The sequence below is a fragment of the Acanthaster planci genome, linkage group LG13 (assembly GCF_054643075.1).
Source record: "Acanthaster planci isolate LZ-2023a linkage group LG13, COTS_SCS, whole genome shotgun sequence".
Lineage (NCBI taxonomy): Eukaryota > Metazoa > Echinodermata > Asteroidea > Valvatida > Acanthasteridae > Acanthaster > Acanthaster planci.
Window position 1 is genome coordinate 915273 of NC_141789.1, and position 217996 is coordinate 1133268.

At 42.0% G+C, this 217996-nt stretch overlaps 11 protein-coding genes and 1 long non-coding RNA gene across 30 annotated transcripts; 7 read left to right on the forward strand and 5 right to left on the reverse strand.

Annotated features, from left to right (window-relative positions):
* The first annotated feature begins 4592 nt into the window (after positions 1 to 4592).
* Positions 4593 to 15007, forward strand: LOC110979864 (cholinephosphotransferase 1-like). 4 transcript variants are annotated; one of them, XM_022235983.2, is made up of 9 exons: positions 4593 to 5218; positions 6737 to 7059; positions 9391 to 9547; positions 10094 to 10235; positions 10784 to 10868; positions 11169 to 11285; positions 11482 to 11634; positions 12018 to 12143; positions 12760 to 15007. In XM_022235983.2, the coding sequence occupies exons 2-9, from the start codon at positions 6829 to 6831 to the stop codon at positions 12934 to 12936; spliced, it is 1188 nt and encodes a 395-aa protein (XP_022091675.2). In that variant the 5' UTR covers positions 4593 to 5218; positions 6737 to 6828; the 3' UTR covers positions 12937 to 15007. The 4 variants fall into 4 exon arrangements, with proteins under 4 accessions (XP_022091675.2, XP_087001157.1, XP_022091677.2 ...); XM_087145031.1 differs by having other exon boundaries at positions 4593 to 5175; XM_022235985.2 differs by lacking the exons at positions 4593 to 5218; positions 6737 to 7059 and adding an exon at positions 7127 to 7364.
* Positions 15008 to 21713: 6706 nt separating this feature from the next.
* LOC147796907 (uncharacterized) lies at positions 21714 to 28523 on the forward strand. 5 transcript variants are annotated; one of them, XR_015427492.1, is made up of 4 exons: positions 21714 to 22224; positions 24058 to 24156; positions 24877 to 24957; positions 26165 to 28523. XR_015427492.1 is itself a non-coding variant. In XM_087144931.1 (3 exons), exons 1-3 carry the CDS (start codon positions 21924 to 21926, stop codon positions 26692 to 26694), a joined length of 912 nt encoding a protein of 303 aa, XP_087001057.1. In that variant the 5' UTR covers positions 21714 to 21923; the 3' UTR covers positions 26695 to 28523. The 5 variants fall into 5 exon arrangements, 3 of the variants coding, with proteins under 3 accessions (XP_087001057.1, XP_087001058.1, XP_087001056.1); XR_015427491.1 differs by having other exon boundaries at positions 24058 to 24957; XM_087144931.1 differs by lacking the exon at positions 24058 to 24156.
* Positions 28524 to 28948: 425 nt separating this feature from the next.
* sil1 (SIL1 nucleotide exchange factor) lies at positions 28949 to 35160 on the reverse strand. Its single transcript, XM_022236196.2, has 9 exons — positions 34972 to 35160; positions 33916 to 34190; positions 33438 to 33679; positions 32571 to 32756; positions 31814 to 31935; positions 31199 to 31466; positions 30977 to 31044; positions 30341 to 30505; positions 28949 to 30023 (listed from the first exon to the last, which is right to left on the reverse strand). Exons 1-9 carry the CDS (start codon positions 35061 to 35063, stop codon positions 29888 to 29890), a joined length of 1554 nt encoding a protein of 517 aa, XP_022091888.2. The 5' UTR covers positions 35064 to 35160; the 3' UTR covers positions 28949 to 29887.
* A 357-nt stretch (positions 35161 to 35517) lies between these two features.
* Positions 35518 to 37703, reverse strand: LOC110979879 (coelenterazine h 2-monooxygenase-like). Its single transcript, XM_022236011.2, has one exon. The coding sequence runs from the start codon at positions 37498 to 37500 to the stop codon at positions 36505 to 36507; it is 996 nt and encodes a 331-aa protein (XP_022091703.1). The 5' UTR covers positions 37501 to 37703; the 3' UTR covers positions 35518 to 36504.
* Positions 37704 to 40959: 3256 nt separating this feature from the next.
* Positions 40960 to 68468, forward strand: LOC110979880 (fibroblast growth factor 18-like). 4 transcript variants are annotated; one of them, XM_022236016.2, is made up of 5 exons: positions 40960 to 41246; positions 49302 to 49341; positions 51443 to 51617; positions 60246 to 60352; positions 64195 to 68468. In XM_022236016.2, exons 1-5 carry the CDS (start codon positions 41209 to 41211, stop codon positions 64501 to 64503), a joined length of 669 nt encoding a protein of 222 aa, XP_022091708.1. In that variant the 5' UTR covers positions 40960 to 41208; the 3' UTR covers positions 64504 to 68468. The 4 variants fall into 4 exon arrangements, with proteins under 4 accessions (XP_022091708.1, XP_022091709.1, XP_022091707.1 ...); XM_022236017.2 differs by lacking the exon at positions 40960 to 41246 and adding an exon at positions 44399 to 45962; XM_022236015.2 differs by lacking the exon at positions 40960 to 41246 and adding an exon at positions 46073 to 48933 and having other exon boundaries at positions 64198 to 68468.
* Positions 68469 to 87247: 18779 nt separating this feature from the next.
* LOC147796908 (uncharacterized) lies at positions 87248 to 96281 on the forward strand. The gene is made up of 2 exons (XR_015427485.1): positions 87248 to 87608; positions 94647 to 96281. It is a non-coding gene; the product is annotated as an uncharacterized LOC147796908 (long non-coding RNA).
* On the reverse strand, positions 95555 to 150970 carry LOC110979894 (nucleoplasmin-like protein ANO39). 2 transcript variants are annotated; one of them, XM_022236049.2, is made up of 12 exons: positions 150811 to 150970; positions 149900 to 150015; positions 148278 to 148400; positions 143630 to 143720; positions 142718 to 142866; positions 142335 to 142412; positions 141363 to 141430; positions 139697 to 139787; positions 122499 to 122567; positions 117049 to 117111; positions 97977 to 98051; positions 95555 to 96695 (listed from the first exon to the last, which is right to left on the reverse strand). In XM_022236049.2, exons 1-12 carry the CDS (start codon positions 150830 to 150832, stop codon positions 96648 to 96650), a joined length of 993 nt encoding a protein of 330 aa, XP_022091741.1. In that variant the 5' UTR covers positions 150833 to 150970; the 3' UTR covers positions 95555 to 96647. The 2 variants fall into 2 exon arrangements, with proteins under 2 accessions (XP_022091741.1, XP_087001028.1); XM_087144902.1 differs by lacking the exon at positions 117049 to 117111.
* Positions 150971 to 152411: 1441 nt separating this feature from the next.
* On the forward strand, positions 152412 to 165504 carry LOC110979891 (catenin alpha-2-like). Of its 2 annotated transcripts, XM_087145005.1 has the most exons (21): positions 152478 to 152569; positions 153733 to 153863; positions 154055 to 154241; positions 154356 to 154522; positions 154978 to 155187; positions 155505 to 155681; positions 155844 to 156047; positions 156169 to 156249; positions 156504 to 156656; positions 156887 to 156979; positions 157110 to 157266; positions 157684 to 157884; positions 158206 to 158357; positions 158603 to 158666; positions 159013 to 159074; positions 159847 to 160028; positions 160283 to 160388; positions 160529 to 160663; positions 161237 to 161365; positions 161663 to 161692; positions 163110 to 165504. In XM_087145005.1, the coding sequence occupies exons 2-21, from the start codon at positions 153753 to 153755 to the stop codon at positions 163269 to 163271; spliced, it is 2763 nt and encodes a 920-aa protein (XP_087001131.1). In that variant the 5' UTR covers positions 152478 to 152569; positions 153733 to 153752; the 3' UTR covers positions 163272 to 165504. The 2 variants fall into 2 exon arrangements, with proteins under 2 accessions (XP_087001132.1, XP_087001131.1); XM_087145006.1 differs by lacking the exon at positions 161663 to 161692 and having other exon boundaries at positions 152412 to 152569; positions 153731 to 153863.
* A 1235-nt stretch (positions 165505 to 166739) lies between these two features.
* On the forward strand, positions 166740 to 186555 carry LOC110979943 (uncharacterized). Of its 4 annotated transcripts, none has more exons than XM_087145260.1 (16): positions 166749 to 166867; positions 170374 to 170545; positions 172789 to 173047; positions 174105 to 174285; positions 174639 to 175066; positions 175269 to 178614; positions 178888 to 179735; positions 180133 to 180313; positions 180523 to 180667; positions 180877 to 181798; positions 182115 to 182278; positions 182432 to 182591; positions 182789 to 182963; positions 183455 to 183518; positions 183663 to 183762; positions 183989 to 186555. In XM_087145260.1, the coding sequence occupies exons 3-16, from the start codon at positions 172973 to 172975 to the stop codon at positions 184031 to 184033; spliced, it is 6834 nt and encodes a 2277-aa protein (XP_087001386.1). In that variant the 5' UTR covers positions 166749 to 166867; positions 170374 to 170545; positions 172789 to 172972; the 3' UTR covers positions 184034 to 186555. The 4 variants fall into 4 exon arrangements, with proteins under 4 accessions (XP_022091832.2, XP_087001388.1, XP_087001386.1 ...); XM_087145261.1 differs by having other exon boundaries at positions 170374 to 170510; XM_022236140.2 differs by lacking the exon at positions 170374 to 170545 and having other exon boundaries at positions 166740 to 166867.
* Positions 185583 to 195782, reverse strand: LOC110979945 (uncharacterized). 2 transcript variants are annotated; one of them, XM_022236148.2, is made up of 24 exons: positions 195503 to 195782; positions 194739 to 194904; positions 194463 to 194534; positions 194146 to 194330; positions 193910 to 193994; positions 193632 to 193730; positions 193379 to 193522; positions 193033 to 193107; positions 192456 to 192539; positions 192159 to 192319; positions 191955 to 192010; positions 191600 to 191748; positions 191384 to 191482; positions 191128 to 191269; positions 190813 to 190990; positions 190403 to 190492; positions 190081 to 190198; positions 189616 to 189813; positions 189150 to 189328; positions 188917 to 188973; positions 188363 to 188374; positions 187873 to 188023; positions 187593 to 187683; positions 185583 to 187181 (listed from the first exon to the last, which is right to left on the reverse strand). In XM_022236148.2, exons 2-24 carry the CDS (start codon positions 194892 to 194894, stop codon positions 187024 to 187026), a joined length of 2739 nt encoding a protein of 912 aa, XP_022091840.2. In that variant the 5' UTR covers positions 194895 to 194904; positions 195503 to 195782; the 3' UTR covers positions 185583 to 187023. The 2 variants fall into 2 exon arrangements, with proteins under 2 accessions (XP_022091840.2, XP_022091841.2); XM_022236149.2 differs by lacking the exon at positions 188363 to 188374.
* Positions 195783 to 195877: 95 nt separating this feature from the next.
* On the forward strand, positions 195878 to 211065 carry LOC110979944 (uncharacterized). 3 transcript variants are annotated; one of them, XM_022236145.2, is made up of 26 exons: positions 195878 to 196027; positions 196629 to 197340; positions 197893 to 198173; positions 199668 to 199823; positions 200059 to 200287; positions 200711 to 200844; positions 201030 to 201331; positions 201631 to 201708; positions 201824 to 202067; positions 202381 to 202461; positions 202814 to 202924; positions 203571 to 203795; positions 204106 to 204345; positions 204716 to 204788; positions 204919 to 205110; positions 205280 to 205389; positions 205679 to 205776; positions 206127 to 206328; positions 206712 to 206855; positions 207109 to 207210; positions 207649 to 207774; positions 207882 to 208105; positions 208381 to 208468; positions 208578 to 208783; positions 209042 to 209170; positions 209336 to 211065. In XM_022236145.2, exons 2-26 carry the CDS (start codon positions 196680 to 196682, stop codon positions 209643 to 209645), a joined length of 4746 nt encoding a protein of 1581 aa, XP_022091837.2. In that variant the 5' UTR covers positions 195878 to 196027; positions 196629 to 196679; the 3' UTR covers positions 209646 to 211065. The 3 variants fall into 3 exon arrangements, with proteins under 3 accessions (XP_022091837.2, XP_022091839.2, XP_022091836.2); XM_022236147.2 differs by having other exon boundaries at positions 195881 to 196032; XM_022236144.2 differs by having other exon boundaries at positions 195895 to 196221.
* A 186-nt stretch (positions 211066 to 211251) lies between these two features.
* On the reverse strand, positions 211252 to 215962 carry LOC110979946 (transmembrane emp24 domain-containing protein 4-like). Its single transcript, XM_022236150.2, has 4 exons — positions 215767 to 215962; positions 214726 to 214955; positions 214223 to 214369; positions 211252 to 213580 (listed from the first exon to the last, which is right to left on the reverse strand). Exons 1-4 carry the CDS (start codon positions 215897 to 215899, stop codon positions 213431 to 213433), a joined length of 660 nt encoding a protein of 219 aa, XP_022091842.1. The 5' UTR covers positions 215900 to 215962; the 3' UTR covers positions 211252 to 213430.
* Positions 215963 to 217996: the final 2034 nt, after the last annotated feature.

Consider the following 217996-nt stretch of genomic DNA (forward strand, 5'->3'; position numbering starts at 1 on the left):
GACTAAACTTTCCTTTCTTTGTCGATCGATCCTCGATCATAATGAACTACGCATGATCTGAACATTCCAGCACGTTTATTACAAACTGTAAAATACTACGAAAGATAACAACCGTCAGACACAACCATTAAAAAAAGGCTGAGTAAAGGCTGAGTTTTTGTTGTCAAGTCTACTTCCGGATTTTGCTTGTGTCAACTTGGTGAGATAAGTTAAATACTCAAGTTGAATTCCTAATTCTAGTTAGTCGACTTGGCGATACAATTCATGTCATCAGGTGTACTTTCGGAATTCACTATGTGGACTCGTCGAAATAAATTTTGTTGTCGAGTCGATTTATCAATTCTAGCAAGTCGGCTTGGCGAGAAAATACGCTGCAGGTTGCGTTCACTTGTGAGTAGTCAGTTCATGCCTGCAGGTTGTACACTTGATGACATGGATTATCTCGCCAAAAAGACTTACTAGAATTATGAAGCCAACTTACAACATAATTTATATCGCCAAGACCACACAGCGAATTTTAGAAGCAGACTTGATGACATAAATTATCTCACCAAGTCGACTTTACAACTCAAGAACGGATGCATTACGTCTACAAAGTAACGTTGTCTCTCACTTATTTTCCTCGATTTTGCAGTCCATAGTTCGTTCTGAAATTCCTAACCCCCCCCAGACGGATAAATAAAGCCACGAAGAGCCTGTAAACGTGAAAAATTAGTTTCTTCAACAAGGTAAACCAAGAACAAATTGGAACCAAATTTGAGGTCGTTTAGTTCACAACTTTTATACCATGGACGTCAGTCATAATGTAATGAAGACAACGTCCAACCTGAGCTAGTGGCCGGATTAGTGCATAACAAGAAGTGGCAGCGAGGAACTATAGTCAGCTTAATGTTCATCAGTATTCATCGTGTAAAATTCGGACTCAATCGTATTCAAGGAATCTTGCGTTACCTGCTGGTAGGCTCCCTTGGTCAGATAAGTCTGGTTCTACAGGTTTTTGCTATACTAAGCAAGATATCGGACGGAAGGTACCCCCCATGCCCAATCCCTAAACACACCATAGAGTATTGTTACCTAACACCGTAGATGTCTGTAACGAATTTCTGAGATTGCAATCAAAGAATGACCAAAACAAAGGTGGAGGAGCTCTCCGTCCCAGATCTCGCTTCATGTGTTTTTTTGTTTTTTTATGTTTTGCTCTTCTTGTCCATCGGTGTGGAAGTCGTGTATAAAAAGACGATAAATTCCACGATTACACTCAAGTAAGTGGTGGCAGCAAGTAATCTCGCACATTTTGTCATTACGTAATAAACTTTAAATCTGCCGTATATTCAAAGAATTTCACTTTACCTGCCGGAGTTTGATTCCCTTGATCAGTCGAGTCGTGTGCCTTGGTGTTCTGTACCAGCTGAAGATTCCCCACGATTGAAAGTTGACCCAAATACGTTTCCTATGACAGTGACATGCCCATCACCCTATACGGTAACTTGAACGCCAGCACTTGATGGTGTCTGATTCGTCCGTGCATCAGAAGAGGTTGACGCCTCCACAGAAGACGTTGGACTCAAGGATGCTGCAGGGGGAGTTCATCTTGTGCTGGATGCTCTGATAATGGCAAGTTTGATGGTATTACGGTGTATTCTATCACAAAACTTTCTTCGCTTGCCTTTCAGTTTTGGCCCGGACGTAGCTTTCAATGTAAATGATCATTTTTTGGTCTTTTAAAAAACTGACACATCAGCCATTGATACACTGTAAAGTATGGGCTTGATTTTACGACCTCACTTAGTGCAAGATGTGATTTTGTCTGATTGCACTTGACGTGATGGTGGTATCAATCAAGTGATCAAGTGAACGTGTGGTATGCAGTTGAAGGGAAACACGGGCTGTAACAATAAGATAATTAAGTAAGAGATATGTTTTCACCCTCTGCCCTGTCCGGCTCCCTGGCGTCAGTACTGAATTCATCGGATCTCCTCATTGGATGGCTCTGGTCCTTGTGTGATGTCATATCTCTATGTACTTGCTTCCTAAATGACACACATTAAATTCAAGGGGTATAGTTTGTCAGTTCCTGGGACACACTTTCGCTCGGTCCATTATTTCACAATGTCTGGTCTGATATTGAAGCACTCAACTGGTGGCGACCTATTTTGTAGAAGTCATACCATTCGTGTTAACCAAGGCTCTTCAGGTGAACCAATTTGTATGTCACAAGATGTTGTTAGAGCTTCATGTGAATTAATCCCACGTGGAGTCTTTTATTTTAGATAGATACTTCTGAATTTTCAAGGGCATGGTACCAACTTGCATGTACAAGCTTTTGACTTGGAAGACGAGTAGCTGAAGTAGGCTGTGGGCCTCCAATTGCAGGGTGTATTAAAAATGCAGTCCACAATTTAAGGATTGCTACGTTTAACATATAAAGATAAAAACTGTATGTGTTTGAATTTCAGTGGTAGTATATCATCAGCTCTTGATTGGTGCCCAATTTGAAGACTGATTAATTGCCCTCTATCATTCCATTAAAAAAATAGCCACTTAGGTCACCTGTTCTAACAGTGAGCAACTGTTTCCGTCCAGGGACCTTTAGAAGTTTTTTGAACTGAACTCAACATTCATTACTGGTGAGACACGCTGTCCAAGAAATGCACCATCGCTTTGTTATTTGTGTTCATGAAGAAGGTAGAGACATATCGGAGGTGTATCCAGAAAGGCATTGTGAAAAGAAAACATCCTAATGCTTTGATACCCCAGACCACTAATATATGACAATTTGGGGGGAATAAACGTTATCTTTTGAGTTGCATTGGTCACCCTGTGTAGTTTGAGAACTGAATGACTAAAAACACCGCATCTGAGATGTAGCGTAACATGCTTCGTGGTTTTTGAAAACAAACTAAAACAAACAAAAACTCCACGTCAAATGTCTGCATCGTGTCGGTATTGCATCCAACGCCTAAAATTGCGATTATTCGTGTTATTTGCTGAAATCATATCATCCGACTTCTTCGGCCTCATTTAAAACACTAAGTTTTAAGGTACAAGTTACAAACCTTTAATTATTTTCCTATCCAGTGATTGATCTTCGAATCTTATTCTAGCTTTAGTACAGTCGAAGTACTACAGTTATGGTGGTGTCCGCTTTCCCGGAAGTGGTGTACACTATTGTTGTCTAGCGCCCTCAATGCTCTTTGACACCAACATACCTGCATAACGGTTTATTGCCCTTACCCAACGTGTATATTGATAAACACTGTATGCTCAGTGCTTGTCCGGGAGCTTGCGAAAAAAATTCACAAGCTTACTCGGGAGGGACTCGAACCTACGACCTCCTGCTTACTAGTGTAGACGTCTTAACCACTCAACCACCGAGCTTGCCGGGGTTGGCTGGCCGGTCCGAGTCAACTTAAGCAGCGGTACCGCCAACTATTTTCAAGATGTATTTTTGCGTTGGGGATGATGTCAATTTATATAACGGGTTTTTGCCCTAACCCAACGTATATATTGATAGACACTGTATGCTCATGCAGTGCTTGTCCGAGAGCTTTTGAAAAAAAAATACATCTTAAAAACATAAAAACTAAACTAACTAACTAACTAAAAACTAACTATGTGAATTTGTGGGGGAGATTGAGCAGACCGGACGTCCGCATGCACATTTAAAGCGCATGCACGGTGTGATGCCAAACCGTCCCATTTGTTTTTCGTCAAAGAAAAGCGACCGTGGAAGGTTTTTGCATTCTATGCGCATGTATGCATGCACCGAAAAGGTCCGTTGACATGCAGCGATTAGCCCTGACCGATAATTGACAGTCGGAAAGTTTCACGTACGGTTCCACCGGCATCTCAGCCACCGTACAGATCTGATGAAGGCATGCCCCATATGAACATTGCAGTCCGTGCTTCCATACTGAAGCCTGTGGAACATTCATCGGGGTGGGTGGGACACTATTGAACGACATGGGGCCATGTCTAAGAACTGGTTCGCTTGTTTCTTGGTTCGATTCGTTGGCACTGTCGATTTGTTAGGATTTCGCCGTTGTGATATGTAGAACAAAGAACGCTAAGGGGACTAAGTACAAATAAAATTCTTGGTTGTGAGGCTGTGGGCGTCAATCGATAGGGGACACGGAGGACATGCCCCCCTCCCCACTTTTCCAAGTGGGTGATACTATATCAATTGTCCCCCCCCCACACACACACACACCCACACTTTTTCCCCAAACCTTAATGAAAGTGTATACCTTGCAAAGTATTTTTTTTTTAAATTGCTCAAGAAGCCAGAAATTGTCTCGAATCACACCACAGAGCATCTGATCTCCAAAATTTTCCGGGGCCCGCTCAGGGCTTTGCCCTCGCATTTGTTCCGTTCTGATACTTCTCCCCCATACACACACTTTTCAAAAACTGATAGACACGGGCCCTTGGTTTCGACCGCCAAAATGAGGCCTCGGATGGTGCAACGTTCACATGTTCGCCCTTAACCAGCGTAGTATATATCACCATCACGAGGGTTGTTATGGTTATATGTGTCGTCGTTTTCCGAGGCACATTCACACTCCAATTTCGTACTCTCCTTGAAGGATCAGGCTCTAGCTATTTCGGTGGATTTGGTTGATGTAGTTCTACATCGTCATCACTTCTTAGTTGTCTCAAAGTTGAACGTCGGTGACTCATGTCCGTAGTCATGGACGGGATGGCGTTAATTATCGGATTCATATGATAAATGCGACCGGCCAAACGACACTCATAGATGCATAGTGTCACACACTACGGCATCCGTGAATTAATCATGACTTTCTACAAGTGCGTGTCATGTGATCGTTTATAATAAAGATTCACCCTGCGCTCTGCGACTGGAAACCTTTCTTACAACCCTTTTTGAACCGTTTGATTTAGAGACAACCATACACCTTTGGAGGCAGCGTAAATTCTGTGTGAAGCCACTTTTTGCTACATACTGCACGAGGTGTACAGTGTCGTCCTTGCTTAAGCCGTGGGTTCTTTTTTGGTCTAAGGTCTCATTCTCAGTGAATTCCAGCATCACGTATAGTTTGACTGTATTCATGTGTACCGCTTCATCAATGATATGGTGAAAGCCTCGTCAGCGAGGAAGAGGGGACCGCGAAATCTCAGCCCAGAAAATGAGGAGCGGAAAAGCACGTTGACCTGGTAGGAAATATGCGTTACTTCTCAAGATTCGACCATTTTGAAGGTACGCTTTCTCAAATCTTTACCTACCCGCGTGAGCTTTGGAAGAGGTATCGGCTGACAGATATATTTTAATTTGTACGGTAATGCATTTCATTTTTGTTTCTCGAATGGAAGCATATTCTCGAATGTTAGAAATGGACGATCGACCCACGGTACAGCTTTCTGTAAGGTTAGCGGCGGGCGTAAATGGTAAGTTCCATCATACATGGTAACGTGGTGGCATGTATGAAGGATACAGTCCATGCGTACAACTTGGGTTCGGTATAAATGTTCCTCCTATGCTGGGTTCAATGTACCTGGAAGTAACGACGCAAGGAAAGAACCTTGTCGACAGAATAGTAAGCGCTATGGCAAAGGGTTCAGGGTGATTTTATGGAGGAATGGTATAAGGGTCACCGGATCATACGGCACGATTCTGCAAAATGCACTTCAATATCTAATATCAAATAAAATACTTGACATACCTTATAAGTACTTAAGCCGTGACCCAGTCAGGGGCCAGACAATGGACACACAGTATATCATAAATACTCATTTTATGCAATGAAGCTCTTCCAGAGAGACGTGCACAGTCAATCCCTTTGGCCGCACCACACACCGTACTTGGGATTACCTTGTATTGTAACGCCAACTTTACTTCATCATCAGGAACTTAGTGAAAAATGCCACTGAGTGCCCAAAAGAGGCAATGAACAACCTCGACCAAGACACGACGCTCCATCGAACTGAAAGAGCCATTAATCTTTGTCAAATAAATAACTCGAATCTGTTATACTTAGATGTTACGCCTGATAATAAGAATTTCAAACCTCAGCATTTGAGTTATAAAGTTACTTACATTTTTCTTTATTAATTTGCCAATTAAAATAGAGTTGCACCGCCATCGGTTGAATCTGTTGTTCGTTGACTCCTGTTGTCGGTTTAACCTGTTGAATCGGTTGAAGTGACATTCTTTTGAGCCTACCTACTGTGCACATTGCTTTATAGCTATACGGGTTCGATTGAAAAATGTCACCACGTTACGTAGTTCAACGAACTACGGTGGTACGGGGTTTGTCGAAGCCTGTCAAAAGAGCTCTGCTGTGCGGATTGAACACAGCCTCTACAATAAGGCCAGCCTACAAGACTATGGCCTTTAGCCGATTTATGGCTGAAATTGGTTGATTTTGTCACATGAATTTGACTGAAAATTTAAAAGAATATAACATATCTCTACAGCAGAATTCTGTAAAATCTGTGATTTTAGCAGAAAAATATACCATAACACATTTGTTTTGAACAATTTTTAAAAACAAATAGACGTGGTTCAGTTACATCCCCTTGCCAAACGGGATAGCTTGGCTAATCCGTCTCAATGAGGGAATGCCCTTGGATCTTGGGCGCCATTGCAGCCATATGGTTGCTGAATATGACAGTTATGTAAAATCTGCACGTACAATATATATTTGCATGCGAGTTGAACGTGCTTGTCTGGCGCATGCCTGTCCTTTATCACGTCAGTTCATGCATTCAACTATAGGAACACTGGTGGGTCCATATATCCTCCGATCGGTCGTGCACGCCGCCTGTCTACCCCTTCCGGATTGCTGACAAGGCATCAACCTCGCCAAGATGAAGAGCTGGAGATTGCTCACAATCAAGCAGGTGGAAATGCTGAAGACACATCGATATGTGCTGGAGGGGCAAACCCTTTTAGATCCCCCGTTGCAGGTGCTATGGTGCTGGCTGGGCAACATGCTTTCTTCGAAGATTAACGGCAATCTTATCACGATAATTGGCCTGGTGCTCAACACGTCTAGCTTCATCGTACTCATGTATTACTCTCCTACGGCTACCAGTGAGGTAAATACATAGAATACCTCTCCTTCGTCTGTCTTCCGTCTGTTAATTGTCTCCTTTTACGGGTAAAAATTTGTATCTTATTACTTGACAGAGTTGTTGAATCAAGCATGGAGGAATAAAAAACACGTTTTTTTGCTTGTATGTCACCAGCTTTAACTTGTGACTTGACTTGGACTTCCAAAATTTTTAATTGCAGTTCTTCCAAAAATACCCCTAGTGGAGTTTTATTTGGCAATTGGCATGTCTGGAGGTGGTAGAGGATGGAGTTGCCGCCATGTCTGTCGCATGATTTCGATCATTCTTTTGTAAGTTTGCCCACAAAAGGAAGCTGTGTATGCCAACTCTTCAATGTTAAATTTAAGCCTATCGCCTATTCCTAAAGTTTAGTTTTACAGGAAAGCTCGAGAAATTTCTCCAAGCGAGTTGTACAAATCAACAGATGATCATTCCTGTCAAGGCCAGACATCAAGGGGGGAACATTCCTATATACTCCACCTATATAACAAACTCCCCTTACACACCCAAACTGGTAATTTACATGAGGAGTTTGATCACATTTTTGTTGTTCTAAACATTTTAAACAATATTACAAAGAGGAAGCAAAAGGGCTGAAAAACTCCAGTTATCTGTATGAAAATGTACATAGTAGGATAAATTTTGAGGTAAAATTATGAGTACAATAAGGCTAAGATATGATCAGTAATTACCATACGGTTCAAATAAACAGTGCCTCCTGCCCCAGCCTTGGGAAGCCACCACACCTATTTGAATTTCCATAGGTAATGGTTGGAGGATTGACCCATCCTTCAACTCAAATCTGGGTGTTTCATTGAAGTGCTTGCCTGTAAATTTAGCATATCCTGTCACAAACTCTATGAAGTACATGTACCTGCTTTGCAATGGGTGCAGTTGTCACTGTTGGCCAGCTTTGAGGTCAAGGCTAGTGGAATCAAATTGTGAGTTGACCATCTGATGTTGTGTGAAGGCGGGGTGTTTTATTATGATTATGAGCTGTTTTCTCACCCAAGGTTCAAACAAAATGGATTCAAGAATGGTGAACATAATGCTGGACTCTCTTGGCATTGACTTGTTCGGTTTTGTTTATTTTACATTTGTTTCTTGGTTTTTTTAGTTGTTCAAGTTACTTTGAAAGTTACACACATTTAACCACATGGCCCCTTCTTCTTTGGTAAGTTCAGCGACTTCAGTGTCCATATAATCATCTTTAATTTCTGAAATCCCCCCCCCGTAACCAAAGGGAACGCATTTGTAGTTCTATTCTGTATTTCCTGTTATTTGGAAACTGCATTCAGTGCAGTCCAGTCTTGGTTCAGTGATTTTTTATTGTACGCCGGGGTAGCTGTTCTGCTTGTATAACTGTAGGGAGGTTTTTTTCTCTCTGAGGTTGTTCTATGTTCGCTGAATTGTTAAGTAGGGCCAAAGCTGCTTTTTCTATGCTGGTACTTGGCAAAGTTCCCACATTGGGATATATCATGCCAAAGGCGGAGCAAGTGTGAATTAAATAATTCAGTACCAAAACATTATGCCTTCTATTCATGTATTTAATTATACCAGGTTGTAAGTAGGAAGCTTACTGATGACAGTGAGAAGAAATAGCAAAATGGCATTTGGAAAAAAGTGATCAAACATTAACGAATACCAGGGTTGAGTTGTCTCAGCTTTTTTGTTTTGGATTTCAGCTTTTTTTCTCACTAACTGTGTACAAAAGTATAGGAGATTTTCACAGTCCAGCTTCTTGATGCCTTTTTTCAGCTGTTTTCAGCTATTTTTGATATTGGTCAATCTCACTAGTGGAAAAAAAATACAAACAGCAGTGAATGCTGTAAGCGTGTTAAGGCATAAAAATTGTGGAGAAGTGTTTTGTGAAGCTTGACCACAAACACTGGTGTTGGGGGACACAGAAATAGGGTCAGTTGGTAAGTAGAAACAGAAGGAATTGCTTTCCCTAATTATTGAGCCTATGTATAAGGGTTTAGAGTGCAGTTTTTAACCACAAAAAATGAATATTCACAATTTTTGATTCATTGCTTGTTTGTACTCTGAATATGCGAGTCCAAAATAAATATTCAACATTTGATCACGTGTCAATATTACATGTACTGTGGCAGTCAGTTTTGTGCTTAGTACATATATAGCAGTTTGTCCACCTGGGGCTCTTTCACTGTATTATTCTTAAACTTCATATGTAATTGTAAAATATCACATGGACAGAAAGATTAATGTTCAGAGCACCTGTTCTGATCCTTTACACAAGTCAGGTGTCATTTAGGTTTATGTATCTCTCAGATGTAAATCTATGTCTTTCTACAGGTTCCAGGATGGGCATGTGGTATGGCCGCAATCACTGTTTTCCTGTATCAAATCTGCGACGCTTTAGACGGAAAGCAGTGTTACCGCTGGCTGACCAACAAAATGGACTATAGCCTGCCAGAGTTAGTCGACCATGCAAGCGACTCTGTTTCCACAGGTAACAATTGAAATGAGTCAACAGAATGCATTGAAGTAGCAGTTTGGAGAGATGTAGAACGTTGGTTTGCACATAAGAAATTGTGCAGTTGTACCTGCAAATAATCCTGTCTCAAGTCAGTCATATGCTCTTCAGTCAGCAGTGACAACAAACATTTTCTTTGTGACTGTTCATCCCATGATATGGCTTTTAATAATCCCTACGATATAATGTTGAGATTCCTGCAGGACAGGATTTCTTTGCACAGGGTATTGAACAGGCTTCTTTCAATGAGAATAACATGTTTGAAATTCCAATTTCTTTGTTCATTTTCACTTGCTTTAACTTGTTAAAGAACATGGCTGAATTTTTGATACGATGATTAAATAATATTAAGCGACATTATGTTTTGGGGCCTTAGAGAAAGATTTTGCTGTAATTGAAACGTCATGCCCTCCTACTTTTGACATTTTGTTTGATAAATGAGTAGCATTAGATCAAAAATTACGACGTACTCTTTCGTATCATGTTAATCTCCACAAGTAATATTTTTGGTCCGTTCAACAGTCTTTGTGACCATTGAGTTGGCAATCTGCATGCGGCTTGGTCATCGACCAGACCTGTTCCTGACTCTGATGTTTTCGGCGATGTTTATGTTCTACACAGCCCATTGGCAGACTTACATATCTGGGGTGGTCAGGTTTGGAACGTGAGTAATGTTTAGATTCACTACAGCACCTGTGTATTTAGCAATTCAAAGTTAAAAGTAGATGATTCTAATTGGCAATGTTTCATGTCGCTACAGTAAAGAGGGCGTTGTTTATCAGAGTTCAGAGACGTGCTGCAAATTTGTGTCTGAAATCAGAGGGGACAATGTGGAACGCAGTTATACAGTGTTGAAATTACAGAAGTTGGAGGACCTGACGTCAGGCCCTCCAAATTCTGTGATTTGTATTTTAGGCCTCTCTAGCCAGCAAGCAGTTTGCAGCAGTTTTTGTATTATATATGAGAGTTTAAATTATTCCAAATAACGTCTGAACAATGTTTCCTTTAAAGCAAGGTCAATATTTTCCAAGGACCCTAACTACTGTGTTACTTCACAACTAAATCTTTATTTTCAGTTGGTCATTAATTCCTCTATTTTCTCCACAGGAATTTATTACATTGTTGATGGACTGAGGAATATCCCGGATGCTGCCTGTAGTTTTTATGTACTGTGATCACACTGATATTTCATTTTATATGTTGGATCAGCAGACTGGACGTCACGGAGTCGGAGCTGGCACTTTGCTTTGGTTTCCTCCTAACAGCGATCCTTGGGCAACAGTTCTGGGTCCAAAAGGTAGGGCAGGGGTAAAGGACTCCAATCCAGACAGGCCATCGCAGTGGCTCTTCCAGCCGGTTGCAGGAGCTTTTTAGCTGTCGACCAGCAATCGCTCAGGGAATCTCCATGCTACAAACACATCCAGGCCTGATGGCCCAATGGTTTAGCAAGCCTCAGACTGGATTCCAACTGTGCAAGGCAAACTTAAATAATCAACAGGTGGACGCAAAGTGGCTAACTGAGAGTTTAAAACAGACAAACATTGAAAAAATTGACTCTTTTTGACTGGAGAGTAACAGGTATGGTTGACTTTTACAGGTGTTTGGGATGGAGTGGAGAGGGATGATAGTGCTTGCTGTGGCTTTGATGGGTGCCATCAAATTCATCAATCATGCCATATATATCTGGAGACGAGGACACAGATTGACAACTGGGGTAAATATACTCGTATAATGATGGAATTTGCAAGGCTGCTTTGTTTGTTACTTTAAACAGAACAATATCAAAGAACAGACGGTGTTCAATATAAGAAAGTTAACCCCTCGATGGCAAGCCTGCTTTTATGTAGTTGATTACACTTTGTCATGAATTTAGTTTGGTTTTCATTACTATTGAAACATTTTTTCCACAGGGCACCAGCGTTTTATCACCACTGATGGGCATCTCTACCATTTTCTTTCTGGCTGTTGTTACCAAGGCAACTACAAATTTGTTTGACCACCAGCCCTGCATCTTTCTCATAGTGTTTGCCCTGCTGGAAGCCAAGATGTCCAACAAACTCATAGTCAGTACTTGGACTTGATGTTGTACAAGTTATGGATTTTGCTTTTTTGCTCTTTTTTGAGTGGTTAAAAGATGCTCTTTGCTTGGTTTCTTAAATCATGAGCATGCATTCTATCACGAGCTAAAATATGCTGAACAGTTAAAAGAGGTTTTACAGTACTTGTAAATCAACATCAGATGTTCAGTGTAGGAAAGGATAGCGAAAAGAAGCATTATCAGAAACTCATGATCTAAGGTGATTGGATGAAATTAAAGAAAAAAACCCAAATAGAACATTCTTTAGATCTAACAATCCTTTCTTTTTCAGATTGCCTACACAACAAAGTCTGAATTCATTCATCTGGACTCAGTGATTTATATTTAATAGTTTGGTTTTTTTTTCAGATTGCTTACATGACAAAGTCTGAGTTGACTCAATTGGATTCCATTTTGCTTGGGCCAATTGTCCTTCTCGCCAACCAACTCCTGGGAAACCCTCTCTCTGGACACATCTTGCTGTGGGCCACCCTGGTAAGTCAGGATTCTAGACTTGACAAAATAACTAACTGCACAAGTGAGAAAAAAATAACTAAGCAGTAAAAAGGCATAATGTAATTTGGTACAGCTTACAACCTCTTCCAATAAGAAACCAACCAAGCTACATTGGCAAATTAAATTGCAAACAAAAGAACCTTAAGTTCTCAGGAATTTAACGTGTTTCTTAATCCATTGGATTTGATACGTCTTTGAGTGTTTATTTAAATGGAAGGAAAATTTAAAGAGCTTGTATGCCTTAATGAGAGCAACAAAGGCCTTTAATCACTTACAGGGAGGACTTCATTACACCGGTTTTCGGTGCCCTGACCCATTGAAAATATACCCAGCAAGAAATGAGACCGAGGGGTACCCCCCCAACATGTCCAATCCCTATACACATTCCAGACTATTGTTACTTAACACATCCCCCAAGATGTCTCAAAGGAATTCCCCAGATTCCTGCGAGACAATGACCAACACAAAGCAGGGGGGGTTCTCTCCGTCTCATACCTTGCTGCATACGATTGAAAACTTTGCTTATGTTGCATGTGCACGAGTTTCAACTGTAACTCTTGATATTCTGAACATGCCACTTTGATTCTTTGTTAAGGTTTACACTGCAACAGATTTGTTCATCTATTTGAGAAAAGCTATCCTTGATATTTGTGACCTGCTTGATCAGCCGTTCATTTCACGGTACCCAATCAAAGATACAGCCAATGGCAATGGATGTAGTGATGGAGAAGCTGTACACGCAGTGCAAGGACCATCAGCTAAGAAAAGGTGAATGAAAAATCATGGCAGCGGTAGGATATGTCATACAAGCTGACTCCTGCTGTAGTGAAAAGGAAAGGTTAGGTGTGGAAGCACCAAAGGAAGGTCAGGAAAAACAATCATTAGAGGGGGAAGAGGTCAAAAATTATAGCAATAGAAAAATTTCTAGTTAAAAATACTTATCTCTGATATTCGAGCTTCCATGTATAGTATCATGCATTAAAAGTAGTTGTTTTATGCATTAATTAAGTCAGGTTTACACATTTTCGGAGTATGGCAACAATTGTCAACAGGAGCCTCGAATGCAGAGTCTTGAGAGCATTTAAAGAAATAGTTAGCCTCCATTTCCTATTTACCAGAATAACATAAAAATAAAGCAAATAATCAAGACCTAGGTACAAATTGGTAGTGATGTCAGACCAAATCAAGCTGAGCGATTTATGCAGTTCATGCAGAATATGAGTGAAATGTAGCAATTTTCTCCCAAACAGTACATGAATAACTCCAGAAGTGTCCTCAATGATCCAGAAGTAAGCCAATTTCATCAGTCCTGTTGCCAGGTTCAGACATTAAGGGGTGCAACTGGCCAGGGGGGCCACATCACAAGAACAAATTTGTTTATGCTGATACTTTTTAGCGATAAGGGGCCAGCTTCGTGCCTGAGGGGGTGGGGGCAGCTGCCTTGCCCCCCTCCATTTGCAACTGACTTAAACTTTATTACAAGTATAACAAAACAAAGACGTAATAAGCCCTTTAACCACAAACTGAAATTTGTTCTTGAATTGCCCCCAACAATTTAAATGCATCTTGATCCGAAACAATTCTTCATCCCAAGGCAGCCAAAAACCATTCCTTGGTTTATTAAAAAATTGGTGATTCAGTGACTCGGCTTGAAAATCGGGAATGAGTGCACCAAGCTGAATGTGGACTTTGAATACGTAATTCCAACTATTTTGTAATAATTTCAATAGATTCCGTCATATTTTTATTTTATGTTTATGATATCCATTAATTAACCTACATGTGTTTTTTCATTTGTGCACTTTATTGTAGTTGATAGGTTTTGATAATGAGACTTGCATGTACTGTATGGTTAGTGGCAGTTGTGGAAAATTTTACCCATGTACTTTTTAGTGAAAGCTACTGGCCAAGAAGTTGGGTGCTTGCATGTTTGGTGCTTCTTTTTAACACTTTATTCTGAATTTAGAAGTTGGTTTGTTAGTGGGTGTAGCTGCCGGGTAATATTTTTTACTAGATTATCTAACAAAGAGATTTTTATTTGTTGCTTCATGGTGGCAGCAGTAGGATTTCACTTCTATGGCAGTGATGAGGAAGAGTTTAGCGTGGTATTAGATATGGCAGCAGCAGAGGGCCGGGAAATGTTTGATTAAAATTCGTGGTTTTTAGGTTGCAGTAGAAGTTATGCTCAACCCGAAAGTCCTGTATCCTCCAATTTTAAAATGGTTTTGCACACACTCTTGGGAATTAGGGCTTAATGTTCTTTCTAATTAATACAGATGTTTATGTTTTATTGTACTACGTTATACAGTTGACTCTCATTAGAACTCTGTTAGAACAAAATACATGTATCGCTAAAAGAGCAAATTTTGAAAATCTCAATTTATTGAATGTTACGTTTTCTTTGATTTTCCAGTCCTTTTATTCCAAAGTCCTGATCATAGCAAAGTAATCTGAATTGTCCCAATTTCGACTGTGTTGTAATGGAACTTGACTGTACATGTACATTTCGTAGAACATAGTCAATGCAATGTTACTTGGAAACTGTGGTTCCAGCAATAGGGTAAAATCCTCATACTACTTCAAAAATTACCAAGATTTTCATAAGCCTCATTTGTGTTACATTTTATGAGTAGGCCGAGTAAACCTTCTTTTTTATTTAATGTGCATTGTGTTTTATCTTACCACTTTATTCCTTCTTTGGAATAGAGTTTTCATTTTGAGTTTCCTTTAAAAATCATCAATTTTTATTATTGGCTAACCCCATGTAATTGTTAATTTCTTGCATAGATTGAAATTGTCTCTACATTAATAAAAATGCAAGGCTAACCTTGTGCAGATTTTAATTCAGTGCAAAGATGAAAATTTTTTCAAAGTTAATAAAAATGTAATACTCACCCACTTCAAAGAAATGAAAAGCAAAATTAACACATGCATGCACACATACTTCCGCTTACAGATATTAACTTTATCAGAAACCCTTATTTTTTAAAGTTTAATTTAAAAGGTGAAAAATTGACTAAAATGAAACACTAACCCCTCACAGATTTTTTTGCAAAGATTTATTTTTCTGTGACTTAATTGAATTGCAAGACTAACCCCTTGTTGATTTTTAACTTTTTCGACAACCCCCAAAGTTTTTGAAATTGAGTAGAAATGCAAAGTTTACACCTGCCAAATTTCAATTTTTCAACCCCAAAACTTTCTGAAATTGTATTGAATATCCAGGCCAATCCCAAATAAATGTGTTTTTTCCAAAAGACAAATTTACTGAAATCTAATTGAAATGCAAGACTAACCCCTTGCAGATATTAATTTTGCAACTGCCAAGTCTTCTGAAATTTATTTTTAAATGCAAGAATAACTCCTTACAGGTTTTCATTTTTCAAAAATCCAAAAGTTTGTGAAATTTAACTTAAATGCAAGACTAACCCCTTGCAAAATCGCTATAACAAATCTACTATCCCTTCATACATTGGCCAGGATTTTAATGTCATGCTGTAGTTTTTATGGCTAATAGTTTATCAGGAAAGATTTCCATGAGGAGCACTCTGAATCTCACTTAGTTACCCTGTTAGCTCATGGGGTTTATAATGTTGTTTTGGTGATTCTGCTTTGAATCACCTCCTTTTATTGGAGTTTTGCGTGTAGGGTGACCTCCCCGATTGGATCTTTGTCTTCTTCTTGCTTTTATATTCTTATATTGATATCTGGATTTTTTTAAAGTAACGTTGTAATGTAAAGTTTAATTGATATAATTGTAATTCGTAACAGAAATTTGAATTGGTTTTGGCCTTTGGCCACTGTGATTCAAATTTAATAAACCATAATAAATACATGAATAAATTTACAGTTTTCCACAAACAATTTTTCCAAATTTTCTGAAATTTAATTGCAATGCACGACTAGCCCTTTGCAGATTTTTATTTGTAACACTCCTAAATGTTCTGAAATTAGTTGAAATGCAAATCTAACCCTTTACAGATTTCAATTTGTACCACCCCCCAAATTTTCTGAAATGTAACTGAAATACCAGGTTAACCCCTTACAAATATTTCAAATTTTCAACAACCCAAATCTTTGGAAAATTATATGTAAATGCAAGGGTAACCCCTTAGAGATTTTAATTTTTCAACAAAACAAAATCAAATTCAAGGCTTGCAGCTTTCAGATATTTCTTTGCAAAGATAATTATCTTGAAATTAATTGCAGGGCGAAAATTACCCCTTGCAACTTTTCATTTTTCAGCAAACCTCAAATTTTGGGAAATTTAATTCAAATGCAAGGCTTACCCCTTGAAAATTGTGATTTTTCAACGACCCCCAAATTTTCAGAAATTTCATTCAAATGCAAGGCTAACCCCTTGCAAATTGTCATTTTACAACAAACCTCAAATTTTGGGAAATTTAATTCAAATGCAAGGCTAACCCCTTGAAAATTGTGATTTTTCAACGACCCCCAAATTTTCAGAAATTTCATTCAAATGCAAGGCTTACCCCTTGCAAGTTTTCATTTTTCAACAAACCCAAAATTTTTGGAAATTTAATTCAAAAGCAAGGGTAACCCCTTTCAAGTTTTCATTTTTGAACAAATTCCAAATTTTCGGAAATTTCATTCAAATGCAAGGCTAACCCCTTGCAAGTTTTCTCTTATCAGAAAATTCCAAATTTTCGGAAATTTCATTCAAATGCAAGGCTAACCCCTTGCAAGTTTTCATTTTTCAACAAACCCAAAATTTTTGGAAATTTCATTCAAAAGCAAGGGTAACCCCTTCCAAGTTTTCATTTTTGAACAAATTCCAAATTTTCGGAAATTTAATCCAAATGCAAGGCTAACCCCTTGCAAGTTTTCTCTTATCACAAAAATCCAAATGTTCAGAAATTTCATTCAAAAGCAAGGGTAACCCCTATCAAGTTTTCATTTTTGAACAAATTCCAAATTTACGGAAATTTAATCCAAATGCAAGGCTAACCCCTTGCAAGTTTTCTCTTATCAGAAAAATCCAAATTTTCAGAAATTTAATCCAAATGCAAGGCTAACCCCTTGCAAGTTTTCATTTTTCAACAAACCCAAAATTTTTGGAAATTTCATTCAAAAGCAAGGGTAACCCCTTTCAAGTTTTCATTTTTGAAAAAAATTCCAAATTTTCGGAAATTTAATCCAAATGCAACGCTAACCCCTTGCAAGTTTTCTCTTATCACAAAAATCCAAATTTTCAGAAATTTCATTCAAATGCAAGGCTAACCCCTTGCAAGTTTTCATTTTTCAACAAGCCCAAAATTTTTGGAAATTTCATTCAAAAGCAAGGGTAACCCCTTTCAAGTTTTCATTTTTGAACAAATTGCAAATTTTCGGAAATTTAATGCAAATGCAAGGCTAACCCCTTGCAAGTTTTCTCTTATCAGAAAATCCAAATTTTCAGAAATTTCATTCAAATACAAGGCTAACCCCTTGCAAGTTTTCATTTTTCAACAAACCCAAAATTTTTGGAAATTTAATTCAAAAGCAAGGGTAACCCTTTTCAAGTTTTCATTTTTGAACAAATTCCAAATTTTCGGAAATTTAATCCAAATGCAAGGCTAACCCCTTGCAAGTTTTCTTTTATCACAAAAATCCAAATTTTCAGAAATTTCATTCAAATGCAAGGCTAACCCCTTGCAAGTTTTCATTTTTCAACAAACCCAAAATTTTTGGAAATTTAATTCGAAAGCAAGGGTAACCCCTTTCAAGTTTTCATTTTTGAACAAATTCCAAATTTTCGGAAATTTCATTCAAATGCAAGGCTAACCCCTTGCAAGTTTTCTCTTATCACAAAAATCCAAATTTTCAGAAATTTCATTCAAATGCAAGGCTAACCCCTTGCAAGTTTTCATTTTTCAACAAACCCAAAATTTTTGGAAATTTAATTCAAAAGCAAGGGTAACCCCTTCCAAGTTTTCATTTTTGAACAAATTCCAAATTTTCGGAAATTTCATTCAAATGCAAGGCTAACCCCTTGCAAGTTTTCTCTTATTAGAAAAATCCAAATTTTTAGAAATTTCATTCAAATGCAAGGCTAACCCCTTGCAAGTTTTCATTTTTCAACAAACCCAAAATTTTTGGAAATTTCATTCAAAAGCAAGGGTAACCCCTTTCAAGTTTTCATTTTTGAACAAATTCCAAATTTTCGGAAATTTAATCCAAATGCAAGGCTAACCCCTTGCAAGTTTTCTCTTATCAGAAAAATCCAAATTTTCAGAAAATTCATTCAAATGCAAGGCTAACCCCTTGCAAGTTTTCATTTTTCAACAAACCCAAAATTTTTGGAAATTTCATTTAAAAGCAAGGGTAACCCCTTTCAAGTTTTCATTTTGAACAAATTCCAAATTTTCGGAAATTTAATCCAACTGCAAGGCTAACCCCTTGCAAGTTTTCTCTTATCAGAAAAATCCAAATTTTCAGAAATTTCATTCAAATACAAGGCTAACCCCTTCAAAGTTTTCATTTTTCAACAAACCCAAAATTTTTGGAAATTTCATTCAAAAGCAAGGGTAACCCTTTTCAAGTTTTCATTTTTGAACAAATTCCAAATTTTCGGAAATTTCATTCAAATGCAAGGCTAACCCCTTGCAAGTTTTCTCTTATTAGAAAAATCCAAATTTTTAGAAATTTCATTCAAATGCAAGGCTAACCCCTTGCAAGTTTTCATTTTTCAACAAACCCAAAATTTTTGGAAATTTCTTTCAAAAGCAAGGGTAACCCCTTTCAAGTTTTCATTTTTGAACAAATTCCAAATTTTCGGAAATTTAATCCAAATGCAAGGCTAACCCCTTGCAAGTTTTCTCTTATCAGAAAAATCCAAATTGTCAGAAAATTCATTCAAATGCAAGGCTAACCCCTTGCAAGTTTCCATTTTTCAACAAACCCAAAATTTTTGGAAATTTCATTCAAAAGCAAGGGTAACCCTTTTCAAGTTTTCATTTTTGAACAAATTCAAAATTTTCAGAAATTTCATTCAAATGCAAGGCTAACCACTTGCAAGTTTTCATTTTTCAACAATCACCCAAATGTTCAAAAATATAATTCAAAAGCAAGGGTAACCCCTTGAAATTTTCTTTTTTCAACAAACCCGAAATTTTCGGAGATTTGATTCAAATGCAAGACCAACCCCTTTTAAGTTTTTATTTTTCAATAACCCACAAATTTCCGGAGATTTAATTCAAAATCAAGACTAACCCCTGGCAGGTTTTCATTTTTCAACAACCGCCAAACTTTCAGAAATTTCAATCAAATGCAAGGCTAACCCCTTGCAAGTTTTCATTTGTCAACAAACCCAAAATTTTTGGAAATTTAATTCAAATGCAAGACTAACCCCTTGCAAGTTTTCTCTTATCAGAAAAATCCAAATTTTCAGAGACTTCATTCAAATGCAAGGCTAACCCCTTGCAAGTTTTCATTTTTCAACAAACCCAAAATTTTTGGAAATTTAATTCAAAAGCAAGGGTAACCCCTTTCAAGTTTTCATTTTTGAACAAATTCCAAATTTTCGGAAATTTAATCCAAATGCAAGGCTAACCCCTTGCAAGTTTTCTCTTATCAGAAAAATCCAAATTTTCAGAAATTTCATTCAAATACAAGGCTAACCCCTTGCAAGTTTTCATTTTTCAACAAACCCAAAATTTTTGGAAATTTAATTCAAAAGCAAGGGTAACCCTTTTCAAGTTTTCATTTTTGAACAAATTCCAAATTTTCGGAAATTTAATCCAAATGCAAGGCTAACCCCTTGCAAGTTTTCTCTTATCACAAAAATCCAAATTTTCAGAAATTTCATTCAAATGCAAGGCTAACCCCTTGCAAGTTTTCATTTTTCAACAAACCCAAAATTTTTGGAAATTTCATTCAAAAGCAAGGGTAACCCCTTTCAAGTTTTCATTTTTGAACAAATTCCAAATTTTCGGAAATTTCATTCAAATGCAAGGCTAACCCCTTGCAAGTTTTCATTTTTCAACAAACCCAAAATTTTTGGAAATTTCATTCAAAAGCAAGGGTAACCCCTTCCAAGTTTTCATTTTTGAACAAATTCCAAATTTTCGGAAATTTCATTCAAATGCAAGGCTAACCCCTTGCAAGTTTTCTCTTATCAGAAAAATCCAAATTTTTAGAAATTTCATTCAAATGCAAGGCTTACCCCTTCAAAGTTTTCATTTTTCAACAAACCCAAAATTTTTGGAAATTTAATTCAAAAGCAAGGGTAACCCCTTTCAAGTTTTCATTTTTGAACAAATTCCAAATTTTCAGAAATTTCATTCAAATGCAAGGCTAACCCCTTGCAAGTTTTCTCTTATCAGAAAATTCCAAATTTTCGGAAATTTAATCCAAATGCAAGGCTAACCCCTTGCAAGTTTTCATTTTTCAACAAACCCAAAATTTTTGGAAATTTCATTCAAAAGCAAGGGTAACCCCTTTCAAGTTTTCATTTTTGAACAAATTCCAAATTTTCGGAAATTTAATCCAAATGCAAGGCTAACCCCTTGCAAGTTTTCTCTTATCACAAAAATCCAAATTTTCAGAAATTTAATTCAAAAGCAAGGGTAACCCCTTTCAAGTTTTCATTTTTGAAAAAAATTCCAAATTTTCGGAAATTTAATCCAAATGCAAGGCTAACCCCTTGCAAGTTTTCTCTTATTAGAAAAATCCAAATTTTCAGAAATTTCATTCAAATGCAAGGCTTACCCCTTGCAAGTTTTCATTTTTCAACAAACCCAAATATTTTGGAAATTTAATTCAAAAGCAAGGGTAACCCCTTTCAAGTTTTCATTTTTGAACAAATTCCAAATTTTCAGAAATTTCATTCAAATGCAAGGCTAACCCCTTGCAAGTTTTCTCTTATCAGAAAATTCCAAATTTTCGGAAATTTAATCCAAATGCAAGGCTAACCCCTTGCAAGTTTTCTCTTATGAGAAAAATCCAAATTTTCAGAAATTTCATTCAAATGCAAGGCTAACCCCTTGCAAGATTTCATTTTTCAACAAACCCAAAATTTTTGGAAATTTAATTCAAATGCAAGGGTAACCCCTTGCAAGTTTTCATTTTTGAACAAATTCCAAATTTTCGGAAATTTAATTTATTTTATCGCTATGGGATAAAATGCATTATTCACCACAACGCACGTCGTTTAGTCATTGAAACAGTCCTGGTCATCTGGCTTATACCATGGTGAACAAGGCACTACTGTCTCACCCATCACGGTCTTGCACTAGCTGGCTTAATGGGATCAGCAAAGTGGCTGCATGGCCTTACATCAATCAACAGAGGCCTCAGAGGGTTCAGAGAATGTAGTACTTCTTCCGGGCTCAGACACCTAAACTGTCTCGAGGGGAATAATTGGTGAAGCCAGAAGGCCACAAGGAAATAACGGTTGAACCACAGCAAGTTTGGCACTAAAAATGGGCCACTTCGGCTTAGATTTTCAAGGCGGCAACACACAAATTAAACTCTGCTGGTTTGAATGCTGCTTTTGAACAACGGTTGTTCTCTATCGCCGTGCTGTTTCAGCCAAGGGGGGGATTCCCTTGTTCTGTGTCTGACATTTCCTTTACACATGGAAGAGGCAACCCATATGGATTGCTGAAGTTACTACTTGAAATTACAGGCGTCGGCTTGCGGATTGGTTTACTGGGACTGCGTGCGAGAGGTTTGCGACATTTCCTTGGCGCGGACAAGCTGCTGAGGTTGCCAGCACCTTTCCCCAGCTGGGTTGCCGAGCACCAGTCACGGCGTAGTATGCCCCGACAGCAGCAGCCACGGAAACGCCGGGCCCAACGGTCGCCTACACCGTATGCCCCTCGTCCCCGCGGCCGGCCCCGCAAGTCCTCGGCTGCTGAGTCCAGGTCTGCGCCTACGAGTGCCAGTGCCTTCACCACTACGGTCGAAACGGATCCAGCCAACCCATCAGTCGGCAGATCGATGGCGGAGGATACCGGTTCAGCGACGTCCCCCACCCCAGTGACGAGCGGACAGGCCGGGAGTCGCAGCGCAGGTTCCGCCGGAAGCGGATTGCCCGGAACTTTCACCTCTTCAGGTGGTGAGTTCAGTTCAGTTGCATTAGGACTGCAACCTGACGCAACAACACGCCAGGACAATGCTGGGGATTCCCCGGCTGTAGGGCTTGCTCTAAACACGGCTTTAGGCCCAGGCCAGCCTCAGATCGAAACCGATAACGTGGCAATTACTCAGGCCCAGGCTCATCAGATCTCAAGTACAGGCTTAAGCAACTCCCCTTTTCCAACTTGGGCGATGGCCAACAATTCTCTCAATTCTCCAGTAGCCCTGCCCGCTATTCCTAACGATTTCGGAAACACTAGACCTGTCCCACTGCTCGCCATGGGAGAAGGGGCTCCCCTTGATATTCACGTTCCGCAGTCAGCCAAAGAGAAGATTTGGAACGGAAAATATGTGGATATGGCGTTACTATATCGTGACAACGCTCTTAAAGCGCTGGGGGCCGCTTCCGAGCTGACCTTAGCTGTCGAACAAGGCCGTGTAGTTTTTAAGCCAGCGACGACGCACCCGCGTAAAATCGAGTCCGTTGATAAATGGCTCAGTGCCTTTCATGTGTTTATGGCAATTTATGCAGTGCGTCACCCCAGCCGCATATTCGATTTATTGAAGTATGCGGAAATTATCCGCACTGCCGCCGCGCAATTCCCCGGCCTAGGCTGGCGCAATTATGACGAACAGTTCCGTTTGCGTATGGAAGTAAACCCCTCTCGTTCTTGGGCTACCATCGACATGGAACTGTGGGTTACTGTTGCAGCCGTTGGTACGTTATCTTCAGCGTCAGCCCCAGCGGCAGTCGCTCGGACCCAACAGTACAATAAACGTGTCTGTTTTCCCTTTAACTCCCCAACGGGTTGCCGGTGGGCCTCGTGCCGGTACGTCCATAGCTGCACTCGATGTGGCCGTTCTGGACACGGGGCGTCCGACTGCAGAATAGCTTTGGGGCTCGGGCCCGCATTTCCAGCCACCCCCGGTCCCGCGCACCAGCCGATTGGTCCCGGTCGCGCTTCACATGCGTATACGCGTTACACGAAGACGCCGTTGGCAGCGTCAGGCGCACGGCAAGCGGCTCGGCCGGCTTTACCCAGTACAGTAACAAGGCTGGACACGCACAATGTGAGCGATAACAACCGCCAATCGGCGTGTACTGCTAACGGGGACAGAAATACTACTTTTCGTCCCCCCAACACCCGTTAATATCGTAGTCCTCAAGCAATGGTTGTCGGGTTATACAGATAAATCGGCGGCTAATTTGCTGTATAACGGTTTTGCAAACGGTTTCTCGCTGAGCTATCATGGTCCGAGGGTACGTAAAGATTCTGATTGCCTTAAGTCCGCGAAGGGTAGGCCAGAAATCGTCCTCCAGAAATTACGCGATGAAATTGCATTAGGCAGGATTGCAGGTCCCTTCTCGGACCGGCCATTTCCAAATCTTCAGTGTTCACCTATTGGTCTCGTGCCAAAGCACCGACAGGGCTCTTTTCGCCTTATTCACCATCTCTCCTATCCACTAGGTGAGTCTGTGAATGACTTCATTGATAAGGACGAGTGTGTAGTTCATTATGCATCATTCGATACGGCTGTCGATTTAGCGATGTCCGCCGATTCAGCAACATGGCTAGCAAAAACGGACATTAAGTCGGCTTTTCGGTTGCTTCCCGTCGCCCCTTCTGATTATGAATTGCTTGGCTTCAAGTTTCACAATCAGTTTTATTATGATAAGTGCTTACCCATGGGATGTTCGGTGTCCTGCAGGCTTTTTGAGGCATTTAGCACCTTTCTGGAATTTCACTTTAAGCAACTGTCGAACACTCAAACTGTCACCCATTATTTAGACGATTTCTTGTTTATTGGGCAGTCCAAGCGCTACTGCCAAGTGCTGCTTAATACCTTCCAGGACATGTGCGCCCAGTTGCGAGTGCCGCTAGCTGCAGAGAAGACCGAGGGCCCCAGCCAGGTAATTACTTATCTCGGTCTAGAGATCGATACGGTTAAGCGCGAAGTCCGAGTACCACACAACAAAGTGCTTGCCCTCCGGGAGGAGATTCAGTCATTTTTGGGTCGGCATAAATTGTCCCTGAAAGAAATCCAGTCCGTGGTGGGTTCCCTTAATTTTGTATGCCGCGCAATTGCGCCAGGACGGGCGTTTACTCGTCGGTTGATTGGTATGTCCCGCGGGCTGCGGAAGCCCCATCACAAAGCCCGCCTATCTCACGGCGCGAAACTTGATTTACGTATGTGGTTAACCTTCCTTAAGCACTTCAACGGGGTTTCCCCATTCCGAGATCGGATCTGGCGCGACAATGACGCTTTAGAGTTATTTACAGACGCTGCTGCAAGCATTGGGTTTGGTGGGTACTTCAGCGGTCGATGGTTTCACGGGCGTTGGTCCCCTGAGTTTAGGGCGCTATCCCCGTCGATAGCATACTGCGAGTTTTATCCACTAGTGATTGCAGTGCATTGTTGGGGTTCCCAGTTAGCTCAGCGCAAAGTGCTTTTCCGCACAGACAACGAAGCAGTAGTGCACATCATCAACAAACAGTCATCCACTTGCGACCAGATCATGCAGTTAGTGCGAGCTTTTGTGTGTCAGTGTCTGCGGTTCAATATCACATTTAAGGCCGTGCATATCCCCGGAGTACACAATGAAATTGCCGATTCCCTCTCACGTTTCCAGGTGCATCGCTTCCGGGCCTTGGCCCCACAGGCGGACATAGCAATGACACCGCTCCCCGACCTTCTCCGGGTGTAATAGAAGGTGAGATGCATCGGTTATTGGTGGCTGCTTCAACGGCAAACACGCACAAAACTTACCGGACGGGTTGGCGTGCGTTTTGTTCATTTATGGGCCAACGACCTAATGAAACTAAATGTGCTTCAAGCAACGATGTTCGGCAGTTTATAGCATGGCTGTCCCTCCAGCGTCTTGCCGCGTCAACTATAGCTACTTATGTATCGGCGGTGGGCTATTTTCATAAGCTTCAAGGTTGGCCCGATCCCACGCGGGATTTTCTGGTGGCGAAATTATTGACAGGTTGTCGCCGGGACAAACCGGGTGGCGATGAACGGTGGCCAATGACCTTACCGTTATTGACCGATATCATTAACGCACTTCTGCATGTGTGCCCCACAAGCTATGAAGCTGCGCTTTTCCGGGCTGCCATGTTATGCGCATTCTTTGGGTTTATGCGCATAAGCGAGTTCGCTGCAGTTGCCAAGTCTAACATCCAACAATCACTCCTCCATGTGTCTGACGTACATATTCAGGAGGCAGATGATGACAATGCAGCGGTGTTCATTTCCCTCCGGCATACGAAAGCTAATCAAACTGGCCGTCCTCAAGTTATTCGCTTGGTGCGCTCAGTTGATGAACGTGTCTGCCCGGTCCGCGCGCTGACAAACTTCTCACGGATTCGCCCCACATCGCCCGGCGCGTTCTTTTGCCACTTTGGGGGCGAGCCACTGACACAGTATCAATTCAATGCCACTTTAAGAAAAATTCTTTGTTTTTTAGGGCTTGCAGACACCCACTTTCGCTCCCACTCCTTTCGCATCGGAGCGGCGTCAACCGCATTCGCCTTGGGTTTTCCCCTTGAGCAGATCAAGACAATGGGCCGCTGGCGTTCGGCGGCCGCACAGCGTTATATTCGCCCGCTGATATCGTGTCATTTTCCCGACGTGTAGTCAGCCAGAGACAATTGCTGGTCTTGTGTGCATAGCCTAGAACTTTCCACCTTTTGGATGATATTATTAAGGATAAATAAATAAAAAAAAAAAATAATAATAATAAGAATAATACTACCACTATTAATCATAATAAATAAAAATAAAAATTAAAAAAAAAAAAAAAAAAAAACCCATATATATCGATATATACATATGTATAAACTACTGAAAGTAATACTCATATTTAACAGCAACAACGGCACCGGAACATTCCTGGTTCCTCTCCCCTTTGTTCACAGGGGATGTTTGGATACTTGGAGATTCCATCATAAGTCGAGCAGAGACCACACTCCGGACTAGGCACGACGTCCGCTGGAATGGCCTGGGTGGAGCGAAATATGGTGACGTAACCAAATTAATGGCGGAACTCGCAGCAAGATGGCCTTGTCCGGCCATGCTAATCGTCCACTTAGGCACTAACGAGTTGGTTCAGACCGATTTTTTCTGTTTCCGACAAAGGCTGGCACTTTTTATGCGAGAGTGTCTTGACACTTACCCAGAGGCGCAGTTGGTTTGGTCAGATATTTTACCGCGCGCCTGTTACTTTGGGTCTACTAATCCATCAAAAATGGAAAAGAAACGCCGCGCGATCAATAGGTGGGCATGTTCGCTCGGTAGTCGACTGGGAGTGTCAGTGCTGCACCACCCTCAGTTCCGATGGTCGGAGTTCGCATTGTATCGTTACGATGGTGTCCACTTATCTGACATGGGCAACGCGTATTTTAGGGCCAACTTAGAAGACTACATCATTACTGCCTTGGAAAAATAGAATCGTTTCCCGGGATGTGGGCCTAATGGGTGGCATTGTGCAAGTGTTTGAAAAGGGAGGCTCGAAGTCCGGGCGGTCGTCCCAGTGGGGCGCGCGTTGCGCGTCTGGCGGGAACTACCTGGGAGCGACACGCAGTTTCCGAAGTAAACAAATAAACAATTTAGGCGAATTATCTCGCAGTGATTATAACGTAAAGTTAGTTGTTAGTAATGTTTCATTTCGTTTTTCTTCAACACTACGCCAAGCACCCTCTTGTTCTGGTGGGGCTTATTCTAACCGCCTGTTCAAGCGGTGGAAAAAACGGCGTGCCTTATGTAAGTTTTTCTTAAGTTGTAAAGGATAAATAGAATCACATGACTATTCATTATAGGACAAGCACCTACTTGTTCCGGTGGGGTTTGTCTGCATGGCAAGTGTGCCAAGGAATTCCAACCTGTTATGCCAAGTGTGGCAAGTCTTTCTGCTAACAACCTTGCTTTTTTCTGCCAAGTGTGGCAAGCCTTTGGCGAGTTTGTTCCTGTTTTTCTGCCAAGTGTGGCAAGTATCTCTTTGGCAAGTGTGCCTAAGTTTCTGCCAAGTGTGGCAAGTATGGCAAGTGTGCCAAGAAATCTTACAGAATTTCTGCCAAGTGTGGCAATAGAAAGTGGTGTTGAAATCAGCAAAAACAAATAAACTTGCCGCTCGAAATCTTTGCCAAAAACCAAAACGTGGTGTCAATGTGTGGTTTGTGCACATAGAGTTGGAGAATAATTTATTTTATCGCTATGGGATAAAATGCATTATTCACCACAACGCACGTCGTTTAGTCATTGAAACAGTCCTGGTCATCTGGCTTATACCATGGTGAACAAGGCACTACTGTCTCACCCATCACGGTCTTGCACTAGCTGGCTTAATGGGATCAGCAAAGTGGCTGCATGGCCTTACATCAATCAACAGAGGCCTCAGAGGGTTCAGAGAATGTAGTACTTCTTCCGGGCTCAGACACCTAAACTGTCTCGAGGGGAATAATTGGTGAAGCCAGAAGGCCACAAGGAAATAACGGTTGAACCACAGCAAGTTTGGCACTAAAAATGGGCCACTTCGGCTTAGATTTTCAAGGCGGCAACACACAAATTAAACCCACCACCTCCCCATCTCCACCATAATTTTGGACTATGAATTTAGCTTTTACTGGTTTAATGGCGGGAACTACCTGGGAGCGACACGCAGTTTCCGAAGTAAACAAATAAACAATTTAGGCGAATTATCTCGCAGTGATTATAACGTAAAGTTAGTTGTTAGTAATGTTTCATTTCGTTTTTCTTCAACACTACGCCAAGCACCCTCTTGTTCTGGTGGGGCTTATTCTAACCGCCTGTTCAAGCGGTGGAAAAAACGGCGTGCCTTATGTAAGTTTTTCTTAAGTTGTAAAGGATAAATAGAATCACATGACTATTCATTATAGGACAAGCACCTACTTGTTCCGGTGGGGTTTGTCTGCATGGCAAGTGTGCCAAGGAATTCCAACCTGTTATGCCAAGTGTGGCAAGTCTTTCTGCTAACAACCTTGCTTTTTTCTGCCAAGTGTGGCAAGCCTTTGGCGAGTTTGTTCCTGTTTTTCTGCCAAGTGTGGCAAGTATCTCTTTGGCAAGTGTGCCTAAGTTTCTGCCAAGTGTGGCAAGTATGGCAAGTGTGCCAAGAAATCTTACAGAATTTCTGCCAAGTGTGGCAATAGAAAGTGGTGTTGAAATCAGCAAAAACAAATAAACTTGCCGCTCGAAATCTTTGCCAAAAACCAAAACGTGGTGTCAATGTGTGGTTTGTGCACATAGAGTTGGAGAATAATCCAAATGCAAGGCTAACCCCTTGCAAGTTTTCTTTTATCAGAAAAATCCAAATTTTCAGAAATTTCATTCAAAAGCAAGGCTAACCCCTTGCAAGTTTCCATTTTTCAACAACCCCAAAATTTTTGGAAATTTAATTCAAAAGCAAGGGTAACCCCTTTCAAGTTTTCATTTTTGAACAAATTCCAAATTTTCGGAAATTTAATTCAAATGCAAGGCTAACCCCTTGCAAGTTTTCATTTTTGAACAAACTCCAATTTTTCGGAAATCTAATTCAAATGGAGGGCTTACCCCTTGCAAGTTTTCATTTTTCAACACCCCACAAATTTTCGGACATTTAATTCAAATGCAAGGCTAACCCCTTGGAGATTTGAATCTTGATGCAAAGATGTATCTCCAAAAAATTAAGATTTTATAAATATTGCAGATTTAATATTTGCAAAGATGATTTATTTTCAAGATAACCTGTTCCTTTCCTCATATTTTCCAATAAACCCAAAAGTTTCTGAAAATTTATAAAAACACGAGTCAAACCCATGGTGATGTTTATATCTCAATAAACCCCATATTTTCTGAAAAATACTTAATACAAAAGGCTTACTAATTTGGGGTGTTATTATAAATTAGAAAAACAAACGCTCTCCAAATTAACTGAAATGCGAGGCTAGCCCCCTGCATATTTTAATTTTTCAACAAACGCTTGGTTAAATGAAAATTAAAAACGCATGGGTAACCCTCTGCAGGTTCAACTTCAGGTAATTTCATTCCTAAATTCTTTTGCAAAATAATTTGGACACCGTGTTATGTATAATATTGTGGCTGTTTTACCAGAATGTGAAATTGAATTTCCAATGTGCCTCCCACATCTGGTTTTCTAACATTGTCCAAGGTAGTTTCCTTTTCATTATGGACCCAATTTTAGTATAAATCAAATGATGTCTCTTGTCTGAGCCTGATGAAGTGACATCATCAATAAGGTCTAAAACAATACCTTGAAAACAAAAAATTCTGAATGTTCCCGAGAGTAGCACATCTTAGATTTCTACCTGAAAATAATCAGAAATGCTGGTTACTGATTTCTGAGCTGAAGCAAAGTATTGCCATGGTCTCTGATGGTTATCAGGAGGAAAGTGACACCCAACCCAAGGGTGTCTCGGTCCTCTCAACTTCGTCTTTCCCATTTCACCTGCTCCTCCTGTAACACTCATTTCAGTCATCTTTGACGACAGCATCAGTTAACTTGATTATCTGCAATCATGTTAAGATGGATAAGGTTTGTCTTCCAAGTCACAGTCAGCAATCTGCTCCTCAAGTGGCAATCTCCCTTAGAGCTGATCGTCATTTTCCCCGTCTTGAGTTTTTTAGCTTTAAGTGGAGAGTGACAGCTGACCCAAGATGTCGGCGACCAAATTTGACAGATGAGAGAAGTAGTCCTCTGCACCACCTGATTCAGCCTTCTCCTCCAGGGCATGTGTTTCGTACTCTGTTTTCAATGCTGACAATCTGAATCAAAATAGGGTAAAAAAGTTATACAAGATGAGGAAACGGGAGAAATTGTGGCATTGTATCTAATTGTGCCCAGCATGTCTAAAATGCATCCACAACTTTTAACAAAGGCATTTTTCTTAAAGTTCCATGAGGAGTTCAAACTGTCAACTATAAAAGACATTAATATTTCATTTCGACATATGGAGAAAGCTCACTGGATAATGACACTGGAATGTTTTACACTCAGAAATGATTTCAGTCAAGGCATTTAGATCAACCTGTTCTAGTCAAGCGTGCGTAAACTGCTCTGGAGAGAGGGGAGCAGAACTGACCGTCCAATCAGCTGTTTGTCTTTGTGATAGTTCATCTGACACTGGTCTAGCAGGAGTTGCATGGCTAGAAGCACCTTCTCTCGGATGTCGTGCTCTGGTGCTTGGAGCAGGGACGGAATGATCTCACACCAACCTTGCTTCATCATCTGTGGAAGAAGCTTGACCCTGTCCGTAAAATAAAAAGTGACAAATGTCAGGTATTATGAAACATACACAAACTGTCTCAACCACTCCAACTTAGTACCTTTAACTTTAGCCTAACCCTCCTAATCAGTCAGATTCTGTGTTGCACTCAAGTACCTTTCCGTGAAGAAGTTGTATAAAAGAGTGTTTAATAGTCTACTAGAAAAAGGCTGAAGGGACAAGGGGCAGCCCTAACTGAAGTGCTAGCTAAAGTGCTAGCTAAAGTACTAATTTAAGTTTCAGAAAGGCACAAGGTTTCTAAGCAAGAGAAGAAAAGTATTCACTGTCACAACAGACACATGAAATTTTTCATGCGAGTGCAAGTGCATTTTCATGAATATGCTTGCAAAAGATTTCAAGTATGAGTACAAGAATGAATTTAAAATCCACCAGGATAGTGTGGGGATTTTGAAGCAATAAGAATGGTATAGCCTTTACTTTTTTCATACATACTGTTTGTATTGTTGAATTCTTTCCTGTTTAACTTTGTCTCCACTGCCTGGTTCCTCTGTCACAAGTTTCTGAAAAACAAATCAAATGTTTGGCAATTGGTATGAATGTTCTTGCAGATATGAGGAAGTTACACACTCCAGTCTTGGGAATAATCATTCACACTCCTCAGCTAACTCTGAATTGTTGCTCAAGATCAAGATGAAAATAGCAGGTGTTAACTACCTGTTCCAGAAGCAAATCATGTAAGAGCGTTACAGCCTTGACTTGGAGCTGAAGTACCCCCGGATCTGCCTCCCTGAACAGCGTCAGGAAGCTGTCCAGACCTCCTAACTGCAGGAACTTGAGTTGGGCATAAGGGAAATGACGGATTAAGGAGGAGATGGCATACATGGCCTTCTTGCGGATATCACGAGGCTGAGAAATGGAGAGAAGTTGAAGAAGCTTCTGGATAGCACCACGCTCAATCGCCTCCACCTGCACCTTTGGATTGCTGGAGAAGTGCGGAGACAAAGTAATGATGTGACTTTCTCACTTTCCCAACAGTTTATCTCTAACTGCCTTCAAGTTTTCTTGCCACTATGTGAACTAAAAAGGGAAGGGTGTGTTTCTAAATACCAACAACATTCTTTTTGGCCAATATCCTGGTTAGTTTGCGTCTACAGGACCTGCACGTGTACAAAGTAAACATTTTCAAACAAACAGCTGGGCCTGTTTTTGTGAATTTCTGAAGGAGTTAACCATAACCGTGAAAATAACAACCAGCTTGCCATAAAAAGAGATGTTGAATTATTCAAGGCATTGAGATGTAACTCATTTTCTTAGGCATGGTGATCTTACCTCTGCACTGCCGATCCCAAGACAAATGCAGCCTGTTTACGGATTGCATCCCTTGTATCGTTGAGCGCTCTGATGATCAGGTCAAAGCCACCGATGGTAATCAAATCTTGGGCATTGTCAATCTGCAGCAGCAACAAAGGATAATCATCTCTCACTCTTAAAAATGAACCCAATAGCCCTACAATTGCTAGCATTACAAGGCTAGCATACTGTGTTCTTCTTAGAGAGTTATCTAACATTGTCACCCAAGATCATCAAGGTTCTTCATCAGCATGTTCGAACACTTCCCTCATGCTTACCCATGGTGTCAGCCTAGGTTTAGGTGGGTATGCACAACATGCAGTAATAAACAAATTGTCTCAGAATATTTGAAGTGTCTCAACTTGGTGAAGAGGTCATGTATCCATTAAATTTGAAAAATGAATTTGAATATTCAAAAGCGACAAACGCCCCCAAACACCTTCTTTCAAAGACCTTTGGTAATTGAGTCAATTTGCCATTACATTCAACCCTGCCTCAAATTGCTTACAATGGTGTCAATTTTTCTTCACGCCATTTGACTGAGACGCAATGTTTTCACATTGTAGCACGGATACTTCCGTAAGTTACCCGCTCGGAAGATGGGTCACTTTGGCCAGGGGTGAGTAAGCTCAAATGCAGCTCTGCTTACATGGGTAAGCGTGGAAGAAGTAACTGAATGCAGTGGTTTTCACTTTAAAGAAACTGCCAAAAAAATTTGAGAGTTCTTGAAAGATACCTGGTGAGCATAAAACTCTAGGTCATACAAGGCTGCCTCTTGTTCCTCCAGACTGGCTCCTTCTTGCTGGTATTTCTCCACTAGCCGTCTCATTATCTCTACATCTGTCTCCATGTTCAGCTGCATCTCCTCAAAATCCTTCTTCAGCTCGTCCATGGAGCGGAACTTCTGCCTGATTTGATCAATCTGGGGATGTAAGAAGGGACATACTGGATGACTAGCTCATAAAAGGAAGCATACATTCTTGAATTTGTACAGGTCAATAACAAAACAACATAAAACCTGCTTTCTTTTTATAAACAAGGTTTGGACACTGCTGCCAACACTGTTGCTACACAGACCAATCAACCAATCTGAGGAGAAGTATAAAATGACCTGATGATGTCGTGAACACTTGATTAATCCTCCCAGATCCATCTCAATCCATCAGGTGGATTTGGAGGATTTTTGCAGGTAAAAAGAGGAGAGAAAACAGAGCTCACGCACAAAAGGTTTAACTGGAGCATGATGCTCCATGAGCATACAAAGAATTTGGCATCAATTTACTATTCTGAGGGGTATCTTGAAGTTTCAGGAAGACACACAGAGAAAATTCCACGGGCAATGAGGTTCATAATTCTAATTAACGAGTCAAAAAAACTTCACATCTTTTTTTGTGAAAAACTGAAGGAGGTGGACCATTTTCAACTGCATAGTTTTGCTGAGGAGCCTTTATGTATTCTGTAGGTTTGGAAAAAATCAAACATGTTAAAACTTGTATGAAATAATGGGGAAAAAGAGGAAAAAACAGATTGGCAGGGAAAAAAGAATCATGTGAAGATAAAATTGTTAGTACGTGTAATTACTGCGTTAGTTTTCAATTCTTACCCTCTTCTGATCTTGAACATCATCCTGCTCTGCTTTGAACTTCTTGAGGGCGTCCTTCAGCTCCTTGTGGGAGAACTGATCCCTTGCCTCATTGTTTTCTCCTCTCTTGGCATCTCGCTCGTCATTCTTGGCACTGGTTTTCTTCCGATATCGTTCCCCGTCATCGCCATCCATCAGCTTGGCCATCTTCTCTCCAGTTTTGAGACTGATCTGCACATGTAAGCCAGCTGGTATGGCCTGGCCTGATGAAGCAGATTGACAACATGAATGGTAAAGAAAATCTGACCAAGGTTTCATTTGAATAAGCTAGGGGAAAGGTGCTATCCCTATCCCAGTTTTTCTTTAATTATGAAAGGCAGAAATTCAGGCTTTAAAAGATTTGTTACCATCCCTGATAGAAGTCTTGCAAAAAACCAAGTTGAAGTTTTCAACAATTATGATTTCTTGAGAATCACCAACATTATTTTTTTAATCATACCTGCTTTGACTGGCTGCCATTGGTCGGTTGGTACAAAGACATCAAGATCTTCTAGGTCTATTTCCTCTTCAATCATTCCATCAGAGTCCTCATTTGTCTCATCTGTTGCCACTGCAATCACTGAGGTCAGTCTATCTGCACCATCTCCTTGGACGCAGAAGTAGCAGGAGGTAATGAACAGTAAAAGAGCAACAATGTGGAAGATGCGTAGACTGGTGATAATCGTCATTGTGGTTGTGGATGATACAGATGCCAGCACCCCAATCTGGATGTTACTATAGAAAGTCAACATTTTGAACAAATCACAATTAGCCTTTACCTTCAAACAAACTTCAACTTTTCCTGAAAACAGCATTCTCTTGGAACAATACCTTCCTGAGTTTACATTTTCCTCTTACTTCTATGCACTGGCATGACAGGATCAATGTGGGACAAATATTTGACGAGACAGAATTTTGTCCAACACTCCAGTTCATTAGTTTTGTACAGCCAATTATAAAAGTCACTATCAGTGAAAATGGATCTGAGCAATTGGTCCCCTTTTCAAAGCAATCACTTTAGAGACATTAATTAGAGTTAAAAAGAAAGAGAAATGATTGACTGATGGCAGCACAATTAACAAACAGACCAATACAATGAAATGATCAATCATTCATGCACTGTCATGTAGATCTACCATTGGACATGTTGAAATATCTTATTAGTTCTCACTGACATGCCTATTTTAATCACACTGTAAAAGCAAATGTAAAAACACAGACAGGGGTATAACTGGACCCTAAATATTAGTTCAATAATTTGCTAGTCATTTCAGGCCTAGACTTGCAAAAAGTGTGAATGACAGACATAGGATGGGCCTATGACTTGAACGTGTCTTTAACATTTGAGTTCAAAACACGCCAGACGTTGAACTTATTTAATGGGTTTAATATGCTACGGCTATTTCCTGGAAGGTGAATGTATGGGTTACACTACAGCAAGCCTGGCAAGGTAACGAACGTGAATAAACATCATGTGAACAGGAGTAACAACAGGTCAGACACTAACAAGGCCTACCTTTCTGTGTCAGAAGCTTCCCACCTATCTTTGACCGCTACTGTTGCATTCAACTTTCCTTTTAAAACCACTTTTCTAATTTCAATGCTCATGGAGTGTTGGAACGTCGTTAATAAAGTCCATTTTTATACACGATTATTTTGTACACGTCACACTTCTATTTCTTAACACGTGTATAAATAACATCGCATTATAGCGCCACCAAGTGTCGAGTTCTGTTCCGTAACCGATTGCCTGATTGAGGGCGCTTTTTTAACATCTGTTTTCAAAAACCCTTTTTAATACAAGAACACTGTTTTCAGTAGTTAAAGCCCGAGTAGTACTGTTTTCCTAGTCAGTGGGTAATTCACAAATGCTGACCCTGCCTACAGTCTGAAGACACACTCCCACCGCCGGCATCTCAAGGTTTTTACTCCAATTGCTCTGGCCAGAACTTCTATCTAAAATAACCTGGGTAACATCATGGAGGAAAATGTTCTCATTCCTCTATGATAACATGAAGTATCTCTCCCTTGAAGCAGTCAATAAATCACTTTGAATCTCAGGTTTCAAAGACTCAACAGATTTTTAATGCAACTGTCATTAAACACAATTTTGAGACTCAATTAATTACAAACTGATGAGTGCAAAAGTATTTTCAGCCATTAAATGCCCTTAAAAACATCAATATGATATTCAAGTGACCAACTTAAAATTACTGCTGCAGAAGCTTACAAAAATGAGCCTTTGGCCAGCTCCTTAATATCATTTTATGACCTGTGCAGTCAAGTTCAGATTTACAAACCATTTCAGATTCAATATTTCCATACGATTCAGTATTTTAGCAAAAATCACAAATTTTCTAGTTTTAGTTTTCATAATGAATTAATCGAAAGTGATAACAAGCACCTCTAAAATCTACTGCAATGCCCAAACTTATCACTGCTTGCAAAATTATTTTTGCCCACCTACTAAAAGTTGATTCAACAATATTTGGGGAACTTGAGTTACAGTTGGCAAATTACTCAATTTACAATAGACAGTATCATGTAATTTGGCTCAAAATCTGTTCTGCTTGCAAAAATTAACTGCCAAGATATTAGCACAACTGCCCTAGTCAACAGTATTACACATCACAAAGAAAAGTGGATATAGGCAGCTCACAAATTACATTTTCTTTAATGGTCCACAGAAAGTTGGGCACTGAACGTGTCTCATGAATATTTATGCTAATCTTCTCTCCTGTCTGGTTTAAATGAAACAATTACGCACATTCACAATTAATGGGCTGCATACAAAAACAAAAGCATCGATGACCTACTCTCTCTGCAGTTGCTCACATCTCTACATTAAGTGTAAATTGGGGTGGAGTGGGGCTTGTGAAAAGTGCCTCCTGAAAAATTTGATCTACTTCCGAAAAGTTCCAATTCAAGATGTTGAGGTATAGGGCCACTATCCCTATGAATTGTCACGAACCCAAACAATCTCTTCCTTAGCAAAAAAAAAATCATTTTGCAGCTGCACAAAGCTCTTGGAGCTGATTAAACATTCAATCTACAGTTCAGACAGGAATTGATGGATTGCTCTGCCAATCTCATCAGCAGAATCTTCCTGAAGGAAATGGTAGCCCTTGGCTTGGACCATCTTGTGATTGGGCCAATTGCGGCATGCAATGCGGATCGTTGGAGAGAAGAATCCTGGGTCTGCATCAATAAACAGCTTGGGGATGTTGGCCGACTGTGACAGCCAATCATGGTAAGCGTTGACAATGGCAACCACATCTTGTGGTCCGTCAGTCTCAATGGGAATCTCACGTGGCCAGGTCAGCGTCGGCCGGCGATCCTCGCCAGGATTACGGAACGGTTCACGGTAGGCTTCCATCTCATCATCGCTCAGTTCACGGATGATGGACCTTGGGAGAAGAAGCTCCACAAAGAGGTTGTTTTCCAAGACCATGTCCACTCCAGCGTCGGACCGCAGACTCTGAAACATCTTGCGGGCGATCTCTGGGAAGACACTCCAGTCGGGCACTGTGGCTACAATGCTCTCCATGTGAATGATGGATTTGACGCGATCTGGATGCATGTGGCACCAATGGAAGCCAAGTCCAGACCCCCAATCATGACACACGATAGACACCTTTGGAGGCAGATTCACAGCATCAAACCAGGCTGACAGGTACCTGTAGTGATCTTTGTACTTGTAGGTAATTGGCAGCTTGCTGGATCGCCCCATACCGATCAGATCGGGAGCAAGGCATCTCTGCGATCCTTCGACGTGAGGAATCACGTTGCGCCACAAGAAAGACGACGTTGGGTTGCCGTGAAGGAACACCACAGCATCGCGAGACTTCGTCTGACCGGGGTCCGAGTCGTAATAGCTCATTTCTCCGTCGAGAATCTGTATACGGTTGCATTTCCCCCACCAGTCATCTGCCTTAGTAATGTGGGGAGCTGCACTGGACAACTGCTTGCCAGCCACAGAGGCAGGGGCGTTATTCGGGTGCAGAAATCCCAACAGATTCGAAAGCACACGAATTCTAGACGCCATCGTGGAATGGACTGACGAACCTCGATTCTACTACTTTCATGTCAATACTTTCAGTAAAATTCAGTATCGATTTCGAATAATAACAACACTGCCTTGCATTAACAGCAGTGAATTTTTTTTCGTGTGAAAAATAGTGTTGAAAAGCTCTGAGCAGAACCTGTCACAAAGTCTCACGTAATGATGACTTCCCATATCCCACTGAACACCATTTTACAAGTAAAGTGATTCCCGAATAATTGTTTTTGTACTGAGAAATCGATACTTCAACACTGCGCACTTGTACTTTGGCCGAGTTGACTAGAAGTACATGTATGCATGTTTTATTCCCCATGATGTATGCATGTAGGTAGGAGGTTTATCTTTATTCCATCGACCTCCTTTGATAAAGCCAGGTTTGTGTAGAACTTAATGAAAAAATAATGCAAAGTCACTGGCAGCAATGATTAAACCATTATGCTTTATGACTGTTGAGGGTTGATGGTCACGCACACGATCATCGGCTCGCACGCCATGAGGCAGCTGCAGCAGGCCACGATGCAGTGTAAATATTAAATACCATTCTCAACTGGGCGCAATTCTCGAATGGTTCTTGGCCCGTGTTACAGACGGGACATTTCTTCCTTTATAATTCGCCAGCTGTGTTTTTATTTAACTCTTTCTTGAGACATTTGTGGTATTTTAAGTCTAAACTGATCTGCAGCAGACCCTATGTATTGTGCTTTGTACCCAGTATTCTTTTGTTAAGATGTTGCCCAGTGGGCTGACCGGTTATGCAATGGCCCTTTTATTATTTTCTGGGTGTACATGTATTTAAGAAGTGGGTTGTACCATGCTTGGGTGCACTCATCACACCTATGAAATTGAAATGAAAAGTGGTCTTCTGGCCATAATTTTGAATTTGTGAAACAAAAATGGAGGCCAACCTCTTCACGAGAGTTAACAGGCGGCGCTATTTCGGTCCGATTTTGCACTGTTTTCTATGGGCGCGTATTTGGTGCCGTGCAGCCGTCAGTACTCAAGTACTGCATGTACTATGGAAGTGTTGACCCTTGAATGAACTCTTCGACACAAATTACGATATGCCTTTGCCCTTCCTATGGTGGCGATGGAAGGACATCGACAATCGTCAGTATTGATGACAATATTTGCGACCAAATTTATGACATACTCTTTGATCGCGAGTATTGATGACGATATTCACGACCAAAATTCACGACTCGCTCTGTTGTCGCGAATACTGCTGTCAATATTTGCGACCAAATTCATGGTACGACTCGTTGTATCTCCAGTAGTAAATATTGCCGCAAGTCTTTTTCTAGCAAGCCGGGTACAGAGAGAGGTTACTCGGCTTAGACATGAAAATGATCATCGAAGTCGCACACCTGTACATTTTCAATGGTCCAGTCACACTTCTTGCCGCCAAGGCCATTTGTACGCATGCGTGCATAATTGTGAATATATTAGTAAAGAGGTCTATAGACGTAGACACCGCTTTTTAACATTGTGCCCCATGCGTTGTGCCAAAACTTCCCAGCCGAATAACGACTTGAGATCAAGCCGAAAAATGTAGGTCACTGCGCGTGCGCGTGGATACTTCTTCCGCCTAGCTTGCTGGAAAAAATTTGCGAACGCAGACGAGCTATATAATTATGCAATCACACGTATGAAGCCAAACCACGGTTCACAACAATACACATTGCATGACATCTATGATGCTAACTCAACAACTATAAAAACTTCACGTGTGAAATTAGGCTCCTATAACGTTCGGGCTTAATTTTCCTAAAAAGAAAATAAACACTGCCTGTCCACAATTTCGACCCAGGATTCCAACCCATACCCCATTCATCACAAACCATTATGCTGTAACACTTGACTACCTCAATTCACACAGGTTGACGGTGTTTTTACTGTTGATATACCGCGAACGGCTGCAACGCGAGTCTAATACATATTGGACATGCGCAATACAAACACAACCGCCGCGCTTTGGCCTCATCTCATAGCTCATACGATTGCAAATACATGTGCAGCGTATATCTCCTGAGATACGAGTCGTACAGTGAATTTGGTCGCAAATATTGACGGCAATATTCGCGACCAAAGAGCGAGTCGTGAATTTGGTTGTGAATATTGGAGTAAATATTCGTGATCGAAGAGTGTGTCGAAAATTTGGTCGCAAATAAATTGACTTCAATATCGGCGATTGGCGCAATATGGCCACCATACCTTCCCAAAATATTTCACCTTCAACACGTCAGCACTTCGATAAACCAACAGAGTAGCCGAATGCGTGTCCATTCGAGAACGGGCGCCGTTCGCAGATGGCCTCTTCAAACCTCAAGGACTTTGGCTTGCAGATAACGTCGAAGTTCACGGTACAAACTTAAGAATCGATTTCTATTAATTTAAAAGTCATGATGGTCAATGGTCGATGTCGTACCTTCCTAGATGTTAATACTTCAGTGGAGAAGGATCAAGTGAAGTCTGCAGAGACTATTTGTCAATTTGTTGAGTTTAATTCGAACCACAGAGCAAGGACACCTGCACCATGTTTAAACACGGTAAGTGTGATTTTACGTCATTTTGTCAGAAAAGGAGGTATTATTAAAATTCTGAGGTGTTCCATCTTTAAATCAAAGTGCGGAAACCACGACTAGCTTCTTTTTTTTATTAATATAAATCTGACTGATTATGCTATGCAGATTTCCCCAGTCTGTCGGTTCTTTGGAATTTTATTCTGTCACGTTGTTAAAGTAAAATCGTTTTACCCCTCCCCTCTGGGAAGGGAAGCGGGACATGCAGAGTAAACTTGATTTCGACAGCAATAACATCACCCCCAATCCAAATCTTCAAGACTTCAAAAATGAGGATAGATCAACGCAACTATCGATGCTTAGGAGCAAACTGCGTAATGACTGAAAAAAACCTCCACGGTAACATGTTCCTCTCCAATTTTATTAAAAAATCTAAATGGATTTTTGTAATATATTATTGTATGTGGACAAATCTTTCTTTTTGTTGACTCTGTTAATGTATTTATTTATTATCTGTGTATTACTTCTAAATATAAATACACTGTATCGTATTTGATTTATTTGCCGGTGAAAGTCGAATTTCTTTTTTTTTAGACGGACTATAAACTGTCTGGAATCTTTAATCTTGGTACCGTTCATTTTTATACGCATATATAGTTATTATTTTCGAAAGTATAGTTTTTGTGGTCTATGGACCATCCACTTGAACGAGGCATTATCAGCCCCGAATGACGTAACTTGGCCATAAAAATAAGTAAATTCTGGACGTATTTGAGGTAAGGCGCAGGCATTAGATCCTCCGCGGGAGGTCACCGTCGTTCACGTAATTTGGCAAGGCCGAATTTTGGACTATATACCCTCCCCGCCCGCATTGTGTCAAAGCATTTGAGAGCCAATTCACAGTGGATTGTTTGCTCGCCGTACATTCAAGCATGTCAACAAGCCATTGTCCTGCCGTGATCAAAGTGCAAATCTAATAATAATAATACCCGGGACAACAATGCCATAAATCCACACAAGCATTCTTGAGCCGGACCCTGATGGACTTGTAGGTTGACAATGGATGGCATTCGAAGACTGTAGGTTGACCCGAACGTGAAATCCCACCGACTAATGATGGCAGCGATGTAATTTCTGTGTGTGCCATGAAGTGTTCTTTCCTTTCTCGCTCATGCTTAGTCTGCAAGGGCAGAGCCATGTCAAGACAAGGTAAAGTTTGCATGCTGTGAACTTTTCAGTAACTGTATAACTGATCTGACTGCATTTTTAAGCGAATTCAATTGTGCATTAGAGCTGGATCGTACCATGTCAAAAATTAATGATGAAAGTCAAAAGGAGTGCCAAACAACCAAGCTTGTCACTTTAACAGTTTTTTCTGGTTCTGGAACTGCTTAAAGCCCTAGGCCTATTTGCACAATCCCAAGTTTTAAACAAATCTACCACTAGGTGAATCATAAACTCATTAAATTTATAATTCTGTCCGGGAGGGCTGATCACTAACCACCTGCAGAGTTTGACACTTCGTGGTTTTGCTTGTTATGTTCTGGCCACAGAATTGCCTGAAATTCATTAAACCTCTGGCTATCAACCTCGGAATTTTCAAAAGGAACAGTATTGAAAATCTTAAGCCGTTGTGACCTTTAGAAATGGCCATAAAACAATTAGCAACCATTACGTTTGGCGGATGCATGGTCCATCTTTCCACAGTTGCAGCGGGACTACAGTTAAGCTACCCTAATGGTCGGAAGGCAAACATTATTTGTCGAGATAAAGCAAAAAAAAAAATAATTGTGACTGTGAATGAAGGGTAATAATAGGTATACAGGTGCTCCTGTAAGTGCACATCCGTCCACGGTAAGTGGTTTAAGTTGTTTTTCAACCGTCCCGGGTCTGACTTGGGTTCGCTGGTGGGTAGTTTTCCCAGGTTAAGTAGTAAGCTAGTGTGACGATCGGCGGTTGAATGGCTGGTGTGCTAGCTGCACCATGCCCCATATCCATCCTACTGAACTGGCTTCCAAATAGTGGTTGACACTAGGAGCAGTCTACTAGCCAGTTGGACTGATGACCAGATGTTGGCCGACTGAGTTGCTCGCTGGTCGACTGGCTGGCTTGCTTCCAGTATGGCCTTTTGGGCTGACATTCTGCCCCTCGTAATATCGTCTTGTTGTTTCCCCTTTAACCTGTCATAATTCTTTCCTATTGTCTTCACTGTTTCCTTACGTTTTGACTAAGAAGCGTCAATAATTTTGTATAGGCAAAGACCTTTAAATTGAACATCAAGAAACCAATCCTTTCAAGAAATATAATTCATGCTCGTGTCGGTATACCTACTGACAAAATTAACCCACAAATATACACAGACCTGTGGAATACATGTAAGACTTGCAAGTGTGTGTTCTAGAAACCTTCAAGATCGTATCCTGCCAAAAAACATGATTATGAAAACTGTTTCTCAATATTCAGAGTTAGCAAAAATTGCTTCCATGGACCTTTCTACCAGTCCGGATCTGCCCCATCGATGCCCGGACAATGCTCAGACTAATTGGTTTACCCGATGGCTTGTCCGAAATGTACAAGCATATACAACCAAGAGAAAGAGAAATGGGTTAACTGACCACGAAATCCAGTCCAGGAAATCGAAGCTGTAAACAGGACTTGTCCAGATGGTTTGTGTATCACTCCAACATTTGTGCTAGGATTCAGTAAGGACATCCGTTTTTCGATACTGCTCGGGAATCCGCTGAGGAAGCTTTAAACACTTACGTATCCTGCACAGAAGTGCTTATAGTTTTTGCTGAGAGAGAATAGTTATTGCTCCTTCCTGACCAATTTTACATCACTGTCTTGTGAATTCCCCAGAGCATGATAAAAACATGTTTTTTAAAGTTAATTCCTCGAGTCATGCACTGTCTGTTGCTGAATTAAATTAAGTCACAGCGCTGACATTAACATACATGTATCAAAAGATATCACAAGTAATTTATTCTTGTCAAAGCAAAACATGAAGAACGCTGATCCGGTATCCCCGCAAATTTAGTTTTCATTTACACCGTTTACTGTCTTCTTGAAAAAATTTCTTGCTCAGGCAAAATGAACGGCGTTAATCAATCCCTGTCCCGTTCTTTCAAATTTGTTTCTCATCGGTCGATCCCTCATCCTCTTATGGTCTCAAAAACCTCTTTGCTCGTCTCGAAGGTGCCCAACAGCATGCTGTCAAGTTCTTCTCAACAGGTTTACAAGACGCGACTAAGCTACTTAAATCGATTCACTTGTCGTTGCGAACCTCAACACAGGGCCAGGGACGTTCGTAAGGCCCCCCCATCACATCAAGAATGGGCCAAAACTTTCTCCAAATCTTAGTAAAAACCACTAGCCCGAGCCCCTGCTGTGAGTTGGAGGACCTTAGAATGCTTCCCTCATTAGCTCCATTAAGGCTATCATTCTTTGTTGCATTAAGATTAAGCTGACAACATGTTGACAACAAGATGCCAAAGGGGTGTTGACAGCGAACTAATGACCCCATACAATGTGTGGACATACGCAAAATATACATTGTAGTGTATTCATGTCTATGCATGGCAACCTCAAGGCGGTTGTTGTGGTGATCAGGGAGAACAAAGCGTCGAAGAGTTTCATTTCATTGGACTAGGAGTGACATAAGTGTGGCTTCAAAGAAGACAGCTAAAGATAGCCAAAGATAGCTAAGCATCGGACAAAACACTGGCAGAGCGGGAGTAAAAATTACTTGGATATTGTCTTTGATAGTTTGTGGAGCATAAGGCAAAAAAAAGGTTGTGTCGAGCCTCATCTCGACGATCTCGTCGTATTTGTCACATTTTCGACGTTGTCAAAATAGCATTAGTTTGATAATAGTTGTCAAGATTATTTTATGAAAATAAAGTGCCAAATGATCGACTTTCTCCGTCAAATGTACATTGCGCCCTCTATTGAAAGTACAGTGGAAAAAAGTCACGACAAGCTGTGTGCCACCGCTACGCATTCCATGTTGCGTTTCACCGGAAATTGGGATCAAAAGTGAAAACAAGGCTCTTGCTCATTGACCCAAATAATTTTATCCAGGGAAAATCTACGAGGTCGGCGTTGCCCATTTCTCTTTCTTTCTGCGGCTGATTTTTCATATGTAATCAGGTAGGTCCCGTTCTGCGTGGCTGTTGGCGATTTGTCACTTCGAAATTATTTCAGTGTCACCGTTCGAGACATCTACGTCCATGTAGTTTGAATGAGACAAATACAAGGTCATTCGCTGACTTGGGGCAGGTGGAAACGTTTGCATATCAGCCAACATTGTGCAGTGGTTGTTGTTAAGGTTCGGTTCCATTGTGTAGGTTGTGGAGCCACGAAAGGCTAGGTAAGCCTAGGCCTATCACAGCTTATTCCTGGAAAATGGGGGATGCCGTGTTGACGCAGCTTTCTTCACTTTCTTTGACGATTCCGAATTCCCGATAGTATTGAATATGTTGAAGATGTTGATAACAATAAACACAAACCATTCAGAAGGTTGTCAGAAGTGTCGTCTAGAACCTGCTCGAAGTGAACAGGCGCTACAGATACTGAATCCAGTGGAAATGACATTGGTTTTGGTCACTCGATCAGGTCTAAGATCGAATTGTTGTTTCAATGCAACATGGACAGAGCAGGTCTGAACGTAAGTCTGAAGAAAACTTTTGACTGGCTCATCGACCCCAGCTTCTGGATAGCTTGGATTCCATCCAATTAGCGCGCTCCCAGACGTAGCAATTACAGCATTACAGGAAGATGGAGTAGAGTACCATACTATTATACATCTTGTTTAACGAATCGGTTAGTTTGTTCCATTTCTGTGAAGTTCAGGATCGAATCAAATGATTTTCGGCAGATTAGGATCACTGAGGGGGTCCACTTTGAAGTGGTTTCATGATTGGATGTTTGACGTGATTGTACCCATGGGTGGCTGGCGTCACCGAGAGGACCTGAGAACGCAAGGGATGTGAAGAGGACCGGGAGGGTATCCCTGGGCCCTCTCTTGGAGACGGCAATTTCACCATACCTCGGACCACGTGGGACTGGAGAAAATTCTTTCCAGCGACGGATCGATTCGTGTTTAGCCAAGATGAGATTATGAGGGTCGCACGGTCCATAAATTATTCAGCGTGTTTTGACACTATTAGCCTATGAATGGGTGGCAGGCGCCACAAAGTTTGCCGCGTCACACACCACACCACCAGTACTACTTCCCATTAGTCTAAAGCTGGAGTTCGGACGGTGCACAGACTTTACAGTCCATCCGCTTGGGGAAGCCCACTAACTGCAAAGCTCACCGTGATATGTAGTCAGTCACTTACGGGACGCCGAGGCAACAGCAAGCCCAGCTTGTCAAAGACAGTCTTGTGGATCACCTAGCCCCGTCACGCTTCGTTTGGAAGGCTGCGGATTTGGAATTTTATTGCTCTCTTAAAAACTTGGTCGTTTTTGATGCGATTGTTTGCATTTCTGGTGTTTTTTCTCAACCACTCCGCAATGATCGTGGGTGTTTTAACCCTGAAGAGAACAAATCACACTCGTTGGAGGGCTCAGATTGACACAAACCACAGACAGATCTCAAACTGAGACGGAAATCATAGTAAATCCTTCACTATTGGCTGAACTGGACACGTGACACGCACGAGCATCTAAGCCTTTTCCTTCAAGCTCAGCTCAGATCAACTCAGCGGGCGTCCTGGAATAATACTGTCGAAGAGGACTGTCCGACCTCCAGCCAACCTTGTGCTGACCGCATGGTCCAGCCCGATCAGTCGGATTGTACCTGGCAGGGATCAAGGCACCGATCGGGGGAGGGGGTGGGCAGGTCGGCCGAGTAGTGCCGCGGATTTCCCCTGTCTCAAGCACCGTAACATGGCGCAGTATGAATTCCCTGAGTTTACCAACGTAAGTTGACTTTCCTGACTAACTTCCCTCTTTTAACTGAGGGAAAGCCTACAAACTCATCAAAAAACCATTGAAAAATATTCCCAATCACTAGGCTGGAGTTGCACATTGAAAAACTTGCTTGAAAAACTGCTCCAGAATCCATTTCGAGCTCTGATCGAGGTCACGGAAGGCAAACATTGCTTTCACAGTTGTTATTCTCGAAAAGTGAACACGTGGCGAGTGTGGCTGGACGGAGTTTGTTTAAAATTAGTCTTAGTAATTCATACTCGATGTAGCTGGTAATCGCCAACGTACATAGAGCGCATCCTACCCCTTCGTCAACAGCCATTGTGACTATTGCCAAAGAGTCCGAGATTTGTTTGCTTTGGAGATAAATACATTAAAACTTCAACTCTTACTTTTAGGTGAGGAGCTCGCGATCAGACTAAACTTACTCAAATAGGTTTGCACACGACACTCAGGGATCAACTGACTTCTCAACTCTGAGATAATGTGGATCGAATCACTGGTACTGTCACATGAAGTAGATTTTTTTTATCAACACGATAACCAGCGCTAACATTCCTAAAATTTCTCTTTAATTTAAGCCATCGAAAGAAAATACACTCAGCACCTGTATTTAAAAGTGTTTTAGTTGTAGGCACATTCGAAATATCCCTTTATAGTTTGGCAGCCCAAGAATTGTCTTCAGTCATGCTGGCAAACTTGAACCTCGCGTGCCTACAACCAGGAACTTCAGCGGTTGGGTGACACAGTGATTAATCATTCTACTCGACACCCCCCTCCTTCCCACAACGGGTTGAATGTCACGCGTGCGGCACGGTCGGGGCGCCCCGAACATACACCCTTGGGTGTTCTAAAACGTCCTACTTTGCACACGGCGAGTGCTCAGGCCCGACCCAGGCTCTCCCTGGTCCTACTAACAAGTCTGTCTCTAAATTCAAGTAATCGCTCAGCCTCCAGGCCTAGAAACTCGAGTACAGGCCACTGATCATAACAACCGCTAGTGCAGTGTTGTCAGCTTAGTGGAGAGGCAAATTGGCTAGCCGTGTGGCATTCATGTGCACGCGCGAAACTACAAGTCTCACTCATGTTACACCACTGGTCTTGGACGTGTTGGAGATTCCCGTTATTCCATTATTACAGTGCGAGAGTCAATATTCAGTTACAGTGTGGGGGGAAATTTAGAGTGTGACATTTTTGTTTTAAGCGCTGACACCAACGCATAACAGAGAAGGAAGCTGATGCAATTTTCACACGTCGAATAGAGAAATTCCTGATTAGTTTCATGGACATTGTTTCACGATTAATTCACTGGAGAAAGGAGATGCCGACAACTCGACTGAAAAATCATATCGACAAGCCTATGTGAAATAGTGGCATTAGCCGTAATGTGCAGACCGGCAGAGTGCCATTAGAAAATGTGAAAAGATATCCCGAAAGTGCAATAAAGCTATTCCTGTCATCTTGAGCGCTAGCGTCCGGTCAGGGGACAGACGAAAAGTGTCGAGTGGGTGTTAGAGCGACAGTAGCCGGCGCCACACATTGCTGGCGGTTTGCTGGGTGATGATGACGATCAACTCAACGCCACAGCTCAAATACAAATATGAACACGTCAGTACTCACAATACATAGGAAGATGCAACGTGGACGGCCGGCTAAAAATTGTTACCGTTCTGATAACACTTGTAAGTGAATAGTCCCACAATGATGAATAAATAAAAATGTTTGAAGAGGTCACAACTAGGCCTACGTCTTCAAAATTCCGTGTGGGTATTTTGTTTTTAACAGCGACGCGACTTTTAAGTCAGATTGGAATGATGTGTCTCCCGGCTGCCGTGGGTTATCGTTCACTCTTCGACAGAGGCTGTGGCAATTCAAACAGGGCCGAGGAAAACGGTAGCATTTCAGACAAGGCTGTATTTTATTACGCGACCAGGCTGCAACCGGCGCGCACTTGACCGTGTAAAAATACACTATGAGGGCTCAGTGCGAGGGAGGAAGACACGCTTTTAGGCCCTGTGCTGTGTTACTCTTAGGTGTAACTGTAACCGTGCGTTAAAGCCCCCCCTTCTCTCTGTCAATGGCCTAATTAGCATGAAGTGTATGATGGACAGGAGAGCCAGCCTGTAAGACCTCCCAATGGGGCGGGACGAATGAGCTGAGGGATCTAGCTTCTCATTTACATGTCTATGGAGCTCGGCATGTCATCCCTTCTGCTATATACAGCCTTACTGCAGCAGCCTAGATACTGGCGGTCCAATGTGATGCCCAACTAAGGACTGCACGGTGGATAAGCACACTCCCTCATTCGTCAGGTTGGAATCACTGAGATCGCATCGTTCCCTCGAGTTCCGTGTGTTAATAACATTGACCCAATCGGGGCACACATTGTTGTACATGTTAGCTCAACCGGACCATTGCTTCCTTCCTATCAAGCAACAAACCGGAGCCCATCGGGAATAAATACGGTCGAGGTCCTCTTCCGTCGGATGTGTTTTGGGTTTTCCTTTTTTTCGGTACCAGTCCACGATTCGTGAGGAAGGGATACACTTGCCCACCCACATGTCGGCGACAGTTATATTAAGCGGGATTTATCCATAGTTTGTCACCTTTTCTTCACCCATCCAGACCAGTGTGAGATGTCAGTCCTACGTCGCTGCGCGCATGTTGTAGATACACTGACGATAGTTGTTTCCAGCCGAAGTTTTGGCCAGTGCACCGAACTTGGTTGTCACCTTGTCTGTAGAAGCAGCGAACTCATTCCGGACCGGCGGCAGCTCGCTCTGACGCGGTGGGCAAAATTTGAAGCCTCGTCGGTACAGCTGGTCTTGGAGTCGCGGCCAATGTTTGGCCCAGGGCCCATGTCCTAGCCCCGTTTCATGTCAACGCCACTTCACAGCAACTCATGCTTTGTGCTTATATCTGGGACAAGAGCGATGTTTGTGGTGAAACGGATAGTTACTACGTAAGCGCTGTTAGGCTCTCCAAAATAATAACGAAATCAATTTAAATTTTGGATTCACCTTTTGCTTTTAAGTTACAGTATCTATGTTTGCTTTACACTTTACACAAATTACACTTCAAGATGGCTTGTTTATTTCAAAGTAATGTTGCTACTTAATTGTTACTACTAAAAGAAACGTATGACTGTGTTCCTTCAGTTCTTTAGTAATTAAATTACTGACACACCGATCTCTGTTTAGGTACGTTGATTTGGTTGAATACTTCATTTTACAACTTACAGTTCATACACCACATGGCCAAGAGAACTCTTGCGCAGACAGAATGTCTAGAATGCGATCGGACCAACATGTCTCTTTCTTTCTTCCCCAGATTGTTACATATCATCATCATCTGGTGTCTTAGCGTACAGGTAAGTCATTTGTCGTTATTTAGTAAAATGTTACTTCTTTATTGTATTCTTTATAGGGATAGATTAACTCCTAAAGGGGTTTGGATTTTAACCTGGAGCGAGTTCTGATGGTTTTGAGGTCACATTTTGTTACTGGCTCTATCTCAAAAAGCCAGCTTTTGATTCGGTTTTCTTCTCTGAAATATAGCCAAGTGTTAATGTCCCCATTTTTGGGAGCCATTGTAATTTTCCCTTGAATAATACGAGGTCAACAGCTAACACGCCACTTGTACTGTGGAACACCCTTGTCTGGGAAAAAGCGATTGTCCAATTGAGCCGCCTTTCATGCACGGACGTGTGACTGGTCAGTTGCAAGGGTCAGCTGTCTGATTGCAATTGCCTGCGATCGATTGTCCAATTTTTGTTGTTCTCTTCAATAAATGCAAACCATTAGCTTATAGAATAGCAATCTGGAAGTACAAAATATTCCAAATGGTTTTTCCCAATCTGTCTGCGTTTGCGTTTGCAAGCACTTTTCCCGTCAACATTTCTTCGATCATTGTTAAATAATTCTACCTGCATGAACCTATCCATTCTGAAAGCTCCTTGGCAATATGCCATAACTTTGCAGACGTGTGGGGATTAGACGTCAGGATGAACGACACATTACCGGTATTCTGCCCGTCCTGTGACTATCCAATGCAGTATTAACCGTTTCCCACAGCGGGGTACCGTAGTTGTTACCTTAATCTGTCCTGTCTACCGCACCATCTTCCCTTACTCTCCCAAGGCCATAGGAGATGGTTTAAAAATCGACACAGAGTACAACGTGGTACAATGGGCCCGGATTTACCACAATAACCGTTCATTATGGCCGCCATTGAGTACGGATAATAATGGAAAAACACTCCCTTGCTTTATGCGGGCAATACACTGAGTATACATATTTTCCTTTCACCGTGCACATTTATATGACATTTTGGTACCACCGTCCCACGACGACTTTCATCAAACCGAAACATCAACAAAATGTCTGGGACTATCTACTCATTACTCTACATTTTTGTGTCACGTCTAATTTCATTCTAAATATCACGCAAAGGTCATCGTTGTCATTTCACTCCCACGATTGTATGTGGGGCAGTTATTATAGCGTGATGACAGATCGTCACATAACCCAGTTAAAAATCTGTCTCTAGTAAAAACATACGTTTATTCTTGGTGGAAACTTTCTAATGTTGAACTCTCCTCGCGACTGTCTCTGGAGGCCTTCCGCTGCCCACATTAAATGCACAAGCAAACTTCAAACGTCCGTTATGTGTGTTTTATCGGTAACGATGTTTGCTCGCAACCAACGTAACGGTGCTATGCTAGACGGAGTGCGAGCCAGCCAAATTCAAGTTCAAATAAAAGAACGCCTACCACGTGTTGTTTGGCCAAGACGGTGTGACGCCGATACTTAGCACGGCGCCTGCGATATTCAAGTTACCCGCCTACGTAAGCCAGCTGAATGGCGTGCAGTGCTTTCTCTTCGTGTGCTGAAACCCCCTTGTGTCATATTGTTGCCCATGATTTTATACCAAGTGTAATGTGATGTATTAAATTAATGTGTTGCTTGATCAACCGAACATTAATGAGTGGGTAGTGAACGATGTAGCCACCATCCATATTTAATATGATTATTGTTATTTTTATAATCTCAACGGCCCTGATTTCTCGTCATTTAAATGGCTGGAATTCTGGGGTGTTATCGGCAAAACGGCCAGGAATGGAATTTAAAATATTTTGAAAACGCCTCACACGGTCCTGTCATTTCTTTTCTTATCAAACAATTTCCACTTTTGATGTCGTTGCTTAATGAGTTCGTGTGATGCATTCCTAACCCTGACCTTCAACAAGTCCGGAATCATGACGTGCACTCTATGACGGAAGCAGAAACAGGCACGTCTAGCCTCACAGATGACAACTGTTTGTATTGTTTGCTATTTATTTCTGCCAATCATTTAGATTGTTATACACCCTCTCATCCTCAGCTTTATCAGCTTTCAACCAATTTTTGCCACTCCAGACGGAAATATTTTGACTTCTAATATTCCCCCTTTTCTTTTTACTGTCGAGCCAGGAGTCAGTCCAACAAGATTACGAAAACAGTTTCGATCAAGGGCTTGCGGGGATCGACTTCGACTACACTGTATCCAAGCCAACACACCTGCAGTTATACAGTCGAGCCAGTGCCAAGCATTTACGAATCATGGGGAGAAACATCGACGCCAATGGGAGTTTTGGCGACCCGGATGGTAAGTCAAAAACAAATTGTTGCTAAGGATTGAAATCGTACCAGAGTGTGGAGCTATCTGTATTGATGGCTGCGAGTACTACGCGTAGCCTTCTTATTGCTCACTGCAGACCGCTCTTTGTCACAGCTGAACTGGGTAATGTCAAATGAACTGTCAAACGTTTCGACTATTTGTCGTGTTGGAATCACACTTTGAGATTAGATAAATGTCAAGTTGTCATCTATTGGTCGTTTAGTCTGTCACTGTGTCTGTACGTCGCAAAATCCCCGAAAAATGCCCTTTTAATTAGACGATTTTCGTGAAGTCACTCAAACGAGTGTATCATATGAAGTAAGATATGGGACGGAGAGCACCCCCCTTAGGTTAGTCATTGTTTGATAGGAATCCAAGGAATTCTTTGCAGACATCTGGGGGGGGGGTGTTAGGAAACAATGGTCTAGAGTGTGTATAGGGATTGGACATGGGGGGTACCCCTCCGTCCCATATCTTGGCGGGTAAAGAGTATACTGTGGCTGGTCGCGTCGGAATGAATGGATGTGTATTACTTTGGTTTCAGAGAACATGACCAGAGATAAACTTCAAAATGTGTACACACCGTAAGACTACAAGGAGGTCCAAATAGCCGGTTGTTTGCAGTGCGACATAATTTCCATGTATTGATAAATGACTGAATATTGTTGTATCAATGAATAAGTTACACCGCTATTTTTTACCATGAAATCGCCCCTTTAAAATAAATAAGCATCGGAGGGAAATGTGAGGCAGGAAGTTGGTGGCGTTGTGGGATGCATTTCAATGATGAGTAAACCTGCCTATCTACGTGCTCTGCATTCATAGCTCGCGCGGCATGGAGTACAGGCAGTGATCTCTCATGGTTTATATTCCAAAGCACAGTCGTTTCCGTCCGTACTCGCTGCAGTTTCTCTTTTATAAAAGCAAACTCGAAGATTTTGCCGCTGCTATAAATAGTCCGGCTGGTCCTCCACTCAGGTACACCAGGTCGGAGAAGAGTCAAAGACTGCAGCGCTGGCAAGTCCGGAAATGGCCTCCAATTATTTATAGTTAAAGCGTTCAACTACGGCATCAGGAAAATTACGTCCAAATTACTGTCTAATGCGCTTGGACACCACTTGGAGGAAATTCCTTGTTCGGTTACATGGTGCGGGTTTAAACCGATTTCCTAACCCCAAATGGAGGAAACACGCTTCATATTGCTAAAGAAGTTGTTTGTGCTTGGGGCAACAAAGAGAGACATGATCCAATTCCAAATCCAGAGAACATATAGACACAGATTGCTGGAATTCTTGACCAGAAAGATAAATATGAACACGTGAGTAAAAAAACATTTTCTATTAAAAGGGAGGTGGGAACCTAATGCGTGTCGCCCACTGTACTCCCGGAAGTATAGCGGCTGGGTTGAAAGAGGGGTCCTGTTTGTTGTAAATGTTTGGTCAAGACTCTTCGGCCGGGAGATTGGTGATCGGGTAAAGCCAACTTGCAGACCATCGAAAGTGACCGGCACCAGTTACGTAAACATGGCTGGTCTCTACGCCTTGGTTTCTCGTAGCCTTTTGCATCATGCCACCACAATCTTGACAGGCGGCAACCGACATGATGCCATCCAAGACACTGGTCTTGAAGCAGGAGGCATTCCTCTAGCTCCATCCTTACCCAGACCACTGACGTACATCCCTCAATTACAGGTCATTCCTCCTCTTCTGCTTCTGCATCATCCATCTCTTGGATGAATTTTGTGAAGCAACCTTTGTTTCACGAATTCAGTCAAGGAAGAGCTAAAAATAAAATTGTCCAGTAGCTGTGAGAAGCTTCCCACGTTTTAAGATTAAAAATGGAGCCTGTCACGTGACTCCTCGCGTGATTTAGCCCTAAATTAGGAACAGGTATTCCCAAACTGTCTTAATATAGCCATGCATTGATTCAAGAGCAATGAAGTATAAAACGACACTCAGTCACTTTAATGTACACCAGACCAGATTTATTGGAGTTTCTGAAATCCAAGTTCTTCCCAGGGTTTCCTTAAAGAGCCTCCAGACAGGTAAATCCCTCCTCAAGATTAGAGACTCGATCCTTCTGGAAAATTGAGCCACTTCCCTCGGAAATATCTTTCTGGGTCTCAGCACTCCCTTGCCTCCGTGCATCTTTCACCATTTTGTCTGTCAACTGCTCTCATGACTTCCCCCCCCCCTCCGTCTCCTCACCTTCGGAATTACAAGAACGAAAATGATGTGCTAGTTTGTGATTTCTCTACCGATTGGTTTTTTCTCCTCTCTCTTTGCACTGCCCATTTGGCCCGGAGTTTGCCTCTTCTATATTCCTTCGTTCATTCCGCGTTCCTCCTTAGAGGTCTCTTTTGCAAGTTAATACATGGACACTAACGAAGCCTGGCTCCTCGCTGCACAAGTGCACAGAACCCCTTCGCATTTTCCGGCCGCCTCGTCCTCATCAGGCCTTGTTAATCACGGGTATCTGGTGTCCTGAACACGGGCAATTTTCTTTCCACAAACAAGGCAATACACTATGACGGCTGATCACTTCTCTTCCCCCCCCTGTCCTTTTTCTCTTTTCTTGGCGGTGATTTACATGCTGCTGATTGAAATCGTTCGGCGGCAACCTGATCATGTCCTGAATAATTTATCGCCATAGGGACCTCGTTTATGTTACTCAGGACGTTAGAGGAAATCAAGCAGTACATGATGTAGCAGCCGTATGAGTGACTCCTGCGCATACTTTAATGACATGCAGAGTAGAGAAAAAGCAAAGGACATCTTAACTGAGAATCCGACCAGAGGAGAAACTGCAGCCACCTGTTAAGGCTTGCAACCTGTTCTGTCAGGCCACCTGCATGCGCTTAGTGAACAGACACCAAGTTTTACTTGAGTTCATATTATCAAGTTAGTTTCCCTGCCCTGTGGTTCTGTCATGGAGCTCAAATCAAATTGCTTTCTTTGTTCAGCAAGACCCGTCCTGGATCTCTGGAGTTTACTGTGATACAATTTTGATCTGTTAGTAATTCGAACCCTGAATTCTTCGAATAGCCGGTTGATGAGGTTCATGCTAGTTAATAACTCATTCATAATTCATGTGTGACCAAGTTGGCCCAATTTTACATGACCGATCATACCTCACGCCGAGTTATCTTCTGCATATAGCTCAGTGTATTAACCCCATTCTGTGATCCCATGCATTGCTTGAATTTCTGTGACGGGAGTGCAATCCACTTATCTGGGCTCCCTTCGCGTGATGGCGTGACGAAGCCGTGATGACTGTTCACAAAAGGTCTCTCTGCACACGGCAATTTATCGTCAGCCACGCTCGGGGTAAAAAAAACTTCACATCCCCGCCAATGATGGCCTATATCCAGTCTTGCAATACTTCACTTTGAAACGCAAGCCTTGTGTTTCCAAAAAAGGGAGGAAATAACAAAAATGCCGAAAGGGGATGACCTTATCGGAACAATGCCGACAGGGGAAAAAAATGACTGTCCATCGTTCACACGATTGCCATAAATCGACAATTCATTGAGACGCCTTTTGTCGCTTTAGAAATTGCCGGTATGCCACACACACGCACAACTGAAAAGAAGAAAAAACAACCCTTCGCCAAACACTCATTGTGCTTCTAAAATAATACCTCAGCGATCTCCCTGCACAATGGTAATGACATATAGATTGAGCGAGTTAATGGGAACGATTTTTCCTTGGCTTCCAGAATCTTATAGCTAATCGCTGTTTGGTAGCGTTCTCTATTGAGAGGTAGAGTGTAACATGCATGTGGCACAGTACAGTGGATAAACAGTACAAGTATCACTAAGTACAATAATTATCACAAGAAGAATTGTACACTTACACCAAGCACGGAGGTCTGACTTTACAGGAGGATCCAGGACCTATTTCAACAATAAGATCTATTATTTCTCGACCCAGCCAACCTGTGGACAGGGTAAATGTTTGCCTTATTTTCAGATTATTCCTGAAAGCCATAAGAGGTTTTCCGATCGAGCTCACAATCGTGCCCACTTAGAGATAGTGAGCTTATAATGCGTCTTTTTCACGACAATTTAATCCTCTACGTTTCCCGAACAAGGGGTTTGAATGGCAGATCGAATCGGCGGTCATTATTTGCCATGGGACAAGACTAGGACCCGTGAGCCGCCTTTCAAGCGGCCATTGTACCTCGTTAAAGTTAGCTCAATGATGTCTTAAGTCAGCACTTAGCTGTACTTGTCCAGGAGGCAAAGTTGTGGGAGAATTTCCAAGCATGGTGGCTGAAAAGCTACCCCAAGTGATCTCCTACCTCGCAAATTCTAAGAACTAGTTTTCATTCTTACCTCCTTGACGACACAACTTGTCACAAAAGCGCATATCTGCAAAGTACGGCCTGCTGAGCTATAGCTATCATTAGGACCGTGTTTAGGGCTACACTTCCAAAAGTAAAACTGAGCATTTTGTCCCCAAAAACAACACATGTAAGTTACCTTAAGTGCTACAAACATTCTCTTTTGAAGACGGTGGGTAGTGGCTTTCTTGCTTGATATCTTGGGCGAAGATCTCTTAATCCCCCGTGCCCTCAAGTCAGCCTGTTATTAGTCAGGCCTGATAATTGATTCTCAGCTTTTTTTTTACCTCTGCAGTTGGTGCTACGTTCACGAAATTGAATGGCCTCTTTGTGCTGTGTTGAGCGCTAAATCCATGATAATATGTATACCAAGCTAAACTATTTTGCCAAGATGTAAGACCAGCCGCACTGAACGCGTCAAATTTAGTAGAGGGGACCCTCACAAGCTCTTTTCAGTTGTACACAAATGCTGAATCAATCTGTCAAGTCGTACACCAGAAAAATTTCTGAGATAATCATTCATTTTGTGATTTTATAAAATTGGATATGGTTTGCAAATGAATCTTGATAATATTAATATCCTTGTATAGCCAAGGATTATGTTCAGGAATGGTCATTGTTTTGTAACTTTCCAAAGAACTTTAGGGCCTGCATTGGAACAATATTGTATCAGTGCCTTGTGTCAAACGGTTTGTGTAGATCTTTCTCAAAGAAAACACAAAATGTTCACATCGTGTGGTCGCTCCCCACGCTTGTAACATGTCCCTTTAAGCAGATCCTTTGTTACCCAAAGAAAACACCATCGTCGTGACTAAAAAGATAAAATGTATTTTGTGGTTTTGGGGCAAGGTAGGGCTTCCCTTCAACCAACAAAGAGCTAAACCTTGGAAAGTGTATAGGACAGGCAATCAACCTCCATTACAGGCCACCCAAAAAGTATAACAGAACCCAACAGTATGGGTCAGGAAAACAGAACGCCAGACAAAAGAAATTCCATGCCAAAATTTGTGAGAGACCGACAAATTAATCTTCAGAGGTTTCAGTCTGTGTTGAAAACAGTCTACAAGACATGACACAGTTCTGTCCCTAATTTGAACACTCAAGGAAACCGCCAGGCGCTGTAGGCCTCCTAGCGGAAATATCAAGTCCTCTCAAGAACATCAGACCCTACGTCTTATTTACATCTTAAAAACAAACACACACCCCTGACGTTCTCAACCGTTGATCCCTCCGAACCAAACATTAAACAAGTGGGCGGATGATTACGATGACAGAATCTATCAGTTCTGGGTTGGTGACGTCATATTATTGCTCGTCGCCAGCTTAACTTTTTTCGTTCTCGCATAGTTTTAAGACGGCAACCTTGCATCAAGGGAGGCGAATAAGACAGGCAATTTACCGCACGTACATCAGCGCGTTTCTAAAATAGCGACTGGCAGAGGTGCCCGTCCTGACGTCATGGATTGGGAGAAGTCATTTACATGAGAGGCAGAATGCACTCGCACGCGGCTAAGCAACGACACTGCTGACAGAGCGATGCGATAACCTAAATTGGGTCTCGTTAATTGGGTCCCCGTCAATCTTGCCCCAGAAGAGGATGGGCCGTGAAGGGGGGGGGCTAGTTTTGGGGGGCGTGGTTGGCATCACAGCATCCGCCTTTCTCCCCCTCTTTTTTGGTCACAGCTTTATGAATGGGATTGTGATGTTGCGTGCTGTATGATCAGAGGCGTGGGATCACCGCAGGATTAACTCTAGCATTAAGCCAGTGAATGAAGTATATATAAGACATACTGGAGGTAAAAGAAAGAACCTGAATAGCAGGTTTTAGGAGACAGCGTTAGAAAATGAATAATCAGAGATCGATTGTTGCAAGGGAGATCCCAAAGCAAGCTCAGTCTCCCTAGACACACCGTTTCACGTCTTTCCTGCTTGCCAGCACTTCACCCTCATCGCTTTTGACTCGAAACTAAAAACAAGGTCTGTGATACTTATATGACTGTAACTTTAAAGTCCTTCCAAACTATCTACTCGTGCAATCTACAGGCTTCAATAAAAACACTTTACAGGAAAGCGGCGAAGACATTTCAGCAATGGGGGAGGGGCAGATATCAGAATGATATCGCGCCGGTCAGCCGGCTCTTCGAGTATAGTGTTTTTGACTCGGAGGAAATAATTAGTAGGAGGGTTTTTCCACGCCAGCGGAATTCCTACGTACAGGAGCGTTTTCCCTCATATTGTTGTCACAGTCCAACGAAATCATCTTCGCTTCACTGGTTGCAGTTTACTCTTAACTTGGAAGGGATGGATTCAAGGTTGGGACATTCGTCCCTGTTTTCTTCGCAACTGAACGCGTGGGTTATTACGAAATCAGTAGGAATGTGACATTTTGAAAACAACCGCGACTTGAATCCGTTCTCATCATCCACCTGTCAGTCAACTAACTTCATAGCTGTTGACGCGAAACACGACACTACTCGGTGATACCACCTCTACCACTAACCGTCATTGCCTTAAGAATAAGGCCCCCTATGTATCGGTGGGTGGCTACCGGTCTTACGCTGACAGGTTGTTTGATTACCTGGCCGATGTCACACCGTCGGGACTCAGACGTGCCGCCACCTTAACTAGGCGCGCGTGACCTGTAGAAGGGAGTCGATTTATTGACAACTGGGGGTCGGCTGTGAGGCTGGACTAGGGGAAAACAAGCCACTGCAAACAGATCTGATAATGTCTGCATGTACTGAAAAAGGAGGAGAAAGAGAAGGCTTTTGCAGGAATAGGATTTGTACTGAACGCGTTGGCCCATCCACGATTGGCTGATTAACATGCTGCGTTTACCCCGAAATCGTTGCAGGAGATTCCTATTTTCAGGTAGTGAGTCCTGAAAATTTCTGACGAAAACTGGCGATGCCCTCTATAAAGGCGTCCATGTCTGGAGGCATTCCGAATTCCAAGTTCTCAGACCATAGATTCTCACCCCCTCAGTTATCAAATGCCTCTGTGTAAAGTGATCAAGGCAATGAGTGATTATTTCGGTCAATTTATTGGCAACTCCGGGATGGAGACAAAAGCGCATTGATGAGCCAGGTACAGGAATATACGGGCCTCATTTCTTGCCGTCTGCGGCTTGACGTCAACGGGTCGTCTGCTTGTCAACCGCTGCTAGTCATTGTCCAGTGCCGTATTGACATCACACATCCTGGATATCGCGACTGTTGTTAAGTCACTCGTACGTCCTGTCGCCACTACGACCCCCTAAAGTCTTCATTAAGTGTTCCCATTATAGGCTCAATAGACGAAACTAGTCGATACAGCGGAGAGGCGAGAGGTTCACTATGCGTCGTGACCCAGATGTCGGTCAAATTCCCTCGAAAACGTGAAGAAAAAGTTACCCTGCCATTAAGGTCCAGGTTTGATTGAAACCCCAGTTTTAAAACAAGAATTTTCCTCTTAAGAAACCAGCCTCCTGATCGTTCGACCAGATAGGGTCTAGGACCTGAGGCCATTTTAGTGGGATGGTGTTTTCTTTTTTTAGCGAAAGTGGCTGGCTCTATAGGTGCGTTCGTCGGACCCCCGGCGGGCAATTGCCTGCCAACTTTGACACGTATTTTGATGGCGTTCCCGTCTCTGACCTCACTTGACCTCCTATCCTGGTTATTAGGGGGTAATAATGGGCAATAACTGTGACATTCCGACTCTGATAAGAGCTTGCGATCACAGATAAGACCAATCGTCGCCAGCTAACTCCTGTGCTGCGCTTTCTGAACAAAATGAACTGCAGTGCAGCAAACGTCGTCGTCTTTTGTTTTCTTTCTTTTTATCAAATGGGACATACTTTCCAGTATTTTTTACAATACTGATAACACTCTGATGGAGAGATTTGTAAAGAATTGGAGACAAAGGGGATTATTTCCCCGCCGTTCGCAGTGAGTGTAGGGTATACTTGAAGTCATGGTGTTATGAACAGGTGTTTTTGTTGGGCTTTTTGTAACTTACTTGTCCATTTTTCATCAACAGATAAATTTCATCATTCAGTGTCTCTCGAGTGTGTTTTATTCACCGACGCAATGCTTCCGAATTACTATGCCCAGTTCCGAAATTCACGTCCTTCTCGTTCACCCCCTCCAAAATAGCCCTAAGACGTCCGGGAAAAAGTGATTGCTCAAGAAGTCCAAACATAAATCTATTATCAAGATACATGCAAATTATTGGTGCGTATATGTTTATGAATATTCATGTTTGTTTGTTGTTGTGTTTTCCTAATTTCACCAGCAAGGCTACTATTCCGGACGAATTCACTCGAGGGCCAAATAACGATTCAGGGCGAGCAGACCGGATATTTCTTGTGCATCAACAAAAAGGGACACGTGGTCGGACGGGTAAGTTATGCCCTAGAATTCATCAAAAAGGAACCTGTAATGTTTACGCTGCTTTATGTCTGCTCATAAATCAAAGCTGTTGTATAGTATATACACATGCTTTTTGTGTACACTGGTGATTTGTCTTTCGGTGGAATTTTCGCCGTATTGAAATCGCAAGTTTTATGGAACGGGGGAGTTTTTGTAACACAAACGTACTACTGTACCCTTTATGGATGAAATACCCGTAAAGGACATGTACCTGAATCCACAATACTCGAGTGTGGCGTGGGAAAAGATGATAGATAGTTGGGGATACCGTCGAAACCTCCAAGGCACAGAAATCAGTTACAAATCTGTCGTATCGATACAACAATTTTGTACGTGCATAGGGCCTATACTTCATTTCACTTACAAGTCACGTTAGCCTGTAAGTGTGACTACATGCTGCAAATGTTACCAGCGGCCAGATTTTGCCCATTCATTTCCTTTCCTTGGCTTGGTTGGTTAAGTGTCATTGCACCATCAATGGTTGCATCCTTGAAGCAAAAACGCCTGTCTCATCTCTGTCTTAAAGGGACGAACAAGTCAAGACTGGGCATTCCTTCATCTTCGCTTCTAGGTTTTGAATCAGTACTAAAATCAGGTCTTAAAAACAATTTTATACCGTTGACGTCTTCGAGTTCAAATCTATGATGTTGACTTTTCCAGTGCGAATTACTCTATTAATCACATCTTGGTTCGGGTGACGTATCATGACGTCATCTTTACAGCATAGAAATATACCTCATTCACGGGGAAGCCATCTGATTCAATGTTATCTGTTAAATGAGGTGGTGCCAGAGTCTTTGTGGGTTCCATGCCCCACTTTCATTCTTTTTTAAATGTGGCTTGAAACATGTAGCTATAATTAATCATAAATTAAAAAAATCCTCATCAGCATAAATGACATTAATTTGTAATGAAGTTTATTTCATTGCGTTCATTTTTATTCTCAGGTCCAATCAAACACGTTAACCTCGCTGCTAATTCAATATATTATGACTGGTTTGTAAATAAGACCAGTTAACTCCTGATAAGGGATCATGATCCAAAATGCACAGAGTGTGTTTTTTTAGGTATTGGGGCACATTAGTAGCGACCTGTAACTTCTGAGGCTTAATTCCGTCTCTATAATTGATCAGCCTTTGAAGATATCTTTCTTTAAATATAAACACGATGTGAATGACTCTTTAATATAAAGGCCAAAAGATATGCCCAAATTGGCCTTCAACATACACGGTAGCCCACTGTACCACTGTGTTCATTTTAAGGCAATGTAATATAGGCAGTACACGTATTATATTCTACATACATCGATGCCGGTAGGCTCCACACGTGTGCGATTATACCTCTGCGGAAGTACGCTTAATTGACCGACGTTTATGAGTTCCTCAAACCCGGCGTTTCAGTCTATTCTGCTGTTGGGCAGATCTCGTCTGGCGCAGAATTAAAGAGAGTTCTCGCTCTCCAAGCCAGCTCTTGTCTTTTTTTTACCCCAACTTTTAATGCCATTATCAAAATTGACGGGTTTTCTTTTGTGAAACTAGACCCCCCGTTCCTTCCAGCAAAATAATAACACCAACGTTGTTAGCCGAGGCTGGTAGGCCGCCTAGCCCGTGGTTAGCTCTGGGTTTTTGGTTTTTTTTTATTGCGGCTTCTTTCATTGCGAACTTCAGCCAGTCTTTTTTGTCTGGGGATCATCGGTGAAGGAAAATGAGCCGTAGCTTCAGGAGGCCAACTGATATCCGTTACCCTTGGGAACATTTATTTCAGAATCAGAAATATTTTTGGAATCGAAAGCATTTAGCAAAGAGGTGAATCCAGTGCACGCTTTGGTCTTCCCACAGGGAGAAGATAAAGCAAAACAAACACCTCAACAAACACCCCAACACCCCAACAAACAAACAAACACCCCAACAACCCCAGCAACCCAACAAACAAACAAAAACCCTGTGAAGCAAGTAAGGGTTATCACTGCATGGTGGCTGTATTTTCCATCTCTAGTAAAAACTTCAACAGAGCAATAAGCAGTGAACAGCTCTTTTCCCCTTGCTTTCAATATCCTTGGTTTGTAGCTGTTGACGTTTCTTGCAATGTTTGAAGTCTAGTTCCCAACCCTTCCCGTAGCGTCCCGTTAGGGCTTTGCGATAATGCAATCATCCTGATAACTCCTTTAACAGTCAATCCTGTTATGTCTAACTCGCGGAAAGCACGTACCCGGGTAGGTGGGTACCGGAAGCTAGACTCAAGGAGATCGGTGTTGAGAGACTTTCGTTATACCAAAGAGCCAGTGGATTTAGTGAAAAGCCGAACCCAAAGAGAACAAGTCTGCCATTACATTTGACCAAAGGGCTGTAATACACTGGATACGCTTGGTTCCTTCTCAAACTTCGGAAATAACAGCGATTGTAGATCGCCTTTACAGAAGACTTGGTGTTGAAACGATTGTGAAAAGCGTTAGTGTTGCTTGGCAAAGCGAAACTTACACCTTTTTGGGGTTTAATGAAAAAATGTGAAATGATTGAGACCGAATACATGACATGGCGAATTCCTAGCTTACTTTCAAGTTTTCGATGGCACACGCGGACTTAACAAAGGGAAATACGCAAGCTGAAACCCAGATACTTGCTGTAAGCTGGAACTCGCATTGACACAAATGCACACCCCGTATTAAGTATGAGTTTGTTAAAGTGAATAACAATGCTTGCATAACGCTGATATGTAATTACTGACGTGGGAGGAGAATATGTACAATCACAGTGTCTGTGTGCAGAGAGGAAGACTCTAAGTCGTAATACACTAAGCCTATAGCGTGGCTGCGCATGCCATGTACAAAAGCTTCCTTTTCTGTAGCTGTCTATGCCCGATTTACTTTCCTAAATTCGACGACCTTCGCAACATTTTCTTAGGCCGAGACATCTCACGACACTCCGTGTTACATAGAATATCGTCAATTCTTGTGGGGCATTCTGGTGGATAAATCGAACATGTGTAGTACGCAATGAGAGATTCCATTTTGCCGGCCATCATGCCGCTAACCCTTTTGATCACACCAGACGAGCTGTTGTAGAAACTGTCGACTACAATAGGCCAGGTGTCTCGGTAGATTTGCGCGGCTGAGGTCGGATGTCTGACCACCCTGAAGTTTTATTAGGGACTACAATTCTGCAAAAAGGTCTACTCGAGGTTAAATCTCTTTATCGGAACCAGATCGGTCTGAGGAGAAGTAATTATTTGGTGGTTTTGAAAAAAATCCATTGGCACCATTTTTCGAGTAGCCTGATCCTGTATGGGATCCAATCTAGGTGCATAACATTGACTCTTTTGGCGTCTTGCACATTCGTGCAACATATGATTAATGCAGAAACAGATACTTTGATAGTTGATGTTTTCGATGGTAAAGTAACGGATAGCAAACACGTCCCCACCCATCAAACTTGAAATCTATACTCAAATTATCTTTATACCGTAGTTAATTATTTCAATGATCAGCTGTAATTATATGGACTGTTCCGTTCAGAACTAAAGTGACATTTGGGCTTCCTGTCAATCCTGTTTCTCGTATCTGTTTATTAGCCATGGGATCTTAGGTGTTTCATTACACATAATAGCCATTGATGTGATAAGATGACTGATGAAGGAGTTATCTGAACTAATTCGTGGCGGGGGTAATAAGGCATAGATATATATAGGCCTGCATAAAAGACGACCAGGATATCTTTGTGACGCATGAAAGGTAAAATTCATTCATGTCATATCCAACTCGACACGAGAGTTTTAACAAGGCATGTTTCCCTTTTATTTTTGTTTTCTTCTCCCAGAAGAGACTTAAGAAAGGCGGAAGTGTGTCTTGTGTCTTTACGGAAACCATCAACAACGGATATACGGAGTTGAAACTGGTCCAGAAAACCGAGATGTACCTAGGATTCAATAGAGACGGACGAGCCATGCGAGCTCAGAGGACTCGGCCGGGTGTCAAGTCCGTGCAGTTCTTGAAACGGTCCCTTCCAGAGTCAAATTCAGACGACGAATCCTCCATGAGCTCTGCGGACATTTATAGGTTCTACCAGTTGATTCAACAAATGGAAACGAACAACGACGCCACAAGGCAGGAGGACACAGCCAGCTGATGAATAATTCATGTTTTTCTCCACATCACAAGCATCAATCGTCCGGTTTGCCACGGACCGTTTCCCCTACCCTCACCCTCAAGAATTAGCTTATGTAAGTTTATGTATATAAAGTGTAACAATATTTTTATATGAAGATTGGTAATTTATATAATTGTAAATTAATATTGTACCAAATGACTTCAAAGAAGTATTTATTTATTACGCTGGCTTGGTTGACAATATTAAAAACACGTGGCGACATTGGATTGGACAAAGTGGGAACACGCACTTTGAGAACAGCCTATTGAGCATGCGCGATGACGTCATGTTTACGTAAACAGCAGCATTGTGTCTTGCAGTTGGGACCATGCTAACTTTACGAAGCACCAAAAGGCGTCTTTTCTACTTGCGTCTTCCGTTCGTGTTTAATGCTGGGATTAATACCATCTTCCGCAACACTGCCAAGAACCACGGACAGCTAGGCATGCATTGCAGGCACAGGACGCACAGGACGGCCGCTATGTTGGGGGTTATTCCACAACCATCTTGGGTGTTTCTGGAACGTTTAGGACTTCCATGCAGTGTGGATATGGATTCAACGCTGCTCTCGATTATATTTCCGTTTGGATGGATAGCAGACGACCCTGGTTACCAATCATAATAAAAGGCCAGTTAAGTGGTACTCCCATTTCCTCACAATCCAGATTCCCAAATTCGTATCTTTGTAGGAAAATTTCATTATTTAGGAAGTAAAATGCAGACACTACAAACTAAGTACCTGGAAACGTGTTCCATAAAGCCAGATAAATTCATCCACATACTAACCATGACTGTTTGACAGGTAGGCCTGTACCTTTCCGCTCTTTCCGTCATTAACCTTTCTTCATTTTCTGGTTACCAAACCAAGGTGACTGCACACTTTGGTGCATTTGCTGACGTAATGGGGGTGTCACAACTGTTCCTTTGAAGTGACCAGGTGATATAGCACAGGAGCAGCCCAGGTATATCACGTGACTGCAAAGGCAGTTACTCCTTTGTTCCTCCTGAAACATACTATGGTATATATCTTCTCTTCTTACGTAAGCTGTATAGCAATGTCTCATTATCATCGTTAGGAAGTAATCAAAAACAGGACAAAGGGAAGTAATTGTGATCATTTTTATATTCTGAATAATATGTAAATCAGAGATTTGTCTTACCAATTATTTGGGGGGGGGTGAACAAAGTATACCAGGACCATTTGGCCCATCGCGTATTTGGTGTTTTCCCCCCAAATAATGTTTTCTGGAAGGTATACTTCCAAAGCTAAATTTATGAACAAGTCACTGGTGATACATTTTTATTCAGTGTTGTAAAGTCTGCAGACGAAACAAATATATACAGTGTGTGTGCGTATGCTTCTTTTAAAAATCAGTACAGTGTATCTAGATTTACCATATTTACGGCAACTTAATTGAGCAAACAGAGACAGCATTCTGAGCACACCTTTTCTATGTGAAGGTCTTGCATACGATAGATTCGTATGTATGCCATGTTTCTTGTAATGGCATCTTATATGTGCCATATTGATGCCTTCTAACGTTAAGGCAGTACATGGGTTCGAAAGGTATCAGATATTGCACGTTGTTGCGGGTATAAAGACAAGCATTAAATGTACATGTATCTCATCACTTCTGTGACATTGAACTATTCAAGAGACAGTGTAAGTTGGAGTCAGGCATTTTTTAATGATCAGCCTTAGCCGTTCCACTTTTAGGTTTCTATCTTAAAATGCTGCAAGTTTCTCTCCCACGTTGTGAGACATTGAGAGTCCATTTCAGCTCGCCCACTGAATTGCACATTATTAATCTGCCCAAGGATCCTCAAAGGACGTATTAGGCCAGTGTAGTCATACAACGGAGTTTGGTAATACTTGTTGGACGAGATGATGGTCAAAGGTCAACATGTTACGAATAGCCGAATGCTCTGTATGACAGTGTCCATGACCGATTCTTTCGGGCTTTGAAATTTTGCTTTTAAAGTTTAAAACGACAGGGGACACTGCGGTCATGGTACATGTACATCCGTCAGGTGTACAATTGTCAGCATTTTTTGCTAAGCCAGCAAGGTATTTCCACCACTATCTACTTTTCCTTTTTTAAACAGTTGGGCACTGAAACACGAGAAAATCTCTGAGATTGGAAACAGTTCTTTGTCAAGCAGATATTTAAGTATTTAAGATAAGTATGACTTCGCCTCTGACAAACTGCAGCTGTGGGTATAACTGTGTAGATTAGAAGCCGTCTGCTCGTCATAGGCCACCGGGAGGATGAGATTTGGGGTCTGTAGTCCCATCTGACCGGCTCCTATTTCCGACATACTGCCAGGTCTGCGAGTTCATGACCTCAAACATCGCTTCTGTGGTCACCCCTTGAGACACGGGCATTCTGATTTCAATAAACGTGCTACCAAGCCTTCTTTATTTCGGAGTACATACAGTCTGGTACAGTACGTTTTGATTGATCTATGGGATGTTTCAGCTTCGGCTTGAAACATTGGCCTTCCTGTCAGTGAATCATTCTAAAGGTTGCCATTCGTTGATTTTCGGCAATACATTGTACGTGATGAAAAAACTAACAGACAATCCACTCTAGGAAATGAACTGAGACTCTTTCAGCAGACCATATCACTCAAATTCAAGATACTTTACTTTATTGTCGAGTAAAAAAAACAATCAAATAAAAAATGATAACTGTAAATGAAACACGAGCCTGGCGATTAGCGAGGCCTTACATGGCCTCAGTTTCCCAATGCTTTGTTTGTGATATCATTATAGGCCTATTTCGTCGTATCCGCTGAAGAGGTGGCAGTAACCCTTTATAGCAACAAATCGGGCATTACTTGATGTCATTCGTACCGGTATCTGCCAGCCTGTCGTTCTGCACCTTTCACAGCCCCTGTAGAAAGTACGTGCCGTGCGTGGCACAATAATACATTGTGCAATAAACTGCGTTTAGTCAGCAAGCTCAGACTGAATTCAACCCTGACAAAAAATTGCGACATAAGTAAACAACATGCATCCTGTACGTTTGTGAAAGCACTGATCCAGTCCACTGTAAATTTGGCGTTATTATAAACGGACATGTTACATGTATTGTACTTGTATTCACGTGGTCCTATTGACCGCAATGGCTGCAGATTTGGCTCTGGATGTGTGCTACACAAGCTATCCACATACATATGTACATGTATAAAGTATGTGGCCAATAGCGATCGCTGTTAAGGATTCAACGCTTGAGAGTTATGTCACACCACCAGTAATTGGTCAAAGGTGGTTAGTTGGTTTATGCGGAAGTTGCATCATAAGGGACTTGAGTAATTGCTTTAATACATGACACAAAGACTGCTCACAAATTCAAAGCTTTGGTAAAATAGTAAGTATGTATCGTTGACTGTAGTAAGCGTGGAATCGGTATTTTACAAAACTACAAATTGAAACAATTACCGATTTTGATCTTTGTTTTCAATGGGAATGGTTTGCTGTTGTTTCATCACTCAATGGTATCCAGCTACATGTACAATCAAGTTCAATTCTGTAACTTCGCCTGGACCATTAGGAAGATGTATTCTGTTTACGGTAGACTGATCTACTCTTGTTTTCAATGAATCCCTTTCCTCCGTTCCTGTCACATCTTGGATGAACGTTTTCCAGTGCCGTATCCAGATGTTTATTTCTGTGGCCTCGTCGAGCGTAGTGCATATTAAAAAAAGTCATGTAATGTTGATATAAATGTTGTTACAACAATTAATATTGTGAATTTTACACAAGTCGCGGGACCAATGTTGTACGCTGTAACTCGAAGAACTTGAAAAAATAATCAGACAAAAAATAATAAAATGATTTGTAATGTACAACATCATGTGAGAATAGTTGGTGGGTCGTAACGCCGATGGTGCTGAATAAAAAATATACGAAAAACTTGTCACTTTAAAAGCGAAACGAAGCAAGAAGTTTCTTTGTCATATTATTCTGTTGTGGCCTTGCTTTGGTTGATGATATGAAGACACAAATTATGGGTGTGTCCTTTCCTGACTTCGCTGAGATAGGTGTCTCCTTGCTGTAAGCTTTTATCTGACAAATCCTCGTGGTTAGCGAGAATCTGTGGAGATTTTGGATTACCTCTGATTGAAGAAAAAAATTCCGTATATATATATATATATATAATTTCAGGAGTTGGCCTTGTCCACAGTGTTAGTGTTAACAGAAATATTCCATCGCTTAAGAAGGTTAGAATAACGTCATTCAATATTCACTTCACCGGCCACAATTGGGCCTACCTTTTTGAAACCCATGACTTCCTCAGCGTCATTTCAATGTCATGGATTGTATCCCGTAGTATTTCCAGATCTGAATCGTCCCAGATCAAAAGACGTGTTAATTTCCACACCCTACAGGGCTGAATATCCCGTCTTTATCTGAAAAGTCTCTAAGTAACATCATTAATGACCAATCATACACTAATGGGATTGTAACACTTGAGATTTCATTAACACCCTCACCGGCACGAACCAGGTCGTAACTTTCCCGTGCCCAACCAATTTACCGTCTGCACTTCCACACAGAGGCGATGTCAGCCGGAAGGCGGCGACGATTCGCATGTCATCCATATTAATACGCAAGTACGTGTCTGGTCATGCATGATGCAACTTACGAGGCGTACATCTAGCACACTCTCACCCTCTCTCCCTGCTAATTCGTTCCTCTCAGGATGAGCCTCTACTCCCGACCCGACCTCTCTAGTCGATCTTGTTTTTCACCGGATACTGTTTCAAAAGTCTCGGAGGCAAGGACACCTATACCCTCCATCATAATGATTTGCGAGTGCTTCAAAATGCCCAATTTTCTGGCACTTTTTTTTTATCTTGCCCTTTCCCTTTTTTCGAAGAGAAATAGTCCCGTTCACTGTACAAGAGTACCGGCATCGATTACCACATCTCAGGGTTTGCAGCGGCACACTTGATGAGGCAGAACGGCCGAAAATGTCAGCGATTATTAGTCTCTTCACCAGCTAGAGATCCGTGATAAATACTCCTCTAAACTGTACTTATTGGAGCTACGTGGTTAACATAGCACGCGGAAACCCATACCCATGTCAAAAACATTCTGTGTCCCCCTTTTTACTTTTTTGTTGTTGCCAACAGTCAAAGCATTTTTTACATACAAGGTCCAAGCTGAAAAAATATCGGTTTCAGAAAATATCAGAAAACCAGTTACATGTATTATATGCTAATAATGACCAAGTTCACGCTGTATTCTCAACGACATGCAGTTGCAACGGCGAAACCGGACTATTTCAAGTTCATTGTGATTTTTTATTCAGCTTCTCTCAGTCATAACAACAATGGGCTTTGTTTACTAATCGGGGCGTGTAACTCAGCAGTTCCGGTACCTTTCGAGGTTCACTGCACTGTCGCTGGCCATTTGACACCGGGACCAAGTTGACCACTCGTCCGCGCTGCGCTGCGGGGAACCCGCCCACCGACGCGTCCCAACATCCTGCCTGATTAGTGGGCCGGACAATTTCTTAGTTTTTGTGCCGCCAAATGAAATTTGGGGCTTTTTAAAAATTTCTATGTCGGGTCGTTGCACAATATCCGCACAAAAATAACACCGGAGGTGTGGGCACATGGTGGCTGGACTTGTTCAGTCAGTACTGGGAATGACATCCTTGTTTTCTAATAAACACCAACCATCAAATATGATCTGACATTTACATGCATACCGGTACGTCCCGGCCGCAAAGCATGCGTCATTTTCCAGATGACGCTAAGGCAAGTCTGTCATGTCTTTCCGGCCAAGGTTGTGCGTGAGCCGGCAAATGTAGTCAACATGTACCATCAGACAAGGCGATCTGCACGGTTCGAATGTAAGCCCTCATGAATACCATACAAGGTGTCACACTTATATCATGTACCGGCACAAACATATTGCATATATCATTATCGGAAGAATTCAGGTTGGAATGATATCTTTGACAGCAAAGTAAAGCGGTTTAGAAAAGACTAATAACCCCCCCGGCCAACTCTACAAAACCATGACTGGTTTCCCTCCTATACCGGGCTCCTCAAATTAAATAGTGAACTTTCCAAGTAAGACAAATGGAGTGAAATCTAGGGACCATGTCGATTCAATAGTGTCAAGGGATTTGAATGCGATGCGGTGCACGCAGATCATGCCTCACGAGAAATGACTGCAGTCGCCCAAGATGTTTTTCTGTTCCCATTTTTAAAGGGTCGTCTATGTTACTGAATCCCGCTTGGAGATAACCGCGGAAGTGAGGAAGGCATGGAGAGGAAACGAGGCCCAGTCCGACCGTCCATTATAGTGTCACATGGAGGGGGGGGGCTCAGCGAAAGACAACGAGAGCCACAAAAACACATCGGCAGATGGATGAGTCTTAATTGTTTGGCAGTTAACAGGAGACAGCTCGGATAAAAACCACATTGCAGGAAAGTCGTTGCCAGCATTGCTTTTGTCATTATAGCCTACTAAAGCTATGGTTGTGAAATCACATGGGACTACCATGCAAAAAGCGGGAATGTTTTATCTGGCTTTGATATTATCTGTTGGACTCGTGTGATCCGGTGATGTTAGTGGCAGCGGCTGATGATGTCACAAATACATAATGGTGCAAAACATCCCGGGTGAGCCTGAAAATTGGTACTGGTGAAAGTCTAGACGGTGCGGTACCTCTGATGGCTTGTCTGTTCATCTATACGGATAGTTGAATACTTGATTTAACACACCTCTTAAAATATTCACAGAAAATATTTGCCAAAAAATAAGTATCAGAGGACAAATAAACGGACCATGAAATGTCGATACCGTTGGAAACTTTCATAAAGCAAATTAACCGTTTTTAGTTCGCTAGTTTTCGATGGTTAGGGCCTAATTTCCACGTACTTTTTAGCTCCAATGTTCTAGGTCCACCTTTGGTTCATTGTCCTTTTGGAGGTGGTGGGTGTTTGTTTGCGCTTTTATAATTTTTCATTGGTCCACATATACCCAGAAGTTAGTGGTGACTTATCATCCATGACAACTAACATTACATAATAGATGAACTAATTTGGATTTGGTGTCAAGCGATTAATGTCGCAGTAAAAGTGTGATTTGCAACGAAAAAACCGCTACATTGTTCATTGTTAATTTATTTCCACAGTTTTGCATACATACAATCTCAATTTTCAAACTCTATATAAATACAGGGAAAAAGCGGTGAAGGTACCCACTAAAAAGCAAAGCTTATGAAAGTGGGGCCTTAAAACAATTAATAGTTACCATTAATTAATTACCACACACAAAAGACAAACACTACACAGAAAAGACACTCTATGTGTGTCAGTTAACAATTACATAAGTTGGAAATAAAAAAAAAAGAAAAGGAAAAATGAAAGAGAATAAGAATCCTGGAAGATTACAGATAAAGCTAATCAATTCCACAGTCAATAATTATTGACAGTTATCATTCAATATGATCTTATTGAAGTTCCATTTGAAGATTCGTAATTTTTCGAGGTTTTCAGATTCTCATTCAAAGATTTCCATAATCTTGGTCCTTCATATCTGATTATTTTTTACCCAAAGATTTACGCATTAATGGCAGATGAAATTTGCACTTTGACGAGTATAATGCGAATGAACACAAAGTCTTTATGATCCGGCTCATGTGGTATAAATCAAACCCGACAGGAAAGGTGAATGTATACTGTGAATGTATACTTCGAATACTGTTTACCTACACCTCTCTTCGTCTTTGTGCAAACAAAGCCAAGATTTTTGTCTCAATCCCGACACCCCAACTTGAACCGATGCCAATGCCCCCCGACGAGCCTTAATGGGAATTAAAACAGTTCTGAAGAGCGAACCCGCCGCGGAACCAACAACATCCTCCCATAAACCAGCCGAGGAAGACTTCAGTCACGCTATTTACCCGACCCGCTGCAATCAAGTTGGATTTACAAGGGCCTGCCTCGTTAAAGAGTTCTCCTTTCTAATTGAGGAGAAACACCACAAGACTTCGCGGTTTGCAGCGCTGTGAGAGGAGAGGAACAGCAATTCTAAAAAGAAGCCTCAGTTAAAAATAGAGACTTTAGTGTTTAGCCCGACAGTGGGAAACCGCCAGTCGCGATATTGCCCAGTTCAAGAGCGAGTTTCTGGCACGACATACCAAAATCAACAACATCCTTACTTCGTCAACATCAGTCACCAGAAATTAAAACATCCGTAAATCTACAAACTGCAACAACTCATGTAGTGGCAAACACAAAGCAAACAGCACTAATCCCAACATTTACGAAACATTTCAGCAGTTGACTTAAAAGTTCCATTAGTCTGTTGTTGCACAGAAATTGCTGAATTCTAGTGTAATTTAGAGAGAAGTCATCGCCCATCGCCCATTGTTTTATCGTTCCCAAAAGGCCCCAAACTTTCAAAACTGGTTTTCTTCCCTGTCGCGCACCTTCACCGCCGTTCGGGTCTGTGTGTAGTGGGTACAAGGGGCCACTACTGTAGGTGGGGAGAATTTGCTCTTGGCACGCTGCCGCCATAGGCGTGCAGAGCCTCGATCTGGCAGCTGAATGTAGCCGGTTCAGCGATTCGTGCGCGTGTTGCTTAGTAATTTTGTGACGCGTCAGCTCTTACACCACGCGATTGGCCAATATTTCAAAAGCTGCGTTGACACGTTTCTGACGCAATTGTACAAGCTGCCAGTTCGAGGCTCTGCATGCCTATGGCGGCAACGTGCGAATAGTGACCTACTCCCCGTCTGGCCAATGGCCTATCGTTCGCTTCCCTTCTCCAGCTCCAGGCCGACCGCCACAACGATTCAACAGCTGTTTCCTGTGCCCTAGTTTCCCCCTGTATTGTGCGGTGAAACGGGATTCTTCTCAGGTACGGGGGCACACTGAATGGCCTGACATATTTTGACAAAAATATGGTAATAACAGTGGAAAGGATTAGACGGTTTTTATTAAAAGCAGGAACCGCTGGCGAGCGTGTGGTTTTTTTTTTCGTTCGTCTGACCTGCTGGTCAATGCCATTATACCTTAATTTCAAAGTCAGTTGAGTGAGACCAATGAAACAGTTTATTAGCGTATCCAAGGAATAGCGACGCAAATAGGTCAAGTGTATCAAAGTGACCGTTAGAAAAATTCTCCTGACAATCACAAGTTGAACACTTGTGTCAACTGAAGGGTCAGTTTGGGTCGCTTGTACAGGGGCATTTTTTGTGAGAGTGTTTTTCTTTTTCTTTGGGGGGGGACTCAGGGTAAACAACTCAAACATGCCCGATTGAAAACACTGATAACAAATTCTTCCAACAGTAGACGCCCCTTAAACTCAACAGGCACACATAACTTTGGCATAATTTTGGAAAATTGAATTCAATTGTACGTTCAGCAGCTGGCGACACTGTTGCATCGTGATAGATGCATGTCATAATAAGTTTCAACTTTGGTATGAATGATGAGGGTCAAAGATGACGTATAAAACGTTGGTAATATTGAGGTTCAAGAGGACTTCCATAACCGTCGTCATTTTCTTCACCATTTTCGGCCTCAAAAGCAATACTGATTTACACATCATCAAGAGCATAGGCCTAAAGACGACGATAGCGAACAATTATTTCCACATCCATGTTTCGCTCATGTATTTATAACGAAGTGTTTTTGTCACCCCGAGCTCCCGTTGAAATTCAAGTTGAAGGATAAACGAAGACACCCTTCTAGTGCACTGTATGTGTCCGACGACCGATGGATTCATGTTTCTCGCTCACTTAGTTCAGCGATGAAACAACAGCAAACGAGGAATCTAAAATGTGGACTATCCCCAAGAGGGAACAAAACATGAAACAGCCAACGATAGTGCAGACCGGGTAGACCCGCGTCAACATTTTACGGATGGGGAAGTTATTCAGCGTTCCGGATCGCTGGCCCAATTTGACGGCTGATTTCAAACTTACGTGATTCGCAAATTTTCTCCTCTTTTTAGCTGAGATGTATTTATAGATCGACAAAACCCACCTTGATCATTATCTCCCGATACAAATCAGCAAGAACAACAGGCGGCCGACAATTGCCCAGAAAATCTGAAATTGAACGTAAAATTAGCTTATTTCGATACGGCAGACATAAAAAAGACGGCATTGAGTAAATATTACACACAGCGACACGTTGGGAAAAGATATAGGGCAGCGGAGTAGGAGTGGTCGCAAAATGTCGACACTGGTTAATTCGAGCTCAAAATAAACCAGACAACATGCTTCCGATCTCAGAAACACCGAGTCTTGTTGTTCTTGAGAAGCCGCGGAGATACCTGAATGAAATTACAAACAGGCGTCTGTACGTGTATGGACAAAGCAAAAACAAGTCCGAAGCGCCTAAGCCTGGATATCAATCTTTTTGCACATGTACAGGTGACAACACTGGCCAAGATCCCGAGTTGACGTGCGTAAGACACGATCAATTCATCGTCACAGAGATTTTTTAAGAGGCATTTGGCCATCTAATCGACATACTGCAGGTCACCTGAACGGCTATCCTGATGGCCACACAGTTACATCATTTATGCATGTCTCACGGATTTGATAATTACCCCAGTCATAAAAATCTATACTCTTTTGACAAGAGCAATGTCATGCTTAATATAAATTCAAGTGCTTGACTGCTACTCCTGAAGGAACACTTTGCAGCCATGTTGAGGGTTGTGCAAATAGCCAATTTGATGATCATGTCTTGTACCGGTACAGCACGTGGGTTCGTTATTGGACGTACTCCGAAGAGTGTGTACACGTTATGACACCCTTAAGCATTGTCTCACATGGGCACCAGCAATTATCCATACGGTGGGTCACGTGATGTTTCCATAGCCGCCTTGGTGTGTATCTTGGATACTTTGATATCCCGTAGGTATGATAAGGGCGTATCATACACCAAATCAGCAAGTGCCAAAAGTGATGTGATAATACCGGAAAGGGCGAAGTCTTGGAACTCGGGTGCCTGAAGGCAGTATACAGAGCGAAAGTTCTTCTTGTACTCCATCCACTGAGCGACCTAACTAGCCGGGACAGATGTCAGCCCCACCCATTCGTTGCAGCTGCCAGTGTCATCCAGATGTGTGTTCCTTGGCACCTACTTCACATCCCTCCCATAGCGAAACATTAAGGTTTGCTCTCCGCAAATTTAATGAGCTGTCTCCACCGTCGCGGGTGTTTTAATAGAATGTTGTCGGCACGCTGCAGGGCGGGGTGAGAACTTGAAAGCACGGAAGAACAACAGACGGACTGACAACCAGACAAGAACGACAACCGACAAACAGACAGGCTGCATGGTAAAGAGAAATACCAAAGTCAATGAAAGAAATATAAATTCTATGCACGGGCACACAGACAAGTCTACGACACGGGCAGAGTAGAGATTTGGGGGGGGGGGTTATAGATGGAAGCTTTTTGGTTTGTTTAATCCTGGGAAAATATTGCTTCCAAGGAACCATCTCAGAAAGGACGGTTGTGTTAAACCTCACATATGTCCACATGTAGCTCATTTGAACACGACGTCAAACAGTGGCAGAATGTCAAAAGGGGAAACTGAGTGGCAAAGCCTCACGATTTCAAAATGGGGAGAAATGTGCGCCCGTTCTCTCGCGAACCTGTTTTGGGAACCGTTATAATTAAACCTACACGCATGCACGGGTGCGAAACCGCACCCCTTTAGGCCTTTAGGAAATGGCAATTTAGAAAACCAGCCAGAATTTTTATCAGAATGGATACATTACAAATACAAAAAGTAATGAGGCATTTGTAAACAAGCTGGCTCAATCAGTGGATCCAACCTCGCTGCACTGCATCAGAGTTGGGAAAAAACCGCTCATTGTGATGCAAGCTGTCATGACACATTAAGTGCGCATCCCGAGCGAGGGAGACCAGACTCAAAGATGTATTGGTGGCGACAGGGAGTTGATGACATCTTGAATTCTCGTGAAGAGAGAGGGATGTGTGAAGTGCACCCGAAAATGGACGCGCGGCACCCGTTTATACTAACAGAATTGAAGGGTGATGAACTCGAGAACGTTGTCCGTGTACAGGAGGATGCGATCCTTGGAGTGCTGACTCACTTTAGTCCAGAGAGAGATGGCTGCGGGGACGATGCCTTCATTCCAACCGGTGAATGGAGGCTTTGATAGCCGGGCCTAGGCTCCGAACGGTCTGGGCTCTGAGAGAATCAAGGAGGGAACAAGGCACCGTGTCCGGCAGAGCTCAAGAAGCGCCAGGATGCCTCGTTGGCGGAGGGAATGATGACTCAGCGATGCTTCTGCCTCCGGACGCCTGAGTGCGTGCGTGTTATAACTGGGCACGATGGGATTGTTTCTTGGCTGATTTGACATTGTTCTGAAGGAGGAGATGATGTAATGTGACGCCTTGGGGGAACCGTCTAGCGGGGGCGCCAAAAGACTACTTATTAAGAACAATGGTTGGAATATTAAGACTGGAGAGCAATGACTTATCTTACCTCTAATTCACATCCGAAAAGGTTTGTCTTGAGAGAATCAAGATCAACTTATGTGCTCCAATATTGAGTTCAAACTGCCCATTTACAAAAAAAACTCCAACACCGTAGTATAAAGTGGCTCAAAGTGACTGCAGGCGCAGTTAAGAATACCCCTGTGAATTAGTTCATATTTAAATTAAATGACTCCACGTCACAGCGCAGTAAGGTAAGGTTAACTTGGCGCAACAGTCGACCTCAGACTGTGTAGTCGTATCAGGAAGCCATTTCCGACTCGGGCTGCCTGGCTCTGGAAAGTGGCTGCGGCCGCTGGCTAGTGCAGTGCACGTGTGATTTTTCGCCGTTGAGGCAGTTTTGAGACTAGCCAATGGCTAATGTGATATACAAAAGGTTTTCTAGTGATATTCACTATTGTAAAAGAAGCCACTTGGTAGATTGCTGGGCAAAACTGCTCGTCTTGAATGCAAGGGTTCAAGCCCCTTATCTGGGACTTGGGAAAGCTTTTGAGCTTCAAATTACACAAAGAATGCCGCCTGTAATCGGCAAGTTTTGGCGGTAAATACTTCCCCCAAAATCCCCGGTCAGGAATCTATTATCGCCCCATAATAATATTGCAGAATCGTGTCTCCAGTGTAAGCTTTCGCATTTGGTAGAACCGGTGGAGTGAGCCTGTCCTAAATCAAAGAGCGCGTTCTTTGGCTCCTCTCTGCGAAATTTCGAATGTTTGCACCCACAACTTTTTCACGTCAGATCGCTCTGTTGATGGGTAGAAACTGTTTACACCAGCGCACATCGTAACTCTGTCGTCTGTCCATTAAATCGTTCTCCTAGCCCACTCGGGATGGCGATCATTTAGGACCATTGCCGGGGGGAATCGGGCGGCATCCGTGTGACGCACAGCGGTCAACGGGACGTGTCTCGCCCGGCTCCTGAGCCAATTCTGCCCGGTCGTCTCTCCGCCATATTGCGGTCCCCCGGGCCAACGAGACTGTTAAGATCGAGACGCATATATACATTCTGGCATGGATTATGTTAATTACCATTGTATACGACGTCTACACTGAGGGCCAAGGGAAAACCTAGACGCACCCATAGCTGAATATTACCTCGGTTTAAAAAGTGGTTGACCAAAAACCAAACATATTATAAATGTACATGTACAAGTAAATAATGCTGTGGCGAAGTGCAGACTTTTTGTTGCTGTGAAAGCATAACATCCAGAAAAAAGCAAATTTTTGAGGAGTTCTTTTAGTAGAGAACAGAGCCAGCACAGACTCTCCTTCATTACCAAGTTGCCTGAAGTTGAACAGATCATTTACCAAAATACAGTAGCAGTAATTTCTATTGGCGGATCAAAGTTCAACCTGTTGTCTGCGGGTGAATGCTGTCCAATGGTCGTTGCTTGCAGTTCACTGCACGGTCCATAAACTGCTGGCTAACAGACAAACACCTAATAATTGGATAACATCGTGCAATCTTTTCGCGGGTTCTCCAGTTGCATTACTTTACCCAATTCTGAGGACAAGAGGCGTCGCCGCTGAGGTGGCGGTTAAGGGGTGGGGGGGGGTTGAATGTGCCGTTTTGGTCCAACCGTTTAAGCCTATTATTATAAACGAGGCTCGTGTATGTCGTCGGCGGAGTCGACTTGTGGGGTCTGCGGTCTCCCAGCTTCCCCGGAAAAAGTCCTCTGCTGGGACAGGACTATTTATCGGGTTGCATTTCATTTGCGTGTTAAACGCGTCATGCTATCGGGGGTGTTTGTAGTCCAGGACGTGTCCTTTGGGTACGATTCCTGCCCCGGGGCGGCACGCATTGACAACCGTACAGCGCCTCGCCTTCCCCCGGGAAACGCCAAGGCTTGCACCGGTGCCATAGGTCGGCGACTTGCCTCGTCTCATCCTTCGCACCCATTACAACTTGCAAGCCGGAGTCGGACAATTGGAATTGGCCGGGTTGGTGATATGTAAATAAACAGCTCCAAGCCATTCCAGCTCTGTTGAACCTGATCGCTTTGGATTAAACTGTGTGGAATTTGTGTATTTACTCTTGGTCACTGAGTTAATTTCTAGCCCCCGACGAAAATATTCAAAAAGCAAGCTGAAGATGGAAGACATAAACAAAATCGGCTACCTTCACTTTCTTTTCAACCATATTTGAGGAGCTAAGGTCGAATCTGATCGTGCAAGACTTCAAGGGTATAGACTGATGAGAAATCATAGGTCATACTGTTCCCATTTTTTTCATTTTTAAGACCTACCCTACCTGTCTAGCCCTTTCTTGAACTCTTACGGGCCACGTATTACAACCCGTCTCATGCCGCTGACCGTACGAAACTTCGCCAGTATCGATTCCGACATACCGCCCGTGCTTTCGAGTGTAGCTTCAACGGGCAATGCCTGTCATTTCAGGACATTGTTCTCTGCCGGTCGTTTCCCGTCCCAGTCCTTTTGTAAACTAACACACTCCGGCAATAAAGAAAAATCGATTCAAATCTGGGGGTGGAGTGCCGTGGAATCGTGACGTGTTCGGTTACCGCTAAGTATGCAATCATAAGAACATGCCACCCCCGTAAAAATAAATTGAAAGTGGGGAGAAATCGATTTTCATGTGAGGCTGGAGTTTTTGTTTTCAGTCGACGCGTCTGTGTCTGTTAAGTCCCCCGCTAAAAATGATGGAACACATCGATTATTCCATCGTGACAACTGGCAGAATGTCTGTGGTAGGGCCCATAGGAAAAAAGGAAATCTTAAACTTGGTGTAGGGTTTACCAGGAGGGGAGCAAGAGAATCAGCATCATCAGCTCTAGATATCCAATTTTGGCTTTTTGCCCGGATTTTGCTGTTTCCATTTTGTTTGGTGTAGGGACTTGTCACTGAGGGAAATGCTAAATTGATGCAGTGACTAATATCCCTTTCGGAGCAAGGCTTTTAAACGTTTCGATTTTAGACAGTTGCTTTAAAGAAGCCTCCAAATCAAGTTTGAGTTGCACTTTATTGAACTTTTTTTCCACCCTGAAAAACTCAGGCTATGATATTTTTCCAGTAACTCAGAATTCTAAATTAGAGTTCCAAAGAATTGGATCTGAAATCGTGAAGGGACGGATGGGGGGGGCAATGCGATAAATAACTTGTTCATTGTCCAACGCATGTGAGAACTTTTCTCAGTTTGAATTCACGCACATCGAGGAAGGCAAAAACAGACACATTGACCTTGCTTGCTTTATTGATTAATTATCACATAGGCCTGCGGGCTATGAGGTGGATCCGTGTTGCACCTTATGTCATCGACATTGCCTCCTAGGCCTAAGAGCACCCGTTCGGAACGTCCCTTGCTGGACCACCGTCGCCGATGGTTGCCCTGCCCTCTCACAGCAATCGTGTCTCAGTACCGCAATTATCTCCGTTAATTGCACGCAGTAAGTTTCCCGCGGAGAAAAGACGATTGAGGCGTGACAGGGGCTCAACAAGGAGCCCGGCAAACGTGGTTTGAATCAGGGGCGGCACTTTGTTCTTTTTGTCTGGTGGTTATCCCTTACGCCCAGGTTGGATTGGCTTGGTCTTTTGTACGCGCATGCTCGTTGTGCCCATGTCCTTCGCGACAGGTGACCCGCAAACTACTGATTATCTCTTTACAAGATGTACCTCCATCGTTCAGGTGCCATGTGTTGTCACATTCGCCAGGAATTTGTCAGGCTCTTCACTGTCACCAGAATAGTCACTGTCGTCTCGGCGATATCATGACTCCAGCCACAAGCATTACCCATCGACCACCACTACTTTTTACCACGCGTCATCACCTACACCGAAGCCCCTGTTACCAACCAACACAACACAGAAAGCCCACACAGAATTCATTGCAGCTGAAAAATGCATAATGCACACTGGACCAAAACTGACATGGCGGCAAGACCTGAACTAACGGGGGGGGGGTCTATAGTTAAATTTGTCAACCCAGGCGTGCATCTCGTTGGCACGGACAAGTCATATCAAGGCATGGCACGTCTACTGACAACCTCCCGGATGGAAAAGTAAATCAACGGGATCACCCAAAATGGGTAACATGGGGATTTACTACGAATCAGAACCAATCCTACACAAGGTGCTGGGGAGTAAAACCTATGCAGTTTAAGGCTGTCAAGCTACGAGCGAGAAACCTCAGCTGTTCCAGCAGGAGTCAGCGCTGCACCTGTGGCAATCTTACTTTAGAGAACCCTACAGGTGTGGTCGCTCAAAATGTGTAGAACAAAATACGGTGTCCTCGAGTAAATTACCGCTACTCCTTGGTATTGCGTAGTTATCCAGATGAAACACGTGCAGATAAAGCAATTGTCATAAAGGCGTACACATGTAAGAAACTTTCAAGGGCGCGTCTTTCAAGGGGAAGAAATGATGTGTCACCATAACACACCCACAGATGAACAAACCATTGACAACAATGAGCTGACGGCTCATTTTCAATTTTCTTGAGGAGACTGTAAAGCCCTCTTCGCATGCTTCCCCACTCCCAGCTGGGAATGCGAAGAAAAAGCGATCTGGTTATGAAGGATTAGATGATGGTAAGAGAGAGCTCATACGACTTTAATCTGGACCTTTTCAGACATTGTACTGTAAACTGAACACGATTGAGTTTTACGAGGTAATTTTGTTTCAGAAGGACTGGCCTGAGTATGGGTCATAATAGAAAAGTGGCCAGGACGAGAGGTGAAACGTCTCGGCTGTATATAACAGGCAAAACTATTAGACGGAGGAAGGGCTAGCCAAATGCTTAGCTGGAGTTGTTATCGACCGACAATTCAAATGTCAGATTCTACCAAAGTTTCTTTCGTCACACTCTCTACAGCAGTTGTTGGCGTGCGTCCGCGAGGCCACTGGCACCGATGTGCTAACCAGTTTGCCCCCGTCTACGACGGAAGCGAGGCCTGGTCCCCCCCCACAATCGGTCTTTCTTCCCTCCCCAAGTTTTCATCATGCTGCAATGGCTCCGAATGAAAAACGCGGAAACTCCCTGGCCCAGCAAACAGGAAGCTAGTTAGCGGTGCAGCCGGGAGCCTAATCCGGCCCGGTGTGTTGCGGTCTTGATGCGGTGGGATCGTTTAGTGGTGTCCTATTCTCCCCAAACTAAGTCACGAAAGACCAGTACTTAATAAAAAAAAGTTTTGACTCATAGAGTCTGGAAGTATCTCTTTTGTTTGAGACACTCGTGTTTGTTTCGCTTTCCCTTGTGAGTTGTTTGAGGAAGCGACGACGCGAAAGAAAAACACAAATATGGAAAAAATAAACACCGTTTGTCGAAAACAGGAAGCGAGCAACAACGCTCGCTGCGATCGTGCGAACTACGCCGCTGTCACGGGATGCAACGGGAGAACGGGGAGTTGGAGGTTTCACTGGTTTCAAAATCTTCCGACAATAAAATGACAAAATGTCCACCGACGACTGTCAAGGATACAGAACATGGGCAAAATCTGCATTCCAAGGATGAGTTCATCCGAATCAGAATGATCACAGAAAGAATTCTAAATTTACACAAGGGGAATACGAGTTCACCCATCGTACCATTCCTTAGAACCAACTATTCGTTCTATTACATTATAGAACACTGTGAAAAGATCATACGTCCCACTAGGTACCTTCAGTAACCTCTCTCTGAGGATAAGACGTGTAACAACGGGCACCTGGGGACCGCCCGAACACCCCACCAAATAAGCCGTCACCTGATAAAGGTATGCCAAGGGGGCCCTAGGGGCGACCCATACGTGCCGATGTACGGTCGGCACGGCGGCCCTGCTATACACTCGCACCGAATGAAGTCAATATTTATCGAGGGTTGAGAGGAGCATATAAACAGAGCCACACCGCGAAATATCAAACACCAGTGATGGTCTCCATACTCGGGCTACCTTCTTTTATTTTCTTGCTGCCGCGGCCTTAATATTTGCCCGGCGCTTTGGTGTTCCGACCCACTCCAGCACCCGCTTTCTCCGCTGGTTTTTCAAGAGGTCGGTGGAGTCAAAGTACTGTCAAACAAGACAGTGGTGCCGCGGCTGATCCCAAAGGCGGTCTGAAGTTACGGGAACCGCTCATGTGCCTAAACTGACGCCAATTAAGTTCCTTTTGGACCCCAGGCTTTCATAAGTTCGACTCAGTAAACACGATAACCAATTCAATATACAATTTCTCCATTTTGGAGTCCAATACGATCTTTTACCACTACTTTTACCAATAGAATTGAGAAGGGATATCGTATGTCGACCCTAGTCATTGTTGTCAAGGGTTGGTGAGCGAGGCGGAAGAGGTATACACGACAAAGAACCAGCAATCGGTGACGGAACGGCGAAAACACGTAGCAAGACTCGCAGGTTAAAAGCGAAAAATGATGAGAGAGACCACAAGGACAAAGCGGCGACACGAAGCCGTGGTCACCGCAACAGAGAGCGAGATTTGAACAGGTAGGGCAAGCACACGTCAGGTAACATTGATATGCCAATTCGTTAACTCGATTAGCCTGACAACCACATACAGAAACTGCGTGCAGTGTCCAGTCAACAGATACATGTACCCTAAGGACGGAGAACCAAATTTCCACAGATTTCAAGTTTCCTTCAGAATCTGACTGGATAAGTTGGATCACTTTTGGGCGAAAATAAAAATGAGGTAAATTTTGAGGCCTTTCAAATATAAAATCCAAAACGCACTTGCAACTTATTTGACAGGTTACAATAGACCATAGTTTGTCCTCACACACGGATGCACCATGGTGGAAGGCAGTGCAAGTGATGCTGCCATCACCGAAAATAGAAGGTCTTCTTGAAAAAGAAAAGATAAACCCTTCAGATTAAAGTAATCTGTTCCATTTGAAAAACTGGGACTTCAGTGCTAGCAAATCATCGCAGAAGGCCGGGCATTTATGTGGAATTGTTGACAAGCGTAAACCCGAGAAACACTTGAATTCGTCTGAGGCTGAATAGAAAGTGCCTTAATTGGTTTGTCATATCTTGTAGGCCCTCTCTTGCCGACGGCCTCTTGAGAGGAGCCACAATACCAGCACAATCCTCTCACTGGCCCGTCCAAGGATGAAGGTGTTTGTGGGGCACGGCACGCCTTAGCTACCATGAAGGTTTCGGCAGCTCTTTCTTAAGCAGGCGCTCTCTTTCTCCCTCTACCGGGAGGCCGTTTGAACGTTAACGGGGTCTCAAGAAAAGTTGTGTTTTGGGTGTGAAAAAGTACAGTCCATCCGCCTTGTGTTTCTATGGTTTGTTGAGATGGGTGTTTGTTTTTGAACACGTTTTTGTCTTGCGAAAGAAATGATCTAAGAAGTGTCGTAAAAATTCGGATCGCCACGATCAGGAAATCTGGATGTATCAATAATCCATGTATTACACTATGTTTGATGGTTTAATCTATAGGCTTTGTCGTTCTCAACCTCCTGCACAAAATCGTGCAGCTGTTGCCCAACTTTTCCCAGCAAGACAGCTCCATATATACGCCACGAAAAAACATGCTACAAGTCTCCCACATTACTTCCCCAAAATTGGCCACAATTTCACTCCAATTATTCAGCAGTTGAGGTTTACACACACACAAAAAAAATCATCTGTCAAGTAACGTTTCATCTGAAAGGTGACTCAAACCCAGCCCATTCTTGAAAAATTGTTTTAAATATACACAATTAATTTATTGTATGAAAACACAAAAGCGTGCCATAAGCAAAACACAATTTTCTCCTTCGTGGCCCAATCTGTCCTAACCGAGTTTCTGTTACTCATTCAGAAGTGGGATCAGTGCCATGACAAGTTTTGATGTCTCTTAATTTGGACTTCCACGTTTCCTACAAATCCTAACTCGTTTGACAGGGGTTTTCACACTGAATACACTTATGCCACTCACTGTATTCTGGGCAAACGTCCTCAGTGTAGGCCTCTTCAATCGCACCGACATCTTCATAATCACCTCTAAATGAGAAATGAGTCGACGTATAAGATAAGGTGGCCTTGTGGCACAGCAAATTCCAATACCTAAACAGAATTAAGCCGAATGTTTTTATAGCAATTGAGCCTCTGAATGGGGTACTGGTTAGTTTTGTATCACAGTGACAGCACCTGAGCAATTGAGCTAAACATCAGGCTTTAGTGGCGGGCAGTTTGGCCCGTTCGAACTGTCAAATTACATGGGGCATAATTAGTTTCACCGCATCACCAGACACCATTGCAACGATGCCCTGGGCAGATCCTTGAAACCAGAATATGATGTAGTACCCAATTCACTTTCGTTCAGAATCTTTAGCCTGATTTTGAGGACAGTCAAGCCGCTGAAACGTATTCAGCACTAACAAGACTTTAAAAAAGGGGGGGGGGGCAGCATTTGGCTTTTGTCTGGCCGCAAGCGTCACCATTCTGTATCAGACACTGCGATCCTTGTATAGCAATTTGTGGGAATCCTTTCTGGGAAAATACTGCACCAAAACCCATTTGTTACTGTTAAAAATACACATACCCGAGTCTAGGGTTTACCCTTGTAAAGAAGAGAGCCTTTACTTACTTTACTAAACCCTTTTTTCAACCGCCTGCACACGCTTTGAGTGACGTTTCAATGGCTTACATTATGCCATGGGAAATTAATTGAAATCATGTTATCTTAGGACGGAGAGAGAATCTTTCCAAAATACTATGAACTGAATAATACAACTCAGCGAGTCACCAATAAAGGCGGGCGTTTTGATCTTTTCCAAAACATGCCCATGTTTTGTGTTAATGTCCAACATACATCCAAGAACACCAGAACACGTGGGCCTCTTCTCTCATTCGGAGGACAAAAGAACAACAAATCACCGCTAACAAGTCAACCATTTTGTCCCTCGGTTTGTTCCATACCTGCCAAGGCCTGACACCCACAATATCACCCTTTCCCTTTCACACAGGAACAACTTTGCTCAACTTGTTTTGTCGACAGTAACCAGAAATGGCAAAATAGAGCGGGTTTTGTTCGGTGAGATATGCCTACTGATTGTGTTTTTTTTATTTGTCCGTGCGCGTAAATACCGAGCCTGCTTTGGCGGTAATATTTCAATAAAACCCGCCGCCCATCAGTCACTCGCAGTGGTCCATTGTTGAACTTGTTTGTTGACAGTTGGAAGCATTCCCAAACACAAACAACTCCCTCCATTCCTCGATCCCTGGGTCGAAGCCGACAATGGATGTATCATGTTTTGTGGCGTTTTGAGCGAAGAAAAAAGGGGAAAAGAAAATAAACACGTTTATCACGCAGCGCTGAACACAACGCAAAAAGGGCAGTAAACTGCTCGTGCACATAGCACTAATAACCAAGGGGCATAGCTCCAGCCTTCTGACCAATCTGAAAAGACATCTTAGTAAATCTAAAACAATTTCCTGAATTTGTAATGACTTCCCTGTGTCTCCATACTTCCGTTTAAAATGCTCTTAGTTTGTCTTTTTGTTTTCAATTAACACCATATTCAACTTCAAATTACACTATCAAATTACACTATCTATCAATTTCTGTGTTCTGTAAATTTTCTTCCGACCGTTGATAATTTAAAAATCACAATTTCACTTCAAGCGTCCCGATTCAATACGAGAGAAACAATAGAAATGATGGAGATTACTAACAGGGACCATTATGCCAATCATCTCTATCATCAACAGAAATGACTCAGGATGAATGTCGCTATAAAGAAAATCTTTGCACTTCTTAAGATCGTTATCAAAGACTGGGGCAGGAATTTCTGCACTGCTGTTGATGTTCAGCACACCACAGCGAGGAAGGGCTTTGGCAACAAGTCAAGACCAATCACAAGTCGACTCCATGGTCTTGCTTCTGGGTGTCTCAAGGTGCCCGAGACATCGGTTCCTGATCCGGTATATCACCCGTCTTGACCTTCATAGAGGAGGGAACCACCAGGGTTGCCCGGGTGAAACACCGGTTGACTCATCCAAAAGTGAGACTAGCTTGTGCTCACAAAGTTGGCCAGTGTTGCAAAACTTACAGGGCTTCTGACATCTGCAATGCGTGCAACTGTAAAAGTTATTCGCCCTGAGCAGAAGTGCACCCTCACCGGCGACAGAAAGACAGATGGTACTAAGTTATTTAACCATGTTCTGGCGATAGCACATTTTCGGCGTGCACGCAAAGGCCACACATTCTAGACTAAAATCGTTGCGCGTACTCAGCGTGTTCCGTGTCATACGCGCACAAAGTTACTTGCGCATCTTTGCGGTGCGTGAATACTAAAGGACTGTCAATTTCATTTCAAAACACGCCCTCTTTTGTTCCTGCTCGGACCGGACAGCTGCAACAACATCAGCTACAGCAGTATACGGCAACCTCGGCATTAGCACAAACAACCTCAGCAACATCACAAGACAAGACGGCAGCAACATCGAGTGCACAACAGCGGCAGTCCAACACCGGCAACAGCAAACGCGGCAACAGCAAACGCAGCATGCAGCAGTGCTGCGTTGGTGAATGCATTATCATAAGCAGATACATGTATATCTCAGCATGCACCAACAACAGCGACATGACCCAAGGGTGTCAACACCAGCAGCAATATTACCAACAGCAAAAAGGGTAAGAGACAGGCTAAAGCACCAGCAACAGGGTATGACACTTGACAGCAACAAGCAATTGCAGGGGAAACAACCATAATTCAATGAGATCAAGATGTGTTTGAATAATAACTGGTACGATTCAAGTCCGGTAACTAATAGTCACTGGTTTGCTTGAATTTAAAATAAGCATGGATTTCTGAAAGGCAAACGTTTCTTTAAAATGCAATGCACCAATGCATAACTGCCCTTCACATGTCAACGCTACTTGCGCGTCTTAAAAAGAGGATTAAATGAAAGCCGCACACTGAAAATATTAGACCACAGACTTAGCGGATTCAATAAGATGAAGCAACATCCTTTTCATAGAGGGCGGTAGTATCCGGCCAGAAAACAGTGAGTCCCTGATATTTGTCAACAATCAACGCCGCCCATCGCAAAAGAAAAGTAAAGGCACAAAATCAACTTTGTTCACCCCCCCCCAAAAAAATCGAGCCATCCATATTTTCGGGATTAAGCCGATGGGCGCGGCTTCCCTACTCATCAAATCTAACCCCTTTTTGGGACTTGAACACTTCTCCCTCCCCTCCCTTGAGGGCGGGGTTTCCAGGTGACTTGCTGGGCTGGGTCCGACACGGAGGAAACCTGTGCTAGGTGTGACTGTTGGCCCGCATTGAGAGAAATTTGGAACTGTCGAAAAAAAAGCGCACACAGATCGTGAATCGCGTGCGAGTATAGTATCAGTCACACTCGCCCGTAGGGCTTTGTTAGCAAGCAGGTCCCGGGCTGGAACAGGGGACGTAGTAATGTGAGTGAAAGCGGCATTTACATGCTTAACTTGAAGTCAACACCCACTTATTTCCCCCATTCCTCCAACACGCACGTGGCCAACATGAAGAGAACTCATGACCTCATGATTCACAAGAAATGTGGCATTAAGAACTGCACGTGACCAAATCTCTGCTTGGGTCGTCAGTATGGACCGACGGTCAGAAAACTAAATTCACCACGAGTTTCCTATTTGGGCAAGAAACAAAACGATCAAGAACCTGCTCCAAACAACAGTACTACCTCTTCCCTTTAAACGTACCACACAGTATCAAGGAAGACGTCGGATCTGATGCTACCCCCTCTATGCACAATCTTAGCCCTACCCTCGGAACCAAAACATACACAGAACAGGTCTGTCGTTTCTTCATTTCTACAACTTTCCCGAACGGTGTAGGCATACAAGCAACAGAAAGGGATGACATATCAAAATTGATTCCTCCAACTGTTCTATATATGGACAGCCAAACGCAGGCCACTCGGGCTTCCCCACTACATCATGGTAGACTGTCAGATTGCGGTTAGTACGAACCGCATAAAACTCCATCTAGACACCACTCCTCCTCTTCTCGCTGGCTCTCAAGACAGGGACAAGAAAAGACGGAATTATTGTCAGATGGGGGTGATAGATGAACCTCGGGAAGATTAATTTAGAATTGCCTGTCGAGAAAACGAGAACACTCTTGAAGGGGAGCAGGAAGAGAAGGGAAGGAGGGAGGCTCGAGTGTTGTCTCACATGAGCCAAGAAAGAGAGAAAGAGAGAGAGAAAAAAACAACAACAACAAAACAAACCAGAAAAAAAATAACAGAGGAAAAATTTTTGGAGAGGTAGGAGTGAGCGAATGCAATCGCCAGACCTAGATTGGCACACTTCAGCCGCTATACTGGTATATTATAGATTGTGCTTCAGAATGCTGACAAGCTTGCCTTGCATTACATGACATGCTAAGAAATTGAAATCCTAAATGAAAAATTACTGGCTATAAAATGACAAGTGATAACACCCCCCTTTGCCTATGTAATACAACTTTTGCCTACCGAAAGGATGAACACTCAAACTTGTATAATCCTACGACAATTAGCAAACTCAGTGACTCGGGTTTTTTTCTGACTAGAGTCGACCGAAATACTTCACATGACAGCGGACCAAGAGAACAGATGGAGTAACGTGAATTAGTTCAACTCACACATCGACAGTTATACACCAATCTGCATGCAAGATCTGGGAAAGTAGCGAGTACGACTGAAAATAGAATAGAAAGCTACAGACAAAGTTCAACAGTCTGTTACTGACAGCAAAGAGCTCAACTCCACTCAAGACTCAAAACACTTCAGCACAGAAGATTTAGACCAAACATCTGAGAGTTCAGACTTGAAATTTTGACTTGATATTTTGGACCTATATTAACCAACAGGACAGACATTAAAATGACAGGCAGTAACTTTTATCGAATCGGGAACCAGCGTCTGCAGACCAAATTTAGCTCACATTATAAACATGGGCGGTGCAGGATTTGTATTCTCGTAGAAACAAACTGTAGGCAACTCGGATTTGGTTTGTTTCGGCTGATTTCAGGTGGGTGGCTACTTGCCTGTCCCCCTCTACCCGCGCCCTACAATATACCGGCGCTACAGCTAGGGAGCAAACCCGCGATGGACTGGCATCCCATCCGAGGGGGAATAGATATATTCTCAGTCATTTCATGTCAAGGTAACCGGAGATAAAGACCGTCCGCTTGATTGGGAACTTGGCACAAAATGTCTTTGAAGCGTACGAATGCCAAGTTGGCTTGCGACCATGGCTCCGTTAAAAATTCACCGTCACTGGTTCCCCTTCGTAAGACTGGTATTACGCAGCACGACCTTGTAGGTAACGGAGAATGTAAGCGATACGCAGATTCTTCTTGAACTATGCATAATTTTTAGCGCTAATTTAGCACAGTAATATCGTCTGACAAGAATACTGATGCTTTGAGCAAACGTTAGACAACATTTTCTTTTCCCATCATTCGCTGATTGTAGAGAGATGCCAAGGGGCATTTATTTTGTCAATCCAGTTTCCATGAACTTGAAAGTGGCCGCATCAGGAATTTAAGATATGTTATCTGTTGTGTACCAGACGACAATGCGATTCCGATCAACCAGGCCCCCAAAAGAAACCCAACTGAATACGTGCCGCCAGTAAGGCGACGGGCAAAGCCTCGCCCCGCAAAAGACGCCTCCTTTGACGGGACCGATCTAACCCGCCAACGGGCAGACATGATAGAGTTTATTGCCAAGCGTTTATGTCAGGTTCGTGAGGCGGCCGGGGTTGGCGGTTGGCCCATAATCGTCACATAACGAGGTGAGAGTACCGACATGACGGCTATAAAAAGAGCCAGCGCCAAGAGGAAGTCAAAGTTTGGACGCTGTGACACCTCAAGCCGATTGACTCTTTCCCTGTTTGTCTAGCTCCAATCCATGGACTGTAAACACCCCTTTTTATCCCAAAGATTCAATACTTACAGAGAACTTCATAAAGTGAAGTGGTTATACTGAATGCAGGCAGGCGCCAGGTGTCATAAAGGCTGTGAGATACACATAATTCTCAATAATAGGTATCATAAAATATACCTGTTGAATAAATGGGTAAAAATTCAAGTGGTAGCCTAGGGCTGGAATGTCGGCTCAACAGCTGTATGAGGAATTCAGGTACGCTGCAGGGAAAAATCTTTATTTTGTGGCTACAGAGGAGTAGTAAACTGAATGAAAGGAAAGACATTTTAGGCAATCAATCGCACAAACTGTATGGCGCGTGCGCAAATAGCTACGTCGGTAGGTTTTTGATTTATTACATCCCATACATAGGTATTGCATCTGGCAAGCTAATAATACACCTGCGGACAGAAAATGGGGAGAAATTATGGACAAACTTTGGGAGTAAAGGAAAAGGCACAAACGCTGAATCGTGACAAGATGACGGTACAGATGAGCCTACCAATAGATGTAATCCATGTTGACCAGGGTCACTCAGGTGGAACACGACTCGTAATGCAGTCACCACAAGTCCTCACATAACCGCTCCAAGATCACATCAACCCACGACCAAAGTGTAAAATAGATCGATGCCAATCATTTTGATTATTCAATACATCTGTTATCACCTTCGGTTAGTCCTACAACAGTTGACCAGACCAAAAAAAAAAAAAAAAAAAACCACATGACAACGCAATAGATCATCAAATGTCGTAAATATGCAAACCTGCGAGCTGTAAGCTAACCTTTAGTCTCACTTTTTGGCCTAAAGCTGGGTATCTGATCATTACACCAATATTCTCTTCACCTTCTGTACCATCTTTCTTTGCATGTATTGGACTGGGAGTATTCTCACTACCCAAGCCAATTTGTCAAACTAAAGTTTGTCTCTTTTTTTTACCTACAGCCAGACTCCCCTGGTAGGCTAACGCAGATACCTTGTTAGTGACCTTGTGTGCGCAGGGAGAAGAATCCTGGTGGTCGGCATTATGTCGAGCAGGAAAACGCTGATCGTATTTTATTCAAGGAAACCATGTTTGATATCAACCACCGGAATCGTACTTAATTCCCTGCTACCGACGTGAACCTCTGACCATGGTCTGACGTGCGTCTCAGCTGCGCATGGGCCAAGGAGATTTCGAAGTTCCGGTCGGGGGAATTTCAGCCCCTGATTTCAGACAGACGACCGGGTCACAGAATAACCCTACGGGGAGGGGGAGGGGGAAGCCTGCCACATTTACCCGATTCTGCCTCTTCCAGGCAAGGATAGTCCCTGGTAACTTCGGGGCTGAATGGCCACTAACCCCAATCCAGCACATCGTCCTACTTTTCATTATTGATCTTGAACCTGGGGATGGGATATTTAGGTCTAGATAATTGCTAGAGACGATGCAGAGAGCCAGGGAATCGGAAGAACAAACACGGATATCGCGATTAGAAGCCCACCTGTTCGAGCGCTCCAACGATTGGCTGACCAGGACTTGCCAACGGGCGCGTTTTTATTGGTCGCATTGGCAGCTCGCACCTCTCACCGGAATAGCCCCGCGAAACGGGCATAGCACAGCTGAGACGATAGGCAGACACATCTCCTGATAACACTCCCAACTAGAAACCCAACTTCGATTGCTCAATATACCGGTGAACTTACAAAAGTCCGCAAGTCGGTCAAATCTACCTTAAATATCTCCCCTTCCCTAGTACTGAGTTTAAGACTCCAAGTTTTAAATCAAGACAAAATGAGAAAAGCCCTCAATGCCAAAACAGAAAAAGCATCACGAGAGGATGAAACCAAATGCCTTTGTGGTAGGGTCGGACGAAGACTTCACAATTACAAAATGTGTGACTTACTAACAGAAGAGCCGAATATCGGTGTGTTCACCGGCGAAAGTCAAAGATTTTACCAGACACGATTAGGATTAGCAATGGACATCTCAGCACAGACATTTCCCTTCCGCTAAGAGAATTGAATGTGTTCACAGCTCTGCAAACTGTTCTTTGGAGGGGAAATGACACTGTTTTATCTCAATTATCGTCGGCAGGTGGCAACGCATTCGGCGTAGACGCGTGGGGGAAACAAACCCGCCACCGGTTCACATAAACGTTTCCGTTCTGGTCTGTGCAGGGCTGGTTTGGGAACGACATCAGTAATTGGTAGTCTTACTCGTGAACGGATGACTTGCTTGGAATCTGGGAACTCGGCAACTTTCAACTGAGACGGTGACATGCCATCCAAGTACATGTATGTCAACCATCAACGGCTCAAAGCGTCGCGATGACTGGTTCCCTTACGATAGCGCAAACCAAAAATGAGATTCGGGTACCAGGCACTGAACATATATCTTTTTACAGAGCGTCACAACTGATGTTGACGTTATTTACCGAGTGAAATCGATGCAAATGTTAAATTAACGCTTGATGAAGAAACATTTCGAGGGACACAGAAAATGAAGTCACCAACACCCAAAATTCACCAGTACTGCACTCGCGCAAAACAAAACAAAACAAAACAAAAACGAATAGAAAACAAACAAAAACCAGACCAGTAGTTATGACCCTTGCCTTTATCTCTTCTTTCATTCGGCCAAGATCCCACCAGGCAGAAATATTAAACCATCAAGCAAACAAAAATCTTTTCCAGCGATTGAACACACAAACAAGGGACTGAAGTCACTTTTGTGTGGAAAACATCCCACTATAACTGTCTTACTCATATTATGTAGTATTTAAAACAGAAATTAACTTTCTGAAAACATAATCAACAATTTGATAACAGAACAGTCCTGTGCCCTCCGATTTCAATACGTCCTGGGAGTAACAGTGAATCAACCATCCATGCGTGATACACTCGAGTTCAAATGGAGGACAAGCCCAGTGCGGTATTAAACAATTTGTACTGGATTTTGCCTTCAACGATTAGCTACGATAAGTCTGCGCTAAGCGTATTTTTCAAGGTACACTCTGTAACGTGGAGACTTTGTATTTCCAATGGCTCACAAGGTGCAGTTGGCCTACGGCAGTAGACACCACGACGGTTGAAAAAACCCTGGACTTCTCCCTGGCTGCTACCCCTGGGAGAGACAAGCAAGACTACAATTTGTCATCGCACATTGACATATCCAAGCTGGACATGACTAGCCCACTTTGCCATGTGTAATACCCGTGTTGTTACGCGGGGCCAAACTTGTAGCCAATTAACAAGAAGCTCGAGTTGTCCGAGCAGGATGCACGCGCAAGGCATGGCGACGAGTTGCGCCCTGCAGACGGGGGTCCAGTACCGGGCCAGACGCGTTGGACATGACATGCGAATCGGGCCAACTCATGACATGCTGAGACGTCTGTAAAAGCGAGGTTTACCGCAACCGATCCGTCTCCTTTAATCTACCCGTCACAATATGAAATATCGATAGAGGTGGGCTTGGGAAAGCGCTCATTAATAAAGGCGGGACAACAGAGTCTCTACAATAAATACAGGCCGCCTTTGAAAGTAAAAACAATTTGGGTTGTGGGAGGAATTGAAGAGAGCGGACGAACAGACTACGGACGTCTGGAATAAAGACCACGACAAAGAATCAACATTAAATTATGGCCATTTTCTGAAGACCACTAACAATTAATGCTTCGAATTAGTGAACAGCTTCTTCATCAGATCACGTCTGAAGGTTGTCTGGTTTATTGACCGCATTAATAACCTGTTATTCTCCACCTGTTATGATCACAGTTGTTGCAGACGTTCCAACTTTGGAGATTTCAGCTCCTGAAGGGAATTAAATCTGACACGTGGCCTGCCGTCCATGCCAGCGCCCGAGGCAAGGTGGGCCGAGGGAAGAACTATGTTTGGATGGCGATATAAACTGTAAGTCCTCTCCACACCAAACAGGAATTGATTCCCATAAATAAAAAGTGAGGGAAGGGATCTTCGAAATTGTCGGCAGGAAATCTTACACAAGATCAACCTTTGTCCTGTGCCAAGTTCAACACACTTTTCTTTTGGGGAAGGGGGGCACGAGCTATGTAAAAGGTGCCTACCAGATGAACGCTGTGTGTTCTTCATGCCTGCATACATAGCAATGCTTAATCTATTCAACAATGAGCCAGTTCCAACAGGTATTCCAACAGCACATGCTCTGTACGAGACTATTCGGGAACAGCTACGCGCACAAGCGATATCAGGGCACCCGGCCATACGCTGACTCACGCGCGCTGTGTTCCCGGAAGACCTTGACTTTTTAAAATACCGAACTAGCTTATTCATTCCTAAATGAAATTAACTCGGTCACATGAGTACAAGCAACTTTTCACTGATCAACTGATTTGATTGATCAGATAAACCGTCCAAAAATTATTCATCAGTCAAACGAATCAACTATTTAGCGATCCCAGTGACATAAAAATGAATTAAATGCAATCCATTCGAGCAGTGGACGACTTCCTTACATAACGACTTCATAAATCAATTTCCATACAGCATCACAAACTCTTTAGGTTGATTAATCAATCAATATGTTAATCAACTAATTCGATTAAATATTCGATCACACAACTCAACTTTGTAAAAGTTGGATGATGCAGTTCGCTGTTTGCTAGGGCAAACTGGCCGCAAGTAACAAAGACAAAGGGTAACTCAGGTTTCTTTTCAATGCAAACTTGATGTTTTATTTCAATGGAAAAATAACAATACAAGGATTTTCCAGCACTTTCACCGACATTTTGGGACCTTGAAGAACCTGGACAAACACTTAATACATGAAGGAACTAACCACATAAGAAACATCACAAGACAATGAGTGAATGTTATTACATGTGTTAACATGTCTACAAAGCAGGCTTACATCAATCGTAACTGGCCATACTACACACATTTCTGAAAACAAAACAAAAAGCCGACAAAAAGCAAACAAAACGAGTCACCAGCCAAAGTGTCATGCAAAGCCTATGACGTTTGGGCTGGTTCCCTGCTCATTCTTGTCAGAATCTTGGGCTCTGATGCTACGCCGGACAGAGTCCTCAGCTGTAAGTGATCTCCTTATTTCTCTTCAACAGCGGTGCTTTCGTATACGCTTATTAGAAATGGTATCGGACTGGCAGCATCTACCGGTAATCTTGATTACCCTGATGAAAACAATGCGCATCTTGGAGGTTGTGGGTCTTTCAAATCCGGACAATTAATTTTTAGAATGATCACAAGTGTAAAACTCCTGCAAAAAATTTAAGGCACCTTCACGATAAATATCTTTTGAAAATTACTAAATAACTTCTCTAGAATTTTTTTTTTACATAGCAACATCTCCACTTCAGAAATATTCTTAACGTTTGATTTCCTCTGAAACACAATCATTCTTACTCATTCCTTTTTTCAAATAATGAATAAATGGGCAGGTTCAAATTCACTGGAGCTATGAACTGAAATAATTTCCTCAATTGGGTCTAACCAGCGCAGGCAATTTCAGCACTTTTTTTTTTGGGGGGGGGAGAAGTATTCTACATAAGAGCTAAAATGCCCTCTGCAAAGAGTCACGGAGAAACAAATACAGAAAATAATGTTCTTGGTTGAGAACCTGGGGATGAAACAGCAGTGACTTGGGAGGAAGTCTTCCGGCCGTGACTAACTATGAGTGATGTTGCGGGCTGGATACATGAAGTATAGAAGGGAAGGGGGCAGTGGGGGGGGGGAGGCGGAAGGGAAGCAAGGAGGGACTCAGGTGAACCTAGTCAGCTTGATTCACTTCTGAAGGGAAGCTCGGTACCACCCCCAGAGATCTTGTAGTTTCTGGGAAAAGTAAAAAGAAATGGTGACCTTTGGCAGCAGCAGCCATCTTGGATTTATTAACAGATGTGACTGTTGGGTTTGTCTTAATCTGTAAGCTTTCTCTCTTTAAACACATATTGGTTGTCATGATTTATTACTGCACATTCATCAATAGAAACAAATGACTTTAGTCAATGACAGATGGAATATTTCATTCCCCTCTGATTAAGGTCGCTACTGTCAACTCACAAAATTATTCTTTTCATCACTGTACTCAGAAACATTCATTATCAACTTGCATGCTCAACCTTAGTGTAATGCCAAACTATACCTTCAGGAAGAGTTTTCCAACCTCACAAAAGTTTGACGACCCTTCATCGCGGGAGAAGGGAGCTGCATCAGCAGAATGAACGATTATTTTCTTTGCGTACAACTCTTTTCAAAGCCGGGAAATGACACAGTCCAACCCCATCACTTCCCTTGAAACATTTTGTGAATAAGATTTTTCAACATGAAGCAAACAGAACCTGAATGATGAAAAACTGCGCTACCTAGGAAATGAACTTCAAGGGAAAACGTATTGTTGGCTTTATGAGAAAAGGGGGGGGGGAAAACCTGCATCTGAAATAGGCAATTTACGCCCCCTCTCCATTCGACAGTCGTAATAACAACCTCGTTATCCATTTCTGCGTAAATGCGTGACTCAAGACTGCAGCTTTCGGCACATCAAACAGTTACTGATGTGATTGTAATTTATGGCTAGGCTCTTGCTTACCGCTGGTGGATATTGAAGCCACTAGCTCCATATTAATTTCAATTAGTACTGTTAACGCTGTGGGTGTATGTGCAGCTTGACTGGAAATGGGTTCGGACTCTTAAATTAGCGGCTCAAGCACATGCATAATTCTACAGTGGAATGTCAATGATACTTGTCTATAATAGCAGCAGAAACAGTAGAAAGAGGGATCTTGATTTAGGATTTTGTCAAAGACTGAACTACATGATAAAAAAGGCTCACAGGAGGTGAAAGGTCATTCAGTGTCTGCCTATGGCCATGCTGCAAGGACATTTATCAGGTGTTCAGGCCATTAGTGCTTTGACAGATGACCTGACACACCAACATTATCCCAGCACCTGGATAAATTTCTAGCAGGTAAGCCAATCCAAGGGGGAAGGAAATCAGGCGAATGTACCAGCCAACTGGACACTGAGAATAGCGCACTCGATGGGGTGTACACAAAGCAAATAAGGGATCAAGAGAATGATGAGCCTAAATTGATGTGTGCAGTTGTGCTTACATACCTTTGCTTCGGAGATGTGGAATGCTGAACGGAGGTAATTCTTGAACTTTTCCTCTTTCTTGGGAACACTTGTACTCTGCAGAAAAAAAAATGAACAGACGGATTTGTATTTAACAAATGCATGTTCAAATAAGATGGGACAGATTTACTGCGAGGTATCTTAAAGGAGGTTTCTAATAAGCTCTCTGTTTTGATGATCACTGAAGAAAGAGAAACAAGTGGGAAATAAAAGACAATACCACTACAAAATATTCCAACTTATATTCTTTCACTTAATCCTGGTGACATGAAAAACTAAGCAAAACGCACACAGCTGCATGGTTTTGATATACATGCGTAAAACCTAAGTCTGAGTATGTTCACAATTGCATACTCAAATTAATTTCACTCATTCATCTGCAGGTAGCTATTCGTGATTGGTCAAACAAAAAACTCTGCGGTACACGACAAAATTTGCGATTGAGCACAAAGTCATCGTCTTGGTACATGTACTTCAGCATCCAGGCAGACGAATTCGACAAGAATGTGCGACAAATCAAATTAAACAAAAATTCCACCCCTGGATATTGCATTCCAGCACAGCGGTTATACTTTCAAATCCAAGAGCTAATAAACTACACTAGCAGCAAACTATTGCGGAAGAAAACAACTCTACACGGCATACGAGGTGCTCACGAGAGCAATGACACAGATTCAGCATTAGACTGGCCTGTCAACTCAAATCCAACAGGTTAATGTTTCACTCCAGTCTTAATAAAAAACCCCTCGTTTCGACTAGTTCTCCTGTCTGCTCTAGTACAGCACAAGGCTTTAAAACATCACCTGAGGTTCTTCAATAAAGTCTTATTAAAGTTTGCTCCCTTTATTTCTCAACAATAAAAGGGAAGTGAGACAAAAAGAAAGATGCGGATGGTTATTGTGGGCCAAGTAGTGAGGCATCGATCAGCAAAGCTACAGTGAGAAATCCGACATGCTTAGCTGTCGGGATTAAATTTTCAGGTGTGTGGCTGTTCCTTTTTTCTTGGGGGGGTTTAACACTGGACTCTGAGGCCACAGGAAATCAATTGCAGACTCCTTGGCGATCCCTAGCAACGCGGGAGGCGGGAAGAGAGAAAGAGAGAGAGAGAGAGAGAGAGAGAGAGGAGCAGATGAGGCATGTGGAGTGATGAAGCGAGATACTCCATCACTGTGTGGAGGCATCTCAGCCAGGCTCAGGTGGAGCTGGCTGGCTGGGTGAACCAGACCTGAGCTCGGCAAAGGTCTGGACAACAACCAAGGTGGTATTCTTACAGATGTGCAGGGAAACCTGTAAGCAAGCTCAGCAATCAATTATATAGCCACAAACTGACAATTCAAACACTTCTAAACTGTCCTGATCCACGGCATATTTTAGGGTAATTATTAATCATAACTGGACTTACATGTTATCACAACACATTAAATGTGATATTTTAACACAAGAATTATATTTGGAAATAAAGAATTTCCAAAAGTATGTCTCAAGATGTGTTTCATATCCTTTGGCTCATGCCAAAATAGTTTCAAAATTTTCCCTGGACAGAAATGTCTCCTTACCACTTCTACAGGTACAGGTCTTCAGCCTATCTTGTTTGCAATTCTAGAGATCATTGCTCAATGTTGAGCCGCTGTGACAATCGTCACAACAGGAGAAGAATCACTCTCTGTCAGTTTTAAATAATCACGAACGATACGGTTTCCACAGACCAGGTGGGCACATCCACCAAAAAACATCAATCAAAGGTTATAAAAAGACCAGATCTCTGCAGACCACGACTGAGACATTCATTCAAAATATGACAAGCTGGGAGGTCAGGCAAGTAGGCCCCAGTATTCTGTTACAATCTCCAAATCTAGATCGGGTAATTTGTGGAGCAGAGCCCGATTGAACCCCCCCCCCTCAGCAAGCTAAGGTAAATATAGCTCCAACCTGATGGATTAGAATGTGTTGTGACATGGTAGGGTTAGCATGGCGCTAAATGTTCTGCGGTTAGCCACAAGATGCGACATCAAACAAACTGATTGCAGTGGTACACTTTTTTTGGAGTGAGAGAAATTCCAGTTTTTCTCCGAGTCCAGAGTTCTTCTGATGTGGGAGAGCGAGACAGTAAGACAGGATTAAAAAAACGGTCAAATGTCTTGAGAGATAAATTACTGATGATCTAAGCTGTAACTGCTAGCGGTTTCCTGTTTTGCTGGCAGTTGTAAAGTGGTCACGAATCACAGTGATCAGATGGTTAATTAATGGCTTAGCTCAGGTCAGCTTTTATTCAGGCACTATCAAGACAATCCCTTTAACCTTTGCCGTATTATATATCATTACTTTCACAATAATAATTTTGTGGGGGGGGGAATGAAACCAAACACTGTTCAAAAGCCCACCAAAGTTTTCAAGATTTTAAAGAAAAAAGTTGAGAGCGTAGGAAAAAAACGCTAAGTGGCTGCATTCCTTTCAGCAACAACAGTTCTCCAGCAACAACATGAGATATGAAAGGCACTTTGCTCAAATCTTTAGCCTAACGAGTGACTGTAAAAGAACAACACTGAAGGCTGACCAATGGCAGCCACAAGACAAATGGAAAGGCAGCCGGTGATGTTTCCAGCCAGAGAGAGAGAAAAAGAGAGGGGGGGCGGGAGAGGAAGGCATCCCTGGACAACAAACACTCTGACTATCCACGGCCCCACCAAAGATGGATGGTATGTGTTCAGGCTCCACGGGGGAACAGAGGCCCAAATGAGCAGGCAAGAGAGATTAAGCTATTTTCCTGGTCGCCTGTTCCGTTAGCATCTCGGGTCTAGTCGTCATTTTCCGGACAGCCAGGCACCGGAACCGACAGAGATGGTTAGGATGGCAATTAGAAGCAAACAGGCTACTTGAACTTGTAAGCTGTAGGGATAGCAACTAATTGCTGGCTGGACCAAAAAAAAAAAAACTAGGTGTATTTCTGCTTACAGCAGCCATCCATCGACCAAACTGTGTGATAACTGTCTACAAAAACCTAAGCCACATCTCTTTGGGTTAATACACAAAGCGATATTTCTCTGCCATTTCAATGGAGTTATATCTTTTCTCCAATAGTTTAAATCTTAGTTCATAAAATAAGAATAAAATGAAAAAAAAAAACATTTTGGAGACTTCTTATAGCAATTTAATCACCTCCAAGAGATTCCAAAGGAATCTATGAAGAATTCGGCCACAACATTAGTACAATTAGGATAAAGCACCACTCTACTGTCTATAACTTAGTTAAATGCAAATGATCAACAAACTTTACAAACAGTATCTACAATGAACTGAAAAATAAATATCAATCACAACATAAAACAACATATAAAAAACTGTGAAATTTATTCCATCAGTGAGCAGTTACCAAAACGGCAAGATGGTGTTGCAGAAATTGTATGGCAGGTTTGTTCATGTAGAAATCAAACAGCAGACTGAACCAAGAACTTTACAACATGTCTCCAAACAAGCAGGGCCTAAGGCCAAGATAAAGGGGGAAACCAGACAAATTCATTGTACAACTGCCAAAACGGAATCAGGCTCCCTCTTACTCAATCACCTCTTCCCAGGCCAAATGATTGCCGCTTCTGCTGTTTGGCTCTGGGCCAAGAAGCCCAAAGGAGGTGCGCCGTGAATGGATGTCAGGGAAAAGCAAATCGACAAATGTCAAGCAGCTCTGAATGAATAAGAGAAAAACAGGCCTGGGCAAACCAAACCTTCCATGCAATGAGTGCTCTCCAATGTTGTCTCTGTTTTGCCCAAACATGCTGGCATTTCTTTCTTGTGGGGAGGGGGGCCAGATAACGTGCCTCTTCACTGCTGTTATTGCTCTGTTTGTATTTGCTGTTGCCGTCACTGACACCTTTGCTGTTGAGTTCATCACAACACTTGAGTTGTCACTAAAAATGAAGCAAATGATGTTAACCATGCTTCATATGCCAGCTGAAGTCAGCAGTGACGTTAAGGTTAGAAGTACATGTACATGTACTGAAGAAATCTGTTATCCTCAAACTCTAATTCGTACAGTTAAAGGGTTACAGAAATAGAAAACATTTAGTTCGCCTGAAGTATTTCAAAATAACAATAAACAAATAACCATTTCAAAAACATCATAAATTTAATGTTTACCCCATTAATTGTGACCGCAAAATGAATAAAATGATCCTGCGTTTCCCCGCCCACAAAAATCCCCTTTAGGCCATTCGTGCTCCCAGGCTGATTGGATGACGTCATCGTCAGAATGATACATGTAGAGTGTACAGTACATGTACATAGCACACAGTACATGCAATATCGCCCGCAATAGACCACATTGTGTTTGATGTAGCTTGAAACCACTGGCAAACACTGTCTTAGTTCAAGGTAGAAATTAAAAGACAGTCCTACCGTGTGTTTCTTGAACTGAAACTGTGTTTGCCCTGTCGGCCGAAGCTACATCAAACACAATGTGGTCTGTTGCATGTAATACTACATGTAGCCTACTGTGCGCCATGTACATGTACACTGTACATGCATCGTTTCTGGCGATGTCATTCAATCAACCTGGGAGTGCGAACGGCCAAAAGAGGATTTTTTTGTGGCTGGGGAAACGCAGGATCTTTTTATTCATTTTGCGGTCACAATCAATGGGGTAAACATTAAATTTATGATGTTTTAGAAATGGTTATGTATTTATCGTTATTTTGAAATACTTCATGCAAACTAAATGTTTTGACATGTGATGACTATTAATCCTACGGCTATTGACACCGGTGCCATGTTTGCTCTGAAACTCTAATAAAGTCTTTCTGGGGGGAACAGGTGTACCTTTTGGAGTGGACTTCCCTTCAACTGATTCAAGGCGACCTTGTCTAACAAGCCTAGTGCCTAGGAAGCTGCATTTTAGTCATTTCCACAGAAGTCACAGCAAACAGCAAAAGTCACAGGCATTTAGTGAGAAGTATGTTTGGACTGCCTGTGAATGACAGCCACAATGCATATTTTCCATTCTGAGGTTACAATGTATTCAGCTTTGGAAAAGATAACAAAGACCTCGCAACAACCAAAAATAAACAGACATAAATCTGTGACTGTTACTTTGTGAATGAGATTCTTTAACAGCCTTTATGAAAAAAAATGTCAAACTTTGATTTATGACCCAAAATTATGCCTGGCATTCGATAAAAAGAGAAAGAGAGGTAAAATTTCAAGTGCTGGGAACCATTTTTTTTGGTAAAGGTGCCAGAAGTATCACTTTGATGAGAGGGCCAGTGAAATTTTTACACAAAACAGCCAAAAAAAGGCAGGGTTTGACAATAGTTGGGCAAGGATACAATGTAACCTGGAATGCAACAAATTCCATCGTGCCCCTCCGATCCTGGGCCTTGGTGTACACCTTCTTACTCACCAGCCTGACATGCTGTCAATCTCCCGCCCTGTATCAACTTCGATTGTCCCTAGTTATTTGGCCATAGTCCTGGTCTTCCCCCACACACTGCCTCACAATGACATGTAGCGGGGCCACTGTTTGCCCAGTTTGACAGCAGGGGAATGCCTTCTGAATTCCCCTTTCTGGACCGTGACCTAACCATGACCTGAGGAATACAGTGCTTCCCTGATAAAAAAAGTGCTTCCAATTTGTTTGGAATTTGTTTTTGTCTGTCTGTCTGCCTGCTTGAATCAGATGGAAACCAAGGCCAATATAGGGCAGAGGTCATATGCCAGGTCAAAAGTTCACAGGTTAACAGTGATGTCTCCAAGGGTGGAACAGAAGTGACAGTATATACACCTGTCCAATGTTGGACAACATGATGGAAAGAGGAAGAGAAAGAGACCAGGAAGTAGCAACCGTTAGCAACTAAGTTTTGCCGATAAGCTAAACAAGAGAACTAGAATTCTTCCAAAGTATGTGGCACATAAACAAGCAGCGAACCAAATGAAGAAATCAAGACGATGAAGGCCAGAACCGACAAAAAAGACAAAGAGATCTTACTCTTTCAAGACTCTTTTTGGAGTTTGGTGGAAAACTACAAAAACAGAAAAATGACGTCAAATTGTGTTTATTCCGGGATTTTTAATTTCCAAATTTAGACAGGGTGTTGAAGTGGAACCTTACACCTGATGCCAAACCCACAGAGGATGCTGTTTAATTAAGATACCCCTGCAATTGCAACCACCAAAGTGCAGGGACTGAGTCATAGCAGGAAGGAAGGAACAACCTGCCACCGAGTCTCACCCTCATCGGCGCAAAACTGGATCGGACGGTCCTCCAATGTGAGTGGTCTGCCCCTTGTCGTGCATTGCTGAGATTTTTGATTTGGAATGGAGGTGGTGGTGATGGGGGGGGGAGACCAAGGAGGGGATGATGGGAACTTAATTATCTATCAATTGATTGCCACAGGTGAAGGCAATCATTTGAGATTAGAATCCTCAATTTCTCAATCCTCAATTTCTCAAGTTTGCCAAGTTCTTGAATGACAGTGGATGGGGAGTAAAGATAACCAAGAATGATAATCTCTCTCCTCATCACAGACAAGCCACCTGTTAAGTTTTTTCCATCCACCTACTCTTAAAAAACGATTGCCAACTCCTGCTCATTTGTTTCCAAATTTATTCAGTGAACAACTACAGCAAATCTTTGAATTTGTATTGGGAAATTGTCAAGGAAACTGCTTCTAGAATTTTCTGTGAGTTTTCCACTGCTATGAAAATTGAAAAAAAAACAAACACTTTTTACCCATGACTTTTTATATAGAGCATAAAAATCAGAAAATCAAAAGAGAAAAAAGGACAAAAATACTTATACAAACAAAATGTAAATATGAATGGCAAAATACTCAGTTACATGTACAACTTAATTTGGCAGTCTACGACTGAGACTTGAATACTGAAACATTTCAATTTATTTCAAAGTAACAAGACCAACACTCTTCAGAGCTAAAAACCAATATCTCTGGACCCTTCAAGTAATTCCTAGAAATTCAAGGTATGCGCTTCCAAATAAGGAAACAATTGTTGCAAGCACGACACAAATTCCCCTCTAATGAGTTTTCCTCATGCCCATTGTCGGCGTCCAGCTCCGTTGCCGCATTCCTTACAGAGCGCAGTGGCCAAACCACCCCATAGCTCCCTCCTAAAAATAATACCGGCGCTAATCTGATCAACGGTCCCCAGTCCAGCTGTATTAACCCCTATTAAAAAAAGGGCAGTGCCCCCCCAGGAGTCAGGGCACTTCAGAGGTACATTTGGTAGTGTTTCACACCCCTCTACCCTATCCCATGTCTCCCCACAACAGCCACTGATTTGGCCTGCTGAGAAGCCGATTAAGGATTCTCTCATACTTTCATGTTTTTGTCTGTGCATGGCGGGGTCTCAAGTGCAGCGTGAGGACAAGGCCGTCAATTGCCGGCCAACTGTTTCAGTGTTTTTTGTATCAACACATTAAAGACCCACCAAGCCCTTGTAGTGGCTTCACTGGATACAAAGCCAGCAACAATTAGACAAACACCATGGCCTGCTTTTCCACAAATACGTGGTTGGGAATTGCCCAGAAGCTAAGGACAGGTAAGGGCATCAAAACAAACTAACAGTGAAAGATATCCCAAGCAGGTCTGGTATCACTAACGAAACACATAGTATTTGACAAAAACACAAATTCGTCTTCGAAATACTTTGTCCCATTTACAACTCCATCCAGACGAAAACGTTGCAAACACATTTGCTTGGAAATGCATTGAAAAGCAACAATTTTTGAAAAGAAGAACAATTGTTTGCCTATTTTGATACTTAAAAAAGACTTTAAAAACTCACAAGGATCTATTAGTATCTGCTATGCATAACCTTTAAACAGCTTTAAAAAAGTTTTGACACAAAATAAAATGTACCAAAAGCTTTTTTAAAAGGGAGGGTCAAAAGTGTCATTCTAATTTAAAAAGGTGCAAACTGGACCAACTTTGCTCATTTTTACAGAGCACTTCAAAAACAGCTTCTAAGATGAACAGCACAACAGTTTTCAGCTTAGAAACCACAAAGGGTTTTTTCCCCATACAAATGACAACTCTGCTATTACAAATGATGTCAATCCACATCATAAAAGTTGAATCCATTCAGTTCTAGTTCTACGCAGGATTTATGCCCACATACAATGTACCAATACATCTACGCATGATTGGATTGGCAAGTTCAATGTGTTAAACTATTTATTGGTAGCGTCATCGGGGACCCATTATGCCAATAATTGCCAATCTCTGCCCCACTGGGCCACAGTTTCCCTCAATTTTCCCACTCCAGCTATTGGTATTTCTCCTACTCAACTCTGATTAAGCCACAGCAATGCGATATTTAGGATTGGGGAGAGGGGGAGAGAGTTGCCGGGCACTTGCACAACATGTTCCCCTGTCTTTTATATGGTGCCCAAAATGTGGCCAGATTTGAGTGATTATGAGAAGAATGTTCTCATGAGGAGGAGATAATGGAATTTAGTTGGCATGGTTACGGGTCCTGAGACGTCACAGTATCTCACATCGCTTGATGCCAACCCACAGACGCACCGCACACACTGTGTATGTCTCCATTTCATTTGAAAATTAACAAAAAATCCCTTAGACATTTTGGACATATTTGCAGTTGAAGTAGGCACAATGTAACTGAATGTAACGGGAACACTGTAAGCCAGTAAAGGCAGTCTCTACAGAAACCTGCTCACGATGCCATGTACACTTAAAAGTGACTATGCTCGAAGCCCACTGGAGTTCTGACATGTTTCTATTCTTTATAAAAAGCTCAACGGGAGGAAACAATCCCAGTCAGTCTGGTTACAAAATAACTGGGCTATGCCTACATGGCAGTTCCTCAGCATTTCCACTGTTACAGAGAACGAAGGAGAAAGATAATCTCAGAAAATACCCGGGGATTTGGCCGGGCAGGACGGTGGTTGCCACGACAAATTAAGTCGGGGCGTGCCCCACATCCTTCTCATTACAACACGGGGAGAAGGAAAAGAATCAGAAAGAAAAACAAGGATATGTGAGCACTGCACGCAGTCGTAATGGGGGAAATTATTATTTGTGTGATTCACAGGAAAACTGTTGCTAAATTGGGCGTAAATAACCGTGGCAACAGATTCTAGAGACTAGAGACAGTAGTGGGTGGTTCCTGGGGTCCAAAGAGGCCTGATTTCCTCTCACCATGGCAACACTAAAAAAGTCATTCACTTGAATGACTGAAGTAGGATGGGCCAACTGGGCAGGATTTTCTCTGTTCCATGTGTTACAGCTGTCAACACTTGGAACATTTATTATCATGAGACTTTCCAGCACTGGTACTACAGACAGTACAAGTTAACAGAAAAAACGGAAATCCTGGAAACTTGTGGCATGAATAATCATAACATGAAAAGAATATCAGGAGGATTTGATAAAAACTCGATTTAAACAAATGGCAGGCACCAAGTCTATTTTCATCATTGCGTGTTCGCTATCACAGAATCTTTGTAGAACACAGGGCGAAAAAGGACATTTTTTCTCCAAACCTGGAACTGTGGCCATGTTCAGATCTGATTGAAGGCTTCCTTTGCCACGAAGGCTCAGTTGCAGCCTCAGGAAAGTTCACTCATTGCTGATTTAAAAGGTCGCATGAAGGCATACCAGAAGTACCACCATGCCACCTGCTTGGGGAAATCAGGAAGGCTGGTCTTAAGCTACCCTCTCGGCACATCTCTCCAAACCTCACACCAAAACCTCGCTCCTGAAAAGAGGGGGGGGGTCTGAACCTCAAACCAGCCACCCCCTCTAATCTTTCAACTTAATCGTGATTGGGAACAGGTTGAACCAGAAACGGCTATGTTCAGTACTGATAACAGCTTACAGGAGAGGAGAACACAGGGACTGAGAGCAGTTACTACTTGGATTATTCATAGAAAGAATCCATGTTCCTTTTCCCTTTTTTTTTCATAATCTGAACAGCTGGTACGCCCTTCCTTCCCAATCGAGGGCGTTGCTTACAATGTGGACAGACTTCACAAAGGTCAGGTCACTGTTTTTTTTTTGCCTTTTGAGTTTAATGGTTGAACAGAAAACAATGGAAATTGTCAACTGCGGTGCCCCAAGGGTAGGTGACGGTAGGGGGAGAGTTGGGGGTGGGGGGGCTTGAGGGTTCAAAATGAATGAATGAATATCCAAGGAAATTTAGACAGCGTTGGGGTTGAAATGTGGTCCGCCGGTCAATGACCAATAATTAACGACCGAGATGTTACAGAAAAGCTCCAGTACAGGTTATCATAGTTGTGCTGGCTGTTACTTTACCATGAAGGAGAGACAATGTAAGCAATAAGGAAAAAAGTGAATCTCAATTGTTCCAGAATTTGAATTTCTTCAATTCTCATTTTCATGTCTTATTTACTATTATACCGGTACATGAACCTCAATTTTTCAACAAGAAAGATAATCATTGAATGTCAATAACTTGACACTACGTTAAAATCAAGATCTTGCTGGAGAACTTTCAATGACAAGTAGACTGTTAAAAATGTGTCAACATTTGACAGACAACTCACGCGTCTTTAATATGATCAATATGCTGGACTTATTCAATGTTATCAGAAGAGTAATGAAAATATGAAAAAAAGGGCCTTTAGAGGCAGTACAGGTGGCCAAACCTAAGGAACATGTACATCAGGATTGTACCTTGACATCTGAAAGGAAAAAAAAAGGGCTTATGTGACAGAAACATACACAGGGAAATAAAATAGACGGTTCCACGACTCCAGCCCAGAATGAAAATCCACTTGTCAATTAACACAGTTCTTAAAAAAAGACAAGTCCCTAGTGAGACCGCCGAGTGTTTACCCATCTACCATGTTTTCTCCTCTTGTCTGGGCACTCCCATATTTCCAGTTTCCTGGGCGTTTTTTTTTTGTAATAGTCCGTTGTATCGTGATAACAGCTCTCTCCTCACAGCTCTGGGTACACGTCGAACAGGAAGGCCACATTTAGCTTTTAATTTGTAATAATTCCGATAAACTCGCTGCAGCATTCCCTAAGGGTGACCGATGGAACATTCACACACATTTATTTTCCCTCCCTCTCTCTCTGCCCTCGATCGTCCGTCTGATTGACAGAATTTTTTAATTTTTCTTTTTTCCCCCCTCTCTCGTGTAGTCAGGAGCACTTCACGGTCCCGAGGAAGCAAATCATTTCTCCGACTTGTGATGGGAGAGTTGATAAGAGGTAAACTCAGGAAAAGGGGAGTTTAGAAGACATGCCACACCTCTCAGAGCGAAGGCTGTCGAGTGAAGAAATCACCCCAGTCGTAAGTTTCTTTTTTCCTTTCAGTCATAAAAACAAGATGGTTGAGACTTCTGTACATATGACTTTACTGATTATTTCCGATTTGGAGGCAGAACAATGAAATTTGATATAAACTGCCCAATGAATCAGCCAGCTTTCCAGCACGACAATTTATGGCAATGATTTGGACCAGTCCTGACCTAGTGAGCTACCGGTACATGGGGCTGAATATTAGGATGGATTGAACTGCCTGCTGATCCGAGGGGGCCAAAAAGATGTTCAATTTGCAAAACTTTTAATTTGCCAAAAGACATCAATGCACTTAAGAGACACAATTCAACGTCAAATGGGAAAGACTTCATCCAACCTGAAACAGCCCATTGACTTATTAAAGTAACAGCTTCTTCCGGAGGGTAGGGAGTAACGGGCTGGGTATTTTCAAGCCACATAGATCTTGTTGGTTAAATTTATTTAGCAACATGGCCCAAAATGCTTTGCAAGCAGCAAATATTGGCTGGATGTCGTGCAATGACTTCCAGCAAACGTGCTTCTCATGCACTATCTCACTGTAAAAATCCTTGGAACCAGTCAGCTTGAGCGCATCCACGACTCTAACTCTCACACTGTGACCCTTGGTTACTTTAAGCCATGATGTCAAATAATAATCAGCACCTCATTGGCCATTTCAGTTGCAGGAGGAGAAGCTGGGCGGTGCTCTCCGAAGCAGATCCAGCCCAGTGAAGTTTTTGTCACTTCACCTTGGAGGAGAGGGAAGGCTTATGGGAATTATTACATCATTGTAGATCACTCAACAATGCTCTGCACGGCAAAAGATGAACATGTATCACCTCCAGGGAGACCTGAACAACAAAACCCCGCGAGCAAGGTGCACAGCGTGGGCAAATGTGTATGCGGATTGTTCAATGCACCCCTTGTGTACAGTCCAGAAATAAAAACCCCGGCCATGGTTCAAATTAGACACTACAACGACCTTGCCCGATTGCTCACCTCAGGAAATTGAATCCATTGCTCCAAAACCTGGCCTCCTGCAACACCCACATCAACCTGCTGCTGGTTAAGCCTGCTGCATGTTGCACTGGGTGGGGCAGCGCTGTTGTGCAGCAGGGCATACGAAGAAGAGACAAACCCAGATCTCCAATACAAACAGGTATTAAAGAATAGGAGCGGTAATGGTGTGCATCCTGTACATAGCAATAACATTACTGACTGATGCAGCAACAAGCTATTTTGGTACATACATGTCTATGTAAATGTAGAATTCTCCTTCAACATTTTGTACCGAACTCTCAAAACTCGGTCAAAATCTACTGACTGGAGGGAGCCAAACGGCACATTCTCTATGCTTTCAACAGACAAAACACATCCTTCCAGTACATGGCCAGTTGAAATCCTCTTCAAAGTGGATGCTATCAATGCAAGAGACTTAAGGGTGAATAGCTACATCACTTAATACATTGTACATACAAAGACAAAGTACATATATTTGGTATAACCTAAATTGCACTGGGTAATGACCTAAGGTTTTTATAACATACCCAGGACAAGAGTTACAAAAGCCACTCTCAACCTATGTACTAGTATCTAGCTGACAAGAGGCATGCTGGATGGATAAGACAATCACAGATTTGTTCAGCCCAGACCTGATCTCCATCACAGCTAGACATTTGCAACCAACCAAATTGTAATAAGGTGTACCGGTACCCTGCTTCTGAATGATTCTCAGTTAGGCTAAGCAGTGTTAAAAGACAAGAAAGTTAAAACTTATTGCGGGAACCCACCTTACTAAGTGTTTGGATCAATTGCTGCCCCCCCCCAAACAACCTCAGTCCCATTCATCCAAGATGGCCCAACCTGCGGAAATCTGCTACATCACCACATAGGCTAATTGCTAACAGCACGTCGTCATTTGTTAACAAATCGACTCCAAACCCAAACAGCAGAAGGCTATGAATCACATGGCATCCCTTCCAGTTGGAGGGGATTTGGATCTTAATGCCCACATTAAATGCTCCATCCATGTCCTCTCCTCTCTCAACCCCCCCTTCCCCCTCTCTTCTGCAAATTCAATTTACCCAGAGACTTTGTTTTAATGCGGCACTGGATTTTTCACGCTTATTGCATTCCTGCCAGGAGGTTTGGGACTCAATATCCGGAGTGTCTTTTCCCATCAAAACAGACAGCAGTGATGAGATGGCAACTCACGCGACTTGTTGGGAATGGAGCTATGGAACAGGACCAACTCTTTTCGACTCTAAAACCTGTGACAGATATCTCCGGTGAAGCAGAAACTGGGGAAGGGTCTACTTGGAAGGAATGGGGAGGAAGGGTTACACACACATATGTAACTCTAACGCTACACTGAAAATTAGGTAAAAACAGCAAGTTCTTGGGAAAACGTTCCCAGAAGAGACAGATTTCAAGACATTTATAGGGGAAGGGTGGTTACAGTAAAGGTTCCTTGGCCTAAAACACCTTCTCTCAGACAAACATGCTACATGGACACAGCTATGACAGACTTACACCTGTAATTTAATCAACCAGCAACATGAAGTAGAAGCCTTTCCTACATGTAGGGTGCACAACAATTGTGGATCTGTAGTGCAGGTGCACTGCGAAACCTCTTCCACCAACAGGGTGTCATGGCTTATACAATGTATGCATGCTTCAAACTACATGCATAAGAACATGAAACATGTTGCCTTGGATTAGCCTGGATAGGTTGACACAATGCATCCCTGGTGCTAGACATTGCCATGGAACTACGAGGTTGTTTTTGACCCTTGAAGTAAATTCACAAGAAAATCTGTCACTGTATAATTTCTGCGAGTATCAACAGATGTGTTTTGAAAAAAAAAAAGGGCAAAAGGGAAAGAAAACAACACCAAATCCACACAAAAGTGCTGCATGCTACTGATGTGATCCACTCAAAATGAAGATGTCAGTTACCCCTACACAGTTCTTTACAAACAAGTTATCGCAGGCAAATTTTCCACTCAGAGAAAACATCCACATCCAACACCGGGACTGTGATCAACCGTTGAAAAGCCAGCCCAAAATGCCACGTGGAAGTCACAGCGTAAGTGGGTCATCCAGTGGGGCGATGTCCAATCGTCAGGTGGCTAAATGGAGACGGCGAGAGGAGACAACCAATAAAGCGTGCTCACGGATCTCAATATGTTTTTCCCCTCCCCATCTCTGCCCGTGTGAAATTCACCTCTGATCCTTGTCTAGCCACAACATCCTAGCGTGTGAGAAGCGGACTTCAACGATATTCAAACTCCCACTTCCTCTGGCCTTGTTAACTCCAAGTTCCTTTTATTTGGGGGGGGGTGTTTGGAGGGGGTTGTAAGAGGTAGCAAGAAGCCGAGGAGAGAGGAGGGCACAGAGGGCAAAAGTAAAAGTTATCTGCACTTTTCCCAGCGTGAATCTTGATTAATTTCTGGGGCGGATACAGAGAGGTTTAGTGCTTCCATTACCATTTGCCAAACAGGATGAATAATTTAAGTCCTGATCTCTGCCTGTCGCTGGAAAAGGGTGGAGACCTTTCTTCCCAGGAAAAAAATATGGAGAATTTCTTTAAAAACAGATTAAATATAAAAACATTTTGTGGTGTTGTGGTCCTTGAAGCAACTGTATCTGTAGCAACTAATACCTTTCTTGCTTAATTCAAATTTTGAGGCAAGTAACAGGTGGTCTATGAAATGTTTTTTCCTGTTGGGATATTAGATATCCAACAAAATGTCGACTTATTACGGCTAGCAGTATCTAGGCTCAATATTTCAACAGTGAAATATACAACTAGTTCTCACCTCAAAAATAAATATCCGTGTAATTTAAAGGCTAAAATTGTTTCAGGCATGTGGCCAATCGTGCAACATTTTAGTGATTTTTACATTTAACTGGATCCGGAGTCACATGAAATTTGAGTGGCTACAAAATATGGTCTCATTTGTCTTAAATGGATTCCATTCCTCACCAAGTTTGACTTGTCTACCCGGTAGTCTCAATTTTACAGTACATAGGTTTTTCTTGGAATATAAGCTTCAGACTTTGCAGCACCTTGTACATATATCTCCAAAAATTGGCCGGGTATGAAGCGGAGCCAACTATACAGGTGGGCAATTCCTGAACCATCATACCCTTTTTGCCAAACAAATAAAAAACATCTTTCCTCCGGGTCCGACCAGTTTCTAATTTAGCTTGAGATATATGGCAAAAGCAACAATGGAAGCATGGTGTCGGTTAAATTCTTCCCTTCCTAGCGCTGGGCTGTTGTGGCAGCAGGACCAAAATTGAATTTCCTCCAAGATTCCAATCTCGTGGTCAACACCCAGATCTAAATTCTTCTCCATCCTTCAGAAGATAGTGAGTGGCAAGGGAAGGGGGGGGAAGCCAGAACGAGTCACTTCCATTGGATGTGACTGACTGCTCATCATAAAAACTGCAAATGTAATGGCGCATCTGAGAAAACTCAATGGACCACTGGCTTCTCAACACACTACGCAGAAGAGATGAAGGTATATGTATACATGTAGGTGGACCTACCCTGCTTAGTTACTCTTAATCTACATCTATACTTGTTATCTTCAGTCAACGGAAACGCAGCTGGAGTCAAGACACAAAGTGGTCCGTATTTAGGAGGGGTTAACTGTGTTGTTTACAATGGGAGTAATTGCATCTGACTAGAATTCCGAGTAAAATATTCGACACTTTGCATAATTTTATGTACGTATGCTGAATTTGATATTCACAAAGTAATAATGTAATAAAGCAAACACGACAACATTCTCTGTGAAAAATCTGAATGTTTGCATTTTTTTTGTTTTAAAAGAGAGACCACAGATAAGAGTATTTTTTACTAACTGTGTTACAACATAGGAAGCTCAAATCTTCAGCGTGAGTTGTTGCTAAATAGTTGAACTCAACCGCACAAAACGTAGCACAACATAAATTTGTTCAGCTTGATCTCACGTGCAGGGAAGCATTCAATGATACCGAGAAGACGCTAAGCTGTGTCATAAGTGCCATCCTCCCAGCAGCAAGCTATTAATAAACTGACTCCGGACGACTTTCAACCCCCCCCCACCACCACCTCTCCAACCACCACAAATGGATATTTACTAACACGCAGAGATTGTGGTCATTGCGGTTCTCACTGTCAGAAATAGCCCAAGATGACAAGAAGATGGCAGCTGCTGTACAGTAGAGTCTCTGCTTTCACCTTGACTGAGATTAACCACTAGCAAATGCAAGCCACGGCAGCAAGGAGGATTCCTCCCCTCCCCCCCAAAAAAAATTCCTTCCCTGTTTTCAAGAATTCACTGTGGATCCACCCAGCTTCCGTGAGAGTCACATCAGGGATAAACTGTTCAAAGCTCCCACTTCCTCCAACTTGTATCCTGATTTCTCCTTGGCGCTGCTTCTCTCTCCACCCTTCCCTCGCTTCCAATCCATCGCTAGGAAGACTATCATTCTCTCTCCCCCCTCCTCCCAGCAAGCTCTGCCCCCCCCCTCAATTTGAGCGCTGTAGTCAATGGGGGAGGCGAGGACAAGACGGGGCCAGCGCAGGAAGGCGACAGGAAATTGAGCTTCTTGAAGAGATTGATGGGAGAGTGCCTGGATCTGACCCCAGGTCAGTCAACGCCAGGAGGAAAAGTCCAAGGAACGGTACTAGACATCAGGCATAACAACAATTGGTGTGAGGTAGCGTTCTGCAGGGAAGACAATTCAACGAAGGACAAAGGGCAAAAGAAATAAAGGTTTTTGTGAAGTGCTCAAACATTCAGGTACAATACACACCAACTGCCTAACAGGCATAAGGCCAGAAGAAAGAGAAAAGAAAAGGCTTAGCTGGACAAAGAATGCAACAAACACAAAGCTGGACTTAGGTAAACTCACTACTACTCACTAGTGTGGGTGAAAAGCCATGACAACAGGCAGCGGTACATACATTCTTAGATGTACTAATAACAATGATACTGTTTACTGAAAATGGGTCACTTGGGAGACATTCCCATAAGAACATGCACAAACTTTACTGTCCATAATTAAATATTCCCAAATCTGATCTGAACCAAACCTTGCATGTTTTCAATTCAGACCCTAATCTATCATCTCTCAAAATTTGGACGGTAAAATTCGGCCTCCTGCTGGTAGCTGGGGCATTCGGGAGACATTAAAATGTCTCCCTAATGACCGATATCTCCCTAAGGTCGAAAAATTTACCACAAAATGTCTCCCTAATGACCCATTTGCAAGAATAATAATAATAATCAGTTCTTACATAGTGTATATTATGAAATGTCTCTGATGGATGACAACACGTGCCTGTAAGTCTCTGGTTTAGTTTGAATGTTAATCTGTAGGGCATGATTTGATATTGTTCTTATCTGTGTGCATGTGTATCTGTGTAAAGCAAGGAACATCAAATTCAGCTAACTCGAAACTGTTCCAGTCCATTATGTGACATCCACTCTCCCATTCCCAACACATGCTACCCTTTAAATCACAGTGTCACGAGATAGATAAGACAGTCTGCCGAACGAGCTTTAATGCCCCATGAAAAAAAAATCTTGTCCAGTTACAATCTGTTAGAATTATGCGCCTCGGCGTCTGCAATGAGAAGCCTGGTTATTTCCTTCAATCTATCCCACCTCTTTACCAACATAAAAAGTGAAAATAAAAAAAGGGGGGGAAACCTCTTACAGAGAGTAGCAGACTCCTTCAATTTGACGGCGAACGGAACTGGTAAATGTATAGTCAATTACCAGAGCTTTCCACAGACATAAACATTGATACAACCATTGGTTCCTAAACTACAGCCAGATCAATCAATTCTCCCGAGACCCTCCCAGCAGCATTTCTTGCACCATCATCAGCAGTGCCAGCAACATCACATTGAAATAATAAAACAAAAAAAAAATCCTCCCGGAAACCTATTTCCTCTCAGAGTTCAAGCATTCAAGAGAGGCAGCACTGGCCTGTGTCCAAATTGTGGCTCGGAAGTTTGAACACCAACTTTGGAGTTATTTTACTTTAAAGCCTATCGGTTGATGTCAGTCTTGGTAGACTGAACAAGTAAGCTGTTTAAATTTTGAGAGTACACAAATTGGCTACATTAGAAATGAATTCCAAATGAAAAAATTGAACAGTCCAGATGATGATCAAATCCTGCAACAGAATATCCAAGCTTCATTTTGTGACTGAAGACATAGTTGGACTCAACTTCGGCTACCACAGGATTCATTGTTGTCTTTCTCTCTTTGGAATGATCCCCTCCCCAAGACTCCAGCCCCCTCCAATTTCGTGAAGATGGAAGCCAAGGACAAGGACCTGCATTGGTGTGAGTCACGAGCGGGTAATACCAGCTAACCGTATTACCTAATGAGATAACAGCTTTAGTGACAGAGGAAAACGCCCAGGCTGACACCATGGCATAATACTGGTCTCAATCACGCCTTCGATAGTGGGATAGGGGAAGGGTGGGGAAAGCTCTAGGGGACACACTGAATGGCATTGTCTCCTCAGTTGATAAAATCTGGAGATCAAGGAATCGGCAAATTAAAAAAATAGCACATTAGTTTTTTTTTCAAAGATTGACCACTATGTTACAAGCACATCCCAAAATACTTTGGTTAGACAGAAAGTGAGAGGGACAGTACCTAAAACAGGACATGGGAGGGCGCTACATGCACGGTAGTAGTCTGGCACCCTGAATGGACAACTTCAGATCGGACATACATGAATCTAGCAAACATGCCACTCACCTCTTTAATCTTTCCTTTGATTTCATCCAGTCCAAGTACTTTCTTCTTTCCCTTGGCTTTAGGCTGTAATGAACAAAAATCAATCTGTGGAACTCTGTGCTACGGTACGTGCATCAAAACAAGCCTTCCCTTTTTGTGTCACAGAAAAATTAAGTCCCATACAATCCCACTATGATGAGACAGGTGAAAAGATCATAGACGCATTTAACACTAAGGAAGAAATTGACAGGTGTCATTTCTAAAGAGGGTTAAAACAATCTTCCACATTGACCCATGCAATGTAGTCACTTGACATCTGGGTTGTCAACTTGAAGTTATGTGCATTATTTCTGAAAACACAGTTACTCACTACACACGGCATTCATTGAAGGCAAACACAGGGAATACACTGATTCAAAATGTAATATTCGATACATTTCTAGAGTGTTGTAGGGATACATGTGCTACCGCCAACTCTGCTGGAAATGGTACAAAAATGGAAAGCCGCTCTGCCTTGTGCTGGCAGGTTTAATCGACAGCCAGGACGGGAAAAAAACAAAACCCCAACACTGCTAACCTACATGTACATTCGCACACATATAATGTCCCTATCAATGTGATTGGACTGAATTATACGGTAACAAACATCGCATTCACATCATGACGGGCGACATGAAGAAGCCTGCCTCCCTGCTCCAGTTATTATCTACCCGGAGCAAAGACAAACATCCAGGAGAAGAAAGTCTCGGGAGGGACGACCTGGAGAAGAGGAAACTCCTGACGAGAAACACCGGCAGTGACTTGTGACTCGAGACAGGAGAAAGGAAGACAGTTTTTAAAGGAAGGGGGGGTTTAAGGCAGACCGGGGGTTGAGTATGGAGAGATCATCAACAGGTACCGTACGACCCGAAGAATCCAGGATAAGTGTGGCTCATCATTCCCCTCAACATAAATGCTCCTCTTGTTTTCTCGCTTTAAATAGCACCAATGCTGCCGTTCAACATAACTATTTTGGGGGGATGGGTGGTACCTTGAAATTACCGACGTTGTTTCCCTGGTGCATGCACGTGCATCAGCGACATTGTCTACGGTCTAAAGTTAGATCCGGCAACACTACAGCCAGTGGAACGCCCAGTGCTGGCACTGGAAAACCTTCAAATTATCCACGCTCTTTTTTTTTCAGTTTGACACTAGCTGACTTTTTTTTGTTCTCGAGCAAACTGTGGCGTTTCTAATGACACTGGTTCATTTGAGAGAGCAGAGCGATCGTCACAACATTTACTCATATTAGCTTTTAAAACCTAGCAATACAATGCCTGCAGGAGGCACTGGGCTGTGTGAACTGACACAAAGTAAATCGGGGAATAAGGCAATTGGTAAGGGACATTATTTGAACCCCCTCCCAAACACATTACAGGTGGCACAGATTCCCTCAGATGTTTCCTCAAAGTCTGAAAATTCCAAAGGTACATGTAGCCCCATTGAAATCACAGAGAATAAGAACTTGAAAAAAGAAAGGCCATGTGAGGATCGTAAAGCATTTCAAAAAAGACTCGGCCAAAGTTTCTCTGAATGTTCACATTTTTGCCACCTGGTTAAAGGATAGGAGAGAAGGGACTGTTTCTTGCGTTACACTCTCCATGTACATTCTCACCTCAGAGTTGCTACACAAGACCGATATTAATTAGTTCCACACTAGCACTGATACAGTCCGGCTCAATTATTGCAATACTATGAAACAATAATAAACGCTCTAGCCTCCCGTGACTCCACGTACACTGAGGTTGCTCGATTCTTGAGCCACTAGATACCAAAAGTCAAGTTGCTTGACAAGACACTACTCAAGTAAATCCCAACGGCTACCGTATTTTTGTTGAATAATTTCAGTTTGATTTCTGATGTTTTACAAAGTATATTCCGCTGTTAGAATAGAATTAACGAGAGCAAAAGTACTTCACTTTTGAGCTTTATAGGCTCATTTTGCCTACGTCTGTGTCAAGGACTTTACAATTATCTATACATGTACATCAAATGTCTTATTTCTTCAATATATTTAGCGTCAAAAGTTGCAGAAATGCTTACTGCTAATAAAAAACTTAATACCTGAATCACAATGTGGTGAGTGGGAAGATGATTTCAAAGACAATAATTTTGTTACAAAATTCACGAGTGAACTGAACATTTAAAAAAATTGTATGAATAATTGGTAGCACCTGCCAAGAAAAGATACCAGATACATGAACCAGACACCTGTAGGTCACTGTGTCTGCTTTTCTATCATTCCAGCTATCACACCCAAACCTGTACCTCACCTTGCACAATTTTCTTGTTTACAACAGATACGTGCACTTTGCAAGTTTCCGCTTTGGATGGTTCAAAAACATTTCCAAATCAATTTCTAATGGCCTTCGTCACTGTTATCGCCTCTTAATTTTCTCGTCTGCACCTTCTGATTCACCTTGCACTTCCCACGCCTCCACAGAGTCGCTGACGCGGATCACCAAACACCCATCTTGTTGCGCAAGTTTTGCCTTGTAATTGGCAAAGCTCAAATGTTACAGCTTACGCACGCTGGGCGTCTGTCCTCCTGTCACCCCCCCTTCCCCCTTACAACATGTCGGGAGACACTTGTGAAAGGCTGATATGATGCGTGGGCCGAGGCTTAGGGCAGATAATGTCTTCACCTTGCGAGGGTATCCATGCAACCCATCCCAACTCCCCCACGTACCGGTAATTACCGCCACTCTAAAATCAATATGGCCCCTTATTACACAGCCAACAGAAATGTTTCCCTCTTTCTGTGCAGTACGCACACAGTGTGTCATCAACAAACAAATGACGATGCAACCCACACAATTTTTTTTTTCTCCACCAAACTGTTTGATATATACATGTATACACAAACACTGGCATTATCGCGGGCCACACTCCAAGTTGAAGGTCTAGCATTGGGGTCCAAATAACCAGTTGGCAGCAGACGTAAATCTGCCGGAAAGAACTTCTGAACCTTTTCAGGCTAGAGATTGAAGATTTTTGACATTTAGTAGAGTGGCTTAACATAACGTTGGCTGACTCTTGATGTCAGTCTGAGTGGACTTAAAGGACTCTTGTGGGTTTCCATTCCCTGCCATTATTAATTTTTTCTACCAAAACTGGGAAATTGTGTCACTTTTTAAAGTTTATCTTCACAATTGTTCCAATTTGTTAAGACTGTCACATATTAATCATCACAGCTTCAAATTCTTCAGTAACCCACAACTATACAGTATGTATTCTATGCATATACTTTCCGAAGTTAAGGTTTACATATACTTTCCAAAGTTAAGGTTTAGAAAATGAACGAATCTACCAAGGAAATTAAAAACAAAAAGATGCATTCAAACATAGATGTGCACCTTGGACACACAAGTGGCTCTGATGGAATCTGTAGCCAGATCAAGGCAGCTACAGGTGCAGGATGCTTCACTGTGGCAAGGTGTTAACAACTGATGTTAGTGGGACCTGAACCCAAGTCACGGTGGCCACAGGTGCGGGATGGATCACTGTGGCATGTTGTTAACAACTGATGTTAGTGGGACCTGAACCCAAGTCACGGCAGCCAAAGGTGCAAGATGCCTCACTGTGGCAAGATGTTAACAACTGATGGGAGCTGAACCCAAGTCACGGTGGCCACAGGTGCAAGATGCCTCACTGTGGCAAGGTGTTAACAACTGATGGGACCTGAACCCAAGTCACGGTGGCCACAGGTGCAGGATGCCTCACCGTGGCATGTTGTTAACAACTGATGGGACCTGAACCCAAGTCACGGTGGCCACAGGTGCAGGATGCATTAACGTGGCAAGGTTTTATGATAAATGCTAGGAGGATCAGACCCCAGGTCCCACCTGCTGTCCGCCTTGAATAGAAACACCCCCTTTTCGGTTGAAAAGAACTGTGGGAGTGTTCATTTTCCTGGTAGCGATGCAACCATAATGCATGCATTTCATACCGGTCGTTGTTTGTGAACCAACAAAGTGCAGTTCCCTCAAGAGGTGCCTCTGTCGCTGGGAAAATAGCGCCCTCTCTTGGTCCAGCTCAGGGCTCATAGACTATTGTGCACAGACATGGGATAAACTGGTACCACCACACTAAATGGGGAGGCCACAACCTACACTGTATCAGCTGATCCAGGTACGATCTGAAGCCAGGTAAGAGCCAGTGTGAACATGGGATGTACCTTTTTTGCAAGTAGGGATGGCCAAAGCCAACGACCCCCTTCAAACCTTGGATTCCAAACCCAATCCACTGTTATGTCAACCCAGGAAGGCTCATACAACTTGATCTATCAACCTTACAAACTCATGTAGAGCTTTACTAGTAACTGGTATACAAATGAAATGGCCCAAATTATTACACCCCCCAACAAGCCCCCTCCCCCTAGCTAGCTTCTGAGCACAAGGTCCACAGAAACCAATTCTAATTTGGCTGGGGGGGTCTTCAGTCTTCAGCAGTTTGTCACTACTGACCCCCCCCCTTTCCCCTCTAGGACAATTGGGCGATCTAGGGGATCAAGAATGCTTCCGTGAAACCCCCTTGGGCTATTGGTCACTGAAGGATGGGGGATTAGACGCACAGAGCCCTCGGGCAGTAACACCAACACGCACATGCCATATGTCAAGAGATAGTTGTGCATGGACTTCATATTAACCCAGATGGAAAAACCGGACTTGGAAAACAAAATAGCCAAATGTTGACAGAGATGACGACAGAGGCAGGAGACAAAAAACCAAATTGAAATGTCGTTGAAATTCCTCATTTACACCGGAGACAAACTGACATAACCTCAATCAACGAGTGAATACAGGCTGTGTGATTCTGGTGTGGTGGTAAATCCTCAAGTATTTTAGGTTTGGATACACGAAGCTCCAAATTCCTGTGCTAACATTTTAATAGCACCATGTGGACAAAACAACTTGATATCTTCATGGCAAGGGTAGGGGATCTGGTGTTATCCTCTTGATGAATCCACAATGGTGAGACTAGAGGAACTAATCACCAGAGTTTTTAGAAGGCCAACTGCAACAAATAGGTCTATGGTGTATATTTGAATTTGACCATAAGCCAACCCTTAAACTATCCATTTCTTGTGTTCTATATCAAGTTTTATATGTAAATGGTAAACTCACAATAATATTCAACTTATTAAGACATAGTTCCAAAATCCTGAAATGAGGAAAAATTCTGACAAATCTCAACTCTGATCAAGAGAGAAGCTGATGAAAGAGTTGTCAGCACTGGCAAGTTTTGAGAAATTAGGTAATTCTTAGATAGGAACTTTGGAAGAAAATCTTCAACAGTCAAGTAGACGATGAACATACATCCGTTTAAGGACAAGAGCCAACCCACAAACCAGCCCCACCTGTTCACAGTTAATGACTTCACAATTTTCTCTGACAACTTTGTTGTTCAAGTTTAAAGATGTCCATACTTACTGGTTTACTGAGCGCCTTGGCTACCGCTTTGCTGTCCCCCTTGGCTGATGCTGCGCCATTCATCTGACCCTGTGATGACAAAGACAAGCTCTCAAGATTAATTCCAAATTTTTCCCAATATTGGGATGAGCGTCACCGGGACTGCGTGTGCTGTGGTTTTTTTGTGTGCGTGACTCGATTGGACTGGGGTGCATTTTGGTGTTTCTCACCACAAACAGGGTCGACTGTAGAGGCCTATATTTTGTGAATTGTTTTGGGGAATTTGAGTGCTTGGCCACTAATGACTCAGCTCAGTACAGCACAAAATGCAAGGTCATTCGGGAAAAAAGCAGACGTGTGAGTCTCTGCATAGGGCCATGCTGATAGGGCAGACCTCGGATGCACATCCCAATAACCTCAGACATGCTTCATTCTGGCATGCATTGTTGGAATACCCTACTGGCTCATTCTTGCCAAATTCAAATAGATGAACAAAAATCACCAAGAAACAACCAAACTAATTCCTGGAAAAAGACTGCAAAAATCATCAGCACAGAATGACACCTTACACATATGTCAAACAAATGACATCGATTGATCAACCATCTTGGAGGCAAAGCCAGAACAGGTATGACACGCTCATTTCTATCTAAATGGTAGCAGTGGCTACTCAATAAAGGCATGCTACTGGCATTGTGTGAAGTCATAGCCAGGAAGCACGCAGTCCATAGCCTTACATGAGAGAGTTGTAATACATTATTATATAACAATGGATCCATTTGAATAGTGGCTTTAATGAAAAAACAAGATAAAACAAGAGTACTGTGGCCAACTTCAAAATAGATTAAGTATTGAGCTTTGAAAATCTCGAACACCCTGAAACTGGATGTTAAGGTACAACACATCACAGAGTACTAATACGTGTTTTGACAAACAATCATCATCACCATTGTTAAAACACAATGCAAATCAAAGCCACATGATGAAACAATTTGTGGAAAAACACTTCCCCTCTCCCTTCTGAAAAAAACAAGACAAAACCAAACCCAAAAAATTCCCAGATCTTGGCATGACAGAGGTTTATGACCAGAGGGAGGAATGGAATCTGTGGTTCTGCCTCTTCATTGGAAATGAAGTGCCTCGTGCCTGGAGCAGTCAAGAGCACTGCATTTTTGAGGTGGCCCCATGTACCGTACTGTACAATGTATTTTCTGGTATTAATAACTACCCAGATGTAGTACTATTTGTTCCACATGGCTGGCTCTGGCTGGCAATGCAGAAGCTGATTTATAAGTGGGATTTTTTCTCTCATTTCTTTTTTTTGGGGGGGGGGGAAGCTACTATGCCAGCCAGCCCAGCTCAGCTCAGCTCAGGACGTGCTGGGGTGTTTTCTTTGCACTTTGAAGTCACCGGGAAACACCAAATGAGGAAACTAAACACAGTATCAATCATCGTGGACATGTGTAGAGAGAGTCAGAGGTAGCCCAAACTAACAAACACTTCACAAGGGAAAGGGACGGGGGTAGCGTGGATGGGAGAGGGGAATCGTTTCAAGGGACTAGCTTATACCGGTAAGTCATGCTACAGGTTTGAAAATTGAAGTATTACACTGACTGGTATGCGATAATCACACGACAACAAAAGTTGGCCCTTTACCATGGTAATGTTGCCTACTCAGTGTTTCTAGAGAACTAGCGAGGAAGAACTTCCAAGCTTACTCACATAGAACTCTAAATCCACAACCTGCAGCTTGCTGGTACAGATGTCTTACCTCGTCGCTGTGCAGGTGTGCCAATGCATGATGTACATGTAAGGTACAGTGTACGTGTCACGCAAGACACTCCTACATGCACATGTAAATGGCGCTTGATTGGAACCAAGGCTTCCATGAATTATAAGACAATGGTGGGAGAAGGGATGGGGGTGGTCTCAGACTGCCCCTACTCTTCTAGTATTTTTGGAGCAACATCACCACCTCCCATTCATCTGTGTACAAGTGTGTTCCTATGAGATGTACTGGCCACCCAAGTCAACTTCCCAGCTTGCTGGAATAATTTGTATTTTTTTTGTAATGAACACTGCCTAAAAGCAATATTCGGTCAAAGCAAGACAACAGATTAGAAGAAAGTTGTAACACAAATGTCACTCCTCCTCCAAAACATACACCAAACCGCACATTCTTGGCATAAGAAACACAGTCTTGAGAGAGTAGCCTCCAAAATGGGCGTGGTATCATGGGCATGGAAAGATGAAGAAGGAAACTTGCCCTCTAGAGGTGCAAGTGCACTATCAAAATGGGCTAATAGGTTTATGTGTTCGAGGGTGCATGTACTTTCTACATGCGTCCAAAGTCCCCTTAACATAACTGCCATTTTTATCAGTGAGCACTTCAGCGTGAAGAACTCTTGGTTAAGAGCTTCCATTACAGAGACATTAATTTTTGGATGTCTTAATCACAGTGGACCATCAGAAAAATAACTGTCATGCTCATACAGTGTCACAGTCGGAGGATGTGAATCATTGAAAACTGCTGAAGATGAACAGAGTGTGGCTGCAGAGCGTAAGAGACGCGACAGATGTCTTGGACCTGTTGAAAAATTGAATTGACATATAAATGTAGCAAAGGGTTGAGGTGGCCACACTTGTAAATGAAAAGGAGCAGGTTCAGACTCTGCTAAGTACCCAGAGCACAGACCTCAGTGAACACAGCGGCAGGTGAAGAACCGGCATCGTGATGTTAATATCAACACTACTAATGTAATGTCTAAGCATGCATTGATGTGAACACGTGTTAGCCTGACTCCTAGTAAACCTCTGCTCCTTGGCGCTCATTCTCTCCTGGGTGCACAGAAGCACAATGGTTAGCAACTGCAGTGATGGATCCCACTCAGGGACTTACCGGTAACCAATCCCTTGGCCATGCTCAAACCCATATTTGAAAGCCTTTTCTGATACTATGCATACATGTATTGTAAGCCTGACGCTGAAACCAACGTTTAACAAAAGCGTCGCAGCTGTTACTATCACAGCAACAACCCCCCCCCAAAAAAACCACCTCCCTGAGTGATCTAAGGAGCTGAATTTGACAAGCAGATTAAGAACGGGCATCCTGATACTGTCAGATCTCATTATGGGCGGCAACCCCAGGCACAATGCATCCCTGCATGTACATGCAACAAGTATTTCACATCACGCCCTGCACCAAGTTGGGGCAGTCCGGAAAGTGAAGGCTCAGAGTGAAGAATGAAGGAAGGACACACACAGGAGGGTGGAAGGTGGACTCTCTGATAAAAAGAGGACATGGGGGAGGGGCAGATGGGAAGGCACACTCTCAAAGACAAAGCAGAAACATCATACATGCATTTCTTGCGTAGTGGGGTAGGGAGTACACTTCCTCAGGACTTTCCTTTGACAGTTCTAAGACTAAAGGATAAAAGAGCTGACAACCTGCACCGAAGAATGGATTGAGAGGCTTGGCTAGAGAGGGGTCTGTGAGGCTGGAATGGAGCCAAGAAGAAATGTTATTAATATGGCTCCCTCCCAAAATTTGTTGACACATATACATTGTAATAGTGAACTGGGAACTTCAAAATGGCAAGGACAACACATATGGTAAGCCAAATTTCCGCTAATGTTGGACTATACGCTTGCCACTTAAAAAATGAGTTACATGTTCATGTGCATGTATCATGCATAATCAGATACACACTAGTACACGTGTCAATTGATGTGTGATGTGCATGTACTCTAGATCTAAAGAGCGGCTATCATGAAGGCTAACCTTGTCTGGTCATTCTGGCAATCAAATTCGCTCATATACACTGTACACTGAACTGCTGGAGTGAGATTGGCCAATGATAAAAATAGCTGAAAACATATTAAAAAAAAGGCATCAAGAAGCTGAACTGTGAACATCTCCCATACTTTTGTACACAGTTAGTGAGGAAAAAATGCTGAAATCCAAAACACAAAAAAAGCTGAAATCAGCTAAATAACTGAGAAATCTCAACCTTGGAATTGCTAATCGCAATAAGTAATCACAAAATTCACTAAACTACCAGGAACAAAACCAAACTAGTGCAGCATTGCAGAAATTCTCCAGTCTAACAGAGAAAGGTACTGTAGTTATGCATGTTCATTAAGATCTATTGATCTTGAGTTTTCCGTGGACGGTAGTATCTCAGTGTTTTTTCCTCTATCCGACGACAAACAGCCTGAGTCAAGACACCCCTGGCATCAGAGCCCAAGGAGTAATGGATAGGATATGGGGAAGAGAATGGTGAATGGTTAACTTGAGGAGTAATGACTAGACCAACATGCTTCATCAATATACCGTAGGAACGACCTGAAAAGAGAGTAAAGGGGAGGGGGGGAGAATGCCAGCCTCTACATCGCCAAAACGGTCATTGACATAGTGTGCGGTGGTAACAATGCTTAACCCATTTAAGAGTAACAAATGCTCAGCAGGATATAATACGCATAGAAATCCACAACCGCACAATGGCAAAGTTAAAAAGCTTGCCTTTAATTATTGGCTCTCTCGGCCTATAATCTCACCAACTTCCATCCGGCAGTGAAACAAAAAAACATTTTCCCCACTACTTTCCGGCTGGATGGGTCCCTTGAGTTGGTGACGAGGGAGAGGGGGAGAGAGGTAGTGAGGAGATGGCAGGGCAAGGCAGTTCCCCTGCTTGCGCTCAATTGGGGCAAACGAGGGCGGGAACAGAAGTGCAACAAATAGTGCGGTCAGTGTGGCAACCGATCTGTCAGCTGGCACCGTACCATGACTGATTAATAAGTCTAGTTTTTAGCACCTAAGCCTTGCCATAAAAGGAAAAAAATCTTGCGCTTCACCACTCATGTGTAAAAGACACCTCTTCTGTCGTGGCCTGTCAAGAAATTTTATGAGTGGGCATCAGTGATGAATTGTCGAAACTTCAGTTAAAAACTGTAACACATTGAAAGAAATAAAAAAAATAGCCACCAATCACAAGGTGATCACCAAGTGACATGTGAAGTATTTTGTAACTGCAAGGATTCATATAAAAACAGACACAGTTTTATTTCAAGAAGACTTTTATTTCAAGAAGTGGTAAACAATATTTGTAAAACACACAGAAGATCTCACCCAAAACTATTAAGTAATATCAAACACATGCATACTCATATGTACACTTGTAGCACATCTGATCTTTTTGAATTTATGACTAAAACTCGGTTTCCTATGATGAAATGAATATTCAATTACATGCAAGGATGTTAGAATGCTCACATCGGGAATTCATATTTGTGCTTCTGTGACACCTTAATTGGCACCGATACATACATGTACATGAATGAATGTGTACACGTTATGTGGTGTGTCCTTTCTCATGATGAACCATTTGGTGGATGCATGCCATGCTAGTGGTACAGTGTATGTTATGAGACCTCAGAGGTGAGGTCAGCAGTCCAAATGTTTCACCATGTTTCAAAAACTGTTTTATGGCCCAAATCGTACACTGTACTGAAACCTCTGGCTTTGCAGCTACACGTACTGGTAGTTGTGTGTGCAGGGTGGGAGGCTGAGAAAGACAGGGTGAAATAGGGCAGGGCCACAAGGGAAAATTGGGGGAGGGGGTGAAGGTATATGAACATGCCAGCGCCAATATGTATACACATCCAAGCACAATGTAATAGTCTTCCAAATAAGAGTGACGGCAAAATCAATATTGTCTCAACAAGGGGGTTCCTACAGACGTGATTGGCAGGTGAAATCCCAATTTTTTTTCTCAGTTTTTGTGTCACTGGTGAGCTGACAAGCTGGAACAACACACCAGAAGCGAGATACCGAGAGAGAGAAGGAATACAAGGGAAAAAAGGGGGAATTTCTCCACTCACCACAAAGCAGCACGTACAAGTATGTATCACTGTATTATGTGCTTGTTGGGTCAGGGGCATGTATTGTTACTGTGGAACTCCACACGCTAACATTCACCATCATTGTTATCCAAGTCAATGAAATATCCTGTTGGCATTTTTTCCTTCGTAGTTTGGTGGGTGAAGCAGGTGGGGGAGGCAGAAACTATGCTTGTGGCTAAAACTGGCACCATTGCTGTGAAATGGCATACATGTACATGTAAGCATGTTCAAAAGAATGCCCGGCAATTTCACTTAAAAACTTTTCATCTAACAAGGTTTATTTTTCACAGCAGGAAATGATTTAAGTGGGAAGAAAATTACAGGTTAGTGTGAAAAGTTGGAAGCTAGTTATTTATTTTTCATCATTATTGTGACCATACATGTACACATTTGTGTACATTTTCAAGACAATGACATCATCATTTGGAACGTTTTACAGGAACAGAACAGGATTGCTTCACTGTCACATCTTGCAATGAATGATGCCACTTTGCAAATGTTCAGTTGCCATGTAGCTATGCCTTGATTGGAGCTGGAGCTGGAAGGGTTGATGGATTTCCAAAGTATCATGCAACTGTCTGACTGGTTTACATGACTGGTTAACAAAACCAATGGATGACCAATGGATTAACTGGAGTACAGGGGAGGATTTCCAACAACAACTTTACCCCTAACAATCCGGAAGCCTCCAATTTCAATAGGATTTTACATACCAGTGCACCCTAGTGGGTTCGAGTTCAGACCAGCGAGTGAATGTATCAGGATACGACGAACATCAAATAACTCATTACAGGCTGCAGTTTCTGGTTTCTAACAACCAGTACAGGTACATGTACCTTCTTCAGACGATGTTGCAATTTTCTTGAGTGATTGATCAAACAACATTTGCAAGCAGCCGCCCACACACATCTAGGTGGTCGGGTAAATGTTGGTGGACTTTTGCCCTCTACCTTATAAAGTGTACTGTGCAGGCGGGAGAAAGGATTGGATCCATTGGGTGGAAGCTTAGAATGTCATAAATGATAAATAGAAGTCTTTTCTGTGATTGAGGTGAGGATGAATGGGCAGGAAATGAAGATTAAGTCAAGCCGTGCACAGACAACCATCTTTTTGTTGCCGGGTTCCTACAGTTAGGCGGAACAGGTGGGGCTTTGTATCTCTCACAGATCAGTCAAGGGCTGTCATTGGCTCACACACCTCCACTCATTATGAATATGTATGAAGTCTATGACAATGCGCTGTCATTCATGTACGAGTACATGTACATGCATGGCATCTATAGGCTGACTTGGCACATGCATCATGCTTACATCATGGAGCATCCCTCTTTTTTTATCATTTTGTCATAACTGTGCCAACAACTATGCATAAATGTATGCGCACACCTTATCCAGAGCAATTCCTGCATTTAGCATCATAAATCCATTTCTTTTTCTAATCCCTATGAATTTTCAGTGTACGATTCTCCAATATCAAATGAAGCTTACCCACTTTATTTTTTTTCTCTGCAAAGAGGTCTTTTCCGGATGCTTGTTTTCCTTGGACCTAAATGTAATCTGCAGGGTATGTACGCAACCTAGCTTCAAAGAGACACCGCAGAAAGCTTCCATAACAAAAATCAAGGAAAGAGCAACAACTACACAATAGTACAAAGGCAAAGACCGAAACCAGACCGCTCAAAGAATACAAACACATTGTTAAAACATGGTTCAACTCCTCCATATGGTTTCAAGTTCACATCCAAACACAGCAAACAGTGGAACAGAAGGTGGAGTCTTGCTAAAAAGCTGATGTACAAAAGTACAGCACATGAGTATGTAAATGATTTAAAATGGTCATGTTGCGAGAGAAAAAAAAAACTGAATTTATAACACAAAGCTACCAATACATCTGACAAGCCACAGAGTACAAAAAGTTGCAACTCTGGCCTCAGGTGATGAAGCATAGGAAAGAATGATCCCATTTCTTTCCACAAATTTTTGCGCCTATTCCTCAAATGCTGTTTAAATGTGTGAAAAAGCAAAAGTTTACCTTCAATGATTCCATTGACGATCAAACATATTTGTTCTTTTTATAAATACATTGAAGATGTTAACAACAATCTATTTTTTGGTTTTGACTGGCCAGCTAACAGTCTAATGAACAGTAACATCCAAACGCAGCAAAGCTCTGTTATCTAACCGGTTCATCCATCAATACCCAATGGCAATGAATCCCCAGCAGACTTACATCCGGATTACATCAATTATGCGTGTTTAGGCCACAGGATTTCGGGTATTAATTTTATGCCAAATATCACGAAACCTTTCCCTCCAAAGCTGTCCCTAATTCGTTGGTTCTGAGCATTTAGAGGGAGGGGTGAATCACTCCCTTCTCTCCTCTGGCCTCCAAGTTGAGCCGTACTTTAAGGGAGGGGGGGGCGTGTGTAAAAAGATGAAAAGATGAATGGTGCTGTGACCAGGCGTTGATAGCAGAGGGTTTCCATCTGATAGCCACTAAGGATGTTGTTCATTAGCCCAAATTATCCAAGTGTAGACAAAAGATTGTGCAGAATTGCAATCAGCAGAGTCGGTGCTGGAAATCAGGGAAGTTTGACTGAAATGCCCGGGTTGGTTAGGCACGCAATGTACGTAAATGTGCGTCTTTCATCTGTCACTGAGGCCTACAACTGCCTGTATTGTCTGTAGGTGCAGCAGACCAGAACACACCTTCATTGATAATTACAGAATGAAATTGACTGATGCCACGAGGGCAGCCACAACCAATTTAGGGAGATGATCATGCATTTTCCCCCTTAAACCCAATACCCGAGCCTCCAGAAACCTGTCGTACAATACATGCACATGCACAGTGTTTTACCTGCATTTACATTATATCCCATGGGACTCTAACTCAACTCTAACTGCTTAAAACAATAGCACTGTTCTAGTTGGGCCGCACACAATGGTTAGACACGAGCACATTTCATTTGAGAGTTTTTTCCAAAGATGCATGTATGTAAATGTATGTGCACCCACATACTTATGCCATTGATGTGGAGACATACACTTGGTCCTTACACCAATTTTCTGGGGATCCAAAATTTTGTGGGAACAGTAGAAAGTCCCAGTAACTTGGTCCTCATTTAGAAATGTCCCATTTCAAATGCTGACTGCTCGTGTGATCTGCAATCGCTGCGCCTTTGGCCGTAACTGTGGGGATGTGCTGTTTGTACTTATATTTAATAGAAATGGAAAGACGTGACATTCACATTTATCTTGGTTACGGAGGAGAGGAAGCAGGCGTTGCTGGATGGGTGGGGCCCCTTACCTGAACCATGTCACGTTGCTATAAATAGCCCCAGCAGACACCTGTTTCTAGTACAAAAGATCAGCTGTGTGGGGATATGGAGTTGGTCAAGCCGAGACACCAGAGGGCGCCAGCAGGAATGCACAGAGCTGATCCTGCCATCTGTACCAACGATGGTGCTTGTACATCGTGCAAATATTGCACAAACACGAGAGTCCCCTTTGAGGATTTGGGACAACTCTTACATCACGGTGATGGAGAGGGAAAGTGTCAAAGATTCTATCCAAAATATTATGACATCAACACTTCAGACTGATTAAACCACCAGTCTGGTCCAGAGGGCTACCATTGGCTTCATACCTCCCGTGATATAATGTACACGTATGCCTCATGGATACAGTCTCATTCTACAGGATGGGGTCACCAAGGGACAAACGTGTTCTTTCAAGAACTTGACAAACAAATCAGCCCCAGGTGTGCTGCAGTTAGGTACAGCACAGCGTAGGAAGTGGTGCCGATTACCAACTGCAACGCCAGTCAACTCTGAGTCACACATTGCCCTGCACAGGGGAGCTGGTTTCTTGAACTGCTCTGACCGAGCCACAAGAGACACCCCCCCCTTTCCCAAACTCCCCCTGCTCCCTAGCAGTCCAAACCCCCTGTGTGTACATTTCTGTGACTCAGCACCCCTGCACGGCTGGCTCGCAAGGGGTGGGGACACTCCCCTGGGTGCAGTCAAGTACCCTTCCCAGATCCTGTGCCGGGCAGCTCTGGCATTTGTGGTTTGCGACACAGGTCCTTGGCCTTTAAGTTGTCAGGCAGAAGCTATTCAGTTTATGAATTTATGAATGGTGATACTGCAATTTACATTATACTTATACAAATACATGTATGTGTTTATCTTATGCACTCGGCTTGATCTGACTGAAGCATTCTGATAAACATTGTGACTCAAAATGCCACTGATATGCTTAGAGCCACATTTTGTCTATGTGCAAGAACTGTAATCAGTAGAACATCTCTTTCAAATCTCAGAATCTCAAAATGACTGAGAAATGTCAGACAAATTGCTTATCAGTTATCACTCCCTCATTGTTTTGACCAGAAACCTCCCTGTCTCTTCCAACCTGTCCACTTTGCAAGAAACCAATGGTACAAGAACTACCCAGGTGCCATCGAGCCCTGTGTTGCCATAAAAGTGACTGGGCTCTACCTTCCTCAATCATGCAAAAATCCTCCAAAACGTTTAAACCTTTGTCTTGTGAAGAACCTCGAGAGCCTTTATGCAAGGACCTGAATGCCCTTTACAAGAAGACAACAGACAATAATTGATTTCTATCTAGCGGTGATGGGCCAATGTATACTTGACATTCCAGCAAAATGTGTCCTCTGCACAAGTTAATTTCAATTAATTGTAATACCTCGGTCCAAGCTTTGATAAACACGCTCACACAAATGTAAACTAATCGCTTCCTGTTCTTGCCGATAAATTACCCTTTCTAATAAACAGCCTCATGTCCTTGACGCCAGTGTCTGACAACTGAACATGTGAACTGCATATACATGTATCTCAGTACCTGTACAGTGGCTCTGGGTAAAATCCGTTATGGATTAGTCCGTTATGGTCACTACGAGGATCAACAAAATAATGCATCAAAAAGTTGGGAGATGATGCTAATTTTGAAAAAAAATGAACAATTTCTACTAGTTCATGACTGCCTGCAAGAATTCAGTAGGCCTACTAAGAAAATGGGGGCAAGATTGCATCAGATGTGACCCAAATTTTAAAAAATGGGGTTAGAGGAAGGGGAAGTACCTACAGACCATGACATCATTACCAAATGGGTCAGTCCATGCCGATTGGTCAAATGATGAATAACACTATGGGATATCGGCAAATGAAGGGCAGGTGGTTTAAACTGACAGTAGGTACATGTACCTTACCTCATGGGGGGCGTTAAATACAGTCCAACCTCGTTAATAAGAGCACTGTCAATACAAGATTCTGCTTTTTTTAGGTTTCTACATTTTTAGGTCCAATCCTTTGGTTTTCATTCCTGATAATACAAGGTTCCTGTAATAACAAGGTAATTCGCCAAGTCCAAAGGACTACTTATAAACGAGGTTCGACTGTATATGAATAATTGTCCTCTAAATTGGATTTAGTCCCTGAGCTGGTCTGTGCCCATTGCAGGGCCACCTAATTGGGATCACTTAGTGCTAATTACGGGGCCATTATCCACTTTGCTAATCTACACTGAAGTCTGACAGTGTCTTATAAATTGGGTTACCAGCCAAGGTTTGGTGACATAATTTCTGTTTAGTACTCATTAGGGTAGCTGGCTTCTGTCAGCAAGTATGGTACTCACTTATTGGTCACTGAGAATAGCAGACTCACACAATTTAAACTTGTGCATTCAAGTTTTGTGTGAGTTAGAGGTCTATTTTAGCTCATCAGGAGAGTGAGACTGGAAAAGGGAACAAAGATTTGTCCTTTCAACAGACAGTTTGCTTGCATGTCACCATGAAACCACCAATTTCAATAATGATGTTTTTATTCTTATTACTTCCAGAGGATTCTTATCCTGACTGTTTCATACTGAAGTTGTAGCATCTTCTTTCCACCTGCAAGTGACCTTTCCGTACCCCTGGTAACTCTTCTGATGCCCAAGCTCTTGCATTTATCCTGGACAACCAGTTTTTACCCCTTGAACTCCACTTTCTGAGCACATCCACTGACAATACAGTTGTCTTAGAGAACCTTGGACTTCTCATCAATCCTTACATCTCCTGGTTTTATCTCTCCAGCCACCTTTTCACCCAACGACCCCAATGATGTACCCAAACTCAGTCCACTGGCACCCTCAACATCCCAGATTCATGGGAAAACACCTTAACGCAACCACGAATCCCAGAGTTTACCCCCTACAGTAATCCCTTCAAACAGTACCTTTGAATACCCAAAGGTTTCTGCCTTTCCCCTCTCCAATGCCCTTAAATAAACTCTTGGATAGAAAAACTAAAAAAATGAACTCCTCGTAGAATCCTTGGATTCTGAAGTAAATATCCCTCATCCCTTCCCAACCACGCTCTTGGAGTCCTCAAGAAGGCTTTTTCCCAACTGCCCTCTGTTAAACACTCTCCAAGCCCCTCCTGATTCCAGAACTTTACCCTTACATCCTTCCTAACTGCACCCTGGAACCTTGCCCCTGTAAACTCTCCCAATTGTACCCCAAATTCCCAATTTTACCCCCTTGAACCCTTTAACTGTTTATGCCCCCCAATTTTTTTTCTTTTAATTCTGATTCCGTGCATGCCAGAAGAGCCCGCCAGGTGAAGTGCTATGTCACTGTTCCGATGATACATTTCTGACATCCTGTGTACCCAGCAGTTTCTTCTGTCCAGGGCAAACATACATTTTGTAACTTGACTGGGGTTGACCAAACTTGCCCCAGTTTGATCTTATCCTCACACTTAAAGGCACTGCATGAGTGCACAGGAAAAAACAGGAAAGAACAAGAGGAAAAGATTTCTTATTATCTCATCAGTCGAAAGAAAACTGATTGAAAAGGGGTTGTATCAAGATGTGAAAGGTAGAAATTAGTTTTGCCAATAAGATAAGAATTGGAATGTAAATATACGGTTATGCAGTAACACAAGTAGTAACTTTTAGTTGTTTTAAGGAGTGTGAAAGGAACAATGTTGACATTGATTGATCTTTAAATGCTATTTGATTAAAAGGGTTCCACTTCTGATCATTAGTAGTCAAAACAGATGTGCCCCGGAGGGTCATTAAGGCACGTGTCTAGCGGCAAACCTAGATAGAAACATTTTGTGAATGTGCACTGCGATGTCTGATGACAGGTGTGCAGCAATAAGTCTGGGTAGGAAAGCAGGCATCGCGATCCATCCAGCCTCGATCCATCACAGAGGAAGACACAACAGGATGTACGGTACCTCCAATTGATCTAGAATTCAAAAACATCGCAACTGACTGCGCACTGCCGCCTAGGTTTATCGGCACCTCATCGCAGAGTTCTCCGTCCCTGATGCCTGGACTCAAACAGCTCCCATTCACCAATGCTCGGAGGCATTAGTCAGTGAACACAAACAAGGTGTCTGCTGTTTTCACACTTAGAAAAAATACCACCTTCTAAAAAATATCTGAACAAAGGGGAACACTGTCCCCGACGCAGGGATCATTTAAAGAGTTGCTGGTACAAAAACGAGCACTTGAAAAACTCCGGTATCTAATGGGGGTTAGCATGAATGGCGAGAGTGAATGACTGTGAGTTTACACCAGCATCCCTAACAGGCATGAAAACATGGCTTGGGAAATGCTCAAGTGGCAAATTGGAGTTTCCTTGAAGTTGTCAATGTCTAATATCAGAGAAAACACTTCATTTCCTACTGAACTTTGGCAATGTGATGATCAATGCTTAGGGGGGTTGTGCATGAATTAACTGAAAGCCACATGTACATCGTACATGTAACTCCAAGATAAGGAAAACTCGGGAAACTCAAAATGTTTCAGTTTACGAGGGACGTGCATTTAACATACATGAACATGTACATGCCCATTTCAAAGACACCATTATTACTTGAGTCACTAACTATCGACAAGTAACAACTGACCAAATAATGAATTTTCAGGTTGACCAACAGAAAAATATGGAATTGATGGCTTACAGATGCATGTCTGATTGATTGGTCCGATAAATTACTTATAACTTGGTTGAATAATTGGTGCATGGATGCAATACAGAAACCAACTGACTGACCAAACAATCAATTAACTAAACAACCAACCTACCCACCCATGAGCTGACATTCCAGGCAACCCAAAAGTGTACCCACTGACCAACCGGCTGACAGACTGTCAGAGGAGCTGATTCACTGGCAGGTCATCTGCTTTCAGTAGACTGAAAATCAGCATGAAACGACTGAACTAGTACTAATCCCAGGCCATTCTTTTTGATGGGGACGGGGGCATCTCTGAAGGTGCATGGTCAATCGATGTTGTCTTACTCCTACTTCTCTCCTGGTAATTACAACACTAAGAGATGTGGAGTTGATCCCCAACCAGGTAGGATCACAGATTTGCATGGCCCTCAAGCAACATACTTCATTAACCGTGTTCCCCTGGATCAATCCAGGGCTCTATTCCGAGATAGAAGCTTAATGCAAGCTGGTAGAATCTGGCGCCACCAGTGTGCTTAGCAAAGATTTCTTTACCACCACATCACACTAATGATGCATGTCCGATGCAAATTATTATGCATTCCACGACTGTCGGATTTTTTCAGCGATGTCGACTTTAAATTCAAGAGGACAAGATGTGGCGGTGCACAGAGATTTCTGCCAGCAGACAAGATATCCAGATGGAATGTCAAAGTGGCGACTTTGATTGGAAGTGGGCTATAACTGTGATTAGTACTGCCCTGTAATCTGGCAGATCTTAGTGCCATCGGTACCCCCTCCCCTTCCCAATGGCACCCGGAAATGAGAACCTGGAAGAGCGGTCATATACCACTACACAGCTGGGGTTGACAAACGAGCTTTGCGCCTGAAAATTGGAGCTTAGGGGTGCACTCCAGTCTTCACAGGACTCGGATCAATCAAGGAAGGCTGTATCTGGATTGGGTACTGCCTCGTGCATATCGCTGGAAGAAATCTGACTGGCAGAAGGGAAGGGGGCCATGTTACCTTAAGTCCAACCCTACATGCAGAGGGGTGTATAAATTGACTAGACAGCAGAAGCAGCTACCTGTAATTGGGCTACTGGGGGCTGCTGCATGCATCTAGAGTACTGTAATGAACTGTAGACACAAACCAAACAAATTGGAGAATGGATTTACCACATGTACTCCTGCCAAGTTTCTGGCAGGCATTGAATGAAATGATTCATTAGAATGATCTCACATTCCTTTGGTTGACATTGACAATGAAGATTGAGTAATGGACACAAGCCGGGGGATATAAGCTGAGAAATTAACTACACAGACACTGGGGTACATGCATAGTGTTTTCTTCGAGAGCAAGTGTTATTTTGCCAATGCACGCAACATCAGGGATTGCTTCAGGGGCAAATGTTTTTTACTGTGCCAGTATCGGTGCGGATCAGAAGGATTTGAGTCAGCAAAACTAATTATCATTTCATTCAGCTTTGACACTCGTCCTTGGCAAGGTTGGCAGCATTTAAAACATATCCTTTTGCCTGCTATCCTGTTGAAAAACTGTTACTTGATTACTTCTTACAGAAAAGACGCGTCCAAACTCTGTGACTGTTTGTATTACCTTAAAAAAGGAAGGTTTACAAGTGCAAAGACAAGAGACACTCAACACTGTCATTCCAGCAGAATTATGTGTTGTTGTGTGCATTTACGGGGAGTTTGGGAACCGGATACCCGATTCACGTAACAGGCGGGTACCCGGGTACCCTTAACTATAGTAAAGATCCGAGAAAAAGGCAGAAGTTTTTCCAACTTGTTCATGTCTGCACCTTACCTGTGGAGCTGCTGCGTCACTGCGAGTGACGCACCTACCATCTCACTTTCCCTACAATCAGCAAAAAATTGCAAGGGCCTAATCTGCCACTAACGCTAAATTCCATTTTGTTTGTTCAGAGATACAGTGAATAAAATTGTACACTTGAAGTGTGAAATAAAATACAATAAACCTGAGGTTGCTAAATCCCTGTTATGGAAAGTTTGTCCTATGTTTTATTCAGATTTTTTCCAGTAGTTTTCAGGCAAGTAATCAATAGAAAAGAACGCATGCCTTTCTAACATGCTGGATCAAATTTCACCAACATAGTTTCGGGTAACAAAGTTTGACAAAATGGAGTCGGGTACCCATAATCAACGATTCAGTTTCGGGTGCCTGGTCACTCGGCCCGGCCCTAATTGGGTGCAACAATGCAAATTAATACTGGCAACTTCTTGGAGAACTTTGTATGCAGTCCAACACGGCAGCTCTTGGGACACCAACATTTCTGCACTTTCTTCAGGTCCCCATTCACATCTTACTCCTGTCTTCAACTATGGTGACTGCACCACCAGAACGCTGTGACGCACCCACTGTACTTTTTCACACCGATGAGTGTCATGTTTCACTTTGACATGTCTCCAAGGTCAATGGATGAGTTAATTCCCAACAGATCACTGTCCATCTTGAACAGTTCCATCTCTCCTTCCCCCACACAGTCATCAATACAAGAAACTGAAAGGTGAGTCACCGGCATGAAACTCCAAGATGGAAGTAAAAAAGGGGGCAGATATGCTACTGTAACTGTGGATCAACAATGGAGATCGACGGCCAGAAAATTCCAAGTGCCCCCTCAAGGATTGAGACGGCAATGACGGGGTCTGGGCATTTACCCCCATGCATTCACTCACAGATTCAAAGACTTTTGACAAAGCACAGAAGCTTGACTGAGTTTAGCACAATTACTACTGACTACAACTTTTGGAAGACACAAAAATATAATTTAAACATCTCTGGAAGGTTGGGGTTGAAATCCAGCAGAATTTTCTTCCAACTATTACTTATTTACAGAAATTTCAAGCACCCAGCATACTTATCGACCTACACAAAATCAATGAAAAGTGTACCTAAAGTTCACTAGAAACTGCCATATAACCTTTTAGCTCACACACAGCTAGCAACTTCATTTTTCTAGATGGAATTTCAGGCTATTCATGGTGAAAGACAGCAGAACCGGGAGACTCCCGGTTCTTTTCAGAACCACACATACTTATTATTCATGTTTCTATTTTTCGAAGGAAGCCACTCGATGAAAAACCCCATTTTGTAAAAATCAGCTTGTGCCTGCTAGGTACGATACACCTTATAAAGCATTTCTGGCTGGTGGCCTGATTATTTGAGCAGTTCTCGGCACATGACAATGCCGCGTGCCTCATCACTACACAACTCAGCTACCATCGTCCGTCTCTGGAGCTACTTCTGCATATGAGTCCTAACTACAAGCATTCCCCATCTCCTGACAGGGCAACAGCAGTCTATCTTACCTTTTTGCTTGCCACTTTCCTCTTAGCAGGTTTCTCTGGTGATTCATCATCTTCATCTTCCTCCTCCTCGTCTTCCTCGTCTTCCTCATCACTGAAACATTATCAACACAGATGTCATTCTCGGGAGTCAAGTGCAGATGTAAATCATGCTGAATTGAAGACAGTTTAGCCCCCTACTTGAATGCATTGTTTCCAAAACTCCTAAAAAATACAGCAGCAGAAGTTCCAGGACGGATATCTAGCTTTCATATTTGAGGACAAAGAAGTCATGAAATGCAGAATGACTAAGAGAGTCTAATCATTTCCAGGAAATCTTCGCTGTCTTTGGTGAAACTACCATTAATCACTTGCCGCTAGGGTTTCCGGTACCAGACACGTATGCTTTATATGCGTGGCTGGGGTCTCCCAAATCGGACAAAGGAAACTGGGCCTTGTAACAAACAGGGAAAAATTTGGGGGAAAATGAAAAATCCATGAAACATTCGTCGGAAGGTTTTGCAAGTCGTGTTGGCCACAGCTTCCCTACAATTTGCAGCATATCTATTTGATGATAGGAGGAGATTCAAGTACTGCATGTATGACATTTTTTGACGTCAACGACATCAGACCACCACTAGAATGAAACGGAACACAATGGCAGACGGACGCAAGTTGTACACAGTGCATGCAACGACAGCACATGTACCGTGCATACACACACAGTGAACGTACAGTACATGTACATACACACAATGATCATACCGCTGGCCTGGGTCCCTATGTTTAATAATGATACCCCCTCCATTCAATGTTCTATTACCTGTGTATTTCCAGAGGGAGTAACAATGCAAAAGTGCATGCTATACACCTAAACTTGTGCAAGTCTTTCGCTTAGTTTTGCACCAAATATTGTAGTCTTTGTGTTACATATTGAAAGCATCGACAGTACGGAAATCCAGATAGTCTCACAGAAATTCTGGAAATCTGGAAAAATCCATACCCCTAAACAAAAGACCGTACTCGGAACAAAAGACCAGGCTGCTGGCCATTACCAACACTTTTTCCCTCTCAATAATGGAGATAATCCAGCCTTGTTTAGAAACAGTATACCATGGTTTGGGGTGTTTAGTTTGAGCAAATTACCACGGGGGACAAAAGCACTCCACCACCACAGCGATGAGCCACACAGCACTGCTGCACGTTAATCTGGCCCCTATTGAAAAGAGGTCAGCAGCGCACTGAGCCAGGTTCGCGAACAAAAGAAAGTTACATAAGACCGCACAAGCTGGGCTCTTTTTACAAGGCAGCAGGCCTCGCTGAAATACTTGGGCGTTAACAAATTTTGTCCGTCAGACTAGAGTAGCCACCAGACAGTCATTTGTGTGGGTGTAAACGTCCATTAATTGAAATGGACTTAAAGAATTTTGTAAACTGAAAATCTTGAAAATGTCCCGATTATGTGCATTGCATTTTACAAACTACCTAGCAGCAAGTGGTTAAGAACGGCACTGACTATAGTCTGATGTTACTCAACCTAGCAACCTTGTACACTGTCCCCCTGGTATCATGTGACTTTCAGCTTCCCCTCCATGTGTAGTGACTGGCTAATTCAAGTGCTATTTTTCCCACAAAGGCTAATTGTCCATTTTGCAGTCCCATCCCCAATTCAGGCTGAAGCCACACACACCTGTCGTCGTCATCTTCATCTTCATCTTCAAAATCCTCATCATCCTCGTCGTCTTCATCATCTTCTATCTGTAAGTGAATCCCGAGTCTTAAAATGGTCAGGTGAACAGACAAAGTGTACTGGAGTAAATGAAAACAACCTCTCCAGACCAAGTTGAATAACCTCAGTGTGGCAGTGACAAGAAGCAACCTACAGGATGTCAGCTAACCCCAGAGTTCAGTCAGTTAACATCTCCCTGGCACAAATCCATCCTTGGAAAAAGTCATGTCAAGGCAAATCTCCCTCAAACCCTAGTATTTGACAGATTAAGCAAAACCAAGCCACTGTTAACACATGAGGGCCTGACATCCAGACCTGGTTTAGATGCAAAGATGTGAATTGATTTATCCCGCAGTAGAGGGATTTGACCAGGCCAAAGAAGTAACCATTAGAAGTGTGTTAGAACTTACGGCCCAAATCCTGTACGTACTGCAGTGGCATCTGATATGATTTGATTGGTTTGGTAAGATCAAGGATTTGGTAGAGATTCCAATTGCAGGCATGTGAATAGGCATCAAGAAAAAAAAACCCTGAAAATAGTTTGTAACAAAATAGATCGGGGGAGACTGCTGCCACGCAGAGAGTCAAACTCTTACGGTGTGGGGGAAATATACACCGTCCCAAAGCAATGTGTGAATTAAACCACTGCCCGCGTCCTGGCAAAGCGATACATACGTCATGTTCCTTGGCTTTCCAACTCGGATTAGAAAAGCGCAAGATAAGATATTGTTTCAACGCAAAAATTTCATAGGGAATAAAGTGAAATTTTGAGTGGTCAACCAACATTTACCCTCTCACAACTCACCCCCTCCCCCAAATTTTATTCCATTTTTACACTGAACTCGAAGACCACAAATATGAAGGAAAAAAATATGGAATTGCGGTTGAACCGGAAAGATTCCCATGCCTGCAACTGGTATCTCTGGGTCCTACCTCAGCCATTTCAGCATTATCTTCATCTTCGTCTTCCTCATCCTCGTCTTTGCCAGTGTCTTTGTCTAATTTTGCCATCTGACTCAAAAAAAAAATAAATAAATACATGTAATATCTGTGGCTATGCAACAAACATTTTGACCCTACATAAAAAGCAGATTTTAATAGAAAGTCAAATTCCACTGTCTGTGATCACTGGGAATCACTCTAAATACCTCACCACCCTTTACCATTGAGACTTGCAAGATTTCTCTTGGCATGGCCACAGTCAACTCATGTTAGGCACTTCAAACAAGCTGCAATTATTTTTTTTTTGACCAACTGCTAAGAAATATCGATCTGTTTTTCTTCAGGTGGCCTTGGAGTGAAGTTACAACTCTCACCTTGGGTTTTTTGGCAGTGCCTTCTGACGTAGACAGCGGTCTCTTTTTGCTTTTAGCGGCAGGGAGTTCAGGTGATGCATTGATCTCCAAGTCATCGTCTTCTTCTTCCTCCTCCTCCAATTCCTCATCTCCTTCGTCTGCACTGATTTCTGGGGTTCAAGAAAAAAGGGCTTGCCAAGTAACAGGGTCACCGTTTGATCCCAAAAGGCCATGACGGGTGAGATTTGAGGAAACTGAAAAATCCAGACAAAATGTGCCTCCTTCCGTATGTCCCTCGATCCTCTATCTCAACAATTTATCGCACCACGTGTACCTGGAGTATTCGTGCTTGTTGATTTTTCCCATTATTTTCTGATCATATTCGTCTTCCCCTTTGCTGCCTCTTTTTTCACCCGACTTTCAAGCCAGAAAAACTTCTATGGATTTGTCAAGTGAGAGTACTCCACCACAATCACAACAATCGATGACTTAAAAGGAATAAAAAGCCATTTCTATCAGTCAAAGCGAACAACTGCAAAGAACATAAAATGGCACGTGAGATATTTTCCATAAATGTGGACAGTGCAGTGCATGACATGTGTACAGCTGTGTCGGTCGAGTCCTTACAGTTCAATACCACACGCCCTCACTGTTCAGCGGTATTCTGTTGCACTCCAGCAGGAGCAAGTAAAAGAGTGCACCATTAAAACCTCAACCAGCACAAGTCCTGTATTCACTTTTGTGCAAAATTTGGAAAAAACTACTTCTAACGTTAGTTCCAGCAATGCCATGCCAAATATAAAAATAAAAAAATCCTGGATACATTTTTCCAAAAATCCGGAAAAATCCAAACAAACCCCACCACTGCCATGAACAAAGGTTTGCCATCTGTCTGTGATTAGAATTCATCATGTTGTTGTGGTTGAGTGTTACCTATCATGTGCTGTCCACTCAGGTAGACAGGCCCAGAGCCTGATGTTAATGTGAAGGTGACAGGTGGCTGGACACCAATGTCTAGTGGACTCTGTGGAGGAAAGACCGCAAACAGATCAAGCAACCTGTCATGATGAAAGACTACAACGCATTTGCTTGATTTCATCAAAGTGTTCCAGCGTTATTCACTGAATGTTGTCAGCTTTGCAAAGTAGCATTTATGAAGGGATGGCTGGAGGTAGTCCCTAAATTCCATTTCTGGTGACTTACGTTTAAATCCAAAGCAAGCCAATCTCTGCTAAAGCAGACTGAGTTGTCAGTCCCTGAAAGGTATACGTACCGGACGTGGGGTCACAGCATGTCAATATTTTTTCGGGTAGGTTTAACTCTTGCCTAGAAAACTACTTAATTCCACCTTGTCATGTTTTTCTAATCCAATCGAAGTTCCCAAGGAAAAGTGCCAAACACTGATTGATCTACCCAGGGGAAACTCCAAGGCGTCGGCATGAAAAAGGAAGTCACAAATTATGAATACAAACATGGAAAGACTTGCATAACTCAAAGTGACTTTTCCTACTACAGATGTTAGTTTCAATCTGTAAGTAAATGCCAGGCGGTCCAGAAATTACGTACACCTGCCATACCTGAGAGATACCTAATGTCCTGTTACACACCAGTACATGTACATATAACACCAGGTAGATATGGATACAGATGCATGAATTACATGCTTAAGAGGGATTCAAGCTATCAATTTCAAATGCAAGTTTTTTTTCTTCAATGCATATTGTAAACCCCAAAACCAAAATGAAAGACGGGTGCTTACACGTACATCATCATAACTAAGCATAAATTGTTTGCCGACATCTCGAAAATATTTACCCCTGATCATCTGGCTTGATTTCTGACATGAGGAGCCTCAGGTGCCATTGAGGGAAAAAAGAATTACAAACTTTTTATCAACAAACACATGCAAGGCTGAGGGATCCAATTTATCCCTTGGCAAGCAAACACTGATTTTTTAGATAGGAATTTTACTTGCTTGTTACTACTCCGTGGAGGCTTTTTCTTGATCATTTAAAGTGTGATAGCTATGCAAAGGTGATGATTTGAGCTTAGCCAGCGGAAGACCAGAATTAATTTGAAATCCTTGCCGGCTGCTGGGACAGCGCCTCATGACGTAACCAGATTACGGTACACAACAGTTGGCAAAGTTCATTCCCAATTTCACGTTCAATGCATTTGTGGTAAATGTGTAATCCAAACAAGTTAAGAAGGCAGTAGGCAGTCATCATGTTGAACATCATGCTGAACACTGTCACAAGAGTATTGTGAACTATGTCACACGTGAACATACAACGTACATTAGGGGTGGGACATTTACATGTTGAAATGTTTCATATCAAACCTAAATTCCTGCCATTAACCCTAACCCCCTAGGAACCATTGAAATCCTGCATAACCTTGTTGGGTTCAGCATTTAATGTACATGTATTTCAAGACTTATATGACAAGCCAGAGGTTTACATGACCTTCTACAAGGGACTCGATAATCAATGTACATGAACAGCATAATGGAGCTTTGGTTAGAAATAACATGTTTTCTCGTTAGCCTTGAGTCAGAACAAGCAATGCAGTCAGTGTACTTTGGGTAACAGTAATATTCACCTCAGAGACACATTTTCTCCTGATTATTTTAATACCACCGGAGGGACCAATATCACCAAATCCAGACCAGTCCAACTCACACTTTTTCCATTACAGATCCGCTTTGGTTCTCAGGTGTAGTTACTTTGTGAGCAGTAACCATCCGTGAAATTACGCCCCGAAGGTCACACTTCTTATCTGGGGCAACGATCTTGAGAAGCCAGCTTACAGACATGCTGATGTTTACTTGCGTGGCAAGATATTTATGAAATTGGTAATACTTTGCCTTTGAGGGGTCCAACCAAAGTATCGGGAAGTATTATTCTAGTCAATCTTAGAATACAGTTTGTGCCAAAAAATGGTCTGGTAAACCCCCCATAAAAACTGAACCTTCAAACTTTTCTTCCATCGGGTCGAGTGCAAATAATTTTCCATTCTAAGTTTGGGCCATATGACAGCCAATGAGACTATTTAGTGATCAGATAAACAAACAGAAAATGACTGCTGCAGACTTCTCATAGATTCTGGAAGTTCCTTAGATCCCGACTATTGCCAAACTGGTCATACGTGTACATTTTACAAGCACAGTATTTGCCAAGAGTCTTTTGAAAATTCGTTAACGTGTCAAAGCTTTTCCCTCTTTGATATTTTTTTTAATTTGGTAAGCAAACACACACGCAATGATTCATTGCAGCGCTTTGGAAAGTGTTCATCATGACCAGGAAAAAGATATCCCTGATTATAACGTTTCCCTAAAAACATGACTTTTGACAGAATCTTCAAATATATCTCCATTTACCGGGGAAAGTAGTCAGTGTCTCATTAACCGTAACAGTCCCAAATCCTGTCATTTGGCTAAGATTTTACATACACCCTAGGGGGTTAGGGTTACTGGAAACATTTCTGGCAAATAAACTAGAATGACAGTTTCTCACGCAATTTGTGCCTGAGGAAATATAAATTAAATCTAAATTAACTCGCACACGGCAAGCCAAGATGACAAGATCCGCTAAGAACGGAAAAAAGCAGCTGGGTCTTTTTATGTAAATTAAATTACAAAACATGGACACATGACACGTTGAAGTTGGCAAACATAATCACATAACATTAAAAAAGGTAGGTTAATCACGGTATCCCTGACTGATCCATTTTTCACCTGATCCTCTTCCCCCTGGAGATAACCAACTAATCTACTACACCCTGCGCGAAACCATTTACAGATTCTGTTCCCCTTGCGCCAAGTACCGCTGGATATTAAAGGTTTGCATGTTCTCTGTCTCTCTCTCATGGATGGCGGAGACCGATTGTGATCCAAACACACCGGGTGATGGTAAATCTCATGGATGGACGTGCTGGGTACTCCTCACTGGCCCTGACCTCCAAAATGTGAACTTGAGTCCAGCTTCAGTCACTGAGCTCTGAGGTGTAATGTAATAACTGCTCCGTCTATGAGCTGGGCCCAATTTCATAATACCACTTGTTTACGTTATTTCTTCCCAAGTCACAACAGTGCCTCAGAATCTTGTATCCTGCACGGTTGTTCCTAGATCAGATACTTCAACTCCAGGGTCCTGTTTCAGTATGTCGATGTAGCGTAGTAGGGGATCAGCCTCTGTTCCTGTGATCGTGGTTTGGTGTATAGACTATCAACTTTGTGATGGGCTCACTCTTGTTCCAGTAGGGGTGACCAGTAAGACGCAGATTCTCCTCTTGCAAATTTTGTCAGTGAGTCGTGGGAGGTCTCTGCATAGTTCCTTGTTTGGGATAAGTTGTTTCCAATGGATGCTGCTTAGTTAGTTGATTGCAAGTTAGTAGATTGCTACTTGGCAGCTTTGCGTGCTAAGCAAAATGTCAGCTGGGAGCCATTCACAAGTAAGGCTGTGCCGAACGTCGGAATATTCTATCTATCACTAACTGTCCGAATATTATTTTCCGAATTTGAATATTCAAATGCAAATTCCATGAAAAGGGAGAATTTCTTTTGTTGTAAATGAGAAAATTTGCACTACGGAGGCTTGTTTCAAGCAGATTCAAATGAATAGCGACAGAAACCTTATCATGCAAAAAGTAAATTATTCATTAACCCTAACTGCCCAAAACCTGCCATACTCCAACAGCAGGTTTTGGCAGGTTTGGTACTGTACCTTAGGAACCTGCTGTTGAATTTTGTGAGACTTGGGATGAAAGGCCCAGGGAGATGGTGTTGGATTCTGTGTGAGTTGGGACACACAGGAGTCATTGTGTGCAGTGTCTGACTTGCTATACCAATTGTTGGACTATGCTTGATTTTGTCAGGTTTGGTACTGTTCAGTGCAAGTCATCCTATACTGCATAGACCCATCCATACCATATCACTCAAACTCCAATGGGCTCATTCTGTTGGAGTTTATCAGGTTTGGTACACCAGCCTGCATGTACAAGTACATAGACAAGTACATGAACCTGTTGGATTTTGTGAGGTTCAGTATGCTTTCTAGTGCAGGAGCCTAGGGGGTTAGGGTTAAAGATTTTAAAGGAATAGAAATTTTCAACAGGGCAAGAAGTATTGTTTGTCTCTTAAATCTTGCCAAATTGTGGCAGGAGATACTTCTAGATGTGAGAAGCTACTATAATGATAATAACATAACTGCGTGCGTTATTACAACTGATTTTGTATATGGTATGTTCATCAACAGTCTGCCAGTCAGTGTGACTAAATATTCAGATATTTCAGATATGAAGGTTGAATATTCAAATAGTGAATTATTCAAATTGACTCAGCCCTCTTCACTAGAGATGTAGAATACATGACATTTTGGCTGTTAATCCTAATTTTGCTAAGCCAATAGTTTCTTTCAGCAACTTGACCAGTTATAATAAGATTGGGCCTAATTTTGAGGCAAGTTGTTGAGTTAATCCTTCTGCTGGGTTCCTGTCAACGTAAAAACTTGAGAAGACAATTTTACAGGATTTGGCTCAGTGACTAAGGTTGTTGACTCGGGTAAAAGGTATTATAACTCACACTTTCATTGAGTCCAAGCTTCAGCGAGAAAAGAGGCTGTTTGACACTATCACCATCAAAATTGTCAGTTTCTATCTCAACCACATTCCTCTCTGCTTCCTCAGCGCCTGGTCCAAGGACTGCCTATAGATCATATAGACAAAAGAAAATCCAAGAATCTACTGGAATTAACAGTAATTACCAACCATTTCATATCCTTCATAGCTGAAATAAAGCCGTTAACCCTGACACTCCTCAGTCCTCCAACAGGTGAAGGATTGAGGAGGGTTAGGGTTAAATTACATCGGCAGCGTATCAATTATCAACTTGACGTAAAACCAGACCAAGGACACTGCAATTACTCTCTGCAAGCTTCACTCAGGGGTATCAATGAGATTACCCAATGGATCCACATTGTGCCTGATGTATACAATAAGAAAAGATTGCTGATTGGGGGCGCTCTTCAAGTTTCACGGTAACAAACCTGTACATGATACATTGTACAAAGCTGCACTGGATCATTTGACAGCAAGGAGACATACCTTCATATTATTTTACTTTCTGAACCTACACGCAGTGTTTATGATGTAAGGTCATTCCATGAGGTTGGGCACAATTTGTGACGGTGTCCTTGTTATATGCAGAACTGTTACCATCTGTCATGACCTTCAGAGTAGGTCATTTACTCTGTAAGAATAACACACCCCTCTGTATTCAGCTTTGCAAGATGTATAACAATGTCTATTTGGAATCCACATGCAGGGAAATAACTGTTCACTTTTACTGATCACATGTAACAATTGACACCATCACAAATTGTGCCCCAACTTCATGGAATGACCCAGTATCATCATCAGCACATATTGTAAGTCTGCTGAATTCGACCATATCCAACAACAGCTCATGCGCAACCCGTTGAAGAAGCCTTTTGCGAGTTAACTTTGACCCAAATCTGGTACACTGAGATCTTTTTGAAGATTCACGTGAACATAACAATTTGAATTCTCCTTAATAAAACCACTGTTGCTATACCTCGTGATTCGGGGCAAGCTTTTGCTTAGTTACATAAGAGATGCCTTGCAACAATACACCGTTCTCAATGGATAGGAACGGCACAAAGGAACCAGTCCATTCCAGAGATGGTGGTCGCTATGCAAAAGCTTGCCCTGAATCACAAGGTATAGCAACAGTGTCTTTAATCTGGGGAATTCAAATCGTTATGTTTATGTGCAGTCAGATAACTCAGTGCACCAGATTTTTATTCAATTTTAACTCCAAATGGCTTATTCGACAGACTATAACAGATAGCATAAAGTTTCATGCACTGTAGCTGGTCAGAGCCCAGCAACACTCCCCTCTTGACTTGTTCTGACATGTCTGATAGCCTGGCAATGATTGATGTCAGATTTTTTTCAGTTTACAATTTATTTACTTCAACACTGCCCATAATCGTCATGGTATTATGTACAGTATGTCTACATTACAAATGCAACATTGGCTGCAAAATTTTGATGAGGCTCATATATCTATAATTCAATGGATGAGGTGTGGATAAGGCAGAGAAAGAAGCCGCAAAGTTCTCCGTCTAGGGGTCAGCAACAGGCAGCTGGTTTCCACAGCAGTCAGATTGCTTTTTTTTTTACCTGCTTAAGGAAGAGAAAGTGTTGAATACCATCACCGTCCAGATTGTCAAAATCATCTTCATCCTCAAGGGAAGGATTCCACTTGATCTCCTTTTTTGAACCTGTCAATGAGTCTCCTGCACAGATTGTGATAAAATCAATCAAACTTCAAGATTGTTTAATAAGCCTAGGCCTAATTGGTCATTCTCCATGGCATGGAATGATGCTCAAGACAGCAAGAAGTCAATGTCTTCCTTCATGATGGTTACATATTACACATAGGTCTATGCTATAGATACACCCCAGGTTTAAAAGTGGGATGGGCGGCAGGTTGTTCTTTGGAGGAAGGTGCTGCAGGGGAAGGCCTAACATTACATTACACGGACATAGGGCCTAGTTTCCAAGTGACAAAAGTTGATAGTATCCCCCTCCCCGACCACTGCCACTCGAGACATGAGGGAACACCTTTAAAAATGTAACTTGTAAGGAAGGCCTAACAAAATCTGCATGGATGATGGCATTTCAGACACTCAAAATGTGATTGTTGAATGCAAATTCTTGCTAGGCCTAAGTAGTTAAATAAAAAAAAATGTGTGAACATAGCCATGATGGCCATGATAGCAAACACGGAAATTTAATATTAATAGGCCTAAGAGTAGGCCTAACACACAAAATGTATACGAAAAGGCAATATGTTGGCATCAATTCATGCCTAAGCAAGGTCAGGACATATAGTCATGATGGTGGTTGATCCATGAAGCAAGGAATTGATGGTCATGACATGCATGACGGTGGAATGCCTACTGCCACTGGTACTACTAATGTGGCAGCTCATGACATGGTTGTTGTTGGCCTCTCGGGCCGCCATGTCGGCCCTCAAGTCGTTTAAGTTAAAAAGAAACGCTTAAAAGTTATTTTAAGTATGTACTTACCCCAAAAGTATTCTTTGGACATTTTTGCCTTTTGTTTCAAATGAAAAATGGAAAAGTAACGCCACACGTGCACGGCACACAACCCGCCCTCGGTCCAAGATTAACACGTGTGTCAACTGTTATTTTCATTGCGACACACACAGTGCACGCACATGCATCCCAACACTGGTATCCGAAATGTCATTAGAAAGGCTGTGACAGAGTATCGGAGTACCAACTAAGATGTGACCATTCCCAAAATGAGTTTTACCCGACTAAAATTTGAGGGCACTGCGTCGGGATTGGCTGGATGGGACCGCGGAAATTCTAAGCAGTTTTGTGTTCGTTGGATTCCTTTATTTTCCAAGGATCGAAAGTTTGCCTCGACACAAACACGCTCTTAACTGTTATGTAGGAGACATTGATGATTGCAGATTACAGGGACGCCTTTAAAGTCATTGCCAAATTTGACCCAAAACGATTGACGTGTGATTTGATTGCTCGCTCCTTCCGCCGCCGGGCCCACAGTGTGGGGCAAGGGGGACTGTTCAGCATCGCAATGATTGGTGGGAGGCTGTGAGCGGAGTTTCAAAACTTTGTGTGTCTTGAAAAGTGTGTGTCTCCGCATGAAACGTTGTCTTTTATTCTTTGCAAAACTAAACAAATTTCTTCACATTTTTTCAACACATGGAAAAGGGGCCCTTTCTTCCATGAACAAACTGGTGAAATAGGAACTTCTTGTTTAGCAGTGCGTCACACACTGTCACAGCACTACCGGGTACTGACAGTTTGATGATACTCCAATTTTTTGCCTTAGGCTTAAGTCTAGGTTTTTATCTGATCATATAAAAAAGTCTAGTTCATACACGATTTGGGGTTGCCGTGTAGAATTATACAGGTAAAATAAAAGTGAAACGCTCTTCCAGTTAAATGGATGCTTTATCATGGCGCGCAAAGTCTAAATTAATTGAAGTGATGTTTTAGTGATGTTAGGAATATTTAAAGAAAGCTGTTTATTTCATTTTACCCCTTCCAAAAACGGTGCACATGCAAAAAACAAAAACAAAACAAAAACAAAAAACAAAACAACAACAAAATTTTTTAAAAAACACATGTAGTTTGCCTGTACGTACGGCCTCTCGCAAAATTTCAAGAGTGACATCATTGATTGCAAGCTCCATGGTGATATCTTCTGGGGCTTGCTCCTCCCAGCCAAAAATATGCTTGCGCGTTTGAGTTCAACTGATGTTATGACAGCCAGTTTGCCTCTTTTCCTTCCTCCACGGCTGGAAGGAACAACCTGTGCGCAAATCTGGTCAACGCATAAATAATTAATCTTATTAACTAATGAGTGTATTATGAAGTCATCAATTTTTGTGGAATTAGTCACTGTCACGTGACTCACGATTGTTGTTTGGCGTGGTTAGATTGGAATGTAGCAGTTGCCTTTTGCTCTTCAATTTGTAAAACCTACTCCCTCAGGATGTGAAATAGGAAACTTAAAATCTGTTTGTGTCTTTGGTTAAATCAATGTAATTTACTGTTCTGATATTCTAAAACATACAAAATGAAAGATAACTGCAGTTTACAATGTGAAAATTATCTGTGTTTTTGAATTAATGCTTAAAATTTTTGAGCATAAAAATACATACGTTTGCTGAGTGTAACAGCAAGCCGGAAGTTCACCTGGTGTTTGAGTACGAGAACAGTTTCTGATCGTACTGAGTAACACTGACAGTGAAGATAGACCATTGACGTATTGAAGTTGAAGGCGAAAAAGGTTTGATTTACACTTTGTCAAATAAAAATTACATGTTTGACGCGTGAAGAACATGGGTATATTTGATACTGGTTTTTATTAACTTGTTTTTTTGGGGGAAATGTGTCCAGCTTTACAGCGATATTTTGGGATTGCCCAATTCTCGGACATTATTTGTACACGTCCCGTCGTAGGCTTATTTGGTTCCTGTTATGCCTGTATGCTTGGGTCCTCGGCCTCGGAAGCTACCTTCATAAGCGTCTCGTCAGCGATTTGGCTTATTTCATACGTTTGTGCCGTTAAAACATATGTGTGCTATACATTCATCTTTCATGAATTTCTGACATAAGCCTACATCTCAAGGTATTAATTATTAATCACAACCAACTTTTATTGAATTGCGAAATATTTTATTTCAATTCCCGAAATTAGGGGTCCAAAACTTTAAAAGTCCAGGGTCCAGTTGTGCTGCATGATCTAACACCCATGACGGTACAATGTATGCATGTAGTCACGAGTCCCTTTTTTCATCACCTACTGTGAACACTAATCAGACTTGACAATACCTTTACATGTAGGTGGCAAAATACGGACCTGGCACAACACAGTCATGAACTTGACTGCAGTTAATAGTATGGGACTGGAGCTGCGTGTGATCTAGTTTCATAATATTAGACAAGATGTAGTTTGGTCCATGGTCCTGTGGAGAATGAGCTCCGTACATGGACATCACTTGATATCCTCTGCACAACCCCATGAGACTGCTCCAAAAATTCGAAGTATTTTCTGAGTGAATGTTTCAGTATTTTGCCTACTACATTTGACTATGTTAGAACATTGTAAATCACTGCTTGATGGTTTATATATCATTACATGGATACATCAGTGATATCTGTGCACAGAATTCTAACCGTCCTATGGTTCAGGACACTCAGGACCATCTCATTTTCAGTGTCCGTTGTAAGAAAAAGGGTAATAGAAAAACCTCCCAAGTTTCCTCCCTCAAACAGGTTCATGTATGAGAAATACTTGCTGGTACTTTGTAAAATAGCACAGCCTTCAGTGCATTTCCTGAGACAAATTGCCACATGCATAACTCTGAAGAAGGGCAACTGGACTGGGAGCTGAGTTGAGTCGAGTTGTGTTACATTCATGTGAGGTTCTTGTTTCAATCTTTTCCAGAGGACGATAGTAGGCATCCAGGATGACCACCAAAGGAAGCCCTATGGGCAGTCTGATCTTCAAATGGGATCCTAAGAATCTGGAGATCAGAACCTACTCAGTAGAGAAGACTTTGGAGCCACTGGTCATGCAGGTTAGTGTTGGCCTTATCAGAAGAAAGTGAACCCCCAAATTCTAAGGGGCTGAATTTAGGTTTGTGCGAAACAGATTTTTTGAGGACCTGATTGTTAGAAACAAGGAGGCTGGACATGTTGGCAGTAGCGCCATCTTGTAAAGTGATGTCTGTCGACGGCTGTGACTTAAGAAGCTGCATTTTTTTGACAGGTGACGACCCTGGTTAAGACCCAGCCGTCAAACAGAAAGAAAGGCCACTCAAAGAAGGCTCATGTCTTGGTAGCAGCTGTCGCAAAGGCAACAGAGGCCTTCATCCTCAAGGGAGAGGAGATTGCCAATGAGATACCAGAGATCCGTGAACAGATGCTGGAGACGGTGGCTGATGTCCGTGAAAAAGGTCAGTCAAAGGCAGGAGCGAGTTTGGTTACCAGACTGTTAGTTTTTAATTTTTAACAACAAATGTGTGGTAATAATCTTGTGTATCTGTATTTATATTGCATCGGTTACCTAGGTGATATCATGCATAAGGCCTCATCTGAGTTTGCCGATGACCCATGCTCCTCCATGAAGCGGGGAGCAATGACCCGTGCTGCTCGTAACCTCCTGTCGGCAGTGACCAGGCTCCTCATCATGGCCGACATGGTGGATGTCCACTTGCTGCTCAAGTCCCTGAAAGTTGTAAGTTGCACGACCAAACTGTCTGATGATAAAACAAGTTGACAAACTTTGAGCTGATTATACAGAAACCTGACTTGAGTGCCGACTATTATGAAGCAAATTTAGTCCCCTTTGGAGATTTTTTTTTGGGGGGGGGTTGCAATCACTTCCATCTCAATGGAACACTTATCAGTGAACCATTGGCACACTCCTCATATTTTACAATGTTGGGATATCCAACCAACCTTACAGGCTGCCACAGTAGCAGGATTATATGGTCCCGAATCTGTTGAAAACCTGCAAAACCTACGAGTAGATTTTGATAGATTGAGAGCAGATTCATGATGCATTAAGGCAGGCAGTAACCTTATACCGTGCAACTCACAGTGTAAGTTCAGTTTGTTATGCTTTTTTCTTTGTTCCAAAATCCTCAAGATATTAAGAAATCTTGCTTCATTCCTCCTCCTCCCTTCTAGGTTGAAGGCGATCTGGCCAAGATCATGAAATCTAACAACCCACAGGACCTAGCCTCCAGCTTCAAGACCTTCGGCAAGGACATGATGGAGTTCAACAAGCTACTTGCCAGACGACAGAACGACTTGAAGGACCCACGCCAGAGGGACGAGATGGCAGCGGCCAGAGCCGACCTGAAGAAACACAGCACCATGCTCCTCACAGCCTCCCAGGTGAGCCATGCAACTCTTAGAATAAGCAGTTGCTTGAGCACTTGTGTGGTGTTCTAAAGTGCTCAGCTTAGAATTCTACACTGGCATTTTTTTTTCAACCCAGTGTCTGATTCAGTTCTGCAGCACTGCTTACGTTTTTAGCATTTTGACTTCAGGCAGGATCCCCCGCTGCACAACAAACCTTGGCTAGAGTCGCATGGCGTGTGTTTCCACTTTTGGGTTAGTGTTAGATGGATAACCGGAGCATTAGGCATTCTTACATTTGACTGACCCCAGAAATACTTGAGACTTTCGTTTGTGGTATGTTTGTTGCACAGGCTTATCTTCGTCATCCTGACATCCCAGCTGCTCGCGAGAACCGCGATTTTGTTGTCAAGCAGCTAGAGGGTGCTATGAACACTATCTCCAATGTATCTCAAGCCCGCTCAGACCAGCCACTTCACGCCGACATTGAAGGAACTGGTGAGCTGATCGCCGCCTTGGATGACCTTGACGTAAGTCCTTTCAACTAACCATAGTAAAATGATTTATGTCTTCTGTCAGATCGTTTAAGCCTGTACCAACACTCGGAAATGAACCTTAACAGCAATGACCCCACTGGGTTACAGCATTGACTTTTTACTCTTGAATCATTCTTCTGTCTTTCCTGTATTCAGCGTAAGATCAAGATGAGCCCCTCTGAGTACAATGAGGTGCGGACTCGCCCGTCTCTTGAGGAGCAACTTGAGAGCATCATCAGTGGAGCTGCTCTTATGGCTGACTCATCCTGTACCCGAGACAACCACCGGGAGAGGATTGTAGCCGAGTGTAATGCTGTCAGACAGGCACTACAAGACTTGCTGTCAGAGTACATGGACTGTGTAAGTATGATTGAAAATCTGAGAAGCGTGGGATACTCTAAGTTGGAACGGCTTTGAAGAGATCTTTGTCAGATGTAGAAGGGTGTTTTGTTATTTTTTCCTTCAATTTCCTTCTTACTAGGCTGGTCGCAAAGATCGTAGTGACCCTCTAGATCAAGCCATCGATCACATGTGTAGCAAGACCAAGGACCTACGCAGACAGGTTGGTCAAAAGTTTTGTATCCAAACTTTCAGTTTTATGTTGATAGTAAAGAGTTTAAGCCAGGCTTTTAAGCTTAGCAAACAAACTTGAAGTGATATTCTTCTTGAGTTGCTAAATATTTCAAATTTTGCCTTCTAAATGTAATCTTCTCAAAACCCCAGTGTCTTATGACTAATCTCTCCAAGTATGTGCCGTTAACAGAAGTGCAAGCAGTTTTGTGTGGCTATTTTACCAGTTGAACTGTTTCTCCACAGTTGCGGAAGGCAGTTGGCGACCATGTCTCTGACACCTTCTTGGAGACCAACATGCCCCTGTTGGTACTCATCGAGTCGGCTAAGAGCGGCAACGAGAGGGAGACTGAACACTACGCTGGCGTCTTCAGAGAGCACGCTCAGAAACTGGTGGAGGTACAATCAATTTAAACATAGTGAACTGCTACAGTAGGTCACACAAGCGTTTACCGCATGACAGTCAAGAGGAGAAAAAGAAATCCACGTACTCCAGAAATTTTTACCCAGCAACAGAACATTTCTCTATGGCAAAAGGAAGGATTAAATCTCAATTTCTAAAGTAAAGGCTGTGAAGAATTTCCAAGTTTCTTGCCAACAAGACCAATATCTCATGTTCACTTTGAAAGGTTGCTCACCTGGCCTGTTCCATGTCTAACAACGAAGAAGGTGTCAAGATGGTACGGATGGCGGTGGCACAGATTGAGACCCTCTGCCCGCAGGTAAGATCAGAAAAGTCAACAGCATAGGGTTGAAATCTTCACAAGGTCCACACATTTTAATATCCAGTATGGTAGCATTCAAGTTTCCTCCTTAAATTTGAAGGGTCGTTTTTATGTTTGTTTCACCCAGGTGATTAATGCTGCTCGCACATTGGCAGCTCGTCCACGAAGTCAGGTTGCCTTAGAGAACATGGATGTCTTCAAGGATCAATGGGAGACACAGGTCAAGTTGTTGACTGAGGCTGTGGATGACATTACAACTATTGATGACTTCTTGGCCGTGTCAGGTCAGTAAAGTGCCCGCAGATGGCCCATCCTTTAAAATTTGTAATACAAGAAAGCAATTTCACATAACTCTCAATTCTGTATTTATTTCCTTCTGGGTCGATAGTTTGCATGCACAGATACAGAAGTAAATTTGGTTGTTTGGCACAATTTAATCAAAAAGAATTGATGTGTGGAGCTTATCGACAATATTTCATAGGCTCTGTACAGAGGAGTGAGAAAAGTGTTTTTATTGCTTTCTTGTACGTTTGGTAACCGCCATGTTTAGCTTTACAGTTAAGAGTTCACTACCAATGCCATTTCAGCCTGGAAATATTTACATACAATTTCTCATAACTGCAGCGATCATAACCCTTAATTATATTTACATACAATTTCTTATAACTACAGCGATCATAACCCTTAATTCCGTTTCACAGAGGGTCACATCCTGGAGGATGTCAACAAAGCCGTCATGGCCTTACAGATGGCTGACGTGGACAGTCTGGATCGTACAGGTGGGGCAATCAGGGGGCGTGCTGCTCGCATCTGTGCCGTGGTCGACGCTGAGATGCAGAACTATGAACCGGGCCTGTACACTGATAAGGTCAAGGAGGCTATTATTGTGCTGCAGGATCAAGGTTTGTTAGTTAGTCTGCTTGTTTGTTTGCAAACAGTTTTCCACAGTTTGTACTTGTAGAAACTAAGATCAATTTTTATTTAATCATTGCTTGGTTGCTGTTTGTGAGTAGAGTTACTGGAATGTTTGGATCTCTTCAATCATTCCTAGTTCACTCCCAATCTTTGGCTTGATTCCATAATCCAAAATTCAGCGTGATTCAACCTGACTTTATTGAAATGTAAATGTTCTTGTGCAACCAGAGTGTGACTCGGCATAGAGCTATATTTTGCTGAAAGTAGCACTTTTCTTTAATGACAGCTGATTTTCTTTATTGCCGTAGTTATGCCTCACTTTACGGCTCGAGTTGAGGGTGCAGTGTCTGCCCTCAACTCTAACAATCCTCAAGATGTTGATGAGAACGAGTTCATTGACGCCTCCCGAATGGTGTATGACGGCGTCAGAGATGTGAGAAGAGCAGTGCTAATGAACAGGGTAAGGCAGCCATCTTGGTGCGGTCCCCTGAAAACAAAACATGGATTCATATGTGGTCAACCATCACACATGAGTTCCAGACTGTTGGAGGGAACACTGGCCAATGAATTAACTGGACTAGATCATACTCATTCATGAGTAGAGGAGAATGAAATAACCACTCGGGAAGTGCATGAATCACTTTAATAACATTTGTGTTAAATATTTGGTGTTGGTTAAGTTGTTTTCTTTTCCTTTTCACATAGTCTCTGGAGGAATTGGAGACAGACACAGAATATGAAGAAGAAGAATATGATGCCAAGAGCAAATGTGAGAAGTTCTTAATAACGACTTCCGTCAAATCAATTGTTATTATCACAAAACCCTTCTAGATAAAGGTGAATTACTGAGTGGTGGCCCAGTTGAAGTTTATCCAAGAGAATGGATCAAAGGTCACCATTTTCTAGATGATTAAGGGCTTGACCTGAGCAGTATTGGAGACAGTATGGGTAACTTATTTTCAAGCACTTTGAGAATTTTACCCTATAGCATAAGTAGAACGATATCAGACCTTCAGTATATTCAAAGGGTGTCTTCTTACAGCAAAATTAACGTTGTTAGTTCATTTTGACTGCAGTACAACTTTCTAATTTCCTGTCTCTGTTTCTTGTCACAGCGAGCTACAAGACTGAGATGACGGAAGAAGACATCGATGTAGCTGAGGGGGTCACATCTAGGGTGAGCCATGGGGGTGGGGTGGGCTTGCATTCATGGGTTCAAGGTTGATTACTAGATCATTCATACTCCCAGATGTGAAGTGTTGATGCAATCCACTGTACAATGATATTTCTCGTAATCTTTTTGCATGCAAAAAGTTTGGAGGAGAATAAAACTCCTTCATGAATTTATTTTTAATTACACAGCATTTCAGAACAGCAAGAAATTGGTGAATTTTTTGGAAGCCAAGCCAAACTCTTGCTTCAAATTTGGTCTAGCTCACATCCCACAAAATGCAGCATTTGTATTTGCAGAGACATGTTAGTTGTTAACATGTTGCGCATGGTAAGAAGGCATTATTTCGTTTGATTAGATTTGGTAATCATCGTAACAAACCAGTGATGGGTGAGCATTTTGTCTGAATGTACCCATCTTCTCATTTGTGTCCTGCCTTTTGGGTGTTCCCCACTCACCTTCCTTACCCCCCCTTGGGTATTTCCTGCACCCTATTCACCTTCCTTATCCCCCCTTTTGGGTGCTCCCTGCACCCCATTCTCCCTCTTTACCCCCTATTTTGGGTGTTGCCCACACCCCACTTAGCTTCCTTATCCCCCTTTGGGTGTTCCCCGCACCCCACTTAGCTTCCTTATCCCCCTTTGGGTGTTCCCCGCACCCCACTTAGCTTCCTTATCCCCCTTTGGGTGTTCCCCGCACCCCACTCACCTTCATTATCCCCCCTTTTGGGCGTTCCCCGCACCCCACTCATCTTCCTTATCCCCCTTCCTTTCCTCAGGCCATGATGCGCGAGCTCCCGGAGGTGGAGAAGCAGAAGATCATTGAGCAGGTGGAGCTGTTCCGCATAGAGAAGGAGAAGCTGGACATGGAGATGGCCAAGTGGGACGACACGGGCAACGACATCATCATCCTAGCCAAGCAGATGTGCATGATCATGATGGAGATGACCGACTTCACTCGGTAATAGTTCTTCCTGATGTCTGGCCCAACATTGGCCAACTTGGCAAGAACTTGAAGCCTTGTTTTGAAATCAAGATTTCCAGACACTGAGAACTGAAGGATTCATTTCTACCGTGTACCCCTAAAGTGTCATAATGCCCTTAACCGTTTCGGAGAATCCACATATGATATCAGAAATTTTCCCATATGAACTTTGATTTTGTAGACTGATGCCTGTGTTGATGTTAACTTGTGCATTTTTTTTCCTGCCACAGTGGACGTGGACCACTCAAGACTACTATGCATGTCATCAACGCAGCCAAGAAGATTGCCGAAGCTGGTTCCAAGCTGGACAAGTTGGCCAGAACTATTGCTGATATGGTGAGACTTACGTCTTTCCCGGGGCGGCCCTGTTTACACCCAAGTATTCGTCCAACATCCCCAGGAAAACCTGTTGTTTAAGTTTAAGAACTTGTGGAAGATGTTTGTGTGAAAGAGTTTGACTTTCTTTGTGGTCACAGTGCCCGGACTCGTCCTCCAAGAGTGACCTGCTTGCCTACCTGCAGCGCATCGCCCTCTATTGTCATCAGCTGAACATCACCAGTAAGGTCAAGGCTGAGGTGCAGAACATCAGTGGCGAATTGGTGCTCTCTGGGGTATGTTATCCTTATCAATATGTCATAACCCATTGTCACCATCAATGGGAGGCTAACAGCCAGTCTTGATCAGGGCAGATTCCAGTCTCATTTATTCGACCACATAGCACTACAAATTACATCCATGCCTCAACTAGTTCACTGAGTCTTGCTTGAACCCTCTGAAGTGGATCAGATTTTGAGTCTGTACCTGGTTGCGTGGTTTCCCTGTTCAGTTTATTCTGTGAGCTTTCCGTCCACTTGATATAAAGGGAATTACATATGCTACTTGCTTCTACCCTCAACTACACTGACACTTTGATTTTTCAACACCTGTGCTATTCTGAGTGATTCAGATTTATACTTCAAAATATTGTTGGATCTGGTATATGGATCTGGAAATGTTAAGGTAGAGTGTGTATTACCGCAAGAGAAATCCTATTCCTATTTTGGGAGCTTGCCAACCCAGTTTTTGGCAATTCATCGGTAGTGCACAAGTACAGTATTTGGCAAGTCCGGGGTTCATATCTGACAGGAATCGATATCTTTTGTCCATATTATTATTAATTGGTACGTTTTGTCCTACCATTTCAGTTGGACAGCGCTACATCCCTGATCCAAGCAGCAAAGAATCTCATGGGATCTGTGGTACTGACAGTCAAGGCGTCTTACGTAGCCTCCACCAAATACTCACGACTGATGAAGAATACTGACGCTGTCAATGTAAGTCACTTCATGAATATTCATATATCCATCACCAGTAACCATTGAATATTCATGTGGTGAGCATTTATTGTGCATATGGTTAGGAAGATTCTTCTGGATGTTGGAGATGTTGTCAGATTACTTTTCATTTGGAGAAGAAGAGTGTTACAGGGCTTTTCCATTACTTTAGTGATAAACAATTATTTGGAATAATGAATATAAATTTGGCTTCTACAGCTGAATTTTGAAAGAAAAAGAAATAGGATGAGTAGAGATTGATCTTTGTTTCCTGTGTGGCTTTGTAACTCTCACCAGAAAGCACTTGAAGAATTAACTGGAGGAGTGGTAGGTTGGCGTCATTTTGAATGAAATGATGGGGGTCTGGTCGTAGAGTTGCTAAGCTCAGAAATGTACAATGGGCAAGAGCCAGGTTACCAGCCAAAACTTTTATGCAATGCATATTCCTGTTGACTGGCTCTCAGCCGCGTGTTGTCTTAGCGGCTCTATAGTGTCAGGCCTTGTGCACCGTTTGTTACAATTCAAAGGTCTAGCATATGATTTGAATCATTATGTTACCAAACTTGATCTTTAGTTGAAAGCAACAGCTGTTTGGTTTTGGTATTTTCATTTGTTAATTTATGAAAAAGAATGTTAGCCATTAGTAAATTGCATGTACATGTACTAACAGTTAAGATTAATCATACGTCTTAAAGGGACTGCAGATTTTCAATCAGCACCTTGCCAAAAGAGGACCTATTTTTGTTGTGACCAATTCATTTTATGTAGTTACAGTCAGTGAAAGGTTTAGTTTTCACAGTCCAACATTCTACACTGCCTGCATCATCGGTAGAGTTCCTTCAGTCATTGTATCTGCCACCCAGACTCGACCGGCCTTTCTTCATTTTGGCTTTTTCCCTAGGATGCTAATCTTAAATCTAGCCTGGGTAATGCATTTACTTCTACGGTAGAACAGAGTGATTTCTTTCAAACCAGTAGAGATGAATTGGTATCAGAGATGTCCGTGTGGTTTGCATAGACCAGTCGGCCCAGGAGAAGTAGATATTTATTGGTGGTTGGATGATGCATTGCATCGAGCATCCAATTCAACCCAATAATCTTTTTGTTTTCCTGACACCTGATTGCCGGGCAGTTTGCACAAGATGTACAAGGTTTCTGGCTTTGTACCTGTATTCAGAAAACTCCTTTATTCCTCAGATGTACTGGGGATCAGATTATGTTTTATTGGATTCCTTATTTAACTAAGGTTTGGTCACAGTTTTCATTCTGAAGACTTGGCTCATGTTTGCTTCAGTAAAAAATATTTCTTTGAAATTTTGATAAACCCAAATTTCGCAAACTCTTTTCTTTGGAACCTTACTAAGTAGACTTAAAATGCATCAACCATATTATTTTACTTTAAAACTAAAGTGACCCAGATTTCTTTTTCTTTAACACTTTGCCGAACTATTTTGATTTAGCAGTTTTTTAAAAGGCATTAACATTATGGCATTGAAGATTAAGACGTTGGATATTCAAATGCCAGGTTCTAAATATCTTTTTTAAAGGAATGTCATTAAAAATTTCATTGTACATCTAAGTGGTTGAAAAGTAATCATATTTTCAACGGATGTACTTTGCAATGTGTTTCTGCATCTGGATCGCATCTGTGTGCACTCTTTATCTGCATAGAGGCAGACTCTCAGACCTCATCCCGATTGCAATTATTCACTTCCATATCGGATTTATTTTTCCCCCAACCCAGTCTCCGGTTGTCTCTTGGAAGATGAAGCCACCAGAGAAGAAGCCCCTGGTGCGTCGCGAGATCCCGGAGGAAACCCAGGTCAAAGTTCGCAAGGGCCAGAAAAAGCAACACATCAACCCTGTACAGGAGCTCAGCATCTTCAAGGAGAAGGACACCTTCTAAAAATCACCAAGGTGACGCAACACAGATACCAGGATGTGAACACACACTAATGTAATGGATCGTGAATTTAATTGTTCAGGGCGTATCAGACAGCATCAAGAAGAAAAGCAAATTTTTCAGTAATAAATTTCACAACTGAGACAGCAAAAGAAAAAAGTTAGCTATGATATGAAAAATGCATAAGTAATTAAGGATGAAGGTAACAAAATTCATTATGCAAATATTATGCAAATATGGTTGCACTGACTAAATGCTTATGAAGAAAATGACTGTAAACTAGTGAAAGCCAGTTCAAAGTTTAAGCTGAAATGTTTTAGGGTTATTGTTTAAGAAGACGCATAACTCACAAAGTGTGCTGGATTTGTTTAAATAGGAGTGAAGGGTTCCAAAAGCTCATTGTTAATCATTTGACAAAACATCCTTGCAGTTTCTGCGGCTAAACTATGAGAAAGAACTTAATGATCAGAAAGTTTTGACATGCCAACATCAGTTCCTAGAATTATGAAATAAGTAGAATTTTTCTTGTAATGCATCAAGTAGTAGAATTGATGGTTTCTCTGGTTTTAATAAGTGCAGCTTTCTTTTTATTGGACATTTATTCCTAGGTACCAAAACCATAGCAGAAGCATTTATATTTATGCATTGTAAAAACGTTTTGTTTCCAAAAACAAAAGAAGGCAAGAAATAAACTTATTACACCAGCCTACCTTGTAAAGTGAATTAGAGCTTAATTTGGAGGCTCCATAAAAATTTAATCACCAGTTGAAATCAAAGATTTTTTAACCAGTTAAGTATGCCTGTTGCCTTTTCAACTTGAGAGTTTTAGTTTCACACGAGCTTTTTGTCACATTTAGTGCAAAGCAATCGGTAGTGAAGTTTTTTAAGAGGGAATGGCACAACAAAAAGTTGCTAGCTTCGAGGTTTAACTATCAAAATAGGAATAAGGTAAAATTTGATAACAGCGTATAATAAGTGGCTGGCATAGAAAGGAATATTTACAGCGCTCCTTTAAAAGAACAGTACATGTACCGTGAAAAATAAGATTTTTTGTATATAGAGAGAAATTTTCAAGCTTTGCGAAGGGTGAATAGTTTCATTATGGAACGCAAAAAACGTAGAATGTTTTTTAGTGTACATACCAAAATTGCATTTTTAAAGTACTCTTTGGAAAAGACTGAGATGAGATAAGGAAAGCAGGTGGTTGTAATTTGCATTGTATTCTTAAGTTTGTTTATTCATTTTGGCTAAATCTGTTTTCAAGCTTGTTTCATAAAGTAAATTTGTCATATTCTAGTTAGCATTTTATCTGTTTTCAGATTTTAAGGGACTGCTGCACAATCAGACACTTGAAGAGTTAATTTAAATTTTGCAAAATAGCTCTTTGCAGTTAATCCTAATTTTCTGAAAGCTTTGAGCACAAATCTTTACCACAATGCCATTTTTTTCCTGAAGATTCTACATTACAGTACATGCAGTCTTGTCTATCGATTTTTAAATAGCTTGTTTTTAAAGGCACATTTTCAAAGAATTCAGAGTTCTGTTAACTTTAAGGTTGTTATTGCTATTTAATTAGTGAGCCAGTTTGTGTTCAAACTTGCTTTCCCAAAAGTACTCCTAAGCAGTACTAGCTTGTGACCTGCGCGCCTAGAAAATGGAGTTAAACCCCATTCCATGCCAAAGAAAGTGTACTCTTTTATTCGTTTGGGGAGCCTGTTATAAATAAAGTTATTGCTAGTTAAATTCACTCTCTGTGCCTTCTTATACTAGAATGCAGTAAAGGCAAGCTCTGGTTTAAAGAATGTTGATCAGATAGAGTCATTTAGTCATGATAAAGTTGAGCACGTGTAGGTACGTGCCATCAGAGCTCACCTGCCAGCTAACATGAAAGCCCACATGAAATCAATGAAGTAACCAACCCTTTTTACTGGAAATGAGAAATGGTGTTGGACGAGTAAAAAATACTGTGAACTTTGATGGAGTTAAAGGAGATGACTCAACTGAATTCGAACCTAAACTACTTTCTTTGAAGTTGTTAATTACAAACTGTATGAAGAGCTGATCAGTGGACATTTGAGTACTTGTGCAAAACAATTCACCAACACAGAGTATCACACATCGATTTAAGAACTGGTTCTGTGCCCCTTTTATTGAGTGTAGTACGTTTGTAGAATGCCAAAGAAACTGCAGATTTGTCACATTTCAAAATAAAGTTCAGCGTATCGCTTGAAAGCAATGTGCAGTGTGTCTTGCTGGTTCTTTTTTGTTGTATGTTACTTGTTTGCTTTTTGTTTTCACTTTTGTCAAAGTGTCTCCATTTTTTGCCTTATTCTTTACATGGTTTCTTGTTTTTTTGTCTTCAGTCGACGCGTCTTGATAACTGTTCATCATTTTGAAATTGTTAAGTTTCAATAGTGAAGTCACTGCAGTTTCGCTACAAGCTTACGGACCTTTGGGTCCATTCTGGTTTTCCATTGTGGTTCACTCAGTATAAGAAGAGGGCATGGTAATTTCTCATCTTCGCACCTTGGTTTGAAATTATAGAATCGGCGTAAAGCGCGTTTTTGTTTTTTGGTTTCTTTTGGGGGGGGGCACAAATACTCGACTGGTACTGAGTGTTGAGTGTGGTGTGACAGAATCATCATTTTTACGTGTGGTAGAGAAATAGGCCCATCCTAGAGATTCATTGTGATTTCTCAGGTGCTGTTGGATTGTCGAGGCTTGGAAAACTCAGCCACCATACGTACAAGTTCAAGTTGAGGCAAAGAAGTCCTCATACAATATCTTGCGGCGACTCTTATTTTCGACCCAGTCTTCACGCAGTGTCAGCCTGAAACTCGGGTGCTTTCTACCTGAATCACCGTAACATCAGTAATTTTCTCAATGAATGATTGTTGATACTGGACCAGTTCAAAATGATGTGGTATTTGATTGTTAAACCAAGGTTATACCAACTGGTAATGTTGCTTTTCTGCGGTGAAACAGCGCAAAATGTTTGGGAGACGCTTGTTGGAGAATGGCACTGAATATCAGTTTTGAAGGATATACCGATTTGGCTTTTATTAATTTGAGACTCTTATTTGGAGTTTGTTTCACCGATTTAAACGTATTTGTACTTTGATTTACATTATAATTTATGCGACTGGAGCTACTTATACCTTTCGGTCACTCTGATTTTTTATTCAGACTGCGTTAATTTACCAATTTTGGAAATTTACCAATAAACTTACTTCCAGTTGTGACCTCGTTTGAATTTGGTTTCATCATTTAGTTCACTGCCTTCGGGAAAAACTCTGAACTTATTCAAATCATTATTGAGTTGATTAGGAGTTCCGGTAGACTCTGCATTGTTTTCGATTCTTTGTAAATGTTGCTTTTTTAGAATTTGGAATTAAATCCATTTGCAAGTTGTTTGGTATAGCTTCGTGGAAGTTCTGTGGAAACTCGTCATAAGAGAATACATGAATAAACATGATTTCGTCACGTGTTATCACAATAACAAGATGGCGGCGATTCAAATTAATGCGAGGCGTCGGATGCTCGGAATTTTATGAATAAATCGTGACATATTACCTTTATTTTTCCAGAAATAACATTGGGTAAGTAACATAATCTCATAGAGCATGTAATAGTTGAGGAAAGATGAGAGAAGGGGTGACTTTTGTAGTTAAGAATACCTCGAAAAGCAGTAAAATTAGTGCCGCCCTGCATTGTGTAGATTCATACTGCACATTATGCACTATGTAGATGCAGCTGACTTGCTGACGGCCGCTGCTGCCGCTACGCACATGACGCACGGTTGATACTGTAGGCGGGGAGGGGGCTAAGAGTTTGACCGGTATGTACAGATGTGTTCTTATTCATGTTATTCCTCCATGGTTACAGCAAAACAAAATCTTTGTGCTCTGGCGCATGACAAGCATGATCACGACAGTCACAGTGTAGGGCCAAATTGTAGGCCCTAGGGAATGCTTTCCCAGATTCCTAGTCCTAGCCCTGTCTGCTGAGTGCAAAATGAATGAGACCAGTCAGCAAGTAAATCAACAAAACTGCCCACTTTAAAGTTTTTGGAATCTTTATTCTGATCGATAATTTGAATTTTGATAGGTACGGAAAGCCTACATGTACATCATTCATGTACATCATACTTGCCTTACTCCTCCCTTCATGCCTTATCACAATGCAGTACATTATGGATTTGGATGACAAACAAGAACACTACATGTAGTTTTTGTGTTGGACTATGACTGAATATTACCATATTAACATTAATAACAGGCTACATACTGGCCAATCGGAATCAGGATTTGAAGCTCATCCCATGTATTTTTCAGCCTGTAGTGACTTAGAAAAAAAGACACTTCAGGGTGGTTTTTGAAAGTTTATTTACTTTTTAAATGTTTCTTGAATACCATGCATGAATCTGTGACTTGATGGACAAGCACAGGTAATCAAGAAATATTCTGAAGAAAATCATAAATTTATTTTTGACTGGTTCACTTCCCCCATAGGTTCATGTATACAATCCATGGCCTATTTGCCATCCAATCCCATGATGTACATGTAATACGAGAATGTCAAAAAGGTGTGGTACCCATATGCTGTATTTGACATGTACAAGTACATGTACCCTGTACACACACATGTATATGTACTGTACATGTACGTGTACAGTGAACGTAAACGTGCATTTTATCATGTACAATTAAATCTCGTTTTTAAGAGGTTGTTTGGATTTGTTCGGAATTACGTTGTTATAACAGAAACCTTGTACATGTATTATCAGGAATGAAAATAATAATAAACGAAAGAATGGGGACCTACAAATGTCCTTGTTATAAACAGAATCTTGTATTAACTGTGCTCTTATTAACGAGGTCTGACTGTACTGTATGTACACAGCAAGAAAGTAAGCCAAAACTTGTAGAGACAGGCTGTTTTACCCTCTAGAATGTTTATGACACAAGTAGTGTATTGTAGTGAACATGCAGGGCTTTCTGTTCTCCCTATTGAGTGCTGCATTATTTGTGAAAATTATTTTATTATAATTGTTTCCAGGGATGATTCATTATCCTATTAAACCATCCAATGGATCCTTCTCAGAGAAATTAGATAAAGTGAACGGCCGTACGTGTGTACATACATGTTCCATACATTTACTTCAGGCTCAAAATACAATGTATACATGTACTGTACATACATTATTCATAATATTATGGTTACGTAGAATTGCCTGGAGTCCAAAACACTTGAGGTCCACTTTATTAGGGCTGTCCAAATATCCAAATATTTGATCGATTATCAAATTTTTGAATATTATTATCCGAATTTGAATATTCGAATGCAAAATTCATGAAAAGGAAGGGAGAATTTTCTTTTGTTTTAAACGAGAAAATTTTATTGTGGAAGCTTGTTTCAAGCAGATTTAAATGAAAAGCGACAGAATACAATTCAAAAAGTAAATTATTCATTAAAAATTGAAAAGGAAAAGACATTTTCAACAGGGCAAGAAATGTTTGTTAAATCTTGCTAAATCGTGGCTGGTGATAGTTTTAGAAGTGAGAAGCCATCATAGTGATTATAATGTCCAATTGTGTGCGTTATTGCAACTGATGTTGTACATGTATATATGGTTTGTTCGTCAACAATCTGCTGGTCGGCATGACTGAATATTTGTTTATTCGATTGAGTTGAACGTCGAATATTCGAGTAGTGAAGTATTCGAATTGCCTCGCCCTACTCCTTATGAAACGTTATGAATTATAAAATAATCCTTTTGACCCTGTGTTCACATACATGTACGTGTATTGTATATCAATACATGCACATGTACATGTAGGGTTTCTGTGTGCTATGTTTCATTTATTACTGCACAAATTACTCTATATGAAAGAGTAATTCACGCCACTGAAACCCATTTTGTTGACTCTTGAAGGGAGGGACACTGATTGGGACTCTGTAGTGCAGTGGATTATATCCTCCTCATTTTCTTTATTTAAAGAACACTTTTATGTTGAAGAAATGCATTTTTGCAGGGAATTACTTTACTTTGTTGGCTTCATCATGGTTGCATCAAGGGTATACATGTACCGGTACATGTACAGTACGTGTAAACGTGATTATTATCATCATAATATGCCTCCTTGCTGTAAACATCACGGTGTTTGTAATTGATGATACTATAAGTTTGACCTGCACTTCTGAGGTCATGTACATGAAAATGGGTTCCCTGTACAGTATCTTGTTCTGTTGGCATTAGATCCCTTCCAATTTCCTTATTACATGTATCTCAGTCTTTTTTGGAAACTTCTCTTTTGACTTGTTTTGTCTGGCAGTGCTCATCATTTTAGGGGTTGAGTTTCTTTATTGGGTGTGTGTACCTGCAACATACCTGTACAGTGCACTATGCACTTCATGATGTACAGTGATGGAGGAAGATTATGTTTTCCCTCAAGTTTGAGTGGCAGACTTTTGGCCTATGTACCGGTACATATGCCAATACTATACGTAATGCAGTTGAGAATGTACATGTACACTGTACAAAAGCCATCAGAAAGTGATACAAGAACATGTGCTTAAATGTCAAATTAACAGGAAACAGATGGAAGTGTTTACTTGGAAATACTAAGAATTTTTCTGACTAGTCTCATCCGGTTTGTGCTCAGGATGTCAAGTCTTGTATGTATTTTTGTAAAATTCCAAACAGCATGTCACGGAAGCATCTGTTTTAATACACATGTCAGACTTTTGGATTTAATGAGACAGTTGACCTTGTTTCATTGTTGGCATTCTTGTGTGATGATGTGGCATAAGATTTGAATGAAAAACAAACCCAAAGTCGAGTTATTGGTACATGTACGTCATGCATGACATTAAACATGTAACTGTGTGTATTCTTGTCGTGCTTCAAAGTCATCAGCATAAAGCCAAATTCCTACACGTGTGACGTATTCATTATCCTACCTACTCCATTGCTATTCATCATGTCGGTCTTCATGTGATGCATGCACGCAGCGCTGCATCTCCCCCCCCACCACCACTTGCACTTGCCCAGCCGGCGTTAATTTCTAAGCAGCCTCTCTGTCTCATTCATCCATGCATGCAGATGGATTGCCATTATGCGTGATTCATGGTGATTGTACCCAGCCCATGTGGGGGGGGGCATTCAGGAGATTGCCCTGAGGCAGGATTTTGGTGACGAGGAGAAGAACCTGATGACACAGAGAAATTTGACGTCTTTATGTGAGCTGTACATTCCTGGTTGGCACATTGAACCCGTAGGGAGCAAATTTATGTCTTATTAGTTGTCATATTTATCTGATAGCATGCCTCACTTGTGCAGTGTAATGCTATTGTCGCTGATTAGTGTCTCAATTTTCTGAAATTTAGCAGATGCACAGGTACATGAATGAGCCTAATGATTACTTACGGTACACATATATGTACATGTATATTATCAATGATTTTTTTAACACAAGGAGAACACTTTTATTCACAGCACATGTTAGACAAGTATACATGTACATGTACATTGTAGTACATATCTGTACACATATACTTATCCTGGCAAATGCAATGGATGGTTTGTGTCATTTTTTTTATATCCCCGGATGACGTGGGGCATCATGATATCATGCATGGCTTGTGAATGATTCAGTGTGGCTATGGAGTAGAAATTATCAGATGATCAAATGATTACATGTACTTGCCCGTTGAAACGTGAGGCTTTCCTCAAAAGTGGACTGATTGAATTTTGTGGAGGAAAGGTTCATGACAAGTCAGCGTTGGTAGGTTGCATGTAGTGTACACTTTTGAATATGTACTGTGTTATAACAAGTAAACTTGATAATACATGTACATGTATGTTTGTATTTTTGAAAGCTCAGAATGATTGAGTTTGCATTTGTACTGCTGTGGCACTGTTCTGCAAAAATATTGTCAGGCAAATTACATGTGTTGAGCTGTTAAGTATGAATCTGCTGTAAACCAGTCATAATGGCATTTTGGCTGATAGTGATAACCAGTTTTCGCTCAAGGGATCAATTCTCTGCTGAGCACCCTGCCATAAAATTTACTACATGTGCAAAAGGTACTTGGTTATTTAAAATTCTGAATTTGCAGATTGCATACAGTATTTACCTCATTATGTCACTGTACTGTCTGTACATATGCATGCAGTCCTTGGGCATCATTAATTCACATAGCATTCTCTTTTGTGGCCTGGTTTTGTACCATTCCAACCACAGTCGTAAAATTTAATTGAATGGCAAAGCACTGGAAAGATCTGATCTGAGCTTGGCACAGGAGATAATCCAGATACTAAGATTCTTCAGGCAATGTCTGTAAAGTTTATGTTAATGTTGCTTGGTACTATGCTGTCTCTGCAAAGGTTGATGCTCGAGGGTTTTCTTATTGTCTGCAGGCATGGCGCATAAAAAAATATCATTGCCATATCGAGTTGGCGCCAGTTTTACAATGTATGCACCAACGGTTGCCTCAAATGTACAGTCATACATGTACAGGTAACACAGTAAAATCAATTCCACAAGCATTTGACAGATACATATGTTTTAAATTGCATGTAAATGTTCACATAAAAAAAAATTAATCTAAAAGCTCATGCAAAATCATACGCATAATTGAAGTTTTTTAACATGTGGAGTTACATGTAAGTCCTAACCTCACATTTCAGGTCCAAATATTCAAAGTTTTAATACATACATGTATGTACATGTACAATGTATGTACTTCAAGAACTTGTAAAGTTGTATTTGCTTGCTTCTTCTACATGTACATGTATTTCTTGTGTTGAACCCTTCATATATAATAAATAAATAAATGGGTCATTCTTTCAATTTGGCGTCAAATTTTGTGTGTGTGTGTGTCTACTGTCCCTTTTACATCTGAGACTTTGTAAGTTTAGAATTCATTTTTTAAAATTTTCTAGAATGACTGAGTACTGCATAAATCACACTGATATTTCAAATTAAACAGGTTGGATGTACATGTAGCAGGGACTCAGAAATGTCACACTTACTGTACCAGGATGGTACATGTATAGAAGATGATATATGCATGTGTATGCTTGTGTGTTTGGCTCAGGCATGGAATATTGTCCGTGTACATGTAGAGTACATGCGTACATACTGGGTACCGGTACATGCATTGATACTCATGAAATGTAATGTACATGTATGTGTACATTACATCTCATGTACATGCACAGCGTACGTACAGTGTACATGTAGTGGGTCAGATTGAGTGTTGTGCGATCCACTGCAGTCACTTCACCAACCCTATAGTCAAGTCTGGATTTTCCCACTTGTCGTGTGTAATTTTATGAATCGTTTCCCATTGAGGGGATTGGCACAGCGCCACGACCATGCGTTAAAAACACCAGGCTGACAGATGCATGTGTGTCATGTGTGTGGGGGAATAGATTAAGTGGAACGGCATCCCACTTCACAGCTCCTGGACTAATTGCTGCTTTCAACCCACAATTTGAACTGTTTCTTTGCAGATTTCTGCTACTGAACGATGCCTGGTCACATCTCAAGTGACTACAATATGTGATGGATCAAGGAGTTCCATGTGAGGTGATGCGTTTACTTCATGTGTTTGAGCAGGAGGAGAGCTGATTGGGCAAGCCGTTAGCCAGACACCATCTTGTTCATGTTCACTCATCCTTGACACCTGTGTTAATCATGTCCCACAGTGGTGGATCATCAAGATCCAGCAGCAGGTCTAGTTCCCGCTCTGCCTCTGCTCACAAGAAAGAGGTACATGTACATCCTTTTCTTTCTTTTTCTACTCAAATGAGAATAGTCAGTGGCTTAAGTTTCAGTGTCTTGTTAGTATACTGTACATACATGTGTACATGTAGATGTGCAATCTTGAGACGAGAGAGCGACATGCAGGTCTGAGATACAGCATGAGATGGTTGTAATTATCATTTACATGCATCAACATTTGTGTTTTTTCCTTGGTAGATTGCAGTTTGAAAAACTAATGTACCGTGTACATGTACTGTACTCTCTAAGCCTAAGGCTATTCACTCTGACATTCTTACACCAAAATATGCATGCTGTTGATTGATACACCATTTCCCATTTTGATTAATCTGAATTAAGCGTATTGTGCCGTGCAGCCTGATTCCACACTTGTCAGTCAGCCTGGCATGCATACATGTATGTTGTTACATGTACATGTACCATCGTGTATTCAATCTAACACTATCAGCACTTGATTTATATTGATTGGGGAACCGTGGTCTTTTTTGGGGGCCAGTTACGTGTATACAGACTACATTGTCATGTACATGTAAGTGCTGTTCATTGATTGGGAATTCAAGATTTATTCATGGCAACATCTGCTCAAGGTTTTACGTGTACATGTCGTTCATGAGTGTTTTGCATATGGCAGCCATAAAGAATAGTGTAGTACTACATGTACATGTATGTACACTGCACAGTACGCGGTACATGTATTTAATACAATATTTGCTTATGTTCGTGTGCGTACATGTACCTATGAATATGCTAGTGCCTTGTGTGGAAAACAAGCACTAGTGATTATATAAAAAAGTGACCCCAATTGTAATAAACCATTAAACACTTGATTGTGGGTATATAATGTGAAATTACAGTCTTTGTGTGTTTTGCATTATACGAGTAAATGTCAAATAAATTTTGTGTCGAACAGTTTATTGAAATTTCTTTGAAATTTAAAGTGTACGCTGACAGTATACCGGCATCTTTGTACTAATACAGTATGTGGTTTACTTAATTATAGCTTTTTATTAACTGGTAAAAACTGTGCATGTATTGTTTCAAGCAGGATAGCTGGTACTCGCTGGTACCTGAGCAGGTTGAGCTGGTCTCCTCTCCCACACCTGCCAAGCGGCCTCTAGGTAGTCGGTCATCTCTAGCAACTAGCAGCCGATCATCCTCACAGAGCTCCATCCTGTCCAACACCAATGCCAGCTCACCAAGCAAGAGAGCAAGGCCAGGCAAGCGCGGTTAGTGTTTCTTTTCTCTTTCCCCAGTTTTTATTGTTGAACCGGAAGGGTTTCAAAAGCCTTGGGTGAAACTTTTATGTCCTATTTGCGTGGTTTGATCTTGAAACTATCCATGTTCAGCACATCCTTGCTCCTCAGCTAGGCATTACATAAACTATGGAACATACATGTAGAATCTGCTCATTCAAACGTAAGGTTTGATCCAGATGCACATACGTTACGTACAGCAAAGTGTAATGAAACACAAGTTAACAATTTGTCTCCATACCGTTCTGTTCTTTTTACTGCTTTGGGTCATTATTTCAAGCATTACTTTTAAACAATATACCTGGTTTGTTTCTCTTTTATTACAGATACTGATCCTATCGCTGCCATCGCTGCCGCTAATCAAGCTCAAGCTGCCTCCTTCAAGCCTCCAGAAGAAACGTTCCACCTTCCCACTGTGGATTTCACGGACAGTCGAGACTCGGGCCATTTCGGTGACGCTCAGTTCAGCTCTGCCATCAACGTGACTGGAGGCATCACCAGGGAGGAGTACCCATACTCTACTGAGGAAGAAGGGTCTGAGCTCCGCTACAGCAGCAGTGAAACGGACATCCCCCTCCCTCAATCCGATGAGGGAGGAGGCACGCCCAGACCTGTGGAGGCTAGCAGTGGAGAGGATGAGGTAGAACACAGGGATCCTGTCAGACAGGCCATTGCTGAGGTTTCAGCGGAGTTTGTAAGCGGGAATCTGTCAGTGTCACTGTCTCAACACACACTGGAGGTGTCACCTGATAAGGTGATTAACAATCATATCTGGAAATTCTGATGCGGGGTCGTGAAAAGTCTCAGCATAAAGAGGTTACTGAAGAAGGCAGAATAGCAAAGTGATGAGGTTGTGTAAAGACTTATTGCACCACATGAAAAACAGAAGCTGAAACCTTAGGTAGAAACTTCACATTACATTAACTTATACATGTATGTTGATCTTTTTGCCTCAGGAATCTGCTGGAACTTCTCGAGCATCTCTGTCCACTAAGTCCGTGGAGACCAAGGAAGCTGATTCATCTAGGTACCTCATAAAACAAACCCAAGACATTCCAGAACTCACATCACACTCCATACAGAGCATTCTTCAGTTATCCGATCATCTCCTAGGAGACAGTGTGTCGTTACCAGAGATTTCCTCAGATCAGAGATCAAGGTTGTCCAAGAGAGATGATAAGAAATCAATTCTACGGTCTGACAGCAGCCTGACAAAGGATGGCACAGCCGGAAAGCAGTCAACAAAGTTAGTAAGTGGTGTTACAACATCCCAACCACTGCAGGAGCCTGACGAGCTGATAACAGAGGATTCACTGTCTCATTACAAAGCAACAAGCATAATAAGTGACTCCATTGCATTAACAGGCAAGAAACCAAAGTTCACTTCGACTCCGTACAATCCCCACCAGGATGAAGCCATTACAGCTGTGTTGCTTTCAAATGTTAAGCCTATTGATGGACCAAAAAAGGGTGCCAAGACAGAAAAGCCGGTAGCTGGTGAAAGCAGAACCTCAATGTCTGCGACTGAAATTGACAGGACGGTCTCAGCGGCAGGTACTTCTAGTAACAAAGGAGAAAGCTCGGGCAGCACCACAGGCTTCTTGAGTGAGGATTCTATCAGCCTGTCTCGTGAGGTAAAAAATACTGCACCTCTCCGGGGTTCCCATGTTCAGCTACCCATTGATCTGAACAACCTGGAGCCGGTCAACCTGACACCGGCTGTACTGAACAAGCCTGGATCAGCTCCTAGCCTTTTGGCAACTGTGGAGGAACCTGAAATGCTAACCATGCAGAGCAAGAAGAGTCCAGTCAAGAGAGAAAGATCCAGCAGTTCGTCAGGAAGTAGCGCTTCCTCTACGACTGAGAGATATACCAAGAAAAAGGTGAAGCAGACAAGCCCAACAAACAGAGTGTCTTCTAAGACAGGAAACAAAACCAAAGAAGACCTGCCAAAGCAACCAAGAGTAAAAGCAGCAAAGCAGAGGGGAAGCACAGAGTCTCCTGATCGATCAGGGGCTAGTAGTTCAGCATCAGAAAGCTCCAGTACAAAGATAGCCAGGTCTTACATTCAGTATCCCCGAGACTTACAGAGTGAAACACCTGGAGAATCACAGCAGATAAGTGATGATACACACTCTGATTCCTCAGGGCACTACGATGTTCAGCAAAGAGAGATGGATTTCAATCGGAATTTCACGGATAGGAGTGAAGAGAGGGCCATGAAATACGATCAGATTGCTCAATTTGTTGAAAAATCAATCACAGAGAAAGTAGGTGTGGTTGCTTCACACACGAGTCTAGACACCATTCAAAGCCAAGACTCTCTATCAAAGAGAGTTGCACTGCTGCTTTCAGCCACGTCTGCTTCTCCGGGGGAACTCTTGAAAGTGGATGCCACCAAAAAGTCTCCTTCAGAAGACAGTGGAAGTTTTACAAGTGAAGCTGGCTCTCCAGATAGTATTGAGAACCTCCTGAGCTCTGACTCAAGCCGTAGATTCAGAGAGGCAAAGCTTGGAAGTCAAACCCCTGACTCTGCCAGGACTGGCTCTTCAGAGAGTGTTGGAAGAGACTCCTTGGCTGACCGTGTAGAGGAGAACCTTGACGACTCCCAAACGCAAAGGATATCACAACTGTCTTTACAACCTAGAGTCCTGCAGGCCCCTTCTCCAACCATATCTGATGCAAGTACCTCTAGCTCTGTCAGAGCAATCATCAACAGAGTTCTGCATCAGATACCGAATGCTGAGGATGCTAACCAACGTACGTCAGGGAGTTACAAAGCGAGTCCCTCAGGTGTGTCACTCACAACTTGGGATGCCTATGCTGATCAGCAGTCCACATCTCTGTCTAAGAGCATGACTCTTCCTCTGGCTCCATCCAACAGTAATGACAGAAGTGAATCCACTCCCCTACCCACACTGCCCCCTGGACTGGAACGTGCTGGAAGTTATTCCACTGGAAAACCAGACAGTATCAGAGAAGGAATGAGTTACCAGTCTTCAGATTCTCTATCACGAAGGGTCCAACAACTTTTAGATAACACATCTCACATGGTGACTGTTCCAGCCTCAATAGATGTTGCCAGAGTACCCCAAGCTGATGCACGAGATTCCAACAGTGTGAGAATTGAGCCAGAGGGAACAAGTTCTTTCACATCACAGATATCACTTGGACAAAGGGTAGGAAGCAGTGGGACATCTCCAAGAGACCCGTATGGTGAAAGCATTGAGAGTATGGACTCACTAGCCAGCAGAGTGAGGGCAATTTTGCAACGAAACCCACCCCAGGAGCATGTCTTGAGGATCCTTCAGGAAGCTGCTGTTTTAGATGCTGAACTGAGGCTGGCCGAGATGCGGAGTCAAGAGCAGAGGTCATTTACAGCTAGTCCCAGTTCCCAGACTTACAGCCAGAGTCTAGATGAGGCTGGAATGCCTTTAACTCAATTTGGCGGGCCTCAAGAGGTCAGACCATTTGGAGCTCTCAGCTATGCACAGCAGCTGCTGGCAACTCAAGTGCAAAGAGCCTCAGACAGAACATTTGATCACAGTGTGGACTACCAAAAACATTTGCAACCAAACAGACAGTATGCTGACCAAAGCCATTCCCAAAGCCTCCTGAAAAACCAAGGACAACCTCCTAAAGAGGCCTGGGTTGAAGATGCAAAAGTAAAGACCTCACGGCATGTTGCGTATGGTCTCCTGCCTGGTCAGGCCAGGCAGCCTTATTATCTACACCAAGAAGAGCAGAGGCAACAGATCCCTCAAGGAAAGCAAGCCGATGAAAGCGACGATGAAAACGAGGTTACTGAAAAGAATGTTACAATGCATCGCTCCCACTCCTCTCCTGAAATAGACCTGACCCAATTCAACAGTCGCAAGCATGCCAGGCAGATCCCGGAAAAGCCCCAGTACACAGGGTCATTGGAAAGAGCTAGCCGGAGGAGGAGTAGAGAAGCCAAAGAGAAAGCAATGCAGTCCAGGAAAGGCCCACCTGTTAGTCCACTTGCTTCTCAAAGTGGTGGCAGCAGTAGGATACCCATAACAGCACGGGAGTATCACCGCTCAACATCCAGAGAAAGTGATCAAACTAAGAGCCCCGAGAAGTCTCCACAGGAGTTTGGCCGTCTAGGTGCTTTGGCATCTCCTAAGCATGACAGGAGTAGTGCCAGTGAGAGATTATCGGGGAGTTTCTTGAGACCTTACAAACCACCTGGAGGCAGTGAAGTCCTGTACACATATGCTGTGAACCAAGACAACACCTCCACACCCAGTAGTAAAACCACACAGGAGAGCAGTCACTTTGGTGAGGAGCTTAAAGTAAACATTTCGTTGTTTTTTTTTTTGTGTGTACTTTTTTAAAAGGATAATCAATGTGTGTGAGTTGGGTGAATTTTTCAACCTGAGAATAGCAAAATATGTCCTTACATGTACTTGACAGGCGAGGGTGAAGATGTAATGGCCCTAATCTTTGTGGAAAGTTTTTAGAAATCTAAAGGGTGTTGTAGCGCATGTATTTTGTTAGCTGTTTTGTGCTATTTTAGTACACTTTCTTATGGGGATTTCCTTTTCTTTCAAGGATCTGATGATGCACAGCCTCCACCCTTCCCTTCAAGTGTTTACGGCACCAGAGACAGCCCTCAGCACAGACGCTCCTTGGAACTCCCCGAGGCAGATGCTGAATTTAGACTCCATGACCAGCCTTCTCAGAGCAGGCACTCCCCAGTACGGAGCCCTAAATCCCCCGCGGGCCGATCCAAGATACCCACCTACAAGTCGAGAAACGGAGACAGGCCGGCGAGGTCCTACATTGACTACCCCAGCGATCTGAAGAGTGTCAGTCCATCAGAAGCCCCACTGTCTAGTCCAGGAACCTACCAGTCTAAGCTTCCAGCTAAATCGTACGCAGGATACTCTCAAGAAGGGAGACTGACCCCTCCTGATTATCCCCAAAGCCAGGATGCTGTATCACCAAAGACAGGTCTTGTTAAAGCAAGTAGTCCTGAGGTATCCAAATACAGTTCATACCAAGACCCAGAATCCCCCAAACAGAGGTTTGGTTTTAAATCACCGACAGCAAGTAGTTACACTAGTCGGAAATCCCCAACCAGCAAGATACCAGGGAAAGGTGCTGACCATCCCGCAGGTCCAGACCTTACTTCCGTCACCCACCGAACGGAGCGCACCATTCCAAGGAGACCAGACCCACAACAAAAGTCAAATGAGAAGAGAAAGGAGTACCACCCACCAGCATTCCTCCCCAAGCCAATACTAGATCAAGAGGAGCCTCCAAGAAGGAGGGGTCATCCAACTGCTGGCCTAGAGGGTTTCAGACGTGGAGGCAAATTCCAGTATGGTACCCACATGACCGACGCACCACCTGTGTCAGGTGCATACAGTAGACAAGTTCTACAAGAAGTTCTTCAGGTAAGACAACAACAGATTTTACCCTTTTAGTCTCGTTTAGTCATTTGGTGGAATTTTGGAAGACCGTCTCAGTACCCCTTCAAATATTTTCACAAGTTGACTGTGAAGTTGAACTGAGGTGCTGTATGGTACAACATTGAAGAGAACATTTGGCTACATCATTTCTACACCCATTGATTTTAATTCCTTGTATAATGTACATACATATATTGATCACCACACCAAACATGAACTCATCCGTACTCTTTTTATGTTGTTTGACAATACCTGAGGTTGAAGGATATTACAAACATGACAAAAGTGATACTGTACCTTGAAAAGTAATGCATTCTGCTCAGTTGATTTTAACATCAACTTTGAAAGCTAGGTGAGATCTTTCTGCCTTTAACTTTTGAAGGAGGATGAATCTGACCCTCACTTCCAGGATGTTGCCACCATTTGGGACGAGTACCAGCAGTACAAGGCATCCCGGGCAGAGAACGGAGGCAGCCAATCCAGTCTGGACACTGACAGAATCCAGCAAGTTGCAAGCCTGATCAGAGACCCTGCCAGACACGCCGTTACCAACTGGATGCAAGGTAGTTGGAAGCTGCTGTAATTTCCAAACCATTTTGGCCTGTACCCTGCTTTTGCCATGCAGAATTGCCTGCTTATCAAATACATTTACTTGCCTGGAGAAAATACTCTAAGGACTCTTTGTTCATTTCTCGGGGTAACTATTGTAGCTTTGACATTCACACTTGCTGAGATTTCTCACGCCTAGTTATTTGTGACTTTTTTCTCACAGATGAAACTGACAGTGCTGAGGGTGGTTCATCATCCTCAGGCACACCAAGAGAAAGAAGAAAATGGGACAAGGAGAGACCATACACTCCACAGCGGCAGCCTCTTGAAGATGAGCAAGATGAACTTCTAACGGATAGACACTACAGGTTAGAGACACTGTTGACCTGCAACCTTTCTTTACCTTCAAGGACTGATTCAAGCACTGAAGACAGGAAGTTACTAAAGGGTGGATCTTTGCCTCTCTTGTCAATCTAAGGTTTGGAGGAGGTCTGTCCAACACGTCGGTGTTTTGTTGAAAAATTTGTTTTGTTTTCCCTAGAGTTAATAAGGCATGCTATTCGTGTTGATGTTGCAGAATTTCACCAGAAGAAGAATTCCAGCTTCCTCAAGTGCAGACTAGGAGAGAAAGGCCCCCAACCTTAATCCCCATGGTGACAAAGACAGACAGCCAGCCCAGCAAAGCCTATCAAGGTGAACCACCAAGAGAAACCGTCAGTGATAGACGGGAGCCACAACAACAAGAAGACAGGTCCCAAGACCTGAGCATGGCTTCTTTTATCTCTGACCTAAGCTTGGAGTCAGATGAGCTGCTGCGGTTGCTGGGCGAGCATGGCATCCGGAAGCTCGGCTCCAAGCTGGCCAAGCTCCAACGCCGTATAGATCGACAACGGGAGCACCATCGGAGGAGGATGAGAGAGCAGGAGTCTAAAGCAGTGCCATCAGAGACAGAACCAAAACAGAAAGAGGCACCAGTGATGGCCAGCACACCAGCTGCCTCGTTACAAGACGAAGCTGTCAAGGATAAGAGAGCATTGAAACCTGCTGCACCTGTCACCTCAGCCTTGAGTCCAGTTCTGGAGACAAGCCGAGATGTGGAATCCTCCCCAACAACCTCTGAGGATACTCTGACAGAAGACAGGGAGGCTCGTCACTATCAGAGAAGAGTCTTGCCTCAGGGACATAAGGATGACTTCCAGGTGGCATACAGCAGCAGCAGTGACTTGCAGAGTGATACCCTCTCAGAGGCGAGCATTCCCTGTACCTGCCGCCCTCTCCAGGTGAAGAGATCGCACTCCTGGCACGATGTGGCTGGGATGGAGCTGCCACCCCAAGAAGCTGTAGCTCACCAAGATGACAGACGCAGGGATGATGATAATGGCAACTCTAAGAGGCCGTCTAGGAGTAACAGGGAGTCAAGGCTTCCCACTCGTATTCCTCCAGCTAGACCAAGCATCCATCACGCAAAGAAAAGCTCACAACTACCACGGAAGACAAGGGTATGTCATTAGCTTCAAGGCAATATGAGGATGTTGCACATGTTTATGTCAGATTCTAGAGATTTTGAAGATTATTTCAAATGAGACTGCAAACCTTTTAAAAATCTTTGCAATTTTCATAAGGTAAAGGATGTTTGTCACTTTTAATCTATGAAGGCAGGTAACTTAAACCAGGATTGCAGAGAGGCAAAAGAATGCTGTGAATTAAAAAGGAATTTCCCGAGCATTCTGAGGGAAGCCAAAAGATTGAGAGATGCTTTTCCTTGAACAAGATACAAGTGTTTTGGAGTTGATTTATTTCTCTGGCACCTTCCAGGGTACTGCCTTCACTGTGGACCTTGGTACACAGACAACTCCAAGCCTCACCAAGCAAAGAGCAGACAAGACCCATAAAAGAGGTGCAGAGGTAGGTGGCAAGCACAACATCTTCAAGCCGCCAAGGTCCAGCTCGGAGGCAAGCAGGGTGCGCAAAAACACACAGTGAGTTCTTTGTGCAGTCTTTTTTCATCCATTTCTATGTTCCCGGTGTGTAAACGAAATGTCCAAAAGATCCTGCTCGTGATGCCAGATACCAGAATGGAAATGTGAAGAAGACACAGCTGGAAGAAATTGGTGACTTCTGTTTTTCCTCAGACCTGCCAAGGTTGCACCGGCGCTGCCCACCCCTGTGGCCTGGTTCCAACCCTTTAGCAAGAAGATGCCATGGCAACAGACGGAACAGCGCAAACCACTCCGAGATAGGCAGCCTTTTGCTGGGCAAGGCACACAACCACTGGCCAAGCTGACCCTACAGGTATTGCTAGTCTTACTCTGAAGGATAGGTTTCGCTTAATTTTGTGGCCTAAGTCACTACAGACCACCATTGAAGACCACCGGCTTCATTTGAAGGCAGCTTTAGAGCTCATACTAAGTTGTCCATTATTTCTACTGGTCTCGGGATGTTACTTTGTAATCATTACTCGTCTATCCTCATTGTTCCCACACTATCAGGAGGCCTTTGAGAGGAGTCGATCGGACTTCATTTCTCGTTCCCGGGAACGACAGAAGAAGATCCGGCTGGCGGCCGAGGAGCGGGACATGCAGAGAAGGTTTGATGAGGAAAGAGAGAGGTTGTTCCAGGATCAGCGAAGCAAGAAGCCCAACCCTCAGGCTCATCCATACAGTGGTCAGTCCAAATGATTGCAGCTTCATACAATCCACTCCGAGTGCAACAAAAGAGGGTGTTTTTTTGGTACTCACCGCATAAGCACGCGTTTATACTGAAGATCAATGGCACGTTTGACACGGAGCATGCAGAGTACGCGTAACAAATTTATTTCTTAATGTATGGTCTTTGCGTACACACAGAAGGCGTGCAAGAACCCGCTTGGGAAACTTACTACCATCTGTCTTTCTTTTGCCGCTTGGGGGTGCACTTCAACTCAAGGCGGATTACAGTATACTACTTAAGGTGTCTCAGAGCATTGTCTTTGATGCATATGCAGATCTGAGTTACTGACAATAACAGCAAAAAAGCACACTTATGTCTGCATGCACGTCAAGAAAATTTGGCCATACAATTAATGGGCACCATATTTCTTGCAACTCAAATTTCTCGAACTATTTTTGGTGTTGAATATTTTTTGGATTTTGTGGCATTTTTGTTTCTGTTGCCAGAGCAACACCACAAGCCCAAGAAGAGACTGATTTCCAAGAGGGAAATGCGTGAACAAACTGAGAAGTGAGTTGTCATCCTTTGGAATTTCCTAACAGTCTTGGCTTTTTAACTGCAACATTCCAAACATGCTATTCTGATTCACTGTACGGAGAAGCTTGATTCTCCCAAGATTAACACCTTGTACGTTAAGGGTTTTTTTTTCTTCAGGCTTTACAGTAGGCTGCCAGAAGTAGTTGAGAAGGAGAAAGCGAGGAGACGGCAGGCAGCTTACGAGACAAACAGGATAAAGGCGCAGCTGTTCAGAAAGGTAAAGGCAAACTTTTCATATAGACACATGTAGGCCAAGACTGATGTAGTCACAGCCCACACACCTGTTACATGGTGATCGATGGCCCATCCTTGTTCAGGTATGATCAAGTCTAGCAAGTATGTGTAGGAAGTTAGGGTAGAATACTTCAGACGATTCTAAAAAGTTCCTCATTGGTCCTTGGAATTTATTGTGAATGCCAGCATTGCTTTTCTTGATCTTGCAGCAACTGAGTGAGCGTCTCAAGAACAAGCCGTGGACGGGAACATAGCAGAATCCAGGTGTTGACGAATATCATCCGATGCCCGGGAAAACAAAAACTACACGCTGGGCTACTGCTTCCGGTCAAGCAGCCAAGTTGGAGAGGCTACTAATATTTTGAAACTCTGGCGCAAACAGAATGTGAAATGAACTCACTTGTAGTTCACTGTTGGGTAAATTTCGAGATTGAGTCTCAATAGGCCAGGAAGCGCCTTCACTAAATGTCATTTTGTATCAGCCATCAAGAGGCTGTGTACGTTGGTCATCGTGTTTCATGTTGAATATTGTGGTACTTGTACCGTGTCTGTGTATTCAGATGCCTCCATTGTCTGATGCGATCTTCCACATTAGACAATGGAGGCAGTGGGCAAACTTTACCGTAGTCTTAAAAGTTGCATAGTAGAAAGTATACCATATGAAAATGTCATTCAGGATGTAAATTTAAATTTAACATGAAGAGTATTCCAAAACTACTTCACCATCAATGCGTGATTTTCTGCTACTTTGCCAAAACAAAACTTATTTTCAGATTGACAGAATGGCATTTACAGTATACATGTATGATCGTGGCAGAGTCTGCCTTTGTTTTTCATTATCTTGCCAAAGAAAAGTACTGCTTTTCAGGGTTAAACATTTCAAAATCTGACAAACCTTTCAGTTGAAGTTTCCATTCGAGCAGATTTTGAAGTCATACTGCTTTTGCTTAAGTCTTTTCCACCAATTTAATTCTCTTCTGTTTTTCTTTCAGTCTGAGTTAGATATACTTCTTGCCAATGCATTTGACTAGTAACTTCAGAACTATTCTATCTTCATGGTTACTGGACCATTTTATTTCAAATTACACATTCCATTGAAACTTTCAGACGCTTTTTTAATTCGTAGACACTTGATATGTATTTTGTGAAGCTGTATTGACACACCATGAGCATTTTTAGTACTCTTGAAATCTGGACTTCTTTGAAAGCAAAGTGGGACTATGTCTTTGCATATGTTCTTCATTACTCCTTCAATGTGTGTTTCTCTCTGTAAATTGCACATTTATGGAGGATATTGTTGAGAAAGTGCTCTTCCATTTGTCTGCATTTCACATTACTCCAGTTTTCAATTATTTATGGTGTAACTTCCATGTATTCATCCTCCCATATAGTCGAACACAGATTAAGAAGAACACTGTGAATACAAGGTCAGATTTGTAACAAGGACAATTCTAGGTCCCAAGTGTCTGTTTTTCTATTGCTAATGATACAAGGTAACTATTACAGGGAGGAAATTTATGATGTCCCAAGGACCTTGTTATAACTGTGCTCCACTGGTAATATTCAAATAGGAATTCATTTCTAACGAGCTTCACATCAACAAACTAGTCAAAGACATGTACCTTTATAACAAGGTCACTGGGAATTTACTCGTAGTATAAGAAGAGGTAAGCGAGACCCGGTGTTGGGAGAACAAAGAACACAAAGATTAGGGGACCTACAATTCCAGCAAAAATATCATTTTTCAAAGTATTCTTAGGGCCTTACTCTGAACATGAAAGAAATGTATTGAAACAGGCTACATTTGTTTTACTTTTATTTATTAAACTAGTTTCCTGGGGCCAATATATTTAAATTCTAACGAAAGTTTTGCCCGAATTCATATTTAAAAATAGGATTTTTCAATAAAGACCTTTTTATGCAATTTCTCATGAAGGACCTCTTAGCACTAACATGGCAAATCTTGTTAAAATGTTGTATTAACAATGCTCTTATAATCTGTGTTTAACTGTACTTTACAAAAGTGCACTTTTGGAAAAATTCTTGTCTATGTTGATAGGCCACTTTAAACTTCAACCTCCACTAACTAAACGAACAAAACCACAGATACAAGTAGATGTACTGAATATTCATATTTTGGTATTTTGAATAAGACAACTGCTGTTTCAGCAGTTATCAATCATTTTTAGAAAGAAATCAAAATTCCAATTAAAACTTTTCAATACAAGAGGTCCCAACTTGGCTGAATTACCAAGAAAAATATTTTAAAATGAAATAAAAAGGGCAAATCACATCAAGTGCATTAAGGATGACCCACATTTATGATACTCTGACCTTTTAAATATCAATGTATAATCAACAGAAGATGCTGCCAAACATGCCATATTGAGGGACTGACAGAAGTGCACTTGCTCACGTCCATTTGAAAACTGATGCATTCAAGAAACTGTAATATCTCATTTTTTGGTTCAATATTTTCTACTTACATAACTTTGTATAATTTTGTAAGCAATTTTTTCTTTCTGGGTGGCTTTTAATAAGTGAAATTTGGTTTTCCAAAATGGTTGGAACTGTACATTTTTGAGAGTAAAAAAAGTATTGTAAATTCCAAATGACTTGAAAGTCTGCTAGCAATGTTGTCAATATTGCTGTACATTGCTATGAAGCACGTTGCTCCATAGAGTTAGTACTATGTGTAGTTATATATATACTTAAAGAATGCCAGGTGTCTTTTTGTGTGTGGTCGAAATATTAAACAGCTAGAATTTACAAGTTACACCATAGTTTTATCTGCCATTTCTTAATGTTTCATACATTACTCATTTTCTGTATTGTCCATAAGTTGGGGTACAGGTTTCTACTTTCCAGAACATTTGGTCTGAGCTGTGGGAGGTTTGTGGGACGTACTCCATATGCTGGGGCTCCACCAAAAAATATTGCCTTTAAGAAAGACTGCTGAGATGTCAGGCCCTCATTTTGTGAAACAATATGTTCATCAGGCTTTCCCACTGCTGAAGAACGACTTCATGTATGCCTGCCACATACAGAAAGGTTCTTTACCAGATATCAATGAAATATTGACTAAATGCTGAAATAGTCCTTTGCATACTGGAATGATTTCTCTTATTCAACCTCTTACTCAGACCACATTTAAAATGTTTATCACTCTACCAATTGACGTCCTGAATCCATATCGCTTCTGCATCCCTCATTACCACCGTTCTCCACGATTCTATCCTTGTCTTCATTTCTTCTTTGCCTTTGCCTTCTTGCCTTTCCTCCTTGGTTTCTCCTCTGCCTCGTCTTCCTCTTCTTCCTCATCGGGCTGAGCTCTGGCTGTCTTGATACGCTGCGTCAGGTCCTTGGATAATTTCTTCACGTCAGACGAGTCCCCGCCTCCCTCTAAGTTGGGCGAAAAAACATGGGAAAAAAATGTCCTGAAAATTGCTCACTCCATCCTATACACACTTCCCCTTCTACAGGCTCCATGCTTTAACTTTAATACCAAGGAGCAAGCTACAAACGCAAGGGATTTGGGTCATCAACCCACTTCTCTATGCAAGTCTTAAAGTTGCAGCATTTTAAAAACGGATCTCTGGCCCACATTTGACTGAATGTGCATGTGGTATATAATCAGTAATTCCCTCTCAACAAAACTATGTCCACGCTTTCCGATGTTAAAAATCCCAAATGTTAATAAAATTTTCTTTTGCAAGAAATCTTCAAACACTAGGTTCTTACACGGATACCATTTCTTTTGGCTGCAAATTTCGGACCTCATTAACTATTAAACCGCATATAACTCACACCGACCTGCAACAGCTGTGTTCACCAAGTCCTTCAAATCATCTCTGCTCATCTCGCTGGCTACAGCCAACTGACCCAAGAAATTCTTCTCTTGCTCCTATAAACAGATAAACACAATGCAATGGATCCTTAACACTCCTCAGCCAATTACAAAACTAGACCGCTGCAAACTTTATAAGGATTGTGACACGTTAACAGGTTAAATTGTTTTCATCATCCTTTAGTTTTGGGGCAGATGCTTCTGTTTTACAGCCACCCATTCCATGACTGAATTTATACCACTTACCTCCAGTTCTTCAATCATGGCTCTCTCTAGTTGTTGATTCAGTTCCTCTTTTTGCTCGGCCAATTCTCTCTTCATCTCTTGCTCCAGTTTGCTCATGGCTTGCTTGTGTCTAGTCTCCAAGAGCATCTGACTCATGATAGTCAGTGCAGACCTGATCAAAATCAAAAAAAGAAGGTTGAAAATCTCATCCCAATGTTGGATTCCTTTTGCATGTACTCTCTCTGCTCATTCTGCATCAGACATCTACATGTACCAGTACCATACTTTTCTCTCCTATCAGCACGTTCTGCCTATCACACCGTACAAGAGCAAAACACAATGTAAACTTGACAGTCCTTGGCTACTCCAAACTATCTTCTTGCAACACAGCGAGAAGTTTGTCCAGATCTGTTTATATTCAGGAAGATTTAGGACCTGTCTTGTGAACATGTCATAAATTTTCAGTTTGCAAGATTCTGCATGCCATGCATGTGTCTGACGATGTACTTACTGTGCAAGTTGTCTAGGTGTAGAGGTGCAGTGGTTAGGATGGTGCAGCGGGGAATGGAAGAATGGAACGAAGGGAACAGGGTGTCAATGCAAGTTGAAAAGGCTTCATTGCAATGATTTCTTCGTGTCTTTTGTGCCTAGCTTAGCAAAGAGACAAATGAAACTGGAATTGTTATGAAGATGTTAGCAGTGCCTAGTAACACAAGACAACCAAGACTTGTAGTGAGCACCACGCAACTAGCTTGTCCTGAAATAAAACTAACAGTTATATATCACAAAGGGAAACAGACTGTGCTTGCTTGTACGTCAATTCACCACAAAGGGAAACAAAGACTGTGCTTGCTTGTACGTCAATTCTTGGCAAAACAGATAACAACTGAAGTGGGACATGAACCTCTGCAATACCATACTGGTACCCTGCCAAAAGGGGTGCTGGCAGGGTGCCACTACAAGGATTGCAGGTTCAAAGCTCACTTCAGTTGATGTCGACAATGAAATTGTTTGTGTCATACTTGAAATTCCAAACATAGTATCTTGTATCTTTGTAGTACTTACCCTGATTGTTTTCTGGTAATCTCTTTCCTCTCTTCTTCAAGCTGTGAGACAATAGTCCTATTGTATATACACAAACACAATTTAACAATTGAAAACAAATTACATGTCCTATAGTATTTATTTTAGCCAATATCTGAACACCTTTCCCACAGTAAATTAAATGGTCTGATGCTTGATTTAAAGGCTAACTGACTCCTTGCTTTTCAGAAGACCGTCATCCGATGCCAACTCACTTTTCTTTCAGTAACTTTTTGGCCTCGTACTTGTCCTGTAGCACCTTGGCCTGGTGTGCCCTTGCCTCTCGCATCTTCTCTTCTACCTCCTCAATCTCTCGCATGTGCCTCTTGATGATGCGGTCAGTCTGGTGCTCTGAGACGGCCTGGTTCACCGACACCGTGTCCACCATTTGCTCCTGGGCAGACAAAACAAAAGTTACCTTCGATATGAGACTCTTGACTGAAACCTCTCTGGATAGAATTTGTTGATTACCAAAACAGCTTCTTAAATCCTAAATATCTATGGTTCATAACCTGAAAGGTTTCTCTACCATTATGTTTGGTATGAATGATTTAAGTTCAAATTTCCATTCTGTGAATTTTCTGTCTATCTCCTAGTAAATAAGAAGTCTACACTGCTTGTCATTTTTAGGCCAAAACAGCGGCCTCTTCCATCCAGGCGCACAGCAAATAGCCTCCCTACCTGTAGCTCTTTAATAGCTTTGTCTTGCTTCTTGATGATGCCCTGCCGTCTGGCCTGTCCGACTTGCAGCTTGCCGATCAGGATTCCCAGCTGCTCGTCCTGGGCCTTCAGGGCTTCCTTGGTCTCAAGAGCCAGCCGGGATCGCAGCTCGGCCTTGGCTTGCTCGATGGCTTTCATCTCAGCTGCGACCTCTTGAGCCTGCAAGAGCAGAAAAAAGAAAGTGGATAAATTTTACTCAGTGACAAACAAGCCAGTAACTTTTTTCCACAATTTGATTTGTGTGTGAATTACTGACAGGCCCCTTAAATCTTTCCAAATCAAAGTGAAGTGGAAATTTTTTTTTTCTAAGAGGCCTATACCTCTACCCTCAACAAATTGAGAAAAAATTTCATGAATCTTCTGAACCTTACAAAACATGGTTTTCTAGTCAAGAAACTGAACTTATTAAAGACCAACAATACTGACATGTTGCTCCTTGAGTTCAGCGACGTGTCTGTCAGACTTGGCTGCCTCAAGCTCCTCCTCTTGTCTCTCCTTTAAGAGTTCCATCCGAGCTCGTCGTTGAGCCAACCTCGCCTCCAGTCTACGTATCAAATGCAAGAAAAGAACAAAATCACTGACCAACAAAAAACAGACATTCCCCGGGCAACAGCATATTGGAAATGCATCCCAAAACTCAACATTTTCCTCTAGTTCAGAAGCTCTCAATCTGGAAGTGTTCAAGATGAGCACAACTTCAGTTTAAATCTACAAATACTGAAGGTTTCTATTTCAACTTTATACTTACAGTTTTTGTTGTTTCATCTTGGCCATCTGAAGTTGGTTATTGACTGCTAGTGTGTTTTGCTCATGCTGCAACATTATTTGTCGACGAGCCCTAATAAACACAAAAACCAAGACACACTCAAATGTAATCACTCAAAAGTGATTGGCTAAGCCAAAATCAGTGGAATACCAATCACAAGCTTTATGCAACACATGACACTTTGGCCAGTACTTGTTTTTGCTAAGCAGATATCATTCCTGCTTAGCACATGTTGCCCGAGGTACTGGGCCATGACAAACTTCAAGACTTGGGCTGTGCTGGAAACAGGCTTTCCGAGTTGAAGCTACATCTCTTGTCAGTATCTACTAAGGTTTTTGCAATCGCCTCAGACCTAGACCTCATTCTAGACACAAGATTAAGTTCAGGCTTACTCTTCATCCAGCCCACTTTGTGTGTCCAGAAGCCGGCTGACCGTCTTGGCTTGCTGTTCAGCTAGCTGTCGCTGCTCGGCCTCAAGTCGCTGTTGTTCCTCTTCCCATAATGCCTTGCGCTGGGCTAAGCGTTCCTGAATCTCCGCCTGCTGTTGCTTCTTCAGCTCCTCTTGCTTTTCTGGTTTGGAATTAAAACCACATTTGTGAAATATTTTCAATTTCCTTGGAAACCCTCACAATTTGAAAAGCTGTCATCTAATTTTCATGTCTCCAACAGGATTTTTTGCCTGCTGCAAACTTGTTCACCATGTTCACCTTCAGCTGCCTTGACGTTAGCTGTGTGATGTCTCATAATCTTGGCTGCCTCTTTCTCAGACAGCCTCGCTCGCTCAGCCAGAATCTCAAAGAGCGACTCCTCTTGCTTGGTGATAGATTCCTCCCGATTTTGCTCCAGTTGCTATGGCGACAGAAGAATAAGCAAAGCCATTAATATGTTAATCTACCTTCTTCCATGTTGCCGTGCTTAAGCTGAATCCCAGAAATGACCCAGGATCTGTTGGTTGGTCCTTACCTGTCTGAGGGTCTGTACATCCTCTGCCTCCCGGTGATCCAATTCATCCATCAGGCTGTTGCTTTTGTCTCGATGCTGCTCCAGGAGATTATGATGAGCCTAGAGAACAGAGAGAGAGAAACAAAGCGATGAGGATCAAAGATGAATAAGACAGTGACATGACCACAGCTCTCTGTAAACCACACCAGCTTCAACCAACAGCCTTTTCAATCTAACCTGAACAAAGTCAGAGATGTTGACAGCTTTGGAGGCAGCCCTCGTTAGTTCCTCCATCTCCTCCTCTTGCTGTTTCTCCAGCTTCCTCAGTTTCTTCTCTCGGAACTTGCGCAACTTTTCACTCAGCTGAAGACTCTGGCTCATCACCTCTGCAAATGAGATAAAATAAAAAACAAATAAATAAAAGAAATAAAACCATCACAGCCTTTTCAGAGAACACATTTTGTAGAGGCATTATCTGGCAAAACAGTCATTTCCAAGCAACTGCTAAAAGACAGCAGTTCAGCTGATTTCCAATATTTCAGTTTCTCTTAAACATGGCAGTACTTTGTAAACAAGACAGAAGTAAACATACCTGCTTGATGATTTTCCTGTATCTGGGCCAAGTCTGCCTCATACTGCTTCACTATGCTGCAAAAGAAAAACGCCACCATCAAATGACAAATAACATATGCCTTAATTTCCAACATTGTGCCTGATGCAGGCCCCTGACAATGAATTTCTTTCATCACTTCCTTAGATTTGGCTTGCTTCATGTTTTGGGTATTGCCATGATTACCTTTCACACTGCTCTTGTAGCAACTGTTTATCATCAACCAATCCCTCCAAGATGTTGCGCACGTCTGTCAACCGTGTCTGGTTCCCTGTCTCCTCCCTGGTCTTTATCTCTGAGTACTGCTGGGCCAGAGCTCGGCGCCGCTCCAATCGCTCTTGCAAGATCTACACACAAATATATTTCCACAATTTTTATTTCATCTAAAAAATGTATTTCCTATACTGCAGGAAACCAACATTGAAATACCTAATTTATCCAAAAAAAGATGTAACGGGTAATACTTGTGAGATGGACACTAACATTAGCTTGTCTTGCTGCCTCTTCCCCAATCATTCTCTCCACCTCTGCCATATTCTCTGTTAGTTTCTCAACCAAGGCGTCAATCTGATTCAAAGAGAAAACAACAAATTAAAGAATCTTGTCATTTCACAATTAACACAAGTATTGTTTCCAAAGCAACTAGAAAATCAAGCTCCATCCAAGGACAGAGCTGACTTGGGCCCATTCCCAATACTCGACTTGGGCTCCGTCTCAGGCTTCGTTCCCAAAACCAATCCCCGATTGTGGGCCTGAAGCGTTTAAATTACATTAGATTACTGTAATTTCTGGCTCTCTTGCATCTTATTTGATGTTTTGTGGCACTATTCAACTAATGACTGCACTTACAGCTTCAACGTCAGCTAGTTAAAAAACAGTTGAAGCCTGAGACGGCCTTGTATATTACAATGCACAGCTGGGAAGCCAGGGCCAACAGGTTTTTCTGAAGACATTTGATGATAGTTCAGTAGAGGTCCAGGGTGTAACATACAGCCACTGGTTAACCAATGATCCTTGGTTGGACAGACCCAATGAAGAGGTAACTCAAGTCAGTTTTTACCTCCTCGTCACTCAGATCGGTCTCCTTAGCCAAGTCATCCTGTATCTTCAATTGGGCATCTTGGAGAGCTCGAACCTGTAGGAAGGCAAACAACATCAGCACTGAAATAGCTTGGGCAACAGGAAAAATGACCCTTTTGGTTTCCTATTTGGATGCCAAGTCTAAGAGATTTTGTCACTTGTTTGATCTTTGTTTATATAATAGAGAATAAAGCAACATGCATCACTCTTTTTGTTGGATAAATTAGGAGGTTCGGGTTCATATTTTCAGGGTCATGCTCAAGCCTATCCCTTGCCATATTCCCCACCTCTTCCCCCGCCCCCATCCTAACCCACATTTCTCTCACCATCTTGCGAGTGCTCTCAGGTCTAGTCTTCTCCAGGGCTTCCTCTAGAGCCAGAGGGTCTTTGGACGCACCCAGTTTCTGTCGGATTTCATCCTCAGCTGCTGCCTGCTCTGACGCAACGGCCTGAACAGCTGACTCCACCATCTAAGACAATGGGACAATTGGAAATAAAGCCACAAAAATTACCGAGACTTGAGAAAAGATGTCAGTGAATAACACTACAGACAACAATGCAGAAGAGAGCCAAACCTACCTCTGAGTATTTGTCGAGAAATCTTTCAGTATACTCTTCGTCAAGTCGCTCCTTGGCAACAAACTTGCTCAGAATGATCCGAAGAAGTTGCAGGAACACCTTCACGGAAGAAAACACCCACAAACTGGTCCGTTTAATAAACATAAATTTATCACGTACCAAACAATAGCATGTATAGAAATGCTAATTTCCAATTTCATAATAAATGTCACCCTGTTTTGGGCATTTAATTTTTCCAAAAAGGATTTTCAAGTTTCTAAGGACATGATTGTTCTCACCGATGTTTTCTCCTGATGCAGTTCCTCTTCAAGTTTCTGTGTCTCCCTGTAGTCTTGTAAGCTCAGCTCTGTTTGTGTCTTCACCCTGAAATACCAAGAAAACACAGCAGAAAAAAGTATGATATGCTATAATAATGATATGAAAATCAAGGACACTTTAAGGCCCTTTGAGAACTGAAGTACATCTCATCAGACTTTCCTACAATCTTTGGAATTAAATCGACCCTCTAACTCACATTGAGGTCTTGGTGAGAGCTGTGATCAGGCAGCAGTAGGCATCTTCCTCTTCTACTCTTTCCTCATCATAGCTGTCGATGGTAGCCTGACTGCGGAAGTCTTTGGCGCTGAGACTGCTGGATCTCCGATTCTTTCCACTGGATGACGGCGATTCATCTTCGTGATATACCTCAGTCAGTGGAACCTTTGGAAAGGGACGAAATCAGCATTGACAGAAAGGAGACAGCAGAAACTTGAGCTTGCAAAACTTGAAAAAAGCACTCATAGATACATGTAAAAAATCAAACATCTTTAAACAAGTTCAAAAATACTTTACCTCCTCAGCGTATGAAATTCGCTTTTCGTACATTCCACTGTTGGTCCAGTCTTTCTTTTCTGCCTGTTGGATCTGAAAACAGAGTGAAAAATTATCTCCAAAATCTGTATCAAATTAGAAATCATACGAATTAGAATTTTCTCTATCTTTTCTATGAGGTTTGGGCTGTTGGCTAAAAGTGAACAACAGTGTCACAAGTGAAATTTAGGTTTCAGGTTCTTTAAGGGCATACGTAGCCATGGTAATTGGATGAATGGGTGGATGGAGGAGGCTTACCCTGTCCTTGGCAAGCTCTTGGAAGAAGCATCGCGCCACCACAATCGCAATGACAACTCCAACTAGGAGACCAAATATGATAGCAAGGGTTACTTCCACTGGATTCACAGTCCAAAAATTGCCAGGAAAGATGACTTGAACATCCACGCACGACATCCTCAAAGTTCTGAAATATAAAATATATTCAACATGGTCAGCATCAAGCATGATTCAACAATAGACACCTAGGTGCAATGAGCCTCTTTGCTGATACAGCATGAGTGATTTTGAACAATGGTGCCAAGGCATTGTGGGAGGACGGGGGCAATGTTTGCTCCTTTTTCCATCCCACTTTGCCTTTCCACCTTTGTGCAACATCACTCTGGCGGTATCAGCAATAAGGCCTACTGAATAATGGCCAATGATATTACATGATGTAGGCCTATCACAATGAATTTGCAATTGTCTCTGCACGGGTTTTCAGTCAATTTTTTTTATTGGTGTCAACTTTAGCCAATGAATTTATGCATACTTCACGACAAAAAGAAGATATACAGGCCAACTTTTCAATGTAATGATGCAAGACCAAATAAATACCCGGCCAGAGAGCCGTGTCTGCGCATCGATAACCTTGAGCTGACCTGTCTTTCGCCCTCAAAACTTCACATTTATCTTTATTTAAACGAAATGCATAACCAAACTAAACTATACACATACCAATACAAAGTCTACCTACAAACTCAAATAAAACTGAAATAATAACTACACGAATATCCAAAACTCACAAAGTTTGCGACCGCGCCGCTCGCTCGCTTGCTCGAAAATATGCAGCCGACCTCAGGATGACGTCACTTCATCAATTATTTTACACACGGGTCCTCCCCAACTGGCCCAAATCAATTCTTTCGTTTTATCTAGTGCATATCTATGTAAATGAGTGCATTGGAATTATTAAATTGCTCAAGAAAAAAGTATTTTTCACTCAATATGGGTCTTTTTATCGATGTTTTGACCAAAATTCTGCGTTTGTGGGAGACAAATACGTCGAATGTTTACACTTGTCACTTGGATACCCTCGCGGAGCTTTGCACATGTAGTCTGGTCCCAAAATTACTTTACTATTGATGAAAACATTGCTGAGACTGAACACCAGACTGCATACTGCAGTCGGAAAAATACCTTAATTGTATTGTTGGTGCTGTGCGTGCAGAGCTTCTGAAGTGCTGAAGGCAAAATGTGAATTAATTTTGCATGCCGTAATTAGGGAGCTGTTTCATTCGCTTATTGCTCTATCCTACTCGGACAGACAGGCAAGGTTTGGGTCCATGAGTTCGACGCGTTGCAAGACAACGGAACAAAATACTAGCCCTATTTTGAATCGTCTATCTTTTATTCAGTCTCTCTATAAAATTTGTGCTCTTGACTGAGGATCAGTACATGTACTTGTAGGTCAAGTGAAGAATCGTGTTATCTTATCCCAGATGTTTACCTTGCCTTTCCAAAGGTCATTTATCATTGTTGCTGTTCTTTTCTATGTTATCACATCATTATTTTGCAAGTGTTAGTTTTTTAACTTCAAGCGTGTCTTTTGAAGATCTCTATCTTTGCTTTGGGCAACATAACTGCAAATATCATAATACAGTTTACTTTTCTTGCACAGTCTTTGTACTATGCAGTCTTCAAGTGTACAATTTGAGGTTCTTTGATTTTGAATGTAACGTATATTTACAGGTATTTCAGATTATGTTTACCCTGGTTTGTCAACAGTATTTTAAATGTATGAGAAATTATTTCAGTTTATGGTAGCATGCATTAATATAACATATTTTAATATTTAATATGCAGATAATCAGATTGGCATGTGTGGCTTTAGCAGAGTGTTTTAGATGTATTTCTTTGTAAATATTGCAGGAAAATGCAAGATGAAGCAGTGAAAACAAAGAGATTGCTTTGTTACTAGAGATGGCTCTTCAAGATTTCATCTTCATCAGTATCGTCATCTGTCACTTGGTCTGTCTCCAAGGTTGTCACTCCCAACTTGTGGATGTTGCTCTGCAAGTCAACACCCCCACCTCCAACCCCATGGTGGGAAGCTTTCCATCGCTGTACCTCACTGACCATTTGACCATCAGCGTGGGCCTGCAATTTGGTAGTGCGGGTGACCATGTGAGACTCTCTGTGGAAATTCCGGATGAGTTTGCCCAAGTCGCTGCTGAGAACCTCACCATCACCTATGCTAGCAATTTACAAGATGCCCAGGAAATCATTCAGACTTCCAGAACACAACTGAATGTGTCTTTCGGAGAGGTCGAAGTTATCAATGCAACACTTGGAAACACTAGTCTAGAGAACGTCATAGACCTTCGCCGCACACTTTACGTTCAAAACTCCCAGAACGTAGGCTATCTGCTAAATGTAACACTGAGCGTTGACTATGGACCAAGCTACGAAGAAACCTTCACAGCCTCCAGAATTTTGAGTTATGCTGGCCCTGAGGTTAACACCGATAAGTTGGCCATTGCCCAGGACCAACCTTTCATCTTTGACCGAGAGATGCAGGCCTCTGCCTCCTTTCAAATTCCTCCAGGATCCTGGAACATGTCAGAGATTCAGGTGATCTCAGGTATGAATGGGACTTCCCAACTTTATTCTGACTTTGTTTTCCAGACACAGTCTGTGGCTTTACTCATATTAAAGAATGTCCAAAACAAAGCTGACGAAAAGAAAATCACAGTTGTCGGTAAATTGACTTGAGTGTACTTTCAGTGAGGAAAAATTCTAAAAAAAATCTGAATCTAAAGTTGAAAGCGAATCAAAAATGCATACATACTGATAGATATTTGTAATTATAAAGATGAAGAAAGAAATCGACTGCAGTGACCTGTAGATCACTGAACACCAATGCAGGTACATGTGCAGGTACCCATAGCATGGTAGAGCACCCGTATGGTGTTCCAGAGCACCCAGGTTCAAATCCCAAACCACACAATTTCTTTGTCCATCTTTTCATGTATAAACACAGAGTCAGTTTCCTTGTATGATTTGAGTGATATGTTTTTTATTTGGAAAAGTTCATAACAAAGTAATGACAACATAATCTACTTTTAAAGATAAGCCAATCATTCCTTCAATTTCTTTTTTCAGCAATACACTGTTTTTTTTAATTCACCTCCAGACTTCGTATCTGAAGATATTTCCTTCATCAATCTGGATGTCTTGTCCTGTCTGGCCACTTCCGACAGTCCCAACATCACTTTCTCCAACCCTGCCAGCCAAAACGTGACCAGTTTCACCAATGCCTCATCGCCGGTAGCCTTTGTCACTATCCAGAATGCTACCAGTAATGCTCGCCGTCGACGGGTTGCCACTGCGGGGAACCAGGCTAGTGCTACCCTCATTTGGAATCTGTTTGATATTGTCAACATGGGTGATAGTGTGGAAACCGTGAACTTTACAGTAAGTAGGCAAGACCATTAATACAAATAACATGTACGCATATTAAATTGGTAGTATCCAAGTTGATTAGCAACTTGTTTCCTTCCAAAAGAAAAAGATCCCCTGAGCTGTTTTAACTCCCAGTGCCATGATTCTGACACATCCCTGGAAACAAGCAAGAAATGTTGTTAGCCACTAACTATTTTCTATTCCATACAGAAAGTTGCTCAATTGACTTTACATAGCCAAATAAAACCATTATTGGTTAATCAAAGTTACTTAAATTTATGTGATACTTGAATTCAATTTACAATTCCCAATAATAATCAGCCTAGGAGAATGCATAATATTTTCCCAGGACAAAAAAAATGAGAGATAACAATTCATGGAAATTGCTCAAAATGGGTTTAATTTTGCAGTCAATTTCTTCTAAAGACTTTTTAAAATAAATTATGTTCTTTATTCTCCACTTTACATTTATTCAAATAAAAATTGCTCAAACTTGCTCTGACAAATTGAGAATCCAACTGTCAACCCCTATTACCATCAACATTCAATGTTCCTGTTGCTTGAATCCTTGCCTAATATGGGATCATTGTTAGTGTTAATACCCTCCTGTCAACCTATAATATTGTTTGCACTGCAAATATTACGCTGCTGCTATGGTAATAGGCCCGCTGGCAACCTAGGACTAAATGAAAGATGGCTTTAATGGAGAGAGCTTTCTACTTTAATGTAATGGAGAATCCATTTTTTGAGGAGGGACGGGATATTTTCTAGTTATTCAGTTTGATTTTATTTTAACTTTCTTGGATCACTCTCTTATATTTTGTGTAAGCATACAACATTAAAGAATGGTGAAGCTTGCCTTGTCATAAAGTTCATAAAATAGCTGAGGGATGGCATGTGAATAATTGATAAACTTAGATAAAAATCACCTTCCACAATTACAGTGTAACCACACGTTATGTGGGCTGTTATTTACATGTACATGTACGTGTATGCAATGGTAACAGTGCAAATATAGAAATATTTATAAATATTGGGAAATTACATCAAGACTTTTATTTTTGCCATTATTATCAAGCCATGACAAATTTTTAGGATCAATATTTTTATTGAGCATAGAAAAAAATTAATACTGACATTATGGTATTTGAATTTGGGGATTTATGAAGTTTCCAAACTAACCACTGGTGAAGTCTGTCATCCATTGATCTCAGTTTTGTATTTCAATGAAAGCAATTATTTTCCTCTTTCTCTTAATTGTCAATTGACAAAAATGAAAGGGACTATAGTATTAAGAGACCATACATGTATGCCACTCTACCTTTGGTCATGCACCCATTCAGATCCAAGAACTGAAATGTCTGATGTGACTGTGCTTTTTTTAGGCTTTGCCGTATTACCTGTACATTAACCTCAATCTTGTACTGCTTCCCCCCCCCAGCTCACTGTCGTCATTTTTCCCACTTCATGACAAGAAGTGGTATTTGCCATGCTTTATCCTTACAGATTCGGTTGATCATTGGACAAACAGCACAGACTGTCAAAGGAGTCATGATAACCTATACCTTCACAATGAATCTAAATCAGGAGGACATCCCTCTAGGTAATAGTGTACTAGTGGTCTCCGAACCAGATCTGATACTGGACAAGACACTCACTCCGGTAGGTTGATTAAACAGCAAAACTTCCTGCAGTAATTATTCTTAGAATGAAATCACAAACTCTTTTATATTTTTGTCTGTTATTTTTCTCATTTTGCGAGCAAAAAAATTAAAAGATCACTGTGAAAATGGCTTTTGGGTCCCAGCTCAACTTTTTTTAATAAGCAACACTTTGCTGTTTGACATCAGAATTCAGCATGACAGTGACATTTCTATTTTCTTCCATGATCTCACAGCTTGATGAGGCAGTGACTGAGGATCTAGACTATTCACTAAACTACTTGCGCTTCACCACAACCCTGTCCCACTCACCCCAGTCTGGGACCCCTGCGTACGGGGTAGTGTTCAGGGATCAGGTTCAAGGGTTCATCTTGGAATACTTCACTGACCTAGAGCCAGCCTATGGGACAGATGGTTTCACTGTGAGCTCACAGGAATTGGTCTATCAGGTGGACAAGCTGATGGGTAAGTTATAGGACTGATTCATTCATTCAAGGTGTAGCGAGTAATGAGTCACGTGTGTGTACAGTGCGTCATTAGTGAGTCACATGTCTTGAACCATTCTTTTTGAGTGTAAAATGCAAGCAGTGGGCTGTTCTTGCAGTGAGTAACACAAATCACAAAGTAGGAAAGTCAAACTCACCTGAGAGTGAAATGAGTAACCTAAGAGGTAAATGAGTCACCTTAGAGTTAAATGGCTTAACAATAAAATGTCATTAGCTAGGCTTGTAAGTATTCATGCTGGGTTTCAGAAAACAGCTAAAGTTAACATTAATAAAGATCTGTTTATGTGTTCAAAAATTTCAGCATGATTGTAAATTAATTCTGATATAATAATTTTGATTTGCTCATATTCATCTGTCAGCTTTGTACTCTCTTTCCTTGTAGTTGGTGATACATTAACTTTCTCATACAAGGCTTACTTCAGTGATGACACGGTGACCAATGACATTGGTACATCACTGACACATGTTGCCATGGCAACATGGCACTCCATGCCAACTCAGGAAATAACAGCAGAGGTAGGACACAGTACTTTTGATTAGACATTATCTTTAATTTAAAACATGTGTTCAAATGTTCAGTTTGACAATTAATTTTGTTTGATAAGAACTTGTTTTCTAAGTTTAATGCAGCATTATAGATGTGTTTCCTTTGTCATTAATTGGTGGAAATGTGCAGTGGATTTTTTTTGGTTTTTTGGCAGCATCCCGGCCGTTCCTACAGCCCCACCGTCCAACCAGAGACCTGTATCACACCTGTTGAAACCCAGGAGGAAAGTATCATCTATGACCACGGCCTTGCAGCTGTCCTCTTCTTTGTCGCTCTCATCATTGGCTGCATCATCGTGGCCCTGATCTGCCTCATCTGCATCAAGTGCTGCCGGAAGGGTCCCTACGCTACCGTGCAGCCAATCGGCAAGAATGCCGGAGGGTCTAAGGGACAGGGATTAGTCATGAATGCAAAGGGTGGGGCTCGGTCTGGCCTGAGTAACCTCAAGGAGTTTTGGTGAGTCACTCCATTCACTCTCATTGAATGAAGTGCTTTCTGACCTTTGAATCTCTACAGTTCAAGGCAAAAAAACAACTTATAACTTACTGAAATTTTAAGAACTTCCAAACCTTCTAGAACCTAGTTCCCATAAGTTTCAGAACTTGTGGAACTGAAGCATTTGAAGATCAGAACTGTCTCCGTAGCCACCCTGAGGTTTTAACTTTAGCCCCAGCTATTTTTCAAACACTTCCTCATTCTAGTTGAGAAATCTGGGATGTTTGTAGTCATGATTCATTAAATTGTTCTTTCTCCAGCTTGATTGCTATAGACGACAGCATCGTTATGGTTCTGGCTCTCAAAGACAAGGCTAGAAAGCTGCTGGAATTTGAAAAGTAAGGAGATTCCTCTGGTTTGTCTGATTACAAGAACAAATAAACACGTTTATAAAAGGTAGAATTCAATTTCTGTAATGAGTGACTCCTTTTAATTGTTTGTTGTAATGTCCAGCTTGGACATCTGGTGGACTATCACAATCGATATCCAACTGGAGCAGCAACGCATCGATGCCATGGTGGAATCTAGTATCAACCTGGTCAGCAAATGGGCAACAGAGGGCACCGTGCCAAAGAAAATCTGTGACAAGTCCAACAGGAAATTCCAGCGCAAAGTTAAGGACTTGAGCAAGACACTGGATGATGAGTATAAGGAGGAATGCCGAGAACTTATCAAGGAATTGAGCGCTCGGAATAAAGTGAGTCTTTGGTTTCTCTTCTTGAAAAAAGGACAATTTTTGAAAAATTAAAACTTACTTTGAAATGCTAGATCTTACTCTGTTAAATTGCATTGCATATATAAATTTTTAAATTCAGAATAGAAAAATCTTGAAAGATTATTTAGAACAGTTTTATTGCAAACAATGATTGTCAAACCAATGGTGTTGAATGCCATGTTTTAGATGTAAAGAGTTGATCTGAATATAAGCGCAGGCTATTTTTTATCGATTTGAAGATAAACTAATTATTTGAAAAGTTGTTTTTGGCTTTCCTTTGCGTCTCTTTTTTCAGCTGAAACTAGCTGAGCTTCAGAGAAAACACAAAGCCGAATACAATGACACCCTGACACAGACAAAAGGAATGACAGAAGAGGTACAAACAACATTGTGTTGCTCATTTGTTCTTTGAGTTTCAGAAATGACAGAAATGTTTCCCATAAGTTAAGCAGACAACTCCCTGACAACCATTTATTTTTAGATCCTTGCTACTGTTTGCTATTCCATAGTTAATCTAATGCTAAAGGCTTGTCGACAGTGTGTCCTTGAGAAACGAAGAAATTAGAATTAATCCCAAACCACATCATGGAATTTTCAATTAAAGCAGGATTTTTTTTTCTCAATAACTCAATTATTGCTGTCAAGAGCTGCACAAACTCACATGGAAAATCACATGCAATTCACAGTCTGGAATTCTGTGAGCTTCATTGTTTACCCGTCCTCTGTAGGAGAGGAGAGAGATCTTACTGTTGCTACGGCAACAGCATGACGCAGAGAAGAATGAAGTGATGCAGCTGCTCAAACTCCATCAGGACGAGAGACAGGAGAAAGCCCGAAAGGTACATGTTGGAGGAAGATGAAAGGATTGATGAGAATCAAGACAAAGAATTGTAACCAAAGCCAAGCACTCTGTCTTGATACATTCGTTTACTTTAGCTGTAAATGAATACTTCAAAGAGACATGGAAATCTGGAGAGAGAAAGTCTTTCAGATTAAATTAGTTAATTGCAAGGGTTCTACCCCATACATACATTTTGTCTTGCAAGGCTTTCTTTCTCTTTACTTACACAATTTTGGCATTACAGGACCTTTTATTACAAATTGATTGCCACAGAAGCTAGGAACAAGCCCCCCCCCCAAATATGGAACTGGTATTTTGACTAAGCCTACATTATTGCCCCGGCCAGCGATAAAGAAGTTATCAAGTGTCCTAATACCAGTGTTGTAAAGGACTTCACAAGTCCTGAGAATTCTGGAACTGCCCAACACTAACTTGTACTTCAAATGAATTTTCGCTACTTGTAAATACTGTTAATAGAAACAGTGGGTGAACATTAATTAAGAAAGGTCTTTGTTCTACTTCATATTGGAGTAGGTTGTTGCTTTCAGTGGGACTGAGGTACTAGTAATGTAATTGTGAAGCAGTTGTAAGTACTATTTGTGAAGTGCTAATGAAATACTTGACCACAATACCATCTCACGCAGGAAATTGCCATCCGCAAGCGCCTGGGTGTCAAGTCACTCCAAGAGGGGTACCTTGATGAAGTCATCCTCCAATCCAAGCTAGACGAGGATGCGGCTGCGAGGCTGTTGAGGGAGCACCGTAGCAACATGCAGGACCTGGAGACCGCCATGGATGATGAGTTGTCAAGGCAACGGATGCTGCTGGAGGAGAAGCTGGCCAAGCGGCGGGCGCTGGCACAGTCAAATGTAAGAGGAGAGAGTTTCTCATGTCCTTAAACTCCTAGGAAAGCAGGCTTATCTACATGTAGGTTAAAAAAAATATCAATTTGCCCTTGATTTATTACTGATACTGAGGATTCATGTACTTTGTATCGTTGCTCAAAATGGATTCAGTATGTTTTCTGAAAACAAGTGGTGAAATATTACCCCTGATCAGCATGCATGTAGTTTAACTTTCTCGGTTGATTAAATCTAATAAATTTAATAAATATTTGTTACACAATCTTTCATAATGCACATCTTCAACTAGCACTCTCTTTGCGGTTTATCCATCCAGGATTCTCTAGGTGACCACCACAAGCAGATGCTGAACACCATGGTAACGCAGACCCTGGGCGTCATCGACGAGCTGGAGAAGGATGACAAGCTGACAGAGGCAGAGGCAGAGCGCTACACCCAGAGATTGAGGCAGGAGTTCATGGCTGCTAAGGCAGGGTATGACAAGGAGAAATCCAAACAGGAAGAGGCACTTCACAAGAGGCTGAGTGAACTCAAGAAGAGAAAACTAGAGGAGAGGGTAAGATGCTTGGTGGAATTTATAAACAGTTATCCCTCCTAACCCACCCACCCCCTCAAAAATATAAATGATTTGCAGTCTGTGCCAAACGGAACAGGTGGTCGCATAAAGGAAGGTGTACCAGCAGGTGTCAAAGACAATAAACAATCAGTGAGGATCTGTGTATTTCCGTTGTTGCTATGTTCATCTTATTGACTGTCTTTCTGTCGGATATTTTGTTGCTGAAAAGCCAGTGACTGACCCTTCTAGCTCGGCTCCTTGGTAAAGTACTTACTTCATCTCGTTTTGGCTAACTGTGTTCTGAAAGTCAGTCTGTCGGTCAGTCAACATCATTATCTATCATCATCATCATGTTTTCTCACCCTACTAGGCCCGAGAACATAAGCAACAACTAGATCAGTTTGAAAAAGAGCAGCGAGCAAAACTGGAAAATAACAATCTTGGTAAGTCAAAAACCACCTAGAATGATTCTTTCACCCTAGTTACAAGGCATTTTAAGAAGCAAAAGTATTTATTAGGTGCAACTTCTTGAGACACAGTATCATCACGTAGTGTATTCTGGACTCATCCCAGATCCTTCACAGTACATGGATGCCAAGACAGACCTCCTCGCCTCCCAGCGCAGCGAGATGCACGAGCTGGAGTTATCCCTGGACGATGATGCAGCCAAGCAGTTGGATGACCTCCACAAGAAGCTGGCAGGAGAGACCAAGGAGAAACTCACCAGGAGCAAGGAGGGGTTCTTCAAAGACCTGATGAGTCATGGTGAGTAGATGTTTGAGAGAAGACTATACTCCAAGGAACGCGATCGATGAAACAGAAACCTTTATGTTGGTCAATTGATCCTATACCACAGTTCAAAAACTACAGTCACTTTTTGGATGTATTGCGTTCCCCTCATCCTTCACTTCTTTCACATGGTCCTCATCCGCAGGAATGACCGAGCGCATGAAGAATGAGATCTTGGAGCAGCATCAGAGAGACATGGAAAGATTAGCTGAAGAGCACGAAGAGCAGAGACTGAAGCAAGAAAGGCTCTTGAAGGTAAAGCCCTGTATGTTCCACAGTAATAGGCCACTTGTATCTCTCTCAGTGGTCCTTGTCAAGCCAATGGCTGATAACAATTTTGTTTGTCCACTTTGATAGGATTCAGAACTAATTCACAACTTTGGCATACCAATCCTGAATTTTGTTTTCATGTTGCAATAGCTTTAGAAATTCTGTTATAAAAATGAAACCCGTCTGGAAGTCCCCTGCTTGATTTGGTTAGAAATGAAATAGAACCGTCAGTTTCTTTGTCCTGAAGGGAGATGTTTTTGTGTTGGCAATGCAGAAGCGTCTGGCTAGGCATCGCCAGGAATGGATCAAGAGAAAACAAGAGGAGAAACAAGAACAGCAGATGATTCGAGACCATGAGGAGAAAGTGGTCGGGTGAGCATAATGCTTACTGAATTTTACAGAACATGTGTCATTTCCCCTTATCAACAATGGCTTTTTCCTGTTCAATGTCTGTTCTCCAATGGCATTACTCTCACAAAATAAGTCTAGTCAAGGTCTTTTGTCAAAGATTCATCACAAGAAAAGTGGTTTACCATTTAACTGTAAAGGCTAGGGCAACACTTCAACAGCTTCCAAAAATGTGTCCGAATTTGACAATATTATGATAATAAAACCTGGCACTATGGCAGCTAAATCTTCATGTTGGTAGTCTCACTAATGCTTACCAGCTAGATAAACCATCTCAGTTGGTACACTCCTCATCTCTGATCCTTCCTCTGTAGCCGCATCCTCGCCTCCCAGCTGGCCATCTCAGAGGAGGACCGGCAGCGCATCCTGGACGAGCACGAGAAGCAGCAAGTGGCTCTGGATAGCAGCCTGGCACTGCAGAAACTCAAGCAGCGACGACTGCTGGAGGAGAGGGTGACTCAACGACGGGCCAGACAGATGGAGAAACTACAGAGGAAACACACCCAGGAAGCACAGGTGGGAATCAGGCCTGTAATAAGTGCAGTGACATTTCTTAATTGTTGCCATTGAGTCAATTTTTATTGTTGTACATTAATTGGGTGATTTTGTAAACTTGTACATTTTATTCACTTTGTTGGTTCGTTTTAGATTAGCTTCATAGATTTTGATTATTGGACTGATTTGGTTGATAAGATGAGGTTAGTTGCGCTCTCTGTGAGGAGAACAATGCAATTTAGGGCATCATTTTTCATTGTTTATACTGAAAGAATTTTCTAAATGTTCATGACAAAATGGCCCCCAAGGGATCTGCCTTGCTTAATGCTCATCATCAAGGCCAAGACAACTTTCCTCTATGCAGTCACGACATTAAAGCCTTGTTCTTTGTAATCACTTTACAGCGTATGGCCCGCAAACAGCAACTTGCAGACAGTGATGAAGATGGAGAAGAGACGCAGCAAGAGTTGATAAAGAAACAAGCTGAAGAGAAGATTGCCCTGCTGTCTGGAAATGACGCAGAGGACATAGAAGATGAACTTGAAGCAGTCAGTAGTCACTCTTATTGGTTATTTGTCATCAAGAAAGGATTCTTCACAATTGTCCACATGCAGTAAAACTACCAATTTCCACATTATTCAGTAATTTATTAACACATCATGCAAAAATATCTTTACTTACCTTCTGCAGAAAATTCCTCATCCCCACTGATTTTTGATGTACAGAAGTGTGATCAATTTGGCACTGAAGTTCATCAAATATAAAAATGAAAATACATAAACTTTTATTTCTCTCTTAAAGGTGAGAGTGGAAATGATGCAGGCCAAGGTTGTAGCACTCAAAGAGCAAGAAGAACATCTTGGTACCTTGGTGGCTAAGCTACAGCTAGAGAGGTCAAGAGAGGTCAGTCACATTGATGAATATTCATATGTATATATTCATTCACTATTTGGGACTGGCTAAAAAGTGTAAATCTTGTCTTTCGGAAACTTAGACTTAACTAACTTGTATTATTTCAAAAACGAGCCAGATTTTACATAGAGAGTGTGTGATGACCCCGCATAATGATCTGGTATATATCCAGATTTTACTTAGAGAGTGTGTGATGACCCCGCATAATGATCTGGTATATATCCAGATTTTACATAGAGAGTGTGTGATGACCCCGCATAATGATCTGGTATATATCCAGATTTTACATAGAGAGTGTGTGATGACCCCGCATAATGATCTGGTATATATCCAGATTTTACATAGAGAGTGTGTGATGACCCCGCATAATGATCTGGTATATATGGCCTTTCATCATGTGACACATTATTTTTCTTGTTGCCCAATCAGATCGCAACGATTGAAGAACAACAAAAGGCACTATGGCAATTAAAGATGAACATGCTGGACAATATGACAGAGGAAGGTATCATCCGCAACGCTGACTGTAAGAAGGTCATTGAAACTCATCAGAAGGTTTGTGTCTTTAATAGCTTACAGTTACAAACGTTAAATTAGAATCTGCAATTTTCTCTCAGCCTGTAGTTTTTATGTCCATTTCTGATTTTTTGTCAATTTTATAGGAAGCTAAGAACCTGGAAAACAAGCTCAAGGCCCAGCGAGAGAAACAGGAGAAAGATTTCAAGCGTCGCCTCCGAGATAAACTGGCTGACCGAGAGCAGACCTTCCTTAGCAAGCAAGAGGAAGAGCTGCAACGACTGAGCGAAAATGAAAAGAACAAAACCTCTGCCAGGCTGAAACGAGTCGCTCTCAAACACAAGCATCTCATGGAGATGGAGGAATTTAGGTCCGGCTATTTACTTGAATATAAAAAGTGTTGTTACAAGGAGGGAAAATAACTTTTTATCAGTTTGAAAATTATTATAATAATGCCTTTTTTAACCAGAAACTCTAACAAAGCAAGTGAATGGAGGATTGTGGGGAGGGTAGGGTAAAATACTACATTGGCTGAACCAAAATTCGTTTAAAATAATGTTTTTAATGCATTTAAAAAGATTTTAACGGGGTTTCTTATTACCCACAACCAATATTTCTTTTCAATCAGTTTTTTTTATTTATCAGACGTAATCTTGAAATTGAAGTAAATCAGGCCCTTGAAGATCTCCGCAGAAACTTTGAGGTGGAGAGGCTGAGACAGCTGCAAGAACAGGTGAACCAGTCTTCCTTTGAACAGTTGGACAGAATTTCTTGCTAGATACTGAATTTTCAAAGTGTGTTTCCCATCACCGTTTTACCTTCCGTGTTTTGGACAATTGCAGGAGCTGCAGTTCATTTCTGGGATTGTCAAGCACGGTAAGTTTAGCCTTGCAGAGCTGCGCAATATTCTCTACCTCTTGTTTCCGGGCAAGACAGAAAAAGACCTAGAACCATTGCTGAGGAAGATGTACAACAAGGAGGAGGGGGAGGAGCTTGGTGACGAGAAGGAGGAGGCTGATGATGTTGCTAATAATGGCAACCAAAGAAGGTATGGGCCCACAGAAACTTTATTGGTACATAGGAATATTTTCAATTATCAAAATTTCTTCATTCATTTATGGTTTGGAATATCTGTTTCGAATTGGCCAGCCAATATATCCAGGGGACCATGCATCATGCTATCCATCACCCTGTGTGACTCTTTTAAACCATTTGCTTCCCTGTGTGTTACACCTGTTTGTCACACTACCTTTGTCATGTGACAACTTTGCTGAACCATCTTAAAGTCTTATTCTACATCCTACAGGTCCTCTGTCAAGCAGATGAAGATGGGCAAACCCTCTAAGGCTGGCACAAGTCTAGAAGAGAAGATCAAGCTAAGCATTCTGGGTAATACCAATGACTCAGCTGTGTCTACGCCCAGCAGGGAGAGGAGGTAAGTCATGTGACCTGTGCTTTACCAATCGCGACAGTTTTACTGGTTCTAAATCAGTGTAATTGTTACAGAAAATGGAGGCAACCTTGAAGATTGATTCTACAAACCTAGTTGTGTTTTTCCTCCTGCTGTTTTTATCAATTGTACATCTTTCTATGAAAACAGGAGACCAAACAAGCTCCTTAAGAAACTCAAGAAGAACAAACAGAACAAGAAGCTGGCTCCCATCACCAGTGGTGCCGGCCACGATGACCAGGACCGCCCCTCCAAGCCGGCGTTCCAGGGCAACGCCCTGCCCCAGATTGGGATGCCCCGCCCAGAACCTCTGGGTGGAACGGCCACGCCCATTGACGATGCAGACATCGACAGGAGGGCACGGATGGATACAGACTCAGAGGAAGAGGAGAGGCAGCCCCTCAAGAAAAAAGGGGGCGGAAGAGGGGTGAACACTGGCCAGTCTGAATATTCATATTAGAGGTCAGGTCAGGGTTGAATTACTTGACAGCACGTAGCAGACGCAAGAGGTATTTTCGGGGGTGATTACAAGTGAAAGTTTTCCAAACCTGAGATTTGTTCTTTCACTGCCTCCAGGTTTGAGTTTCATAAACTTCTGGCTCAGGGCAGCTCGATTGTTTCTGCTTAATATATAAATCAAAGTGTCTGATAGGTGATGCCAAAGTGTGGAGTACATGAATTTCTATTTGGTCCCAACAATAGATATTTGTGAGTGATTCTCAGGATTCTGGAGCTCAGGGATGAAGCTTAATATGAAAAATAACCACAAATTTGCTGAGCGGAGGCTGGAAGTACAAACATCACATTGTTGCTATTTGCTTTTAGAAAATTACAACTTTTTTAATAGTTTGAATACGAATGCTCAGAACTTCAAAGCATTAAATCCAAATTATATAAAGATGGTCTTTCATGTAAATATCTAAAGCTTTAAACTTTCAGTACAGTATTTTACAAAGAGGGGCATATGGAACCCCACTGCAGGCCTCAAAAGAAATCTATGTATTTGATTGTCCTTATTTAGACTTTTTTTCTCTCCGAATGGAAGTTTCTACCCTCAAAAAACCTTGGAGAAAGCAGATTCCAAAAAATGCTTCAGAATGTTTCCACTTCTATTTGTATGCAGCTTTTTGTGTTTCCCATGGTTACCTTGATCACATCAGCTCTGATTTTTCTTGATTTTGACATGTATTGAGTGCCTTTCGGTAAATCTTCAAAATGCAAGGCTGAGGTGTCCTTGGCATATATTTTATTTCCAGAGTTAATTGTTCCACTAGCTGGTACTTAAGTTGAGAATTTAAAAAGTTGTTTTTAGCTTCTTTTTTAGGCAAACATATTTTTGGACAAAAATTCCACTCTCCGGAGGTGTTGGAAAAATGTGTCTCATAAATATAACTTAACATGCACAGTAGTGTGGGTTTTAAAAACAGGCTGAGATTTTCCCACAGATGTTGTTCCTGAACACTGTTTTGTAAATGTTTATATTTTGCCTAAATTGCAATTTCTAATGGACTTTTTATCGTGTGGTACTGGAGTTCACAAAGAGCCTTGAATTTATTCATTCCGTTTTTATCCTTTAACCTAATAGGTGAAATTCAAAGCAATCTTTTTCATACGGTCATGCAAATATATGTTTATTTTAATAAACCGTCTCATTTGTTCAGTTGAAGGATTTTAGTATCTGTATATATAAGCAAGTTAAAATTTTGTTGCAAAATTACTTCAAGAACAACTGTAAAACAGAATACATAGTTGTTTTAAAATTTATTCATAATTGACATAAATGTGTGAACAATTTGTATTGCCGAACACAAAGGATCAAGTGGACAAATAGATGCTGGTAGTGGTTATGACCATAAATAAAAACCTGGTTTTGAAAATGACTATTGTTTACCATTTGGTAGACAATTTGTTTTGTGATTTTCTTAGTTATATGTTCAAAAATCCAAAAATGAAGTTCAGTACCCAAATACAGTTGCTTGTTTCTTAATTCGCAGTGAAAACTTTCAGTAGTTGAGTTACCAAACTTAGAATTACAGTTTTCCACAGACAAGAGCAGAACACATGTCTGAGAGGTCCAACAAAACTTTATTGCATACACATCACTGTGAGACAATTTGCATTAAATAAAGCGCTAAAACCAAAGAAACTGTCATGTGAATGCTCTGAAAACATATCTTACATATAATGTGCACTTCAAAGATTTTCCTAAGGAAACTGAGCAAATTTGGCGGGAAAAAGTATTCCTCAGAGTCTCAATAAAATTCGCATGAAAAAGGTAAATTTTTGGCATGTATATTCTGATAGTTAATACATTGATAGCATATATTCTGCTTGATTAAATTAAAAACTGAAATCCAGTTTTGGCTACAAGTACCAGTGATGTTTGCAAGAGGTTATTTTGTGCGGGATATTTTAGAGAAATTTCAAAGTTTGGACTGGGCTGGGAAGGTCACAGAAAGCAAACCAAAAATTTACCTTTGTGAATGGTAAAACGAACCCAGTACACGTACATGGAAAAAATACTCTCAAAGATAGAAATTTACACACATAATATCCACCTTCATTCAAACTAAATAGTAAATACAGAGATCCCAGACACCAAAAGCTGCCTAAATCAACAGATGCAAAATACTGTTCTTGATATGATCTACACTACACAACTACACATTAAGTAGGAAATGGCAAGGAGAAAAAGAAAAGTCTAATTACGTGCAGGTGGATATTGTGATGAAACAGGTGAAACTTGGCAGGTTAGGAACAATCCAAAGTACAAGTAGTTGAAATATGCACCGTCAGCCAAAATGCACAAAAGGTGAACTTTGCAGGACATGACAGTAATTACACCATACATAACTACTCAACATTTTGACAATTTTGGAGACCAAATACATGTAAACCCTTGTTGTTTCCAAATCTATGTTTAATTACTGCTCAGTTAACTTGGTGGTTTTTATGCCCTTATTTCACAAGGCAGAATTCCTCCGAGAGTATAGTTTTTAAACTGAGCACAGATTCTCAAAAACGACAAAAACTACTGATAAATTACTTTTTTTAACAGAAAACAGGAAAAAAAAGAATGATTAAAAAAGTCAATCATAAATGAAAGTATTCCAAATCCGACCCACTGTTGCTCACACATTCAAACATTAACAACAGAGAGGTGCTGTTGACCAAAATGGTTGCGGGGAAGTCAAAATCATTCTCGTTTGAGAAAAGTACCGTTACCACCAACCAAAGAGTGTGCGCACTTGTGTGGGAAAAACATCATACGCTGAAGTATATCAATTTAAATGTCTGACTAGAATTGTCTGCATTCACAGACTCGACAAATTATTGCATAATTTCTAACTGCCAATTTAGTCTCTACAAGCCCCATTATCTTCAAATACATTTCTATATTACAACTGGGCATTTAACAAATTCAGTGGAGGACAGGGAATTCTGTGTAGAATATGTACCATATTATGAAGAAAGTGCTACGAATCAACAGTCTGGTAATGACCCGGCTTTTTACACCCCCAAAATCACAGTTTTCTGTTGTCAATAGTATCTCGGTCAGTTGATATATATATCCCAATGCTCTTGAAAGATGCCAACAGTTGGGCAAATTTGTAATTGGGTACAAAAGGATCACATCTGGGCACCCTTCTGATGGATGAAAGTCTAGGAGTACAGAAGAGCTGGGCCTTATTCCATTCAACACACCACCAAAGTTCCTTCCAACCTTTTCCATCCCGGGGTCAATTTCAGCGGGCTGCCGACACAGACACATGCTAGGCACAGCAAACATTTGCCTAGCAAAAAATGAATCTTACCGTCCAACATGTCACACATTGTGTATCCTCTCTGACTGGTTCCTGGTTGTTTTGGCTCAACTCCAAACAATGTGCTCAACATATTTCTGACGTTTGCCAAAGTTCCATTTGTCCCCCGTCATCCATTTACTGACCACAACACCATCCACATGGAGATTTAGAGGGAGGCCACATACAGGTAATCCGCCTTTGTATTTAGTTACACTCCCCTTACTCCAATGCACCTACATGTACAACATAATTACGTCACCCTTTGTTAGATGTGTACTTTCCTACGGCAGTGAAACAGGACGTGATCCATCCAACCCCCATAAGAAAGTGTGCATATACATATACATGTACAGCAAGAGTGACGTCAGTATGTTTTAGGTCTGTTATATAAGCCCACACCAATTATCCCACCTAATAAATCCCCGACGAAAGAACACGACTATACAAGCTTCTTGGCCTCGAAGAATCCTTTGAGATGCCTCATCTGCCAGAAGCCGGTGACCAAGAGGATGACGGTCTGTCCGAGTGACCACCACAGGACCCGCTGATTGGTGCTCTCGCTGGTTTGCCTAAAGCGCTCCTCACGAAACTGGATGGGGAGAAAATGAGAGAGGAGTTTGCAAGTTGATTGGTATGACGATCAAGAATAAAGGTTGGAAATGCAGTCATAGCATTTCCAAAGATGTACTTTGCGCCAGCAGCATGTAGGTAGGAATTCATTTTTATCATGAGTTCTTGGACAACAGGTTTTTATAAAGTGCTTTTAACTAAGATCAGAGCGCTTTCCACTATTATTACTCCTACTCACTGGACCTATAAAACATTCCAAATACCATCTCAGTTCCCTGGGGAGTATACAGCTCAATGCCCCGACAAGGTACCCAATTACTCCTGGGTGGAGAGAAGCAATGAGTAACAAAGTGCCTTGCCCAAGGCAAGGGCACAGGCTGGATTCGAACCTGCAACCTGTGGCTTTACCTGACGACTAACCATGAGGCCACAGTACTGCCGGTGTTAGGGCAAAACCCAGAATTAAGAAAGTGGTGACAAGTCTGGTTGTCTGAAATGGCTAAGTCTAGGAAAATGTTCCCTGGACCCTCCTACAATATTGGGCTTCACTTCAAGAACTGGATACCACTGTACACTCCACAACTTGTCAATAATGTAACTGTCATTGTGGAAACTGATGTTTTTTGTGAGGCATGGAAGGGTGAAGGGATGACCAACTCACCCTTTGGTAGTTCTGCTCTTTCTGGACCTGTTCCACTTGATCCAGAAGCTGTCTGACTCGTAGCTGGAGCTCTGTCAGTTTGTCCTTCTCTGCTATCTGCTTGTAATCGTTGGCGTGTTCTCCCACCTCAATGTCCAGGTGAATTCTCTGCAAAATGGGCAAGCGATCACAAAAGTGCTGGCTACATATCTGATAACCATCACATTTCCAGACCTTCCACAGGTGTTTTTCATTATCTTAACTTTATCACCTTTTTTCAATCGAACAACCTCCCTGAAGTCTCCAAGATCTTCCACTGTGAAGGAAGTTGGAACCACCTTCTTTGAACTTTAGCACTGAAGACCTACATTACGATTACATAATAGCAATTAGGCCATCCCTTCCTGAATCCTACAAAATCTCTTGGTGGATAAGAAGGAACTTAGAAGTTAAGGGTTAACCTGTGAAGCCTAAATATCGAAAGGAGAAGGGAATAGAGAGGAAATTGCCTTTTTGGCACCTACCATCTTGTTGTTAGCACCAAACATGGACCACTTGGTAGAGTTTGAGTACAGGCAGATGGAGTGTTCTCCCGGGGTGTGTGAGGTGAATGTGAAACGGCCTTCTGAGCTGTACACCTTGGAGAGGATGATCTTACCATCTGGGTCCTTGACTTCTACGTGCATGCCAATGTGTGGGCTGGAAGGCATGAAGTCATTGGAATTCTTGTCGTACAGCTGCGTTTTATAATTACCTGCAAGAGCAAAATGAAAATAAATGACGCTAAACAATACAGAGTAGAAATGTTGTTACATATGGCCTACCACTCAGTTGATATTTATCTACCATTCATAAATATCCAAGACAGTATAAGCATTCCTATTGGACAAGAGCCTGTCACATGGCCAGTCTTAAACGGTTGATAAAGTGCCAGCTGGCTGTGCCACCTCATGCAGTACGCACCATGCCCAACCAAACTTCTCATAAGAAGATTGTCCATGACTACTTGCAAGAAGAAAATATCGTAACAAGGCTAGAGTAGACATGGTAGACACGTGTTTGGAACCAATGAAATGAAATTTGTAGAACAAAACCATCCGAAATTTATAATTCTTTATTAGGCCTAACTTCTGATTTTCTGACTCAAAACCAGGTATTTAGAAGGGAAATAAATGTGTCTTTATTCAGTCTTAAATATTAACACCTGAAAAGCAAATATTTAACACCATACAAAAATTCTCTGTCTCGAAAGTTACAGCAATTCTTCGTTCAGATGGAATCCTTACGCATGATAAGGAAGGAAACATGGGAAATATTAAGTCAGAAATTTTTGGTCATGTTGGTGGTAATGCTGTAATGGCAGAATTGTGATGTTACACCACACACATTGTCAGTGATCATGAGCACATTAATAAAGGCACGCAGGATGAAGTTCTGCTGCTAGACCCTGGAATCCGGCGTAAGTTGTAGCGATGCGTAAAACTAAAACGCGGGGGGCCTAACGTGGCGCGGTACGCCTACCGTTACGGGATGTTCGTGTTGAGCTATGATAGTATGATACTCACCAATTACCATAGTTTCGTCTGGGATTTCTTCAATGAAACATTTTCTTTCTGTTTCACCAATGTGAAAATATAAACCTAACGACGAAGATATGCTCAACAGAAGAAGAATTCCTATCTGAAACAACCTTGCCATCTTGGTCCCTAGCTAACCACCCGTGCGTGCGTTTCTCCAACGAAAATGGCCGATGCGATGCATACGGGTGCCCGGCGTAGTATGCAATGCGTACGGTAATGTGGTAGGAAACCATCGAAATGGGCAAGTTTGTCTGCTGCCACGTCGTTTTACGATTAAACTGGCATAAGTCGTCACAGAAGTTAGAAAAGAGTGGAATTATAATAACTGCTTTCTTCAGCTTTGATTTATTTACAGTTTCTTTATACAGTTCCACAATTTCCCTGTTTTTAATTAATAGAAAGGATAAGGCCAGAAAAATTACTTGCTGTGTGTGGGTTTTATCAAGAGTTGAGACACATTGAAGCTGAGCTGGATCAAGTCTATTAAGGTTTTCAATTTGGGGGAGGGGCAATAAACATGAAAGTGGGGGGGGATCGCCCAGAACCCAATCTTTGGAACCCCCTTCATATTGATATTAATTTCATTCTATTCAACTAGCAATTTGGAGCTTTTTTTCCCTTCATATCCCAAAATGGTTACAAATCAAATGAAAATGAGGATAATTTTATGTGTCGTTTTATGTATTTCACATTTTTAATGATGAACACAAAGTTCTCAGCACAGGCAAAATAAACAGAATTTTCCACCTTGTGCAATTTTGTAAAATAGCATCCACAATAAATAAAAACAACCAACCAGTTGTCATTTAAAATCTGAAATACAATTTACACCTTTCTAGTTTCAAAAAGGTTTAAGTACATAAACTTTGTAACAGTACTAGTCTTATGTAGGTTCATATATAATTCATTTTTGACAAGCACAGATCCACATTCAAACCATTCGCTTGAAATGCCAATTTAAAAATACTAAAGATCAGAAATGAATTGAAAGGTTTTCTAATTTCCTTTAATGCATACATCTGTGTTAATTCCACGATTTATTCTGGTATCATCATTTGCAGCAATATTATATACACACAGATAAGTACATATTTTCTCAAGAAATCCTAGGTTTAATTACCCTCTTTGGCATAAAAACCAAGCTTTCAAGTCTTCAACTACCTGAATACAAGAATAGGCTACACTTTCTTTTTCTCCTCAACACAGTATCCTCCCATTGCAGGATAAACACGGGGCAGAGCTACAGGAGAGAAGGGGGTTGTGAATGTTTCAGCTGCTAAGCAAAAGGTGAAAGGTGTGAAAATGAAAGCTTTCAGTTTGACTTGGCTCAAAGTTGACTGTGTGTGCTGTGCACACGTGTGAGTCCTGCAAGCCATATACACATGAATAACTACACAACACATCTAGTGCGGCCTCAAGAGATGTTCCTAGGAAAAATAGCGCCCTCTCTGGTTTAGGCACAAAGCCAATAGAAAAGGCACAGCCAGGAATGACATCAGCAGTACAGGCTACAACACAGTACCAATGATACACCGAAAGAGAACTTCCAGAACAAAAGATAAGACGGATGTATTTGAAAAAGAATTGAAGAATCACTTCCTTTTTTTACAAGAAAATGCCATGGCCTAAAGTTTAAGAAACTTAACTTCATAAATACATTTTCAATCTTGAATACTGAACAGAAAGTTGAACTTAAACTGAAAAAAGACTGAAAAATACTATTTTTGTTACTTTACATAAACGTTGCTATAGTTCAGTATGAAGAGATACATAAAAAGAAATTGACACCCTGGGAATTTATGCATTTACATTTTTGGCATTTTTGTTCATTTATATTCAAGCACTTTGAGCGATATCCATTAGACAGTATTCAGTCTTATGATACAAGTCGACCACTACGCCAATGACATTAGACTTTCACTTCTGAACACAACACACTTATAACTGTCAAGAATGTCTAAATGTAAAAGAAAAGTAACTCTTGAGGTTTTTGGAAGTTTCCCCATTTACAAACCATGCTCCAACCTATAAAGACATTTTGTATCTACAACCCAATCCAGAAACTAATCCACATATTGCAAAAACTCCATTTTGCGACTGTACTGTGTGCTGTCTTTAAAAACGGAGTGTTTTAGAATTCAATAGATTTGTCTACCTTTTCAATAAATTTGGCTTTATACATGTACATATCAGGTTTTTATTTGTCATTTTTCTG

What these genes read in the sequence shown, in the direction of transcription:
- LOC110979864 (XM_022235983.2), top strand. Translation starts at nt 6,829, where the DNA reads ATGAAGAGCTGGAGATTGCTCACAATCAAGCAGGTGGAAATGCTGAAG. An exon ending in GACACAGATTGACAACTGGG is followed by an intron (nt 11,286 to 11,481) that starts GTAAATATACTC and finishes TTTTTTCCACAG; the next exon opens with GGCACCAGCGTTTTATCACC. An exon ending in AGATGTCCAACAAACTCATA is followed by an intron (nt 11,635 to 12,017) that starts GTCAGTACTTGG and finishes TTTTTTTTTCAG; the next exon opens with ATTGCTTACATGACAAAGTC.
- LOC110979879 (XM_022236011.2), bottom strand. Translation starts at nt 37,500, where the DNA reads ATGGCGTCTAGAATTCGTGTGCTTTCGAATCTGTTGGGATTTCTGCAC.
- LOC110979894 (XM_022236049.2), bottom strand. Translation starts at nt 150,832, where the DNA reads ATGTCCAAAGAATACTTTTGGG. An exon ending in GATGAAGATGACGACGACAG is followed by an intron (nt 139,788 to 141,362) that starts GTGTGTGTGGCT and finishes ATAATGTTTCAG; the next exon opens with TGATGAGGAAGACGAGGAAG. An exon ending in TCAAAGGAAAGATTAAAGAG is followed by an intron (nt 98,052 to 117,048) that starts GTGAGTGGCATG and finishes TTTTTTCTGCAG; the next exon opens with AGTACAAGTGTTCCCAAGAA.
- LOC110979945 (XM_022236148.2), bottom strand. Translation starts at nt 194,894, where the DNA reads ATGTCGTGCGTGGATGTTCAAGTCATCTTTCCTGGCAATTTTTGGACT. An exon ending in CCGATCTGAGTGACGAGGAG is followed by an intron (nt 192,540 to 193,032) that starts GTAAAAACTGAC and finishes TCTTTGAATCAG; the next exon opens with ATTGACGCCTTGGTTGAGAA. An exon ending in AAAAAGTTACTGAAAGAAAA is followed by an intron (nt 188,974 to 189,149) that starts GTGAGTTGGCAT and finishes TATATACAATAG; the next exon opens with GACTATTGTCTCACAGCTTG.
- LOC110979943 (XM_022236140.2), top strand. Translation starts at nt 172,973, where the DNA reads ATGTCCCACAGTGGTGGATCATCAAGATCCAGCAGCAGGTCTAGTTCC. An exon ending in AGCAAGGCCAGGCAAGCGCG is followed by an intron (nt 174,286 to 174,638) that starts GTTAGTGTTTCT and finishes CTTTTATTACAG; the next exon opens with ATACTGATCCTATCGCTGCC. An exon ending in TCAGGCTCATCCATACAGTG is followed by an intron (nt 182,964 to 183,454) that starts GTCAGTCCAAAT and finishes TTCTGTTGCCAG; the next exon opens with AGCAACACCACAAGCCCAAG.
- LOC110979944 (XM_022236145.2), top strand. Translation starts at nt 196,680, where the DNA reads ATGGCTCTTCAAGATTTCATCTTCATCAGTATCGTCATCTGTCACTTG. An exon ending in CATGAGGAGAAAGTGGTCGG is followed by an intron (nt 205,777 to 206,126) that starts GTGAGCATAATG and finishes CTTCCTCTGTAG; the next exon opens with CCGCATCCTCGCCTCCCAGC. An exon ending in TCATTGAAACTCATCAGAAG is followed by an intron (nt 207,775 to 207,881) that starts GTTTGTGTCTTT and finishes TCAATTTTATAG; the next exon opens with GAAGCTAAGAACCTGGAAAA.
- sil1 (XM_022236196.2), bottom strand. Translation starts at nt 35,063, where the DNA reads ATGAGCATTGAAATTAGAAAAGTGGTTTTAAAAGGAAAGTTGAATGCA. An exon ending in ATGATTTGCTTCTGGAACAG is followed by an intron (nt 31,045 to 31,198) that starts GTAGTTAACACC and finishes TTTGTTTTTCAG; the next exon opens with AAACTTGTGACAGAGGAACC. An exon ending in GACAAACAGCTGATTGGACG is followed by an intron (nt 30,024 to 30,340) that starts GTCAGTTCTGCT and finishes ATTTTGATTCAG; the next exon opens with ATTGTCAGCATTGAAAACAG.
- LOC110979946 (XM_022236150.2), bottom strand. Translation starts at nt 215,899, where the DNA reads ATGGCAAGGTTGTTTCAGATAGGAATTCTTCTTCTGTTGAGCATATCT. An exon ending in TTGGTGCTAACAACAAGATG is followed by an intron (nt 214,370 to 214,725) that starts GTAGGTGCCAAA and finishes CCCATTTTGCAG; the next exon opens with AGAATTCACCTGGACATTGA. An exon ending in AAGAGCAGAACTACCAAAGG is followed by an intron (nt 213,581 to 214,222) that starts GTGAGTTGGTCA and finishes CTCCCCATCCAG; the next exon opens with TTTCGTGAGGAGCGCTTTAG.
- LOC110979891 (XM_087145005.1), top strand. Translation starts at nt 153,753, where the DNA reads ATGACCACCAAAGGAAGCCCTATGGGCAGTCTGATCTTCAAATGGGAT. An exon ending in ATATGATGCCAAGAGCAAAT is followed by an intron (nt 158,667 to 159,012) that starts GTGAGAAGTTCT and finishes TTCTTGTCACAG; the next exon opens with CGAGCTACAAGACTGAGATG. An exon ending in CCAGAACTATTGCTGATATG is followed by an intron (nt 160,389 to 160,528) that starts GTGAGACTTACG and finishes TTGTGGTCACAG; the next exon opens with TGCCCGGACTCGTCCTCCAA.
- LOC110979880 (XM_022236014.2), top strand. Translation starts at nt 48,848, where the DNA reads ATGTCAACGCCACTTCACAGCAACTCATGCTTTGTGCTTATATCTGGG. An exon ending in GTGAAACGGATAGTTACTAC is followed by an intron (nt 48,934 to 49,301) that starts GTAAGCGCTGTT and finishes TTTCTTCCCCAG; the next exon opens with ATTGTTACATATCATCATCA. An exon ending in GAGTTTTGGCGACCCGGATG is followed by an intron (nt 51,618 to 60,245) that starts GTAAGTCAAAAA and finishes TAATTTCACCAG; the next exon opens with CAAGGCTACTATTCCGGACG.
- LOC147796907 (XM_087144930.1), top strand. Translation starts at nt 21,924, where the DNA reads ATGCCCCGACAGCAGCAGCCACGGAAACGCCGGGCCCAACGGTCGCCT. An exon ending in AACTTTCACCTCTTCAGGTG is followed by an intron (nt 22,225 to 24,876) that starts GTGAGTTCAGTT and finishes TCACGTTTCCAG; the next exon opens with GTGCATCGCTTCCGGGCCTT.